This window comes from Pituophis catenifer, unplaced genomic scaffold, assembly GCF_029215685.1.
Source record: "Pituophis catenifer annectens isolate HBS135680 unplaced genomic scaffold, rPitCat1.0.hap2 SCAF_7, whole genome shotgun sequence".
In the NCBI taxonomy this organism is placed as follows: Eukaryota; Metazoa; Chordata; class Lepidosauria; order Squamata; family Colubridae; genus Pituophis; species Pituophis catenifer.
In genome coordinates, this window is record NW_027256887.1 from 53,481,468 (window position 1) to 53,769,825 (window position 288,358).

At 38.1% G+C, this 288,358-nt stretch overlaps 1 protein-coding gene and 1 long non-coding RNA gene across 2 annotated transcripts; one reads left to right on the plus strand and one right to left on the minus strand.

The window, feature by feature from the left end:
• Positions 1-19,358: 19,358 nt before the first annotated feature.
• Positions 19,359-194,781, plus strand: LOC139319719 (uncharacterized). Its single transcript, XR_011600646.1, has 4 exons — positions 19,359-19,432; positions 185,394-185,461; positions 192,600-192,697; positions 194,677-194,781. It is a non-coding gene; the product is annotated as an uncharacterized lncRNA (long non-coding RNA).
• Positions 194,782-214,302: 19,521 nt separating this feature from the next.
• On the minus strand, positions 214,303-218,494 carry BTG1 (BTG anti-proliferation factor 1). Its single transcript, XM_070947164.1, has 2 exons — positions 218,064-218,494; positions 214,303-215,631 (listed from the first exon to the last, which is right to left on the minus strand). Exons 1-2 carry the CDS (start codon positions 218,209-218,211, stop codon positions 215,267-215,269), a joined length of 513 nt encoding a protein of 170 aa, XP_070803265.1. The 5' UTR covers positions 218,212-218,494; the 3' UTR covers positions 214,303-215,266.
• Between the last annotated feature and the right edge of the window lie 69,864 nt (positions 218,495-288,358).

A 288,358-nucleotide genomic window follows, 5' to 3' on the forward strand; every position in this document is an offset into this window, starting at 1 on the left:
ATGGTGTCAATTTTGGGGAATATGTTAGAGGGATTTGGATCTATTTGATCTTGAACCCTACACTCCTTATGAAACTTCAGAGCTGATGCTAAAATAGGGGCCAAAGAAATTAGTGTCTTGTTTGTTTGTTTGTTTTTTGCTTGTAATTGTTTTTGATCTGTGATTTGAGACCTATTTCATATAAGAACAGGCCTTTGCTACAGGGAACAGCATTGCTACAGGAACAAATGACCAAATTCATTTATTCTAAGAGAAAGCCTGAAATCAATATTATCAACCAGAAATATGTTGAATCCTTTTTTTCTTTCATTATCTCCAAACTATATTTTATAAACCCTGAAAGTCAACCTGGGATGTTAGGGAAAGGAAGGCAAATTATTTCAGTGGGACAAAGGCTTCGAGATTTCTGTCAAAATTTTCATCAAAAGGCAATGAATAATTAGCTCCTTTTAATTTCAAAATGGGTGTTTATAGTACTGGAGCCATAAGACATAATATTACATTTAAACAAATATTATATGTTTTTATGAAACCAGGAAGGAATTCTTGATAAAGTTTAAGAAAACCTACAGAAGGATGGGTAAAAAATTAAACTGACAATAAAGGGGTGAGCAGTACCTAGGCCAAGGATAACTATTATGTCAACCTAGATTATATGCCTCCAAGGACATGCTATCAAGAGAAAAACCAAATATATGTTATTTCAAAAAGGAGGGGGGAAGCTTACAGTTTAAAAATCTACCCACCCCACACATACACAAATGACCTATACAACGTTTCATTTTTGAATAATGAATCTCTGTATATCAGGGTTTGTGAAATAAAAACTTTTAGCTAGTAAATTATGACTTGCAGTCAACTGTTAAATAAGCTAAATTCTGAATAAGAGTGTCAGGAATGACCTCTTGGTCAGAATAAATTATGGCAGGTAGGAATTAAGCAAGGAAATAAATGTTCCTTAATGTAGGCATTGTTTAAAAGTGATCTTAAAGGAGATGTGACTATTGATCTTAGTATCACTGTGATACATTTAAACATCCAAATGGCATTACCTAAGAAATATAGAAATAGAAAATCTGAATCAATTTCAGCACCATACAGAGCTGAGGAAATAATATGTTGTTGTAACAGCTGCAACTCCACAGGAAATTTCAAGACATGAATTGTCTTATTCTTTCAAATTTAGTAATGCCCCAGTTGAAATTAAAACTCACACATTTCCTGCTGCACTTATTGAATATACCAAGTGTCTATGTTAATCTTATTTGCTCTGCCAACTTCTGATCTGGGCAATTATGGATCATCACAGAAGAAAAAGAGCAGCTATTTAATTTATTTATTTTTATTTTATTTATTTATTGAGAAAATTTATATGGCTGCCCCAACTCACGGTGACTCTAGGCTGCTTACAAGGAATTATATCAATCTGTAAAGTTGTTGGGTTTTTTTGAAATTTTGTTAAATATTACATCTCATCAACCCAGTGCTGTTTATGTTTCAGTTCCAATTATTAGCTTGAGTACTTTTTCATTCATTTGTCACAAAACTTAATAAATAAATAAGTTACCTGTCTATTGCGATTTTACTGCAAGAATGAAGATATTTCATATTAGTCATTTTATTTTGATAAAATGTATAATATTTATGAAGTAGCAAAACCATACTTCTGTACAAGGATATGAACAGCATAACAACACTAAAAGACAAGTTCAGTTCAGTTTTTTTTAAAAAATAAACTAATGTGGCAATAGGAGTTGTTTCTGACAATTTCTATTGTAATGAAGATTGTATACCTCTGAACTTTAAAGACCTGTGTATTAATCTTCATCTTAATAAGAAAGTAAATGTCCAAATTTGCTGCTTTTTTTTTTTTTTTTTGGCAATCATAAATAGCATACTGCTGTTAGAGGATAGTTATTTGTAATTGCATATGGAAAAGACAAATTAGAAAGTTATGGAATGGAATGACATATATATCATCATATATAGCAAGAGAAGTGGTTCTATTCTCCTATTTATGAGAGTTGATATTGTTTATGGCTTTCAAAAGGAACATGCTGTTCTTTAAGAAAAAAAATGCTGGCCAAATTCTTTATGTTGGCCTTTAAGAAGAGTTCCATGAAAGGGAAGAAAATAGTTGGGATAATTGGAGTTTCAGAATGTGAGATTAGAATGAGTACAAAAGTGATGTCCAGATAAACATTTGTTTTTTCCTTCACAAATGCTGATTTTCTTATGCGAACCAGAGCACAAATGTCCGTACACACACACACACACACACACGTGCACACAATCACAAATACACACAAATATATATGCATAGTACATCTGAGATAAGGGATAAAGAAGATCTAAATAAGTGGTCTAGGTCAGTTGTCTGAAATTTTGGTTGCTTGGCTACATCTTCTCATTTACTTCTTACCAACAATTTTCATTTCTTATCCTTGGGTGTCAAGCTTTAGATTTATTAATATCTAATTCAGTCTCTTTCCCTGCAGCCTTGATTGCTCTTATCTCAGTAGTCTGATCTACAAGTTGTTTCTGTCCTCTTTATGCATGCCAGTTCAATAAGACCTTCAGTTATTTTATTGCTAAATCAGTAGACTTGACATGGAAACAACATGCAAGATACTAGGACTATGACAGTATTACAGTAAGCTTCTGAAACTAATGTGGACATTTTTCAAAACGGAAAACGGAAATCTTGATTAATTCTCATCCCTCAGCATTGAATAAATTATCTCTTGGTTCTGGTTATGGATGCTACCATATTCTTTGCAACTTCCATGTTACCAGGGAATAGTTATTTGGAAAAAGCAGATCATAAAAATTAGAATGAGGGCTTTGACAAAGGGGCAGCCTGGTGACTGCTCTAAAAGTTAGCAATGGAAGATCAGAGACAGCAATAATAATGCAACATCACTGGATAATCATGCAATATTTTACAATTGTGCTATATCAGAATATTATGGAACATTAAATCCTTTGTTCCATTTATCTAATACTGACACACTGGAAAAAGGAGATGCAGATAATGCTGAATCTATGATGCCTTCTCAGCTGCTGTTGAGTTTTATTATAACAGTTTATTGTTTGGTTAAAGGTAAAGGTTCCTCTCGCACATTTGTGCTAGTCGTTCCCAACTCTAGGGGACAGTGCTCATCTCTGTTTCAGAAGAGCCAGCACTGTCCGAAGATGTCTCCGTGGTCATGGGGCCAGCATGACTAAACACCAAAGGCACACAGAACGCTGTTACCTTCCCACCAAAGGTAGTCCCTATTTTTCTACTTGCATTTTTTACATGCTTTCGAACTGCTAGGTTGGCAGAAACTGGGCCAAGTAACAGGAGCTCACCCTGTTACGCAGCACTAGGATTTCGAACCACTGAACTGCCGACCTTTCGATCAACAAGCTCAGCGTCTTAGCCAATGAGCCACCACATTGTTTGGTTAGGGTTATGGATTTTCAGTACATAGTTATAATGGAACATAAAATGTCATCTGGTAAGCAAATAGAAATACAGGAAACCTCCCTGTATTGAATCTGATTTCCACTTATCCAGTCACTTAGTTATGAGTGACTGGATAAGTCACTCATAACTAAGCAAACCTGACAATTCTCCTGACATATACTAGTGAAATTATGCCATCTATCACCTCACCAGTAAGTTATCCAAAATTTATACCTTAGTAAATTATTTTGTTAATTTGGTGAACTTTTAAAACAATTTGAAAGTAAACCTATCTAAACTGATTATGTCTAGTTGATAGTACAAATTCCAGTGTGACTGTGATTTCTGGGAAGGATTAGAGGAAAGTTCTTTTATTGTCTCACTAGCAATCAAAGAGATGTTTAGCATCATAGGCGAATGAATTTAGAAAGTTTGGAACAAGACATTTATCTACCAGAATCAAGTATTTAGATGTCAATGAACAATGGTAACTTAATATTTAAAATGTTAACAATGACAATTTGGTATGACATAAAACCTATAAGCTTAAATGTACTGCATAGAAAAAGAGAACTGATGTGAGAATTATATTGTCACTCCTTTTGCACACATTGTATGTGTATGAGAGAGAGAGAGAGGAAGAGGGAGAGGGAGAGGGAGAGGAAGAGGAAGAGGAAGAGGAAGAGGAAGAGGAAGAGAAAGAGAAAGAGAGAGGGAGGGAGGGAGGGAGGGAGAGAGAGAGAGAGAGAGAGAGAGAGAGAGAGAGAGAGAGAGAGAGAGAGAGAGAGAGAGAGAGAGAGATGGAAAATTAATTCTTCTCAGTGTAGTCCATGTTACTGATTGTTCTATAAGGACATATGTGTATCAGTTGATCACATTTGGCTGGCACATCATAATGTACAGTAAGACTTTATGTTTTTTGGATGGGCAAGGGAGATGCATACTTGCAAAGTAAAACACTGACAGATATTCTTTTATAAATTTGCTTTAACATCTAAAAGTGTTCAGTCATATGATTTCATCATATGTATGCACATTCTTTGTAATTTCACTTGAGTTCCTAAATGACCTGGAATGTCATAACCCAAAATACAATAGAAAGTATCCAAATCTAATTATTTTAGTGACATTAACATTTCTGGCATAAGGTAGCTGAAGTTAGACATTTCAAAGTCAAAACAGGCTACTTTACTGCCTGAAGAACTTCCTGACTTTTGCCTGTTTCGATGAGATCATGGCTGCAAGCAGAATTTTCTTTTAATTTGAACATGTCTTATATTCATTTGTGGTTTCTTTGCCTTCATCAATCAATCCATTAGCCCAGCAACTTCCTCTGCTTCCAAAAGATATCCCTGGATTATGTCATAAGTCAATTCCCTGTTGTCCTCACCCAGCTAATGTGTTTTCACATGTGAGAAGGATCATTTACACAAAAGAGTGAGTATCTGTTTGGAAGATCAGACTCCCATCTGCCATGGGGCTGACTGTGTTTGCAGAAATCAATCCTCTGCTCTATCATTTTGAAGCCACGATGCATATGATCACTGGAACAATGCAGACTGCAATGACTTTCAGTCAGGATAAAAAAGGGAGACAAAATTTCCTTTGCTGTTTGGGAGGGGGGAATTCAAGGTGACTTTCCTCTTTGTGTGTAAATTAGGGACTACCACCAATGAACCAAAAAGACCAAAAGTGATGAGTAAATAAATGATAATAAAGAAAGTTTCTTTAAACAGAAACTTTACTTAAGCCTATTTTGTGGAAGGCTGTGCTTTTGTTTATACTATTCCATTAAGCACTTTTAGATCATTGGAAATGCAAATACCATCATAAATTATCAAATTCATTTATTAAATTAACATTTTATTAACACAAGAGCCGCAGTGGCACAGTGGTTAGAATGCAGTACTGCAGGCTACTTCTGCTGACTGCTGGCTGCCAGCAGTTTGGCAGTTCGGATCTCACCGGCTCAAGGTTGACTCAGTCTTCCATCCTTCCAAGGTCAGTAAAATGAGGACCCAGAATTTTTGGGGCAATATGTTGACTCTATAAACTGCTTAGAGAGGGCTGTAAAGCACTATGAAGTGGTATATAAGTCTAAGTGTTATTGCTATTTTGTCTTTTCAGTAATTACTCAGAATGGTGTACACTGTACTCCCTACTGCAATTCACAATAACCCTCTACGATAAATTGAGCTAAGAAAAACAACTGGCCTAAAGTTGCACAGGGTAAACTTGAATCTGAGTCCCTCTGATCACAGTCTATCACTTTAACCATTATTTATATTACATGTTGTTCCAAAAAAAGAAAAAAAGACCAACTCTCTAAGATATTGTCTTTTCTATATGAATTTTCTTCTTGTGTCTTTCCATTGTACATTAGCTTTATTACTCAAAAGCTGTCTATCTATCTATAAGAAGATTTAGAATTCTGATTAGCAAATTATCCAGATTAGAATTATCTAACCAGATTAAAATTAACCAAATTAGAACCATGATGAGAAAACAGAATAGGGTTTAATTTAACCAGAATTGCCAAATCAACATTGAGAAGGCAAAGTTTTTTTCCAACTCTAAAAATCATAATTAAGAATATTGGCATTCTCAACAATAACTTTCAAAATAAGTCTGATATATGCATGAGATCATGCAATTGTGTCTGTGAAACTACCAATTCCTGTTCCTATTCTCTCTCATAATGAAATGAATTATTTCAATAGTTATATTTCTTGATAGTTTTAAAAATAATTTAAATATTATTCAATTTATAATAATTTAATATAATATTTCCTCAATATCAACATTAGGAACAATATGCCATGCCACTTTAATGTGTTATTGTACATATACTATTAATTTACAATTTTATGCATTTAATATCTCTTGAAAATACTTTATAAAACATCATTGAAATTGTTCAAGGATCTGCTTAAGCAAATAATTTATTTTATTTATGCTTCAGTGAAAGGTGCATTATTACAACAAGTTTCTCCACTGACTAATATATATGTTAATAAAGTATATATATCATTTTTCTACATGGATATAAAACAAGTGAAATTTAATGAAATTAAATTGATGAAACCCATTAGGTAAAGAATTGTTCTACAAACTTCAACCTGAATCAATTAATCACAGTGTATCATTACTTTAATTTTCTGGTAGCATTACAATCAAAAGTGCAGCCATTTGCATAGCTTTTTATATTAATAAATGCAACTACATTTGTTTATAGTTACTGAAATACATAATTTTAGATATTAATTAAATCCATTCAGCCTTCCTCTGCAAGCATTAAAATGAAAACTAAAATTGACAAAATTGGATGAGCACAATAACAAAGGTCTTTTTACCCTTAATCTTTTTTTGTTCCTTTACTTTTTAAAAGCAGGGAAAGAAAAAAAAAGAAGCACTCTATACCAGAGCATCATTATTAATAATTATTATCCATGTTTTGAAACAGAGTTTAGAAATGCCTTTCTAATATATCACTACAAAAGTAACAAATGAGCACATGCCCTCAGGAGCTGCTTTTGCTTCCTATTTTTCCCACTTTTATTCTGCTGTCAGACTCTTTGAATATCCTGATTGGATAAAAAAAAGTGGATAATGATTCTAATGTTGATATACTCCAAAAGTCAACATCAATGTAGTATTAGTGCTACCTGTCTGATTGAATTTACTTTCTTTCTGTTCATAAATACATAAGCTAGTAAATCACAACCAAATGTGACGTATAAGGTATGTCTACTTCTATAGTGCACGTACATAATTTTGTTTCTTTGTTAGTACATCTCCTGATTTGCATCACATGTCCTGCAGCGAGAAACATCAGCTTAAATAATCAAGGATAGATCACAGGCTTCCTATTCCACCACCTATCCTGGAAAATATAGACTTTACTAATCTGCAGATGGGGCAGGGATATTTGTTGGTTGGAAAGCTGACAGTCTAGGTTCAAGATCCAAGTTCCACATAATGGCATGAGCTCCCATTATTTGCCCCAGCTCCTGTCCACCTAGCAGTTCAAAAGCATGCAAATACAAGTAGATTAATAGGTTCCCACCACTTTGGTGGGAAGCTAACAGCATTCCATATACCTTTGGCGTATAGTCATGCTGGCCATATGACCAGGAAAAATGTCTTGGCTGAGGGAGACAACACTGGCTCCCACAGCCAAGAATCAGAGTTGAGCACCACGCCCTACCCATGACTGGACAGGGAAACCTTTACCTTTTTTTAATCTCCATATATTTCCTTAAAATGACTTTTCAGGAGGAGACAGGAGATTTAAATGCAATAATATAACCAGATTCCATGTCCCTATTCCATGTTCATTTGTTTTATGGAACAATTAAAAGAGTTCTTGGAGAGTTAAAGTATATTCCTAACAGGGAGTCAAACTAAGTAGTAAGCTCTTTACCCTAGCACAGTGTTTCTCAACCTTAGCAAACTTCATTTCCCAAACTCCCTAGCCAAGTCCACAACAATACCAGAGTGTATGCAGAAATTCAACACAAATAGCTTGCGTCTGAGACTTGTGTCTTGCAAACAAACACTGACTAAAGAGACACATCTATATTTGTGCAGCATACAGCAGAGATGTGGAAGTCATCGTTCTGTGATACTCCTTTCTGCCTCTCCCCAAGGTATTGGTTAATTTCTTATGGTACCATGCCAAAGTTATCTTGATTCTTCCTATTGTTCTCATTCAATAAGGTAACAGAATAGAGAAAAAATGTTGTTCTTGCTCTTATGAGATGTCCAAGATACGTGTGTGAATGTCCTGGTTTTTTATTATTCAGTCATTACCAATTTCAGTGGTAGAAGAAACTCTGAGTAGATGCTGAGATTGGTAGTTGGTAAATCATAAGAATATTGTGATGGGATGCGGTGATTCAGTGGCTAAGATGCTGAGCTTGTCGATTGAAAGGTCAGCAGTTCAGCAGTTCGAATCCCTAGTGCCGCGTAATGGGTGAGCTCCCATTACTTGTCCCAGCTTCTGTCAACCCAGCAGTTCGAAAGCACGTAAAAAATGCAAGTAGAAAAATAGGGACCACCTTTGGTGGAAAGGTAACAGCGTTCCATGTGTCTTTGGTGTTTAGTCATGCCGGCCACATGACCACGGAGACATCTTTGCACAGTCTTTGGCTTTGAAACGGAGATGAGCACCGCCCCCTAGAGTTAGGAACGACTAGCACATATGTGTGAGGGGAACTTTTACCTTTTATCTTTTAAGAATATTGTAATTCTTATTACTAAATTCAAATGGCAGGGTTCATAGATTTATAAATAGAGGTTTTTATGCTTGTATAAGTGTTATTTTATGGTGATTGTAACTGTACCATGATGTATATAAACATTATAATGTTTGGATGGTTTTCATTTTGGTTTAGCTTCAAAGTAATTTGAGTCCTGGTTGGACACTTAGGGTTTTTTGTTTTTTTTTTATGATCAGCCAAGGTCTGCTTGTGCTGCCACCTGCAGTCTTAAAGTTTTATAGCTCTTTAAAAGTGAATAGAGTACATATAGTTCCAAACAGCATGTTGTTTGTCTTCGTAGATCAGTGATTGCTGCACTTATTTGCCAGAAAGAAAAATGTTGCTTAAATGGGACTAAATACGTGTGGGGGAGTGCACGTTATGTGCCCACACTCAGACATGCAATTTTGATGTCAGCTCTTGACTCTGTGATCCCTCTTCTATTTTGGCTTTACAGACTGGACATTTATAGAACTGAATGTACTCTTCTGTTTTTATCTCAGAGCGGGAAGACATGGATGGAATTGCTGCTTCAAACATTTTTTAGTTGTGGTATCTTGCATTTTCTTATGCAGCTTATAGCAATTGGAGACCATCTCCATCATGACAAGGAAACAGCCAATTCCTGTTATCATACAAAGTAGCATGGAGAATCCTCATGAGAATAAATGTTCCAGTTTTGTGAGAATAGGTCTGTGGAAACATGTATGGATTAGCAACAGTAAATCACTGCTTAAGAAAGGAGATCTCTCAGATATTTTTGTTGTTGCTTTGGAAAGGATGTGAGCAACTCAGATATAACTGGACAAATACTGTATAGACAGGACAGATCATCTGTATTCTTACCATGAAATCAAATATACCCTCCAAAATGGAGATGATGCTTCAAAGAAGCCATCCTCTTGGCTTGGAAGAGGGATATTAAGTGCTAAGAACCTTGGTGGCACAGCAAACTAAAGTGCTGTTAAGTAGCACCAGCTGCCTGCAATTACTGCAAGTTCAAATCTCACCAGGCTCAAAGTTGACTCAGCCTGCCATCCTTTTGAGGTAGGTAAAATGAGGACCCGGTTTGTGGGGGCAATAAGCTGACTTTGTATTAAAAAAAGAACACTGCTGTGGGGTGGGGGGGGGCAAAAGCTCTACTAAGCAGGTATATACAAAAGTATGAAGGCTATTGCTTAATGCATTGTAAGCCACCCTGAGTCTCCGGAGAAGGGCGGCATATAAATTGAACCAATAAATAAATAAATAAATAAATAAATAAATAAATAAATAAATAAATAAATAAATAAATAAATAAATAAATAAATAAATAAATAAATAAATAAATAAATAAATAAATAAATAAATAAATAAATAAATAGATTTTTTCATTATACACTGCCCAGAGTCCTCTGTGAGGCAGATGGGCCATTCTTAAATGTGATAAAATAAATAAAATAAAATAAATGAGGGATAATAGCAATAATTCCATTTTTATTTACATTTATTTTTTATAAACACGTATACGGTAACCCTTTTTCAACATTTCAACAATTTTCTACCCTTGGAATTTACAATCCACAGAAAGAAAAGCCCTGGGGTCCATTTGAAAAAGAAAATTGAATCAAATTTTATTCTCTTAGTTCCACTTCACCTCCTTCCAGCCTTCCTTCACGAGTAATTTTTTTCTGAACTTAAATGGAGCTTATGAGACCTAAGATGCAGGAGAACAACTTCTCTAACCTTCCAGACATTTTGATATTTGATAGTGCTGTCCTTATCAATACCATCCTTTAATTTTACAACTTTTTGGAACATTGATTGAATAATATACTATGACTTATAGAGGCTATTATATATCATTCTAAGGTGAAATATTCCAAAATGTATTTAATTGTCAATTATTAGCCATTTTAATACCAGTTGCTATTTATTTCCATTTCATAATGTAATTGTTTATAGCAATCTTTTACTATAGAATAGAAAGGATACAAACTGAATGAATAAATAAATCAAATCAAAATCAATCAATAAAACTGATTTTGTCATATTTATTTTTTTCTATATGAAGGACTGCTTGTTATATGTTATTTTTCCTATCCCACTGATGGAAAAAATGTGATTTTTAGTAAAAATGTACGCCCTAAATATATCTTACTAAAATAAAAATTGAATTTATAAGTCTATTTACAATATGAGCAAGGACTGGATTGTATATGTTAACTATATAGCAAGAGAGTGGATGTGTCAAAAAAAAGTCAAAATGACATTCCTGACCACATGATTCAAATCCTGACCTGAATCCTGAATTCATTATATTCTAATAGCATACCTAGAAAAGCTGTTAAAGAGAATGAGGCACGGTTAAAACAAAAAACAAAAACAAAGCAAAACACCACGGAGGAACAAAATCACGAATTAAAGCACAGGATTTAAGAACTAAGAACCTTCTGCCTAAATCAATAAACCTGTCAGTTTTACTTCCTCCTCTAATCATATTTCATAAGAATCTCCCGCTGTTTTCAATTCATTTGCAAATATGTTACTATTTTTCCTGAGATGTCCATTTGCTAGAGTATTTAATCATGGAATTTTTAATCAACTGAATACATTTTCTTGTCTCACCTTTACATTATACATTATTGAATTATAGTTGTTATCACTATCACTAGTACCATCAGCATTAATGTTAAACTTCTCCATTAGGTTGAAACATGCTCAGGGCTGCTCAATAATATAATAATATAACATTTTGGGAAAAATCTAAACATAAATAAATAGAGTTTAATATGAATAATTATTAAATTAGCAGTTGCAGTTCCATGAGATTATGTAAAGTAAAAACATTCCTCATTTGCAGCAATCTTTGGCTATTTTTATCAAATTTCTGAATAATGCACAATCCTTCAGAATATTCAAAAACAATATGATACTGATTGGGAATTATGAGAATTGAAGTCCATACATCTTAAAGTTACCAAGTTTAAAAAATACTATTCTAGATCAGTGGTCCCCTACCTTTGTGGTTTGGCAGCCCAGCTTGGGGAGGGTAGAGGTGAACCAGGCCGCGTTGAGTGGCAGGCTGGAGCACACACTCATGGCCCCAGCCCAATTTATGCAAGCAGCGGGACAGCGTACACACGCATGGACACGCAGCTTAACTTTTGCAAGTTGAGCTGTGTGTGCAGATGCAGATGCACTGGCCCCTGCTCACACAGGTTGAGCTGTACCCACACCTGTGCACTCTGGCTTGCCATTCACATAGCCCAGTTCTGAATAGGCTACAGTCAGTAGTGGGCCATGGCCCAGAGATTTGGAACACCTATTCTAAAGCATAAAGATTTTTTTCTGTCATCTTTCCAGAATAAGGGTGAATAAGAAAAAAATACGACTTTTGAGGTATAAAAGTAAAAGTTCCCCTCGCACATATGTGCTAGTCATTCCCGACTCTAGAGGGCGGTGCTCATCTCCGTTTCAAAGCCGAAGAGCCAGCCCTGTCCGAAGACGTCTCCACGGTCATGTGGCCATCATGACTAAACAGCAAAGGCACCCGGAACGCTGCTACCTTCCCACCAAAGGTGGTCCCTATTTGTCTACTTGCCTTTTTTACATGCTTTTGAACTGCTAGGTTGGCAGAAGCTGGGACAAGTAACGGGAGCTCACCCCATTACGCAGCACTAGGGATTTGAACCGCTGAACTGCCGACCTTTCAATCGATAAGCTCAGCATCTTAGCCACTGAGCCACCGCATCCCTTTGAGGTATAGTTGACTTAAAAACTGATATGCAATAAATTATGAATCTCAAGGAAAATAATCCAATGGAAAGTGAATTTTAATCTCAGTACTCAGTTTCAGAATGTTTGCCATTTAGTGCAGTGGGTTGAAAATTACAGGAACTATTCACCCTAGAGACTGTGCAGAAGGAAGAACCTAATGGATACTACATCTGCTTTGTGCTTCATTGTATTTCCAGTTTCCAAATAACAGAGAACAAATTATTATTATTAAAAAAAATAATAAATAAAAAATCCAATTTTCTATTCCATAAGGTAGAGGTCCCCAACTACCGGGCCTTGAGTGTCGACCCATCTCCTTCCCCCCACACTAGTGGGATATATGTTTTATGAAACAGTTCATTATCAGTTTGTTTCTGATAATCCATATATTCAGTTTAATATCCCATCCTGGCCTCATTATATGAAGCTGGAGAACACAGGGCCTCTCCTTCCATTTCTGTTTCTTCAGTGACTGTAACTAGCAATGTATCCCCACACATGTAACGCTTTCCTACCCTATCTCCTTTGGTATCTCAAGGATGAATTTCCATTTCTTCTTGGCCTGAAATTGGAAAGGGTTTCCCTGTTTCATGCTGTTACTTTTCCTAACTGGCAGTAAGATAGGGTACAGGTTGTCCTCGATTTACAACCACAATTGAGCCCAAAACTCCTGTTGCTAAGTGAGACATTTGTTAGGTGAGCTTTGTCTCATTTTACCTTGACCTTTCTTGTCACAGGTGTTAAGTGAACCACTGCAGTTGTTAAGTTAGTAACATGGTTGTTAAGTGAATCTGGCTTTCCCCATTGATTTTGGGTATAAAAGGTGATCATATTACCCCAGGAAACTGCAACCATCATAAATATGTCAGATGCCAAGCTTCGGAATTTTGATCACATGACCATGGGGATGCTGCAATGATCATAAGTGTGAAAAATAGCAATAACAATAGCACTTAGACTTATATACCACTTCACAGTGCTTTACAGCCCTCTCTAAGCGGTTTTACAGAGTCAGCATATTGCCCCCAACAATCTGGGACCTCATTTTACAGATCTGGATGGAAGGCTGAATCAACCTTGAGCCTGGTGAGATTTGATCTGCCAAATTGCAGGCAGCCGGCAGTCAGCAAAAGTATCCTGCCGTACTGCATTCTAACGACTGCGCCACCACAGCTACTACTTATGAAAAATGGTCAGAAGTCACTTTTTCAGTGCCGTTGTAACTTCTAATGATCACTAAATGAACTGCTGTAAGTCAAGAACTACCTGTAGTTTCCATGTCTTCTACTTCCACCTGACTTTCTTTGCTTCATCTAATAGGGACTCTCAGTAAACCAATGAACACCCCAGGACTGGCATGCAGCAAGATGACAGAGCACGCTTTGGTTTTGGAAAATTGAATAAACAGTGGTCTTAGGAGCAGAGGCAGTTAATGAAATAAGCTGTCTTAGAATCAATTTCCAGAATCTTATCCAGTTCATTGCAATATGGCAAATCAACAAAGAAGTCCAATGAAACTGTGTCACCTGTGGAGAAAGAGGGAGTTGCAACAGTTCTTGTTGCAAGAACTGCTTGTTAGCAATAAGTATAGCAAGAGGAAGCATAAGCATTGGCATCTGTCTTGATACAAGGTCACTCAAAAACATTGAGAAGATAAGTTCTTTTAAATATACCAAAATAACCAGCTGGCTATTGTGTAGGCAAGCTATAATACTTCTTATCTCAATGTGGGAGGAACATTTGCCTGCTCATTTGATACAGCTTTCCATTACAAGGAAAAGAAAAGGAAAATATTAGGGAACTCTATAAAATGGTACATATTTATTTATTGCTAAATTGACATATGGTTCCTGTAGCTTATTAACAATTTGATCAGATAGGAAATGAATCTTTCTTCTGATCCCAAGAGCCCCACCCAGCAAGCTAGATATTGGAGGGCAAAGGCAAAGTTTTATTGGTGCAGAACAGAGATAGGCAGGAAATATGATTTATGTAATAAAATAATCTGCCTGCTTCATCTGAAAGCTGGGAATGTAAGAAATATAGAAGTTAAAATGGGAAAAACCCTGAACCACCTGAAGTGGCACTGCAAGAATCTGTAGTGTTTGTATTACAAATTCTTGTGATCCGTGTAGACACAATTGTTTAGCCCCTTTGAGGAGATAGTGTCAATGCTGAGCATGGGGTTTTGTTTTTGGTTTCTTGGAGATCCAACACTACTTATTAAAACTTTAATGGTTCTTTTGGCTGGAAGGAGCTGCCTGGAAAATAACACACAGTAGCCAAGAACTGGAACATGTTGTATCATACAGTTCCCAAGGTAAAGTCAAAAGCATCCGCCTGCACATGAAGAGAGTAGGTAGGATCTGGATGAATGCAGGGTGGACTGAGATGTGAGTAACTGAGCAAAGGTATAGTTGGGACATATCAGAACTCCAAAGAAACCCCTATCTTTTAAAAATGCAGTAGTCAATAGCATCAGAAAATTAGGAGGAGATTTCCAGTAAAAATGGTCAAAGCTCAAAATAGGTTGTTTTGGATAGAATAGCAGTAGGGGGGATATTTCCAAAGCAGAACAGCTTATATTTTATCTGGAACCCTCTTAGTTCTTAAAGAGAAATTACAGCTAGATCAAAGGTGCATTTCTTGAATTTAAGCTGCTGTGACAAAGGTATTAAGAGATTGCCTAAACTTGTTCGAAGTGGACAGCCGGATGCTCAGAGTAAATAAGCATCTAGTGCAAATAAGTGACTCCAAGTCATCCAAATGAAAATATTATTTACAAATTGCCTGAAGACCCTGGGTTTGAAGACTCTGATCCAAGTAAAGTTATCATATATCAAGCATTCTTCAACAGAAAAGCATGTGCTTTCTTCAGCCATTCAGAACAATACAATACATTTCTTTATTGGCCAAGTGTGATTGGACACACAAGGAATTTGTCTTTGGTGCATATGTTCTCAGTGTACATAAAAAGAAAAGATACATTCATTAAGAATCATAAGGTACAACACTTAATGATAGTCATAGGGTACAACTAAGCAATCAAATCATGCTAGGAAACAATCAATATAAATTGTAAGGATACAGCAACAAGTTACAACAAGTTCCAAGGCTCATTAATGATGAAAAAAAGGTCTTCAACTGTACTGGTAAGAAAGTTTAGGAGCTTTTAATTTGTTTAGCTCTCACTCTTTGTATTCCTGCATTTTCCCTACATGGTGAGTATGTCTGCTTCTATCTTTGAAATTAGTGAAAAGCACATGGATAACAAGTGATCAATTCATCTGGGATTCTATGCAAATTTTGCTCTCTTGAGCCTCCCCCCCCCCATTTACAGAGCATTTCCAAAACTATTTTTTTATTTTCCAAAGAATAAATTCCTTTTTATATTTGTTCCTGTACTTAGCTTTTTAATTTCAAAAAATTAAATGGATAGCTGATATGCTACAAAAAAAAGAGGGTGGGGAGAAGTTTTATTTCCAAGAGTGCCTCTGGAACTCATTTGGGTCCATTAATATCCTTAACATAACTAAAAGGTGCTCATTACTGTGTTTGAATAAGTTTGACAATCCCCTCTCTAAAAAGGACAAAGGTAACCTTAGTAATTTGCCTTCCGAGAAGCAGTAATGGTGGCTGGATCTGTGTGCATGTGTGACTAGATGGGACCTATTTGTGAATAGAATACAGATAGTCCTTGACTTACAACCATTTGTTTAGTGACTGTTCAAAGTTACAATGGCACTGGAAAAGTGACTTATGACCATTTTTCACACTTATGACTATTGCAGCATCCCCATGGTCACGTGATCAAAATTTGGGTGCTTGGCAATGGTTCATATTTATTTTTATTCTTATTGTGTAGTAATCAGCATATGAACCACATTACCTTAATATTTTCACCTGATGTAATGCTCCACCAGTCTGACTGAGAAGGTGGATGAGTCACCAGCTCATTTAGGTCCTAACACAAATTCTGCAAACTTTTCTTTTGTGTAGGATCACATCACCACTGCTAAGATCTGTTGAAGCTGTGACAAACACATATATAGTTTGTGGGGGTTTTTTAATGAAACTTTATGTGGTGACTCCAGTTGTGACACCTTATTAGACAATTCCTTTGCTGGAATTGCTTGCAGAGGGAAGACTTGGTAACAAAGATTAGATTCTTTACAAAGATAAGCATGAACTCTGTCATACTTTATAAGAATTTGACCAATGAAACATGTGACTCCTCTATTAAGATACATCTCTTTACTTGGAACCCGTAACAGAAAGCCTTCTAGGACATGCACATTTTTCAAGGTCGGAGATTGCACTAAAAATAATTGTTAGCAGCTGAGAGCAGCAGCAGATGGGACAGTATTGTAAAGACACCAACTGGGCAAGTGAAGGTGGGACTTAATATTTTAAAAGTGTTTTTAAAATGTTAATAAGATTCCCAAGTGCCACTCTCTCTTTTCAAAATATGTAAACAAATACATTAGTATTTGTTATTTATCAGGTTTCTTTTCCAGTTTTTGTTTTCCATCAAAAATTGCCTGGAAATTGAACTGACATTGTTCAGTGGCAAAATCTCAAGTTGCTCTGGGAATCACAAGAGGGATGGAAGTCACATGCTATGCTCTAAGCTATCTGAGCATCTATCAAGAGCTTTCTTTTTCTTCAATTAACACACCTGAGTTTTCCTACAGATTTATATCTGTACCTGGACAGCAAAAATGCCATGTAGAAACCAACATTGACTTAGATGTTCCAGTGTAAGTTAAGAAACAATAACCTAACAGCACATTTGTTCTATGGACAGAGAGGAAAAATCACTGATGTGTTAGAATAGGAAACACAAGCAGTTGATTATTGCCTGTTAGCTATGGTTCAGTTCAAGGTGAAATAAATACTTACGATATTACATATTATGATACTACATGGTATGGGAGAAATGGTATGAATGGTTAGAGGAGAGGTATAAAGGGCAAGGAAAGAGTAAATGAGGAAGATATAGGAGTTGAAATGTAGTAACAAACAAGTGGAAATGGAATGGACATAAAATGTATGATTGAAATTGAGTACTTTGTAATCCTTATGTATATAAATCAATATTAGAATCATATGTATAAATGGTAAATTGAAGTAAGGGAGAAAAATGGATATGTAAGAAATGTTTACTAATGCAAAAATGTTGAAAACAAGAAAATTGTAAAAATTTCTTGTTTTTTAAAAAAGCTGTCTAATAGAAATTATTTTAAAAAAATAAATAAATACTTATGATAATGACGCTGGAGAATGGATTCCACATAAAGATAACCAAATTAACCAGTAAGACAACAATATTTACACCATGGTGTTTAAACATTAGTCAGAAAGATAATGGTAATCTGATTTTATGAGCAACATGTTAAAAAATAATGAATCCCTCCAGGGGGAAAAATAATTAAGAGGAAAAGATTAAATGACTTCCATGATGGGCAGCTTTTGCTATCTTATTATTTTCCCACAGTTACGTTTATAATTGGATCAATGTGAAAAGCACTCTACCTGTTCAATGTTTATAGCAGTTCTGCCCTCCAGATGTGCTGGTTTTCAACCTCCACACTCCAGCCAGCAGAGATCTTGGCCATGCCATTGGAATTTATAGGAACTGAGATCCAAAACATCTGGAGGGCATCAGGTTGGGGGAAGAGTGTATCAGAGACTTCAGATATCTCTCTGAGTATAATTGCTTTGGTAATCTCCCCTGTGGGTTTCAATATTTTGGAACCTAAAATACAATTCAACTATATGGTAAATAGGAAACCCTTTGTGCATATTGACATTTTCTGGAATTTTTAAAATTTTAAGAGTCCTGGCCCGTAGAAAATGCCTGAAAATTCTGACATTGAATAGTAAGAATTACTGCCAAGCAGATGTACTTTGCAACTGCTCAGATTTCAAACCCAGATTCTTTATAATCCATACAAATAAAAATCCCCATTCAGGAAGGCTTGTAGGTATCAAATTGCTGTTCCATTTTAACGTGGGTGTACATTTGCATAACAATCATACTAATTCTATACACATGTTATACAAAATTGAAAAAGGTCACAAAGATGAGATTGAATTTGAATGAATGAATAAATAAATAAATCTGGGCTGATATAATGCAAAATCCAGGACTGCATACAAATAACCACTTGAATTATTGTCTCTGAGTTTAAGGGTTTAAAAATGAAGAGATGGAATTTCACCAGGCTTTAGCAAGGGTGGGAAATTGTCCGACTGCTTATTCTTGGAAATAAGACTCTCCCTTAAAGACAGTGACAGCACAATTGATTTTCTTTTTCAGAAACGTTCTTGGCTATTTAGCCAAATCCAGTTTGCATTATCCTCAATGTCAAGAATCTGTTTTCCAAAAATGATGGTGGATATCTGAGAAAAATAATTTTGTTAAGGTAATATTGTTATTTAGGACAGGGAGAATAAGGGGAAAACATTTTAGACATATTAGGTCTTCATTAGATGAGATGTTTCAGATCAACTTGAAACCGTCTGAACATTTTAATGTTTTGGAATATAACTTTTTTTTTTTTTACAGACTGATATTCAAGTTTGTACTGTTTATTGCAGAGTTTGAGAGGCAAGCTCAGAAAATGGGAAAAGAGCAGGATCCGAAAGCAAAAAGAACTAAATAAATAACTACTAATGAGGCATCTGCCATTTAACCAAAACATCATTGCGTTGTCATTGTGCAATGCCTTACTAAATTAGTTTTCCCATATGGCATCAGGCTTATCTCACTCTATTATCACTGTTGCTTAGTGACTGGAAAACAAAACTACGAAAAGCTGATTATCTGTGAGGATCCTGTTCAATGCATTTAGAGCAACACTCTTTTTTGTGAGAATGTGACAGCACTCTTCAAGTATCAGAAAAGATGTTATACAGATGAAGGTCAAGACCTGTTACCCGTGTTCCAGAGTGCAAGGTACAGAATAATGGGCTTGCTGTTTTTGTTCTTGATTTTATTTCTGTTTTGTCAGCCATCTTGTAAACTGCTGGGAGTTGAACCTGATATCAGTGGTATATAAATGCAATAAATAAATATATAAAAATAAATTTACACAAAGACAATTTCCAAATGAATAATAGAAGCAACTACATAGCATTTGGAACACAAAGGCTATGGAATCAATTGCCTAGAGAGATTGTAGCCTCCCCTTTATATCCAGACAGACATCTGCAGGGTTTGTTTTTTGTTTTTTTAATCTTGATTCCTGCATTAAGCATGAGTTTGATGGCCTAAATGGCTACTTTCTGCTCTTTAATTCTAGGCTTCTGTGATTGTTAACATCCTTCCTAACCCATTTAATTATGTTGTCAATAACATTTGCAGTCTCCCTAATTGAAGGACACAGACAAAACTTCTATTTCTAATATATTGCCAAATCTAGAAACTCAGAAAGGCTGAAAGAGGCTTGTACTAATAGTTGAGTTCCTTCTTTGTCTGGAATCATAGCTCAAGAAGGCAGAGATTATTGCCTCATTCTTTTACCCAATTAACTCTTTAATGCCAGAAATATTGGAAAGTGATTGGTGACATATGTCTTTTTCTTTTTCTTTGAGTAGCACAACTACTTTTAAGTTTTATTGTTTTAATAAAACAACAACTTTTGTTCCTGAATATTAGTAGAATTTTTTTTAAAAAGCAGAACAATGGGAGAGTACACCCAAAGGATAATTCCTCCACAGCATATTATGAATATATTTAAAATCATTCACTTTCTCTTGCTTTCTTCTTTGTTTTCTTGCTAGGCTGAACTAGATACATTAATTGCTTCTGTTATCAATTAACTGTCCAGATAATCCAATTCAGCCATCTGCCAGGATTTTAAATCTCAATTTCCTAAATGATATAAATCTCTTAACGGTTCATCTTTCTTTGTAGCAGAAAACAGCCTCAAGATGAGCTTCAGATGGCTGAAAATACATGATTAAGATTGGGCTGCAGTTTACAAATACTAATATTATTCTGATTATTTCAAAATTTAGATTATGTGTTTAGGCATTAAATTTAGGGCATATCTTAAACAAATTCCATCTCAGATTATTTTCTTTCCCATTGTATGTTTATAATGTGTGAATTTCTTCAAAATGTTGACTTCCAATTTATTTGCCTGTACAATTAACTATTGTAAACAGTAGACTTGAGAATCTAAGGAATATATGCAAAAAAATAAAGTTTAGAAAACAAGATTTTTTTCAGAAAGTTCTAGTCGATTGCCAACAACTTTGCTGCTGCTTCTTCTAACAGACAATACTATAATCAAAGAATATTCTCTATTCTCATTGGGTCTGTTGGGTTTGTTTTTCAAAAACTGGGGGGGGGCATTTTCCTGAAATTTTTGATACCTCCTAATTGTGCATACAAGTTGTTGTTTTAGTTTCTCCGTAAGAAGGCAGAGCAGGTGAATAAGTCCATTATCTGTGTAATTTCAAATGCTATATTGAGAACAAAGTCAGTGTGGTGTGATGGTTAAGTTATGGGACTGAGACTAAAAAGGATTGCATAAGTTTATCCAGTCAATATGCCAGAACCAAGTCAGGCTTGTTGTTTTGAGGATAAAATAAAGGCTGTTCCCTGGAGTACCAAATTCAATTCCAAGAGAAAAATGGCATGAAATTATAGTGAAAGAGACAATCAATCAAACCAATTTGCGAACTTCAGCAAGAATCTGCAACAAGGTTGGGGCAGCATGTTTCCAAATAGGGCAATAACAACAAGACCCGTGGCTCCGCAGCAAACCACAACAATGCCAAATTTACAACATGCATGTGTTTACTTCACCACACAAATGCTACCATTAAAGACAAATGATGCCATTTTTTAAGTGCTGACATTCCCATGATATCATTAGACATTTTGTCTTCCCCCTTCTTGTCATCCACTGTAGATCAGGAGTGACAAACTCAAGTTGTCATGTCGTTGTCATTTAACGTATCGGGACTTTTTTCCCCTTTGCTAAACTGGGGTTGGACGTGACCTGCAAGTGATGCATCCAAATGCCACACCACATGTATGTTTTCTCATAATTTATACACAGCAATACCTACATATATACAAACAAACTCATCACATTATTCCATGTTGAATTGATCGATATCATGCATACCATAGGAAGGGAGCAAGCATTAGTAAACCAAGGAAACTGAAAGGATGGGATAGAATGGGAAGGGAAGGGAAAGGAAGGGAAGGGAAGGGAAGGGAAAGGAAGGGAAGGGAAGGGAAAGGAAAGGAAAGGAAAGGAAAGGTCATTCTAATGCATGACTTTGAGAGGCTCAGAATATAACATACGACTGCAAATCATTTGGGTTTGAATTGGGTCAGCCTACAGCAGGGATCTGCAACCTTAAACACTCAAAGAGCCATTTGGACCCGTTTCCCACAGAAAAGAAAACACTAGGAGCCATAAAACCCATCCCGTGCCTGACTATTTATTGAGCGGCCACAAAAGTAGCATATGTAGTTGAATTAAATGTTCTGTTTTCTTATGAAACTTTTCTTTTCTTGGATTTATCCATGGTTGGCCTACCGGGGGTTGAAAAGCTCAATAAATCGCATGCCGGTGGGTGTCACACATTGGCGGTTGTGACGCATATTTTGAGTGAGGGAGAGCCGCAGCAGAGGGGTGAAAGAGCTACATGCGGCTCCAGAGCCACAGGTTGCTGAGCCCTGGCCTACAGCATGGCCTTGTCATATGTCCAGTCAACATACCTATCTAGAATAAACATAAGAATTCCTTACACATTTATCCATAAATACATTAAAACAACAAGGAGATATAATTCATCTTTATCTTCATTCCCATTCAATGATGGATCAGACACAATGCATTTTTCCTTCAGTTTTATACCATTCTTATGCCGTTCAGCAACCACCCTTCAGCTCCATACAAAATGTTCCACAGTTCAACCCTTCAACCCAACCACTTTATCACGTGCTTTCATTATATCAACAAACACACAAGAAAGGACCTACTGAAGAGCAAGACCTATCTGTACACATCCTGACTAACATACTGTACTTTACAAATTGTGTTCATTGTTGCCTTTTGTATCCTTTCAATAATGGGCATCTATTTTAGTGTTATGAAGCTATCTGAAGATCCTGTGCTTTCAATGAGAGCTCTGCAAAACATCACACACACTAAAAAAAACTAATTTATCATAGTCTTTGTTAAGTTGGGCAATTGAGGAGGCAGAACCAAGGTAGTGTGAACTTCAGCAAAGGTTACAGTAACACAGCTCCTTTTATATACCTTGCCTGCCAGGAAGCTAACCAATCACAATGGACCCATTGTCTTTTAAATCTCCCACCAAAACTATATACATAACAGTCTTTGGTATTTTTCTTTTTCAGTATGGGAACAAAAGTGACAACTGTCGGACCAGATGCAGCCTTCATACACATACAGTATTAAACAAGCAAGCCTTATCCAAATGTTAATGTTTCTCCAGTTACCCCATTACATCAGCAATCTTTCCATTTTTCATCATTCTCACAACATTTATGACATATTTTTCCCTGTCATATTTTATTGAACACTAACATTTATTGGATTCATTTCAATTCTACTCCTTAACAGTTTACAATAATTTGCATATACATTTCTAGCTCTCCCAGCAGTCTCTCCTTTTATCATTCTTAGTTCATTTTTCTGGAAGTGTTTTGTTTAGCCCTCTCCATCCACCTTCAAAATATTTCTAATTTCCATGTTTTAAAGGACTGAAATGTATAATAGCTGTAGACAAAGGTGGCATCACGTAGGATAAAGAGAAAGATACATAGGATTATTGTATGGAACTGCTCTACTACAAGAAATAGTAAATATTTTTTTGATAATAGCCAGAATATGCCTTAATGTCAATTTCTGGGGAGCAAAATAATAAGTTTGACTGACTGACTGACTGACTGACTGACTGACTGACTGACTGACTGACTGACTGACTGATTGAGTGATTGATTGATTGATTTGCCTGCAGCTTTCTTCTGGATTTCCTGGAGACGTCTGGTTGATCACTCTGAGAACATAATGCTTGAGCAGATAATCCTTTGACCTAATCCAGTGATCTGTATGTTCTGTATGTTCATATATTCATATGAAGAAGAGAAAATGTATCTCCTAAAATTAATAAGTATATGGTGAAATATATTCTTCAGGTTTTTTTATAAGGTTTGTTATTCTCCTCTTTTCTATTCTATTCTCATGGTTCTTTTAAATTTCTGCTCATGCTGTGTTCATTCTTACATTATTATAGTTCTGGAAGCTATAACTGTTCATTTTTTTATTACAGTTTTGTCATTATGATGCAGACTCCTAGTTGTTTACTGGTACAATCGGCAAAGGTCCCATGGGGTTTCTGATGATGTCTCTTCTTGGAGTTTCACTGAATTGCATAATCCACAGCAGCCTCATATTACTGAAGAGATGACTGCATAAAAAGATAAAACACACACAGACACTGTAACCACTTTGCAATTGGATAAGAACTATGAATAGTTCAGGAACATCCCATCTATGAAAATTTTAATGTCTTATAAGGCGAAAAAGAAAGAAATATGAGAATAAATGTTGGAGTCAACATTCACCAGAGTTTAAGATATCCTAGCTATGCAGGTGTGTACAAGAAGCTGTATTTAGGGTTGAAAAATCCTTGCTGTTTAATAAAATGGACCAGCATATCAGCTTGCATTGCTGAATGGCAGCCTCAACAGGGAGGAGACAATGTCAGCCTTTCCTGAGAACACTTTCTAGTCTCCTTCTGAAAAAATAAAAAAATATGGCTGCACTTTTCTCATGCCCACAAGGACAAAGCCTACTCAATCTTAAATAAGGGGCATTATTCAGATGCATTTCTCAGTCCCCAATCTCCTTTGCTGCTGCTGAATGGAATATTGATAATAATATTTCTCCTGCTCTGAAATAAATTATGTGAATGTGTGTTTTTGCATCCTCCATTTGTGCCTAATTAATCATTCTGGGACTGTAAGTTCCTGCTCTAAGCAGCAACATCAACTAAAAGCAAAGAACATTTCTTATGCTTAACCGCTTAAATTATAAAAGGGGCACGTTTACAGCTCAGTGGGAATTTGTGTGTGTTATGTTTGCAAGTTAAGTGCATCCCTGATTGACTGAGAAAGAGTCTTATTTTCTTTAAAGGGGACCAGGTTTTTGCTGCTGAGTCACCCACATAAAAAAGAAGCTAATTAAGCTTTTGACCTGATGTACCATTGTGTACTTGGAATAAGCAAGTTGATTCATTCTTGCTGGAAACATTAAAGTGCAGCTTCTGTTTTAAATCAGGTAGACTTTTTAAAATAGATTAATGAAGCACATTTAGAGTAAAATAAAACAATCCTTGGTTACCCCTAAGTTATATGAATTAAAGAGACAGACTTTAATTTATATAACATAATTGTGGCCAAACAGCTATTGAATAAAAATGAATATCAAGGGATGTGCAGGAAATGGTGAAAAAATGGACACATTTAAGAACAGGTGAAGTTTTTATCTCACTATCATGGCTGCCATCTTGACATATTTTAACCTGCAGATATTCCTTTTTCATATAAGTAAATTCATATCTGTAAATTTTAAAAAGTCAAGTTTTCTATACAAGGATGACGTAAAAATGGTTGTACTATCTTGTAAATGAAAGATCAGCCAACTCTGTGTTTCCCGAATATACCCACATATATATTTCAAAATCCAGTCCACACAGTACTGCTAATATGTATGTACAATCATTCATCATTTTAGCCATTGTCTATAAACTGCAGGATGAAGGCCTCTTCCGCATGTTTCTAACCAATACAGTCCTGTATCTAACCAATATAAGTCCAATTGGGCCTGCAATACTTGCTGATGTCGTCAATCCATCTTGTTTTAGGTCTCTTTCTTGGACGCTTTCTATCAAGTGGGATCCATTCGATGACTGCCTTGGTCCCCCTGCCATCAGTTCTTCTTGCTATGTGATCAGCCCATTTCCATTTCAATTCTTTTACTGTCTTGATGTTAAATGAAAGAGAACACTTTTGTTTGTTCTCTAATTCATGTGCAGGTCTTTCTATCTTGTCTTGTAATGATGAGCATTTATCTCTCCATGGCTCTTTGTGACACTCTTAGTTTTTGTATCAATTGTGAGGTTAGTGTCTATATGTTAGAGCAGGTAGCACTCACTGATTAAAAACTTTTCTCTTCAGCCATAGAGAGGTTACTTGACCAACAGATCTCAATGGAAGACGATCAAGCTATTTAGTTCTCATCAGCTAGCCATACCAGAGGTGAAATCTAAAAAATTTTGCTACCGGTTCTGTGAGCGTGGCTTAATTAGTGGGCGGGGCTTGGTGGTAAGGTGACTGGGTGGGCATGGCCAAGTCAATGTCACTTCTTTGCCCTTTTTTAACCTACACAACACAACACAACACAACACAACACAACACAACACAACTGGCTCACCCACAATGTAAAAGCAGCTGTGCTAGACTCAAAATGGCCCCGCAACAAGCAGGAACCTCACACAGCCACAAAAAGCCCCAAAAGTAACTTTCACACTTTACACACACAACACAATACAACACAACACAACACAATGTGGGCGGGGCTTGGTGGTAAGGTGACTTGGTGGGTGTGGCCAAGTCAATGTCATTTCTTTGCCCTTTTTTAACCTACAAAACACAACACAACACAACTGGCTCACCCACAATGTAAAAGCAGCTGTGCTAGACCCAAAATGGCCCCTGCAACAAGCAGGAACCTCACACAGCCACAAAAAGCCCAAAAAACCAACTTTCACACTTTACACATACAAAATTCCACATACAGCTTTGGAGATTTTGTGTGTTTGTGTAGTTAGATTGAAACACTACAGAAACACACTAAATCTCAGAAAGCTGCACAAATATTTTATTTTATTTTATTTTTATTTTTATATAAAAGCAGCTAAATTTAAAACTTCCTAAACTTTAAATGGCTAAGTCTAAAAAAAGAACAACTAAAAAAAACCCCAATTAACTATTTTTTTTAAAGCTCCCAAAGGGGAAAAAAACTTACCCAATAGAACAGGGGTCTCCAACCTTGGCAACTTTAAGACTTGTGGACTTCAACTCCCAGAATTCCTCAGCCAGCTTTGCTGGGAGTTGAAGTCCACAAGTCTAGGCAGGAAGGCAGGCAGGCAGGCAGAAAGAGCTGCTCACTGATGAGCTTGATTGCAGACAGGGAGATTCAGTTGCTTGCTGATACATGGATTGCAATCATCATGCGATCAGCAGCTAAGGTAAGCAAGCTGGAGGCTGGGAGCGGGGGAGAAAAAAAGAAACTTTTTTTCTTTTACATGGCTCTGGCGATCCAAGCTGAGTTGCCTGATTAGCAGGCAACTCAGCTGGGATGTCAGAGCTTGGCTGGTCAGAGCCATTTAAAAGGAAAAAAAGGCTCTGATGATTGCAAGGCTCAGCTGGGCATGGGGGCAGGGGCAGGGATTTTTGCTACCGGTTCTCCGAACTGCCCGCAGCCATCGCTACCTACTCGCCCAAGCCAGTCCGAACCAGGAGCATTTCACCCCTGAGCCATACACTTCTGGGATTCGAACCTGGGCTTGTTTCCATATTAAGCAGATGTATTAACCTCTAAGCCACAGATTCTTCTCGCTTTGTCAGCTTGTACCAGAGAAGATTAAATGGGTTTTCTATCGAAGCAACCTGGTCTACCCAAGTATGGGAAGGAGTATACTTCTTCCTTTTCGCCTTTCAGCCCCAATCCAGAAGCCCTCAGGCAGTTGCATTCACGACAAACTATTTTGTCATGTGTTAAATTTATATTTACTGACAAAGAAATAAAGGAGACTAGTATAGATCTATTTCAAGCTATTTAGCTCTCATCAGCTAGCCATACCCTTCTGGGATTCAAACCTGGGCTTGTACCTAATACAAGCCTAATATGCAAGCATATCATATATATAGTGTGTGTGTGTGTGTGTGTGTAACACACACACACACACACACACACACACACACACACAGATAGATATATGTAAAATATTTTCCATTGACTTTTCCAAGTATGTATATACAGTATGTGTATATACAGCATAGATATATAAATTGATCACAACTTTTAAGACATGCCTTTTTGTGGAAATTTTTAGGCAGATGCTAACAGATTTTGGCAGAACCTATTTAAGCGGCTATTCATTATTTACTTCCACAGCAATCCAAACAGATATTTATGTTTCTATTCCTGACTGTGTATGTATTTAATCAAAACCTTTATTAAAAACCTACATTTTAATTGAAAAGAGAAAGTCTTGGTGCACTTAAGTGCTCTGCCGATGTATAGCCCATATTAAATTTTCTTTTACATGAAGATATATTTGTTCAAATGTCTACATGATTTTTATGCAGAACAATTTTTCAGGGCTTCAACAAACTATAACATAACAGAAGAAGAACTCATGAAAGATTAATTGAACTGGTTCTCCAGTACAAGAGACCTAAAAAAGGGCCCTCAAGCAATATCAGATGGCTCTATGAAATGCCTGGAAGAAACAACCTGACACCATTACTTTCTTGGTGAGCATAAAAACAGAAACAAATGTACACATCTTGTAAGTAAATCTGACTTTGAATCTGATAAAAAGAAAATGACATAAAATGACTAAGGTACACCTGAGAATTTACTAAAAAGTGGTGTCAATATCAGTGATCCTTATAAAAAGAGCACTATAATAAAACCTGTGGCATTGACTTGACAGACTTTGAGAAACAAGGACATAGTCCTTCTGAAGAGAAGGCATCTGAAAAACTTGCATAAGTGCAGCAGGTAGAATATTTACTCTGGCTACTAAGAATACATAGCAATGCCTTGGAATGAAGACATCAAAAATGTAAGAGGGCAGAACAGTGGGTTTTGATAGAGTTTCCAGTTGCACAGCTTTGGCCATTGCTAATACTATTTTATCCATCTCCCAAATTTGCTGTTTCATGACTTCTTTGACCACAAATGCCACAGAAGATAGTGAGAAGCTCTACCCCATGGATTCCTTCCAGAGGACTTATCCAGAGTGATGTTGATCATATAATGTTAATGGAGTTAAACATTCTGGGCACAATAAAATCTTCAAGAATGCAGAAGTCTATTTTGCCAAAACCAGGTTTCTAAAGACATACAACTTTAACAGATAGAACAGTTTCTCAACCAGAGCAACTTTAAGATGTGTGAACATCAACTTCCCTTGAGAAATTTTGACTGATGAAGTTCAACGTATCTTAAAGTTGCTGAGATTGACAACCACTGGCATTGAGTAATGTTTGGGGCACCGTGAGGAGTGCACAACCCCTCTCTCCCTGTTTGGATTTTGTTTTCCTAAAATAATGTAAATATTCAAAGACAAAGGCTGTATAAAAATTGTGTGTTGTTTTGCCTTGAAATACCTCAAAGGCTGAGGGTATGAACTGACCTCCCATTTGATTAAAAAAAAAAAGCTTAGAACAGCACATCATGATCTCTGGCTAATTTAAGTAGCTCAAGCAGTTAGGCTTCCCATGAGTTTGTATATAGATAGTTTAATAAAAGAAGGGCAAGGAGTGACATAAGAGTTTTCCAACATCTAAGCCATGGTGGCACAGTAGTTAGAATTCAGTATTGCAGATTAATTCAGCCAACTGCCAGCAGTTCGATTCTCACCAGCTCAAGGTTGACTCAGCCTTCCATTCTTCCCAGGTCGGTAAAATGAGGACTGTTTGTTATTATTATACTTATTAATAAATCCCCATTTATTTGGCTCCAGGTCCTAGGGAGACACAATAATAGAGAGTGTTGTTCTGGCCCAGAGTGAAATGGTAAATAAATAGTGGAAGAATCTTTTACACATAAGAGGTTGCCTATCTGTATTCAATTCCTTGAGTTCTGAGCAAGACAATGTGTGCACAACAGCAGTGCCCTCTGGATTGCATCAACAATCTGACCTCATTAAAACTGATACAATATTAGTTTAGTGGCAATGATGACAGAAGCTGCCTTCCAGATGAATGAATTTTTGTAGGTCAGTTCTGTTCAAATTAGGTTTCTTCCATAAGGATTATTATCTTAAATTGCAGCCGATACAACCACTGCCAACTCCTAAACCATATTCATAATCCAGTTCTAATACACTTATTGTGAAAGGTGAAGTATCCCAGAAATTACAATCTGAGACAGAAAATACATTAAAAATTATACCTTTTCCTGCTCAGATGCTCTCATATTAATGCTTTTCATGTTTATATCATTCCTTTATCTCTAAGAGCAATGCCTTTACTTTGCAGTGTAATTGTAAATGGCTTGGTTTAGGCTGAAAAATATATTTCCTAAAACTATGTCCAGTTATAGTGACTTGTCTTTGGAAATAGAGGAGTGATTTACTAAAGCCATCACAGAAATACTAGTCCTTCGATTGGCCCAACATTGCAATTATAAATATTTTGAATTGTTTTGTCCTAGTGACTAATTAGCATATGTTTGTGTGTTTGCACACATGTAATGTATGAAAAACACTGAATCAGCACACCAGTAAAATCTTATGCTGAAAACAGATACTTTCATGTCATATGAAACTGGGATTTTATTCTCTAATGTAGGCCACATCCAATATCCAATATCTTTGGAACAAAAGATCATGTTGAATGAGTAAATGATAATTCTATGCTAGGATAATTTTTAGTAATGTTTTAAATTTGAATATTTAGAAAAAGTTATTGTCATAAACTACACTTTTGCATAGACAGAACATTTTTATTCTAGTTTCTTAGCACATCTCACCACAATGCTAATTCATATTATCAAATAACAGACTTAGAAACATAAAAGGTTTTCCAAAAATGGCATGCTGAGCCATGGGGCAATCTTTTTCTCCTGCTGACAAACAGCTGATTTTGCCACCAAAGCTGATTCTTTGGCATTGTATTTTAAACAGGAACAACTAGGAATGATCCAGACCACCCAATAAAAGGGTTTATAGGGTCATAAAAAGAAAAAAAAACATAAATACATATATACATATACATATTTGTAACATAATATAACCCCACCTCAAACATGGCAATATACAAAGTTGTCCGCAAATTATCTTTTCCCAATTGCTATAATTTTTTATGTGTGTGATGGGCTGCTAAACAACACTTTTTACACTAACATATTTGATTCAAATGTATCTTCAAAAATATAAAAAAAGTGAAACAATGCTCTTACATCTTGTAGTGCATTGTGCCTAATAACCGTACAATATTTAAAAGCAGATCTTTACAAAAGCCTATCACTTTGCATATATTTGAAATGCTCAATAGACAAGTTAGAAACATCAAAGGACTTCTTCAGTCACTCAATCATCTAGAAAAAATTCAAACATACACGGCAATGAGATCAGGCATTTTCTCCTGGTAATTATCTCAGTACAAATTATCAAATGTGGCAAATGAATACATTTACATTCCCTTTCATTTTAAATTGGAATCAATGTCTGACCTCCATCCACAATAATAAAAGCATCCTATTTTAACAACATAAAGAAACTGCAGTGCTCTAGTACATGCATGTACATGGACAAAGATGAAATTTAATAATTATTTTTTTCAGACTGGTCTTGAAAAACATTCAGTTAAAAGCCTCAAACTGAAGGATAGTAGGATGCCCCACTCTAAACATAATTATTATGGCTTGCATAAATTGCTTCCGTATAATTCTGCCCTAAATCTGGCAATTCTATTTTGGAAATGGACGAGTTGTTTTTTCAGTTCTGAATTTCTTAAGGAAAAATTTGTTTTGGGTCCGATTCTGTGGCTGCATCACTGAATAGAGGCAAAGTGCTCCTGTGTTTCATGTCATTACTTCAAAGGCAGGCAGTTCTGCAATAAAAAGAAGAACCCCTTAGAAAATTTGTACAGCCCTACTTACCACTTCATTGATCTAACATACACAGTGATCATACACAGTGGTAAGAACGATAAAATGGAAACACTACATTGGGTTCCTTGAAAGCAAAACATATATTATATAGTAATATAATATAATATAATATAATATAATATAATATAATATAATATAATATAATATAATATAATATAATAATTTTTTAATGTTCCTTCTCCCTTCGTATGTAAAGAGCTGATAAAAAATAATTAATTTTCTATTATATACAATGGTCAAATTGTGGCTCTAGAATTTCATAAGATCCAAGTCCACTTTTTTCATATCTTTCTTGAAGTCCAAAGGACAAATTTATTTATTTACACCCACACGCTTGGCTAGGATTGTCTACACACAGATACACTTTGCTATGCATTTGTATGGGAGTTGGAGAGATTCAGCTAACCAAATATTCAATTAAATGTTCTTTGGCTCAAGAAAATCAAAGAGAGAACTGACAATATCACTTATTTTCATGTTAAAGTTCTCATTTGTTTATTCTACTAATAATAGCTGAACATAGTTTCAAATTGTGTCCTAAACAGCACTGAAGGAAAAATAGTATTCCTTCCCCTCCACCACCTTTTTTTTTTTTCAGACAGCTTTTCAAGACAGGCGTGTGTCTGCACATAAATGCATAGACATGCAATGGCATTTCAACACTTTTGAGACACCCAGAAAGAAACTTCATGTATAATTCAGCATTCTGATTCTTGTATGTATTATGTAGCAATTCCAAGTTAAGGGAATAGGGAAGAAATCCAATTATGGTACTGTAGGGCTTGAATACATCTTGGTATCTTGATATCCTAGAGTCTCTCATTTCCTGCAACAAATCAACAATTCCTAATTTCACATACTATTTCTTAGTTTCACACACTATTTAGCACAGAGCTGTTCTTCTGTTACCATGATATTAGATTGCAGATATCATCCCAAAGCAACATATTCAATCACCTTGGTAGTGATCAGAATTTTTGTCCACGATATCTGTAAGGCAACAGATTGAACAACGTTGCCATACATAACATTTAATGCTGGGGTGCAGTTAATATTCCTTGGCAACATATGCATAATGTGCCATATGCCCACTAAGTCAATCCAGCACAATTTCCCAACCAGGTGAGCCTTAAACTCATTGAACTATAACTACAAGCATACATATATTTCTATATCTACAATTCTTGAATATAGTTTCCTAATAAGAAGATAAACATATTCTTCAATCAGTGGTACAATTTAAGTGTTAAAAGAGCAAGGATTATAGAATTTGGCAAAGCTTTTTTAAAAAAATGGTTCAGTGGCATTGGAAACAAAATCTATGGGGCTGCCTTGCCTACCAAGACATTTCCACATTCCTTAAGACCCACCTGATATGGCTGTGTGACCACCAACATAAGTTGATCAAAGAGTATGAGATAAACACTTTTCCAAGACCCCAAGAAAGTCTTGGAAGACAGGATGTTGTCTGTGAGACTTATGCTGCCTAAGAAGCTTCTGCTGTAATTTTTTCCTGAAAACTTTTTCACAAGTAAGGAAAGTTGCCTAACCAGATGTGACTACTCTGTATTTGAATTTTCCATCATGGCTCATGAAAAACCTTTAAAAATTAGGTTGCAATATAAATAAGATATGTATAAAAGTTTGTGTGTAACTCAAAAGAGGATATGGCCATCTATGTTTGAATTCACACCCAACAAAACTGATGGCAATTGCTCTATAGGGCGACCCGGGGTCCATTAACTGAGGCGAGACTAGATTAAAGTCAAACAGGAACTCTTTATTGCTAACAACAGCTGTAGAGGCTTGAGAGAAACAGAACAGAGAACAAGGAGTTTGACAGCTATTTATACTGTAGCTGTCAAACTAAGCAACCAATAGAAAGGCAACATTCTCCCACCGGCAAGTCCATGCGTCTTAGCCAATCAGGGACACCCGTCGTAAGTCGAGGACTTAACACCCCTTCCCCCCTGGATGGAGCAGGCGTAGTCAGCCAGGTATGCAGGGCACCTGCGCATCCGACTAGATCTACGCAGTTCAGGGGCGGCTGCTTGAGAGGTAGGCGGTGCCTGTGTCACCGGCAGAACTCCCGGCAACTCTTCTGGAACACTGGAGTCGGCCTCATCATCGAGTTGCAGGCCTGGTTCTTCAAGTAAGTCGGACTCTGGGGGCGCATTTGAGCTAGGGACTGCTGGTGTATAGTTAGGGGTTGGAACTGTTGCGGGCTCATCCAGGCCGGCTGAGTTATCTGGATGGAGTGTTAAGTGGGCTCTGATTTGGTTCAGATGGCGGTGCCAGAGCCTGCCATCAGGTAGCCGGATTTGGTAGGAGTAGGAGCCAGTGTTTTGCTCAACGGTTCCTGGTAGCCATTTGGGTTCGCCCCCAAAGTTTTGGGCATAAACAGAGTCGCCCACATTGAAACTGCGGTGGCGACCGGTTGAGTCTGGGGGCTTCTCTGGAGAGTAGGCTGGGTGCAGGTGGTCGAGGTCAGTGCGGAGACGTCGGCCCATTAAAAGTTCTGCGGGGCTCCTGTTGGTAGAAGGGCATGGAGTTACGTGCTGTGCCAACAGGTAGTGGGCCACTTTCTCCTGCCAGTCCCCGTGGGTGAAACGTGAAAGAGTCTCTTTGGCTGACCTCACGGCCCTCTCTGCCAAGCCATTGCTGGCAGGACAAAATGATGCCACCCTGGCATGGCATATCCCGTGGCCTGCCAGGTAGACTTGGAAGGCAGCGGATGCCAGTTGCAGGCCGTTGTCTGAAACGATGACATCGGGCAGCCCATGGGTGGCAAAGAGGCTTTGTAAGGCCCTGATTAGGGCAGCCGAGGTGGTTGATGCCATGGCGATTATCTCCACCCACTTTGAGTAGGCAAGGTCTGCCCATGGAAAGGTTCGGCAAAGTCCACATGGATTAGTGACCAGGGAGTTTTTTTTTATCTAAAAGAGGGTGTAGGGGTTCGGCAATAGTGGCCTTGTGGGGCAAAAAGGAGCTGTAAAAATTCAAAAGGCCAAGGAAGGCTTGTAAGTCGGTTTTGTTGGCAGGGGTGGGGGCCCTTTTAATGGCAGCGACTTTTGAAGGTGTGGGATGTATGCCGGAGGCATCTATCAAATACCCTAAGAATTCTACCTGGGGCACCCCAATTCTACACTTACCCTTTTGAGCTTAAGTCCAGCCATTTGGAAATAGCGCAGGACTGTCCTCAGCTTGCCTTTTAGTTCTGACTGGCTAAAGGCAGAGATGATGATGTCATCAAAATATGGAACGACCCCTGGCAGCCCCTGCAGGAGTCACTCCATAAGGCCCTGGAATATGCCTGGAGCCACACTAATGCCAAACTGGAGGCAACGGCATTTGAATGCCCCCCGGTGTGTGACAATGGTCTGGGCTGCAGCCATGGCAGAATCCACAGGGAGCTGCTGATACGCTTGCGCCATGTCCAGTTTGGCAAAAATGGAGCCCTTGCCCAATGAGTGCAACAAGTGTTACGGGTTGGCTTGGAACGCCTTATTTACTGTATTTTTGTAGTCCGCGCAGATGCGGATAGACCCATCTGGCTTGATGGGTAGGACTATGGGGGTCTCCCAGGGGGTGTGGTCAGTGGGTTCTAGTATGCCCTGTGCTATGAGTTTGTCTAACTCTTTTTCTACCAGAGATTTGAGTGCAAAAGGCACTCTCCTGGGTTTTAGCCTGATGGGGGCTATTTTGGGGTCTAAATTGAGGAAGATGGGAGATCCCTTATATTTACCTAATTCGTCATTGAAGACGTCTGCGAATTCGGCCATAGATCCTCAAAGTTATCTGGGCTTGTTGAATGGATGCCAGTTATGCCAAGTCCCAGGGCACCAAACCAGTCGAGCCCCAGCAGGTTGGGCAGTGGGTCTTGTACGATGATCAGGGAAAGCTTGCCAGTGAAGGTCTGGTGCTCCACCAGGAGCTTGGTGCCACCCATGACAGGAATGTCATTCCCCTGATAGTCTCTGAGGCGTACTTGGCATGGTTGAAGGGCGCGTTTTTGGATTTTTGGCGCAACTTTCTTCAGAGTGTGCCAGGAGATCAGGGATTTGGATGACCCCGTGTCGACCTCCATTTGGCAGGGGGTTCTTTCTATGGTGATCGTCATGTAAATTTTCTTGTTGGGACTAACTCTGGCTTGGCGGGCAGACACTGCAGGAATGTTGTTGCTCTTTGAAATGGCAAAACAGTCACCGCTTGGCTTGGGTATTTTTTGGAATGGTCTTCTTGAGGAGTTTGGCTGCGCGCCTTGCAGATTAGCCCGGCAGACTCTTGCCAAGTGCCCCTTTTTTCCACATCTGCAGCAGATGGTGGTTTTAAAACAACAAGCCGCTCTGGGATGCATTTCACCGCAACCCTGACAGGGAGACCCTGCAAAGTCCTTGTCTGAGGTATTTCTTTTGCCCCTGGTGGTTTTGAGGTGGCTAATGTCATCCTCCTCTTCCTCAATCACCTCAGAGTGATAGCTCTTCCGAATGGACAGTGTTGGATTTGGTGACAGGAGCGGCGGCTTGTGATTTGCGAATTTCTAAGGTGGACTTGCTAGATAGTTCGCATGCCTGAGCCTCCTCTATGGCCGTTGCAAGGGTAATTTCTTTTTTCTCTAGCAAGTGGCGTTGTATTCTTAAGTCTCTTACGCCACAAACGAACTGCTCCAGGAGGGAGTCTTCTAGTTCGGCAAATTTGCAGTTCAAGGCGGCAGTCCTGAGGGAGGCCATGTAGTGGTTGATGGATTCTCCCTCAGCTTGAAGGATCTGCCTGAAAGCGAACCTTCGAGTTATCCGCGATGGTCTGGGCTCATAGTGGTGCTTGAGTTTGTCCCTCAGGACTTCCCATGACACTGTCTGGACAGGGACTGGGGCTAGCAGGGCCAGCGCAACAGCGAACATCTCGGGACTGCAGGCATTTAAAAAGTGTGCCCTTTTCCGGCTGCTGGACAGCCCTGTATAGTCGTTCGCTTCCAGGAAACACTCGAACCTAGCCTCGTATGAATTCCAGGTTTCTGTGGCTGGGTTGAAGGGAGCAAATGTTGGAGGTGCCATCCTTATAACGACGGGTTCTGTCTCTCTGAGAGACTTGTCTTCTCAAACGATGTCTCATCGTTTAGTGACTTAGCTAGTGCCTTGGCTTAGCGCTAGTGACTTCAGCTGTTGACCACCTGTCTCTTCACGCCCGGAATCCCACCTTTGTTGGCAGTGCTCTATAGGGCGACCTGGGGTCCATTAACTAAGGCGAGACTAGGTTAAAGTCAAACAGGAACTCTTTATTGCTAACAACAGCTAGAGGCTGTAGAGGCTTGAGAGAAACAGAACAGAGAACAAGGAGTTTGACAGCTATTTATACTGTAGCTGTCAAACTAAGCAACCAATAGAAAGGCAACATTCTCCCGCCGGCATCTTAGCCAATCAGGGATGCCCGTCGTAAGTCGAGGACTTAACTGCAATCATAAAGAGAAAGTAAATATATCAGCCTGGAAGCCTTTTGGCTGTATTTGTTCTCAATGTTCCTTAACAGAAACAGAAACAAGTTGTACATCTACTTGTTTTTTTTTTGTCCCTAAACCATTGGTCAAGCGAGTTCATTAAAAGCCACTGCTTTTACTAGGCAAGGAAACAATCCTGGAGTATTTTATTCTCCTGCTCTTTGAATCAATAGAGCTTGTTTTATTCAGAGACTATTAAAGATAAACTTTGTAAACTAGTCCGTATCCATGACATGAAGAATACATTTGTACTCCTTATCTGCTAAGTTAAAATGATTTATGGTTTACCATAAAATGAAATTCTATTGCATACAGGATTCTCCAATTTACTTTAATTTAATCCACTGGTTGCACACACCCTTATTGTTAAAGCAAATATAAATCTATCAAAATGGATTTTTTTTTCCTTTTTGATTTCCATTTTAAAAATGTCAAGTGGACTTCTTGTCCACTTGAATTTGAACCATTGTTCCCAATTTGAAAATAATATGAATCACAATTAACGTAATAGAAACTATTATTTGCAAAAAGCATATTAGTATGATTTTAGATTGGTGATAAAATTGTTAATAGTACTTAGATGTCTTCTAAAAGTGACCAGAGTTTGTATTTATCTTATCTTTCTGCTGTACAGAGTATTACTATTACTTACAGAATAAATTTTTAAGTAGGAGATTATAACTCAGTTTGAAAACTAGTTTGATATAGTGGTTAAGACATCTGGATAGGAACTGGGAGACTCTGAGTTGTAGTCTTGCCTTTAGCCTGAAGACAGCTGGGTGATTTTGGGCCAGTCACTTTTTCTCTCAGCCCTATGGAAAACCACTTTTGAAAGCCATTTCTAAAATATTTCCTGGGAAACTGCAGGGACTTCTGCAAGTATTTCCCAGAAGTTACTACTAACTCAAGAAATTGTCATAGATTCACAAAAGGCAGTTAATGAACCAAATCTATAAATATGGTATTCTGGATATAAAATTAATATTCAAAAAACAAATATAATTACAAGATTTTTAACACAAGAAAAACCTGTTTGTCAGTCTTTCAGGAAAATATCTTGATTTGTACCCGATTAGGAAATAATCAAGAAGTACAGCATATCAAAATAACTGTGTCAAATAATGGTAAGAGACCTTAAAAGGTGGAAGAACTTCAAGTTATCTTGGTTTGGATCAACTGCATTTATTAAAACAAATGTGTTATCCAAGGTAAATTATTTATTTCAAATGACACCAATCAGAATTTCAGAGAGAACCTTACAAAAGTGGGAAAAAGCTGTCAGTAAAATGGGGATAGACCCAGACTTAAACAAAAAAAAACTACAAGGTTCCAAAGAGAAACGACCTCGCCCTTCCAAATTTTAAACTATTTTATAAAGCAAGCTGCCTGTCATGGATAACATAGTAGATCAAATCACTGAACAGAAAACTGGCAGTTCCGAAGGGGGTGGCTTAGGCAAGGGACTTCAAAGATTTTTATGATGCAGAGATACAAAGGAGGATAAAAACTTAAAAGGACATATTATCAAAGTTTGATAAAAGTATAGAATACTACAAAGGGAATAATAAGCCCAACAATTTCATCTCTAGCATCTCTCTCAATTGCTTTTCATGTTGGAGATAATTACAGCAAGAAAAATGTAATAACATATGCAGATATGGTTTACTCAGAGTCTATGAATGCACTAAAATAGAGCTCAGTGGTGGAGGCTGAAATATACAATGCTTACTATGTTTACAAATAGCCTGAAGACTCTCAAGAAGGAAGGAGCGTTCTTAAGAAGAAAGGATCAAGCGAAGACCTAGCCTGGAGTTAGGGCCAACTCCCCTCCCCAATTTCATCCCTAGCTTATCTAATTGTTATCTGATTGGAGACATCTAATTGTTCCCAGGAGTGGCTGGGAGGAGTTAAAAAGGGAGGAGTTAGAAAAAAATAATTCTTATAGTTGTCATTATTTTAATCTTTCTTTTTTCTTTTTCTTTTTTAGATATTTTAACTTTTATCAAATTTGCTTCATTTATCTTTTTTTTTCTTTTATTAACATATAAACATACAGTACAGTGGAAATTCTTAAGTAATTAGCTTAATATCAAAACTATTATATAATCAATATTTTGATATGAATCACAGTTCTTTTTTAATATTATATTTAATTAAGGATGAAAAAGCCAAATAAAATGCTTGTAGTGTTGACATCCTAATTTGCAATTAATATTGATTGATTTTTTTTCCTTGTATTGCCAATACTTGAAGTTATCTAAATAATAAAGTGTTAATAATATCTATCATATCAGTGGTGAAATCCAAATTTTTTTACTACCACTCCTGTGGACGTGGCTTGGTGGGCATAGCAGGGGAAGGATTCTGCAAAATCCCCATTCCCTCCACACTCCAGGGGAAGGATACTGCAAAATCTCCATTCCCTCCCCACTCCAGGGAAAGGATACTGCAAAATCTCCATTTCCTCCCCACTCCAGGGGAAGGATACTGCAAAATCTCCATTCCCTCCCCACTCCAGGGGAAGGATACTTCAAAATTCCCATTCCCTCCCCACTCCTAGGGGAAGGATACTGCTGGGTGTATTGCTTAACGCATTGTAAGCCGCCCTGAGTCTCCGGAAAAGGGCAGCATATAAATCAAATTTTTTTAAAAAAATCTCCATTCCCACCCCACTCTGGGGCCAGCCAGAGGTGGCATTTGCCGGTTCTCTGAACTGCTCAAAATTTCCATTACCAGTTCTCCAGAACCTGTCAGAACCTGCTGGATTTCACCCCTGAATCATATCCTATAAACATCACTGTACTGAAGCAGTAAAATGTATTATAATAAAAGGAAACTAAACAAAGAAAACAAAAAAACCCCCACTTCAATTGAGATCTATACTTATTTCTACAATTGAAAACTAAATGAATGAGCCCTAATAGCTTGTTTTAGTAGTTAAAACTGGGGAAATTAAATTAGTAAATTCTGAATTTGTTCTGATTTCTGAATTAATTCTGAATTCTATTTGTAATCCATTTCTTTAATCTATACCTCATTGTAGCCCTAAAATAATTTGTCCAGGGTCCTAAAACGTTAAAATTGGTAAGTGCTCAAAAACTTAGGAAAGTTGCCTGATGAGAATTAAATATATATTAAAGAAAACATTTCAGCAAGAAAATGGCCTCTATTACAATAGGCCCCAAGCTGGAGCTGTCTAATCAGCTGGCAAAGACAAATGAGGGTAGGGAATATCTAGAAGAATATCTGCGGGAAGGAAAACAGTGTGAAAATGATGTGTATGATCAGGCAATTGAAGTCCCAGCCCTCCTTTACATGTATCACAAGCACAATAAAAAGAGGTACAACTTTGACTTCCTGATTGCACCTGCCATTCTGACATTGTTTACTCTCTCTGGATGCCCCTGAATATAGAAAACAGTGGCACATTGTCTCTTTTACTGTGCTATTGTATTCTTTGTTTGCATGATCTCTTTTCTGCTTAAGAAAGCTGGCCCCAAAATTTGCTCTCATACTATAAGAGCTCTACTCTGAATTTTGATTTCTAGTCGTATAAGGATCTTACAGTCTGGACAGCCTCTTCAGACCTATATATCTGTTTTGTGCACCCCAAGAGTGGCAAAATGTGAAGCTTCCTGTTGAATGCTAGAAGCCCTTTCATTCTGGTTTTAGCTTTTCACAACCTTGACTAAAACAACCTTGTGTGGCATGTTGAGAAATACACAATGTACTTGCAGCTGTGGCTATAAACAGACAGAAAGGCCGTTAGGCTCAAATTAACAATTTTCCATCCTTGATGCTATTTCCTCAGGTTTTTCAGTTGTTCATATGGTTGTTATTTGGATGGAGATTTCTATTATTTACAGCTTTAGGAAACTGTCTGGTCTATTATGCTTTTCCTGCTTGATATCTACTGCTTAATAGCAAACTCAGATACCTGAAAATAATCCACCTACAGTAAGGAGCTGCACTACAAAAATCCAGAACATCCCTGAGTTTTTGTAGTAACTTTCTATACATCTTTGCTTACACCTCATGGTCATCCAGAATTCTGCAGTACAGACAGAATAACCCTAAGGTACAGGAAGGTTTAAAAAGTCATTTGCACCCGTACAAATAATGATGTCATATTTATCAAGCGATCAGAGACAGATGGTGCCTTGCACGGCTCCTTGCACCCACCTGACTTTTGTTTCCAAACCTGTCACTTAAAATATAAACAAGAAGTTGGCATGCTATAAAGTGAAGCTGTAGTCTGTTTAAAAAAATGTTCCTGACCTTTGCTTTCTTTTAATATTTGAAGCATAGTACTTTGTGTAGAAGTATGTTCACCTGCTCCAGAAAGAAAAACAAAATCCTAAACTAAGCTGGGGCAGTAGAGCACAAAGTGAGTGCTTCAAAGTCAGTTTCTGATACATTCTTCAAAATGTTATTGCTATAGACCTGGAACTACAGGAAGTGTTGAACTTAATATGAATGATTGGCAATCATATGCATATAGGTTGTATCTTTAGGGTATATATAGTTTGTGGTATAATGCACAAGAAAGGTGATCTTATAGTCTCAAAGTCATTAATTCCAAATCATAGCAGCTTTACTCTACTAGCAAAGATATAAGGAGGATTACTGGGAAAAATAACCACAAAAGCCATTTAGTCCTACATATGATCTACATTTAGTAATGTTTTATCTGATTAATGGCGTCTCTTGAATCAAAGCTCTAAAATATCAATAGCAAGCTGTGATTTTTGCCAGAAAAATCCCAGTGAAATAGAAGAGACCCAGAGCTCTTATTTGTGCATTTCAAAATGTAAATACACAATACTTTTTAATACATTTTAATCTTAGAGAAGATTTTTTTTCCATGTATCTAAAGATTGCAACCATGCTAATCTTACTAAAATGATTTTTGTTAATTGCTTAAAAAGTATAATGGCTACATTTATACATACACTTAGGAAATGTACGTGCCCATGCTTCTTAAGCAAATAAACAATAATTCTATTGTTCTATGGAACAATAGAAACAACATCAGTACAAATGCACACAAGATAATGTATGTAAAGTGGGGAAAAATTAAAAATGAACATCTGGTGCATCTTGTTCAGTCACAAGTTCACCAATGTCAGGCTCCACTAGCCACTCAGTCCTAATGCCTGTGGGAAAAGCCAAGTTTTTATAGCTTTTTGGAAAGTTAACAGGGTTTGGGAAAGGCTGTTCCAGGACAGGCACCACAACAGTGAAGACATGTCTCCTGGGGATGGGGAAGTTCTGATGAACTCATAACAGATAAAGTTCATTATTCACACTGAGAGAATTTGCATTATTTCTAGAGGAATATAGTTTTACTCATATTCCAATGAATCCTCACTACTGATTATCAATAAAAAAGGATAAAGACAGGTCAAATTTGGAAAGATTCATTCTTAGTTTCAGTAAACTGTCAAACATTACCTGTTCATACCAGAAGGCATAGTTCAGCAGAATTCATCATGCATCTTGCTATAAATCTCAACTCTACCCTGGAAACAAACTTCCATTCTCACAGTCCTGAATATTAAGATTTTTTTTTTAAAAAAAAAACCCTCCAAATTCCACTTTGATAACCATCATGAAATATTTGCCCATATTGAATCTTGGTTTCCAAGTGTGATTATCAGAACTAGCATTGAAATACTTCGATCCTATATTGTTAAGAGCAATAAAGGCTTATTCAGGTGGAACAGGAGATAGCGGTAGCTATTTTCAGAAAAACAATAATTATCATTCAAAGGAAATTCAGAAACAGAGTCAAATAAGGAAAGTTTGTGAACGACTTCCAGTTGGCACCGCCGGTGTCGTGGATGGTCTCTCTGGACCGCTGGCCCCGCGATTTCATAAAAGCCGCTTTGACAGCGTTTAGCAGCTGTCTGGCAGCTTGAAAACCTCTCCATCAGGAGAAGAAGGAGAGGAGAGCTGGTGGGTGAGGGTAGAGCTCCCTGTAAGCCTCCTGGAATAATTCCAGAGGCTTGGAGGGTGAGAGCTCCCTGGTCAGCCCACTGAAGCTCCGGATCCGGGACGACTCTGTTTAAACAGAGCCAGATGTCGTGACCAACTCTGCAAGCAAAAGTGAGTTTAATTGATTACAGGAGCAGACAGAGCGGAAACAGGAGTACAAGCATTTGCAAGTAACAGTGTTTAACTCCGGGTTTACATTGTTTCTAATTGAATCTTTCTGAACTGGAGGCTGGAAGATGGCGCCTTTGTTCTGGGCGTAAAAGTGAGAGTTAGAAATGAAAGTGCTTATTGAGAGCTTTGCGCTTTGAGAGTGGATTGCAGCTGCTGGGAACTGAGAGTTTGGTGGAGAAAAGACTATTTTGCTTGATAAATTATAAACTACAAGCTTTAGAAAACTGTTCAAGGGACTTTGTGGCTGTGGAAGGGAAAAAGATTTTTTTTAAAAAAAGATGGCTTCTAAGCAAGTTAAGCCAGGAGTTTCTAAAAGTGGAGGAGGCTCTCCAGTAGTGTCACTTGTGACACAGAAAGCACAACTTCCGGCTGATTCACAGAGCCAGGAGACTTCTTTTAACGAATTTAAAGAATTTATAAAAGAAGCCATGAACAACCAAACAGTAATTATGGAAGGGAAATTAAAAAATTTTGCGGAGGATTTAAAGGCAATTAAAGATGTTGTTGAAGAAAAGCCTAATGAAATAAGAGAAGATATTGTGCTAGCAGTTTCAGGATTGGCAAAACATCTTGTTCAGCTGGATGAGAGAGTAGAAGAAATTAATGAAGCCAATCTGAACTTGGAAAATAAAATAGGAGACATTATGACTAAAACAGAGAAGGTGGATGATGAATTGGTTATGCTACAATATAGATCTATGGAATTTGCCCTGAGATTGAGAGGGCTGAAAGAAAACAGCAAGGAAAATTTAAAGGACATTTGTGCTGAAGCTATGGCTGAGATAATTAAAGAAAGACCAGAAAATGTGGCAGTTCGAATCAATAAAATTGATAGGGTTAACTCATGGGTGGCAAGACAAAGGCAGTTACCAAGAGATGTGGTGATCTACTTCACAACCAGGAGGATCAGAAATGATATTTTACAAGCTTCCTACAAGAATAAGGCTCAAGTGCCTGCAGCGTTCGTATTTTTGGATGCAGAGAAGGCATTTGATCGATTGAATTGGCAATTTTTGTTTAAGATAATAAAGAAAATGCATTTTGGAGAGTATTTTATACAATCAATTAGAGGAATATATCAGGAACAAACAGCACAGATAATAGTTAATGGAGGTTTAACAGATTCTTTTAAAATTGAGAAAGGTACAAGGTAGGGCTGTTCATTGTCTCCATTGTTGTTTATTTTAACTTTAGAAGTTTTGTTGAACAAGATACGTGACTCTGATAAAATAAAAGGAATTGTAATTAGACAGTAAGATTATAGATTAAGAGCATTTGCAGATGACTTGGTTGTTACTTTATCTCAACCTATAGAATCGGCACCACATATGTTGGACATAATAGGTCAATATGGTAAGGTATCTGGATTTAAAGTAAATCAACATAAGACAAAGATGATAACTAAAAATATGTCCATATTTCAAAGAGAATATTTAGGGAGGATAACGGGGTTTGAAATAGTTAAAAAGGTTAAATATCTAGGAGTATATATTGCAGCCTCAAATACGAAATTATTTAAAAACAATTATGAAGTTCTCTGGCAAAAAGTGCAGAAAGAAATGGAAAATTGGAAAAAGTTACAACTATCTCTACTGGGAAGGATAGCAGTAATAAAAATGAATGTATTACCTAGGTTTTTATTTTTGTTTCAAATGATATCAGTACTTAAGAAAGATGGAAATTTGAGGGAGTGGCAGAAAGGGGTTAATACTTTCATTTGGGGTGGGAAGAAACCAAGAGTAAAACTGAAAATTATACAGGATGTACGTGACAGAGGAGGTCTCAAAATGCCTAACTTAAGATTGTACTATGAAGCAGCTGTTTTATCACAAATTAGTGACTGGTTTAATTTAACTGAAGAGAGAATGTTAAATATAGGTGGTTATGATTTGTTATATGAATGGCATGCTTACTTGTTATATGAAAAAAAAGTGGATAAAGTGTTTAAGGGTCACATACTTAGAAATGCCTTGCTGAGGGTTTGGAAAAAGTATCAATATAAGCTAAACTACAAGATACCTATATGGGCAAATCCCAGACATGCAATAGAAAACATAAGTATAGAACAAAAACAGGAGGTAATTACTTATTGAGAGACCGAGTCTGCTGGTATTAGGAAACTACTGATGAGCTCCCTCAGCAGACTTTGCATTGCAACTCAGGAAGCGACATAAGACTGGTTTTCTCTTTTTTCTTTCAGTTACATTTCCTCTTTAATTTTGGCTTGAATTCTGTAGATAAATTTCTGTTTAGAGCATTTTTTTAAGCCAAAAAGATAAGCTAGATAGGAGGTTAAATGTGAGACAGAACTAGGTGTTAGAGGGGAAGAATTAATACCTCTTTGCATCCTTATTTCTTTCGCCCTAAACTGCTGTCTCTGGCAACTGCTTTTCATTTTAAAAAATGTCAAGAGAAAATTAAACCGAGCCCTCTGTACTATTCAGTTTGGCCTTTAGTTTTGCCATACTGAAGCTTCTTAATTGCAAGAAGCTTATTTCATGAAGTGAAATACATATTCATGTTAACCAAGAAATAGGTTGAGAAATATTCTGATATATTTATATGGCAGTTACTTAGTTGGCATTTTTAAAAGGCAGCAAGGCACAATAGACCAAGCTGCATATAAAACCTATTGATAAAGTGATTTGTTCTATTTCCAATAATGAGAAATGATTAATTTAGCACTATTGAGGGAAATCTTTATTGGTTAAAGATCACTTTATTTCAAAGAGTTGAACTGAACATCACCTGGTTATGCAGATACATGTTGAATTATTTTCAATTATTTTTTTCAGTTTCTGTGAATAAGTAACAATTGACTTTATTCTTGCTTATATATGATCTCTAAGTGATGATAACCTTTGTATATTGTACTGTACATTTGAACATCTACTTCAAGCAATCTTTACTTTTCAAAGCAGTTTTCTCAGAAGTATTTTTAATATCAATTCTGGGTTTATATGAATTATTAGGATAAGAAAGAATAGTTTGCAAAGCATTAATATGTAATTTTCCTCATGTGTGAGAAGATACCTAGATATATTAGTATGCATTAAAGTTTTAACAATGATGGTTTTGTGATGGTTCTGAGCTAACCAAAAACATTTAGCATAACCCATTTATTACTGGGTAATAAATATACAGTTAGTCGTCTACTTACAACAGTTTACTTATTGACCACTCAAAGTTACAACTGAAAAAAGTGACATGACCATTTTTCACACTTATGACTGTTGCAGCATCCTTATGATCATGTGATTTACATTCAGATGCTTGACAACTGACTCATATTTATGACGATTGCAGTGTCCCAGGGTCATGTAATCTCCTTTTGCAACCGTCTGACAAGCAAAGTCAATGGGAAAACCAGATTCACATAACACCCGTGTTACTCATTTACCAACTGCCATGATTCACTTAACAAATGTGGCAGGAAAAGTTGTAAATTGGGGCAAAACTCCCTTAACAAATTTCCCACTTAGCAACCTAAATTGTGGGCTCAGTTGTGATCAAGGACTATCTGTAGTTATGTTGACCTAATCTAAAATGTGTTGGTTATTTTTATTTCAAATCAAGATAGAATCAGGAAAAGAAAGGGGGGTGGGGATGGAAAAGTTTGCAGCTTTCTAAAGTTAAAGGTAACCTCCTTAAATAGACTAGACTAGACTAGACTAGACTAGACTAGACTAGACTAGACTAGAATAGAATAGAATAGAATAGAATAGAATAGAATAGAATAGAATAGAATAGAATAGAATAGAATAGAATAGAATAGAATTCTTTATTGGCCAAGTGTGATTGGACACACAAAGAATTTGTCTTTGGTGCATATGCTCTCAGTGTACATAAAGAAAAAATAAAATATATTCATCACGAACCATAAGATACAACACTTAGTGATAGCCATAGGATACTAATCTTTTGAAAATAAGGTAATTGTGTTAGCTTCCAACAGGAAAAAAAAGGAAGAGTCCTTTTGGTCCTTGAAATAACAGTACGTTTATTGTTATTTAATATTATCTATTTTCCTGGACTAGAATACAATCAGCTGCACAAAGTATTATTCTTAGTATGAAAATGGGAAAAAGATCAGCAATGAGATGAATAGAAATGAAATGCATAACTAAAAATTATGATAATTAAAAAGAAAGTATAAAAGTATGCAAAGCAAGGGCTAAACTGAAAAAGAAGACAAAAAAACTATTATGAGCTAAATTGCAAGATAATGATATATAAATAATACATTTTCCTGTTCAAGTTTCCTATTTCCTTAAGAATAGGGTGTATGGAACTGAATCAGTACACTGTGATGGGATGAGGGAAGATCACTCTCAACTTTTGAAAAACTACTTTCTTATCTATGTGAGCTTTTTAATCTCCACTGTAACAAATGAAGTTGATTTTTTTAAAACAAAATCTAGATATACCTTCTTGTCTTTGAATCTAAGCACTGCATTTCCTTCATTGAATAAACTATTTGATCAGTGTTCATGATGAGTCCATAGGATTTTTACTGCATTGCAATCCTTATCATGCACTACTAAATTTTTGTATTCATTGTTTTAATTTTGTCAACAGGTATTGTCACATTTTAACATCATTTAATATTATCAATAAACGACGGAGCCACAGCTGCAGCAACAGGAAATGCCAGAGAACATTGTGTTCTTGCAGCTGCTTCAATATAATATGTTCCTGCTAAAGTCTCAGTATATTTATAGCTTATAAAGAAATGGAAAGTTGCCCTCTTCATACCAACATTTAAGCCAGGAGAATCTAGGTGAATATGCTGGGAAAATCTACCACTTAAAAAGCTATCCCGGACATAATTTTCTTACACATAGTATGGTAAAACAAGTATCTACTGTACAGTACTCCATGACACAAGGTTTTTTTTTAAGGTGATTGATAGTATTCTCCATCAGTTCAAAATTAAAGTTCGCAAATATTTTGTTTTTTTCAGATTTATATCTCTCTTGGTTAATAAAGGGTTATATTATTTATAAAAACATAGTAGATGGCACTGTAGATAGCATTGAGGGTATCTGTTCCCTGATGTTCCTCTTATTCCCTGCCATTCTTTCCTGTGGAAAAAAGATGCAATCCATAGGCCTGGCCTGGCCTGGCCTGGCCTTTTGCCCTTTTCCCTTTCCCTTCCCTTTCCCTTTCCCTTTCCCTTTCCCTTTCCCTTTCCCTTTCCTTTCCCTTTCCTTTCCTTTCCTTTCCTTTCCTTTCTTTATTTGCTTATATGAAACTAGTTTTCGCCTCTGACTGGTCACCATTTTGGAGATGGTGTGGTGTCTTTTATTCACCTTCTTCATCAGCTTTGAAAGTCATGAAAACAGAAATCCTTGAAGATAGCATCTTCTTACTTTTAAATTTTGCTAAGCCCTACCTCTTTCTATATACTATTTCATATTACCTTTGTGTAGCCATTGAGTAACATACATAGAAGTCCCTTTCATTCTTCAATTCAGTTTTTGATGTCTGGCTCAGGGGTGAAATCCGACAGGTTCTGGAGAACCGGAAGTGGAAATTTTGAGTAGTTCGGAGAACTGGCAAATACCACCTCTGGCTGGCCCCAGAGTGGGGTGGGAAAGGAGATTTTGCAGTATCCTTCCCCTGGAGAGGGATGGGAATGAAGATTTTGCAGTATTCTTTCCCTGCCACATCCACCAAGCCACACCCACCAAGCCACACCACGCCCACCAAACCACGGCCACAGAACTGGTAGTAAAAAAATTTGGATTTCACCACTGGCTTATGTTTTTCCAGTCTTAAATCCGCTCATTAAAATATGCATTTATTCATATATAATGCATATAAAATATACATTTATTCAGTGGTCAGAATTCCTAGTTTTCCTCCCAAATTAATTGGCTTGATATGATAACCACAATTTTTAATATATATTTCTTAAACTTTCTTAAATCTCACATTCTCATATTTATGCCTATTTCCTTCATATTGTTTTACTGAGATAAACTGAGACTTTTTATATCATTATCATGCCACAAATGAGTTTTTGTACATATGAAGATTATTAGAGAAAAAGTGCTTTTTAAATGAGGTCACAGGGAAATGACTATATAGAGAGGGGGGAATGGAGTTCTGATGTTACCATTTTGATGTTGCTGCCCATTGTTGCAGATGCCTTTGCCTATAAATTATCCATTACAATCACTAGATAAATAAAGCATTTAACACAACACTATTTTGCTAAATAGATAGAATGGCGAAAATACTTTATGGTATTATTACAATTTCCTTGTTGTTAATGTAGAGGTATATGGAGATAGTGTTGAAGAAAGTCAACAGCAGCTGTTACAAAAATGCTGTCAGGTTTCCAACCAATGCCCTAATAAAAGCAGGAGCCTCAAGCCAGTTTTCAAGAAAAATTCAGTTGTTTATAAGGAGCGCCATGTCGGCACAAACCAAGTGAAGCCAGCTTTCGTGCCTTGCCTCTGACCCTGTTTCCCACTCCCCCCCAAGGTGTGTCACCAGTCACATTTCCCAACAAAGCAATTTCACGGGTCATAGGAGTCACTCCCTCTGGCTGTTGTGGGTTTCCATGGAGATGGCCTTGACTTCGCCTGGCTAGGATGTGTTTTGTTTTGACCGAGGTGTGAATTCCTCAGTGCAGTTGCGAGATGCGATTTCCCATTTCCCTGCCTATGGCAACTTGGGAGTGGGTCAGAAAAGCTTCGCAAGTTGACAAATGCAGCTCAGCCTGAGTGGGAAGACCTCCCCTCCCCCAGAGAATGAAATATTTTGGGGAATATTAAAAGAGGCGGAATATTATATTTCCCCAAAGGAGAAATGGAAAAAAATGTTAACAAAGGCAGAAAGCAGCCCCATATAGAGATGTATATTTTGTGCCCATTAAGAAATCAGGGCCAATCTATTCATAAACAAAACATCTTCAGCTCCATCTGATTAGATTAAGGACAGGATTAACCCACCACCTATCAAATAATAAAAGCACACAAAGCAAACCTCAAAATTACAAAATACTGTAAACTGTATAAAAATCCTTGACCTCATCAAGCTAATTTGTCAGCTGTCCCATGCATGCTGTTGTTGGTTCTGCTCATCAATAAACAGAGTCCTTCTTTCTAATCAGCCTCTATTTTGTATCTAGCGCCTTTCTCCCAGTTTGGAACTGGACCATATTTTTCTTCCAACACCTGGAAAGACACGAAGCACTGAAGAAGAAACTTAAGACTGATCTTCCTAAAAAATTCTGCCTTATACCTTAGAAAGTTTATCACGTTGTAAAGATTCTGTTATTGTAATGTATTCATTAAAATAGAGTTTTAGAAATTCTTGAGATGTTTAATGTATCTCAAAGGGTACACAGTTTCTTAAGCAATATATTTCTTGCTAAACATTAATAGAGATATACCAATAGGAGTCTGATGAACAATGTGTGATGAATCCTCCATATCTATCTGCTTTCATTTAATCTGTACATTAATCAGTTCATGGTCTCTCTAAAAATTCACAAAATTATAAGAAACCCTATAGATCTGAATAATTAGACTCACATATCATCTTTAGCTGCCTACTCTCTCCCATACCAACTGTATTTTCCATCCTTTGCTCAGATGGTGAACTTATTTGTGATAAGTCATTCTGGGTATAGAGTGAAGATGACTAATAAACTGATCATTCCCAGTTGTACATTTTCACTTCCAGCTTTCGGAGTGATGATTTGTCTGCAGTGTCTAGAGAGTTTGAGGGTCTGGATGGGAAAAAACAGATTGTGATTCAATCCTGCCTGAGCTGAACATATATAGATTCTGGGTCACTCAGAGATAGGAGTTGGAGCATTTCCATCTTAAGTTATGGATGTGTTGGCACTACTTCATTCAGGCTTGTAAACAATTCCTCCTGGATTCACTGTGTCTGCTCAAAGAACAGATGGTGGCTGTAGTCTTGTACACCAATTGTGCCCATGCCAAAAGGCCTTGCTCCTGCCTTAATCAATTTTTATTTGCCTATCTGAAAAGCCATCCAGAAGCTTCAGATGGTCCAGAGGTGCAAGTAATTAGGGGTTCAGTTTATTTCACCCATTTGACACCAACATTTCACAAGCTTGACTAGCTTCCAACAGGTTTCTAGATGCACTTCAATGTGCTGGCTATGATATTTAAATCTCTACAAAGCATGGGACCAGGTTACCTGTGGGACTGTCTTCTCCTGAGAATATCTGCCTGGCCCACACACTCCCCATAGGATTTGTGGTGACTAGAAAACACCAACCTCCTTGTAAATAACCCATAGTTCCTGCCTACAAGTAGCTTCCTTAACCACTGCCACCTTATGGAACCTAGGAATGGGGCTGTTCTCCCTTTCTCTAGAATGACCTCTCCTCTCCACTCCACTCCTATATATAATGGGCCCCAACTATGGTTGCCTTTAGAAAAGTTGTTAAGATTAGACTTTTGAATAGTGTTCCATTTTGGCTATCAAGATATTCCCATCTGGTCACTATTTTGGATATTTTTCTAATATTGTATGTTATTTTTCTTTGTTATTATTTATTTTTGTTTTACAATGTCCAGAGTCACTGTAGAATTATATATATTCTAATTAGATATAGTAAAAACCATTGATTTGTATGGAGCCATTTTAGCATGTAAATAGAGAGCAAGTGGAATGTTTAAAAAGAGCTAAAGCAAGGCTTTAAAAAATTATAGATAAAAATATACAAAAGCAACACATGTGCACAACAGCAGAACTAAGTTAATGGATGGACAGAGATAGGACAAGATGGCCATGGCCAGACAAATAATGTCAACAAAACTAGGAAAGTGATTGGAGAAAAGGTCAACAAGATATTGTCTTGTTCAGCAATTCAGCAATTGTATCTATCTTGTGTTACTGTAACAAAACAATAACAAACAGCTTTCTCATCAAAAATAAAGGATTTTTAACAGGAAAAAGACTGTAAGCTCAAATTAACAAAGATAGAAAGAGATGCTATTCAAGGATAGTGAAATATATACTATACCAAGTTCTTGGAAATGTACTAAATATTTCAGCAATCACACCAACAAAAATAAGTTAGTTTGCTTGACATAGTGTAAATACTGTCATATTCCCAAAGGGAAGCAGCTTCAAAAATGATTCTAGAACATAACGAACCTCCAGCTTCATAAACAAGTGTGAGAGATGACTCCATCTGTAGCTTATGCACAAGCTTAATTTTTATGCCCTGACTCACACTCACTTTAGGCTAATTACCTAAAGTGTAATCGTGTGAATATAAATTCATTGATTGATAAGTATTAAAGAATATAAGAACTTTTGTTCATGTTCCCTAATTTGTGCCATCTGTTTCATTTGTGCTCCTGAATACAATTTAAATGCCTTGCAACAAAAAATGCATCATAGATCAGTGGTTTGGTGTCTAAATCTTCACAATAACACATAATGTTCTTCAATTCAGACCTGATTGTTGTGGTGTGTTTGGATATAAGTAAAATAAGGTGAAATTGTATGTAACATTTTTGTCAAACCTAGCATAGGGAAGAACTTCTCCTTTCTAGTTTAATCAAAGAGCCAGCCCCACCATTAAGAAAAACTATAGACTACAAGAGAAGTGGCTTTGGACCTAGCCCGGATGTGTGAAGCGAAAGATCAGCATATAACTCGAGCAATTTCTAAGCAACTCAAAGAAAAACAACAACAGGAAAGGCCCAAGCCACAGCAATATAAGAAAAGAGTCAAGGGTAATATACAAGAATGTGAAGCCATGGGGGGAGCAAAGCCGAAGACTACCGACTCGGAAAATCTTCGGCAAATGTGCTTGTCGCTTCAAAAAAGTGTACATGACGATTAAGTTTTTATCTTGGAATGTGAATGGATTAAATTCACCACAGAAAAGGAAGAAATTATTTACATACTTGAGACAATTTAACAATGATATAATTTGTTTACAAGAAACTCATGTTAGAACACAAGACCAAAAATATCTGATAAATTCAAGATTAGGAACACATTTTATAGCTTCAAATTTGGAAAAAAAGAATGGTGTGGTTATTTATATAAATAAAAAACTGTCAGCTAAAATTATAGAAGCAGATGAATGTGGTAGGTTTATAGCAATTGAACTGCACACAGCAAGTGGCCCAATTCTAGTGATTGGAATTTATGCTCCTAATCAACAACAGGACAATTTTTACAAAACTTTGTATTCTAAAATATTGCAATGGGACTATAGATCTATTTTAATTATGGGAGATTGGAATGGAGTAATTGACTCTAAAATAGATAAAAAGAGTTTGGCGAAGTCAAGGATTAGACTACCACAGACTTTTTTTGATATGAAAGAAGATTTGGAATTAAAAGATATTTGGAGAATACATAACCCAAAAGAATTGGACTTTACTTTTTTTTCAGATAGACACAGATCCTTTTCTAGGATTGATTTTATTTTACTATCAGCTGACCTACTTGTAAAAACAAAAAGAACAAAGATTTTTCCAAGGACTTTAACTGACCATAGCCCGGTATGGATAGAAATTGAGATGGGAAAGAGTGAGAGAAGATCATGGAGATTAAATGAAAATCTGTTTAGATATGAAAAGAATATAATAGAACTTAAAAAGTAGATGAAAGAATTTTTTGAAATGAACTTGAATAAGGGTACCCCTATTGAAATCGTGTGGGATGCGAGTAAAGCGTATATGAGAGGGGTACTCATCCATTTGAACTCTAAACACAAATTAAATCGACAACAGAAAAGATCTGAAATGGAAGCAGAAATAAAGAATAAAGAACAGTTACTTATAAAAAACCCAACAGATGAAAGAATACAAGGAGCTATAAAACTTCTGAAAGATCAATTTCAAATGCTTATGGCGGAACAAACAGCAACAAATTTACAATTTGCGAAACATAACACATTTTGCAACGCTAATAAACCGGGCAGATAGTTGGCTTATACACTAAGGAAGAAGCAGAGTACACGGATCATTGATAGTATTGATACTGGAGGGAAGGAAATTTCTCAACAAAAATTAATTAAAGAAGTTTTTGTAGATTATTATACTAAATTATATGCCAAAGATGATACACAGAATGGATTTATAGAGAAATCTCTAGAAAATAAAAGAGTCACAAAAATTACTAATCAACAAAAGGAGAGAATGAATCATTTTATAACAGCTGAGGAGATTATTGCTGCAATTAAACAATTGAAAACAGCTAAAGCTCCTGGGATGGATGGTTTAACTGCGGTGTACTATAAAACCTTACAAGCAGAAATGATTGAACATCTTAAAGATCTATTTTGTAGTATACAACAAGGGGGTAAAATACCCCCATCATGGAAAACAGCTTATATTTCATTGATACCGAAAGAGCAAATAGGTCCTAAAAAACCTGAGAATTTTAGACCAATATCTCTTCTGAATAATGACTATAAAATATTTGCAAAAGTATTAGCCAACAGGTTGATGCCAGTTATTCAAGAGGTGATTCATTGTGATCAAGCGGGATTTATAGAAGGCAGATACATGAAGGATAATGTAAGGCAAATTATAGATTTACTGGAATATCTCGAGAAGAATAAACAGATCCCTGCAGTGCTGGTCTTCTTGGATGCGGAGAAGGCCTTTGATAGAGTGGATTGGAACTTTCTATTAAAGACTTTAAAAAAGATGGACTTTGGGGATCAATTTATACAGGCGGTTTCAGCAATTTATCAAGAACAAAAGGCACAGATTATTATTAATGGAAGTTTGACAACAGATTTTAATATTGAAAAAGGAACAAGACAAGGTTGTCCGTTATCCCCATTGTTATTTATTTTAACATTAGAAGTCTTGTTGAATACAATATGGGACTCGAGTACTTTGAAAGGAATAGTGATAAGGCAAGAGGAATACAGAATAAGGGCATTTGCAGATGATCTGGTTGTTACCCTAACACAGCTGATGGAACCAATAATCCAGATGAAAGACATTATAGAACAATATGGTACAGTATCAGGATTTAGATTGAACCAGAAAAAAACTAAGATGATAGTTAAAAATATAACACAAGATTGAAAACAGGAACTTGAAAGCAAGGCAGGTTTTGAGATAGTACCAAAGGTTAAATATCTAGGAGTTCAGGTTGCAGAATCAAATACGAAACTGTTTCAAAATAATTATGAGGTGTTGTGGCGAGACATACAGAAAGATATGGAGACCTGATAAAAACTGCAGCTGTCTCTACTTGGAAGAATAGCAGCAGTTAAGACGAACATTTTGCCAAGATTTCTTTTTTTGTTTCAAATGATTCCGGTGCTTAAAAGTGATAAACAACTGAGAGAATGGCAAAGAGGACTGAATAAGTTTGTCTGGAATGAGAAAAAGCCGAGAGTTAAACTGAAAATTATGCAAGATGTTCCAGAAAGGGGAGACCTTAAACTTCCAAACCTATAACTATATTATGAAGCAGCAGCTTTGACGCAAGCAAGTGATTGGTTTGGAAGGAAAAAGACTGGAATATTGAATATAGAAAGTTTTGATCTTGAATTTGGTTGGCATGCTTACTTATTTTATGAGAACAAAGCGGATAAAGTATTCAAAAGCCACATACTTAGAGACTCTTTGATGAGAGTTTGGAAGAAGCACCGATTCAAATGGGATTACAAAATACCGTTATAGCTGGATCTTGGTCATATCATGTGGAATACAAATATAATGTCACTCGGGGGGGGGGGGGTTATATAAAGAAGTTCTTTTTGCAGATACGGGCAGATGACAACTGAAGACTTTAGAAACGCTGTTGGAAGAAGGGATTAGTTTAACTTGGTTACAGTATAATCAACTTCAATTGAGATGGAAAGAGGACCAAAAAACTGGTATAATGATGCATGAGGAAGAATTGGTTAGACATATAAAAGAGAAAGGTCCAATGCATATTAAAAGGGTTTATAATGTTTTGTTAGAAAGGGATTCAGAAACTGAATTGGTTAAAGATTGCATGATAAAGTGGGCACAAAATTTTGCAGAACCAGTGATGTTGGAAACATGGGAAAAAATATGGGTTCAGAATGTTAAATTCACACAGTCGCAGAATTTGAGGGAAATTTTTTATAAAATGTTTTATAGATGGCATTTAGATCCTAAGAAATTGTCGTGCATGTACCCTAATGTTCAACCAAAATGCTGGAGATGTGACTGCCTAGATGCCACATATTATCATGTGTGGTGGACTTGTAAGAAAGTGAAGGCTTTTTGGATAAAAATCTGGTGGGTTATGCAGAATGTTTTGAAGAAAAAAATTCAGTTTTCTCCACAATTGTTTTTATTGGGTATAGCTAAGGGTTTTACATTGGGTGAAACAAAGTTGATATTGTATATGATAACAGCAGCGAGATTACTGATAGGTCAATATTGGAAAAATGAAGCTATGCCCACTATTGAAGAATGGACTTTGAAGATGGCCAGTTTTGCAGAGATGGCGAAGATTTCAGCATATTTAAAAGATCACTCACAAGAGACTTATGAATGGGAGTGGAAAAAGTGGATAGATTATGTGCAGAATAAATATCAAACTAGGAAATATCAGATAGCTTTTAACTGAAAGTATTATATAGGGATAGAATAATAATAGAACTTTGTGAAGATGTGAAAAATATACAGGGGATGGACGGGTTCAAGTTTTATAAAAAGGGGATTCTGATTTGGATTACATTTTGAGGAAGTCTGGGGGGGAGGGGAGGGTTGGGGGGGTTAGAGAGGGTTAGGGAAGTCAGGGAGGGTGGGGGGGAAATTGGGGAGAAAATGTAATTGTAAAACTTTTTCAATAAAAAAAAAGAAAAACTATGGACTAATATTTGAATCAGAAGTACAGGTAGTGCTTGACTTACAACAGTTCATTTAGTGACCATTCAAAGTTACAACGGCACTGACTTGTGACTTGTGACCATTTTTCATCACTTACAACCTTTGCATTATGTTATCAAAATTCAGATGCTTGGCAACTGACTCATACTTATGACCTTTGCTTTGTCCCAAGGTCATGTGATCAACGTTTGCAACCTTTTGACAAGGAAAATCAATGGGGAAGCCAGATTCACTTAACAACCATGTTACTAACTTATCAACTGTGTTGATTCACTTAACAGCTGTGACAAGAAAGGACATAAAATGGGGCAAAACACACTTAGAAAATGTCTCACTTAACAATAGAAATATTGGGCACAATTATGGTCGTAAGTCGAGGACTACTTCTAAAGAAAATAATTCAATAAAATTTTATTTCCAGGAAAAGAGAGAAGTGTCTATGTTCCTAAATGTTTTGCCTAAATAATGTAGTTGGCTTGGGGTATTCTACAATTTCATTTTGTGAGGTAGGTGCCACTTTATTTTAGCTTTAGCAGGGGGCAACATATATCCAGTCTTGTTTAATCAAGACACCAGTACTGTTAAGCAGAGATAGGACTCTCTAGTATTTGAATACAGGAACACTTAGGAATTTCAGAGTTGCTGACTGGATTTTTAAATTGAAAAAAATGCCTTGGAAAATGTAATGCAAAACATTTTTATAATACTGCCAAAGAGTCTGTGGATACGATTAACAAGAACTGGGCTGCATTCTAATTTAGATTCTAATGCTAATATTAATGCTTTATTAATGCTAATATTAATATTAATACTTTTCCCTTTTAACTTTTTAAATTGTAAATTTTAAATTTGTCTTAAGTATTGGGGGTGTTTTAATTTGTCCCAGGCCAAATTATCTAATGTGGTTTTATACTGTCTTTTAAATTTGTAATCTATGTGTTTTATTTTTTGGCTGTTCACCACCCTGTTCAGGAGTAGGGCAGTATATAAATTTAATAAAAATAAAATAAAATAAAATAAATAAAAATAAATAAAATGCTGATGTTAATCTTTACCCTAACTCTTTTCACCTTCAGACAAATAATGGCTGGGTCTTCTTTGGTAGGACTACTACATGCAATAATAAGACTGTTAGATATAGTTGCATGTATTCCAATGTCCAATCCTTTCTCACTTTTGGTTCAAAAATGTATGTTCCTGGATTTGTTGCTATTATCACTTTGCAAACAATGGCCTTAATCTTTATACTGTATATAAAAGCCAAATACCAGTCACTAATCACAAAATCTCCAGAACAATAAAGCCTACAAACTTGAAATTTGGCACGTATGTTTCTCTTGGCTTCTAGGTGCTCACTAAGAGAGAATTTTTCGAAATGGCCATCAGATCATTAGTATTTCATATACAGTATTATATTCACACACTCTGATGCTAAGGAGTTAGATGTTTTACTCCCCCTCCCCACCTGAAAGGAACTCTGTCCCAACTGCTAGTTGCCTTATATTAACATGCTCTGATGCTTCTCCTTCACTAAACCGGGCATCGCCGTGGCCAGCGCTTGACTCATCCGGCATGTTGGCTAGAACATTCTATTGCCCTCCCCCTCTGCCGGTTACTTTATATTAACACGCTCTGATGCTATGGAGTTACACATTCTACATTAAATTTCAGGCTTTAAGTGTCACTTTATCATGCCCGATCACATAGTTTCATAGCGAAGCACGGGCGTCCAGCTTGCCTTGAATATTTGTTTCTTTGCCTGTTTAAGGTTCATTCATTTTACCAGACCTTGCACTGAAATGAGACTTGAAGAATTAATAATCTACTTGAAGGAGTTAACTATGTTTTCATGCTCTTTAGCATATAAAATGCAATTCTGTCGGCATACATTATCATTCTAAATTTAGCAAATAAAATACATACATTTATATCCAGGTTAGAAATTGAGCATGAATTGAATATGAATATAGGCTGCATCTTTCTCTTAGTAGCATTCAATGTTTACATGATAGGTTTAAAAAAAGAGGAATATTATGTCCTGTTGATATTCCTACATAATTTAAAAGCTGGAGGAAATGTTTCTTCCCAAATGTTAACAAAGCAAAAGGGAGAAGGGAGACAGAGAAACACAAAGAACATCTCTTGCAAATAATTTTAGAGGTTTTAAACGTTAGACACTAATTATGCAGAAAAGGCAAGCTCTGGCAGTGGTGATAATTATAAGATGCAAGCAGTTTAAAATGCTGAATCTTGAAGGATATAGTTTTGTGATACAGCATAATTATACTTCTTCCTTCACATGAAAATGTAGTATTCATTTCCCAGAGCACTCAGCCAAACATAAATATCTGTACAAGATTTAATGCAGCATAGAGGGAAATACGCAGATGTATATCTATAAGACCTAGGATCAGTTGCAAAATTACTCCCACCTCTTCCAAATTCTGCAAAGAAAATTAAAGATACGAGTTAAGAACATATAGGTTTAAATAACTTAATCATAAAATTGTGCAAAATATAAGAACTTCAAGGATCAACTAAATGCCTCAGAAGCAAGCAAGCTAAGCAAGAAGACCATAGGCCTACCGCAAGGTACTGTAGTCTGGATTTAGAATTGCATGTTAGGGCTTTCATGTTGGGAGTTCAGTAAAAAAAAAAACAACCCACCTTCTTTTAATGTTTATTTTTTCTAATTGGATGGGAGGTTCAAAGGATGGTCTATAAATAAGCTTCACACTTTCATTTTGCCCAGATATTTATACTTGAATACATATAATTTATATATTTTCAAACTTCTCCAAAGGATTAAAGAAAGAATCTCAGATATTAATTAAATTTGAATAATTGAGGACTAAAGTTTCTAGAAAAGCCACCTACCTTGCTAATAAGATATTAAACAATATTTTTTCCTCCTTTACTTAGAAAATCTTTTTAGCAACATACTGTATTTTTTGGAGTATACTTTTCTCACCCAAAAAGGGGGTGGAAATGTCTGTGCGTCTTATACAGTGAATATTGCGGTGGGGGTCAGGGGGGTTGGTGTGGCGCCGATCAGCTGTTCTAGAATGGGACACAGCGGCGAATGGACGTGGCAGTGGCAAATGGGGCATGGCGGCAAATGGGGCGTGGTGGCAAATGGGCCACGGCGGCAAACGGGTCATGGTGACAAACAGGCCGCAGTGAACAGGCTAGATGAATACCAGATAGATGCTGGGAGGCAGAGGCAGATTTTTTTTTTCTTGTTTTCCTCCCCAAAAGCTAGGTGCATCTTATAGTCTGGAGCATCTTATAGTCTGAAAAAATACTGTAATTAGAATGTATCTTCAAGATTTTCATTGTGTCCACAGGAAGGCCTGGCAAGAGCCACACTAACCATTTGTGAGATAAAGAGCACTGCAAAGAATGCAAGACTATATCAGTTGTATTTTATTTTTTTAAAGATATTTATTTGTTAGGATTTTAATGTCTTCATGCTGGAAGCATGAAAGTTGTTCGTTACAAGATGGGTGGCAAATAAAAAAATCAAATCAAATCAAAATTTATAAGTGGTAAAGGCTATAGGATTTAGGTATTTTAAAGTGTTATTTGGATTTTTAATAATCACAATACTATTTATTATAAAACATTTATTATGTTTTTCCCATCTGAGAATGGCAGGGAATTGTGCCATCAGTTCTTGACAAACATGATAAAGATAGTCTCATTGGGCTATAATAAAGGGAATGGAGGCATATCTCACCCTAGGGATGCAGGATGCTTATTCCTGGTCTAATTGTATCATTGTTTTCACACCTTTAATGATCATAATAAAATATTGTATATTTTGCATCATTTTATTTTCTGAAAGAGTACATTAAAATATGCCTTACTTCATTCCGTGACAGTTGCCCTACACAACTATGAACTTACCATAAGTTCACATATACAAGAAGAATTTTATAAGATATCAATCCCATGACTGTTCCCTTCCTGAGTCAGCAATGGCCAAAACAAAGACTGAAATAAGACCTTGTTACAAAGAAAGATTATTTCAGACTCCTAGCTGGTTCATATTTATCTGGAGGTAAGCCCCACTGAATAAACATAGATAGACTATCCATTAATCATTTGTAGAACTATGTATGTTTGCCCATGATGGTGAAAACAGGAAAAGGAATGGAATAATCGAATGAACTAGATTTTCCAAAATTGGTGTCTACCAGAAGTGTTGACACTAGAACTTTTAGAATGCTAAGATAGCAATATCAATGAAATATAATTGGACAGCAATTTGGCAATGAAGAGAAGAAAAACAGTTAGCTTGATCACTATGGCTTATATACGTGGAAAAGGCTGTGCAGAAGCAGGACACAAACAGCTTGGGTGCTGCCATTTTTTTAAAGTTTAGAGTTAAGAACAAGCAGAACTTTTACTAACTTCTGTTTGTGATTCAGAAAGAACATATGGTAGAATTAGTCTGTTCTAAATTTTTGAAAGAAATTATTTTTCAAATACCAGTGGTTAGACACTAAAATTTTCACTTAACTGTCTTTAAAGATTCTAAAATGATTATTAGAGTGAGTGATTTGATAAACTCATATGCATGAGCTCAGCTTCAAAATGTTCCCATTCTTTAAGTTCTTCTTGGAAAGTATCACATCAATATTTTCAAGATGATTTGGAATGGAATTTTCTTTTGCATTATTATTTATAATTTTGGTCTTAAAAACTATATTGAAATACTCAGTGCTGACAAATGTATAATGCAAAATACTGTATAAATATATAAGACAAAGATTACAATTCAAAGCTGAAATTAGCAACAATTTAAAAATAGAGGCCTAGAAAAAGATGTGTGTTTTGTTGTTCTTTGAAAGAAAGTTAGGACCAAACACAACTCCTATAGGAATAGTTCAGGGCTGTCTTAACAGCAATATGGGCCCCGGGAAAGCAGTGTGCTGGGGCTCCTAGGATAACTACTCACAGGAATAAAAATTAAATGGTCAAAAAAATTAAACATATATTTATTTTATTGGCACTTCCAACAAAATTGGTGTTGAAACATTAAAAACATGCTGTGCGGCAACAACTAATCAACATGACAAACATTTGAATAATACACGAGGCTTGAAAAACACAATAATACTCAGTAACCCATACATAACCCATGTTGTATTTATATGATACAAGGTGCATTGAAGGGTTAACATACACAGATTAGTATGGGGCCTCTATGCTCGTGGGGCCCACGGGCAAGTGTCCATCAGGTCCATGCGTTAAGTCAGCCCTGAGTAGATTTCATTATTTATAACTTATAAATCTTAAGATAGGCAAGTATACTGGTTAAGGTGCTATGATTGAAAACTGTAGGTTCTAAGCCTCCTTTAAGCTTAGAAGTTGGCTGGGTGATTTTGGTCAATCACTTTCTCTCAGTCCAATCTAAATCACAGAACTGTTGGTCATGGGAAAATAGAGGAGCAGGAGTACAACTGCTTTGAGTTATAAAATAAAATATCCAAAGCAATTGATGACACTACAAAACCATAAAGATACTGAAATAATTTATCAAAGTTCTGGGACTGCAACCTTTGTCCCATCTAAATTTTACATTACTACAAACATTAAACAACTATCCACCATTTTTATCTGGTCTCAAAGAATGCAAATTTTTGGTCCAATATACTGTACACACAAATGTCATGCATGTATATACAGTTGGTGAAAGATAATGCTGTAAATATGATTCATTTGTCATAAGTGGAAATGGCAACTATAATAATATTTTATTGGATTTATTGATACTACATTTCGATATTTCTTTTTTATTGCTCACTCCTAACATCAAGTAAAATAAAGTTATAATGAAAAAAATAGGTGAAGGAAATTTTTAAAGAGAAATAAGAAAAACATTAACTAAAGACTCAGATAGGTTGGTTTTGGTGTGATTGCTTTATTTTGGCTAGGAATCCAGATTCCCAACTGAACAAAGTACATCCAAACAGGGTGTTCCTGGCAATCTGCCATTTTTATCTAAATACATCTATTTTCAGAACTGGAAAAGCCATTGTTCTGATGCTATAATCAGCAGTTCAGCTTAAACAATGCACCTCACAAGCAGGATAGAAAACAGAGTCAAATACTAATTACTGTCATTTTCAATTTCACAGTGAATTGGTAACATTTTCTTTTCTGATTTTCCTGGACATTGACATTTAGAGAAAAAAAATAGAAATGTTAATTTTTTTAACATCATGAACCTTCCTCTTATCCACTTTCCATTTTGAATTTGGCATTACGCATACATTCTCTATTTCTAAAATGTTTATATGTGGTGAAGAACCCCTAAAGAGCAATCTGCTGAATTCCGCCTCCATTGTTCAGTGAAGCTGTTCTGACTCATGATAGAGAAGCCAAAGAATTCTAGGACATCCCTCTCTAGCAAAGTTATGCCACATGCTTCAGAGTAATGGGGGAGAAACTGAGGCTTACAGTAAAAGTTCAGTTTTGTCACTATGTCTTTTATGCAACTAACATTTGTAAAACTGTGGATGCCAGCTTGGTTCCATGGTATCCGTAGGCTGCCAGCATTTTTAGAATCAGGTCCTGGAGACATAGAAAGCAGCTGAGAGATGAGTGATGGACAGCTTACCAATCATATCTACCTAACAGCCATTTAGTGAATAGGCAATTTTCCTCTATTGCAACAACTCCTTGCAATTCCAAATAAATCCACCAGTCCACAAATGTTTACCTCTAGATACTAAATACTAGATACTGATTGTTTACCTCTAGATACTAAATAGTCAGCATGGAATTTAAAAGTAGGAAAGGAAAGGAAAGGAAAGAAGATGTGACAATAAGGAGTCATAAGTATGTGGCCTGCTTTAGTGTGTTCCACAATTAATTCAGATGTCAGTGGATTCAATTCAACCCTAAATTGAGAAAAAAAATCAGGATCCAAATTCAGGATCCAAATCTTTTATTTTTCACAGGCCATGATACTATAATGTTTATAGCTTAACTATACACTGGTAAAAATATTTTTGTTGGCTGTATCATTAAAATGATGAATGTGTAAAATAAATAAATCCAATGCACGTGCTTTTCTAAGAGTTTAATGAAATGTTAATGTAATATTTATAAATACATGGGATTGTATATGACATATCTCAGATAATAGTTTCCAAATGCTACACACTGTCACATAAGCTTTGATGAAGCACCTTAATAATGAGACTGCCTGACTATAATATTACAAAGACCCCTTTTATGCTTTATGTCCTTTCTTTTCTCTCCCTACCTACCAATGAAAACAGATGAAATTTACAAATTCAAAATACAAATACAATGCATTTGGGCACCACTGCCACATGGGTATTATCAAATTAAAAGCATATCTTAATGAGTTAAATGTACATCATATATACAGTCTCCCCCCAAATAGTTTTAGTATGGCATTTATCAGGTATTTGTCTCAAGAAATATCTACTTGAGCAAAGGCTATGTTGGCCTTGGTCACCTTATGCTATCAAAAAGCCAATAAATGAAAGCCTCATTGTTTGGGTTATTTGTTTTAATTCCCCTGTTTAAACTTCAACTCAAATGAAAATTCATAGGCAGGCAGAACAGAACAAGATGGTGGAACAGGAACAGATAATATTTAGTGGTCAAGAGCTATTATCAAAATGTTGATAATAAAGGGAGGGTCACTCAGGGGTGAAATGCTACCGGTTCTACTGAACCGGTAACGGCAGCAGCAGGTGGTTTGGAGAACCGGTAGCAGCAGCAGCACAAGGTGCCACTCACCCACCTGGATGTCGTTACTTGGTTTTAACCAGGAAGTAACCTGTTTTTTACCCTCTGTGCATGTGCAGAAGGCTTTGAGCATGCACAGAGGGTCCAAAATTGCACACGAGCGCACACTTCAAACTGGTAGGGAAGGTAAGTAGATTTCACCCCTGGGGTCACTGCAGGTAGACAAAGCAGAAAGGGCCATCTTATATGTCAGCTGTGCCAATTCTCCCATTTTCCCTTGTTTTATAGGGAGATGTTTAACTGCTTTTATGTTATGAATCTTTAATTATTTTGGGGTGTGTCCTGTCCAAAGACAGTGAGAAGCTGTTGTCAATTTTCAACAGAGGCAGGAGGGGCTCCTTCATTGCAAAAAGATGACTTAGGGCCAGATCATGTCCTAAGCCTGCAAGTTTAATAATCTTTTTGTTGAGTGAATCATGTACAGCGTTATCTGTATTTTCAGCTCTTTTAGCTCTGAAATACAATCCAACTAACCTCATAGGTAGACCCGTTTTTTCCTTTGCACCTAAAGACTGCTACTTAATTCTCCACTTCTGTCCACACATATAAATGTGCCTGCCCTCTGAAGCTAAGAAAAAATAGACCCACCAAGAGATCATTGTCTTTTCATTGAAATGGTGAAATCTAATGGTGAGATTTATTATAAAAAAAGAAAGCTTCAGGCCATGTAGAATACAGAAGGGATTCCATATTAATGCCCTTGTTAAGACCAAGCCCAGTAAATATCAAAGGATATCTGTTCCTTGCAGGAAACCAAATGTTCGGCGCAAATGCTTACAAGAGAAAAGTTTTTGGAAAGAACTAGGATCCTGACAGTCCAAGATGTTGTTTCATGTAGAAGTGAGAAAGCTTACACCTTCATATACTGTATTTAAGCTTTCTAGTTGCTGAATTTATGTTTATCTGCAGGAGCCCAATGTCATTATACTGACAACAATGGAGAGATAAGGTTTTCTTGTGCACCCAGATAGTGCCAATATGAGTCACCAATTTCTCCTTTCACCTCCCTATCATTTTCCCATAGTGACAAAGTCTTCCGAAATTAAGTTTGGAAAGTTGTCCCTTTTAGCAAGGCCAAAAAAAAACTCCATTTAAAAATTGAATAAAGCAATGGCATTAAAAAAACACAAGGAAATAGATCACCTTCCCACTTCTTTCCCATATGAAAAAAGTAAGTTGTAATGTGGTATAAAGTCTCCTGAATTACCTCTGTCACAAACTGAAATAGATTAAAATGATTTTCCTAGTATATTTTCTCACATCTTTCTGTGTATTTATGTCTTTGTGTGAGTAGTATACTACCCTTAATTAAGGCATTAATTATAAACAAAACAATGGGTTAAAATTTTAAATATTTATTTTGCAAGAGGTAATAAGAAAAGATCGACTAAATAATGAAAATGTAATTTAAATTAGTGAAAGAAATATTGTATACACTGTAGATAGCTGATGAAAGTCAAAGACCAGAGTTCAATCTAATCTTCATTTTTTTTAGAAAAAACAACTAAGATTACATCAAATGCAATACAATGTAAAAGAGAAATATGATCAGATTTTATATTCCTATTTCAATCCTTTTAAAAATTAAGGATGCAACTTTATAAGAAATAGCCAGGTATGCTCAGTCTATTCAATCTGCACATAGCTTTCATCTGTGTAAGACATCAGAACTTGGATATCAAGGGTGACTTATTAGTAGTCAGTAAAAATGTTTAACTATTTTCCCAGAATTCAATATTATGATTTAGTCAATAGCTAGTTAATATTTTAATGTAAATATGATATTGCGACTGTTACAAATATAGGAATGAAATCTAATGCCTGACAATTTTATATATATGAAAGAGAAAACACAAAAAAGAAAAACTATGCTGTACTATTAGCATTTTTGTTTCCATTTCTGGAAATGTTAACACAACCTCCACCAGCACACACACACACACACCCCAAAAATCCATTTTCCTGCCATTCTCAGATATAATATGTTGGCTCAGGGACTAGTTAAGAAAAGATTTCTGACATCGCTAGAATGTGAGAATGAAAGTAGATGTATATTAAAATAGAACATGTTTGGCAATCAAATAAAATAACATTTTTTATGTATGAAAACAAGCACAAAATCCAGTAAATGTTTCCAGTCCGAATTGTGCTGGGATAGCTGCCAGGGTTACATTAGTAGATGAAGAAACACTAGACTGTGGAAAAATGTATAGCTGGAAGAGAACAAATATTTATCACCCCCTCCCCATACTTTAAAGCCCAAAATAAAAATGGTTGCATATTACTTGCCACTATAAGGATTAAAACTAATGTTTATAAACAAAAAAATCTCACTAAGAAAACATTGATCAGAATACAGAAGCCCTAATAAGATAATTTGGACCACATAATGAAAAGATATCACCCTCAGTTCTATGTAAATCTGCCAATAATCCAGAACTAGGCTAAAACTGGGAAATGCCATAAGGCAATTAAGCAATAATATTCAACCTCTATCAGCATTTTAGATTCTGATACCTTTGCTTTTGCTCTGCAATTAAATGATTCAAGAGAGGAATCTCAAATTCTTCCAAATAACGTCCGGGATTATAAAGTATGAGAGTTTTCTGATGTCTTTGAACTGAGAGTTAAAAGCTCAGTGGAATGAACTTTGCAATGGAATAAACACTAACATAAAAGGCCACTTCTTCATTCTATCAAATTTTTGCAAACACCAATTTCTGAGAGAAAGAAATACATAGGTGAATAGAAGCGTAAACACAGTTGCATTTCTCAGAAATGCTTTATTGAAAAAGTTCATTTTAAAAGCCTGTACTAAGACAGGAAGAAAGGAAGAAAAGAAGAAAGGAGGAATTGCACCTACATAAAAAAGGACTTGGAGAATTTATAGTTACAACTATGGGTATTAAAAGCAAAGTCATATAAAGTCTTCATATCTTACAAATGGTGGCATTTTGCATTACAAAAATGAAGACGTGGGGATTGCAAAATTTTGTGCAGTGTTTTTGCAAATGGCAGACTGTTAAGAGAATGTGATGGAACAAACTTGAGGCTGGAAAAACCAACTGCTGAGTGATATCAAATTCTATAGATTTGCCCATCTCTATTTCAAGGTCAATTACCAACCATGTGCTTGCTTCACACTCCTCCAACAATAGATTCCAGGAGGGATTATTTTTGGCAGAAGTCAACTGGTTTATAATGTGTAGCAATTATTATGGCCAGAAAGTAATTTAAAAGATTAAACATAATTCCTGCTGTGGTTGGAGTCCAATAATTATAAACAGACTTGGAACTTATCCTTGCCCTATAGAGAACTCCAGTTCTAACAATATACATAGTTGTAGAGTTTCAAAGACACAAGCTAAAAAGATCTCAGGTCACCAAATGAGATGGTGATTCTATGCCTAGAGAACAGCATCCACTTTAGTCTTAAAGTGAGGCCTCATAAAATGTAATATTCCTCCTAGACTACTACCAAACTATATATTGGATTAGAGTCTTTATTGTTAAAAACATAATAAAACAGTAACTTCAGAGCAAGCAGAAAAGAAAACCTGAATCTGATCTGTGAAGTAGAGATATGGATCTTTTCAGCCTGCATCATTATGATGATCTAAAACTTAACCTCGAGAAAATGAGAAACAGCATATGGATATTCCATTTCCCCAGAGGGGAGCTAATATTAGATTTGGGCAGGAGAATGATAGAACGGAGGAGTAGCACAATAAAATTTCAAATTCCAGGGGCTTATTAAAAAAAAATACAGCCAACTTGGCTACTTGTCCCTTACAGTCCCGTTATAAAATGCCAGATTTATAGACTGATACTGATGCAGTTTCTTTTACACATATGTGAACTCAGACGTTGCTGTGAAGATATATCTAGAATACAGCTGCTTAAAGCTCCTACTCTTCCATGAGGCTAAAAAAAATCTGTGTACCCATAAATGTACATATATTCCCTAACCGCAGAGCAGAGGTTCTTAGAGAGGCAAGAATAGAACAGTAGCTACTGTAGGCAGGTGGGCATCAGTCTATTTCTTTTTATATTCATATTTTGACTAAACTGTGAATAGGATTGAATATTTTCCAATGTTTTTTTTTTCTAGTGCCTTCATGTCAGTCTGGACTCCTGGCGATTGACTGGACAAGTCACTGAAGTTTTCTTGACAAGTTTTCAAAAGTGTCTTGTCTGCTTTCCAGTACTAGAAAGAGTGACTGACCCCATGGTCACCCAGTTAGTTTTGTGCCTAAGGCAGAATTAGAGCTCACATTCACCCAATTTCTAAATAGGTGCTAATAGATCCACTATCCTAAACTGACTCTCTTTTTCCAATCTAGGTCACATCTATTCTTAAGAATTTTATTATAAGAATGGATTATCTTGTTCACTTCAGATATTCATAAGATTTCTATACAACTTCAATCTGTGAGCCTTTAAGTTTATTATAAAGGGTCATAATCACTAAACCAATAAAGATCCTGAAAATATTTATTGGCCATGAACAATATTATTTTTAACACCTTGAAAGCGAGTCTTTTTTGTAAAAACAATTTGGAAATACAGCAGACAAAATTTGGGGCCCTACATCAAAATTATGACAGATTTCCCAGGGTATGAAAAAAATTAGCAAAGAACTTCTACTTGTTCAACAACAATACTATGAAATAAATAGAAGATTATTGTTTTTATCCCATCAATAAGCAGTGAAATTGAATATGGCATTCCACATGTGCAAATTATCCTGTTGCTTAAGAAGTACTATATTATCAGATATTCACTGCTGAAATGAAGTGGTAAAAAAAAAAAAGAATAAAACCAACATCAGATTAAATATTTGGGAAGAAGTTAAACAAGGAACTCAGGAAGACCACCCAGCTACAATAAGGGAATTTTTGTTAATACAACTGAGATGGCCAAAGGTATGTTAGCAAATGTAGAATCTGACTTGAAACAGTTAAATTACTGAAACACAGAAAACATTCCAGTAAGTTAGATAGAGTCAAAGTTCAGAATTTTATAGTATGATTTTATCTCTAAATCATATGATTTGGTTGTTGCTTTATTCAGAAAGGTTACACTCGTAATATAAAATTATCAATTACCTAGCATTTTTTAGAATTCAGTTTGACTAATGATATAATAGTGTGATGCTACTACATTTTAGTCAGTACTACACATTAGGTAATCATTTATCTTTAAAAAAAAAAAAAGCAATCCCTTTAGTTGTGCACTTAAGTTGTAAAATGTAGGTAGTCTCCAAGGACCTTTTGGCAAGTGTATGCCATATAAATGCATAATAGTTAACATGTTTCCACAAAAGATATAAAACATAAATGAGATCAGAAGAAAATTAAATGTGAAAAGATTCAGTCGTAATTACCTAATTTTGGCAGTGTCTTTCCAATGACATTAAAAATGTCTTCAGATTATGCTTTTGCTTCTTTTAAATTCTTTCCAGCCCAATATAATGTTGGAAAGAAATTATGAAAAGAGAATATCAGGAGTCTGTCCACCTGCCTACCATTAGCATAATAACTTTCCAAAATCCTGAACACTACAAAAATTTGGTGTGGGAAGAGAAGCTAACAAAAGAACATTTGAACAGGGTGCTAAATGCTGTCGTATCTTCCATTCTAAGCCTTTCCTATCTCATACCCTAGTTGGATCTATTATTAAGGAATTGAAAAGACTTCCAGGAGCCATTCTCTGTAGGGCTTCCCTGTCTTGCTGTTATAAAAGAGTGAACTAACTGTGATGGTAAGTATGCTGTGAAGCACCATTCTAACCAAGCTAAAGTCTTAAATGAAAGTCTTTTTCATCACTTTCTTTTGTGGAGTGATTACTTAACATGCACTCTCTGCATCATAATACTTATAAGATATTGGAAATGTCCTGTTCAAACAGAAAAAAATAGGTACTAGCTTTTTTGCTTAAATGGAAATTACAGATAACATGTACATGTATGTTCCATCCAAGCATTCCTGTAGATACACAAAAGTATCAGTGGCTAAGATGCTGAGCTTGTTGATCGAAAGGTCCCAATCAGCAGTTCAGCAGTTCGAATCCCTAGTGCCCCGTAACGGGGGAAGCTCCCATTACTTGTCCCAGCTTCTGCCAACCTAGCAATTCAAAAGCACGTAAAATATGCAAGTAGAAAAAGAGGGACCACCTATGGTGGGAAGGTAACAGCGTTCCATGTGCCTTTGGCATTTAGTCATGCCAGCCACATGACCACGGAGACGTCTTCGGACAGCACTGGCTCTTCAGCTTTGAAACGGAGCTGAGCACCGCCCCCTAGAGTCAGGAACAACTAGCACATATGTGCGAGGGGAACCTTTACCTTTTTTTATTTCTGTATCAGTTATTTTATTTATCCTATGGTAATGTTACAGTAGTCAGAAGACTACAATGCTAATACAGAGTAGTTATTTGACTGCCTTAAGACTACTAACTCGTTTGATTCATGATTGCGCACTATCCATGGTGCACTATTGGCAGGGGGGGGCGGGGCGGCATGCTAGCACTGTACCAGAAAGAAAGATGAGTGGCTTTCCTGCAGTAGTATCCAGGGCTTTGTCTTTCCACCAAAATCACCTCACAAACAGGTGTTGCATCTGGGAAGGTCCAGCAACAGCAGGAATTTGACCGTCCACATGAAGCACCAGCTCCTCTTCCCACCGAAGTGGTGCCTATTTATCTATTCACATATAACATGCTTTCGAACTGCTGGGTGGGCAGAAACTGAGGGAAGTAATGGGAACTTACCCTGTCACACAGTAAACTGTGGAGCAAACTGCTGGAGCAAAGACCATCTCCAGCATTATTAAGCCACTGAACCACCACATCTCCTGTTTCAGTTAATAAACATTACAATTAGTCCCAGTTATTATAGTTAGTCATTGTGAGCTATATTCTTGTAAGAATAAGACATTCTTAACAGCAAAGATGTGCTTAACAGTATCATACCTGCCATATAAGCAAAAGATTTCAAGTTTAATTCCAGATGGAAGTAGGAAATATCTCCCTTTGAAATGGTATCAGTCAGTATATGCCAAGGCACTGTGTTCTTCCAAAAAGTCACATCATTAATAAAGAATTAACTGGGATAGATAGATATTGGGGGGGTGGGGTGGAGGTAGAAGATAAAATAACTTTGTTCTGAACTTAATGCAGATTTAGTCATTTTAGATTTCGCAAATCTAATTAGGTATAGAATACAATCTCCTGAGTTTTCTGGAATATGAAAATGGTCATGCTAGGTTTAGGAATTTTGAAGCCCATCCCATCTTGAGATCTTAGATGGGGAAGGCTATGTGATAGCACCTTGAGGTCTACATAATCTGTTTTTAAAAAACTGACATTCGGGTTGTAGAAAATATATTTTCCATCTCAAACTCTATGGAAAGCAATAGATTGCATGGCTTTAGAGATTCTGTGCACATCTTAATGTTTATAAATAAATAAAACAGCAGGATTAATGCCTTTTCCATTTGCTATATAATTATTAAGTTTAATTTAAATAAACTATGCACATCGCAGTCACATAAATTTTGACAGCTAAAACTGAAATCTTAGGGACATATTTCATGACATTGTGAGAATGTCAGGATACAATAATATTGAAACAATAGTATCCAAATAATGTTCCTCAGACATGCTTTGCAATGCCTATATTAATAACAGGGTTGGATTATTTTCTTCTTGTGCTTTAAGACGATCCCAGTGAGAAACTGGCCAACAGCTCTTGTGTTCTTCCAACATTCTGACTTAAATTCAGTAAAGCTGTTCTGAAGTTGAAGACCAAAGACTGAAACAGCAAGAACTCAATTATCAGCACTTTCTGATGTCACTGATATATATTTATTTTCAATGTATAAGGCGGACTTCACAGCCACTTGAAAAAATATTTTCTTTACCCATATAAAACACATGTTATAGGAATTCTCTAACACATGACTATCTACCCTATCTCCTGTAAGGCTCCAGTTTGTAGAACTGTCACGTGTTAAAGAATTTCTATAACATATGTTTGTTCAAATATGAGTCAATGCTGAGGTGATAAGTAGCCACAGTGAAGTTTCCTTCTACAATTAAGCCATGAATTTGTTTGGCTTCTCACATTATTTCAAAGCCCAGGGAAAAGCTGTGCTACTGTGACTCTCACAATTCTAAAGCTCTCACTAAAATTCAAAAATCCTTGCTAAGCATCTAATAAAAGCAACAATGATGTCACACAAGTCATCATAATGCAAAATTATATACATTTCAAATTGATGTCATTATGTGCTTAATGCCCTTTGCTCTCATGTAAACATCTATGGATCCTTGGTATTGGAAAATATAAATCTTGACAAGTTACTGAACATTTTGAGTACTACACATCAAGTAATACTATAGTACCAGTCTTGCAAAAGAAATATGAGAAACAAAAAGTTTCGATATAATTCATCTATTGTAATGATTATGTGGAGATACATACACACACACATACACACACACACACCAGGGGTGAAATCCAGCAGGTTCTGACAGGTTCTGGAGAATTGGTAGCGAAAATTTTGAGCAGTTCGGAGAACGGGCAAATACCACCTCTGGCTGGCCCCAGAGTGGGATGGGAATGGAGATTTTGCAATATCCTCCCCCCAGGAGTGGGGAGAGAATGGGGATTTTGCAGTATCCTTCCCCTGGAGTGGGATGGGAATGGGGATTTTGCAGTATTCTTCCCCTACCACACCCACCAAGCCACACTACGCCCACCAAGCCACGCCCACAGAACCAGTAGTAAAAAAATTTGAATTTCAACACACACACATATAAAACCTTCTAGAGCACAGGTGTCAAACTCACTGTGTCACATTGCCATCATGTGACATATTGTGACCTTTTTTCTCTTCATGGAGCTGGGAATATAAGCAGAATATAATATTTTATATATATATATATATATATATATATATATATATATATATATATATATATGTATATGTATGTATGTATGTATGTATGTATGTATGTATGTATGTATGTATAATATAAGCAGAAAAACTAAGAAATCATAATGATTGCTTTTTATATGATTATTACAAAACTTTGGAACTCATGCTGAATCCAGAAATGTGAATCTTGGATAATACTTCTAATAATATTACTAAACTTTTAAGCTCAGCAGGTCAAAACCAAAAGCCCAAGCATGAAGAGTTTCTATTGTGCTTACTTGCTGTTTACCTCTAAATTATTCATCTAATTGTGTGCAATTTAAACAGGATACTCAGTAAAACTCTGAAAGGGAAAGGGTGTTTTTTTTCCACAGTTCAAAGGCTGGTTGTCATGATTAATAGAAATAAGAGATATGATTACAAAACCTTCCTGCAATACAATTTTTCTCGTTCTTTCTTGAACTGCAGGTTTGTGTTTTGGAACAAATCTGAACAATGACAAGAACTACCTCTTACTGACCAACAGATGAGCACTGATTGGCTGATGTGTTTCTTTTCTGGCCTTTTGGCCAAGAACAGCAAACTCTGCTTAGCTGTTGCTTCACTGCAAGCTCTGTGGCCTAACAAAGAATTAAACATGCTGGAGTCTACAGTATCATGGTAACCTTAAAAAGAATTTTAATAGCCACTCAACTCTACTCTGATTGAGTTGTTTAGCCAAGTTGCTTCATGCACTTTAGATTTTCACTGAACAGCCATCTTTCATTATTTAGATAAGCAGAATTAAATGAAAACTTTACATATTAAGTAACTACTCTATATTACAACACAAATTTGCAAACATAAGATATGCAAACTGTTAAACATATTGTGCAAGCTTACCCATGACATGCATTTTCGGGTTCCCTAGAAGATCTGCATGAAGCAATGCTGGAAGCAACCTGTATAGCTGAATTGGACATGCAGTTATGAGGCCAATGCCACACACACTCCTGTAGAGGTTTTGTATATAATTACATGGATAGCGAGGATACTTCCCTTTTGTCATGTTCTCATCCTAAATAAATCAATAAATAAATATTAATTTCACATTTTCGAGTTCCCTATATTGGCCTAATAATGATCTATTTAATGCCTTTTGAAATGCCAAACACACACAAAAAGAAAAAACCTTGAAAAATGAACTATAGGTAATCCTTGATTTTCAACAGTTCATTTAGTGACCGTTTGAAGTTACAATGGCACTGAAAAAAGAGATTTATTACTGTTTTTCACACTTACAACTATTGCATTATCACATAATCAAAATTTGGGCGCTTGGCAGCTGGTTCATATTTATGATGATTGCAATGGGGCAAAATTCACTTAATAAATGTCTTACTTAGCAATAAAAATGTTGATCTAAATTGTGGTCATAAGTCGAGGATCACCTGAATTCAACAGAGTGGAAAATATACATAAAACACTAGGAAATGGCAGAGATTTTATTTATTTCTAACATTTTAGAATGGTCATAGTGGAGACAGCTATTGGAGAAGGTGGATTTTGCTTTAAACAAAGAAACAAAATGCTATTAAACAATCAGCTAATTTCTTCAATCACAGCATTGATATTAGATAATCAAGAAATACATTTGGATATTGACAAGCAGAAGTTTTTTTTCTACTTTCTTCTTGGTATGCCTTTGGCACTCCTGCTTACATTCAAGAACATCCTTTGACACATCATTACATTTTCAATGGATTGCACACTTTGAATAGAGTTTGCTGGACTGTATTGGATTAATGTATATTGGGACAGGTCTGGAACGATTCCTACTGGATACGATTCCTACTGGATACGGTTCCTACTGGAAGAAATAGAATCTGCAAGAGGATATAAACAAGAAATGAGGAAATTCCAACCTGGATTCAATTTGAGTGGTTTCCCTCCAAGCCACCTTCCTTTGAGGCTCCCCAGCCCACTTCCCAGTGGTGAAATCCAAATTATTTTACTTCCAGTTCTGTGGGTGTGGCTTGGGGAAGGATATGGCAGGGGAAGGGGATGGCAGGGGAAGGATATTGCAAAATCTCCATTCCCACCCCACTCTGGGGCCAGCCAGAGGTGGTATTTGACGGTTTTCTGAACTGCTCAAAATTTCCACTACAGATTCTCTAGAACCGGTCAGTACCTGCTGGATTTCATCCCTGCCACTTCCTTTAAGATTTTCTATTTCTGGTAGTTGCTTCATGGCAGGGACAACGTTAGGGAAGCATTGCTGAGAAGAAAAATCTAACTCTAGACAGATTTTTTGAAAGAAGAAGCTATTCATGGATGTTTGTTGACATTTGTGTACCTAAATGTTACCTATTTAAGTGCAATAACTATATAATATAGTAGTTATTTACAAATAATTAATGATACATTTAAAATCTAATACATTCAGGACAGTTTAAATCCCGGGTTTAATTATATGTATTATGTTCTTTTATTCTTTTTATGTTTTCTTTATACTTTTTAAAATATTTTCTTAAATGTTCATTTAAAAAAATACATCTGATATTCAACACTATGTAATACAAATTCAATTCACTCTGAGAGTAAAAACTGAGTTCTATTAATTATTTATCTGCTGATATACACGCATTTTGCACTCACATGAGGAGTGCAAAACAGATACAGTACCGTGTTTCCCTGAAAATAAGACCCTGAAATAAGTGCTTAGCCTTATTGCCATGTGCTCAAAAGCCTGATTGGCCTTATTATCAGGGGGTGTCTTATTTTGGGGAAAACAGGGTATAAACAAACAGGCAGCAAACCCCACACTCATTCATACCAATCTTGCCTAGTTAGGTAACGAAAGTCTTCAAGCAAATAGCCAAGCTCAGACAGCACCAAGAACTCCATAGTTCAATCCTGAAGTAACAGATTCTGTAGATGAAATATGCTATCATTTCTAAATAAATCTAAGATGTTTACCATAACTCCATGACATAGAAATGCTGTTGTTCCTCCTGAACCTTATGTCCATTTTTCCTTGTTTCAACACTATCTGGAGTAGCTCATCTGTTTCTCCAGTACAGGAATTTGTTGTTGACGTTCCTTTCATCCCTCTCATTCATCTTCCCAACTTTCTTGTATGATGTATTTGTTTTGCTTCTACATTTTAAATAGTACTTGGAAAATGTAGGTAAATATCTGAGTATAGAATTTCCCAGATAACCCCAAACATTAGGAAGTTCTGTTCTTGAAACTTAATAATGGCAAGGAAGCAAATTACTGTCATGGTAGCAATCCTGTATAACAAAATCTCTTCTGTGATAAAATAAATTTGAATATGATACCTTTTGTTTTAAATTTTTAACACTGATCTTTTCCATTAATTCTTCTACATATTTGTAGTAAAAAGAATTTTTAAATACACTGCTCAAAAAAATAAAGGAAACACAAGCAGAAGACATCCGAGATCTGAATGAATGAAATAGCCTTATTAAATACTTTGTTTGAGCAGTGTATAAACTACTTTATGTAAAGAACTAAGTATTTAATAAGGCTATTTCATTCATTCAGATCTCGGATGTCTTCTGCTTGTGTTCCCTTTATTTTTTTGAGCAGTATATAAACTGTTAATCTAAGCTTCTTCAATATTACTGTGATAAGAAGCAGTTGAAAGTAGAAAGATATTTTTATTTCATGCTACCTTAACCTAAAAACAAACCTTTTTCTGCTTTCGTGTATTATAGCAGACTGATTTAATGAGATGCATATTATGAAAGCAGGAACATGACTGTATATTTCCTTTGGAAGATTGAATTGGTAGCAAATTAATTAATTAATTAATTAATTTATTTATTTATTTATTTATTGGTTCGATTTATATGCTGCCCTTCTCCAGAGACTCAGGGCGGCTTACAATGCGTTAAGCAATAGCCTTCATACTTTTGTATATACCTCCTTAGTAGGGCTTTCGGGTCCCCCTAAGCGGTGTTCTTTTTTTTACAAAGTCAGCTTATTGCCCCCACAATCCAGGTCCTCATTTTACCTACCTCGAAAGGATGGAAGGCTGAGTCAACCTTGAGCCTGGTGAGATTTGAACTTGCAGTAGTTGCAGACAGCTGGTGCTACTTAACAGCACTTTAGTCTGCTGCGCCACCAAGGCACCAAGTTGATAGTTATACCAATAAAAATCCGACTGCTACACTGAAAACAGAGAGTACTAAAGAACGCATATACCGTAACTGTAGTTGGAAGTAAAGGGAATTCCCAATCTGTATACTAGCTTTTTACCTATGGTAAATAAACCTATGATCTTGAAAGTGCCTGAAACAGAGCAAGCAAAAAAAAAACAAATCTGACTGCAACCTTTAGTGCGATCTCAATGGACCATGAATTAAACTTTATGGATCTGAGCCAGTGAAATCAATATAAACTAGTTTGCTTTTAAAAAAAAATCATTTATCTTCAGAATCATTCTGTAAGAATTCAATTATAATTTAAAATCCTTTTTCCAACTATGACATTTGGAATCCATTTTTCTTTAAAAATGACCATATGTAACAGAATCAAACTAAAAATTATTTGCAGAATTCTGAAAATATATTTCTGGAAGTTTTATCAACAGTGAATTTTATCAACAGTGAATTTTAAAATAATTTTTTCTCTACTTTTGCATTATACTGAAACATTTTATGGAAGTAAACTATGAGTAGTTCACACACCTTATAGTACACTATATAGCTATATTAGGATCTTGAGAAAGTATTTAATTTCTTTGTAGGTCGGTGGAAATTATCATTGTAAATAGGATCTTGACCCTGAGTCTACTGGAAAATAATTTTTCCTTCCAAAGAAATATAAACTGCTTTGCATGGGTCAAGTTTTCCTTGTTTCACTGAAAGTTGTTTTTCAGATAACCTAATGAGCTTTTTGTGCTGGTCAGCTCCAGTTAAATGGCAGCTCTTACATCAACAGGGAAAGAATTCTATGGCTTCAAGGTCAGAAGGATTATGAATGCATTGCTAAAATTGGAAAAAGTTGATTCCTGCTTGTTTGGCTGTGATTTTTTACCAAGCTCTTGAAGGAAAGAAGTAGTTTCATATGTTATTTATTTGCCAAACTAAAATTCTTGTAAAGCAATATTATTGTCAGATTTCATCTCTAAACTGAGGCAGTTTTTCTTTTTCTACAAGTAACAGAAGGTTAAGCATCTAGAAAACATGCTTAGATACCTTACTGAAGCCACAATGACATAATGTGCATCATGATATCACTTTACAAATAACACAATTTGTATAATTCTATACTTTAAATTCTATACTTATAGGATTAGGTCATGGCACACACAATAACATTTGCCTCACCTTGACCACTATGTAGCCCTCCATCAAAATTGCTGTGAAGATGTAGCTGATTTTCTAATGCAACAAAGGCATAAAGCCCTGTTCATTCTGAACTTCATGGAAGAACAAAACTAACTTTGATTTTGTACATTGTGTGATTCTAGTAATTGAGTTTTTTAAACTGAGGCTTATGTGTAAGACAAAGAATAAACTGGCATAGTCTGTTCAATAAACTAGTTTAGCACTGTAACTTCCAGAGGTGGTGTGGAAAACTGAAGGCAGTTTTGTGCTCCTTGTGAGGAACCCCAAGACAGCAGTTTTCCATGGGTTTGAGTCAGGGGTGGGTTCTAAATTTTTTTACTACCGGTTCTGTGGGCGTGGCTTATTTTGTGGGTGTGGCTTGGAGATCATGTGACTAGATGGGCATGGCTAGCTGGTCAGAGTCATTTCTGGAAGACCTACAAATAGTAGGTCTGGTCAGAACTACAAATAAAAAAAATAAAAAATAAATACAAGTAATAAATCAAGAGAATGATCTGGAAAATGTTTTCTTATTGGATCTTTAAAAGAGTCTTATTAAAGCTTTGAAGAAAAGGGTGATGGTACATACAGAAATATTTGATTGAATTAAAGATTAAACCTGTTAGAAGTAAAAGAATATAAAGCTGGTCTATTTCATCAAGGTTAAAATGGTTCAAACCATTTTAAAATGTATTTCAAAATGCAACCTGGCTACCTTTAATGGACTTTTTTCTGACACCAGGACTCTAAAGTTGACGTCTTATATGTTTATGTATCGATAAAGAACAGGATATGTCATTTCAGTTGGCAGATTTGTAGGAAAAATGTTCACCAAAAGATTTTTCTTAATAGACATTATTTTGTATCGTATTGTACATTTAATACATTCTTTTCTAATACATTTTTATGTGTACTTTTCCATGGTATGCATTTTTCTGAGTTGAAAATTATACTGAAATACATGGGAATACATGGGTTTCTTTGTCTAGCCTGGGTTCAAAGTCTGAAGTCTTAAATTCACATCCCATCTCTAAAGTAGAATCGTGCTTTTCAGAACCCTTCCAAAAGAAGAAATCAACATATAATTATTAATGTGCCAGAAAGGGAGAATGATCAGGTGTTAACTAAAAATGCATACATTTTGCATATTCCTCATGCCCAGAATTAGGATTGTTTATACAGAAATGCAAAATGTTTTTCCTCAGTTTCCAGCTGTGACTAAATTTGGCCCTCCCTCACTATTTTTTGGTTTGGTTTGGTTTGGTTTTTGAATAAGGAATAACTATTGTTAACGATGGATGAAAATGCATACTGAGGAAAAGATGAAAACATCATTAAATATAGAAAGAATATAGTCTTAGTTATACAAGTCATGACATTTTCCTACATTATTGCCTTTCCTGTACTGTATCTTTTCAAATACACTATTTATTCATATAATTTTGCTTTTAATGTTCTTAAGACAAACATTTTCAACAACAAAAATTCCTCAGAAACCCTACCTGGAACAAATAAATAGAACCTTGTCTTTTCGCTGGTTAACTAGTAAACTCAGTCTTACAAGTATGATAATAAATAATATATTTATCATTTAGGAACCTGGAAACTATGTTTATGCAAACCTTTTGTCCAATTCCCCGTATTTTAGCTGGTTTATCTACTATGCTAGAACTCATTTCTATGCCCAAATTTGCTTTTATAGCAACAGGCTTATAAAAAGCTGCTTTAAAAAATTAAGCTTGTGATCTTTGTCTCTCAGGGTCTTTCAATTTCAATATTAAAAAAAAAACAACTCACTCCTAAAACCAGACTTTTTCTCCAGCTATGCTTGCTGAGATATTAATGTAATTTGATTTGTATTTATCCAGGCAATTCAATACTATTAAGGTACTTCAGCAGCTGCTGCTATGCTGTTACTTTTGTTGATCTAGTAAACAGTTTAGCAAGGAAAGCAATCATTTACTATGAAGAAAAATAATGCTTTCCCTTCCCTCTTTTTTCCAGAAAAACCTGATGTGTCTTAGCATCACTGAATATGATACACTGAATAATTCAAACACTTTGAAATTGATGGCTGCTCCTTCCATAAGCTACTTTAGCTGAATGGAAAGATATGAATCTGTGTGATTGTGCTTAATCCTAAAAAGCGGAAGCTATTTACCACTTCAATATCTTCATGGTCAATACAGGAGGGTGCAGATCTTTGCATTTTAAACTATCAGAATAATGTCGTTATCATTCTGAAATGGGATAGATCAGTGTTTTTCAGTCTTTAAGATGTGTGGACTTCAAGCCCAGAATTCTTCAGTCAGCATAGTCTTAAGGTAAAGACTCATATTTTCAAACAGTTTTCTAAGTTGTTTTTATTTTAGTATGTTTTTTCTGCTGAAGGAACAACATATGTTGCCTCCCATCATCTTGTGGCTTTTGCTGAGCACACAAGAAGGAAGTACAGTTTTTTAAATGCTCTTTATTCACCTCCCCACTACTCCAGACAGAAAAAAATCCCAATCTAATTTTGTATCACCATCATCTTCTACTTCTCGTTTTCCTTCTCCTTTTAGATATTGTAAAGTTAAAACTACAATTCATTTCATTTAGTGGTGACTAAATTGCATTGAAGTCAATGACTTTTACTTCGGAGAAATCATTCATGCTGCTGATCATATAAACTGCGTTTTTGCATCATTTAATAGAATACAAAAGTGAAAAAAAAAGTTCAATAACAACTTGTGTTGATGAATTTCTAGAGCACTTTCTTGCCCTAGAATAGGACAACACCTCTAAAAATGGATGAACCAATCTGATTTTGGCAATGGCATCGAACCTGGAAGAGATCAAGGCCTCACCACAATTTTCCATCTCCAGTTCAACTATGGCTCAGAGCAGACAAGTGGAGACTCAAGGTTATCAGCCTCCAGGAAGAGAAAACAATCGAACTGACCTGACAGTGAAATAATGATAAAGAGGAAGAAATATCTTTCAACATGCACACAGTGCTTTCATTCCACCACCATAGTATCTCTACAGTATAAAGGCCATTCATCTTTGAAATGTCTCTTTGTAACACTTCCCAACTCCCACTAATTTTACTAACAAATTTTTAACTTAAACCCCTTTAATATACAGTGGGGTCTGAACTTATCACTTATACAACCTTCCATATGTCACATAAAAAGAGAAAACAACAAAAGATTCATTCAAGTCAGACTCGGATCCTGGTGACATCTGTGTAGTTTTGTTGGCAATAACATGGAGATGGTTTGCCATTGTCTTTCCTTTTTAATAGATGTTTTTTCCCCACTTTCCAGTGTAGCCTACAGCCTTGGGACTTTCTGCTAGTGTCCCTATCTATAACCCTACTCCTAAGTACTAACTGTGTCCAATCTTACTTTTCTTTTCCAAAAGTGGGCTAAGTGCTGCTACCTGCTTGGCAAAATAATCACTTGATAGAATTTTAATTTAATTTCTTATTGTTTTATATAGGAAACTAGCACTAGCACTAGCACTTAGACTTATATACCACTTCATAGTTCTTTACAGCCCTCTCAAAGTGATTTGCAGAGTCAGCATATTGCCCCCAACAATCTGGGTCCTCATTTTTACTGACCTCGGAAGGATGGAAGGCTGAGTTAACCTTTAGCCTGGTGAGATTTGATCTGCCAAACTGCTGGCAGCCAGTGATCAGCAGAAGTAGCGTGCAGTACTGCACTCTAACCACTGCGCCATCACCAAGAAATCAAGCATGGCAAGATTACACCTTAAACTATAAAGTAAAGGAAATCTCACATTATTAACCATCTCCAGTTGCTAAAGAAATACTTCAAAATGCATTTTCCCAACATTAAAAGCTTGTAGTTCCAGGCTTTAATATCTGAAATTGGAATCTTCAAGCATTTAAGAGGAAGAAAAAGTAAATTTTAAAAAGTAAATCCATTCATGAGAAAAGTAAAATATAATAGATATAGTACATTTAGGTTTTCCAAGTTGTGTAAAACCTAGTGTATGGCAAAAATAATTTTGTTTTATTAATTATTTATTTAAACTACTTTTATATTTTCATTACTGTATTTACAATCAAGTTCAAAAAGATATAAAATAACATTTATGTTAAACCAGAGGTTCCTAAACTTTTTGCCACCATATCTCCTTTTATGGTAATCTTAATGTATCACATCCCCTAAAAAGCCAAACATCAAAATGAACACAAATGAACAATAAAAGCAATACAATGAAACTTTGAGAAAGGTGACTTTATGTAACTAAAAGGTTCTTTACACCTCCCCTGGACTCTTGTCTGTATCTAATGCAGGTTAAACCTGTGAAATCCTGTGTTAAACAATAGAGACAACAGAGAACAAAACCAAGGCAAAATGCACCATTAATCTATCCAAGGTACAGTATGGGTGTATGTTTGTATGCATTTATTAGCTTTTTGCCCCACCCTTATTACTTTGGAATATATAAACTAAGAATGAACTTTTTAATGGGTACATAAAAGTTGTAAATGTAAAAGCAACTTTCTCAAGAATTTCTGAAGGGAGAGTTAAACCTGTGTGTCATTGATGACAGCTGACCTCCAAACCCGTCTGCTACAGTCACAGGAGCCCTTAAGGGAAGATGTAAGGTAAGGATGATCAGCCTAGGAGAAGGTACAGGTTTTTGGTAATGGGACAGGCTTAAGGAAGGAGCAGTGCATACACACTTCAAGAGGCATTCTCTTCAGTGCTTGTATGACTGGTGGCAGTGGTGGATTTCGGGCAAACCGATAGTGGCAGCGGCAGGAGGCTCCATCCACCTGCTCGGACGTCATCACAGATAATCTGCACATGTGCAGAAGTGCCGCACTTAAGCAAAGCAAGTGCGTGCACGCATGCGCTCCCGGTTCCAAACCAGTAGCGAAGGTAAGTGGAAACCACTACTGACTGGTGGGTACTTTTTCATTTTCCCAGAGCAAATGACCATGCAAACATTGGCTCATAAAATCTCAGCAAATGTCCTTCCATACACACCACTTTCCACTTGTTGAATTTGCAAATATGTAGAAAGGGAATACTTCAAATGTCATTATTGTGAAATGATTTGTTGGACTTCATATTGTGGTCATACAGTACTTGAGTAGCTATTAATTTATATTTTCATTTGGGTTGTTAGCTAGATTTTTGTCCTCTGTCACCTTGAATCAGGGCAAGAAAAACTTGTTCAGAACTAGTCTGAGCCTGTTCAACTGTTGATTCATAAGTAAAAGCTTTAAACAGTAAAGGTTAATGAAGCTTGTTCCTACCAAGTAAACAAGTCTTTGAGGACCAAAGGTGAAAAAAAAAGTAAGCTCTCCTGTAGTGAATTCTGAAAAGCACTTTTTTTACACCTATAACACATCATAATAGTTATGGTATAACAAAATAGTGGTGCCAGTTCCAATATTTTTAAATAAACATTGTAATTTCTGGAGGAAAGACCTGTCTTTTTGATAAGCTGAACTTTGCAATGGAAGGGTCATTTAGGCTATTGAGTACAATCCCCTGCTCAGTGTAGGAATCAAAAGCAAAGTATCCCAGTCAGAAGTTTGCTTAGCATCTGCTTCAACCTATCCAGTGAAGGGGAACTCACCACCCCTCTGGATAATGGGTTTCACTGTCAAAGAGATATGTCTTCCTGTAACAATATTCCATCTCCTGCACTCTGAGATGACAAAAAACAGACCTTGACCTTTCTCTCCATGAACTATTCAGTCTTTTAATGAATGCTTCTATAATTCCCTTTTGCAATCCTGTCTTTAAGGCTACAGGTATCCAGTTAATTCTTTCTATCTCTCAACTTATTCCAATGTTTCAATCTTGGACAGTGTCCATAATGGTATATCAACAATGTAAAATATAGTAAAACTATTAACTATCATAATTTCAAAATTATATTTCTTGCAATGCAATCTTAAATTGCATGTGTTTCCAAAAGCATGATACTTTGCTGAGTTATATTCATCTTGTGATCTTCTACAATTGCAAGATCCTTTTCACATATCTAGTAGACTCATACACGATCATGAATTATAAGCCATGCATTATTTGTAGATTGCGTCATAAAAAAAGAGCTTTATAATTGCATCTCTTAAAATTCTTTTGATTGTTTTCAGTCCTTTTTTCTAGCTTATAAAGCATTTTTTCTAGCACATTAATTTAAACTTTGTTTATGTCGTGTAAATTATTTCTCTTAGTGTTTCACTTGGGTTTTTGGCAAGTGCAAGCATTATTCTCTTTCCAAGTCTTTAATGAAAAGCATTTCAGAACATGAGCAAATGCTGTAGCTCCTACCTTATATTATAGTCCAATTTGATGAAAAATTACTGATAAAAACATTTAGGATTTAGCTTTCAAGATAGCTGTGGCTCTAACTAAGAGATATATCTATTGTAATATAATTAATTAGCTTTCTGATCAAACTGTCATGATATACTTTGTCCAAAACTTTCTTGAATTCAAAATATGTGTCAGTCAACCAAGATCTAATTTGAATCTGAGATCTGAATATGAAAGCATCAAATTTCAATTCAAACTGATTTGAGATTTGGTTTGAGAAAAGATTGCACAATATCTTTTTACAACAGGGAAACATCAAAATGACTGCAGCTTCTTCTTTTGGTAGTAGAATGGAATAAAAAACCCTACCCTGCTATTTTCATCAGGTTCTGACAAAAATGAAGCATTAGCACACATTATGCTTCTCTTTTATATCTGATTTATGACATCAAATATATTTTAACCTAACTGTATTGCCTTTGAACCTCAGACTTTAATTTCTAATTGATTTGTGTCACCGTCTTCTCTTGAATTCAAATAAAAGCCTGACTATATCAGACTGGAATATAAATTACAAATGTGTGTATTGATTGCTGATATTACAATACATATTAAACTAGTGACAGCCAGCAAAAGAACACCTGGGCAGAGAAGTAGTATGTAGTATTAATAGCTGACAGGTGAGCAAATAGCTATTAACAGCATTATCCATATGCAAATATCAAAATGCGACAAAAATGGTATTTGGAAAATGAAGATAATATAATGAAAACATATGAGATGGCAGTCTTGGGGCATAGATTTCTCTTATTATGAATGTAGAGGGTAATATTAATTGGTTTATTTGGAGAAGAATTCCCAAGACATCTTCTGTACAGAGAATCAATAGAGTAACTGGAACCAGAGTTAACAGACTAGAAAAGAACCAGTGTTGTGTTGGGACCTTGTAGCTTCAACCAAAAAGTAATCAGTTTGCTTGCAGCTGCAGCTTCTCTGAGCCCAGTGGCAGGAGGAAAAATATATACTACATGCTTTTAAAACTACCTTAGATAACTGTAGATTTGAAATTCTGGGTCATGGATGATGAAATAGGTAATTTCCAGTTATTTATATTACTGTTTTATAAGGGTTATAATCACTACCTTTGAATTCTTTTATTAGATCAGATTGAAAAATGGTGTAATCTGAAACAAATATTAGCATAAAAATATAACTAATAATAGTAATAACAAAACCAGGAGATTGTTAGTTCTAGTCCTGCCTTAGGTATGAAAGTTGGCTGGGTGACTTTAAGTGAGTCACACTCTCTCTCAAGCCCATGATATCCTGGAAACAAGCTGGCCAGTCAATCCCTATCACAACCAATGAATTAATAGTTGATCTGAAAAAAGTGGATTGCGTAACAATGGGGATATACTAGGAAGGAAAAAAAGGTAAGCATTTATTAAACTCCTCAATGTACAACACATGTTCCCTTTAGTGCCATATTTCCTTTTATTCTATCACAGCAGACAATAGTAATGTGATAACATTCTCATTAGAACATTCATACATTTTGTGTACATGTACATTTTGTGTCAGTTTTTTATGTTCTAGGACACATGAGAATCACATTGCAAAATGCCTGTATCGTGCATATATCTATTGAATCCTCTTTATCCATACCAGAATCCTGTCCCCGGAGTTCATCTGAATCAGGCAAATAATATTCAGCATTTAGAATTTCAGGACTGTATTGTCTATGAAAATTAGAATGGCCAATTTATTTATTTATTCAACCTCTAAATCCACCCACCTCAACCAAGTAAATCTGGGTGGCTTAAAATTCTAAAATTATAAAACAATTAGAACAATTTAAAAACATTAGAACAATTAAAATTTCCATAAAATTAACAAATACAAATAGCAACCATGATTATTAATCAACTAATAGTAAAGCCAAGTAACAGGGTCCTTCACACATTCTGAGCCTAAGTAATTTCAAATTATTAGATGGATGATATTGATATAATATGATCTAATTTCATGATAATAAAATTATTGTAAGAAGCTAATAATTGAATCATACTCATGAGTATGCGCTCATATGTATGCATATTTATGGAAGCAGAATATATTCATCTATGAGTAGGCAGACTGAGCTTTCTTTAAACAGTTTGATCTGCATAAAATAGAATTATATAGTTCAGTACAGTTGTTGATATGCTAGTACAGAACTTGAAAAATATGCAAATAAGAACTGGGAGAAATCCTCTATGTCTATTTAATAATTAGACTATTTACAACAAACCTGCCTTTTTCTGGTGGTTCTTTCCAAACTTTATTGCATAATTTATTAATAAATTCTACTTGTACATTGCTTTTTGCTCAAATCCTCAAAGAATTTCACAAAGCAATATACAAAAGATTCTACTACACTACTAAGAAGAAAATCAACTGATAGTTAAAAATATTTTTACAGATTTTTTAAATGCTAGCAAGGACACCCAAATGCATCTTCATTTGCATTGCTAGCCCAGTCAAAATTATGTAAATTTTGTAATTATGTTCCCGTATATCAGGACCAAAGTCAGTATATCAAGCCTGAATTTGATTGGGGTGTGGGATTGTTTGTATCCTTGGGTACTCTGACATGAATTCAGTTTGGCACAGTTCGAAGCTGAAGTGGGGAGAACCGAGGAGGATAGAGCCTTCAGCCAAAAAAAATAGTTAGTTGATGAGTCAAGTACATTCCAATGGCTGGCTAACTGGAGGAGGAGGAGAGAAGTCACCAAGCAACTAGCTCTTATCTTGGTTGGACAATGTGACAGTTTGTTTTGGAAAATTGAGAAACTATTAGTAGTGCCAAGATGTTGTATCTAAATAAATTTGTTCTTTGACAGAATGCAACGCATTGTAAGCCGCCCTGAGTCTCCGGAGAAGGACAGCATATAAATTAAAACAAAGAAAGAAAGGAGTTTGATTTGTAATGGGTGCATTACTTGGAACCTGACACAGTATTCTTAAAAGAGCATTTTCTGCATATTTTAGTAACCAGATAAGTTTATAATCAGAGAGGCAGACCTTCAGGTTCAAAGCCCTGATAGCAGGGCAATAGCAACATCTTAAATTTGTCCAATAAACATTTGATAGGCAATGCAGTTCTTCTGTATTGTAGGTATCATGGGATTCCTAGAGCTTGGCCAGTTACATTAGTTGACTAGTTATCTTTTTTCAGTAATTTCAAAGTAATCTATATATAACACATTCCAATAGGTAACCATAGCTGGCTGGAATACTAATCTTAATTATGCAAAAGTACTCCTCATGACAGCCTCAACCTGCAGATTCGGTGACAATTGATAATCAAGGTGCATTCCCACAATATGGACCCACTCCCTCAGGAGGAAATGAAACACCCTCCACATTTCTAATCCAGTTTTCTACTTTTCCATGGCATTTCCACTCAGTTTGGATTTAATGTCAACCAGTTACTAATAAAGTTAATCAGTGGTACAAATACTTCCTTGGAGATAACAAGAAACAATATAAGTAGATATCTTCAATACTCAAGTGGAATCCACTCCAAAATCTTTGATGGCTTCTCCAATCGGTGTCATGTAGATGTTGAGCAGCATCAAATGGAAGCTGGAAATCTGTAAAACAGAATAGGCCAAGTGTTGACCAGTAATCCTATAAAACTATCTTCTGAACACAAATGTATATTTTAAAATGGAACTAAATCTCATTAGGCAATGAAAACCAATAATATGGCATGATTTAAAGAGCTAAGTGAGGTCATCATCACCTTTTCCAGGTTCCAGAGGGCTTTTCATCCAAATGATTTCAAGATAAAGATTCAACAGACAGCCTGGCAAGGACCTTATTTCCTGCTGGCAAGTGTAGCTGTGTGCCATCTCTCTAGTCATCCACTCTCTAGTCTCAGTCTAATTAGAAAGGCTACATTAAAAAAAACATAATTAGAAATAGTAAAAGTACATTGTGATAAGGAACTACCATTCCAAATAGTATTTCCAGGAAACATTATTTATGTATTTATTTGTTTACATTTATTGGCCACTCAACTCTAGTAGACACAGAAAGTTTCAGTAAGAATAACTTAAATTAACCTAAAGAATATCTTAGCCAATTTTTGGGTTTGTGGATGTGTACAAGTACAACTTTGCATCAGTATTGACTCCTGGCAGTTGCACGGACAAGCCCCTGCAGATTTTCAGAAGTGGTTTGCCATTGCCTCCTTCCTAGGCCTGAGTGAGAGTAATTGGCTCAAAGTCACTCTGCTGAAGGCAGACTAGAACTCATAGTCTTTCTGTTTTTAGCCTGGTGCATTAACCACTATACTAAACCTACTGTCTAGCCAACCTTGATTGATCTAAAAAAACTAATAGGTCAGACTTTTTATGTGACAAAATTCTGGTGGTAATTAGGTCTAATGCTGCTTGATTTATACTTCTTTATTCTAATGGATTAATAATGCTTGAAATTCTGAAGCAAAATAATTCTTTATGTTTATGACATCAGTGAACATTTCAGAAGTTAGTCAAGGAAATTCTCAATGGAAAACCAAGAACCAAGCATGAAAATCTAACTAATTATCCACCATCATGGAATTTGCCTAACAACCCAATATAAATAAAATAACAAAATCTCAGTCTCATTCCATTTTGCAATAATTTTCTTGAGTGATTCTGCTAATAAGAAATGTTCACATTAGGTATGTCAAACTGGTAACAAAATAATTCTGTATTTGTATTATGTACTGGTTGGCATCCTCTAAAACAGAGCTTCCCATCCTGAAATCTTCAGTTATATATTCCCATAATTCTTAATCAATAGGTTAGAGATTCTAAAAATTATAATCCACCATATTAGCCAGGAGCCAAGTTTAGGAAGATTGAGCTATGCAATTGCTGAATTTTTCTAACTTGAAAAAAGATTTCACAATAATTTTGAAGAGCCTTTTGTTATTCAGGATATGCACACCATGTTATTATCCAGACAATCTGTGACTGAAATAGCTACCCACCAACTAAAGCATGGTTTGAGTTCAATATGTGGTTTACTCGTTCTATCCAAATTCAGCAAAATGTAGCATTGTGTGCTTTTCCTTCCCTTCTTCTTTAGTTTGGCAAATGAAAAAGAACAATGCTCAGATAAGATATGTTATCTAACTTTGGTGCTTTCATGGCATTTCCATTTACAGCTAGTGTTGACATCCACTCTTTCCAATAGAGATGCAAAAAGTTGTTTGCATTACTTCTCTTCCAGTCAATAAATTCTAGAGTGTTATCTTGTGAACTGAACAGAACAACAGAATGGGAATTGGAGAATTCCAAGTGACGACAACTAACTAGAATCAAACAGGCTTGTAAACTTCAGGATATATGAAGCAGGTACTGTGTATTCAGAAGTGTATTATTCACCAGGAATACAATGAAAAGGGAATGGATTATTTACTTAACTTCCTACCAATTTGTTATAAAACAACCTCTAGAAGAAATTATTTTATTTAACAAGGTATTTAAAATAGATTATCTGGTTTGTAAACCTTTGGACATCAAGACTATTTAATTTTTATATTTCTAAGACTTTTCTTTAAAACTACTAAAGTATCAAATGGCAGATAATGATAGTTTGCAACTGTATGGAGAATGGATGTAGCTTGGGACCTCTGGTTGGACTATGTTTTACAACATAAGTGGGCATTTGTTCCCTCCCTTTACATAGCCATTGTCATTCTTCCTTCAGTGAAACCTCCATGGAGATGAGTCAGCACTTCCCACACAAGTCTTCTCACGCTTTAAGCACAAATAGCCTGTGTTTACAGGCCTGGAAAGGAGCTGGGCTGCTGAAATTACAAACAGATGGGGAAAAATATCTCTCCCACTGGAACTAATCATTGGTTGGGTTATTGATCACATCTGATCAATGGCTGCTGGGGGAAAGAATTAGGCATTGTTTGAACTATCTTACAATGATGTCACCTAACTCACAATGGAATTTATATATCTAGAAAAAAAAAGCCATGACATAATGTATGAGAAATTGAGAAAATCAATATGGAAGGTGAAAGCTTCACTAGAAGAAATTTACTTTACATGAAGCCTCAGTGCAAGGAAACCAAATGTTTAAAAAAGGAAGTTATTTCTTGGTTCTTGTAGCCTAAATTTCTGTTTATTTTAATTTCACATAGTATTTGTTAATTTCATTTTAGAATAATTGTTTTACTATAATCAAACGTCTTTTTTGTTCATTAAACTAGGCTTGTAGTATTTCATATTTCTGGAGTGAAGGGAATTTGCAATTTATGGTTCAATTTCTAGTCCTTGCGAATATTCTATTTTTTTTTTTTAGTGTTCATTCTCTAATTTTTCTGCTGTACTTGGAATAGGTTTGGATTTGGAATGGAGAAAGAAATGCACTTTTTTCATATAATGTCAAAAATGTGGCACTTTCTGAGACCTGTTTGGAAGTATGATAATCACTTTACTTCTCTGCTGAGAATGCAGGAAAAAAATCAGGATTATACTTCATGAAACCCTTCCTAGACAGATATAATTGCTACTTCTGGCCCATGAAAGGATTATGTCTTAAACAGTCCTTCCCCATCCTCCCACCATCCAGTTTGAGTCTTTATGTTTTGTGATAGCCTCTGAATCTCTGCTCATTCAATCTAGTTTATCTCTATAATCTTTGTTCTCTTTGGTTGCCTACTCAAAGGGATTTTCATAAAGAAACCTTCTTTGAGCAGCACTGCTGAAAATCATTGAACAGTTCAATTTCAGTCTGAAACACAATGCCAGTTGCATCCTTTCCTCCACTTTCAATCCTAATATCCTGGTACAGGAAGAATAGCAACTGCCCAAGCAGAACAATAGAATTATTTCCCGTTCCAGGTGATCAGCTGTCTCACTATACAGTTATGAATAACAATAATCCCTGATGGTCTCAAGGGTGACATTTCTCAATCCTTATCAGCACTGCTGCATACACCAGGGCTTGATAACATTATGGGAATAAAAAATGACTCCTACCAAGCTGCCAGTGGAAAAGTAATAAATACCCATTTTCTGAAAAGAGGATCAGCTGTGCTTTTTATATATTTTTAAACCCATCTTACAAAGGATATTTGTCTACTGCAATCCTAATAACCAACCCTAAGGGTTACTGTGCAGACTGCTGCTTGGTATCGAACCTCACCTTCAGTAAAAGAAGGCATTTTGCTTCTGGACTGTATTGAGTAAAGATAAAACAGTTCAGACTGGAAGACAAAGAGAAGACTCTGTCCTCCTGCTTTCTATTTGCAGTATTATAAGGCACTCCGTGCTTTGCAGAAGCCACACACACTATCCTTTCTCTATCTCATCTATAGAGTATGTTTACCAAAGCAAACTGTTCTAAGTAAATCACAAAAATTCATTTTTCTATATTCCCTGGTAAAACTTTCACAGAATGGAAGCAAATCTACAATTGTGATGGTAGAAGCCAGATTTGGCATTCAGATTTAGTTCCTGACATATCAGGTTCAGGAAGCTGTCATTCAGAACTTACACCTTGGGCTAAATGGGTTTTTTGGATGACATTACAGACATTATGCATGCATATACCTTTCTGATTATATCGGGTGACAAGATATAAAATGGGTGGATCATCTCACAAGTCCATATTTGCAATACATGGAATTGAAAATTCTGTGCCCATAGTTATCCTATAGGTGTAGGTTACAAAGCAAACTGAAATATTAAGTCCGTAACACTTTGGTCCTCAGGCAGGCAGAATGGGAAAGTACAATTTCTATGCACCAAAAGAGGGGAACCATCCTAAGAATCCTAAGAATATAAAATAATTTTGCTATAAAATTCTTAGAGCAAATGTTGTATTTTCACCTAGTGAAATTATGCAAAGATTATCATTTTTGGAAGAGGAATTTTGATGGTTCTTAGAAAAGGCTGTAGAATATTTATGAAATTCTGAACCTTTAGGTGAATGTTGGAATATAGGTACTGTATACCTATAATATTTTCTTTCAAGTTAAGCATTTTCTGTCCTCTACAGTATGTGGACTGTTTTGAAATGGCTCTTGAATTTATTTACAGCTATTACTAATCTTAGATGATAGCTTAGAATATATGTGAGCTACCTGAGGAAATAAGTCTCCTTAGAAGTACTGTAAGCCTAAGTCAGACCTGAAGCAAAGGACAGTAGCTCATGCTTTCTTGATTGGAAAGGAAGAAAAAGAAATAATAATAATAATAATAATAATAATAATAATAATAATAATAATAATAATAATAATAATAATAATAATTTTATTTATATACCGCCCTCCTCCCGAGGACTCGGGGTGGTGTACAGCCAAAATTAAAAACATAAATATACAATATCATAGTTAAAATTAATTAAAATCATTAAATAGTTTTGGCCGAATTTTAAAACCCAAAGTTAAAACCCAATTTAAAATCATTCAATTAGACAGCTCCGCCTGTCGGAACAGTAGGGTCATGAGGGCACAGCGAAAGACCCGGAGATCAGAGATGTTACGAATATCCGGGGGCAATTCATTCCAAAGGGCAGGGGCTCTGACAGAGAAGGCTCTCCTCCTGGGTGTCGCCAGCTGGCATAACTTGGCCGACCGCACCCTGAGGAGTCCCTCTCTGTGGGAGCGAACTGGTCGGTGGGAAGCTGTTGGTGACAGAAGGTGGTCCCGTAGATATCCTGGTCCTATGCCATGAAGCGCTTTAAAGGTGGTAACCAACACCTTGAATTGCACTCGGAAGACCACTGGGAGCCAGTGCAGCTCGCGCAGGAGAGATGTTACATGGGCGTAATGAGGTGTGCCCATAACCACCCGCGCGGCCGCATTCTGGACCAGTTGGAGCCTCCGAGTGCTCTTCAAGGGGAGCCCCATGTAGAGAGCATTACAATAGTCCAGACGGGAGGTGACGAGGGTGTGAGTGACTGTGCACAAGTCATCCCAGTCCAGAAAGGGACACAACTGGCAGATCAGGCGAACCTGATAAAAAGCCCCCCTGGCTACGGCCATCATGTGCTCTTCTAAAGACAGCCGTGAGTCCAGGAGGATGCCCAGATTGCGAGCCCTCTCTGTGGGGGGGCAGAGATTCACCCCCAATAGTCAGCGATGGCACCAGCTGACTATACCAGGACGCTGGAAGCCACAACCACTCAGTCTTGGAAGGGTTGAGCTTGAGCCTATTTCTCCCCATCTAGACCCGCACGGCCTCCAGGCAGCGGGACATCACATCAAGGGCATCATTGGGATGGTTTGGGGTGGAGATGTACAGCTGGGTGTCATCCAAAGCCATGGATGATCTCACCCAGCGGCTTCACATAAATGTTAAACAGAAGGGACGAGAAGACCGATCCCTGTGGCACCCCCCAAGCAAGGCGCTTCGAGGTCGACCTCTGCCCCCTGCCAACACAAACCGTGAATGATCAGAGAGGTAGGAAGAGAACCGTAACACGGTGCCTCCAATTCCTAATCCCCTCAACTGCTGCAGCATGATACCATGGTCGATGGTATCAAAAGCCGCTGAGAGATCTAATAGGACCAGGACAGAAGAGCAACCCCTGTCCCGAGCCTTCCAGAGATCATCAACCAACACGACCAATGCCGTTTCTGTGCTGTACCCCTGCCTGAAGTCCAACTGGTATGGGTCCAGATAGACAGCTTCCTCCAGGTACCGGGATAGCTGTCGTGCCACCACACTCTCGACAACCTTCACCACAAAACGAAGGTTGGAAACCGGACAATAATTTACTAATACAGCTGGGTCCAGGGATGGCTTCTTGAGGAGGGACCTCACCACCACCTCTTTCAAGGCGGCGGGAAAGGCACCCTCACTCAAGGAGGGATTTATAATCCCCTGGAGCCAGCCTCGTGTAACCTCCTGGGAGGCCAGTACCAACCAGGAGGGACATGGGTCCAATAAACATGTGGCAGCATTAAGCCTACCCAGAATCCTGTCCACGTCCTTGGGAGCCACAGGGTCAAACTCTTCCCAGATAATATTCTCAAGACTCACCCCTGTCTCCCTCCCCGGACTCATCCAGTCGGAGTCCAAGCCTTCCCGAATCTGAGCGACTTTATCATGCAGGAACTGCACAAAATCCTCAGCTCGACCCTGCAAGGGATCTTCCCGCACTCCCACCCGAAGGAGGGAGTGGGTCACCCTAAACAGAGCGGCTGGGCAGTTCTCTGCAGATGCGATAAGATCGGAAAAATAGTTAAGATTTTGCCGCTTTTATCGCCACTAGGTAGGTCTTGATATAAGATCTCACCTGGGCATAATTGTACAGGTTTCTATGGCATAACCCAATGAACTCAAGTGATGTGTGAGTTTTTTAATGGTTAGAAATCAGCAATAAAGGAGGCCGCCTCAAAGTTTGCATTCCACCCTTCCCCAATCTGGTGTGCCCTTCAATTGTGTTCAGACTGTAATTCACATAATTCCTAACTGCTTACAACCCACTTGTGGGGCAACAAGTTGAGAAACTACTTCATAGAGTTATAACTGTTTAATTGGGGAGGACATTAGATGATGTCATTTGAATTAGATAGTACTCAGTCATAAAATAAAGATGCTTGAAGGAAGATATTGTAGTAATTTTACTGTAAACTAATGATGTCCTAGGTAAGTAGATCCTTAATTCACCAAATATGGAAGAAACTATTCACATCTGGAAAACAGAAATGTGAAACTGATAAGTGACAAGCTTTTGAATCTGTTTGCCCTAAAATGTTTTCCTTCCTCCATTATACCTCATTTTACCTCAGAGCAAAAAAGAATGTGCATTTTTCTAGAATTTAAAAAAAAATGTTGTGCAGCTGTTGTGAACATATTATTTCACTTGATTAAGTTCCCTTTCTTCTCAGAAAGTTTTCGCTTGATGAATCACTTTTAAAAGTGCTTTTCATCGGAAAAGTTAAGATAGAGGAGAATATATTTTTTTTCCATTTTAAAGAGATGTCTTTTACCCTAAACAGGGTAAAAGATGCAATAATGATGATCTACCAATCATACTCTGGAAAACATATAAAGCAAGCTTCTTTAAGCTTAAAAATATGTGCTAGACAGATGGCAATAGGGTTTTTTTTTCTGTTTTTATTCCTCCAAATTGTGCATAAGGTTCCTAGCATAAGTTTACATTCATCCTGAGCTTCAGTTTTAGCATGAAAATGGCATAGAACACTGAAAATTACAAACATTTTCTGTAAGCTACATTTTGTAATGCATTTCCTTGATTTTTGCTACAAACCCACTCATACATAATTTACATTGTTTCCATTTCCTGTTACTGTAAGTTTCAAATAAACGATAAAATGGATAGTGAGGGTTGTTTATCTAGTGATGACTATTAAGTTGTTAGTTACTTACGGAAAATATCTCGGTGTAAAGTAATAAGGAAAAATAGAGGAAAAGTGAAGATACTGGGGCTGTGCAAACTGGAAGGCTTACATATTTATTTGTTTTTTCAGAGATATGCACTGTAAATTTGAAACCAATATTCTGTATATAAACTCAACATGTGCTTTTTTTTTAACTTAAAAGTAAATTATACTTTGCTTAGCGGAATTTTTTCCTTGTATGTGGATGGAGATTTTGAGGGCTTGAAAATTTATTCAGTTTCCCAGCAATTCCAACTAACAATCAGTAGAGAGGGATTGTGTGGATTATATTTTAACAGAATCTGGAGAGCTACAGTTTTCTTACCCTGAAGGTGTACGTTATTGCAGTATAACTATGGGTAGAATTATGTAGATATTCAAGTTTCCTGCTTGAAGTGCAAAAGATATTCCAGAGCTTGTGGGAGCACTATTTCAGAAAAGTCATCGTCACTTTTCTGTGAACACTGCAGAAGTTGCAGACAGATGCTATATTTGTTCCCCTTCATGCTCTGAACTGCAAAATGGCACTAACAAAAATATATCCCACATAATCCATTGTTAACTGCTTCTAATATATATAATTGGCAACAATATAAATTAAAGATCATATATATATATGATACATACATCAGGGGTGGGTTCTAAATTTTTTTACTACTGGTTCTGTGGGTGTGGCTTATTTTGTGGGCATGGCTTAGAGGTCATGTGACTGGGTGGGCGTGGCTAGCTGGTCATGTGACCGGGTGGCCATGGCTATGTGTATAGGGACTACTCAGAGGACTGAAAAAAGTCATTTCTGACAGGTCCTCACGCTTTTGACTGGTCCTCACACTTATGACCATCCTCACATTTATGCCCGTGCAGCATTCTTAACAACCATGACACTCATTTCACAACTGTTTCTCTTCACCATGGTGATAAGATAAGGCAAAAAACGTAAAATGTGAGGACAGTCGTAAGTTTGAGGACTGGTCAAAAGTGCGAGGACCAGTCAAAAAGAACTTTTTCAGCCCTCTGAGTAGTCCAAATGCTTAAAAGGATACAGCAATAGAGAGTGATGAAGGAAGGAAAGGGAAATTAGAGTAGGAGGGAGGGTAAGAGAGGGAGGAAGAGAGGAAGAGAAGGAGAAAGGAAGAGGAAGTAGGGAGGAGAAGAAGAGGGGGGAAGAGAAAGTAAGAAGGAAAGAAAAGAGAGAGGTGGTAGGTTTGAGGAGAAAGATTGCTGTACAATAAAAAAGATGAAAGGGAAGAAAGCCAACCCCAAACAAATATAAAGATATTAAGATAAAGAATGAATTGTTAAACTTTAAAGAATAAAAGAGAACAAATATGAATAAATAGCAATAATTAGAAACACACATACAAACATACAATGTATTTTCTTTGAATAGAGTATTTGACCGGTTCACAAATTTAAACAGTGTTTAGTCATTTCAATTAAATTTACAATTTCTATATTTCCTTTTTGCCATATTTATTCCTCATCTATTTTTTAAAAAAACCAATATTACCCTTCATCCTCATCTCTAATCTTAATCAAATTCAATTTTTCCCTTCTATTCTATATTATACCCCTCCCCATTGTCATCTATTTTTATATCCATCCTCACATTGGTTAATTATGTAATTATGTAATACAGTTGTTTAATACAAATTCAACATTTTAATATAAATCAATTAGTTATATAACTATCTTTTTTGTATATCAATCAATATGAACATGAATATTCTAATTATTTCCATGCAATCCAATTTCTTACAAATCAATTAATTATATTTACCAATAATAATAAACCAAATAATTTCCCCCATATATTCCTACAACTTAACCATTTCTGCTTTCAACACAATATACAATTAATAGTATCTCAATTATTACAATTCCCTAGTTAAATAGAGCTTTTTTTCTTTTGTGTTTTAAAATCTTGAACCTTCTCTTTTGCCCTAAATTTCCCATTGTTTGCAGTTTTGTACCTACCTTTTTTGGTGAGGAAAAAGAAAAAGAAATCTCTCCCTGCCTCATTTTGTCACGTTGCAGCAAAGACCCTGCTTTACTTTCAGTTTCGTCTTTTCAGCATAGCTAGGGGGGAAAAAAAATCTGCTCCTCTCTTTGCATCTAGCAACAGAGCCCTCCGCAAAACAGCTGAAAGCAAGTCAGCTGAGAGTCCAGAGGCTGATCAAATCAATTTATGGTAATTAACCTATGCTGAAGCTGAAAGGGGCTTTTTTTCCTATTTTTGCAGGTCTTCTCATTTGTTTTCTTTTAACACTGATCAGCTGTAGGGTGGCCCTTTGAAGCCCCGCGGCAAGAGTTTAAACAGTTTTTTTCCCCTCTAGCCATCAGTTGGGACTCAGGAGGCAGCAATAGATTGGGAGTGGGCGGGGTAAGCGAATGGTGACTGGGCCGGGAACTGGTTCCGGGGCATGGCCAGCCAATCTTATTACTGGTTCTCCGAACTATTAAATTTTTTTACTACCAGTTCTTGCGAACTGGTGCAAACCGGGAGCAACCCACCACTGACATACATACATACACACACATACAGTGGTGAAATGTAAAATTTGTTACTACCGGTTCTGTGGGCGTGGCTTGGTGGTGGTGGGGTTAATGCAACTGGTTTTTTTTTTTTTTTTACTTTTAAAAGCATTTTTTCTACAATCTTAAGAGGTTGCAGAAAAAAATGCTTTTAGAAGCCTCTGACGATCAGGCAACTCAGCTGGGATCACCAGAGGCTTTTAAAGGCATTTTTTTTCCTACAACCTCTTCGGCCAAAGAGGTTGCAGAAAAAAAATGTTTTTAGAAGCCTCTAACGATCCCAGCTGAGCCGTGTGATCATCAGAGGCTGGGTTTTTTTACTTTTAAAAGCATTTTTTTGGCCGAAGAGGTTGTAGAAAAAATGCTTTTAAAAGTAAAAAAAAAAACAGCCTCTGATGATCGCGCAGCTCAGCTGGGCATGGGGGGGCACAGGGATTTTTGCTACTGGTTCTCCGAACCACCCACCATCATCGCTACCGGATCGGGCGATCTGGTCCAAACCGAGAGCATGATACATGCCATTTTCTCTGAAAATGCAACCTACTCAGAAAGTAAGTCCTAGCTTGATTTTTATACATGCACCCAATATAAGCTCTACCCCCAAAATAAGCCCTGATTAAGACCCCTTCCACTCCAGGGTGCACAGGTAAAAATCAAGCTAGGTTGGGGATGAGGGGTAGAGCTGCCCTACCACTTACCTTCAGACAGATACAGCCAGGCCTCGCACACCTCAGCCCATTTTTTTTGCAGCTGGCAAGGCTTTCCTGAAGACCCCTGTAGCCGATAACAGAACTCCAGATCAATCCGGAGCTCTGTTATCAGCTACAGAGGCCTGTAGGGAAAAAACATTTTCCCTAAGTAAACACTCACAAATTATACTATTCTCATTCATTTCTTTTTTTTTACTTTGGATCACTTTCTTTCAGAATGTTGCACAATTTATCTTTTTTTGTCAGAATTTATCTTTTTTGTTGTTGTTGTTCATTGAATATTAATGTAATATCATATAATATCATGGACAAAACTATGAATTCCCTTTATTTCTAGTTTCACAAACATGGAACATGGCTATCTGTCCTACCTACCTACCATTAATTCATATTCTTCATGATATATTCGGCTTACATTCAAATCACAATCTTCTGTATGCCATGATCATCAACAGATGGGCCCATGAATATTGTTCTCTATTGCCCACATGGCTTCAGCCAACCATAGCATTCATATAATGCTATGTTACTGTCTGTAGGGGTATCCATGCCATGCAGCATTCCGGGTTACTAGTAAGGATACAGTCCAGCTATATTTGACACAGTTTAACCAATTTTCGCAAGTATAAAGTTTTATTCCAAGAATTTTCTTTGCAAGTTAGGACCTGTAAAGATTACTTTGAAAGTCAACATTCTGTTGTTCACCTTCTACAACCAAGAACTAGTGACACACAATTATTAATGTAATTATATACATAATACAATTATCACTTAAATAATTATTTTTATCAGCATTATATCTATACCCTAATTATATTATAGCAACACAGTCTTCAAAACCTAGCTTTCAAAACCTCTGCTATGCCACTTTAGATTTTGCTTCTAATAATTCAGCAATAATTTGCTTCTAATAATTTCTAATGTAAATACAAATATACTTTAAAGTGGGGGAAAGGACCATATGATGCTATTAGAGCATTGTCACTGTTTTCAGACTGTCCAGTTTTTAAGCTTTAATATGGTCTATGTTATCAAAAGCAAGATCTGGGAAAGGATGACAAAAGTGCTACTGGCAGATGGACAAGCCAAAATTAAGTAAGACTGGTCATAATTGTTTTTATGTGGAACAAGTGATTTAAAATATATTCTAGAAAAAGTACAGGATTTGCAGTACTACACATATAAAGTTATTAGCACTAAGCATTACTAGGAAAATTAGAGTTCAAGAACTGCACACTTTAGAAAAAAAACAACCATATAAATATTCTATCAGATATATACCCCTTGAAGCAGAGTCTTTAACTCAACCTTTTTCAGCTAGTATCTTCAGAAATCTTGGACTAGAGCTCTCATTTCCATCCAGTCTGATCATTAGCCAGGATGCTGGAATTATAATCCAACATATCTGAAGGCATTTGGTTGGAAACATGTTTTATATTAGACTAGAGCATGATTAGGGAATGCAGTGGCTCAGTGGTTAAGATGCTGAGCTTGTCGATCGAAAGGTCAGCAGTTCAATGGTTCAAATCCCTAGTGCTGCATAATGGGGTGAGCTCCCATTACTTGTCTGGCTTCTGCCAACCTAGCAATTCGAAAGCACGTAAAAAATGCAAGTAGAAAAATAGGGACTACCTTTGGTGGGAAGGTAACAACGTTCCATGCGTCTTTGGCGTTTAGTCATGCTGGCCACATGATCATGGAGACCTCTTCGGACAGCGCTGGCTCTTCGGCTTTGAAATGGAGATGAGCACTGCCCCCTAGAGTCGGGAACAACTAACACATATGTGTGAGGGGAACCTTTATCTTTGCCTTTAGAGCATGATTAGGCCTGTTCTTCCTTTCTGGGTGCCAATTCAAGATTGATTATACTAAAAGAGGAAAAAGTTCACACTGATCAATTGGCCAAATCCGTTGTATCATGTTATAGCTGACTTCCTTGTATATCCAACTAGGTGATAACCTGGTGTTGCCTGGGTATTTATTTATCCCAATACTGTATTAGACATGAAAAGCCATCACTCACTGTGGTGAGAATTAGAGACCTAATTGCTGTGGCCAACAGCCTGGGAAAAATTCAACAGGGGATTTTATGCATTAGCAGACACCTCCCCCAACAACTTGCCCTCTTTGATTGAAGCTGAGGGCCTAGGGGAGTTATTTTTTGTTTGTTTTTGTTTGTTTAAGAACCAATTCCCCTTACCAGTGGAAGCCCCCTTGTGGAGTACTGTGAAGCCGTTACTATGGCAACTCCATTGTGATGTACATTAGAAGCCATTTTAAGGCACAACAGGCTGTATCTTAACAGAACTTGAATACAAAATGCACACTATCACTGTCAAAAATACTGTGAATTGACACTATAGATATACAACTACAGCCCTATGCAGAATCCATCACTCACATGTAAAAAACTCATTCCAGTTCATAGAGATCATAAAGAAACAAAACTTACAGCCCAGCGACCTACTTGTGAGCTTCGATGTCATATCCCTCTTCACCCAAGTGCCAATCAAAGAAGCCTTGACAGCTATCCAAAACAAATATACCCCCCCAAGCACATCCTAGATCTGACCAACCACTGCCTATCCAACATATACTTCATCTATAATGGACAAAAATACAAACAAATAGAAGGAGCACCCATGGGATCACCCCTCCACCTGTCATTGCTAACCTCTACATGGAACACTTTGAAACCCAAGCTCTAGAAAAATCTGATCACAAACCCAAACTCTGGCTCAGATATGTAGACGACACCTTCATAATCTGGCCACATGGGAAAGAAAAACTGGACAACTTCCTCACGCACCTCAACAGCCTACACCCCAAAATACAGTTCACCATGGAAACAGAAGCGAACAACCAACTTCCCTTCCTGGATGTCTTAGTCCACAAAAAATCCAATGGCTCCCTAGGACACACCATCTATCAGAAGAAAACACACACAAACCGCTATCTGCACGCACTCTCACACCACCACCCAGCACAGATCAACTCCGTAGCCAAGACACTCATCTCCAGAACAAAACGCTTAGCTGACGAACAACACCTAAAAACCGAACTACACACTCTTACTAACGTACTAACATCCAATGGATTCCAAAGAAATAAGATTACCAACCTAATCCAAAAAGAAACCTCCACTAAAATCCAAGACAGAGAACAAGAAAACAGCAAAGCCCTCCTCCCATACATAAAAGGCACCACAAACAGAATCAGCAAGATCCTCCACAAACACAACATCAAGACAGCATTCTGCACAAACCAAAAAATATCCACCATCCTAAGAAACCCCAAAGAAAAAATTGAGTTAGAAAATCAAGGAGTATATGAAATCCCATGCACCGCCTGCCCCACCACATACATCGGACAAACCAACAGAAGAATAAGTGCACGCATTGAAGAACACAAGAACTCAGTCATGAAAGAGGAACCAACTTCTTCCCTGGTCCAACACCTCAAAGCCACAGGACATGATATTGACTTTAAAAAGACCAGAACTATCGCCAAAACTGAACACTTTAACAACAGAATAATCAGAGAAGCCATTGAGATAGAAAAACGTCGAACTTCCGGTGGCTCCGCAGACGTCGAGGACGGTCTCCATAGACCGCCAGCCACCCGATCTGTAAAAACCGCCCTGACAGCGCTAAACAGCTGTCCGGCGGTTTGAAAAAACTCTCCTTCGGGCAAAGAAGGAGAGGAGAGCCGGAGGGGGTGGGTAGAGCTCCCCGATAGTCACTGGATTAACTCCAGGGACTCGGAGGGTGAGAGCTCCCCAGTTCACCCCTCCCATCGCTCCGGATCGCTGGTGCCTCTGTCTTCAGAGCAAGACGTCTGCGTCCAATTCTGCCGGCAAACAGTGAGTTTTAATGATTTTCAACAAGGCAGACAGAGCGGAAGCAAGAGTGCAAGCTTTTTAAGAGAAACAGAACTTAACTCTGTGAATACATTGTTGCAAACGGAGCTCTCTGGAGCTGGAGGCTGGGAGGAAGCCTTTGTTATGGGCGGAAGGGAAAGTGAAAGTTAAAAGGAAACTGTTTGTTAATAGCCCTCTGCCTGAAGAGAAAACTACTGGGCTTTGAGTATAGTTTGAAGAGAGGATTGTTTATTTTGGAAAAACTTTGGAATATACTTTCTAAGACTGTTTACAAGATTTTCTGGCTGTAAAAGGAAAACTTTTTTTTAAATAAAATGGCTGCTAAACAACTAAAGCCACCAACTTCTAAAGGGGGAGGAGGTTCCCCTGTAGTGACTCAAAAACAACAACTTCCGGCTGATACACAGTCACAAGACCTTAAAGAATTTATAATGGGTGCCCTGAATAATCAGACAGAAATGATGAAAGGATTTTCAGAGGAGTTAAAGAAACTTACAAGTGTGGTGGAGGAAAAACATGATGAAATAAGAGATGATATTGTCTTTGCAGTTTCAGGACTGGCTACTCACATGTTAAAGATTGAGGAGAGAGTGCGGGAAATTGATGATGCTAATTTGGAGATTGCAACTAAACTGGGAGAGGTTATGATACAGACAGAGAAAGTGGATGACGAGATGGTTATGTTACAGTACAGGTCAATGGAATTTGCCCTGAGGCTGAGAGGTTTGAAAGAAAAGAGTGGTGAAAATTTAAAAGATGTTTGTTCCAATGCTTTAGCAGAGCTGATTCCAGAAAGGCCAGCAGATGTGGCAATTCAAATGGACAAAATTTACAGGGTCAACTCCTGGCTGGCAAAACAAAAGCAGCTACCAAGAGATGTGGTGATCTATTTTACAACAAGGAGAGTTAGAAATGATATTTTGCAAGCGTCTTATAGAAATAAGATTAAAGTGGAAGGACAAGAGCTGGTGGTCCTGAAAGAGCTTCCTCCTAAAATGTTAAGAGATAGAAAGCAGTTTGGCTTTTTGGTGAACGAACTAAGAAACCAGCAAATTCAGTACAGATGGGATGTCCCATTTGGGATAATAGTGCCATACGCTGGGCAAAGACATCGCTTAAACACAGTTGGAAAAGCAAAAGATTTTTATGCCAATGTTTTAAAGGCTGGAAGGCCACCCTCACCAGGGGGTGCTAGAAAGCAATTGGAAATTACTCAACAAGAGAAAGATGGAGGGCAACCACAAACCTATGCTCAAGTATTAGCTGGAGGAGCTATTCTGGAAGAAGATCCATTACTGACTGGGGGTTCACCACCAACTTTGGAGTCATTAACGATGATTCAGCTGCCAAAAGATCAACGACTGACAAGGGCTACCTATAAACAACATATGGCGCAACAGCCTCAAGATCCAACTCAACAAGCCCAAAAAACGCAAGCTGTGGGAGGAGCTAGGCCGAAGTCTAAAATGGCGGAGGAGGTTCAGCTGATGCTCTCGAAGCTTGGAACGCCCAGAGATGGCAAATAAATTTCTATCTTGGAATGTTAACGGTTTAAATTCTCCACAAAAAAGAAAGAAAATATTTCATTATTTGAAGCAATTTCAGAACGATGTTATTTGTTTGCAAGAAACGCATATTAAATCTTCAGATCAAAAGTACCTGATAAATTCGAAATTAGGTACACATTTTGTGGCATCAGCACCAGAAAAGAAAAACGGCCTAGTAATATATGTTAAAAGAGGCTTAGTGGCCAATTTAATTGAGGCTGATACTCAAGGTAGATATATCGCAATTGAATTAATAACACAGAGTGGGAAGCTGCTTGTAATTGGAGTATATGCACCTAATCAACAACAAGATAAATTTTACAAACTTTTACATACTAAAATACTACAATGGGACTATAGATCCTTATTTTTAATGGGTGATTGGAATGGGGTATTAGATACCCAGAAAGATAAAAAAAGTCTTTCCAAGATCTCCATGCGTGCTAAGTTGCCTAAATCTTTTTTTGATATTTTGGAGGATATGGAGCTTAGAGACGTTTGGAGAGAAAGGAACGTATTGGAGAGTGATTTTACTTTTTTCTCAGACAGGCACCAATCTTTTTCGAGGATTGACTTTATATTAATTACAAACGATCTTTTTTCTAGGGTGAAGAGTACGAAGATATGTCCAAGAACTTTAACTGATCATAGCCCAGTTTGGGTGGAATTAGAGCAGGAGAGAGGGGAAAGGAGGTCTTGGAGGCTAAATGAGAATTTATTTAGATATGAAGACAATCTGTGTGAGCTTAAAAAACAAATGAAAGAATTTTTTATTAATAATATGAATAAAGGAACATCGATGGAGATGGTATGGGATGCGTGTAAGGCTTATATGAGAGGAACATTAATCTTTTTGAATAATAAACATAGATTAAAACAACAAAATAGACGGAAAGAGATAGAGGAGGAAATTAAAAAGAAAGAACAATTACTTATAATTAATCCAGGAGATAAAAAGGCAAAAGATATGATTAATATTTTAAGACAGCAATTTAATATGTTAATGGCGGGGCAAGTAGCAACTAGCATACAATATGCCAGACATAACACATTTTGCAATGCTAATAAACCTGGGAGATGGTTGGCTTACACGATGAGGAAAAAACAGAAATCACGTATTATAGATAAAATAGAATTTAGAGGTAAAGAGATTTATCAACAGAATTTAATAAAAAAGGCTTTTTTGGAGTTTTACACAAAACTATATGCCAAAGATGCAATTCGAGATGTTGATATTGATAGATATCTAAAGATGGAGATTCCTGAATTAACGTTGGAACAGAGAGATAGATTGAATCAGCCAATAACTTCTGAGGAAATTGTTGGAGCAATTAAACAATTAAAAATAGGTAAGGCTCCGGGAACAGATGGACTAACAGCTGTTTATTATAAACACTTACAATCCGAAATGTTAGAACCACTAAAAAATTTATTTAATAAGATACAATTAGGAGGAGGAGTACCACCCTCTTGGAAAACAGCCTTTGTTTCATTAATTCCAAAGGAGGATCGAAATTCCATTAAACCGGAGAATTTTAGGCCAATTTCACTTCTGAATACTGATTATAAGATTTTTGCTAAAATATTAGCCAATAGACTAATGCCAGTTATGCAACAAATAATTCACAGTGATCAATCAGGGTTTATAAAAGGTAGACAAATGAGATACAATGTTAGACAAATTGTAAACTTATTGGAATATTTGGAAAAAAATAACCAAGTCCCTGCAGCGTTTATATTCTTGGATGCAGAGAAGGCATTTGATCGTTTGAACTGGCAATTTTTGTTTAAGATAATAGAGAAAATGCGCTTTGGGGAATATTTTACACAATCAATTAGAGCGATATACCAGCAGCAATCAGCACAAATCATAGTTAATGGAGGTTTAACAGAGGCTTTTAAAATTGAGAAAGGAACAAGACAGGGGTGTCCTCTGTCCCCATTATTATTTATTCTGACTTTGGAGGTATTACTGAATAAGATACGTGATTCACAAAAACTGAAGGGTATTGTAATTAGACAACAAGATTATAGATTAAGAGCCTTTGCAGATGATTTGGTTATTACCTTATCTCAACCTACAGAGTCGGCTCCATACATATTGGATATAATTAATCAATATGGGAAGGTATCAGGATTTAAAGTTAATTCACATAAGACAAAGATGATAGTTAAAAATATGACTACATTTGAAAGAGACAAATTAGCAAGATTAACAGATTTTGAAATAGTTAAAAAGGTTAAATATCTAGGGGTATACATAGCAGCTTCAAATACAAAATTATACAAAAATAATTATGAGGTACTTTGGCAGAAGGTACAGAAGGATATGGAAAATTGGAAAAAATTACAGTTGTCTTTATTGGGAAGAATTGCTGCAATTAAAATGAATGTTTTACCTAGATTTTTATTTCTGTTCCAAATGATACCTGTGCTTAAGAAAGATGAAAATCTGAGAGAATGGCAGAAAGGTGTTAATACTTTTATTTGGGCAGGGAAAAAACCCAGAATAAAAATGAAAATTATACAAGATACACGTGAAAGAGGGGGTCTTAAAATGCCTAATTTAAGATTATATTATGAAGCAGCGGTTTTATCACAAATCAGTGATTGGTTTAATTTAACTGAGAGGAGAATTTTGAATTTAGAAGGTTATGATTTGTTATATGGATGGCATGCCTATTTGTTATATGACAAAAAAGTGGATAAAGTATTTAAGGTTCATATATTAAGAAATGCTTTGTTAAGGGTTTGGAAAAAATATCAATATAAGTTAAATTATAAGATACCTTTATGGGCAAATCCTAGACATGCAATAGAAAATATAAGTATAGAACAAAAACAGGAGGTGATTACTTATAAAGAGCTTCTTATTATGGAAAGGGGGGCAATGTATTTGAAATCTTTAGATACACTGAGAGAAGAAGGTATAATTTATACATGGTTTCAGTATGGTCAACTTCAAGCTAGATGGAAGGAAGATCAAAAAACTGGCTTTGTGCAAAATGAAGAGAATTTGGTAAAACAAATTAGAGATCAAAAACAAATGCATATTAAAAGGTTGTATAATGCTTTATTGGAAATAGATTCTGAGACAGAATTGGTTAAAGACTGTATGATTAAATGGGCACAAAATTTTCAAGAGCCAGTAATGATGGAAACTTGGGAAAAGATTTGGATTAGAAATGTGAAGTTTACACAAGCACAAAATTTAAGAGAAAATTTTTATAAAATGTTTTATAGATGGCATTTAGATCCTAAAAAATTATCATGTATGTATTCTAATGTGCAAGCTAAATGTTGGAGATGTGACTGTGATGATGCAACTTATTATCATATATGGTGGACTTGTAGAAAAATCAAAGCATTTTGGATAAAGATTTGGTGGGTGATCCAGAATATTCTCAAAAAGAGACTGAAATTTACTCCACAGTTGTTCTTATTGGGTATAACTACGGATTGTACAGTTGCAGAGACTAAATTGATTTTGAACTTGATAACAGCAGCAAGATTGTTGGTAGCACAATACTGGAAGAAGGACTTTTTGCCTACTATTGGTGAATGGATACTGAAAGTAACTAATTTAGCTGAAATGGCTAAAATTTCAGCATATCTGAAGGATCACACACAAGAAAGGTACATACAGGACTGGAGAAGATGGATTGATTATATACAAAATAAGTATCAGACCAAAAAATATCAAATAGCTTATGAATGATTTCTTTTATTTGTATAAGCGTTATATAAGTGACATTAGAAGTATTATGTTTAAGAAATGGGATTTTATATATGGGGGGTTAAGAATTTTTTTTTTAGGGATGTTAGTTTAATGATTGGTTATGCAATTTAGATTATTGTTAGAGATCAATAGAAATACCTTGTGTTCTGCTCTGGGAAGTCGGGGAGGGGGAGGGGGGGGTTGTGGGGGGTGATGGGGGGTTGTGGGGAAAATATGTTTGTTTTTTTAAAACTTTTTCAATAAAAAAAGAGATAGAAAAACGTCCACACAGCATGAATAAACGAGATGATACCTCCCGCCTCCCAGCCATTTGGAAACCTGCCCTTATTGACAAAGGAGTCCCTAACACAAAGAATGACACCAGACCCACACTCACGAGAGCCACACAGGATGTAACCACCACACATCCACGCAGAAAGCAGACTCAAACCCACACTGATGATGAGGCACAACCACGGACCAGAAGCCAGACCACAGCTACATCATTAGCCACTTTAAACCCCTCCAATCCATACATGAAGCAGACTGACACTCACCATGAAGAGGTGGCACGGCCACGAACATGAAGCCAAACAACAGCAACACAGCTCACCAGCTCAAATCCCCCTGCTACTCAGACTAACCCGAGAACAACCAAGCCCCCACCTAAACAGAACACACACCCATCCAATCAGAGCATAGCCGACCCCCCATCCAATCAGAGCACAGCCAAACCCCCAACCAATCAGAACACACCTCCACCAAATCAGAACACAGCCAAGCTCCCACCCAATCAGTTCACACCCCCACTGGCAGTTAAAAGGAAGAAACAGCTGCGATCACACACATTGCTCCTAGAAGCACAAAGCTGAAAACACCAGCCTGAAGATGACGAATGAGACTTTGTCGAAACGTTGCCAAGACACCTCCAATTTTACGCGGGAGAAAACCCGAATAACCAAAGACCTACATACATACATACCTCCTTTTATATATATATAAAATATATATATATAAAGTAGAATATCCAATAGAAATTTTTTTTATTATTTTTTTTTTATTTGATTTATATGCCGCCCTTCTCCGGAGACTCAGGGCGGCTTACAATGCGTTAAGCAATAGCCTTCATACTTTTGTATATTTATACAAGTCAGCTTATTGCCCCCACAAACTGGGTCCTCATTTAACCTACCTTAGAAAGGATGGAAGGCTGGGTCGACCTTGAGCCAGGTAAGATTCGAACCTGCAGAAATTGCAGGCAGCTGTGTTAATAACAGGGTGCATTAAACCACTGTACTACCAAGACTCTACCAAATTTGAGGAATAACGCTTAAATTCCATTATTTAAAAAATGGGAAGCAACATCAAATAGGATGTTGCCTTTATAATAATAGCTAGCTTCTATATCTAATCCTCTGCATCTGAGTCCAGGTACTAAATAATACAAATTGATATGTTCAATAAATTCAAGTAGCAACTTTAGGGAAGCTCTGTTCCAGTATAGGCATGTTTCTTCTATTCAACTTCCATATAATAGTTGCAGGATTTAGAAGAAGTTGAGATGCCTGGTGCTCTCTCTCTCTCTCTCTCTCTCTCTCTCTTCTTTCTTTCTTTCTTTTTTCTTTCCTTTCTTTCTTTCTTTCTTTTTTCTTTCCTTTCTTTCTTTCTTGAAAAGTAATTCGATATATAATCTTCTGACAAGAAGAGTTTGCAGACACCATTCTCTATCTAGTTTTATAGGCTATCAATGGTCACAAGAAGAATTGGCCACATCTTCAAGGGAAATGGTGTGCAAAAAATTACCATATAAATAATTAAGCAATTGGTGCTTTCAGAGAACTGGATATATCTCAACCTAAGATACTGTATATTAATCTATTTTGTTCATTCTTTTTCATTTTTACCACCCTAACGTGGATCTTTGTCTTGGTCTTGTTATCTGTCCTAAAACTCTTGCTGTCCTGTCTCTTGTTTTACTCCTTTTTATTTTAATTATTCCCAATTTTATTATCTTCATATTAAAAGATGTAAAAGAAAACCCATCACAGACAATAAAATGATATGATCCATAGAGAATAGGTCCGTTAGCATATCCTCTCTATACTAAAAAAAAAAAAGGCAGTTTTTAGAATGATTCAATCCTAAAACTACATACATTTAAATACCTGCATATAAAAGTGAAAATTGTAGAAGTAATTGTATTCTAAAATATATTGTAATTGCGTGTAAAAAGACTGAATATTTAAGAAAGCTAGATTCAAAGCTACATATATGAATGAAAGTTAAGTACAAAAGAAGATTTTGCGGTAGTTATTAAAAATGGGATTGAATAATACATTAAAAAGCAATGATAGCACTTTAACATCCAGACTTATCTTACATTTGTACAATGGTTCCATAGACTGAGAAGCTCTGAAATATATGGATATAAGAGTTATAGACTCATATGTAGATATTTAGATTATTTTCACAGATAATTGTTTTAAAAAAAGTCTATAAAAGCTAAATAAATCCACATTACTCTTATTAAATATTTCAGGTTCATAGGTTATAGTTTCTGAATATTAATACTTTTTTTTACATTTTGAATCCAGACTGTGCAACATATTTTTTCTCCTCTACAGCATAATGGTAAACTATGCAGGAATCAATAAATGAACTCAAAAGCCACACAGCATCATTGTAATTGCTGTTCTTCTCATTTCTATCCTTACATAATTGTCAGAAATTGGATGCCAGAACTAAGCTGTGATTAGAACTGAGAGTCAGTTAATTATACTGTCCAGCAAGGTTTCATGTGGAAGAGGGAGTGTATTAAGAAATAATACGCTAAAGCTAGGTGAATCTTAGAAAATCTATATGTTAAAGCAGGATTCTTACTGTTTTATTTTCAGTCTTTAATGCTAGATCTTACTTTCATTAATTCAGTATGCTTTAGCTCCCCAAACAAGAGGTGAATTTGTTCAATGGAGAAAGTAAAAGTTAGTGATATCACTTTTGGATAAAGTACACTTTCCATGCACATATTTGTAATAAAATTCCAACTCCATTTCTCCTTAAAGTAGGGATCAAGGGGAACAGCTCCAGGAGAACTGGGAATAAATGTCCTGGACCAAGAAATGTGGTGAGAGAACACAAATATCTTCTCTTGTGTGCATTTTTGGCATTCCAGATTTCCCTAAAGTATTATTCCATGATTATCACAACCACTCCTTTCTGTGGGATGCCAGATCTGTGTTTGGTAAAGGAAGCATGTTTCTGGAACATCCCAGGAAAGAGTGGTGTGGGGCTGGACCAGGGGTGGACTTCAAAATTTTTAGCAAGGGGTTCTCTGCCTGGTTGCTGGGTGGGGATGGCCATTGTGGGCATGGCCTAGTTGGCCTCCTACACCATGGGGGGCGTTTTTGCCCTCCCCGGGCTCCAGAGGCTTTCCTTGAGCCTCCAGGAGGGCAAAAATGGCCTCCTCAGGCTCCAGACGCCCTCTGGAGGCCGAAACAGGCCTGTTTCCAGCCTTCCCAACTTCTGGTAGGCCTGGTTTTTGCTCTTCCCAAGCCTCCGTGTGCGCCCTGCACTTACCTGCATCCAAAACAGGCCACATGGGGACTCCTGGGAGGGGCGGGGTGGGAGGAGCCAGCCAGGGGTGGATTTGGGCATTCTCTGAACTGCGCAGAATCTTAGCTAGAGGTTCTTCTGAACCTCTGCTAACCCCCAGCAGCCCACCCCTGGGCTGGACAATAACTCCAATTCAGTAGTGGGGCACAGCATAATTAAGGAAGCTGCAGGAAGACTCTAATAACACCCTAGATTACATGCAATTTTTCTGGTCCATTCTACCTGTTAGCTTTTTTCAAGAATTAGGCAGATTTTTGCTTTGATCAGTACTTTGGGAAATAATCTGTGTATTTACATATTTCTGTGCTTATGTATACAGAGCAGGAGAGGCACCACTCGAAAATACTTTATTATGATGGTAGTTTATTATGAGGTAGCAGTTCTTTTAATAACAAAACAAGTGCTTCATATAAATAATAGAGACATCAGCTTTGCTTTATGGATAGATGTGATCAAAATAACAGCAATAATAAGCCCTTCAGAGGACATTAACCCGCAAGTTTCAGCTGGAGGCCTTCAGTAGATTCATGGCAATAACCTTTTCAAATATTCCCCTGTACTTCATCAAAGTAGGGATGAGGCAAGAAATCCTCCACAAAGAGGATTTCTTGCCTCATCCTCATCTAGCAAAGAGCCTAGATTTTGCTGAACCAATGCAAAATGTGTCCTGCCACAATTTAAAACAAAAAAACTATTTTAAAGATACAGTAAGGCTTTTTAAAATTTATTTATTTCTTGGGAATGACATGTGTTTGGCATGATTCGTGAATTACCACTGAGTTGCCCTTTCCTGGTGGTCTGCTTTGCTGCCTCTAATTACTGAATTTTCTGAGATACTAAGCAGGCTGATATAATTGTTCAACCAACTGATCCTCCTTCAGAAGAATCCTCTCATTTGTGGCAGGTCTTGGTTACATCAGGGTTGTGGTTTACTGGTATAATCTGAGGTAGTTAATTAGTACAGGTAGCAGAAGCATTCTGGTACAATGTTAAAGCATCAGACAGACTACAGAGAAAGAGACTTGGCATAGAAAATGTGGCATTCACAGACATGTTATATCTATGCTTATAAATAATAAAATATCTGGGCCAGTATTTTGCCCCAACCATGCAGAATTACAAAAGAATATTTAATCCATATACCATATGTACCAGTTTGACTCAGTGTGTGTTCTGCACTGGTCACCTTGAGCCCATATTCAAGTGCTGAATTGAATTCCCAGTTATGCTGGCAGGACCAGCCCAGAGGTGTCACATTCCATTAGCACAAGAGAAAACAAGTTAAGGCTTCTGGCTGCCCAGAAGCTGAGAGCTGAGAAGTGAATGAAGCTCAAAATCGTGTTAGCCTTGTGACCCCTAAAAGAACTCTGATAGGTAGAGAGATTAAATGAGGCGATATTGCCTGTTGCCTGCCTGCTCCTGCAGGTGTCAGAGAGTCCATCATACCACTTCACAATCTTCAGGATTTTCCAAGTTCGGAAATGAAATTACCCTTGAAAACAGCCGCAAAAACAACAAATGGGCTACAGAAAGTACGGAGCCTTTTGAAAGATTATGAACCATTCACATCCACTCGATTCTTATTAAATCTGCTTCAGTTTGTATGGGGATGATTGAATGAAGCTGCAATAGATGTAGAGCAGCTTTATCTGCTAGATATAGAACAGAAGTATCACGCAGCCCTGTAACTTGAATTCAGTCCAATCTGTTATATTTGTTCACAACTAGAAAATTCTTCAGTCCTGTTAACCATTATAATGATGGAAGGGGTAGAGAAGTAAGAGAGAGGAAAGAGGAATGGCAATTCATAGTTGCCTGATTTCAAGGTCATAAATTATATTGCAAGATTTTTTTATATATATAAATCCATTTGAAAGTTAGCAACATAGCTCTTTTCTCCTTTAAGACCTGATTATGGTTTTGTTTTGTTTTTTACTTATTTTCTTATCCTTATTGCTTGAACGAGTTATCTTACAAGGTTTTAAGGATCTGAGTTTTAGGTCACAGAAATAGCTGTAAATAAAGCACACCTAAATAAAGGAACACTCAACACCAAATTTAAAATCTAACGGACATATCAATTTGATCCAACACAGAATTGTCTTTATTTAACATTCTACGTGGAGAATACTGAAAGTTACAGAAAGAAGATGTATAAATTTTAATGAAATGTGAATGCATTATTTCCTATAAATAGTACAGCCCACAAAATATCTAAAATTCTTCAGACAGAATTTTGGCTTTATTCAGCTTTATGAAGTTTGCCACGGTGGCCACGGTCTGAAAAGAGCCTTGGTAGTACAGTGGTCTAAGGCACCCTGTTATTAAGCTGGTTATTAAGACCAGCTGCCTGCAATTACTGCAGGTTCGAATCTCGCCAAGGCTCAAGGTTGACACAGCCTTCCATCCTTTCTAAGGTAGGTAAATTGAGGACCCAGTTGTGGGGGCAATAAGCTGACTTTGTATAAATATACAAAAGGATGAAGGCTATTGCTGAGCACATTGTAAGCCGCCCTGAGTCTCCGGAGAAGGGCGGCATATAAATCAAATTAAAAAAAAAAAAACAGTGAAAGAGTGGACTATACACCAAAGTTAGTTTAGGTCATCACAAAGGGATGGTTCTTTCATCAGCACCCAGGGGTGGGCTGCTATGGGTTCTCCTGGGTTCAGGAGAACCCATAGCTAACATTATGGTTCGGAGAACCTCCAAATCCCACTCCTGGCTGGCCCCGCCCTTCCCAGGAGTCTCCACATGGCCCATTTTGGATGCGAGGTAAGTGCAGGGCCTACTCAAAGGCTCAGGGAGGGGGAAAAACAGGCCTCCCAGAAATTTCAGAAGGGAGCCCGGGGGAGGCAGTTTTTGCCCTCCCAGAGGCTCGAGGAAAGCCTCGGGAGCCTGGGGAAGGTGAAAACGGGCCTCCCACCATGGTGCAGGAGGCCAACTAGGCCATGGCCACACCCGTTCAGCAACCGGGCAGAGAACCTGTTGCTGAAATTTTTGAAGAGCACCCTGTCAACAACATATGTTATACTCAATGTAGCACTGGTATTTATCTTCTTGGTCAGTTCTAAATAATGATCCACACAATTTCCATAAGGATACTACAGAAAAAAATCTTTTAAACTTGTAAGAACCAGGAATCACCCATTAAATCTGTTTGAATATAGGATTTATTTTTAATTTTCTGTTTAACACATCTTTCTATCCCCTCTTCTCCCCTTCCAACTGTCCTGTTGCAGTGCACCAATGCTAAATTACCAAAACTTATTTCAGGTCTATATAAGGTCAAAATCCAGAACAAAGAGCTCTTCTAAACAAGAGTTAAACACAAATGAGTTTTAAACCTCTATACAAAATTTGTACAAAATAAATTGGGTAAACAATTTTCTAAATTTCTCCTTGGAATAATTTATTGAAGGAAGGAGAGAATATATTAGTCAGAAAATAACCACCTGGAAAGAAATAACTGGAATTCAGTTATTCCAGAACTGATTCGAAGTCAGTGTTTTAAAAAAAACAGAGCCCAACAGTCTTCTAGCAGTTGTAGTTTCAGCAATTTTATTAATCTTATAAAAAGTATGGTCCTAGAGTAAGCCCTTAGCCATAAAAAGGTCTACTTCTCTATAGAGAACTTATACACAGAGGAAGAACCCTGTCCTCCTGGTTTCCAATGATCCAACAGCATTCTTTCTCTAAAAAGGCATATATATCATAATAAGAGACCTGGCTTTCTTTCAGTCATTAGAACAGAGAAAGAGAGTTTCTCTTTCTCTGGCAAATGGTTTCTCCCCTTTGCAATTTCACTGTCTGCAATAGCCTGGTGAATTTTGCACAGCCATCTGCATATAGTTCTAATCAGAACTAGCAAGCTTCTTCTTGCATTTATAACATTGTTTTAGATAAGTGAAAGTTAGCCAAGACACTTTAGCAAAATAAAATCTGTGATTTCACAAGGGAGGATTTGAGGAATGAGTGTTTATGTAAGGCAGTAGTTCCTTATTTTAAAAAGAGAAATGAAGACTTCTAACAGTAAGATTTCAGAGTCAAACCCACACTGTTTCCTTAAAACTTAACCATAAGTCAATGTTTAGGTGACACTGATTTCCTGATCTCTTCAAAACAAACACCTGTTGCCCAATCCTTACAAGTACAATTTCTACAATGCAATTACTGTATTATTCCCAAACAGAATTACTTATTGAAATTAAATGAAACTCTCCTCACTTGGTGGCTTGGAGAAATGAAAAAAAAAAAGGGAGGGAAAATTGTTCCTCTTGTGTGGTTACTGATGTATGTACCTATACATTGAAAGCATGCATTAAAATGGATATTTCTAATGTGTGAAGCTTAGTAATAAAACCAACATTTCAGAAGCAGTATAATGCAACTTCCGAAATCTGCAAGTGGGCATTGCACACTGCCCAAAAGCTACCAACAAGGACAAATTATGCATTGTAAAGATCATTTGGAGGTGGGAGATATTTCCAATGTAATCTACCGGATTCCCTGCATGGATTGTCTCTGTGACTATGTAGAACAGACGGGGAGGAAGCTAACCACCAGATTGCAAGAACACTAGTGAACGGTCAGACAAGGACACCTGAACTCATTGGTAGTCTCACATTGCAATGAAGAAGGACACACATTTAATTTCACAGCTACTAAGATCATTCGGCCTGCAGGTACAAAGATAGGGAGGGAAATGATTGAAGCCTGGGAAACGTGCCTCTTTTCAGTTCACAGGAGTGCTGGTTTACCACCAGTTTATCAAATACTTAGGAGCTGAGGGCTTGGCAACACAAGGAAATGACAGCCAATCACCAGCAGCCACACATCAATCAACCAGTAGGAAGTCATAAATATGACTCACGAACCACCCAATGCACATATTCCAGTAGAGAGAAGTTCTTGAAGTTGGGCTCCAGCATGAATCTGAAAGCTCGGAAGAGTAAATCTCTGATCCCGGTGACTGACCTAAATTCTATTTCGCATAAAACTAACTAACTAGTATAGTAAGTTTGAAGTTTAAGTGTCTTAATAATTATTTTTAGTTAGGTAACAGTAAAAGTTGCAGTAAAAATATCATTTCCTATTTTTTGGGGGGGTGGAATTCATGAAGATTCACAATCCAATCATCACCTTGCCAATGGCTATATTTATTTAGTTGATTATATCACCGACAGCTGGAATCTCTCAGCAGTTTGAAGTCATAAAATAAAAGTTAAAACAAGAGCAATTAAAATCAAAGTGAAAATCACCAATAGTGAAAAGAAAGTTTCAAAATGCCAGCCAAAAGGTACAATTCCTCACTTCAGTAAACAAAGCATTCTGGAACCCAGGGCATGGAGTTACAAGGATCTTGAGGGCTGAGTTACACCAGGTGTAAAGGACCCTTCTCAGACAATTTGCAGATTTAATGCAGATTTAAGTTTAAGAGAGAAAGTAGCCCTTCAAAATCTTGAGTGAAGTCAAAACCAACGATGTGAAATGTGATTTGGAACTAGGTTCTCCACTATTATAAATGCATTGAACTTTTCATATAATCCATGTTAACAATCTCAATGCAAGATTAGGGCAGTTCCCAGAATATTTTTAAAGGGAGTCTACTAAAAATTGCATTAGAGATGTCCAATTTAGACATGCTAAATAAAACACGAAAAACTCCCCCTTCCACACCCCCAAATCAAGCTATTACTGACACAAAAAAAGTGTGTGAAAACTCACCATCTCATAACCGCAGAGGTAAAGGATGTTTTGAGAACATGCTGAACCTTTACCCAGCTGTCATTAAGCTACACTTTGTGTTCTCTGTCAAGTTATTTATATAACTTTAACGGAACTCAGCATCTTGACTGTGCATATGTAAAGACTTTTCACCTCCCAAACTGATAATATCCATGTTTATTATTTTAGCACCAACTGTCCTGTGCTCTTCAGTTCCACTCAGTTCCATCTTTCGCAGTAAAAACATTGAATGTCTAGACTTCCAGATATTGCAAACCTACAACTTTCAGAATTCTTCACAACTATGTTTAAGGCTTCTATGACCTGCTTTACCATCAGAATTTGTACCACTTTCTCTTTATTCTAAAGAAAACTGGAAAATGTTTTATGCCAGTGCTTTTCCATCAGTGAAACATAGAACATAGGAAATAAGAATTTAGGACAGAAAAACCCACTGATATAATATATAATTAATTTCATTTTACTTTCTGAAATTATATATTATCACATCTCTCTTATTTCTGTAATATATCCTGTCTAATCATTAAAACCATAAAACATAAATTGTTAAATCCATTTTTTCTCTTTTGTACAAAAAGTCTGTAAGGGATTTCCAGTCAGTAGTAAATGTAGATATTGTCTTCTCTCTGATCAAATAAGATTCATTCCATCTTCACCATCCATTCCTCCATTGTGGATAGTGCAGAATCTTTCAAAAGGTTTGTGTATTTTCTATCAGCTGAAATTTCTGTGTGATCTTCAAAAACAGACTGATGTAGAACAAATTACCTTAATTTAACAGACATACAGCATGGACATGAGTTGTGGCCACAAAAGGCCACAACTGACATGCCAGCCAAAGCAGGCACTGGACTACACTTTCTTGTCCCAGGAGACATGAATCTATGAGTACCTTCAGATTATGAACCTGCACTCTCTTGGGAAGAACAACCATATCAAGAGTCAAGTTTTTATAGTCATGAAAGCAATAGGTATATGTCAGAGTTTGTTGCAGAAATCATATCTAGAAAGCACACACAGATAACTGATTCAGCAGGATTCATTAACTTCTCTTTATATACATAACACATACAATACATACAACAGCAGATTCATACACATACAATACATAAACAGCAGATACATACACATACAATACATACAACAGCAGATTCTTCCAACATGTTATAGAGTTTCAGGCAAAAAACACAGGCAGAGGAGAGAACAGCAGAGATGAGTTTTAGTTTCAATTCAGCAGACTAGTTTTCAACATTTGCATAGATTCAGAGCTTAATACAGACAAAGAGAACCTCCTCAATATATCATTGTCAATATGATATCCACAATCTATCAAAAACAAAAGGCTAATATATTACTGAATGGAGAACTAACTAAGGCTTTTCAAATTAGAAAAGGGGTCCGACAAGGGTGCCCTCTATCCCCACTTCTATTTATCTTAGCACTAGAAGTATTCTTGAGAAAGATTAGGAACAATAATGAAATAAAGGGTCTGACAATCAGAAAAGAGATATATAAGACACAGGCATTTGCAGATGATGTGGTATTAATCATGGAAGAACCATTAGAATCAGGCACTAAAATTCTGGAAGAATTGGGCAATTACGGGGAGGTAGCAGGCCTTAAATTAAATAAATCCAAAACTAAATTATTAACAAAAAATATGACGGAGGCAAGGAAAAAAGTACTGGAAGAATCAATGGAGATCCAAATCGCCAAGAAGGTAAAATACCTGGGGGTCTGGATTTCATCAAGGTGCTCGGCCCTCAGAGAGGATAATTATTTACCATTGATTAGAAATATTAAACAGGATCTGGAAAAGTGGGGAAGACTACAGATATCATTATTAGGCAGAATCGCGGCAGTAAAAATGAGCATATTACCCAAGTTATTGTATCTATTCCGAACGGTCCCTGTTAAATTAGATAAAAAATTCTTTCTGGAGCTCAATAGCATCATCAGGAAATTTATTTGGGAGGGAAAGAAACCAAGGATAGCATTTAGGAATTTACAGGACAAGAAGGAAAGAGGGGGTTTCGGATTACCTAAATGGGAGTTATATCAAAAAGCTGCAAACCTAGTATGGCTGAAAGAATGGGCAACCCTAAGAAATAAAAGACTGTTAACTCTAGAAGCGTATGATCTCCAGAAGGGTTGGCATGCATATCTCTGGGATACTGGGAAGAAGATAAAAACTTACTTCCATAGACATAAAATAAGGGAGATCTTGATACAAATATGGGGAGAGATGAGACAGAAGCACTATAGGAAAATTCCGAGATGGCTTTCCACCATGGAGGCTATAATATATCCAAATGTATTAGAAATGGGTAAAACGTTCAGATACAATGAATTATTAGATGGGGGAGGGAACCTTAAAACAAGGGAAGAATTGATGGAACAAGGTATTTCTATAGACTGGTGGCCATATAACCAAATTAAATCCTGATATAAAAAAGATAAGGAGGAATTTGGCATTGAAATGAGCATAAATGGATTTGATAAGATATGGATGGGTACGGACGACAAAATTTTAGCTAAATTATATAATTACTTATTGGAGTACGATATGGCAGAGGAAGTAGTTAAAGAACCGATGTTAGCATGGGCCAAAAATATAGGACAGAATATAAATTTGAACGAATGGGATTCAATATGGAATAATAACCTTAAAATGACAAAGGCGACGGCTTATAAGGAAAACCAATACAAGCTGTTTTATAGATGGCATATGGCCCCAGCCAGGATAGCGAAGATCTACCCCAATTCGAGCCCTAAATGTTGGAAATGTGACCATCAGCAGGGTACTTTTTATCATTGCTGGTGGACATGTAATCAGGCACAAAAATTCTGGAGGATGATATGGGTGTGGATTAGAGAAATAATAAAAGAAAATTTTGATTTTGACCCAAAAGCTTTTCTCCTGGGAATTTTGAAAACTGAATATGCAAAAAAGAAAAAGTATTTAATTATACATATTCTGACAGCCGCTAGAATTTCCTTTGCCCAGTATTGGAAAGAAAAACAAATACCACCTCAAGAACATGTTATTGGAAAAATATTGGAGTGCGCCGAAATGAACAAATTGACTTCAGAAATTAATGACAGAGAAGATTCAGAATTTTATAGCGTGTGGGACATGTGGTACGAATGGATGGGGGAAAGAAATAAAGAAGGTAATAGAGATTAAATTTTAACTAATTAACAAAATCTATATGAATAGTATTAGATTTAGTCTTAGGGAGTTGAGCACTATTATTTTTAAGTGTTTGAAATTAAATCTAGCTTCAAGAAACAATATCAACAAAAGACAAGCAATAATGTATGTAGATGTATATATGTATATAACTGCACCAATGAACCGAAAATGTACTGATTGTATCACTATATGTTATAATAAAATCAAATTTAAAAAAAAACAAAAAAAAAAAAGAGAACCTCCTCTATATAGGGCAGTTAAGCTAAGCCTAAACCACGCCCAGGCTCCTAGCTGTCTCCAGCAAATACTGTTTCAGTTTCCAAACAGTCCCCATTGGCTGACCTAGTTACTATGCCTATTCATTGGCTGACCTTGTTACCATGTCTTCCCAGTCATGACTTCTCATACACACTGACAATATATGATTTAACACCAACCCTGTCTTGCTTGAATTGAATCTGAGTCTGTTTCCCTCATCCAGACCCTGATTCTCCCCTCCCCATATCAGAAATTCCACCATAATTTCTAATGGAAGCATACAACCGTGCATTAATCAGCATTTTAATGATACCTCAACCTGAATCAATGTATAATTTCTTTCCCCTCGAACAGGAAAGGCTAAAAAATTTCAGTATCTAAGAAACAGAATAATAGACTAATGGCAAACAAGTCTTAGCTCATCTTCACATTGGACGCCAACAGTTTAACATTTTTTACACTTGAGGTAGTATAGCCAACTCTTATAAAGTTATGATGTCAAGTATGGCTGCTATATGCTGATCACATATTTAAGGAAAGTAACTACTGGAGTTTCAGATGTTCCTATGCAAACTTCTAAGCAGTTTTAGGAAATATTTCCAACAGCAAAGGATGCAAAGAAGTGTAGTTCTGTATCATTTGGATAGATTGCCTATGGCTTCCAGTAGCACTAATCCATTATGTTCTTGTGTGAAATAAGAGGGGTGTAATGGGTCAGCGGTTAAAGATGCTGAGCTTGGGTTCGAAACCCAAGCACCATGTGATGGGATGAGATCCCGTTACTTGCCCCAGCTCCTGCAAATCTAGCAGTTCAAAAGCATGCAAATGTGAGTAGATAAATAGTTACTACTTCGGTGAGAAGGTAATAGCATTGCATGCACCTTGGTGTATAGTCATGCCGGCCACATAATCATGGAATTGTCTTTGGACAATGCTGGCTCCCTCAGCTAAGAAACAAAGATGAGCACTGCCCCATAGAGTCAGATCCTTTACTTTTGTGTGAAATAGCCATTTCAGGTAATTAAGCAAAGACGTTTTAATTTTGAGGGGAGAGAGAAAATGGCAATGATGAATTGATCGGACAGCCCACTTGCTTTGTGTCTAACTTTATTCTATTTTATTTGTTATTATTTTAATCCCTCATTGAAAACAAGGTAATTCATTTTTATGGTTATTTTAATTATACATTACAATTAAAAAGGTAAGAATCAATGCAAACTAAAACATAAAAATAAAAAATAATAGAAAATACAGAAAAGAACAAAAAATAGAAAGAAAAAAAAAATAAGAATGTTTATTTTTTATATGACTTCCCCCTCACAACAAGTATGAACGATTTTAGTTCTTTATCATCTTCTCTTAAAATACAACAGTCTTTTATCTACAACAAATATTTAAAGCCTAGTTCTTGTCAGCTAAAACCCATTAAGGGTTGCCAGAGATAATGACATATCTATTGTAACTTAGTAAACCAACTTTGCTTTGCTTCCTTTTATTTTTAACAATCTTCATGTTTAAATCCTTCCAATATTATCCTGGAACTTGATTTCTTTTCATTTTTCTTTGCTCCCCTTCTCACAAAATCGTTAAAAACTTTAACAAGTCTCTTTTGTAAATCCAATATAGGAAAACTATCTCTTTTTATTTCTTATTTATATATCCCTTTTACCAGGGGTGGGTTCTACTTACCTTTATTACTGGTTCACATTGCACCCGTGCGCGCTCTTCTATGCATGCACAGATGCACAGATCACCTATGATGACGTCCGGGTCAGTGGGTGGAGTCTCCCACCGGTTTTACTACCGGTTTATGCGAACCAGCCCGAACCGGGGGCAACCCACCACTGTCTTTTACTTATTAAAACATTAATTTCATTTGTATATCCAATGTTGCAACTTTTAAATCAGTCTAAGTCTTTCCAGAAGGATTTGTTTCATACTATACAACTTCTATACATATTTTACACACACACTTTCAGTAATACAAGTTTAAAAATTAACTTCTTGGTCCAGTGTTCACAAATACCCTTCAATGCATTTTTGTTAAAGTATTTTGCTCCATTCCATATTAATAAATTCAATTTAAGTAGTCTTCTCCTTTAATTATATTTTGATTTCCTCTACTAACCAACTTTCAAAAACCTATCCTTTCATGTGTTTTTTTAAGAATTCAAAACAAGAACATTTCCCATGGGAAGAATTCTTATCAGTTTCAAAATCTTATTTCAAATCCTGTTTGCAACTTTCTAAACATTTGTAACCAGTCTGCTTGTAACTTTCTAAACAGTCTAATCATCTTTTTGCTCTTCTTCCAAATTTAAGTCCTTAATGTATTGAAAATGATTACTAAAGATTGAAGGAAACTCACCCACAGCTCTAAAACTGATCATTGTGAAGATTCCTAATAGTTAAAATTTGTTAAGAAACAATGATAATAAATGGATGATAAAGTGATAAATGGAGCTCAGCTAACATTATGTCATACAGGCTGCATTATGGCTGTGAGCTTGGTTGAAATCCCTTGACTCCCAGCCATTCAAATCACAAGTCAACACAAAAACCTCTGTTCTTAAGACTACTTGTGAGAAGCAGCTGTAGTACATGTGGGTGATTTCATTATCTCTCCTTCTTTTGGAGAGACTTCACCAGCTGATTTCTGAAATGATTTCCTTACGTAGACTGATAGCAATGGTTAAACACTACATCAAACCCAACTTGCTAATTTAGCTATGATTTGAAAAATGAAAATGCTTATGTCAACTCGTGAAGCATTCCTGACCTGCTCTCGAGTTGTCATAGGCAGGGGAATGGGGAATTGAGCCTCGCAGCTGCATTGAGGAACTTGCATTTCAATCAAAACAAAGCAAACCAGACAATGTCAAGGTCATCTCCAGGGTGACCCATAGTGATCAGAGGGAGTGACTTCTACAACCTGTGAAATTGCTTCATTGGGCAATGTGACACACCTTGGGGGGAGGGGAAAACAGGGTCAGCGCTAAGGCACGAATTAGGTGAGGTCAGAGTTGGCTTCACTTAGTTCGGGTGGACATGAAGCTCTTAATAAAATAACTGGATTTCTTTTGAAGCTTGGCTTGAGGCTCGTGATTTAATTGGGGCATCAGTTGGAACCCTGACAGCTTAACTACCTCCTTTTGACCCTGAAAAACAAGAGGCTTGCCAAGCACCTGATGGCCACTCTTGTTTTTTTTAAGGACTCACAAGTCCTTAAAGGCAAAACTAGACATGGGTAACTGAGAACCAAATGTATCTAGCATTATTTCACCTTATTCTGACTGTCCTTGCTGCCTCCCTTCCAGCAATCTGTTCAAAAAGGAACATATTTGTCTTCTGTGGAGGGCTTTTGATATCAAGTTAAGGGTTACATGAAATCAGGAAGTTTCTTCTTCCCCCACAGAAATAGATCTCACTCTTTCTCTCCAGCTATCTTTTAATGTTCTGACACTCACATAGGGTAAAATTTTTACAAGGCAATTGCCTCATGTAAGCCAGGCCAATTGGCAGGAAAGCCTCATCTCTTGCTTAAAAGATAAATGACTAATCAACAACATCCTTCATGCTCAGTTTCACACAGCTTTGTTTATCATGTATTATTTATTGGAGCACTAGGAAGATAGAATACTTGGATGATTAACCTTTACTTAGCAAATGGAGCTTTGGGTGTCTCTGCAAAATTAAAAGTGGCTTGCAGAATTGTTTGTGAAAACCTAGAGGCTTGGCAGCGGGTGGGTTGGAGTAAGGGGGAGTTTGAAAGCTATGAAACTTCTCAATAAATATCACATTACATTGCAGCAATGCATTTTGTACAAAATAGGCAATATACTTCACCAGAAAATACTAACACATTTAAGTTATTAAAATAAAAATGAAAGTATGTTTCTATAAGATGCGAATTCCATCAATATTCTGAAAATTATACATCTTCAACCCAAATAATTTGACAAATATATTGAATATATATGTGTGGTGCAACAACTTAGAGTTGGTTTTTAGTACTTGGTGAAATCTTGCTACTGTATCATTGGAAGAATTATGTGGGCTGCCTCTGATTTTTAGGGAGTTAATTTCAGCATTTTATACACAACGCAATGTGGAGAAAATGACAGAGAAAACTGAAATATCAAAATGAAGCAGACTGACTGGTCATCCGAAGAAACAAATGAAAAACAGATTATATGCATGAAAAAGCTTCCTCTGGAAATATTTCTATACTATGCAAAATTTGAAAAATCAAGTTGAGAAGAGAAAATAAAGGCTTCCATTTAAATTTAAGTGAAAAGGCAAGTAAGAGGGATTAAACAATACACACACAACAAATGAAGAGAAAAAAATTAGCCCGTATACTCTGTAGTAACTAAAAACATAGCACTAGGTACTTAAAAGTTATGTTTTAAGGCTACAACCCTTTGCATACTTTCTAAAATATTCTTGGGCTTTCAGAAATTAGGCATAGAATAACACCATATATTAGTATGTGCATGTGAAGAACCTAAATATATGCAGTTAGAACTATGAACATTGTGTGCCATGTTATGTATCTTGTTGAGCCATATTGTTTTTTCCCAGAGCACTGCTGCTTCAGCAACATTTGTATTTTTTACTTCCTACAGATAATTATGAAGCAATAACATGAGGATCCTAGCCAAGTCAGGGCCACAGTCAATGGGATAACTTGTAGTCAAATTTATCTAATCCATCCTCAGGAAACATTGTCCATTTTTTATATGTCTGTTTCATGTTCTCATGGCAATAAATCATAGGAATTACATATTTTAGTTATATGCATTTCTATTTATCATGAGCAATTAATAAATGGAAGAATACACCATATTATTTTCACATGGGCAAAGGCTTTCATGAATGAGTGAATATCTTCTCTTGCTTTGACTTTCTTAATTATATGATTGGGGAATTAAGCAATTACAAAGATATAAATGACACATTTTCATTATTCAATAGATTTTTCATAAATCTATAATTTATAGATTATAAGAGACCTTCCAATTCATATGCCTTAAAACTCTCATCAAGATCATGTTAATAAAAACAGAATATCAGTATTCAGAGCCTTGCTTTATCACAATTATTTTCACTGAAATGGCAATTAAGCTATGTATATTAGTTACATGCTTGAATCAACAGCAGCATCTATTTGATGATGATGATGATTAAAATGGTTCACTGCAACAACTATAAAAATAGCATATAACAGTAATGAAAAATTGGTGGGAGTATATAGTTGAAAAAGTGAGCATGTTAAAATATTGTGGGATTTCCAGGTACAAACTTATAAAGTCTTGGCTCATAATACACTAGATTTAACTGTGGTTGAAAGGAAGAAAGCATAGATAATTGTTATGGCAATACCAAGACAGTACAATAGAAGACAAAGAATTGAAGACAAAAAAAAAGTATCAAATCTGAAAACTGAAATTGAAAGATTATGGCATAAACTAGCCATACTAAATGCCTTACCAAAAAATCTTGGACAGCATTTAGAAAATCTGCATATTGACAACATTTCTCTCACTGCTTGTATCTGCACATATACTAAGTTGATGCATTACAACAACATCCTAGGGGAGGAAGTAAGAGGAACTCAGTGAATATGAAGGCCAACCTGAATTAAAGAACTGACAATTGTGATTTCACATTGTTGAAAATAGATAATAATAATAATACAAGTACTACTGCAAACAATATTACCTATTCTTTGCTTAAAAGGTATATGAACCCAAGCTGTAATTTATTTATTTAAAGTTCTGCCAAACCAGTTACTTGACACAACCTGCAGGAAAATAATTGACTGACATACTTGTCTTCTATGCCACAATTAGGTTATGTAGTGTAAAAAAAAACCCAAAATTGTTCATAGAAATAGAGCATTTTAATCTTCAGTGTTCCAACCAGCAATATTTCAAAAGTGTTTAGGGTCTTCTTAGCATTCTGATTCTGGGTTGTTATTTTTTTTTAAGAAATTATTTTCTGGTGTTATTTTGAATTATGAAGTAATTCGTTGATGATAGCCGCTCACAGCTGGTTCAAAAATAGTTCAAAATTAGATTTGAGATTTAGATAAGTATTGTGATGACACAAGTTGAGAGCTGATCTTGGTTTAATTATACCACCATCAGGTTAGTATTATCACTGTTATTCAAGAGGCAAAGTCAGGGCAAAAACTGGTCTCAAATTGCTATTTATGCACTGCATAATCTTATCTTCTTTTCTAAATCTGTCCTAACTTGGTTTCTGTTTTCGTTCATGCAGTGTTAAGGAAATTTAATAGCCACCTGTTGATGACTATCTAACTGTGATGGTAATACCTGCTTCATTTCTTCCTCTCAGGGATAAGGGCTGTTGCTGAAGTGGAAGTCAGCAAGAATTATAGACACTTGATACCACAATCTTTGTTCCAAAGAAGATCAATTTCAAGAGGGTTTTTTTTCTTTTTTTACTTTATCAGTCTGGTTCTGCTAGGTCCAAGGAATCACTGGTTTCTTAAAGCAATCATAATAATTTAATATGGATCATGATAGTGGGAAAATTCAGCTTTCTACGAGTTGTATTGAAATATTGTAGAATCACTGCGACCAACTCTGGTACCCAGATCAAGACTGAAAAAGTGCAGATTGAACAACATACCAAGAAGCCAGAAAGATATCCTTGTAAATAGAAAGTGTTCCCGTTGAGTTAGAAGAAAATGCAATTATGGAATGTGTGAAAAGATCAACAGAAAGACTAAGAAAGGCATACATCCAGGTTTCCCCCTTAGATATTATGTGTAATGTAAGGAAAAATAATTGATGTTAACTGAGAACCTCTTTATCAAAAAAAATTGGAAAAATGATTTTGTTACATATCTGACCAATATACACAAACTGATTAATCATATTATATTATTAATCATAATATAATATGATGATCCCAACTTATGGTAATAATCAGTTTGTTTACATTGGTATGTTGTATGTGTGTGTGTGTGTGTGTAATTTACTGTGGAAATGCCAAATTTAATGTGAAAAAAAGCAAGATTTTGCACTTAGGTAGGAAAAACCAAAATTTACAAGTGCAGATTAGACAAAACCTGGCTCAAAAACAGTAACTGTTTTTGAGGGACTTGGACGGGGTGGGTTCTACTTACCTTTACTACTGGTTCACAACGGGGCCACACGCACTCGCACGCGCGCTCTTCTGCGCAAGCGCAGAAGCATTTTCATGACATCAGGTCAGTGGGCGGGGGCCTCCCACAAGTTTTACTACCGGTTCTATAGAACCAGTGCAAACTGAGGGCAACCCACCACTGGACTTGGAGTATTAGCGGACAATCACTTAAATATGAGTCAGCAGTGTGCAGTAACAGTCAGCTAATACCATCCTTGGTTGTATAAACCTAGGCATAGACTTAAAATCATGTGACGTATTAGTACCATTTTATAAAACCTTAGTAAGACCATATCTGGAATACTGCATCCAATTTTAATCACTACATTCCAAAAAATGTTGATACTTTGGAAAAGTAGTTGCAAAGAAGGGCAACTTAGGGCAAACCGCTTAGAGAGGGCTGTAAAGCACTATGAAGCGGTATATAAGCAGGGGATTGGACTAGAAGACCTCCAAGGTCCCTTCCAGCTCTATTCCAATTGTGAGATTAGATGATAGATAGATAGATGATAGATAGTCAGTCAAACAGACAGACAAACAGACAGCTACCCTGTTTTCCCCAAAATAAAACATTCCCTGATAATAAATCCAATCGGGCTTTTGAGCGCATGGCAATAAGGCTAAGCGCTTATTTCAGGGTTCAAAAAAATATAAGACATGGTCTTATTTTCGGAGATATGAGAGAGAGAGAGGGGGGGGAGAGAGATCACAATCAGACTAGATTGTCTATACACACCAGTGGTGGGATTCAAAAAAATTTACTACCGGTTCTGTGGGTGTGGCTTGGTGGGTATGGCATGGCTTGGTGGGTGTGATTTGGTTTGGTGGGCGTGGCAGGGAAAGGATACTGTAAAATCTCCAATCCCACCCCATTCCAGGGGAAGATTACTGCAAAATCCCCATTTCCTCCCAATCATCTGAGATTTTATTCTGCGCATGCTCGAAGATGGCGGTGCTGGGTGAGCTCCCGATCTGATGATGGGGGCTATTTGGCCTTTTCGAGGGGTGTAGGGGCGCTAAATCCACCTGCGACCCCGAGCCCCAGTGAGGAGAGCCCCTGCCCAACCTGGGGAGGATTTTTGCTCCCCTTGTGACATCATGGTTGGAGCGAGGGGCGCCGAGAAAGCAACGGCAGTGATGGCGGCGGCAGCAGCAGCGGGAATGGCAGTAGCAGTGATGGTGGGAGCAGCTTGGCGTGGCCGCAAAGAGTCATCTAGCTGCGGTCCTTGTTTTTTTCCATCGGAGAAGAGGGGCTGGTGGGGGACGGTGGCTCCGGCGGTGGTACGAACGGCCGTGGGGCGATGCCCCCCCTCCTCCCCTCCCCCCCCACTCAAAGCAGCAGAGCCAAGGCGGTGCTGGCGGTGGAGGCCAGTTGGCGGCGCTGGTTGCCCCCCCCCATGCATCTGTTATGGTGCTGGGGTGGGGGGTGACACTGGCTCCGGTGCGACGTCTGCCACAGAATGCTGCAGTGGTAGTTTGCTGAGAGTGGAGAGGAGAAGCCGAAGTGAGGAGGCCTGGACTTATAGATCGGCAGAGGAAGAGATGTTACCCTCCTCTGGGGATATTGTTTCCCCCCCTCCTTCCCCCTGCCTCCCCCCCCTTTTTCATGGGGGGAGGGGCTTATGAACTATTACGCTCTGGACATTCTGGACCCCCCCACACTATGTTCCACTCATGCCCTCGCTGGTAGGAGAGACTGAACACCATTTGAAAGAACTGAGAGATTTTTGTATCCCAACGGGGAGGATAGAACATTGTTCCCGTTAACCCTTGTAACGGGACCGGCCGTCGTGAGAGGATGGTTGGCTATTAGCCTCTGTTGGAGAAAAAGAACATTGGACCTTCTCCCTGTCGTGAGAGGACAGTGGAGTCCAGCTCTACAAATGGACATTTTGTGATCTGTATGTTCAGTTATCCCTTTGGACTATGATAGACCCCCGGACTGGCCTTTTTCCCATCTCTGGTTCGGTTGATGCTCCAAAAAGCCGACCTTCTTGCGCTGCGAGACTCCCCCCTCTCGCAGGCCTGGCCCTCCACATTATCGAGGGCCTATCTTGATGACGGGCTTTGGAACCCCGAGAGATGGCATGTAGCGAAGAGGGGGTTGAGGGGTTTTTTAGGAAAAATTTTTAAAAAAAATTTAAGGGGACCCGGGAGGGAGGGGGGGTTGTAAAAGCGGACCTAGGGGGGTCCAGATAGCAACCGAGCGGGATGATGGGTCGATTAGTTGCAGCAGGAGGGTCGCGAAAGGAAATTTAACCGGGAAGCAGGGGGATGACAGGAAGGGCTGTGAAATTGAAATAATGAGTGGGAGGGGCAGGTATGACGGACGCAGGGGGCCATATCAAGTGTCGGGGGTGCGCATACGCTGTTTACGAGCGATTGCGCACTCCGGCCCCCGATGCGTGACTCGTGTCCTGGGTTGTGTAGAGTCTCAGGCCCTGGGTCCGCGGCTGATGTTGTGTAATGCCAGGTCGGTGGTTAATAAAGCCCCCCTCATTTGTGACCTTATTTCGGAGGGGGGTGCGGACCTGGCAGGTATTACGGAGACCTGGTTGGGCCAGGAGGGGGGGGTCCCCCACGTTGAGATGTGCCCGCCAGGTTTCCATGCATTTCATCAGCCAAGGGCCCAGGGGAGGGGTGGGGGAGTGGCGGTGATTGTTAGGGAAAGTCTTTGTCCGAGGGAGACCACTGTTCCTCAGATAGCCGGATGTGAGTCCCTCTGTGTAAAGTGGGGCCGTGGGGTGCAGATGGGTTTGCTGACTACGTACCTGGCTCCCTGCCACGTGGCAGCGACCCTGCCCGAGCTACTCAACGTCATTGCCGGGGTGGCGGTTGATACCCCCAGACTTATCGTCATGGGGGATTTCAACCTTCCATCCGCGGGTGAGGCATCAGAGGCGGCTCGGGAGTTCATGGCTTCCATGACGGCCATGGACCTGACCCAGTTAGTTCAAGGCCCCACTCACATAGGGGGACACACTCTGGATCTGATTTTTGTCTCTGGTCAGTGGTTGAATGATCTTGGTAGAGGGACCTAGATATTAAACCCTTGTCATGGACAGATCATTCGCTCCTCCAACTAGACTTTCCTACCGCCGCCCCCCGCCGCAGGGAGACGAAGCCAACTAGATGGTTCCGTCCCAGGCGCCTGATGGAACCCGAAAGGTTCCTGACGGAGCTTGGGCCGTGCCCTGAGACCCTAACACATGACTCGACTGAAGAGCTGGTGGCCGCCTGGGAAAGGGCGGCCGCTGGAGCTTTGGACCGCGTCGTGCCTTTGCGGCCTCTGACCCGATGCCGATCTCAACTGGCTCCTTGGTTTTCTGAGGAGCTGAGAGAGATGAAGCGTCGGAAAAGACGCCTAGAGAGCATTTGGAGGACTAGCCAATCCGATTCCGACCGGACACAGGGGAGGTCTTATATCAAGACCTACCTAGTGGCGATAAAAGCGGCAAAGTCTAACCACTTTTCCGCTCTTATCGCATCTGCAGAGAACCGCCCAGCCGACTTGTTTAGGGTGACCCACTCCCTCCTCCGGGGGGGAGTGCGGGAAGATCCCTTGCAGGGTCACGCTGAGGATTTTGTGCAATTCCTGCACGATAAAGTCGCTCGGATTCGGGATGGCTTGGACTCCGACTGGATGAGTCCACGGGAGGAGACGAGCGCAGGTCTTGAGAATGTTACCTGGGAGGAGTTTGATCCTGTGACTCCCGAGGATGTGGACAGGGTTCTGGGTAAGATTAGTGCCGCCACATGTTTATTGGACCCGTGTCCCTCCTGGTTGGTGCTGGCCTCCCGGGAGGTTACACGAGGCTGGCTCCAGGGGATTATAAGTGCTTCTCTGAGTGAGGGTGCCTTTCCTGCCGCCTTGAAAGAGGCGGTAGTGAGGCCCCTCCTCAAGAAGCCTTCCCTGGACCCGGCTGAATTAGCCAACTATCGTCCAGTCTCCAACCTTCGTTTTGTGGCGAAGGTTGTTGAGAGCGTGGTGGCATGACAACTTCCCCGGCACCTGGATGAAGCTATCTATCTAGACCCGTACCAGTCGGGCTTCAGGCAGGGGTGCAGCACTGAAACGGCATTGGTCGCGTTGGTGGATGATCTCTGGAGGGCTCGGGACAGGGGCTGCTCCTCTGTCCTAGTCCTATTAGACCTCTCGGCGGCTTTTGATACCATCGACCATGGTATCATGCTGCAGCGGTTGAGGGGGTTAGGAATAGGGGGCACCGTTTTGCGGTGGTTCTCCTCCTTCCTCTCCGACCGCTCGCAGTTTGTGTTGGCAGGGGGACAGAGGTCGACCTCGAGGCATCTCGCATGGGGAGTGCCGCAAGGGTCGGTCCTCTCGCCTCTCCTGTTCAACATTTATGTGAAGCCGCTGGGTGAGATCATCCGTGGTTTCGGGGTGAAGTGTCATCTGTACGCTGACGATACTCAGCTGTACATCTCCACCCCAGACCACCCCAACGATGCCCTTGATGTGATGTCCCGCTGCCTGGAGGCCGTGCGGGCCTGGATGGGGAGGAACAGGCTCAGACTCAACCCCTCCAAGACCGAGTGGCTGTGGCTTCTGGCGCCCCGATATAGTCAGCAGGTGCCATCGCTGACTATTGGGGGTGAATCTTTGCCCCCCACAGAGAGGGCTCGCAATCTGGGTGTCCTCCTGGACGCACGACTGTCTTTAGAAGAGCACATGATGGCCGTGGCCAGGGGGGCCTTTTATCAGGTTCGCCTGATTCGCCAGTTGCAGCCCTTTCTGGATCGGGACGCCTTGCGCACGGTCACTCACGCCCTTGTCACCTCCCGGTTGGACTATTGTAATGCTCTCTACATGGGGCTCCCCTTGAAGAGCACTCGGAGGCTCCAACTGGTCCAGAATGCGGCCGCGCGGGTGGTTATGGGTGCAACCCGTTGCGCCCACGTGACACCTCTCCTGCGCGAGCTGCACTGGCTCCCAGTAGTCTTCCGGGTGCGATTCAAGGTGTTGGTTACCACCTTTAAAGCGCTCCATGGCATAGGACCCGGGTACCTTCGAGACCGACTTCTGCCACCAATAGCCTCCCACCGACCAGTCCGCTCCCACAGAGAGGGTCTCCTCCGGGTGCCATCAGCCAAGTTATGTCGGCTGGCGACACCCAGGGGGAGGGCCTTCTCTGTGGGAGCTCCAGCCCTGTGGAATGTACTGCCCCCCGAAATACGAAAGATTTCCGACCTCCGGGTGTTTCGCTGCGCTCTGAAGACCCTGTTGTTCCGCCAGGCAGGGCTATTAACATAACGTTTTAAATTGGGGTATTTTAAATTTCTGGGATTTTAATTGGAGCCTAATTATTTAATGATTTTAAATTTTAAATTGTTGTCGTGTTTTTTGTGTTTTTAAATAGGCTGTACACCGCCCTGAGTCCTTCGGGAGAAGGGCGGTATAGAAATAAAATTATTATTATTATTATTATTATTATTATTATTATTATTATTATTATTATTATTTGGGAGGCAGAGAATAGATAAGGGCAGGGCCAGTCAGAGGTGATATTTACTGGTTCTCCGAACCTCTCAAAATTTCTGCTACCGGTTCACCAGACCTGGTCAGAACCTGCTGAAACCCACCTCTGATACACACACTCAAGTAGAAATTTTAAAAATTGTTTGCATTATGCTAGCTTAAATCTGATTTTTAAATTGGAGGTGTGGAAGCAGATTGTAATTTAATTTGCATTCTTTTTATGTCAAGGCATTATTAAAACTTTTTTAAAACAGTTATAATTTTTAGTGAAATCAACTATTCTGGTTGAATCTGCTTTTATAGTATTTTTCATGAACATGCTCACTTTTTATAAGATGAAAGATTGACTTCCGGTTTCCGTGTCTTTGGCGGCGGCGGTGCCTTTTGAAGCTCCGCCAGCCCTGCCGCTTGTAGAGCCGCTTCGCGACGAAGAAGCGGCTCGAAAACTTCAAAAATCTTTAGGATTTTTGAAGAGAGATCGCAGGGTCCAGGTTGAGCCCCTGCAACCCCCCCAGGGAATAGTTTCTGGGGAGGGAACAGGAGCGGCTCCCATTCAACCTGCTGGAACTCCGGGCGGCATGGGACAAGTCTGCTTCTGCAGAACAAGCCGGCTACAGGAAACTTTTAATTGAAAGAAAAGGAACCAGCCTTAATAAGCAGCATACTGTTACTTGAACCCTGAAACTCGGAATCGCAAGTATTAGAGTTTTCTTGGCTTTCTAATCTGAGTGAAAAAATGCGGATGAGTGAAAGTGAACTGTAAAAACATGGCGCTTAGCCTCAGATTTAACGAGCGGGCGAGTGTGGATTGCTGAACTCATCTTGCTTTGTTACAAAGTTTCTAAACTGATACGAAGTTGCTTCGCTTGCAACAAGAGAAATAAGAGAGAAATTTCTCCTTTTTCAATACTGGACTTTGCTTTACTTTGGTTCTCATTTGATTAAATCTGGGGGACTTTTTTAGAAGTCTTTGTGGAGGTGGGAGAGGAAGAAGAACTTCCCTTTTTAGTAAAACTAGCCTACGTGACAGGATGGCCTCAAAGAAGCAGGAAGTGAAGGCAACAGGAGGTGGATCTCCCACACATAAAACGCAACCTCCCCCTGTACAACAGACACAGACTCAGAAAAAAGATTTTGATATGGGAGATTTAAAAGAATTTATTTCTAAAACTTTGGATGATAAATTTCAAAAATCTCAACAGGAGATAGATGATAAACTTCAAAAATCACATCAGGAATTTATGCAGGAAATTAATGAAGTTAAAGACATGGTGAAACAGAATCAAAATAAGGTGACCAAAAAAATATCAGAAGTGGCGTCTGGCCTGGCAGAATTTATTGGGAAAGTTGATTTTAAAGTTGAAGAACTTAAATCAGAAGTTAATGTTAAGATGAAAGACAATGATTATAAAACTGATGAAGTTGATAATAAAATGCAGAGAATTGAAGATGAGATTGTTATGATACAATTCCGGGCGATGAAATTTGCCATACGGCTTCGGGGAATTCGAGAGGAGGAGAGACAGGATTTGAGACAAGTTTGCTCTGAAGCCTTGGCTAAGATTTTACAAGCTAATCCTGATTTGGTATTTCATAAAATAGATAAAATTTACAGAGTGAACTCTTGGGTGGCCAGACAAAGACAACTGCCCAGAGATGTGGTCATATACTTTACTGACAGAGAAATTAGAAATGATATCCTGCAAAAATCTTTTCATACTTCTGTACAAGTGGGGGGTTCACGACTTGAAATTTTTAAAGAATTACCTCCTAAAATGTTGAAAGTTAGAAAAGAATTTGGTTTTCTTGTTAAGGAATTGAAAAACTTACAGATACCCTTCCGGTGGGACGCACCAGCTGGGATAATTTTTAGATATAAGGGAGAAGGATATCGGTTGAATACCGTGGAGAAGGCACAACACTTTTATAGTACTATTCTTAAGGAAAGAACACCATCTCCACGTACATCTACAGTTTTGGAGATTAAGGAGAGTGAAGAGAGGCAATTGAAAGAACAGTCTAAGCAGGAATTAGAAATAGTGCAAGGTGCAGAAGGAGGTTTTCTGAGTGAGCCCTTGTTGGATTCTTCTCCAATTTTGGATTTGATTCAGTTGACTGAAGTTAAAGATCAACGTATAACTAGAGCTCAATCCAAGCTACTTAAACAAAAGCAACAACAACAACAGGAAAGACAAGACAAGAAGGCAGTTAAGAGTACCGTACAAGAGAGTGGCGCTATGGGAGGAGCGAGATCGAAGCTCTCGGATGAACTTCAAATATTTTGCTCTGCGCTACAGAAAGAGGCTGATGACCTTTAAATGTCTATCTTGGAATGTTAATGGGTTGAATTCAGCACAGAAAAGGAAGAAATTATTTACATATTTGAAACAATTTAATAATGATATAATATGTTTACAAGAAACGCATATCACAACTCAAGATCAAAAATATTTGATAAATCCAAAACTAGGAGCACATTATATATCTTCAACTTTGCAGAAAAAGAATGGTGTGGTTATTTATGTAAATAAAAAATTAACAGCGAAAGTTATAGAAGCAGATCAAGATGGTAGGTTTGTAGCAATTGAATTGCTTACAGCAAATGGACAAATTCTTTTGATTGGAATTTATGCTCCCAACCAACAACAGGACTATTTTTATAAGATGTTACATACTAAAATATTGCAATGGGACTATAGATCTATTTTAATTATGGGAGACTGGAATGGAGTAATTGATTCTAAACTAGATAAAAAGAGCTTGGCAAAGTCTAGAATTAGACTACCACAGACTTTTTTTGATATGAAAGAAGATATGGAATTAAAAGATGTTTGGAGAATACATAATCCAAATGAATTGGATTACACTTTCTTTTCTGATAGACATAGATCCTTTTCTAGGATTGATTTTATTCTGTTGTCAAATGATCTACTTGTTAAGACAAAAAGAACAAAGATTTTTCCAAGAACTTTGACTGACCATAGCCCTGTATGGATAGAAATTGAGATGGATAAGGTTGAGAGACGTTCTTGGAGATTAAATGAGAACTTGTTTAGATATGAAAAAAATACAATAGAACTTAAAAAGCATTTGAAAGAATTTTTTGAAATAAATTTGAATAAAGGTACCCCAATTGAAATTGTTTGGGACGCAAGTAAAGCTTATATGAGAGGGGTACTTATCTATATGAATTCTAAACATAGACTGCTCCGACAAAAGAAAAGATCTGAGTTGGAAATGGAAATAAAGAATAAAGAACAGTTACTTATTAAAAACCCATCAGATGAAAGAATACGAAGTGCTATAAAACTTTTGAAAGATCAATTTCAAATGCTTATGGCGGAACAAGTTGCAACAAGCCTACAATACGCGAAGCATAACACATTTTGCAACGCTAATAAACCGGGCAGATGGTTGGCTTACACACTGAGGAAAAAACAAAGTGCACGGATTATCGATCGTATTGATATTGGAGGGAAAGAAATCTTTCAACAAAAATTAATTAAAGAAGCTTTTGTGGACTATTATACTAAATTATATGCCAAAGAAGAGGTGCAGAAAGGACTTATAGAAAAATATTTAAATGATAAGAGAGTTACAAAAATTACCGATCAACAAAAGGAAAGAATGAATTATCCTATAACAGAGGAGGAGATAACAGCAGCAATTAAACAGCTAAAAACAGCCAAAGCTCCTGGCACGGATGGTTTGACTGCAGTGTATTATAAAACTTTACAAGCTGAAATGGTGGGACAACTTAGAGATTTATTTTGCAATATTCAACAAGGGGGTAAAATACCCCCATCTTGGACAACTGCTTATATATCTTTGATACCAAAAGAACAAGTTGGTCCTAAAAAACCAGAGAATTATAGACCAATATCTCTTTTGAATACAGACTATAAAATTTATGCGAAGGTATTAGCCAACAGGTTGATGCCAGTAATCCAAAAGGTGATTCATGAGGACCAAGCGGGATTTATTGAGGGTAGATATATGAAGGACAATGTAAGGCAAGTAATAGACTTATTGGAATATCTTGATAAGAATAAACAGATTCCTGCAGTGCTGGTTTTTTTGGATGCAGAGAAGGCCTTTGATAGAGTGGATTGGAATTTTCTACTAAAGACTTTAAAAAAGATGGGCTTTGGGGACCAATTTATACAGGCGATCTCAGCAATTTATCAAGAGCAAAAAGCACAGATTATTATTAATGGAAGTTTGACGACAGAGTTTAAAATTGAAAAAGGAACAAGACAGGGATGTCCGTTGTCCCCACTTTTATTTATTTTAACATTGGAAGTCTTGCTAAATACAATACGGGACTCTAAAATTTTGAAAGGCATAATGATAAGGCAAGAGGATTATAGAATAAAGGCATTTGCAGATGATCTGGTTGTTACCCTATCACAACCAATGGAATCAACAATCCTGATGAACGACATTATACAAGACTATGGTAGAGTTTCAGGTTTTAGACTGAATTCAAAAAAGACTAAAATGATAGTTAAAAATATGACACAAGATCGTAAACATGAGCTTGAAAGGAGGGCAGGTTTTGAAATTGTACCTAAGGTAAAATATCTTGGAGTTCAGGTTGCAGAATCAAACATGAAATTGTTTCAAAATAATTATGAGGTGTTGTGGCGAGAGGTTCAGAAGGATATGGAGACTTGGAAAAAGCTGCAGCTGTCTTTACTTGGAAGAATAGCAGCAGTTAAGATGAACATTTTGCCAAGATTTCTGTTTTTGTTTCAAATGATTCCGGTGCTTAAAAGTGATAAACAACTGAAAGTTTGGCAGTCTGGTGTGAATAAGTTTGTCTGGAACGAGAAGAAGCCGAGAGTGAAATTGAAAATTATGCAAGATGTTCCAGAAAGAGGAGGTCTTAAACTCCCAAACCTACAGTTATATTATGATGCAGCAGCTTTAACTTTAACAAGTGATTGGTTTGGAAGTAAAAAGACTGGAATATTGAAAGCAGAAAGTTTTGACCTTGAACTTGGATGGCATGCCTACTTATTCTACGATGACAAAGTTGATAAAGTATTTAAAAGTCATATACTTAGAGACTCTTTGATGAGAGTTTGGAAGAAGCACCGACTCAAATGGGATTACAAAATACCGCTATGGCTGGATCTTGGTCATACTTTGTGGAATACAAATATAATGTCACTCGGGGGGTTTTTATACAAAGAGGTTCTTTTTACAGATGCGGGCAGATGGCAGCTGAAGACATTACAGACACTGTTGGATGAAGGGCTTAATCTAACTTGGTTACAATATAATCAATTACAATTGAGATGGAAAGAGGATCAAAAAACTGGTATTATGTTGCATGAGGAAGAATTGGTTAGACATATAAGAGAGAAAGGTCCAATGCATATCAAAAGGCTTTATAATGTTTTGCTAGAAAGAGATTCAGAAACTGAATTAGTTAAAGACTGTATGATTAAGTGGGCACAGAATTTTGAAGAACCAGTGATGCTGGAAACATGGGAAAAAATTTGGGTTCAGAATGTTAAATTTACACAGTCGCAAAACCTGAGAGAAAATTTTTATAAAATGTTTTATAGATGGCATTTAGATCCCAAAAAGTTGTCATGTATGTACCCTAATGTTCAGCCAAAATGTTGGAGATGTGAATGTTTAGATGCCACGTATTATCATGTTTGGTGGACCTGTAGGAAAGTTAAGGCTTTTTGGATAAAAATTTGGTGGGTCATGCAGAATGTTTTGAGGAAAAAAATTCAATTTTCTCCACAGTTGTTTTTATTGGGTATAGTTAAGGGTTTTACACGGGGTGAGATAAAACTGATATTGTATATGATAACAGCAGTAAGATTGTTGATAGGTAAATATTGGAAGAATGAAGCTTTACCCACTATCGAGGAATGGACTTTGAAGATGGCTAGTTTTGCTGAGATGGCGAAGATTTCAGCATATTTAAAAGACTGTTCACAAGAGACTTATGAATGGGAATGGAAAAGGTGGATAGAATATGTTCAGAACAAATACCAAACTAGAAAGTATCAAATAGCTTTTATTTGAAAATAATGTATTAGAAATATTTTAATGTATTAGAAATATTTTAATGTAAAGAGATAAAGAGGAAAAATTATACAGGGGGAGGGATGGGTTTAAGCTTGTTTACTAGTGTTACTAGTTATGAGTATATAATAGGGAAGTCTGGGGGGGGAGGGTTAGGGAGGGTTAGGGAGGGTTTGGGGAGGGAGGTGGGGGGGGGTGAAAAAAGGGGTGAAAATCTAATTGTAAAACTTTTGCAATAAAAAAAAAAAGATGAAAGATTAAACACAGGGTTCTTTCATGTCTTATCAGAAGGAAATATGAACAACAATTTCATTAGAATCCCACAGAGAGTTGTGAGTGTTCCCAGTGTCAGGGTGGCTGATCTCTTTGGAGATAAAAAAGAAAAGAAAAGAAAGAAAATGAAAGGAGATAACAGAAGTTATGACCCATTTGTATTTCTCCCTTTAATGTAATTAATAATATTCATTTTTTGACTTCATAATTTAAAGAAATGTGTAATATAAGACTGTGAAATATTCATATTGAATGCTCAAAGGCAATAGATTTTATTGCAACTGATTCAAGATCTGAATCTGTAAAACCTTCAACCATAGCCATAACCACTAGCTATGATGGGAAGCATTAAAATATCTCACGTTTGGGCAGACAAGGTAAAAATGCTAAGTATTCTATCATAGTTTCTTATAAGGACAAATGTCTGCCAGGTTTCAGTTGGATAACTTTTGAAACATTCCTGTAGGTAACACAGATAGCAAGGATGATGGGGGAAAGTAGCATGTTTACAAGCAAACTGCTTATAGAGAGGTTGCTGTAGAAAATATCCTGCCAAAATTTAGAAACTTTTAACAACCGCTTAAAAAAATATTCCTAGAAACTGAAAGATCCATGACCTTGTGACGATTTACTTTTCTGGGCCAGGAGAATTCGTGGGTAATGGTCATTCATAATATTAATTACTTAGAAATCATAGGGTATATTTATTTATTTGTTTATTAATTTTTTATGTCATCCATCTCGTGGTTCTAGGCAGCTTACAGTCATTTATTAAAATATCACATATAACATTAAAACAATAAATGGACCATAAATTTAAAATTCAATTAAAATTCAATTAACCAAAACAAAGAGGAAGGGAGTGAAATGTGCATTAAGAAGAGGTGGGTTCTGTCTAATCCATTAACCACCTCCAAGATGCCACTCCTCCATTGAGCCCCCAGGCCACCTGGCAGAGCCAAGTCTTCAAGCACCTTTGGAAGGCTAAAAGGGTGCGTGAGGATCTCACTTTGGAGGGCAAGATGTTCCAGAGGGTGGACACCATGGCAGAAAAGCTCTTTTTCTGGACCATGCCAGATGAAATTCCTTAATGGATGGGTTTGCAACATGCATTTTCTGCCAGTGCGGCTAGGGTGGGCTAATCTCATAGGGGTGAGACGATTCCTCAGATAACCTGGCCCCATGCCATGAAGGGCTTTAAAGGTGATAACCAAGACGTTGAATTGGGCCCGTAAGCAAACTGGAAACCCTTCCAGCTCATGGAACAGCATTGTAATGTAGGTCACCCTAGTGGCCAAAAGAACTCCCTGGATGGCTGTGTTCTGCACTGGCTGAAACTTCCAGCTACTCTTAAAGGGTAGCCCTGTGTAGAGCACATTCCAATCATCCAACTGTAAGATGACCAGAGCTTGACTGACTTAGTGCAAGGATTCCCAATCCAGGAAAGGACACAACTTTATCTCCTAGCCATGACTGCCACCTGCTCATCAAGTAGGAATCATGAGTCCATGAAAACCCTCAAGTTGTGCACCGGGTCCCCTGGAGTAGTGTGATCCCATCCAGAACTAAAGATGTTAAAGTCCCCAGAACTCCAAAATCCAGGCACCCAAAGCCACTCGATCTTACCAGGGTTCAGCCAAAGTCTGTTGTGCCTATATCTTATTCAAGAGGGGGGAGCGGACCTGGCAGGTATTATGAGACATGGTTGGGCCAGGAGGGGGGAGTCCCCCTCGTAGATATGTGCCCATCAGGCTTCCGTGCATTCCATCAGCCGAGAGCCCAGGGCAGGGGTGGGGGCATGGTGGTTATTATAAAGGAAGGACTTGATCCAAGGGAGACCACTGTTCCACAGATAGCCGGATGTGAGTCCCTTTTTGTGAAGTGGGGCCGTGGAGTACAGATGGGCTTGTTGATCGCATACCTGGCTCCCTGCCACATGGCAACAGCCCTGTCCAAGCTGCTCAATGTCATAGCCGAGATGGCAGTTGGTACCCCCAGACTTTTAGTCATGGGGGATTTCAACCTGCCATCTATCAGTGAAATGTCTGAGGTGGCTCAAGAGTTCATGGCTTCCATGACGGCCATGGACCTTACTCAGTTAATTCATGACCTACTCACATAGGTGGACACACTCTGGACTTGATTTTTGTCTCTGGTCAGTGGTCGAGTGGCCTCGATACAGGGGATATAGTCATCAAACCCTTGTCATGGTCTGACCACTCGCTCCTTCGACTGGACTTTCTAACCGCTGCACCTCGCTGCAGGGAGGCGGGACCGACCAGGTGGTTCTGCCCCAGGCGCCTGATGGATCCTGATAGGTTCCAGATGGAGCTTGGGCCATTTCCTGAGACTCTGGCTCATGACTCGGCTGAAGACCTGGTGACCGCCTGGGATACTGCAGCCGCCGGGGCTTTGGACCACGTTGTGCCTTTGCGGTCTCTGACCCGGCACCAAACTCACCTAGCTCCTTGGTTCTCCGAGGAGCTGAGGGAGATGAAGTTCCGGAAACGATGCCTGACAAAAGTTGGAGGACCAGCCGCTCCGAATCCGACCGAACACTGGTGAGGTCTCATATTAAAACCTATCTTGTGGCGATAAAAGCGGCAAAATCTAGCTATTTTGTCACTCTTATCGCATCATCAGATAATCGCCCAGCTGCCCTGTTTAGGGTGACCCACTCCCTCCTCCATCTGGAAGCGCGGGATGATCCCTTGCAGGGTCGAGCTGAGGACTTTGTGCAGTATCTGTATGACAAGATCGCTCAGATTCGGGAAGGCCTGGCCTCTGACTGGGTAAGTCCGGACAGGATGACTGAGGCAGGTCTTGAGAGTGTCGCTCCCGAGGATGTGGACAGGATCCTGGGACGGCTGAACCTGACCACATGTTTATTGGACCCGTGCCCCTCCTGGTTGGTACTGGCTTCCCGGGAGGTTACACAAGGCTGGCTCCAGGGAATTGTTAACACTTCTCTGAGTGAGGAGGTCCTGCCAGCCGCTTTGAAAGAAGTGGTGGTGAGGCCCCTCCTCAAGAAGCCCTCCCTGGATCCTGCTATTTGGCTAACTATCGTCCAGTCTCCAACCTTCGCTTCATTGCGAAGGTTGTTGAGAGTGTGGTGGCACAGCAGCTTCCCCGGTACCTGGATGAAGCTGTCTATCTAGACACACTCCAGTCCGGTTTCAGGCCTGGGTGGAAACGGCATTGGTCGCGTTGGTGGATGATCTCTGGAGGGCTCGGGATAGGAGTTATTCCTCTATCCTGGTCCTGTTAGATCTCTCAGTGGCTTTTGATACCATTGACCATGGTATCATGTTGCACCGGTTGAGGGGGATGGGGTGGGGGACACCGTTCTGCAGTGGTTCTCCTCCTACCTCTCTGACCGGTCACAATCCATGTTGACAGGGGAGCAGCGGTCGACCCCGAGGTGCCTTGTTTGTGGGGTGCCACAAGGGTCGGTCCTCTCGCCCCTTCTGTTCAACATTTATGTAAAGCCACTGGGCAAGATCATGGCTTTGGGGTGGAGTTCCATCAGTATGCTGACGACACTCAGCTGTACATCTCCACCCCAGGCCACCCCAACGATGCCCTTGAAGTGATGTCCCAGTGCCTGGAGGCCGTGCGGGCCTGGATGGGGAGAAACAGGCTCCGACTCAACCCTTCCAAGACCGAGTGGCTGTGGCTTCCGGCGTCCCGATATAGCCAGCTGGTGCCATCGCTGGCTATTGGGGGAGAATCACTGGCCCCCACGGAGAGGGCTCGCAACTTAGGCATACTCCTGATGCACGGCTGTCTTTAGAAGAGCATATGACGGCCGTGGCCAGGGGGGCTTTTTATCAGGTTCGCCTGATACGCCAGTTGCGTCCCTTTCTGGATCGGGACACCCTATGCACAGTCACTCAAGCACTCGTCACTTCCCGCCTGGACTACTGCAATGCTCTCTACATGGGGCTCCCCTCGGGGTGCACCCGGAGGCTGCAGTTGGTCCAGAATGTGGCCATGGAGGGGATTATGGGAGCGACGGGGTGCTCACATATAACACCTCTCCTGCGCGAGCTGCACTGGCTTCCTGTGGTCTTCCGGGTGCGCTTCAAGGTGTTGGTGACCACCTTTAAAGTGCTCCATGGCTTAGGGCCGGGGTATTTGCGAGACCGCCTTCTGCTGCCAATAGCCTCCCACCGACCGGTTCGCTCGCACAGAGAGGGCCTCCTCAGGGTGCCGTCGGCCAGGCAGTGCCAGCTGGCGACCCCCAGGGGGAGAGCCTTCTCTGTGGCAGCACCTGCCCTCTGGAATGACCTGCCCCCTGAGATACGCACGATATCAGACCTCCGGACTTTTCGTCAGGCCCTGAAGACACACTTGTTCCATCTAGCTGGGCTGGCTTGATCCCATCCTCTCAGTTTTTTTTTTAATCGAATTTCGGTTTTAATTGGGTTGTTTTAAATTTGGGCCAAAATTATTTAATTGTTTTTTAAAATGTTTTTAACTTTTATATGCTATGTTTTATCCTGGCTGTACACCGCCCTGAGTCCCGCAGGAGAAGGGCGGTATAGAAATATAATAAAATAAATAAATAAATAAATATGCTTCTTTTATGATGACATTTTAAAAAACAAACTGGGAAATGTTTGATAATGAACATATTATCAATTAAATTGATAATGAAAATGTATGTATTCATTACTGTATGTATGATATAAATAATGTTTTGCATTATATAATAATCAAAGCAGCATGCATACCACATTAGGCCTGCTCATACCCTGAAGAATACCTAAATAAGTCAGAACCAAACAATCAGCAGAAATGGGAGTAAGGAATCAGTTTTTCTGGGTGTTAGTGAGAATATGGAAAAAGAGACTGAAATATATGAATAGACTGGACTGGAGTAGACTGGATTGGACCCAAAGATTAACAAAGACTATACTACATGTCAATAAAATTTAAAAGTTAACCAAAAAATATAAAAGGCTTTGATATAGAAAAGATAGAGGATTACTCAGGAAAGAAGATCATTTTTTTTTTCAAAAGTGCAGTAGAATAAATACAAATTCTTTATTTCACACCAGGCAAATCTGCCTGTACAAATTCTAACAGAAGAATGAGTCAGAAACAAAAAAATATCAGCATTCTACTGCAAGCAGTTCAATAGATTAAGTTGATAAAAGTCATGTCAATGTCAAGAAGTATGTAATCTATATCAAAATCTGCTGTCAACTTTGCCCCAAAATATATGGAAAGAGGACAGAGCTAGAAATGTCAGAGTCCATTGAATCTTTGGATAGATTTTCTCAGAAGTAATTCAAAGACACAGTTCAATATCTGAAATGTCAATATCTTCATTTCAAATTTCAGTTGAAGAGGATAATTCAATTATATTTCCTTCAGATATTGCCTAATTCGTCACTTAATTCATATTGAAGAAACACACGGCATATGTATTTTTCACTGATTATGTTAAGTAAAAAATACATATGCCACATGTCTCAAATACATATGCCAGTGAAATGTGGCTTATTCAACAAACCATGATTAACTAAATTTTTAGCATGAAGTATGAAATAGAACTATTCAATTTAACAAAAAGAAAAGCTGCTATATTATATATCATGCCCCATTAATATGTTTTGCAGCCTAACTAGGCTTTGACAGAAAGGAAACAGGCTAATCCCAAATTCCTAAATATACTTAACAGTGGACGAGATGGCCTTAAATTCCCCAGACTCCTTTACATGCCAGCAAGATAACAATGAATTTGAGTATCCTTCTTCTATTGGGATCAGAATCTACAAAGCTTCCATTTGCATCATGTGCCTTCTTTTGTGATGAGCTCCTTTGCCTTGCTATCTTTTGGCTCTCCACATGTGGCCACCAGCATTTTCAAGGGTCTGGCTGAAAATTGTCTTTATCAGAACTGGAAGCAGTTGAGGCTACATATCTTCTTTTTTCAGTACCCTGGATCTTGTATTCTGGTTTCTGAATTGACAGGTTAATCAGAGGATCTGTTTTTCAAGAAATATGATGTATGCATTGAGGCCTGACAGGAGGTAAATGAAGGAGATTGAGTATGTTGTACTCGCTGCCAAATCTCGAGTAACTGCTTTAACCAGGAGGAGCCTGAATACACACTCTCCCTTTCCAGCTACCCAAACATTTAGATCCAAGTTCAGAATATTCAAAGCCTTGGCTATAGGCACCAGCTCTCCTCCAATGATGTGCCAAATAGTAATTTAAATATGACAGGAATGAGAAATGTTCACTATTAGGGCACAATCACATTGGTTGTACTTCATCACAACAAATGTCTTGTCCTTGCCATGCCAACCTTCTTGTCCCAGCCCTACTTTCTCTTTGAAGTACACTTGGGATACTTTCCATAGGCCTAGTGCTGCATTTGGTCTGAAAAAACTTTATATCTTTGAGTTACCCAGATACCGGACACCCCTGCATCCATAGCAGAAATGAAAGAGGATTGCCATTTGGTCCCCAGACTAAGCAGCAACATTTTTATTTAAATTGTCAGAGTGACTGCAGCCTAACAGACCTTCTCAAAGACTATCTACCATCAGTATATAATGCTGACAGGAAAGAGAAATAGCAGTCGAGCATTAGGAGATTCATTTACAGGAAAAATTTTCAGCTTCCATTATAATGTATTATTTATTATTAAGCTTCTCCAATTTTCTGTGAAAAAAAAGAAAGGTAAAAAGTCAAAATGAATAAATAAATTTAGGCATAAAATTAAATTAAAAACATGTTTTATTTTTGTGGCTTTTCTGACAGAAATATGCCTTTAACAATATATTTGATCCAAAAAGACAACAAAAATTCTGACAGAGGGACAAAACATCAACAAAGAAAACAAAACAGAAAAATATATGTCTCAGGCACTTTGGCTACTTAGGTTTGAAACTGTTGATGCAATAGAGCCTTGTAGCACCTTAAAGACTGGTGTTTTATTATTACATGAGCATTTAATGAAATGGACTGGGGTCTCTGAAAGCTTGAAATGTTTAGATCTTGAAGTGTCACAAGACTATTGTATCTACTGTGAAAGACAATACTGACAGTTAGGGAATTGACAATATTGAATTTATGCCCTCATAGTGTTAAATAGAAAAATGGAACAACTGAATTACTAAACTTGAGTTGCTAATGTCTGGACAATCTCCAGATTCCAGTAAAGATTTCTGTGTCTATGTGGATGTTTGCTTCCCTGATCTGGCAATCTTAGGTAAACACAAGAAGCAAACCACTTGTACCTCATGATAAAATGGCTTTCCTGATGACTTTTCTGTATCCTGTCTTACTGTGTCTCATTGAGGCAATCCTGTTGGTATTCTTGGCTGAAATAGATAAATGTAGCATTCAGACTTATTCATATTTATTGAGATATTATGGCCCACAGTTCTATTAACTGTAGTTGTAGAATGGCTTGCAAATAGGTTGAATTCACACAACAAACTATGCCACATGCAAAGCAAATTATGATATCTTAGTTTAATCAGTCAACATCTGAACACAAATTCACTTTAACATGTCCATTGGTTGAGGCTATCAAAGTATATAGCTGATTGCTTGTCATAAGTAAATGCCTTATTCTATAACAAGAGATATGTATATATGTACAGGATATTAAGAGTTAATTTATTCCTCCTCCTTTAATGTATTCATGTGTAATCACCCCTTCCTTGACTCCTCCCCTTTGATATAAATAGAGAGTGCATTCACCTCACATTCGCTTCTCACTGTAAATCTGACAGAATAAGTAGAATGCCTATTATGAATAAACTCTCCTTTAACTGAAGAAATTGCTTCTGAATTCATCATTGAGTCTGATCCTCAAAATATCATAACATTGCTTATTCAATCAAAACTATGCCAGGCTAGTCAATAACTATTTGCAATTTCCAAAATGTAACCTAAAACAGATGTAATTCTAAATTGTTTATGTTAAAAGTAAGGAAGAAATAACTGCTCTGGGCAAAATCCTGCTTTGCAACCAATATAACAGGATACAACTTTTTAAGTTCTTTCTTTTCACTTAATGCATATGGTTAAGCATCTCTTGGTATTTTGCCATGGAACAACAAGAGACGTTTAGTTGCCAGCAGATTTCCACAGAAACTACAAATCTCCAGCTTAAGCTAAACCAAATGTCTTAACAGATGTACATGAAACAGAAAGGAAAGCCAGCGAGCTGAGAGCTGTAGACAATCTATCCTGATGTGAAAGTGCTTTTCTTTTTAAAAAATTCCATCAATGTAACACAAAAAGAGTAGTGCAGATCCTGTTGGTCAGCAAATAAGAGCTCTTTTTAAAACCAATATGTGGTCACAAATGCTTTCACTTGTTTCACTGATGATGAACTACATCATAATTACATATCTACTCTAGGGAATCTTTTTCTGCCTGAGGTCTATGTTCCCCTAAAAAAAAAACCCTATTACTTCAATAATAACGAGGCTGAAATTTTTGGTCTGTTATATTTATTTTAAAACAAGCAAGCAATTTGGATAAAGTCTTATGGAGATGAGATAGCCCAATTTACACATTCTGCCTTCTCCAGAAAAAAGCAAAATAAATCAAGATTAAATTTTAGTACTGTTATCCTGGGGGATTCTGGCAGCTGAGAAAATTTTGTGTTTGGGGATGTGGGATAGGGGAACCAGCCAGTGCCCTTGTAGCTACTAAAAGGGAGTAAGATGATGTCACTACATTTGAAAAAAAACACAACCCTTCCAAGGGAGCAAAATCATATTTTTCAACTTAAGGATCTTTCTTCCATACCACCATCATCCTTCCAGGAATAAACAATGTGAGGGCCAGATGCAGCTTTTATATTTTCTGATATTCCAGTCAAACGTCATCAGAAAGACATATTTTTATAGATCTCTGAAATATGAATGCTGGCACATAAATTCTGATTCTGTCATTTACCTGGATAACAACATGTCATCATACATACACACACACACCTAGAGAGAGAGAGAGATTTAATAAAACAGAACAAAAAGAAAAGGAATAAATCAATAATAGAAAAAGGAAAAGGAAAAACTGAGAAAAATAAAAAGAAAGCAATGTATCAACAACAAAATTATACATGTATGGGTTTCCATAAAAAGATAGACAGCAGATTTGCATAATGCTTTAAATAAATGACCATTATATTTCTTTGTAATTGTCCAAAAATAATCTATGACTATATGCATATTCATAAATTGCAAGTAGTATCAAGTCTTCATTCCACTTTATAATTTCTTTTTCTTATCTTGAAGTCTCTTAACAGTAGGAATAGCATAGAAAGTCCATTTTTCCTGTCCAGTTGTCAATTTCCATGCATGAATAATAATAGAGTCATCTGAAAATATTAATTTTGTGATTCACGAAAGCTTTTTTTAGAGTGCTGTACAATTATTTTTGCAAAAAGTAGAGAATAGAGAAAAAAAGACATCTTTGTGGATTGCACACCATTGGTGCTCCATAAGGCCTTGAAGACCTGATTGTTCTCCTAGGCCTTGGGTTAAGATATATGGGAGTTTATTGGATGTGCCTATGTTTTATATAGAAGGATTAGATTAGGATTAGGATTAGGATCTTGTTTTTATTGTTTGTTTTATTGGATCAACACAATAAAAGGAGTCAGTTTGGAATTGATTGATTGATGTGTCAAGAAAACATTTTCAACTCCTAGTGACCATATAAATATATTTTGTCCAAGAACCATCTATCGTTTTATATTTTCTAACTATGTGGTTTTGGTAAAAATATAAAACTGGTTTACCATTGCCTTCTCCTGTCACTATAGTAATCATCTGCTGCAAGAAACTTCCTATATAAGCCAGGGGTGGGTTCTAAAAATTTTTACTACTGGTTCTGTGGGCGTGGCTTATTTTGTGGTCGTGGCTTGATGGTCATGTGACAATTCTTTAGGATTTAGCAGAGGTACTGGTCTGCCAGGCTTTTAACTGCTTGCAGAGCTGTACCGGTCTACTCATTTGTTTTTGTAGGCACCGATTTACCATCACACTGCCTTTTAACACTGATCAGCTGTAGGGTGATCCTTTGAAGCCCCGCGGCAAGAGTTTAAACAGTTTTTTTTCCTTCTAGCTGATCAGCTGGGACTCAGAAGGCAGCAATAGATTGGGGGCGGGGCCAAATAAAAGGTAAGAATAACATGGGGGGTTGGGGGGGGCGGGATGGTGGGAGGGCCCAGCTCCCGAACGAAGAGAACCGGTTCAGTGACATCATATCGTCACTGCTACTGGCTTGGCCGAACCGGGCCGAACTGGGAGGAACCTATCACTGATATGAGCCACGGTGGTGCAGTGGTTAGAGTGCAGTACTGCAGGCTACTTCTGCTGCCTGCCAGCTGCCTGCAATTTGACTGTTCAAATCTCACCAGGCTCAAAGTCGACTCAGCCTTCCATCCTTCTGAGGTGGGTAAAATGAGGACCCAGATTGTTGGGGGCAATATGTGACTCTGTAAACTTCTTAGAGAGGGCTGTAAAGCATTGTGAAACAGTATATAAGTCTAAGTGCTATTGCTATATTGCTGCTGCCCGTTCTCCGTTCCTGTTTGCTTTAACTTGCAGTTGGGGGTGACCTTCACACTTTAGGTGACTCTGCTGGAAATATCTACTCTTGGCATATACTCCCAACATTCTTCAGGAACAAGAATAGCCCCCCTCCCCCCACCTGCCCCCTCACAGATGAGGAAGCACAGCAGGACTTGGTGGAAGAGTTTCGAGCACCTAAATTGAATTAAATAAGTTTTTTTTTAACGAAGTTAAGATATTAGTTTTATATCTGTTTTTCCTCTTGGAACTCAAACCAGTGAACTGAAGCAAGGAAAATAGATTGTATTTTTTATGCCCATATCCTCTTAATCAGAGATTATGGGCATAATCCTACCAAAGTGAACAACTCTTAAATCTCATTTATTTCAAATAAACGAGGAACTGGAATCGAATATCAAGTCTTTCCCACTTTAGGATTGAAAAAAAAACATGTTTGATGTTCTCTCTAATGCTCTAAATATTTATAGCTCTAACAACAAAGTTGCAAGTCATTACACAATAGCTACCCTGATCTATCGGATTATATTAATTGCACACAAAAAATCAATAAATGAACAATGGAAATCTAGTTATAATCAAACAACCAAAACTGATCAAAGAAAACAGCTCATATTCTAAACAGATTTAAAAGTTCTTAACTTGATCTCTGTGTTCTAAATGGAGCATATGATCCTTTGGCGCATATTTGGAAAATCAGCTCTAAAGCCAATGCTACCACCAAGAAACCACTGCCCTGAATCTTTCAAGCTAATTGAAAACTAAAAGCAGTTTTCAGTAGAAACCCCATAGGTCAGGGTTTGTTTTTTTTTATCCCAATAAAATAATACCAACCAATATGAGAAAATGGCGTACCTGTGATGACAATGTTTTTTTACACTGTCTTCTTACATACATCGTGTTATGATGAGAATGTCTTTAAAGTAGCTTCCATTAGCCTATATTCAGTTCAGTAATAGCTGAGCCCTGGAGCCATGAAGGTCATCCAAAGTTTCCATATGATAATTATTTCTATAACTCAGCAATAAGAAAGGAAATTCCAAAGCAATCATTTTGGCTCAGGAAAAGGCTTGAAAGGCATAAGAAGACATAGGCCACAAGTTCTCTTTAAAATTTAAGAGCCTGTAGTACAGTGGACTAAAGCACTGTTATTAACAGATTAACATCTGCTGCTTGCAATTACTGCAAGTTCAAATCTCACCAGGCTCAAGGTTGACTCAGCCTTCCATCCTTTCAAAGGTAGGTGAAATGAGGACCCAGATTGTGGGGGCAATAAACTGACTTTGTATAAATATACAAAAGTATGAAGGCTATTGCTTAACGCATTGTAAGCCGCCCTGAGTCTCCGGAGAAGGGTGGCATATAAATTAAAAAAGCAAAGCAAAAAAAGCAAAAATGATTATATCTACAACTCCATGGATAAATGAAGTTTATCATATAAACATTCCTATTATAGACTTCCAAAACAACATCGTGGGAAGAGAAATGAACATGTAATGGAACTCTTGAAACAGTATGCCTGAAAGTCATTCCAAAACAAAGATTCATCTTTCTTGCCTATTTCTATAAAGTTCTGTTTTAGTTAAAAATTCCCTTTCATTCAATGCCTGTATAACCCCGCATCATTCATCCTCATTATGTGATCTGCATTTACATGTCTGATTTTTTTATACATTGAACATTGTTTTGAAACCAGTATATCAAGAGACATAGCAAACTTTAATTTTCCATACAGAGACTGATTACATTTAAATAGAGAGCTATTTCTCCTCAGTAATTCAACCCAGAAGAAGAAGGGACATCTTATTTGAATATCTACAGTCACTGATTTCTTGAGAAATTAAACAATAAACATTTAAAAAGCAGACCTGCCCAATGATTCTTATGTGCTTAAAACAAGGCAAAAATCAGAGCCAAAGGCTGTTATAGCTACTTCTATGTCTTGTCCACTACCACCCTCCAACCAGAACAAGCAAAATATATTATCGTTTCCCCACACACACACAGAAAAGAGTAAGAGTAAGAGTAAACCATGCTCAGAATGCCACAATATTAGCGCATGCTTCCTCATATAAGACACCAGAAATTTATTAGATCTGATAACATCCCTTCTGTATAGCCAGTGGTGGGTTGTCCCCAGTTCACACCGGTTCTATAGAACTGGTAGTAAAACCGGCAGGAGGCTCCGCCCACTGACCCCGACGTTATAAAAATGCTTCTGCGTTGCGAACTGATAGTAAAGGTAAGTAGAACCCACCCCTGTGTATAGCCCACTGGTAGGAAGATCTATGCATAGAATCCATGGAGGGAAACCACTCAGGGTTTAAGTTCTGCCTTAAACTAGTTTTTGGAAGTGGTACATAGAAGTGTTTTATATAAAATAATTGAAAATAGCATATAGGTCTGAGGAAATAGATCCTTCCAAAGTATACCCCAAAGTGGGTTCTGTTACTGTGCAAAATCTTAATTTGAAGTGAGTTACCAATTTTATGCTTGAACCAGTGAAATCATAATGCATCTGGCTATCATTGCATTTTATTTTAAGCCATTGGCCAGAATGTAAAATGTATATATCAGCAAGATAGGAAAGTCAACAGTTCTTGAATGGAGAATTTCAACATTTATAAAGATACATCTGTAGATACATCCATACCTGAGGAAAATTAGTAAATCCATTGTTGTGCTGCCAAATATCCTGATCAGAGGTGGGTTGCACATATTCTGAGCACCATGGTTCGCCATGCTTGCACACACTCACTTCACAAGTGCCTTCCATGCATGCATCCGGCCTTCCACACATGTGCTTTGCTCGTATGCGCACCTTCCACGCTTGCACCTGGACTCAAAAATGTGGCTAAATAGGACAGTATTATACTGGGGCGAGAGTCGCCGCTACCGGTTCACCTGAACAAGTCCAAACTGGCTGAAAAGTCACTGATCCTGACTTTTCCTTGCATTCAGTTAATGGGCAGTTGTACCTCAGTATCTGGGGGAGAAACGTTCAGCTCAATGACTTCATCTTGGTCAAGGAACCAAGGCTAACAGTAAGAAAAACATCATGCAGGGGGAGACTAGCCATGACCAGAGAAGATACAGTTACAGAAGTTTCTACTCAGTTTCTACTGCTCTTTATCTGCAGGGTCAAAGGGCAGAAAGACCAATATGCTATTCAATAGTCATGGAAATGTTGGCTCACTCCATCAGTTAAAAAAAGAACAAATCATTTTTTTAAAAAAATTCAAACAGCTTCAGGAAGGAAGGACTAAACTGGGATATTTTTGTGCGTTTAAAGAATGGAAATCTCTCCTCTTCTTCTTTCTTTCAGTCTCTTGTGTGTCTTGGCTTTTTAGACTGTAAACCTAATAGTAAACTGTTAGGTAATATGGCAAAAGGCCTGGTTACTTAAGGGCCATTTGTCAGTCATAATTTCTGCCCAACCAGCTGAATCTGGTAGAGTTAGCAAGATCCAAGATTTCATTGATTAAGCAATGCCATCTCACTGAACCTCAAAAACATACCTTTCTGTAGCAGCCCTTAGGAATGTTATTTTCTCCAAAATGTGAATGGTTTCCACTCTGCTGGTGTTTCAGCAGACCTTAAAGATCTCTTCATCAAAACCTTTGGAAAGGATAATTAATGTCCTTTTCCTTTCCTTTCCTTTCCTTTCCTTTCCTTTCCTCTCCTTTCCTTTCCTTTCCTTTCCTTTCTTTCCTTTCCTCCGTCCACTTCTTCTTCCTCCTCCTCCCCTCCCCCTCCCCCTTTCCCTTCCTCTTTTTCTTTCTTTCTTTCTTTCTTTCTTTCTTTCTTTTTTCTTTCTTTCTGTCTTCCTTCCTTCCTTCCTTCCTTCCTTCCTTCCTTCCTTCCTTCCTTCCTTCCTTCCATTCTAGATTTATTTCCTTTACCACAATTATTCTTATTTTGTGCTATTTGTGTGTAATTATCTGTATGCATGTATGTGTTTCCTATAGTTCTTTGTGGTTGTAAACTACCTAGAATCATTGGGTGACACATAAATTTAATAAATTGTTATTATTGCTGGTCTGACAGTCAGATATTTAGACTGGATATAGAATTTTTATCCACCTATTGAGTCCTCTCCAACAACCTAAGAAAGGAAGATGTTACTGCTTGATAATTTAAAGTTACCATTAGAAGAGAATGTGTAAAAGATATTACTGCAGGATGTAAACTATTCCAAATAAAACTGCCTTTTGCAATTGACTGATGGTAAATTTTGAAATGCCAATAGTGTTCAAGTAATGTTTTGGAAATGCAAGGTACCTATTACTATTGATACTATCTTTGCTTTCTTTTGATATGGTTGTTCTATATCTATTTCAGGTCTTTATGTTTTGTGAGTTTCTCATTTTTTTCCCCCTCTTCTATCCTGCTGTCTCCAAGTTTTGCAATGTCCACTATCCATAGTTTTTTTTTTTGTCTTTCTTATCAACGATTGTTACATTTGAATGTTATGTGGCATATGCTTCTCTCTTTGAATTCTCTTTAATTATGATTCATCATACAATCAGCTAGATGTTTTTATCCACCTATCAAATCCTTCCCAAGGACCTGGGATAGGCAGAAGCTATTGTTCAATAGTATTAACTCACAGTCACTCATGCACTTATCACCTCATGGTTGGATTATTGCAACGCGCTCTACATGGGGCTACCCTTGAAAAGTGTTCGGAGACTACATTTGGTCCAGAATGCAGCTGCGCGAGTTATAGTGGGTGCTCCTAGATACACCCACATTACACCAATTCTTCACGAGCTGCACTGGCTCCCTATTGGTCTCTGGGTGCAATTCAAGGTGTTGGTCATTACCTTTAAAGCCCTATATGGCTCAGGGCCAGGCTATCTTTGAGACCGCCTTCTACCACATAGCTCCCAGCGACTGGTAAGATCCCACAGAGTTGGTCTCCTCTGGGTCCCGTCAGCTAAACAATGTCGGCTGGCGGGCCCGTGGGAGAGGGCCTTCTCTGTGGCTGCCCTGGCTCTCTGGAACCAATTACCTCCTGAGGTCCGGACCGCCCCCACCCTATTGGCCTTCCGAAAAGCGGTGAAGACCTGGCTCTTCTGGCAGGCCTGGGGCCATTGATCTCATTATAATGATATTGCTTGACCCAGCCATGAATTGGACTGCATGTGTTTTAACGTTTTAAAAGTTTTTAATGTTTTAATGTTTTTCTTTTTAACATTTTTTATGGGATTGTTCGCATTGTTTTATTCTTTGTTGTAAGCCGCCCAGAGTCCCTTGGGAGTTGGGCGGCATAGAAATGTGACAAAATAAATAAATAAATAAATAAATAAATAAATAAATAAATAAATAAATAAATAAATAAATAAATAAATATTAAAGGTATCATCACTATATGTAAGTTGTTCCAAGTAAAGCTGCCTTTTGTAATTAACTGGTGATGATTTTGTCAGTACTGACAAATAAAATAACAAGACCTGGCAATGGCTAAGAGCAGAAAAGTTGAAGATAGAGACAGAGGGTGTAATTTTGGCTCCACAAGACCAAGTCTTAAGAATAAATGCATACAAAGCCAGAATTAAGAAGAGAGCAACAGACAGCACAAATGCCACCTCTGCAAAGAAGCTGAAAAAACAGTGGACCACCTGATTAACAGCTGCAAGATTGCACAGACTGATTATAAGCAACTGCATGACAATGAAGTAACAATGGTGAATTGGAAGATCTGTACGAAAGACCACTTGCCTTCAAATAAGAACTGTGTTCTTATTTTCCTGCTCTTAGCCATTGCCAGATTTTATTATCTGCTTTACCTGCTATTTTTTTAATGTACTGTCCTTATAATATTTTGCCTTGCCATATGTCTTTTCTATTCTTCATTTGGTTTTTGTAGGCCACTTGGTCTCTCCAGTACTTAATAAGCCTTCATGGTATACAGGTTGTGTTCAACTTACAATGGTTTGTTTAGTGACTGTTCAAAATTACAACGGCACTGAAAAAAGTGACTTATGACCATTTTTCACATCTATAACCATTGCAGTCTCCCCAAGGGCCAATAAAATATTGTAATATGCAATAAATATGCTTATGGAATTATGACCAGGGAAATCCAGTCTAAATTATTCAAATTTATTGGGTTATTTTGAGTCAATCACTGATGTCTGCTATTCTACAAACTATGCCATGACCAAATCATCACCAGCTCATGATACACCATTGAATCCTACATTATCTTCACCAATCTCAGCTCCCAAACACCACAAGTATGCTGCTATAATCTTGCCCTGACAGATGTTCTCCTGAACTTGGAACCTGCACTGCAAAGAAAGAAACTTTACCTATAGAGCAATGTAATAGCTCACTGGAGGGGGTCCCAGTGAGGCTTTATCTTTTCTCTTAAAAAGCTGGAAGGAGAAGTACTACAATCAAGCCAATATAAAGGCAATTTATATTGGCAATTTCAGTTGCACTAGATTGAAAACATCATCTTTCAAGTTTCTCAGAAGCTAAATTTGAATCAAAAGGTACAGCAGTGGCCAAAATTGTGGAAACCTTTTGGGAAAAGTGTATTTTTGAGGTTTGATGGCTAATAACACCACTTTTTTTTGGGGGGGGGAGTTTTAAGATAATCATATTCCACTGCTGGAATGGCCTGGGAATAGCCCAAACCTTAATCCAATTGAAAATCTATGGAGCTGACTAAAGAAACTTGTTAGTCAGAAGCAACCCAGCAATAAAACCCAGCTAATAGAAGCAATCATTCAATCTTGGTTTCACATTATAACAGCTGCAGAACTAAAAGACTTGGTTCACTCCAAGGGAAGACGTAATTCATGTTAAAGGTTACCTAACTGACGTGATAATTTTTGTATATCTCGTTTTTTCTACGTGTTTCACTTTTCTTCTTTATACTGTAACTCCTATTCTAATAGCAAATCCTTCATAAAAGTTATTACATTATATTCTTGATTACATTATCTTTCCATTGATATATAATTTTATGGTACTACTCCCAAAAAAAGTGGTGTTGTTAGCTAGTTTTAGTTTCCCAAAAAGTTTCCACAATCTTGGCCACTACTGTATATGCCAGCCATAACTGAGAGGCAGTATCATTGGACCAGATGGTGCATGTCTTGTACTTAAACCAGTTTTCTGTGTATGATAGACCTCACTGTCTCTTAGTCTTGTTTACTGTACAGTATTATTGATGTAAACACTGGAGAACAAAAGGAGCTCAAAAAGAAAGCAAGGATATTCATTCCAATGCAAAGTACATGTGACACGAGAAAGCCACAAAAGTATTGCACAACTTGAATTTAAAGAATTTTTTTTTGAAGAAGTAAACATTACAAAAATGAAAGTGTTGAAAGATGTTGCATGTGTTGAACAATATGCCTCCATTTATCAACTGAATGACAAATCCACAGAAAGTTTGTTTTACACTGCTCATTTCTCAAGGTAACATGAAGAGTTAGATTTCAATTCTATGTACTTTTTCCTGGGAATGAGTCTTACCAAACTGAAAGGGTTGAATAGCAAAGCACTGGATTTGGTTTCTTTGTTCACTTACAAACTACAATACAGAAAATTAAACATTTCACATTCTCTGACAGAGCATGACCAGTCAGAGAAGGGATCTGCAAATTAATAGCCTCTTTGGGAAACATACAGACTTTCAAGGCCTCGTGACAAATGGTGAAGATATTTTATTTTATTTTATTTATTTATTTATTTATGTCGTCAAGCATGTATTTTATGACAGATACAAGTGTAAACATAATTATAAATACATGAAAAGGATATGAATAAAAGAAAACATTAGGACAGGGACAGTAAGCACGCTAGTGCACTTATGCACGCCCCTTAATTTTGGAAGGGACCAGCTTAGAAAACCTTATCATAAATTGTACTGTGATAAGACAATGTATCATACAATATCACTTCTCTACACTAATGAACCTTGATGTGAGTTCTTTATTTATTTATTTATTTATTTATTTATTTATTTATTTATTTATTTTATTGAATTTCTATACCGCCCTACTCCCGAAGGACTCAGGGCGGTGCACAGCCATGAAATAAAACACATAGATATACAAAATTTAAAATCAAATAAAATGAATTAAATAAATTTGGCTGAATTAATACCCATAATTTAAAATACCCATAATTTTAAAATACATTAAAAATTTAAAATTTACACTTAAAAGGGAGAAGATTTAGGCGAGGCCAGCTTGATGAAATAAAAGCGTCTTCAACTCGCGGCGGAAGGTGCGCAGATCCGGAATCCTCCGTATCTCTGGGGGGAGCTCATTCCAGATCGTCGGTGCCCCCACAGAGAAGGCTCTCCCCCTAGGGGCCGACAGCCGACATTGTTTGGCCAACGGCACCTGGAGGAGGCCCTCTCTGTGGGAGCGTACTGGTCGGTGGGAGGCTGTTGGTGGTAGTAGGCGGTCCCGTAAATCTTTCAATCTAAATTAGCTAAATACAATTAATCTAGTTAATTAAAGTTCTGAAATCTCCAGTACTTGATCTAGTATTTCTTCAGACCAAACAACTAAAACATGATAGATTATTACATAGATGAATCCTCTGCAAATAAATATCTGACCTTTTAATCTCTAGCTATTGCTTTCCCCGTTGTTTATAAAGTTCATTTAGGTCATTTGGATGGGATTATAAAAGCAGAACTTGTTCTTATAGCTAGATCAACAATTGTGGTAAGTAGGACAACACAGCAGCATTGTAACCATAACATAGTTGCTCACAGCACCTGCCAGTGCAATTACTTTGACATGAAATGAGTTCTTTCACATTTTCCATTGGGAAACTCAATGGGGGCTTATTACTCCACAGTTCCAGCTGGTAACAACATTTCTTACCTTTTCCTGGGTCCATATAATATAACAGCAATGAATATTAACTGAATCCCAACTATAAAGCTTATACTTCAACTTACTTTGACCAAAAATCAAGCTTAGCAACAAGATAATTGTGAAGAACAAGTAATTTTATACAATCAGTTATATTGTACTCTGGAGAGGAAGAAATGTCAAATACAAGTTGCCCTTCCAATTTTTTAAAACCAGTCAGTCTGAGAACTGCCCATTTCTTCAGGAGCGAAAAAAGGCTGTGTGTGATTAAAACAATAGCCCTGGAAATCTCCCAATCATTCAACTAACTCAGACAAAATATAGGATAATTTAAATGTAATATTTGTTATGAGTCTCTCATGGTAAAGGAATATAATGTAACATTTAAAATAATTTAAATGCTGTTATTGTTTCACATGTCTCAACAAAGAAGCTTGAAACAACATTTTCAGTTAATTGTATTTATAGTTTGTAAGAAAGAAAATTTCAGCATTTTAATAGCCTTTTATTTAGTAGCCTTTTATTTCTTGGCACACTCAAATGAAAAACAGAGTAGCAGTTAAGATCGATTTTTTGTCTTTGCTCCGTTTCATATGCATCAAGCCAATTTTTTAGTTGAGCTAGTCTCCCCTCATCTTGAAAGAGTCCAAGTACAAAGACTTTTACTCACATTCCTCCTACCCCATTCAAATCTGATAATAGAATAGAATAGAATAGAATAGAATAGAATAGAATAGAATAGAATAGAATAGAATAGAATAGAATAGAATAGAATAGAATAGAATTCTTTATTGACCAAGTGTGATTGGACACACAAGGAATTTGTCTTAGTGCATATGTTCTCAGTGTACAGAAAAGAAAAGATACATTTGTCAAGAATCATAAGGTACAACACTTAATGATAGTCATAGGGTACAAATAAGCAATCAAATCATATTAGGAAACAGTCAATATAAATCATAAGGATACCAGCAACAAGGTTACAGTCATACAGTCATAAGTGGGAGGAGATGGTGATAGAAATAATGACAAGATTAATAGTAGTGCAGACTTAGTAAATAGTTCGACAGTGTTGAGGGAATTATTTGTTTAGCAGAGTGATGGCGTTTGGAAGAAAACTGTTATTGTGTCTAATTGTTCTGGTGTGCAGTGCTCTATAGCGTCATTTTGAGAGTAGGAGTTGAAACAGTTTATGTCCAGGATGTGAGCGGTCTGTAAATATTTTCACAGCCCTCTTTTTGACTTGTGTAGTATACAGGTCCTCAATGGAAGGCAGGTTGGTAGTAATTGTTTTTTCTGCAGTTCTTTTTTTTTCAATTTTTTTTATTTTCAAATTACATAACAATAAATATTTTTAACAGTACTGTGTCATGTGTATCAAACAAGTATTTACATTTATTCCTATATTTCTCTGTTCTAACCAGTTATACCACTTATCCCATACCTTATAAAATTCTGCTTCTTCCTTGGCTTTCATTTCTAATGTGAGCTTGTATATCTCAGCATATTCTAGTATCTTGTATATAATCATCTCATTGGCTGGTATATTTTCTAATTTCCAACATTGAGCATAGACAATTCTCGCTGCTGTTACTATGTGTAGAATAATGTATTGGAGTTGCTTCATGATTTTTCGGTTAACCATTCCTAATAAAAATAATTCAGCTTTAAATTCAGTTTGTTCTCCTGTTATCTCCTGCAGCCATCTCCTTATCTGTTCCCAATATTTTTTTGCTTTAGGGCATTGCCACCACATATGATAAAGTGTTCCATCTTTGCACTTACACTTCCAGCACTCCGGTTTCATATTTGCATACATTTTAGCCAATCTCACCAGTGTTAAATGCCACCTGTAAAACATTTTGTACCGATTTTCTTTGTATGCAGTTGAGAATGTTAATTTATAATTTTTGCTCCATAATTTTTCCCATTCCTCTAATTTTATATTACGGCCTATATTTTGTGCCCATGCTATCATTGGACCTTTCATTATTTCTTCCTCCATTTCTACCTCTAACAAATTTATATGCTTTTGTTATAAATTTTTCTTCTTTGCCTGTCAAAATTCACTCTAATTGTTGTGGTGCCCCTTGGATTCCATATTCTTCCATATCTATTTTGTATTTCAACTGTGTCTGCAGATATGGCCATCCCTCTATAAGTATATCCCATTCTTTTAATTCTTCATTTGGTTTAAGATTCCCCTGACTATTTAATAGTTCTTATTATCTTATCATCTTTTTTTATCCAATGTATTCAGATAGATCGTTGCCTCTGTGGGCGAAACCCACCTTGACAGTTTTATATAATGTTTCCTTTTCATTTTTCCCCATGTCCCTATTAGTGCATCTCTTATTTGATGCCGGTAGAAATATGAATGTGCCTTGTTTCATTTATCCCATAGGAAGGCATGCCATCCTGCCTGTAAATCATGTCCTTCAATTGTTAAAACCCTTTTATTATCTAAATTTATCCAGTCTCTAATCCACAATAGCCCTGCTGCTTGATGGTAAAGTTCCCTTTCTGGTAGTCCAAAGCCACCTCTGCTTCTACTATCTTGTAGCATTTTCATATTTATCTGTGCTTTCTTACCCAGACATATAAATTTTTTAATTATTCTATTTAGTTCTTCAAAGAATCTCCTTTCTAGTTTTATAGGGACAGTTTGAAATAAATATAATAGTTTCAGTAATATGTTCATTGTAATCACAGCTATCCTTTCTGCAGTTCTAATTATCCTCTGAAGTCTGTGTCTGTCTTGTTGGGTTGCAGAACCAAACCAGACAGTTATAGAGGTGCAGATGACAGACTCAATAATTCCTCTGTAGAACTGTATCAGCAGCTCCTTGGGCAATTTGAGCTTTTTGAGTTGGTGCAGAAAGAACATTCTTTGTTGTGCTTTTTTTGATGATGTTTTTGATGTTAGGTGTCCATTTTAGGTCTTGAGATATGGTAGAACCTAGAAATTTGAAGGTCTCTACTGTTGATATTGTGTTGTCTAGTATTGTGAGAGGTGGAAGTATGGAAGGTTTTCTCCTAAAGTCTACTACCATTTCTATGGTTTTGAGTGTGTTCAGTTCCAGATTGTTCTGGTCGCACCACAAGTCTCGTTGTTCAACCTCCTCTCTTTATGCTGATTCATCATTGTTTCAAATGAGACCTATCACTGTTGTGTCATCTGCAAACTTCAGTAGTTGAACAGGTGGATGAGATGCAGTCATTGGTATATAGAGAGAAGAGAATTGGAGAGAGCACACAGCTTGGGGGGGAGGGCTGTGCTAATTGTACAGGTATCTGATGTGATTCTGCTTAGCTTCACCTGCTGCTTCCTGTCTGTTAGGAAGCTTATGATCTTACAAGTGTTCAAGTACTGCTAGCTGGTTTAGCTTAGTTAGAAGAATGTCTGGAATGATGGTGTTGAATGCTGAACTAAAGTCTACAAAGAGGACCCTTGCATAGGTCTTTGGAGATTCAAGATGTTGTATGATGTAGTTCAGAGCCATATTAACAGCATCATCTGTTGATCTATTTGCCCGGTATGCAAATTGCAGGGGGTCTAAAAGCAGATCCGTGATGGTTTTCAAGTGGGACAGTGCTAGTCTTTCAAAGGTTTTCATAACTACAGATGTTAGAGCAATTGGTCTATAGTCATTCAGTTCCTTGATGGTGGGCTTCTTCAGCACTGAGATGATAGTAGAGCATTTGAAGCAAGAAAGAACATAGCATATCTCTAGCGATTTATTGAAGATCCGGGTGAAGATGGGGGCCAATTGGTCAGCACAGACTTTTAATCAAGAAGGAGTTATCTTGTCTGGGCCTGGAGCTTTTCCTGGCTTTTGTCTGTGAAATAGGTCTTTCACTTCCTTTTCTGTGATCACTAGGGGTTGTGAACACAAAGGGATGGGGTCAGTTGAAGGAGGTTTGATCTTTTTTGTCTTGCTGTGTTTTCTCCTTATAATCTACTGATGATATACTGTTTTGGAAAACAATTAGTAGATAGAAAGTAACTAAATAATAAAGAAGTAGCATCATATTAGATACTGGCTGATTCTTAGAAAACCAATCAATGACATGAAATGATTCTGCTTCTCTGAATAAATGAATGGGAATTCTTCTTGATTTATCAACTAAAGTTATTGCTTTTAGCAATCCATATAATAATCAATTACTAGGGCATATCTAGATATGTCCATATTGTAACCTTGCAAACAAAACAAAAGTAATTTACTACTATAATTTCCTGAACCTTTTCAAAGTTCCCAGGGTAGTTCAGAACTCCAAAATTTTCAAATGAACTTCCATACAAGTACTAACATAATCTGACACTACTTAGCTTTTTTGAGATCAGCCAGATTGGCTACATACCATTACTTATCTAGATACCAATCAGGGTTCTACTGATAAAATGGCCAGAAAATACATGAAAAATCTATGCAAATTTAAAAGGCCTTTTTTCCTTAAATCTGTTATGCATCTGACATCATTCAGGCCTATTCATATTGGAGAACACATATTTGAAATAGCCTTCCCAATCTGTGCAGACTAAATATGTGGTTTAGTTCCAAGCAATTTATGAGGAAGTCAATTGGGGAGATGTTCTACTTTATTGGAAATGCAACTTTGAAATACATATAGTGAGCAATATATGTCAGAACAGTAAGTCAGAAGTACAAGGTCAGGCTATATACCTGTAAGCTTTGATCATCTTTATTTAGGTTTAGAATCAACTAAACTTGGTAGAATTAAATTCAAAATAAGCATGTCTAGAATTGTGGTGTGAATTTAATTATTGTATTATGTCAGCTTTATAACAAGTGTAGAAAGCAGCATGGCTAAGCATAACCATGTTGAATAATCCTTTAATAAGGCTGTATTTAAAATGAGACACGTTATGTGTTAAAACAGCAATGGTTTCATTACAGCTCATGGCAATTTTGGATACAGCACCAGTTTGTAATTGGAATCACAGTTAAATATGACCTTCTTAGGTGTGAACACCCAATGTTACCATTTTTAAAAAACAATTCTAGGAATAAAACACAATCCATATGGGAGATAGCTAGCTCTATGGAAGTTTTATAAGATGAAATGTTGTATTTCAGAAAGAGGTATTCACTTAGAGAATGGAGGGGAAAAACCTAGCCATTGTCATATGTAATTTCAAACTATTAGTCTTTCAAGTGCCTTTTCTCAAAACCTCTCCCCACAGAAGCTGCAACATTTTTAAAAAAATGTTTTGAAAGAATTTTATATGGCAAATCTATTACCTAGCCAGCAACCTTTCAGAGGCAGGTTTCAAAAGAAATGCACATTATAATGGTGAAAAAAACCTGAGATAGAATGAGTTTTTAATTAAAATAGACTCATTCATCACATCTTAAAGGTAGAAAATACATTTTAAAGTAGGTAGGTGTCAAAAAGATACAGTACTCTTACAAATAGGTCATTCTTACAAATTAATTTCCAATGTGAAGACTACAAATTTCTACAATCCAGAAATGTTAGCAATGTTAGCAACTGTCAGTCTAAGTGGGAATTTAAACCCACCACATCTGAATAATGCCAGATTACAATAACTGAAGAAATGAATATAAAGAAAATGTAATATAGTTATAACAATAAACATTCTCTTTTAAAGGATAAAAAAATATATTTAAAGGGGAACTATAAAGAGGGAAGGAGGATGAGGTAGTTGTCTGAGGTCTGCATTGGAAAATGCCTTTAGGAGAGCTAATTTGATTGCTAAAGAGGAAATGACTTTTTATAACCAAAGTAACTGAATATCCAACAATACTTGAAGGGAAACTAGCAAAGTCATTTTGTGGGAGGGAATAAAAAAAATAATCAGTTGGTACATAATTTTCATTATTTTTTTTAATCTGTTTCCTCTTATTTTGTCTGCCTTCTTCATCATGTACAAAATCCTGGATTCTGAGAATCCGACTTGAACTTTGCAGGGCCGGCAGAGAGTTACTGATCCAAAAATTACCCAACTGGCTTCAAGCTGAAGACAGAACAAGAATTCATAGACTTCTGATTTTTAGTCTGGTGTCTTAACCACTACACAAAGCAGCTATCTAAACAATACATTTAGATGCACAAAAATCATTATAATTTGAATGCAGATTTAATAATCATGCAGACCGATACATTGAATTGAAAAGACCACATGTTAATCTTAAAACATGCTGAGCTTGTCAATCGAAAGGTTGGCAGTTCAGCAGTTCGAATCCCTAGTGCTGCATAATGGGGTGAGCTCCCGTTACTTGTCCCAGCTTCTGCCAACCTAGCAGTTCGAAAGTACGTAAAAAATGCAAGAAGAAAAAATAGGGGCCACCTTTGGCATTTAGTCATGCCGGCCACATGACCACAGAGATGTCTTCAGAAGCACTGGCTCTTCAGCTTTGAAACGGAGATAAGCATCACCCCCTAGAGTCAGGAACGACTAGCACGTATGTGCGAGGGGAACCTTTACCTTTACTTTACAATAAGTTCCATCCAAAAGAATAAATGTTATTCCTAATTGTATCACAAATATACTGTACATAAAACAGAAATCATAGGATGTAATAATTTATATCCCAGAATAATTGACACATGCAGTTATGTTCTACACAAGAGAATACAGTTTACTTACATTTTTTTCTGAATGGTATTAAAGCAGCCTTCAGTCCTGTAATACATTTTTCCTTTCACATACAGTTTTATTGCTAAAAACTAGTTATTCCAAAATAGCAGTACTATAACTATTCCTCAAAGGAGGTCAAAGGGATTAGAGAAACCTCTAAATACTATGTTTCATGAGTGGCCTTCTTAAAGACTATCCAAGGTAGGGTATAGAATTCCATACTGTATACAGAATATTTATATTCCACAATGTATCCCTGTATTAAGATGCCTTGATGCATATTCCTTGCATATGTGGCTTGAGAAGGCTCACCCACATAACCTCCCCTTGTCTGCTTTCCCAGCCACAGTCAATGCACTTTTGCTCGAACTGATGGTGTGTGGAAAACAAAGTTTGTTCAATCAACTCAAGTGTTTATAGTGAAACAACAAAGATTCAGAAAAGAAAATATAACTATAATATATATATATATATATATATATATATATATATATATATATATATATATATATATATATATATTTCTTACTTCTTCGTAGGGTCTATGTGTGTTTTTCTTCTAGCCAGGTTTTCCCTATGTAGCCAAGGTTTTTTTGTAGCTCCAGCTCAGTAGAATCACATCTACTCGGTTCTGGGCTTTTTTCTTTTCTAACAGCTAGCAAGCTCTAACTGCTAGGTGGGAGACCTAAATAGATCCATTTCTAGCTCATTTGCTGTCATCAGTAGGCCACACCCATATCTTATGTATCCTCCCTGTAAAGGTATAGTATCAATTTTCTTACTTCTTCGTAGGGTCTATGTGTGTTTTTCTTCTAGCCAGGTTTTCCCTACGTAGCCAAGGTTTTTTTGTAGCTCCAGCTCAGTAGAATCACATCTACTCGGTTCTGGGCTTTTTTCTTTTCTAACAGCTAGCAAGCTCTAACTACTAGGTGGGAGACCTAAATAGATCCATTTCTAGCTCATTTGCTGTCATCAGTAGGCCACACCCATATCTTATGTATCCTCCCTGTAAAGGTACAGTATCAATTTTCTTACTTCTTCGTAGGGTCTATGTGTGTTTTTCTTCTAGCCAGGTTTTCCCTACGTAGCCAAGGTTTTTTTGTAGCTCCAGCTCAGTAGAATCACATCTACTCGGTTCTGGGCTTTTTTCTTTTCTAACAGCTAGCAAGCTCTAACTGCTAGGTGGGAGACCTAAATAGATCCATTTCTAGCTCGTTTGTTGTCATCAGTAGGCCACATCCATATCTTATGTATCCTCCCTGTAAAGGTACAGTATCAATTTTCTTACTTCTTCGTAGGGTCTATGTGTGTTTTTCTTCTAGCCAGGTTTTCCCTATGTAGCCAAGGTTTTTTTGTAGCTCCAGCTCAGTAGAATCACATCTACTCGGTTCTGGGCTTTTTTCTTTTCTAACAGCTAGCAAGCTCTAACTGCTAGGTGGGAGACCTAAATAGATCCATTTCTAGCTCGTTTGCTGTCATCAGTAGGCCACACCCATATCTTATGTATCCTCCCTGTAAAGGTACAGTATCAATTTTCTTACTTCTTCGTAGGGTCTATGTGTGTTTTTCTTCTAGCCAGGTTTTCCCTATGTAGCCAAGGTTTTTTTGTAGCTCCAGCTCAGTAGAATCACATCTACTCGGTTCTGGGCTTTTTTCTTTTCTAACAGCTAGCAAGCTCTAACTGCTAGGTGGGAGACCTAAATAGATCCATTTCTAGCTCGTTTGCTGTCATCAGTAGGCCACACCCATATCTTATGTATCCTCCCTGTAAAGGTACAGTATCAATTTTCTTACTTCTTCGTAGGGTCTATGTGTGTTTTTCTTCTAGCCAGGTTTTCCCTATGTAGCCAAGGTTTTTTTGTAGCTCCAGCTCAGTAGAATCACATCTACTCGGTTCTGGGCTTTTTTCTTTTCTAACAGCTAGCAAGCTCTAACTGCTAGGTGGGAGACCTAAATAGATCCATTTCTAGCTCGTTTGCTGTCATCAGTAGGCCACACCCATATCTTATGTATCCTCCCTGTAAAGGTACAGTATCAATTTTCTTACTTCTTCGTAGGGTCTATGTGTGTTTTTCTTCTAGCCAGGTTTTCCCTACGTAGCCAAGGTTTTTTTGTAGCTCCAGCTCAGTAGAATCACATCTACTCGGTTCTGGGCTTTTGTCTTTTCTAACAGCTTTACAGGGAGGATACATAAGATATGGGTGTGGCCTACTGATGACAGCAAACGAGCTAGAAATGGATCTATTTAGGTCTCCCACCTAGCAGTTAGAGCTTGCTAGCTGTTAGAAAAGAAAAAAGCCCAGAACCGAGTAGATGTGATTCTACTGAGCTGGAGCTACAAAAAAACCTTGGCTACGTAGGGAAAACCTGGCTAGAAGAAAAACATATATATATATATATATATATATATATATATATATATATATATATATGTAGGTCTTTGGTTATTTGAGTCTTCTCCCACGTAAAATTGGAAGTGTCTTGGCGACGTTTCGACGAAGTCTCATTCGTCATCTTCAGGCTGGTGTTCTCGGCTTCGTGCTAAGCTCCTGGAAGCATGAAGCCGAGAACACCAGCCTGAAGATGATGAATGAGACTTCGTCGAAACGTCGCCAAGACACTTCCAATTTTACGTGGGAGAAGACCCGAATAACCAAAGACCTACATACAAACACCCGCGAAAACCTGAGAAAATATATATATATATATATATATATATATATATATATATATATGTATATGTATATGTATATGTATATGTATATGTATATGTATGTATGTCTATATACATACATACATACATACATACATACATATATATATATATATATGTATATGTATATGTATATGTATATGTATATGTATGTATGTATATATACATACATACATACATACATACATACATACATATATATATATATATATATATATAGGTCTTTGGTTATTCGGGTTTTCTCCCACGTAAAATTGGAGGTTTCTTGGCAACGTTTTGACGAAGTCTCATTCGTCATCTTCAGGCTGGTGTTCTCGGCTTCGTGCTTCTAGGAGCAATGTGTGTGATCACAGCTGTTTCTTCCTTTTAACTGCCAGTGGGGGTGTGAACTGATTGGGTGGGAGCTTGGCTGTGTTCTGATTGGGCGGAGGTATGTTCTGATTGGTTGGGGGTTTGGCTGTGCTCTGATTGGATGGGGGGGTTGGCTGTGCTCTGATTGGATGAGTGTGTGTTCTGTTTAGGTGGGGCTTGGTTGTGCTCAGGTTAGTCTGAGTAGCAAGGGGATTTGAGCTGGTGAGCTGTGTTGCTGTTGTTTGGCTTCATATCCGTGGCCGTGCCACTTCTTCATGGTGGGTGTCAGTCTGATTCATGTATGGATCGGAGGGGTTTAAAGTGGCTAATGATGCAGCTGTGGTCTGGCTTCTGGTCCGTGGTCACGCCTCATCATCAGTGTGGGTTTGAGTCTGCTTTCTGCATGGATGTGTGGTGGTTACATCCTGTGTGGCTCTCGTGAGTGTGGGTCTGGTGTCATTCTTTGTGTTAGGGACTCCTTTGTCAATAAGGGCAGGTTTCCAAATGGCTGGTAGGCGGGAGGTATCATCTCGTTTATTCATGCTGTGTGGACGTTTTTCTACCTCGATGGCTTCCCGATGGCTTCTCTGATTATTCTGTTGTTAAAGTGTTCAGTTTTGGTGATAGTTCTGATCTTTTTAAAGTCAATATCATGTCCTGTGGCTTTGAGGTGTTGGACCAGGGAAGAAGTGGAGGAAAGAGGAACCAACTTCTTCCCTGGTCCAACACCTCAAAGCCACAGGACATGATATTGACTTTAAAAAGACCAGAATTATCACCAAAACTGAACACTTTAACAACAGAATAATCAGAGAAGCATCACATTGCTCCTAGAAGCACAAAGCCGAGAACACCAGCCTGAAGATGACGAATGAGACTTCGTCATAACGTTGCCAAGAACCTCCAATTTTACGCAGGAGAAAACCCAAATAACCAAAGACCTACATATATATATATATATATATATATATATATATATATATATATATATGTATGTATGTATGTATGTATGTATGTATGTATGTATGTATGTATATATAACTATTTTTGCTAGGAAACATGTTCTATAATTGATTCAATTATAGAATTCAGATGTCGAGATATAGATTATAATTAACCAGGTCCAATATTTCTATTATTTCTCTCTGAAAGCCACAGCCAGTCATTCTCCTAGAGAGAAATTTTTAAAATGTTTTCCTTCATCAGTTGTGAACATAAATCTATGGCATCCTTGGTACTCTGATGTTGTTACCTAGTTTGATAATGAAACATCTTCAAGAAGACAACCAAGCTCAGAGCACACCAAGGACCTCACAATTCAACCCTGAACTACAGATATTATCTCCTAAAGATAAATGTGTTGTTCAATTTTGGTATCATAGAAATATCTTTTTACTTGTGTTCATTCATTTGTCCAGTCAGTCAGTCTCTATTCCATTTACTCCACTTACAATTCCTTTGTACCAAGAGCTGCTTCTAAAGCTATTGTCCAGGATGTAATAGTCACTCAGCAATGGGTACAGAACAGTGGTGGCATGCGCAGATCACCCATGATGACGTGGGTGGGCAGACCCTCCTGCCGATTTTACTACCGGTTCTATAGAACCGGACCAAACCGGGAGCAACCCACCACTGGTACAGAATACATACACATATATCTATCAACTTTTCCTAATCTGATACCTTTCATATGTTGATTCCAATCATAAGCAATATAGCACAAAATTGCTGATATATATATATATGCACAGATATACACACACATTTCTGACCCAGCTTAAAAATCTCCTGTACCACATGTTTCTTATGGATAAGTAAAAAATCATCATCATCATCATCAAAATTCTTGAAATACATAATCATTTCTCTTTGATTTATATATTAAAGCATATTGAGTTTTGCATCTTACCAAACAATAGCAATAGCAATAAACTTAGATTTATATATCGCTTCACAATGCTTTACAGCCCTCTCTAAGTAGTTTACAGAGTCAGCATATTGTCCCCAACAATCTGGGTCTTCATTTTACCCACCTAAGAAGGATGGAAGGCTGAGTCAACTTTGAGCCACTCAGAAGGAACTCCTGGAGTGAGCAGTGAGTTAGTCCTGCAATCCTGCATTCTAACCACTGCGCCACTATGGCTCTTGATAGCTTATTATATGAGTAGAATGAATTATTTAATAAACTATGACTGCCCTTATTCCATGACCATCAATTCCTAGCAGGAGTGCTGACCACTCACATAATAAGGACCATCCAAGTTGCCAGTCTAAAACAGAGATATGAAATTCATAATAACAATTTTCATGCACCAGCAGCAGACAACAACTACTCTTGCTTGTCATCTCTATATGCACATCAGAAGAGTGGAAGGAAAAAATCTTTACAAGAACTGAAAATCAATCAGCTTATACCTATCATTTATTTTCCCTCATAATAGTTAGGAATATCATCTAACAATTGTAGATATTTTTCATTGAGGGTATTCTGGCTTAAAGAGGTGGATATAGAAGTAAAGATCACAATTTTGTGTGTTTCACCACACCTTTCAGCAAGGCTTCTCCAGTGCAATGGTTCAGAAATGGGGATCGGTGTGCAGTAAGTAAAATACAGTATGCAAAAGTCTGTACCACAATTCTGGACTACTATTATCCTATTATATATCTACTATCCCAGGAAATCAATAATAATTATATTGGAAGCATCCTAAAAATAAAGGTAAAGGTAAAAAGGTTTTCCTTCCAGTTGTGTGCGACTCTACGGGGTGGTGCTCAAACCTTAAACTTACAAATATATTACTTAAAGGATAAGTATCCTTCTCTGATGTGTTCAGTTTAAAAAAAATATCCCTTGGAATGGTATACTATTATGGGTTTCCTATCAGTACTTTGTGCATAGTATAATCAGTGTAAATTGCCTTTGAATAATAGCTTGTGATGGTAAGAAAGTGAGGTAATTGTCAGAAGAGGTGAGACATCCAAACCAAGGAGACAGCAGCAAGGTAGCCCTGTGTAACAAGTACAAATTTGAGTCAGACACACACACACACACACACACACACACAACATGGTTAGTTGAATTTTGGCTTTGCCAGCTGCAGTTCTTTTGTGAAGGATGTTTCCTGTTGAAGTCATGCTTTCTATCTATTTTCAACACATACTGTATATGTATAAAAAAGTTCAAAAATACAACAAATACCCTATGATTTATTTTCCTACAGAGCCAAATTGGGAAGCATTGTGACATTAGATCAAAGAGTAGGATAAGTGTAGCAATACATTCAGTAGTCATAAAGTAATAATCTTTCATTTCTGAGATCCCATCCCATCCAGAAATTGAATGAACTGATTATCACAGTGAACTGATAATCAAAGAACAGATGGCATGGTGATGATGCAGGAAGAGTTCAGACCCACAATTAAAGCTCAATCTAAGATAACAGTGATCTCACTGCCTCAAAATGGCAAGATATACTTAAGTGACGGCTAGATGTCAGGAGGTTTTAGGAGACTAAACATCCACCTCAACATGCTGACTGCAAACATTCACATCGCTCTATCTATCTGCAAAATGCATCTGAAATACAATGGGTTAGGATTGTGGTCCCACCTTGAATAAACATCTGCTACTGGAGCAAAGATGTTTTAGCTCAGACTACTAAATCCATCTATCTTTAAATTTTTCTTTGATGCAGGCTTACTCCTACACTAATATAAAGACCTATGCTGAAATACTTCAAACCAGTCTTCCCTATCCTGACATTTTTCAGAGCTATGCAATTCCTACTAATACCCAACAGAAGAATTATAGGAGTCGCAGCCAACATTTTGTATCCTGAGAGCACCTATTCTGAAAAAGTTAATTTATACAAACTCTGACCAGGCATTTATTTTATATACCTAAGGAATGGGTTGGTTTTTGTTTTTTTGTTTTTGCTTACTCAGGCTAAAATGCAACCCATTTTGTGAAAAAAAATAATAATCTACAATATGAATGTATTTGTTTTTCTCTTGTAAAATTTCCCATGTCTATAAAAATCAAAGGGGGGGGAATGTCCATTCAGAAGTCTGGAGGGAGAGAGCTGCACAAGCCTTACCACAAGTTAGCTTAATGCATTCCCTGGCTCTGATAAACCGAAGCTCTGACAGAACAAAAGTCTACAAAATTATGGTGAAATGCTCACTCTTGTGACAAAGTGCCAGCTATTAAGTAAGTGCAAGGACTTTTCATCTGCTTCTCATCTAGCTGAAAGTAGATGGCCTGGAAATTATAGGGGAGAAAATTACCTAAATTCAATGCATTTTAGAAAAGGTTATATTTCAGCTTCTTTTGTGCGCAGGACATTTAATGTGAAAGAGTTTTAAAGAATCCCTAGAGTTTAAATTCCTCTAGCTCTTATGCCACTAGAACAAAACCTAAATCAAGGAGCTATTGCCTAGTGCTATTAATAGGTGTATGTCTAGAAAACCTGGGTTCACACTATTGCATCATTGTTGCTTCTTCTATTGTTTGCACTATGTGGACTATTGAATATCTAGTATTTAGGTATCAATTTCAAATCATAATATAGTAATATTAGTTAATATTATTTACAAATTAGGAAATTATTTGTTACAAAAATTATTATTTTTAATCATTTTCAACTTAACAAAGAAGAGGCTCATAAGTTTACAACCTTTATATGTCAGATTGATTCAATATAAAAAGAAAAACTAAATCAGTTGTTTGTTTACTGAATTGACAGAGTTTAATGATGGTCAGTGGTTTACAAGGTATAAAATACCATGACAATTACAACTTCCACAGTTACATTACAGCATAGATAACAGTAAAAATAAAGATAATGAAAATAAAAATGGGGCAATTGTAGAAGGAGTGGCAGAACCTGGGTCAGAGTCAAAAGAAGAATCAGCCTTCTCCATAGCCACAAGTGGATTAAATCCAATCCCTCTTAAATTTCCTTAAATTTTATCTAGCATCGAAATAGTGCTAACCATTAGTTGAGTATTCTTGCGCATAGGCATGAACAATTAATCACTTTAATTACAACTTCACACGTGGTCCTGATTTTTACATCTGACTGCAATCTATGAAATCAAGAAATCAAGAAAAATCAAGAAAATGCTCTCTGGAATAATTATGATTTTAATAAGATGCTAAAGAGAAGCAGAAAGAGAAAAAGTCTTATCCCAAAGGAGAGCTATTCCAGAGTGACAGCATCACCACTTAGAAACAGAGCCATCTAATATCAGTTCCTCATATCTGCTGCCTTGAGACTAACAGCATTTCCTATATGATCATGACAATTCAGTTGGAAAAGACAGTCTTATGGCACCCAGGTAGTAACATCCAGGGTCCAGAGATAAATGCCATATATAAACCAGAAGCTGGACCACTTGGGATCACAGTTGACACAACAGCCATAGCTGGGCAGAGTTTCCTCTAGCTATGGCCTCCACCTGCTATTCTAGCAGGAATTGTAAGCCTACAAGGATTCCCAAATTGCAGCTCTGCTTTTCTGTGAATAGTGCCTACCCATCCAGTGCGTTCCTACCCAGAGACAACAATGGCATTGACAGAAAACCTCAATGTATAAACAATAATCAGTCTTACTTGGGTTCATCCTCAGTCTGTTAATCCTTATCCAGATCTTTACAGCCTTCAAACACCAGGACAGAATGTCAGAAGCATCTGCCCAACAGCCTAGAATGGCTATTCTTTACCATATTTATGATGCCACATCCAAAGCCATTGAATGACCTCATCCAGCAACCCTATATCCTTATCAATCATTTGAAAAACTAGGGAGAAATGGCCTCAAACATTTTTTTACACTAAATAAATAAACCAAATGTGAGAATGCTACTGAAAATACGTTGGATTATACTTCATTTAATTGTACACAGATTCACCAGATTTTTTTTTCAGCCAAACAGACCAACAGGAGTTTGTCTCCTTTTCTATATATTTACTTGAGCCTACTATATTAAAGAATCAAAATGGCAAGGAAATGGGTGTCAAAGAACAACATTAAACATCTTAACACTACCTATGGATGACTTAGGCCAGCCTCATTCATGGACTGGAATATGACAAGGTATCATGAAAAATGTAACATAAAAAAGTATTATCAAGACACATTGGGCTGTGGTTAGATATAAGCAGGAAAAGCCTCTATCCTAGGCATGGAAGAGGGACTTCTGAGAGAGCCAGTTGAGTACAGAAAAGGAACAACTCTCTCCACACACTTACTTGCAATGTCTTGTTGCCTAGGGCAACTAGGCAAGTCATTACATACAAATGAAAAATGGTCAAGATTTCTTTTACCCAAGGGTTGAATGAAAATGTGTCACCTCCATAATTTTAAACTTAAATATGTATTTTAATAAATGAAATAGGAAAATAATACAAGAAATGACTTCTTTCGCTGTGTTTACTTTTCCATATAAACACCATCATTCACTACACATTTCTGCCAATGATGAACAAACTTCTTAAAACTATCATTAAAGAACTCCACCTTTTTGACTCTTCAGATAGGTCCTGAAAATATTGGATTCAAGGAAATCCCCTATCTATATCCCAAAAAACAGTACCCATGAGGTTTTTCTGTCAAAATCTGGGGTTTTATTTTATTTTCATATGGAAGTTTTGTGATAATATTCCATGAACTGATGCTTCATTTCTGCGTATAATGATGACCTCATGTTTTGTCAGCTGTGCCATGAAGAAATTCCTCATTTTCATTATTAAAACATGCCAATAGCCGGAAAATTTCAACTCTTGAAGCTTTTATTACTGCTGTCAGCATACAAGGAGCCTATCTTGCACAAATCTTCCAATATTGAAAAATATCAGTAATACAAACCACTCGTTCCTGTGAAATGCCAGGCTTGACAGCAAGTTCTTTTTGAGTGATCTACCAATTGTCATTATTCACTTCATCCATCTTTCTTAGGTGAAATTCATTGTTTGCTGTCACAGGTCATCCACTTATTCTTGAACATATAAATCAGCTAAGCCAAAATTATATCATATATCACTAGAGCCTGGTGGCGCAGCAGACTAATAGCCTGTTATTATCATTCAGCTGCCTGCAATTACTGCTAGTTCGAATCTCCCCAGGCTCAAGGTTGACTCAGCCTTCCATCCTTTCTAAGGCAGGTAAATTGAGGGGGCAATAAGTTTGTGGGGGCAATAAGCTGACTTTGTATAAATATACAAAAGTATGAAGGCTATTGCTTAACGCATTTTAAGCCGCTCTGAGTCTCCGGAGAAGGGCAGCATATAAATCAAATTTTTTAAAAAAAAATTTAAAAAGCCAAAAAATTGTATTTTTTGGCTTAGTGACATACATCAGTCATATTAACATAGATATCACCATAAACAACCTATACTTAATGGTGGATTTCAATTGAAGGCACTTCCGCGGTTATAAATTGAATCTTGGCATGGTATTTAAGGCACACTGACAAAGAGTCACTGCTGGATTCTATTTCACAGCCAATAGCAACATAATCTTTCTCATGGCAAATTCCCACCAATTGAAATGAAAGATCAAATGCTAAAGAACACATCAGAGTTTCCTGCACATCAGTACTGCCATCTATTGGTGGCTTACAACATTGGAGTCATTACCTTTCATTCATCCCTCATATATATATTTTGTGTAAAATAATTTAACTCTATAAACAGATGAAGACAGATTTTAGTAATAGAAATTTGAGCATGAAATTGTTCCCACTGTGGCAGATTGTGTCTTTGTGGTGGTAGTTCAAAATATCTGCTTTCTGGCTAATGTGACCTGAAACACAATCACTTTTACAGCAAATTACCCATTTAAAGTCTGTCCATTCTCCCTTGAGGGTGGAGACAGCAGCCAGACGTGGGTTGTGCTCATTGGTCAGAGGATGGACTGAGCCTGGAATTCTTTTAAATCCGCCCCCTGTTGCTAGGGCTCCCAGCTTTTTGCTCAGTCATCAGACTGGACAGTTGTGTGGATTGTGGCTCTAGTGAACTTGGTTTTTAGAGCTATTCCTTCAAATTGATTCTCAGGTTTGACTATTGGACTGATTTGACTATTCTAAGCATTCTGATTTGGATTTGCTACTCTAGGCCTCTCAGAGGTTTTTCCTCAAAATTTGAGGTTACCTTCTTCTCTCTTCTTAATTTACTCCATCCAATATTATACGGTCAGTAATTAAATTTCCTTATTTAGTGGAGCTTAACGCTCCCTTGGAGGGGGGGGGTTTACCTTCCCTTTAGCTGTCTGGTTTGGCTTTTTGTTTTAAAATTGATCAGTGGAGCTTTCGCGCCCCCTCCATTTACTGTCTGGCGGCCATTTTGTCTCCCATTAACTGTGAGCCTATTTCTGTCTCTAAGAGAGTCTTGTACTCACCGATATAGCCGCTTGTCGGCTCTGTGGCTTCTCCGGCTTCTGATTATCCCAATCAGACCGGAGCAAGGTTTGGAAGCCTTTTTCAGCCGATATATGGTCAGGAGCCTCGCCACGCTAGCCTCGCCACGCTAACAAGCCTTGTAATTAAGATTGACAGGGCAGAGGAGTCTCGCGCTCTCTTGCTGTTCTCTGCGCCCAGCGTTAATTGATTTCAGCTGCTGGGCGCTTTTCCCCCGGTGCCTTTTGCCGACGCGTGGCTTCGGCTGCTCGCCCCGTCTCTCTCCAGCTGGGGCTTTTTATTTACGAGGCTGCTGCTGCTAGATTTAACAGGGGAGAGCTAACAGGCACAGAGGAGTTTTTTTTGCTTTATCGCTCCCTTAGCGCCCTTCATCAATCGAGGCGCCAAAAATTGCCTGTGTTTTCTCTCAGGGCCTCCAGTCTCTCCAACTGTGCCCTTCCTTCCCTTGCAGTCATTTGCTAGCCTAAACATAATATCTGATATCCCGGAGCTGTCTGCCTTAAACAATTGGCTATAATCCAATCAGACGCATTATGCCCAAATCTTTGGCCAAATCTAGACATGGCCGCAAGACCACAGTGCGGGCGCAGTCTATGGCCACGACTAATGAAGGCCACGCCCCGGCTCACAAGGCGCTTGCCCCAGCCACGAGCTCTAAGGGTTCAGCCAAGACCCCTACTAAAGGGGTTGGGCAGGACAAGCCCCCTACCAACCAACGTAGGGGAGCTTCGATACTAGACCTGGCGCACCCTAAAGGGCCCACGTCTACTTCTAGCGGACCCAAGCGGGTGTCCTCTGCCACTTCTGATCAGGTGTCTCTCCAGGATTTCCAATTGTCTGCTGAATCCACTGATATTTGGGGTTCTTCTTCAACCAGAGTCAGGGTTCCTCCTGTGGAGTCTCACGCTCCCTCTCCTTTGGGGCTTCAGGCCCCTCCAATTTCTGTTCCGGTCCGTACCTCTACAGAGGTCGGGCCGGCAGGCGACCAAAACCAGGCTTCTTGGCGCCCTGAGGACATTCAGCGCATGATTTCTGTGGCTGTGCAACAATCCCTGGCAGAGCGGGGGTTTCCCACTCCTAACCCTCCCCCCACCCAGTCCATCCTTGAGGCTGATGAGGAGCCTGAGGAGGACTTTAATATGGAGGATGCAATTTCACTAACGGGATCTGATTCCCCTGCTATTTCCTGTGTCAGCGACCATTCCCTTCAGGTTGGTGCGGCAGACCTAGAACCAGACTTATCGGAGGATGAGGGTTTACCTCCAGATCAACCCGCCTTTACAGGCCTGTTCCCTCAGAATTTATTTAAGTCTCTATTGTTCAAGGCGGTGAATACGGCCCAATTGGGCCCCACTAACCCCCCGGAACCTGCTTCTTCGGCAGGCTCCTTGAACCCGTTGTTTGCTGAGCAACCTAAACCGATAACAGCAATCCCTACGCCTCCTCTCTTTTTGGAGGTCATACATAAACAATGGTCTGCGCCATCTTCAACTCCTATACCATCCTCCACAGACAAGAAAAATTTCATTGTATCCCCCGACCTTGAGTCCCTATTGCAGATACCTTCTATTGACGCTCCTGTGACAGCTTTGCTTACAGCGTCTTCTCTGCCAGGGGATCCGGAGGAAGGTCTAAGGCCGGAAGAACGCAGAGCTGAACAGGTCCTGCAGAGGGCCCACCTGGGGGCAGCATGGGCCATTAAGTCGGCGGCCACAGCCTCTTTCTTCAATCGCACCACGCTTCTCTGGCTTCGCCAGCTGCAAGACAAGATGGCCTCAGAGGACTCGAGGTTGAAACAAGATCTCAACAAGATTGTTGCTGCGGTGCAATTTTCCGCGGATGCCACCTTAAACGCTACGCGGTTTGTGGCAAAATCTATGGCCTCTGCTGTTGCCGCGCGCCGCCTGGTCTGGCTTCGCCACTGGCAGGCGGATGCCAGACACAAGTGGCGCCTAGCCTCTGTCCCCTTTTCAGGCATGAAGTTGTTTGGTGATGCCTTGGACAAGTTTCTCATTGAAACCAAGGACAAACGAAAGATCTTGCCTGCTGTTTTTCGGAGAGGGGAACCCCGCTTCTCTCCATATGGTCCTCGCCCCCCTATGAGGTCTTCGGAGGGCGGTTTGGGCTCCTCCCGTTCCATGGGTAACTTCCAAACGGGGTATTTAGGCCCTAGACAGAGGAATTTCCAGGACAGATCCTCCAGGGGGAGGGCCTTTGGTTCCCGGCGGCCCTTTCGAGGGGGAGGAGGTCGTTCCATCCGTCGCCGTCGTTAGTAGTGCCTGCAATCCTCCCATTGGCGGAAGATTGGGCCTCTTTGCCAACATTTGGGAGAGTACCACTTCGGATTGCTGGGTCCTGGCCTCCATTTCATCCGGACTGGCCATTGAATTTCTTTCCACCCCCCCTTTGTCTTTTACTCGCTGTCCCCTGTCCCAGATAGCCGAGCGTAGATCCCTCATGGAGGCTGCTATCAACCATCTGCTGGCCATCAAGGCCATTCAACGTGTGCCCTTTAATCAGGCGGGACAGGGGTTTTACTCTCGGGTCTTCTTAGTCCCTAAGTCATCGGGTGGGTGGAGACCTATTCTGGACCTTAAACGTTTGAACCGGTTCGTAATCTATAGAAGGTTCAAAATGCAATCCTTGCGTTCTATCTTAGACGGTGTACGGAGGGGCGATCTCCTCTGCTCAATAGATCTCACGGAGGCTTACCTCCATGTCCCCATTCGCCCTTCCCATAGGAAGTTCCTCCGTTTTTGTTATGCTGGGGTTCACTACCAGTACACAGCCTTACCCTTTGGCCTTTCCTCGGCTCCCCGTAGCTTCACTAAGATTTTGGCGGCCTTGGCTGCTCACCTCAGGCTTCAAGCCGTTCGTCTCCAGTGTTACCTGGATGACATTCTCCTTATGTCATCTTCCTATCAGCAGGCCATGTCTGATCTCCGCCTTACAATTCAGACGCTAGCGTCGCACGGCTTCTCGGTTAATGTAGAGAAAAGCCATCTAAACCCTTCGACTAGGATCCTACACTTGGGAGCTATTATTGATTCGGAGCAGGGTAGAGTTTTTCTCTCCCCGGATCGGCAGGCCGCGTTGAGATCCATGGTATCTAAGGTCCTGAGGGATAAGAGGGCTTCCCCTTTATTTCTTTCCAAACTCCTAGGCAAGATGGTCTCGGCCATCTCGATTGTTCCCTGGGCCAGGTTACACCTCAGAGACCTCCAATGGTTTCTCTTGCCTTTTCAGAGAACGGGCAGGGGATCCTCTCTCACCAAAGTGGTGGTTCCAAGGGCAGTGCTTTCCTCCCTGCGCTGGTGGCTCTCTCCAATGCTCTCCAAGGGCTGTCTGTTCCTGGACCCTCAGTGGGTAACAGTGACTACCGATGCCAGCACATCCGGATGGGGAGCCCACTGTGGAACTCAGATCGCGCAGGGTACGTGGTCCAGTGTGGAAACTACCCGCAGCATCAATTGGCTGGAGCTGCGAGCAATTTACCTGGCGCTTCGAGCATTCCAACTTCTGGTTTCCGGCGAGCACGTGTTGATCCTCACCGACAACACCTCTGCCAAGGCGCATGTCAATCGCCAAGGGGGCACCAGGTCCCTTTCGCTGATGCGGGAAGCAAAAAGACTAGGCCTTTGGGCGGAGAAACACCTGGCCTCCTTGAAGGCGGACCATATCTCGGGGGTCTCGAATGTGACAGCAGACTGGTTGAGCCGCCAACAGATAGACCATGGAGAATGGAGCCTACATCCTCTCCTTTTCCAGGGTATAACTGCTCGCTTCGGGAGTCCGAAGATAGATCTGTTTGCATCCCACCAGAACAACAAGTTGCCTCGCTTCTTTTCCCGTTTTCCGTCCAATCAAGCGGAAGCGGTGGATGCCCTACGCTCTCCTTGGCCGCAGGTCCTACTTTACGCCTTTCCGCCTTTTCCCCTCATCCCGAGGGTAATTCGGAAACTATTGCTGGAACAGGCGGAGATCATCCTGGTGGCTCCACACTGGCCACGGAGGTCGTGGTTTGCGGACCTCATGCATCTTTCGGTCTCTCCTCCTTGGAGGATTCCTTGTACTCCAGATTGCCTCAGCCAAGGGGCGATCCTACATCCGGACCCTCAGTGGCTTCAGATGACCGCCTGGCGATTGAGTGGGAAGCTCTACAGCGGGACCTCATCCCTTCTGATATAATTCATACCATCCAGGCATCTCGTAGGTCATCTACCCAACGGATTTATTCCGCTACTTGGCGTTCCTTTGCTGCTTGGTGTAAGACTCAAGGAGTTTCCCCTCTCCAGGCTTCCATCTTACAGATCCTTCGTTTTCTCCAATCGGGCTTGGACAAAGGACTATCTCCAAACACCCTCCGGAGACATGTGGCTGCTATTTCTTCTATTTTGACATATAATTCGGTTCATTCATTGTCCCAGCAGCCTCTGATACGACGATTTCTCCGTGGGGCAACCAACCTCTGTCCTCCCGTACTACATCGGTATCCTTCCTGGGATCTCACCCTGGTGCTGGATTCCCTTATGGAATCACCATACGAACCTCTTGCTTCTGTCAGCTTACGCCTGTTGTCCGGCAAAGTAGCCTTTTTAGTGGCTATCACTTCAGCGCGCAGAATTTCCGAACTAGCAGCGCTCTCCACTAGGGAGGATTTATGTGTTTTCCATGTGGATCGTGTGGTCCTCAGGTTGGACCCTACATTTGTGACTAAGATTAACTCTCCTTTTCATCGTTCGCAGGAACTGGTTCTTCCAGATTTCTATCCAGGTCCTTCCAACCCATTGGAGAACCGGTTACACACCCTGGATGTCCGCCGGGCGCTCGAGCTCTACATCCAGAGGACTGCGGCTATTCGACGAACAGAATCACTGTTTGTTTCATTTCTACCGGCTTCCTTAGGTCAACGAGTTACTTCTTCCACGGTGGGGCGTTGGATCAGAACAACGATTGCGACTGCATACGAACTTCGGTCTTTGCCTCTTCCTTCAAGGGTCACAGCCCATTCTACCAGAAGTGCGGCGACCACGGCGGCTTGGTCTTCGAACGCCTCTTTGGACGAGATCTGCCGGGCTGCGACTTGGACATCTCCTTCCCCGTTTATCAGACACTATAAACTGGATAAGTTCGCCTCTGCGGAGGCTGATTTTGGGAGAAGGGTATTAAGCCGTGTTGAGGCCCGGGAGGGGTGTTCTGCCCAGACTGTTCCCGCCCGTGAAATGGGACAGTGATCTTTGGTATGTCCCACGTCTGGCTGCTGTCTCCACCCTCAAGGGAGAAGGGGCGTTGGTCCTACCTGATACGCCCCTTCTCGTTGAGTGGAGACAGCAGCCAGCCCCACCCTGTTTTCAGTCTGGTCATCTATGTTTATTTGTACTATTGATTTATTGTTACTGTTTTTCTTTCCACACACCGAGTCTGGATATTCCTTCGACAAAAGCTGGGAGCCCTAGCAACAGGGGGCGGATTTAAAAGAATTCCAGGCTCAGTCCATCCTCTGACCAATGAGCACAACCCACGTCTGGCTGCTGTCTCCACTCAACGAGAAGGGGCGTATCAGGTAGGACCAACGCCCCTTTTCATAAAGTAGCTCATTTTACTACTTGCCTAGACAGTAAACAGGATGACTCCATTTTTTTGTTGCTTCTTTCCTTCACCTCCAGCCAGCTCAGAAAGAAAACCCCACCTATAAGACCTTTGTCCAAACATTATGTGGCAACCAGCTTCCTTTTTTTTCCTCTGCCTACTCCTTTAGAGTGGTATTGCTTGGTGCTGAATAGTCTAATGGGAGAGTTCAGTGCTGGGTCTGCACTTTCCCAGCCATTAGCCAGCTGCCACTGCATTTTATTATCTTGAGAGGGGGGAGCTGTGCATCAAAGCAATTTCCAAACAGTGTGAATGGGTGGAAGTAACCCAGCCAGGACAACGTTCAAACATGTATTTTTGGCGCACATACATGGTGCCATCTGGAATCCCGAACCACAAAGGCCAGCAGGCCTGCTTACACACCCTTTACACACCCTGTTTTGTTCGCTGGTGTAACAGTTAATCTTGATAACAAGGCAAACTTGTAGCAAGTAGCTGTTTTCATGCATAGCCATTGTTTTGTATAAGCAGAACCGCACAGAGCCAGGATTAAAAACAAAGGTAGAAGGCGGGGCTTTGTGTGAAAACAAAGGAGGCAGACCATGGAAAATAACCTTTGATTTGCTTCTGTAGTTGGGTAGAAGAGAAACAGATTTTCCCTCCTACCCTCCACTTAAAACACACAGTAAAGCTGCCTGTGAAACAGTCAGGTACAGTACTTGGCATAACTGCGTCTAGAGCTCAGATCAAGTACTTGGCTCTGTTTCTCTTTCTGATCAGTATAGTTCAATCATTCAAAATCATTGTGCTCTCTCTCACACATACAGAAAGGAGGGAAGGGAAGGAGGGAGGGAGGGAAGGAGGGAAGGAGGGAGGGAGGGAGAGATCAAAGTCTTGGCTTGTGGTACATGATCATACAGATATCATTCAGATATTATAGTTATAGGGGTAATGTTTGAAGACTAACTGTTTAACAATTACCAAGCACCAGATAATATATATGAAATTTCACAAAAACACTGAAACGGCTACATAATCTTAAATTATGCACCTTTACTAGGAAAGAAAGTAGGGAGAAAAGATTCATTGTCATTAGAAATATGTATTGTTTTTCAGATTTCTCTCTCAAGCACCTATAGTTTCTTTGATTAATGTGCATATTATCATGGCCTCACTGTTCATGTTTAGTCCCTTGATAGTTTATCCTGTGATTTAGTCTGTCAACTTCTATTTTTTACTGAAAAAAAATCCTAATTCAATGAAATACTGAAGAATTTATACATCAAATAACACAGTGCCACACTGAGACAACAGCTCATTACATAATCTCTGTTATTTAGGCAGCCGATGGGTAAAGAAGCTGGTATTATTCTCTCCAGATTACAGATGGGGGCCAGAAATACTACAGGTAAAGGATGGGGATTTGCATAAAAATTCTTAATTAAACTGGCATCTGAAATGATGATCCTTTGGCTTATGACTCTTCCTCTTAAAACATACAGTAACATTTAATTATATATATATATATTATTTATTTTACATGTTATACTGTATATAATATTTATATTAATAGCAAGAATGAAAACACATTACAGTTACTAAATCAGAAAATAAGCCTGCTAATCTATCTGTACAAGGAGGCCTTGGTGACAATAAAATCATATAGTTGGTCCACTGCAACATGTTCTACATGGGTCTCCCTTATAAGTGATTCAGAAACTGCATCTGGTACAGAATGCAGCTGCCAGATTGCTGGTCAATAGGACTCACCACTGCAGAATAACATATATTTTATTATCACTGCACTCATTGCCAGGTTTACAAGCCCAGTTCAAAGTTCTGGTTATCATGTAAAAACATGATATGTCATAGATTAAGAAAAATATTGTTTATAATAAGATTTCTCAGGATACCATCCATCCAGAATAAGTAGTTTGAATAATAAGAATTTGGTTAATAAGTAAAATTTAAAAATACATATACCTTGTTCCCCCCCTCAAAAAAAATAAGACATCCCCTGATAATAAGCCCAATCAGGTTTTTGAGCGCATGGTAATAAGGCCAAGCGCTTATTTCAGGGTTCAAAAAAATATAAGACAGTCTTATTTTTCAGGGAAACACAGTAGTATTCATAGCAATAGACAACTATTAAAACCTATAAATGAGGCATATAGGGAAACTGTATCTGACAAATTCAGAAGTACAGTAGTTTTACCATCATAAATGTTAGCTGTTGATAACTTTACAATTCATGTAGTTAATACAATTGCTGCCCAACTTCCACAGTCACATACAATCATTGGAAAGATACCTTAACCATTCTCAACAGCAAAGCATTTATAACATTTAGAAAATAAGTATGAAATATCAAAATGCATGTTCTGTGTAGATCTATAATCATGGCCACCAGTGATTTTATACTTATTCAAAAACAGCCTGGAGAGCTCCAAATCAGGTCAGAGAAGCAGTTCTTAGATCGCTGGAATTAGTCTTTTGCCCTGCATCTTTTTTCTGAGTGAAATCTCTACCCTTTCCAAAGCCATTATTCATTCTATGGGTCTTGTTAGCTCCGTGCAAAGAAATAAAACTGATCAGGTATCAGAAACAATATACTGTTGTGGCCATTTTTAGCAGGCCCCTGAAAAGCAGTTACTAAAGCACGGGAACATGTGGGTCATTGTGCTCTTGTCTTGCTTTGGCAGATATCTGGTTGGCCACTGTGGGAATAGAATGCTGACTAGATAAACACTGGCTTTCATCCAAGGCAGCTCTTATGCGCTTATATTCCTAAAGCTGATCAAAGCAAAACAGGAATGAAATTTTATTACAGGCTTCTGAGCAGGAGGGATTCCACTTTTTCTTATGAACAAATGCTTGCAAGTAACATTTGCTAGTCACAAGAATATACTCTGTGTGTGTGTGATGTACAATAGTCCTTCAAGAACTCTATAAAGAACAACATGTAATTTCTAAACTATTCTGTTTCTTCAGCCTTTACTATGGATTTCCACCTTTTATGCTGTGGTCTTATTACCACTAGGCTTCTGATCCAATTAAAAGGGATAGTCATTACCTCAAAGCAGGGGTAGGTTCTATTTACCTTTACTGCCGGTTCGCAACGGGGCCGCACGCATGTGCGCAGAAGCTTCCTGATGATGTCGAGGTCAGTGGACGGAGCCTCCCGCCAGTTTTACTACTGGTTCTTGCGACCAGTCCAAACCGGGGACAGCCCACCACTGCCTTAAAGTCTATGTGGTATGGCACTGAGATACATCAGGGAATACCTTGTCAGAATTGGATCTGCCTGTTAGTCAGCTAGAAATCATCTGTTAATAATTTCAGCTTCTCACAAGGTACATGGTGTGGATGAGATGCCGACCTTCTCTGTGGTCTACCCCAATCTATAGATTCTTTGCCTTAGATATATATGTCCCCACTTTCCTTGCATTTGAAAACAAGTTAAACAGGCCTGTTTCACACCTTTGCTAATTGGACTATTTTCATATGATATACAAAAGTCACATAAAATTTATTTTGCTGTTTGACTTCCAGAGTCTATCAGGACTGGGGTGGATTAGAGAAGTTTTTATAAAGAGACTACAAACTGGAGCTTCACTTGGTTCTTGCTTAATACTTCTTTATTAAAGTGGCTATTGTCACAACTATTGTGACTAAAGAAAAAATGGAGAAATTATGATCTCAAGTTATATCCCTAGGCTATTTCATTAACCTAATATTAAATAGTATCAATGCCTGTTTCAATAATGACTTCGTTCCTTTTATAATAAAGTCAGATAATTTTAAAGACTCTTGGACAATTGCTTAAAGCAAAGCTTAGATTACTTCTCTTACCTTCTATTTTTGTTAATTTTAAAGGAGGAAAGGGGGAAGAAAAAAGTGTAGGGTAGAGGGGGGAAAGAAAAAAAAGCATTGACTTCTGACTCCTTTTGGTGCAGTAAATTATGGTAATAACATAAAAACTCAACTTTTTATTTTAATAATATACACTAGCCATTTCTATAACAACAAACATATCTAATCAGCAAAACCCAAAATCACAGTTTCATTTTATTCCACCTCAAGCATAAAGTCCAAAAGCAGTTTCCAAGTAGAAAGAAAATAATTTGTATTCTTTTCTTTAATCAAAGCAGTCAATTTAGGCATCTCTGCTAACTCCATCAACTATTGCAGCCAGTCTTCCATTGTAGGAATTACAGTGTCCTTCTATTTTTGTGAATAAAGTAATCCTGCTGCTGTCAACATATATAACATCAAAGTTCCAATTTTTTTTGAAGTTCTTTATCCATTAAGCCTAAAAGAAAAGTTTCTGGTTTTATCTTTATATTCACTTTAAGGATCTTCTGTATTAAGATGTGGATCCTACTCCAATATTTCTTTGTTTTATCACATGTCCACCATAAATGGTAAAATGTTCCTTCTTTACATTTATTTCCAACATTTGTTTGAAATATCCTAAATACAAAACTAAAGCTTGGCTTCTATAGTATACTCAGGAGTGCCCCCAAAGGTGCTTTTTCAGGAGGCAACTGGGCTTTCTTGTTTTTTCTTTTGGAGACATTTCACTTCTCATCCAAGAAGCTTCTTCAGCTCTGACAGGATAGTGGGGAATGGAAGAATTTATATTCCTGTCAGACAGCTGGTAATTTGCATCCTTTTAGAGCACTTTGAAGCACTTGGAGGTTTATCTAAGTCCTCAGGGTGACCCTGAGGACCTTTGGGACACTTTTGCGACAACCATGACCTGGAAGACTGAGGTACCTTTGTGACATCCATGACCTGAATGACTGAGAATCTCTACAAACTTTTAGCTATACAATTTGGGATGAACACCCTTTGAATTGTGTGGGAGTAGGAATGGATTTCCAAAGGAAAAAATGCAGACTATAGGAACCAGGAGCACTACTCAGGTGACCCTGAGGACACAGATAAACCTCCAAATGCTTCAACGACCCGCTAAAAGGATGCAAATTACCAGTTGTCTGCAAGGAATATAAATCCTTCCATTCCCCACCATCCAGTCAGAGCCGAAGAAGCTTCTTGGATGAGAAGCAAAACATCTTCAAAAGAAAAAACAAGTAAATCCAGTTATTTCCTGAAAAAGCATCTTTGGGACAACCATGACCTGGATGACTGACAATCTCTACAGATTTAGGAATGGTCCATAAATCTAGAATCATATTACATGAATTAACAACACTCCACTGAAAAACTTAGAATTTATGATTGACTTCATCCATACCAATTAAGGATACTGGGAGACTTAGTGCCAGCACATCAGGGGGGTACAATGTCTGGAAAGGACATCTTAAGACACTTTATACTTACATTAAGTAATTCATACAATACTTTCAGGGTTGGATTAGAAATTCCCACAAATGCTCTTGATAGGGTACTAAATTGGTTTGTCTGGATTATTTTGAGAGGAAAAGAAAGCAATTTTTGTTCTTAATTGGCCCTGCTAAATAATTATTTGTTTGGGAAACTTGGGTTGAACCTATAAAAGTCACATTATCAACATATAAACAAAACCATATCCATGGCAGAGCTCCAATGTTATTTCCTAGAGATGGATTTTTGGACTCGGTCTCATCTTAACACTTTAAAAAATACTAAAGATTGTTTGGCCCTATCCCACCCTGGATATTATCCACTGAAACAAAATATATGTTGGCCTCTACATGTTTTTCTATTAAAATATAACCTTGATAATTCTTTTTTTTAATTGAAGCTGGCCTAAGAATACAGTATATACAGAAACAAACTTTCTTCCCTAGTCATTTATTTCACAAAATAAATACTGGAATGTAATTAAAATATGCATAATTAGGCAAGCATTAGGGCACTTAAATGGAGAAATAATTCAGATAACTGTTAAATTGGAAAAGTCTAGAATATAACACATCCAGCCTGCAAATATATTCTACAGTCTGACACTTAGCAAATTACACACAACAGTATTATAAATTGAATAATATAGTTTCTTATGGCTCTAATAGATTCATCCTTCAAGTACCATACAGCATGCTGAATACAGAGAACAATTTCTCCAAGAGAAATATCAATTATCTTTGCCATGTTCCATTAATGACAATGTGACTATGAAGCAAATAGCGTTCTGCATACTTCTCTCATGGATATGTTTATAACTTTAGCTAAGATGATCAGTTAATTTGTGAGCTTCAAAACATTGTTACACTAAAAAAAAAGTTGCAAGAGAGAAAAGATCCATAAAGATGTATTGGGTGAAGTAATTATTTGATCTGAGTCAATACACCAACAATTTTTTTTCATTTACTTTTCTGAGAAAATTGAATAAGAAAAACAGGCCCCAATCAATTAATCAAGGATCAGCATAAAAAAAAGAACAGAAACAAAGCAAAATAGAAATTATCCAACAACAGCAGCATAAAGGATATGTCAATTTTGATTACTTTGTATATGTAAGCATATTATAGTATTATTAACACTAAACTATTCATTCCTATCATAATTTTATTGAGATGATTCCGACAACAGGCCAAACTATGACTTGTCATGAAAGCAAGACCACGTTATCCAATCATTTTGAATGCCACCAAACATATTTCTTTACAAAGTAGTTACCAAAGAAGCATATTTGGGATATTAATTCCCAAATATGAAACTACTGATTTCAGATAACAAAGCTAGATGTTTATCTGCATTCTGGAATTACAAGTTATCATTTGGAATCTAAACCATGGATTGACATATGGATTTTGTCCATGGACAAGTTTTACTTCATTATTGAAAACCAAATCAAAATATCTACACTTTCATTTAATATATTCATTTTTCCTAGTACAGTCTATTAGAGATAATAGCCTAGCAACTGGTCTTCACAAAAAACTTTGTTTATGTGTCGTTCTACCAAGTTGTTGTTTTGAGCTGATGGTCTTGCTTATCATCAGTTCCTTTTCTTCTTACAGCATTATTAGTATAGCAACTAAATAAAGGAGAAAATAAAGGAGAATGTTTGTAGCTCAGGGTTGAAATGAGGGCTCCTTGATGTTCTCTGACTTTGCTTGTTTTCTTGCAGATGTTTCATTACCCTATCTAGGTAGGAGTAGCAGTGATGATGTTACCAGTTAGGGTAATGAGGCATCTGAAAGAAACCAAGCAAGCTCAGATAGCAGCAAGGACACATCCCCCCCCCGCTACCCCACAATTGGGAAAAGTTGCAGAAACATTCCACTTCCATTTTTCTTACTCTGGGTTTGAGAAATGGCCTTGAGGTATAAAACACTTTTTTAAAAATGCAGATGGCCTTTCCAAATATTGATTACAGCTAAATATTTATTTGTTAGAAGAGGACAAAAATGTAATAAAGCCAAAAATGTTGGTATCTATGGTGGAAACAATATCCACCATCCACCAACAAATGTCTATGGAGATTCTCAGTTTTCCAGGTCATGGTTGTCATGGACAACCAATCCTTCCATTCTCCACCATTCAGTCAGAACTAAAGAAGCTTCTTCGGTCAGAAGCAAAATGTCTTCAAGCAAAACAAGGAAGTCCAGTTATCTTTTCAAAGAAAACAGCTTTGGGACATCTACCAACAAGTGAAGAATATCTGTAATTATTCTATTACAGACTATTATAACTAAACAAAGCTGTCTCAGTTTTCAGATGATCATATACAGCAACACAACAGTTCTCATTTGATGCCTTATACCTCAGGGAAGATCAGCCTTCTATACCATCCACAAGGCCCTCTGAAAGAGCCAAGGAATACAAATACAGATGCAACCCATATATCTTGATATTTCACTGATTATATCTAACTGTAAAATGCTTTGATAATGCAGTTTTCGAAGACAGAACGGTACAAGCTGACAGAAAACAGTTAATATTAGACATGCAATATATTCTCTCCTTCCTGCTCTGAACATCAAAAAACCTAATTAAATAAATTTCAACAAATGCATGCCTTTTCTTGAGAATTAAATAGATGCACAATTGAAAACAAAATTTCCTGCTTGCAGTGTCTCAGGTAAAGGCTGCAGAAAAAAAAAAAAAAGCAAGAACATTTCATTCTGGCCTCTTTCCACTTCACTGGATGCCATAGAACATTCCTAACCTTGAGGGGCTGGGGAAGCACCAGCAGTGATAAAGGCAAGGTCACTGTTAGAATAACACTTTTAATGTTAATAGTTAATGAGTGAAGACATAGAGCTGGGATAGCACAATTCAAGGAAACAAACATAAAATGAAAGGATGTGAATTTTTTGACAAACACACCGGCTGAGGGTGGGATACACCAATTTCCTCAAGCAGAGTTTTAGTCATATGTAGAATGTAATCAGGACAAGGGTTTATATTTGTTTTGTTTTCTTCTCTGGGCCAAATTCTATTTTCAGAAATTCCAGTAACTGGTGAGCTTCATCTCCTGTCAAATGAAACAGCTATCCTCTATGATAGGCCCTTCCAAGCTACTCAGGTGGTTCCTTTAACAGAAGTAGATTACGCATGCCGACATATTAAGTATGCATTCTTTTCACCATCAGAACTGAGTAGCACCATCAAAGTACTGCTAGAAGGACAACTTCATTGGGTGGGAGAGGCTTATGCTGCGAGTAAATCCAAAAAGGGACTCAGTGGAAAGGTGAGTGTGGAATGATATGGCATAGAGGCCGGGTGGATTATCATTTATTTTGTAGGTGTGGGTAGCCTGTTTTAACTACAGGGTGTAACATTTATTTATTTTGACTTGCCAGAATGGCAATCACAATAGGGCCAACAGCAAAGAAATCTATGCATATTAAAATTAATTTTAACATCAATATTTGCAAAAAATAAAACTGATAAGTTAAAGCACAGAAAGGTTTCTATTCACTTTTTATGTTCAACAGTATAACTGAAAAAATAAAACAATCCTGACACAAATAGATTGGTTCAGAATCCTTGGATCCACTAGCCAGATATATCTGCTGAAATATAGTCTACTCTCATCACAACATTTGAAGCCTATAGTCTTATTTTTTTAAGTCAATTATCTTTTAGCCTTTCCCTGCCTCCCTAGTCTAGTCCAAACTGCCAGAAATTTCTAGAACATTAAACTACTTTGCAATTTCATCTAATATTCCAGAAGAAGGCAAGGGAAAATATACCTATCTTCTCCTGTTATCACGCACAGAGACGCTCACAGGCATTCTTTCTAACCACAGTGATGCCAGAATAATGAAACATGTATTGTGTCATCAAATGCAAGATCCACTCATATATTTGCAGATACATAAAGGACCAAGCTTGTGTCAAGTTGTTGTGACACATCTTTTAGTACTTGCCCACCCATGGATGCCTGGATTCTTCTTCCCATCCTTCTCCTCCTTCCTTCCAAGCTGTATTGCATTAGTACACAATCCTGCCAGGGCAATGTGCCCTGAAAAAGCAGTTCACAGATCTCTCCCCCACCCCCAACATAAACTGAACGATAAGAGAAAAGAGGTATTCTGACACAAGCTTTTTAACAGACAAGAGCCTCTCTCAGCAGACTTCAAGTTCACATGTCTGACAGCTATTGCTTAGACAATCATACCAAGATACTTGGTTGTTGTTGGATTTTTTTTTAACAGTATCACAGAATTCTTTGTTGCTTTGATACTGGTAAAGCATCCCAGAAATGATACCCTCTGTAATAGCAAGAGATTCTTAGTCTGTTCAATAACAAACAAGACATGAAAATTTCATAGTGATCATTTCCTCAAATTCTAAAAACACAGCTATACATCTTCTATTTTAAAGAACTTCATTTCACACCTGCAGGGGTGCACACACACACACACACAATATTCAGGAAAGAATAAATATATACTGTATTTCCTCGAAAATAAGACCCTGTCTTATATTTTTTTGAACCCCGAAATAAGCGCTTGGCCTTAATAAAGAGAAGGACAAGGGGAGACATGATAGCAGTGTTCCAATACCTCAGGGGCTGCCACAAAGAAGAGGGAGTCAAACTATTCTTCAAAGCACCTGAGGGTAGAACAAGAAGCAATGGGTGGAAACTAATCAAGGAGAAAAGCAATTTAAAACAAAGGAGAAATTTTCTGACAGTTAGAACAATTAATAAGTGGAACAACTTGCCTGCAGAAGTTGTGAATGCTCCAACACTGGAAATTTTTAAGAAGATGTTGAATAACCATTTGTCTGAAGTGGTGTAGGGTTTCCTGCCTGGAAAGGTGGTTGGACTAGAAGACCTCCAAGGTCCCTTCCAACTCTGTTATTGTATTGTATTGTATTCTAGGTCTTATTTTTGAGGCATGTGGAGCAAGATGGGGCTCCTCTTGCAGTCTTACCTGATTTCCAGCTCTGCATTTAAATATTTTCAGGGAGGGCTTATTTTTGGGGGGAGTCTTATTTTAGCATATGTGCTCAAAAGCCTGATTAGGCTTATTATCAGAAGATGTCTTATTTCGGGGAAATAGGGTATACTTTTGCTATAGAAAAAACAATCAGCAATGAAAAGGAAAATGTTTGAATTTCTAATCTTCTCTTCTCCCCCTACCTCTTTTTTTGTATTTTAGGTGAGTTTTTAACCTTTTTCTTTTATCCTTTTTACATTTCTGTATATGAAAAATATAGATCATGTATACCTGAAATCAACAAGAGAAGAAGAGAAGAAAAATGCATCCTTATAAGAGAAAGTTGATGGCATAAAAGAAGTTCATGTTAGCAAACTATTTCTTTTTTCTGTTTAAACCCTGATGTCTACTCAACACAGCTACAAAATTGCAACACAAAGCGTAAAGATTACAAATTAAAACTAAGATTAAAGCTTCATGGAAACAATCTATGTGATTACTAACAGTCCTGATAGCATATGATCAATCAAAAACATTAAAACTAATTAACAATTAAAAGTAGGGCAAAGCTTAACAGAATTTCCAAATGCTGATAGAACAAGGTGAAGGACCACTTCTAAGGGGAATACTCCATAGCCCTATAGCAACTTGAGAGATGGCCTTCTCATGCTGGCCATAAAGCTATATTGCTGACAACATGGACAACGTCGTCAAAATAGCCTATACTGCAGACCTGAATACTTAGGCAGGTTGTAACAGGAGACAGTTCTGCAGCAAGCAATGATCTCTCATTAAAATAACTATTTGGTATATTCAACCTAACTTAAAATACCCATATTGATTGTTTCTGAAATCCAATTTGTATGATGTTTCAGCACAATCATCTTGCTGTTTCCTTAGTCCTTTTTCCTTTGCTTTTGTTCCATCCCACTCCCCTTTATTTTCTACTTCTTAAATGTTTTATTACCTTTGATGTGGTGGGCCAGTAGTGAAGATGCTCCACTTGGAAGGTTGAGAGCTCAATCCTAGGCAGCAACAGATGTTTCTCTCTTAGGGCAGAAAAAAATATCTGCAGCAAACTCCACATAGGCATCAGGAAGGGCCTCCAGCCAGTAAACTCTCAGCTCCATCCAATCATCTGGGCTATACCTTGAATTAAGGGACTACAGGGTTGTAAAAAGAAAAAAAACATGTTTCATGACCTTAGCCTCCTTATATAATGGCAAATTGTGATTTTATATCATTTCATATTAAAAGGGCTCCAAGGTAAAATCTTCCTCTATAATATTAAAGGGAAATTAATTAATGTTTGAGATTATAGAAAGTTTCTGTTTCACATATATTATTGTGGTAATTGTTGAAACAACCTTTTGGGTAGAAAGATTTGTATGCAACTAGCCTCTCAAAATACTTTATATCATTTGTGTGCAGTTGAATTGGACATACTGTTTTGCCCTTTTGTTCTAGACAGAGCAGAAATTCTTCAATCCTTTTTAAGAGATGGGACTTCCCTTTAACAGAGGCCATGGCACCATTTCTTTCTTTGTTTTCCAACAGATTTTGCTGTGAAAAATTCTATTGGCAGCTGGATTATTATCTGGCATTTTCCACAATGTGTTATTGGGGTGAGAGATGGAAGCTATTTCAAGAATTAAAAAAAACTGGTGGAGAAAATTGCCCTCTTTTTTCAGAAGAGTGAAAAAAAGAAATATTTCAGAAATATTCTCATAAAATAGAACTCTTTGGTGAATTTTCTGAAGATTTGGAATTATCTGAAAGCTATTTATGGAGAAACTGGCATGAAACATTTTAATTAGCATTTCTGGATTTATAGGATCACCCAGTTTAAAAAATGTGATTCTGGGCAGGAGAGAATCTGTGGCAAGATTGACTAACCTACCAACAGTTCACAAATAAAAATAGGGAGATTTCCTTGTCATTTTCTTGCAGTGTAATTTGAATACATACAGTATAAACATATAGTGGTTACTTAATGCATTTCTGGAGGAAATGGTTTCTTAAAACTCGTTTTTAAATAAATACTGCACCAATAGGTAGTTAATTTGGAAAAACAATTGAAATTGGACTAATAACAACATCATTATATTCATTTAGCCCTCTAATATTATCTATTCAGACTAGCAACAATGTATTCAACTGTCAGCTGTCACCTTATGCTTTCTTGTGCTTCATTGCTATGTGGTGACAGACTGTCATGAACTGTGTGGAGGGAGAAATGAAGGGGAGGATGCTTGGGGAAATGAAAGTAAGTGCTGTACCTCAGGGGTGGGTTCTATTTACCTTTGCTACCGGTTTGCAGCGGGGCCGCCCGCGCGCTCTTCTGTGCATGCGCAGAAGCGTTTAGTGGTGTTGGGGTCGGTGGTGGAGCCTCCCGCTGGTTTTACTACCAGTTCTATAGAACCGGTGTGAACCGGGGGCAACCCACTACTGCTGTACCTCCTGGAGACACTGCCTCAAGGTGACCCAGCAGAAAGAAGGAGGGAGTCACATACCAAACGGTGCCTGGACTGACCATTATGAAAACATCTTGACTGGTTCTGATTGGTTACAATGGGGTGGGCAATGAGAGACAGTTAAGGGAGGGAAAAGTAGAAGTTAGGGATTTTGGCCCACGATTCTCAATTCTGGTTATGCAATACTGCAATAGAATTGATCTCTAATAAAAACCATATCTATCTCAGCAAATGGAGCCAAGGATCATTTCTTTTTAGAGATTCAAGTTGTGGCAGGTCCAACAAATACACTTTTATTGAAAATTGTAGGGATTAGATTTAAAGGAACTTTTACATCCAAGACCCTTATCTTCATAGAGAAATAAATGTATTTTCCTGTTCTGCTATACTGTTAGTGATACTGTGTATTCTGCATTATTATTATTATTCTTTCAAATATGGTAGGCCTACCACTCATTTTTTTTAAAAAAATCTGTTGATTTACCCAGACAAACTGTTGCAAGATAACCACTGTCCCAGAATGAAACTGCCTTTCAGATTGCCTAAGTGAACTCTGAGTTATTGTTCTCCTCCCATTGTTTCATTTTATAGAAATTTTACTGTTTATTGTTTTGATCTTCTTGTTTGTTTATAGTCTATATCAGTTCAGGCTCCCTTGGGAGAAAGAGCAATATAGAAACATAAACATAATGATAATGACACCAGTAACGTGTTTGAAACTGCAAGCAACATTTTTAAAAGACATTTCCAAAAACTAGGGACAATGAGGGCGAAAAAGAGGCATCAAAGAATTGAAATACCTGTGTCCAGCAAGCTTGGCCACTTCACTTACAACACTATCTAATTTTAGAGGAAAGGTTGGACAGTGGCAGCTTACTGTTCTTTCAATAGCATCTTTCTGTTACTTTTGATTGACTTTTAAATGTTCATCTCATCCTGTATGCTTTTAGAAGCTCATGTCATCCTGCATGCTAAAAAAGACAGCAGTAACATTGTTTTCATGTCACTTATTCTTGGTTGCACAAAGGCAATTTAAAGTACTTGATGCTGGCACATTTTCTGCAATGTGTTCTCTCCCACCATGTGAATAGTCACCATGTGACTGTTTGCTCATCTCTGTTGTGCAAGAAACTCTTTAAACATTTGCTCAAGAACTGTGCTACATTTGTCACATGAATGTTTGCCTTCAGACACAAAGCAGAGAACACAAGGAGGTGTTATACTTATTCAGTTAATGCTGCATGCACATCTCAGATGTTGAGAGAGAACAGGAATAATCATGCCTAAAAGCTTTTGATATCTGCCTAGAATATGAATAGTGAGGTCAGGAACAACAAGGAAAAGGCTAGAAACTGAGCATCATTACTTATTTAGGAAAACTTACACGTTTAAAGCATTTAGGCTTAGAATTCTTAATAAATATGAATAGAAACATGACAGAGCTTTATCAGCTGATTATCTTTGTAGGGAAAGCAAAAATCCTTCTCCCCCTTCCATATAGCACAATACTTGGATTTAAACTTCAGCAGAGAGAAATATGATTTTACTCAGTGCAGAAAGCATTGAAGGTCACAGATGCACCCCACTGTCAAGGGTTACTAGAAGGATGGTATTCACTTACCTTCTCTACCATTTCACAAATGTTCGCTTTGCTGGCTCACAACACCTCTGCGCATGCTCAGGACCTTCTGCGCATGCACAGAGCATCAAAAACGGGACTTGATGACATCTGGGCGGGTGGGTGGAGCCTCCCGCAGGTGCCGCTAAAGGTTCTCCCAAACCGGATAGAACCGGCTGAATACCACCACTAGTTACTAAGAAGAATGATTCAAAATACAGTTGCCTAGTTTAAAAAATAGAATATATTATTTTCCTTATACTGAATTTTTTCAGTCCTTCTGGAGATATCAAGGGTTCAGCTTAGGACCTTCTATATAAAAAACAGCATTCTACCACTTCATCTGTCCCATTTGTTATTTTTTCAAATTCTGATAGAACAATTATAACACAAAAAGATTGCTTCCTGTATTTAGGATTAAAACTTTCAGTTTAACATAGAAACATGTGCTATTTGAAAAATTAGACCAGGAGAAAGGGAACAGGGAGTGTTTAATTGTTAAATTGGTATATTTTTAAGATTAGAGATAAGATTTAAGTTTGATGAAGTAATAATTAAATAAAGAATTAATGAATAGTATATGAAGTAATAATAAAATATAAGGAAGTTTTAAAAATTGAAATATGATTCAGAAATATAAATATGTTTGAACTGTATTGTTAATAGTGAGAATTTAGGGTAAGAATTGTGAAATGTATTATGAGGTATTATTTGAATTAAGATTTAAGATGGATTAAAAGAAGGGTAATTGTTTTGATTATGTTAATATGAGTAAGCTTACTATAAGATGGTAATAGTTGAGATATGTGAGCTAAGATTAAGAAATAAATGTTATGGCAAAAATAGAATATATAAAATTGTGTTAAAGATGGAACAAAAAGCTGAACAAATTTATGACCGGATCAATGCTCTGTTTCGGAAAGATGTATTGTATGTTTGTCTGTCTGTGTGTTTTAAAAAAAAGAAAAAAAAGGACAAAAAAGAAACGTGCTATTTGAAAAATTAGACCAAGAGAAAGGGAACAGGGAGTGAAAATGAAGGAGGTATGGTGTGCATTTTAAAATTCAATTATTAAATAAAGTAGTAATGCCATGAGTGAACATTTTCGCCCTCACTTTAATACTATATCAATGAACGCTTGAGAGTAGCATTGAAACAAGAGCTGTCAGGTTTTATACCATGGCTGAGCAGTATAACACAGATCTCCAGATACTTAACCTTTAATTTAGCTTTCAAGCACATCTGACAGAAGATTCCCAGATAAGACTCTGTTTCATTAGAACTCTTATTATAAACAAGAATGAAACATCAGGTACAATTGTTGCTTGTCCACTACATGTAAAGACCTCAGAAACCTATATATTTATGATTCAGATTTTTAACTCTAGGCTATTTCCTCCCATCTTTCTAAATAAATTGCTGGTTCCTTGGTGACCTTGGGATGCCACTGAGTTATCTTTACATAAAAGCCATCTCTACACTAGGAATCATTGGTCCCCTTTTTATCATCCTTCTTCCTGGTAGCCTCACTCCAATGTAGGAAATTATTGATTCTTCTCAAATATGATGTCCCCAAACAGATAGTACCCTGTGCCTGGTAATTCTGGAAGTTATGCTTCCAAAGTAAGAGTAAGCTGTCAGCCAGTGGAAGAAGTTATCACACAGAGGGTGGTTCTTTTCCTTTCGTTGGAGATTTTTAAAGAAACTTGATAATATATGGGAAATTATATAAGGAATCCAGTAGTGTGCAGGGAGATAGACTCAATGACCCCTTAGGCCCCTTCCAATTCTATGAAATGCTAGATGATATCAGAAAAGCTGGTTTAACATGCAAGTGGTCCTTGCATCTTTCAGACTATTAGAATTCCCGATGGAAAACAATGTTGTGTGCCAGTTTCACTATGGAGAATATTACCTCCAGCTGTAGTTTCAATACTACCCTTGACTTAAAGTAGGGGTACCCTAGCTAAACTGTTTTGCTTTGCTTTATATTTTCAGATGCTTGTGCAACTATAGCCAACAAGGGACATTTTTAGACAGAGATGAATTTAAAGTTCATTGTCACTATGAAAAATAATGCAAATTATGCAGCTAGATAATTTCTGCTTTCTCCCATTTTTTGGAAATTATTGGCAGGGACAGTGGGGTTTAAACATTATTGTGTATTTTCTGACTTATTTCCAATTGTATAAAATTGGAAATTCTTCATTTGGAGGCTTTTTCTTAAATAAGGCCCTGAACTCTTTCAAACACTTGTCCTAATCCATATAAACTGTATCAATCCATATAAACATTGTATCAATCCTGCAAAATATATTTTAACATAGCTTTCCAAGTGGCTTGACCAAGCAATTCTCATTTTGTCTAAGTGGTAATAATCTTACCTTAAAAGTTTAAGGAGCAGAAATATTTTAAAATATTAAGACACAGGAAAGCACTATAAAAATAAAGAGATTATTAAGCTTTTATTTGCACACAAAGAGTAACATTTATATAGAGCATTTGCAGAACTATCTGTAAAATCTGGAAGTATACAATTTACATGATCAGCAGTCGGTGACAGGATTAGATTAGTTTGCAGCCCAGACTCATGAAACTGAGTGACCATAGAACCTATTTTTAACTTTACAGACATCTTCTAGGATGAGTTGCCAAAATACTCTGTAACACTCAGTTGATTATATTTATTAAGGTTTCTAGAACATAACACAATCCTTTTGCACAGAACAACAACACTCCCACAAAGAGCAATAGATTTAAGAATGCTGTAATTTAAAGAGAAGGATTAACACTTCCATTTGTTGTTATGTTGATTTTTTTGTGGGATTTTTTTTCCTGTGGGTGGCCTGTTAGGGTACGAAGCCTATATATCTACCATTACATATTATGCCATATGTTCAATGCTGCCTTACTGCAGAGAGATGGATTTCTTTTAACTTTTTACAGTGCTAGTCTATGTATATTTATTTAAAAATCACTTGGTATGTAAAGTATTCAAGCTTAAAACGATCCCATATTTCTTAGAAAGAGGATTCTAAAACCCATGGGTGAAATAAACAATCTGCAGGTTCTCACAGGCTCTCATCATCTCAGGGATTTAAGTAACATCTTTCAGCTTGAGGCAAAATTTGAAGCCAATGACACCGATGGTGTTTAAGATAATGTGAAAGCTCTATTTTAGTTGTTGCTTTATGTTGATCAGGAAGTAAGCACATCAAGTTCTTATTCTGCAATGTTTTAATTTTCCATAATCGGTGTTGCAGAAACTGAAGCTGACTGAGATGCCTCAACAAATATAATAGTTTTCTCTCATCCATAAAAATACGCCAACTTCTAAAAGGTGGCAAATGCAGAATCTACCATTGCTTGTACACCTGTCTTCTTCTAATAGCATTCACAAGGTAATATATGCAATACGCCTTGGTAGTACAGGGGTTTAAGGCACCCTGTTATTAAGCTTATTAAGACCAGCTGCCTGCAATTACTGCAGGGTTCGAATCTCGCCAAGGCTCAAGGTTGACTCAGCCTTCCATCCTTTCTAAGGTAGGTGAAATGAGGACCCAGTTTGTGGGGGCAATAAGCTGACTTTGTATAAATATACAAAAGGATGAAGGCTATTGCTGAGCACATTGTAAGCCGCCCTGAGTCTTTGGAGAAGGGTGGCTTAGGACCTGGGTACCTACGAGACCGTCTTTTGCCACCAATAGCCTCCCACCGACCAGTTCGTTCTCACAGGGAGGGACTACTCAGGGTACCGTCAGTCAAATTATGTCGACTGGCGACTCCCAGGGGGAGGGCCTTCTCTGTGGGGGCTCCAACCCTTTGGAATGAACTGCCCCCGGAGATACGGAATATCCCTGATCTCCGTGCTTTCCGCCGTGCCCTCAAGACCCTGATGTTCCAACAGGCAGGGCTAAACATACAAACATGCAAATGATTTTTTAAATGTTATCTAATTCTGGGTTTTATTTAATTGACCAAACTAAGTAACAATTTTAATTAGCAATTTTATGATGTTTGTGTGTCTATATTTTTCTTGACTGTACACCGCCTTGAGTCCTACGGGAGAAAGGCGGTATAGAAATATAATAAATAAATAAAATAAATAAATATAAATCAAATTAAAAAATAAAAAAAATACACTTCATAGCTTCTCTATGTGCTTTGTGATTAATATTTCATTATCAATCTGTCTTCTGTTTGGGTATAATACGATGTCCACATTTCAGACATAACAGCATTGTGTAGGTGTGGGTCGGTGTTTCTGATATCCTGTGCTCTCTTTAGATTACTGTTTATGATTCGGTTGTGGGAATCTAGAAGGAATAGTTCTGATCATGCTATTGTTAGAATTTAAAACTGATTTTGCTTAAAAATTTCCTGGTTAACCAATTCTCCAATTTTCAGAAAATCAATTTTTCATTTGGACGCAACCAAAAGGAAACCAAAAAGTATTTTTTTCCCCTTCCAAAATCTAGAAACTGTGAAGGAATATTATGGCAATCTAAGCCAGTTAATGGAACAACTGAGACAGTAATGTTGCCACAAATTATGCTGTAAAGCCTACAGGTTTACAGTACTAGAATGTATTTTATTTTTCTTTTAAAAAATCTGTTTCACCATTGATTTTTAAGAACGTGCCATCTATAAACTTACAAAAATAGCAATCAGACAAGATGTTCAAATCATTAAAAATAAGGGAGAGAATATACCATATACCCATGATGGCGAACCTATGGCACATGTTCCACAGGTGGCACGTGGAGTCATATCTGTGGGCACACAAGCATTGCCCTAGCTCAGCTCCAGCATGCACGCGTGCATCGGCCAGCTGATTTTCGGGCCTTCCGGGCCCACCAGAAGTCGGGAAATAGGCCGTTTCTGGCCTGTGGAGAGCCTCCGGGGGGGTGGGGAAGGCCATTTTTGCCCACCCCAGGCTCCAAAAAAGCCTCTGGAGCCTGGGGAGGGCAAAAAAAACGACCTACTGGGTCCACCGGTAACTGTTTTGCCGTCGCGTGCTAAAAGCGGGGGGAGTGCAGTGGGGGCATTGAATTATGGGTGTGGGCACGTAGACACACGACACCCCTCCCCCGGCTTTTGGCACACGATGGCAAAAAGTTTAGCCATCACTGCCATATACCATACAATATGTTTTATGTTCTTTTTCTCTTCATTTAATATCTCCATGTTGGTTCAAACATATTTCTGATGTACAATGGCAAAACGGATAATTTCTGAAATGGCAGTTTCAAGAAGATGTGATTGTCTCAGATCCCAGAATTCACATGGGAAGAGAACAGTACAGTACATGAACAATCTAAGGAGGAAATCTAACAAGCAGTTCTCCTTAGTTCATAAACAAGCTGGAAGTTCAGTTATTGTGTAATTCTAACTGAAACCGGATATGAACATTAAGAACCAAATAAGAAAAAGTCAACCAAGCATTCCTAAGAGAGTCTGGCTCAGACCAGAGCAAACATTTACATTAAAGCCAAAACTGACCAGCAAGAGGTCAATCAGATCAGTTGTATGATAAACATAAGGAAAAAAACTGTCTGGCAGCTCCACACAGAAAACAGCATTTGCTTTATAAAATCATAAGCTGAATTCTAGCTTTGTGGTTTTCATAGTAACACCAACCTAATAGCAGAAATGTTCAGCTCAGATACAGAATATAAGGAAAGAAGTCAGCCAATAATTAAATCAGGGAAGAAACATTCCTGGGCAGTTTACTGATACACACTATAACCAAACATATAAATATACAATATAAACACAAATGTCATGAAGGAAACATACAAGCAAGCACTGACTAAAAAGCAACAAACTTTTATACACTTATAGTAGAGTACAGCACAAAGGAATTTGGAATATTATAGCTGGTTGCCCATCAATTATTCCAAGCCAAGATTTATTGAGGCATCTTTTGAAGCTTTGAATTGTTAATATGCTACTGAAGAGAACTATTAAGGTAAAACAAATCTGGCTATATGATAGGATTTATAAATAAGATCATGATGGATAACTGAATGAAAAAATAAGTGAAATAGTATGCCGTTTTCACTAACTGAAAAAGATGAGGCACAATTATTCCATACTTATTTCCCTAAGATTCTAGAGCATCAAGTCTTGGCTATACGGTAGTTCCAATGTTGGTTTTTTGAGGTTGATTCTCATGATTCTGAAGCACGTAAAATACATACAAAATAGCATGTCTAAGTTCCAACACGTGTATAAAACAATTAAAATGTTGCAGGTCCTATCTCCTATCCCCTTCATCTGGGGGACCCAGAAGAAGGGCCTTCTCCGTGGTGGCTCCCTCTTACTGGAACATTATTCCCCCAAAGATTAGATCAGCCCCCACTCTAGCACTCTTTCGGAAGGTGCTGAAGGCATGAGGCTGAGAAACCCAGAGCAGGATGGAGCCCATTAAATGGCTTGTTTGAATATGTGTTGTCGCTGGGATGGGTGGTGGTGGTGATAATTTAATATTTTATTATTTTTTATTATTTTATTATTTTCTTTTATTATTTTCATTTTTATATGATGTTTTTATATTCATGTAAGCTGCCTTACATGTGCGAGTAGGCAGCAATATAAATTCAATAAATAAATAAATAAATAAATAAATAAATAAATAAATAAATAAATAAATAAATAAATAAATAAATAAATAAATAAATAAATAAATAAATCTTCATCCATGCAAAACCTCCAAAGAAAATTAGACAATCCTGGCCCTATACTATGTCCCCGAGTCACCCAATCCTAGTTTGTGGCATTGTCCTGCCAAAATATATGTCCTCCTTACATATATTTTAATTACACGTTTTTCATACTTGAAAACTTTTCAATGTATGGACTTCAGCTTCCAGCATTTCCCAGCCAGCATGTTGACTAGACAATTCTGATTTGAAGCCTATTCATCAAATAGTTGCCAAATAGTTGGAAAAAACTTGGATTGGTTGATCATTTTACTTATTTATGCAAACTTAATTTACTTATTTATGCAAAAGTCAAGACAGTGTACAGTATTTACAACTTTATTCTTAGGATGCTAGTCATAAGGCTATAACTGTAATTTTAAAATACCAAAATGTGAATCATTTTGCAGGTAATAAAAACAGGCAAGGATTTATTTATCTATCTATTTATTTATTTATTTATTTATTTATTTATTTATTTATTATTTATTATTATTATATTTCTATACCGCCTTTCTCCCGTAGGACTCAAGGCAGTGTACAGTCAAGAAAAATATAGACACACAAACATCATAAAATTGCTAATTAAAATTATTACTTAGTTTGATCAATTAAATAAAACCCAGAATTAGATAACATTTAAAAAAAAATCAATCACATGTTCATATGTTTAGCCCCGCCTGTTGAAACATCAGGGTCTTGAGGGCACGGCGGAAAGCACGGAGATCAGGGATATTCCATATCTCCGGGGGCAGTTCATTCCAAAGGGTTGGAGCCCTCACAGAGAAGGCCCTCCCCCTGGGAGTCGCCAGTCGGCATAATTTGACTGACGGTACTCTGAGTAGTGCCTCCCTGTGAGAACGAACTGGTCGGTGGGAGGCTATTGTTGACAAAAGATGGTCTCGTAGGTACCCAGGTCCTAAGCCATGGAGTGCTTTAAAGGTGATAACTAACACCTTGAATCGCACCCAGAAGACCACCGGGAGCCAGTGCAGCTCGCGTAGGAGAGGTGTTACATGGGCGTAATGAGCTGCACCCATAATCACCCACGCGGCTACATTCTGGACCAGTTGGAGCCTCCGGGTGCTTTTCAAGGGGAGCCCCATGTAGAGAGCATTACAGTAGTCCATACGGGAGGTAACTAGGGCATGAGTGACCGTGCGCAAGGCGTCCCGATCCAGAAAGGGACGCAACTGGCGGATCAGGCGAACCTGATAAAAGGCACCCCTGGCCACGGCCGTCAAATGATCTTCTAAAGATAGCCGTGAATCCAGGAGGACACCCAAGTTGCGGGCCTTCTTTGTGGAGAGCAAGATCTCATCCCCTATTGTCAGTGATGGTACCAGCTGACTATACTGGGACGCCGGAAGCCACAGCCACTCGGTCTTGGAGGGGTTAAGTCTGAGCTTGTTTCTCCCCATCCAGATCCGCACGGCCTCCAGATAACGAGATATCACAGCAAGGGCATCATTGGGGTGGTCTGGGGTGGAGATGTATAGCTGTGTGTCATCAGCATACTGATGAACACTCACCCCGAAACCACGGATGATCTCGCCTAGCGGTTTTACATAAATGTTGAACAGAAGGGGTGAGAGGACTGACCCTTGCAGCACCCCACAAATAAGGTGCCTCGAGGTCGACCTCTGCCCCCCTGCCAACACAAACTGCGAATGGTCAGAGAGGAAGGAGGAGAACCACCGAAGCACGGTGCCCCCTATTCCTAACCCCTCCAGCCAGTGCAGTAAGATACCATGGTCAATGGTATCAAAAGCCGCTGAGAGATCTAATAGGACCAGGACAGAGGAGCAACCTCTGTCCTGAGCCCTCCAGAGATCATCCACCAACGCGACCAATGATCATGACAGGTGATTAAATCAGAATTCAAACTGTAACTCAGCTAGAAATGTATATTAAAATGCATTTTGTTTTGTAGCCATTTTGCCGACAGGAATGATTTGTCATGAATTAAAGGAACATAAAGTATTATGCAATATAAGTAGCCCACAAAAACTATGATTGATTACATAAAATAAAAGCTAAAAATAAAGCAATCTCAATATTAACATGTCTCAAAAGAATTTCAAACCAAACTAAGACTACAGAGTCAAACTGAAGAATTCCCAAACAGAAAACCAAATCAGATAGCTGTAAAAGCAAACCAAAATAAATCGAGAGATTAGAAACCAAGTAGATAATTACTCTAAGACAGACTCCTTTTCATTGGGCAGAAGTATACAAAATATTCTAAGTTTAGATTACTACTAAATCACACTTTTTGGAATATTCACTGCTGTTAACTTACTGTGGGCAAAAGTGTTTCAAACCTAAAGGAATCATTGATGCATGAGAAATGCAAACTTGCTGTACTCCTATACTGAAACATCTTTAAAATGTAAAGACTTGATGCAATACACGGGTGTCAAACTTGCCCTGTCACATTGCCATCACGTGACATTTCGCAATGTTTTTCCCATTCACGGAGTTGGGGTGGGCATGGCCTGCACGTGACCCATCTGGCCCATGGGCTGCCAGTTTGACACCCCTGATGTAATATCATAGGTATATTAAAAAAATATCTCCTCACTAAAAAAAGAGAACTTTATCTACTGAAAACTCTGAGCTTGGTTGTTTTCTTGCAGAAAATGCTAGGCAAACTTCGCTCTCTTCTAGCACTGGTGATGTTACCTAGTTGGGTAATGAAATGTCTGCAAGAAAACAACTAAATACAAAAAGCACTAAAGACCCCACACTGAAATTAAAGAACAGGCTTTAAAGGTAATGCTGTATGATTAAGAAAAATTGGAGGAATTTTATTACAAATATATTTTTTCACCTCAGATCAGGTTTCAAGGGTCATCAAAAAATGTACAAGCTTTTGATAGTTCCAGTTGGTATGGAATCTGCTTATTCAGTAGACTAAAAGAGGAAGGAGACTAAAAATATTCAAATTAAGACCTATCTCATAGATAATGTAATGATTTAAGCTCTACTGGGGATTTATATAGTTACTTTGGAATTGGCCTGCAGTAATTGTTGACCTAGAATTAAAAAGATCCAGATTCAAATCTACTTTCAGCTGTAGAAGATCAGTGGATGACTTGGGCTCAGCCATTTTGTTTCAGGCTATTTATTGCACTGAGATGTTCTGAGGAAAAGAGAGTTGGAAGAGATGTGCTCCTGGGAATAAGCCAAGCTATAAACCAAATGACTAAAACAAACATGGATTTTAAACACAGATACCATTTGCCAATGCATAGCAATATCACATGCCAATTTGACTATCAAATCCCAATCTGTGCCCATAAAACAAAACAGGTAAACCACATAATTCCTTGTATGTAAAGTTTGACTACCTACTTTCCCTATAAACATTCTACTTATAAAGAGAAAAGTAGATTCAGTTTGATGATATTTCAAAAGTAGTTGATTAATATAATTATTCAAATACTCTTTACACCATTCAGATATCAAATGTACTATGTGACAAGTTTCTGCCAAAATCTCCAAAATTGGAAATATATATATTTTTCTTCTAGCCATTCATCTTTGTAATCTTTTGCTGCAAGCTGGAAAAAAGTATTCTGAACTTGGTATTTAGCTGCTTTTAGTTTCTATCTATCACATTCTACGCTAAAAAAAAATGAACTTTTGGTTCAATTTTAGTTTCAAAAGGGGAAGTTAGAATCCACCTGCTTAATTATCATTTCCCCTAAATTTTGGAACTTTAAGCTATTGTCTCAATGTTTGTTTTTAGTATTACTTTCATCTGAATAGAAACATAGTGATGATTTTTCAATGTTTACTCTTACCCATTTCCCAGACAGCATGGGACATGTAACTTGGAAACCTGGGAGTTATAATTCAACACATTGGTAGTTCTCTAGGCTGAAGGAAAGTCTTTATAACATTCATATTCATTTTTTTATTATAAACTCTTGGATTAATTTAATGCCTATAGTTGAAATAGTTTCAATAGTTGAAAGCTATTTTAATAACCTCATCTATTCTCTAAAGGCCACATTATATACATAAAAGTGTTTATGAAATGCAATTCAATTAACTAATAAGACACTTTATGGAACAGACAGGTGTGAACTGTTCTATTCCCAGTGAAGTGTTCTCTATAACAGGGGGTCCCTAACCCTGGGCCATGGTTCGTTGGGAACCAGGCCACGCAACTGATGGGTGAGTGCATGAAACTTCATTTGCACATGTGCAGGAGCTAGATTCGGCACATGAAACCATCCCCTGCTGCCACTGCTGCCAGTCCGTGGAGCCAGAAAGGTTGGGGATTGCTGCTATATAGAGATATCATGTAAACTATTTTTAAAATGAATGTTTTACTCCATGCTCATGGAGAACATTTATCTGTGCAGTAGTTAAAGTCAATACCAACCCAGTGGCACATAATCACCCATAAAGAAAGATAACTGGAAGTATTATTAAAAATATATGTGCAAAATAATATTTGATTTATCTAAAATCCATTTGAAAAGTTTTTTTATAAAAATTGAACCATGCTTTGTCTTGGAATTAATGTTATTTGAATTACAAAATACATCATAAAGTTGTCTGCACAATACAGATTGAGATAGCTAATCTGCACATTCAGGTTAGTCAATTATTTACAGCAAACTGTTGATCCTTCAACATGTTTTAACTTATTACACCATTTCCCCCCCACACCCACCCAAGCCTCTTATGATAAGAAGAGATTGGTTATTTCAAATGTTTCTCAGGGAAAGATTGGCAATTAAAAAACAACAACTTCTAGACAGAAGACAGAGTATTGTAGAAATATAAAGGAATTCAATAGAATCCTAAAATATGATCTTTCAAAAAAAAAAAAACCATGGATATAGGCAGTTTATTTCAAAACTAGACAAATTAAGATAAATGTTTTATCTAGGTAAAAGAAATCCAGTGTATTTTGTTTTGAAACAATGATGTTCAAAACAAATTTGTGGAAGAGATGACTCATAATGGTGTAAATAATATTAAGTCCTTCAGACACCTCAGTTCTCTCGATATTTCCATTAGTGGTATATTTATGTAAATACAAATATACATAAATTTACTTGAAACTATCTCATTCTGGCAGTCATCTGTCCTTATAAACAGAAACAAATTACCACTGGAATGCTAGCAGTGAAAATCAAGGCCACTGCAGTTTAACTGAAAGTTACTAAATAATTCAATTGCTTGCTTCGTGCTGAAACTTTTAACAGTGTCAGAGTTTGTCTATAGATGAAGGTTGCTTTCACATCTGAGATTAGGCCAGGTTTCTTAAACATTTGTTGAGCAAGCAATATTGGATTGGTTCACGTTACATTAATCCAAAAACAAACAAGCATGGCATGGCATAGGCCAATGTGGAAACATGCCATCAATAAACATAGTAATAAAATTAATACAAGTAAGATGCTGCAATAGAATTATTTACTGCAAGTCTTTAATGTTTTCAAGATGCTGGTCTAATTTCCAAACAGGAGGACAGGCAATTCATGCTTTAAGGTTTCCTTTCCAATCTAGAGCCTTACAATGGGCTGGACTGCAACTCCTATCATCTCTAGGAAGTAAGCTCACCCTGGTTATGACTAGGAAGCTGTAACTTGATATATTGGGAGAGTGGCACTTTAAGACATAGTAAGAAAGACCCTCCAGTTAGAAGTGAAATAAAAAGATTCCACCATTTTGACCCTAGATTGTTTAGGCAGTAGAGAAGAGTTCCAAGAAGAAAATAAAGACTAGCCTCAATTCTGGTTGGACAAAGCAATATTGACATTTATTTCCTCTGTTCTGCCAGAGCAATGTATTGATTCTAAAGTCAATTTAAAAAGCAAAGGGTTCAGGAAAAACAATAACAAAACACCTTTGTTGAATTATGGGTCTTAATATAATAGGTCTCTGCTATCTGATTAGTAAAATGACACAAAGACATTCAACAATGAGCATGTTTTATTATTTTGGTACTTCCATATTTTTAAGCTACCTTAGGCTGTTTGAGAAGGCAAAAGATTCCAAACATTTTTCCTTCTAATTACTTATTGAAAAAAAAAATATGTGTCACATTGGAAATGCTAACATTTTTTTAATGGAAGTACTGTTAAAAAATAGAGATTTGTTGTCTGAGTTACAACTCCTATAATCGCGTGCCACAAATTTATTGGGTCTGATGTCAGTGAAATTGAAAGCATGTGGAGGACACAAAGCTTCCTACTGTTGCTTAGACAATGCCTGATATGTTACATAGGTACTTAATTTAGTAAAGAATCTTTTTACACCATATAAGTGTTCATAAGAACATTCAGTCTCTTAGCTGTTTAAAACATATTAAGATTTCTTTCACTGAATAACCATCCTCCATATTATAGAAGGTGTTAGCCTAGTTACAACTTGGGGCTATAAGACAGTAGCTGAAGCTGGGTGGAACGGATTTCATTTCTTAGTCTGCCTTAGTTGTGAATTTGTAAGGGTGGCCTTTGGCAACTTTTTAAAAATTTCTCTCAGGTCTTTTGCTGTTAATGTAAGATGGCAATTTTGCAACTTGTAACACTTGAATTCACACTCTGCCAATGTTCAGTCCAAAGATAAGTTAACAATAGTGACATTTCTCACCCTAGCTCCCATCTTCTGGGTATTAACAATCTGGTGCTATATGGTCCTTCACTATATAACTCCCAAAGTGATAAGCGTGTTTTTTTTAAAAAAAAAAATGCCTCATTCCTGCTGGTTGTAAGATGTCTAAGGCCTGGTTTCTAGCAAAAGGGAAATTAACTCAAATTAAGGTCTCTCTTATCAGCCTCCTGCAGCAAATGTAGAAGCCACTTGGCAGAAACAGACAAGCTAACAAAACATTATTGTACTTTGTTTATATATGTCTTGAATGACATCATGAGGGCAAGAGTTATAGGTTCCGCAGTTTGTATAGAAAGAAAACAAATAGGAGAGAACTTGATCGACCAAGCTACATCTGCAGATCTTTCAAGTATGAAAAAGAAAGGCAACATTTTAGAGTCACAGGAAACCACTCTGAAAACACCCTCTAATATTGCTTTTTTTGTCTAAAGGGACTGTGTGTTCTGCTGATATATGACCGCAACAGTACAATCACTTTGAAACAAGCCTTAAGGTTAGAACTAGCACTGGCTTGTTCCAAAGTAAAAATGTAGGTTTTTTTTTTTAACCTGCTTAGCAACTAGTCAATAGATGGGGGAGGGACTGCTTTTGAATTAGGTGGGGTAGGTAGGATGTTAGACAAAAGAGAGTGGAGTTGTAATTGTTTGGATAATTTAAGTATGCATTCACCAAGGAGGAAGCGATCAAAGGGTTGGTTGTATAAGTCCTACATTTTGGGATATAATACATTTCATATTTAAAAGAAACCAGTTCATCCTAAGAGTGGTCTATACTTAATGCAATAACACTTCAAGAAAATGTCTTTATAAGACTAAGCACTGCAAGCAATTTTGCTTGCTTTTAAAATCAGTGTTACACTATATATAGTGTATACAGTATATACACTATAAATATATATGCATACATTGTGCTACCCCTAAGCAACTAAATTGTGTAAGTATTTTATTTAGCACAACTCAAATATAGCTTCATGTGAGATTGTGGATACAAAAGCTCTTGAATGTAAAATGTCACAAATCTGAACATATTTCAGGAAGGAGGAAGTACTTTTGCACTGTGTTTCTGATGTACTTTGAACATTTTTATCCATTTATGTAGTGCTTAGATGAGCGATTCTCCTTGGCCTAGCTTCTATAACACTGCTACTCAAGTTTAAACCACAGACGTTGGGGAAGTTAATTGAAATGATATGTTTTTTTCCAAAATTGGAATTTGCTGTCATTTGACTCATACAAGCAAGATTAATTTCTAACCTATAGAATACAGTTGAAATTCATTTCACAAACGCAAGCCCTCCCCCCAAATATGTTGCTCATCGGAGACATGCAAGTTGGTGCCCCTTCACACATTTCCACCCACTTGAGGGTGAAGGGAGTGGAAATTGCTAGCAAGTCAATTTATCTCATTACACACTGCAGAGTTCCTCAAGCTTGTACTTTCCAAATACAGTATGTTAGGAATGAGTTTGCTACAATTATAAAGGCCATGCAGAGTGGGTATTCTGGGAATTGCAGTAATAGCATAGCTGAAAGTTAACAGGCTAAGATTGGCTTACAGAACCTAAGATAGGCCTTCCTTAAAATTAATAGGAATGTTAACTTTAGGGATTTTGCAAGTTATAAAGCTACAATTTCATCAAGAGGTTGTCCACCAGTCTTGAATGGGCAAGGTATGCAATGTCAATCTCCCCATACCTTCTAACACTTCAGTAGTCAGATCACAATTGTGGTATGTGGGAATTTGTTATATTGGGAAACCTTTGATTGAAGGCAGCAGTGAAGAACGGAACCTACTGACAAGCTGCGGTTATAAATTCAAGCTTTCAAGCCATTCCTATCCAGTTTTACTGAACAGAAGCTCAATTAACTTCCATGGGCCTAAGTTCAACTCTTTAGATCAGGAAGGAAAAGCATACATACCTTTTGCTGAATGTCATCTTATGATCTCTAAGGGAATCTTGTGTTTGAAGAATGGAAAGAAATCAAACTTTTCTGTTGAGCGGTTAACTTGCTCCTAAGCACTGTGCAACATTGGTTTTTAGTAAATACCAACTGAGCAAGGTATCCGTCAAGTCAGAAATAAGATTTTTTGTTTTTTATTACTTTTCTTGTGTTTTTAAATGGTGGATTAGGTGAACCAACTTGACTTGCTATCCTCGTTCATCAGGCAACCATATAAACATTAATCCTCTGGATTTGGTCATAATTCTTGTTTGTTGGAAGTCACTTCAGCACGATTTCCACGTATTCAGGAATTAATAGACTTGTGCATTATCTCCACATTATGATTAATTTTGAATAGTATTAAAAATTAAAGTGAGGCATTCAGTGTGCGTTCTCAAACATTCACACTCCAATGGTCTCCTTCATCCTTTTCCCTGCATCTGCACTCCATGCTTATCTTTTATAATACATTAACTGGGATTAAAAATAGTTTTAACTAATCCTATGCAAGCACGACAAGAGATTAAATTAAAATGCCAAGATAGGAAATGATTTATTATATAGAGAAGAAAAGTTTCTCATCCAAAATATAGAAATCTGTACAACTTTGCCACAATCAATATACATGAACTGTACAAATTTACACCAGTTCATAATTTACCCAAAAAAAGATGACTAACAAAGTTCACAAAATAGATGGTGGTTTGTGGAAAAGACTTTTACCAATTAAGTACAAGGAAATTACAAACCAGACCTCCACTTTCTAAAAATAAGAGGTTTACTCAGTCTTAGAAAACTACAAGCTAGCAAATGTACAGATAGCTGGCTGGTAAAATACACCACAGTTCAGACAGTGTCTTTAAATGGTCTCTCTTTAGCCTGTTGGCATAGCACAGCCTACTCACTTACTACCTTGAAGGCCAGTACAAAACAGCAACCTAACCATTTTCCCCAGTTCATGGCCACTAAGTGTGACTTATGTACAGTTTATACATATTGTTAAGTGCTAGGTAAAAGTCTGGTTGAATAAAATTTCCAGTATTACCATGTTTATAAAGTCCTATTACTGAGCTGCCAAAAATGGTAACTTTAAAAAATGTATAGTGCAAATTCCTTCTGCAACACTTAATGCAGAGAACAATTTTATAGCTTTAGACTTAGATTGAAAATGTGTGTGTGCATTTTTTTTTTAAAAAAAAAAGAAGAAAAATTAAGCAAAATATCTGGGAGAAAACTGCAGCCTATCTGGGACAACTTCAGGCATTAGGAAATAAAGCAATCATCTATACTCACAGGCTATTAAATCACTGAAAGGTACTGTCGAAACTATGGCACTGCCATTATCAAATCAAGTTTACCATTCTACGTTGTGCCAGGTCTTCACAGCTGTGACATGGTTTAAATTCCGTAATCCATCCCCAGAGGAGCCCACCCAAAGTAAAAACCAATTTTATCCATCCATTCTATGATGATCCATCCACAGGCTATTATCTTAACCTGATACAGTCATCATATTATAGCTCTTTGAGGGGCTGGTTCTGCCCAAGAGGAGTTCTTCCTTACAGCTTATTCGACTGTCTACCATTTGCATGCTGGTACTACTTTGGCTTGCTCCTGCTGGTGTGGCTTCATACAGCACACAGATCGAGCCATCTTCTCCAATACGATAGGATACTTCATACGGGTCAACCCAGAGAGTAAGTTCACTTGGCAGAAGCCGGAACAGTTCCTGACTGCTAAGTCCAATCCGATGTGCTGCTTTCCCAATCAGGGGATCCATCTTATGGTTGATACGGATGCAGCGATAGCCTGATCCTTTGCATGGCTTTTCAGGGAACCAGTGGTGTTTATAATGTTCTACAGAATAGAAAAGAGTAATAAACATCACACTTGGCTCTTCACACAAATTCAGAAACAGGAATCATTCTTTTCTAATGCTTCAGTAATAGATGAAGTATGTTTAGTTTAGGATTGACAACCTTTCTTAGCAGCAATTACTCGGACTACTGCTCTTATAACCCTTACAGCTGCCTAGGCTTATAGGAATTGTTATCCAGTGCATAAGACAATAGAACTGGTAGTGGGGGGGGACAGGGGGGGAACAGAACAGTATATTATCTTATTAGTTGATAGCCGGAAAAATAATGCTAACTTTAGCAAAAATATACTGTGAGCTCTTGAATCATTTTTTTCTAGATAAAGCTTCTGTCAATTAATTTCAAGAATAAATTAATGTTTGCATATAGAAAGGCCTATCCCAATAAAAGACTATGCCCTGAAATCTCTTTAAGAGCTTCTTATCAAAGTCAGACATCTATTTCCACATGTGTTTAGAACCACTGATATTTATGGCACCTTCTCACATTACATTATATACAAACTATTACGAAAGTGCATGTATGAAATTTTATGATCTGCACCAATCAATCTGAAGTGCTAAATAAAGTGATTCAAAATAACATACGAATGATATATTATGTAAAACAATTTAGATGTTTTTCCCCTTGCAAGACAGCTTTAGAAGTGGTTTACTTTTTTTTGGGGGGGGGGGAGGCCACCTGAGATCAGGTGGGTTAAGATATTAAAAACAGACTTCACAGTGTTAATGCTTTGTTCAGACTGCACATACACACAATTCCCATGCGTTTACTTGTACATGGATTAGCAGACCCTAGTCTCCTACCAAAAAGCATTTGTAGAAGACACTTCATGTAGTACAGTCAAAAATGTAACTTAAATCTTCCAGTGCTAATAAAAACATTCCCAAAACTAGTATTTCCAAACCAATCTTTGAAATAATTACACTCAGTAATATTTTCAGAACATAAAGAACATATTTTGAGAAACCTTTTCTCTGTTGCTAACACTCAAAATCTTAATATTTTTGCTTAATACTTCATTTACCAGGCTCTTTACAGGTAACAACACCTTTTAAGATTCAGAACAGAAAAAAATATTCAGTAATATAGTATTTCGTCATTACTATGTAGCATGTACTTAAATATTAGTAATGTTACTAAGTGTACAGAAAAGGCACTCCACACACACTGAATTACTATAAATTCTTAAATCATGTTAGAAAGAAAACAAGTTGCCTGGCTTGTGATAAAGCTTCCTGCGGAAAGTAGTACTGGACTAATATAGACCCCACAGTGAAAAGGGGAGACTCAGATACTGCTATAGGTCAAACAAGAAACTAGTGTAATCTTTATTTTCAATTAACAGATTAATAATCCGTGTTTATTAAATAATTCCCTCTGCCTTCCCATGAGGTATGAAAAATATTTGCTACTGTACCACACAGATAGGTGCATTTAATATATTCTTCTCTAAGCTAATGGAGGAAGAGGAAAGGAAAACAGATGTGGAAAGACATACCCCACCCCCAGCCTTTAGGCAGAATCTCAAGAACCTCTGTTCTGCACTCCTCCAGTCTCAAGCAGTTCAAAATGGTAAATAGAGCTCTTCCAGAGAATGCATGAGAGATATAAGGCTTAACAGTTACTTGTATCTGGGCAGAATGAGAAAAGGTCATGTACTTAAATGAGTTTAAAATGCCACCCAAATTTACTCCGCTCCTTTTTATATACAAAACCCAATACAAAAATTGAGAGGGCTGTAAAGACTTTATATTCAGAACTTTAAAAGTATGATTGACTGTTGGTCTGTATGCTAGCTTAGGCAATGTGATCTTTGTGTATAAACACCAAGAAAGGAAAGAGGAACTGAAGGCAGCTAAAGGGACTTTCCAAACACGCAGAGTCTGTATACCAGTGAAAAATCCCCCGTTGCATACACGAAGCACTGAGCAAAATCAAAACCAAAGGGAAGCATGGCAGTAACCCACTGTAATATCTTTAGATCATAGTGGGCTAAAGCGATAAAATAGCTGCTTCCTAGGCTTGTACAAAACACAAAAAGGTCTCCTTCGTTTCCTGAAGCTGTTTTGGAAGGCTGTTTATTATATTCCCACTAACCGTCCAATCACGCAACCAGTTTACACATCGTTTACCTTCCCTTCTTCCCAACACTGCAGCCTTTCTCCACCAATTGCCCAGTGCCAATGCTGGCTATCATCATGGGACCTTTAGCCCCAACAGCTATGGAGGGCAGCTAGTCGGGACAAGGCTGAAATAATGACGTTGACCAACAAGATCCGGAGGGATCGCGCGGAGGGGGGGAGCTACTCGACAAGAACAGCAGCTGTGCGGTTGTTGCTTGTCTCCCCCCCCCCCAACAATACGAGCCGGAAGGAGACGGAAAATCTGAAGACCTCCCCCCCCCCTCACCTGCCAGCAGCTCCTGCAGGTTCTGACTGAACGTTTGAAGCTGCCGCTCGTTCATCAGCCCGTTGGTGCGCAGGAACTTGGAGATGAAGTTCACAGCCGCGGCGATCTCACGTATCATGTTGGCCCGGGTATAAAGGGCGGGATGCATGGAGGCGTAGGGGGCGAGAGGCAGCCAGCTCCGGTGGTTGACCAAGTGTGTTCGGGGCGCGCTCAGGGCCGCCGAAGAGGAACCGAGCGGTGGGGACGAGAGAGAAAGAGAGAGAAAGAGAAGAGAGGGGAAAACAAGTCGAGGGGGTTAGTGGTGGAGAAGGCGGCGATCTTTTCAGAAGACTCAATTCAGGAGAGGCGCCCAGTCCTTCTGTTGAGCCGCCACCCTCTGACGTAGTCAGGCGGCAGTGCCGGGAACTACCAGATCCAGCGCTTCGATCATCTCCTACCAAACACGAAGGAAGGGCTTCTCGGTGCAGCGCCTTTTATAACCGCGGCCAGGCTGGCAATGGCGCTTGAAAAGGGGCCGAGATCCCGTCCTAACCAATCGGGCGATCGCACCATTGTGACGTCTTGTTGGAACGGAGGGGCACGGGGAGAAGTGATGTCATCTGATTGTAAACAAATAGAACTTGGAAGAGGGAGAGGAAGCGAGAGAGCGAGCTGGTTGGGTTTGTTCGTTGAGCGGGGCTGGAAAATAGCAGCGGCGGCAGCAACAGCAGCGGCCGCCGCCGCTTGAGAATGGAACGTCTCGTACTGTATGTAAGACGTTCAGGGCTGCAGTAGCAGCTCGCGCTTGCTGGCTGGCGCTCGCGCACGTCCGAAATGATTTATGTCTTGTTTAATACGACGCATAACAAGGTTGGGAAAGACGGGAGGATCGCGTTTATCTTACTCAAAGGATAAAAAAAAAAAAATGCAAACGGCTTTTGTTGATCCTGCTGTCGACTGATCTTTTTTTTTTTCCTTCCCCTTTCATTCAGATCTCGCTGCAGAAGGTTATGGCCTACTAACAGACCTCGTCTGTAGTTAAAAATTACCCTCTGCATCTCTTAACAAAAACAAATCCAGTGCATTCCGCTGTTATAATCGAGCACAGTGGATCACTTAGATGTGATTTCTAAGGGGACCCGAAATCGGATTGCACAGTCGGTGCGCATTTGTGTTAACACGGAAGGGAAAACATGGGTGCTAGAAATTGCTTATATCAGGACATTTCTCTTTTAACTGTCACCTAAAACTAATCCATAGCTGTTACGCCACAAAAGTCACAAAATGGAAGATGTTTATTTATATCCCTCCTTTATTATTTTTATAAATAACTCAAGGTGGCCAGCATACCATTCCTTCCTCCTCTTATTTTCTGCACTACAAAATCCTCTTGAGGTGGGTTGGGCAGAGAAAGTGACTGGCCGAAAGTTACCCAGCTGCCTTTCATGCCTAAAGTGGAAATAAAATTCAGTTTCCTGGATTCCAGAGAGATAAATAACATACCGATTGAAGTGCAATATATTTTTTTTTCATTTAATATGCCTTCTTTGCTGATTTTTTTTTTACCTTCTACACAACCTCAAAAGATCAATGAACAGCCATAGGAACAGTTTTCTTATGTTCTTTTCTCATTGAATATTGTATTTTTTTATGAATTGTTCATTATTTAGCACCAATAACATAATCAGAAAGAGGAGGAAGTGTGCCTCTAAAAGTAACCAATTCATTCAAGCCATTTTGTGGGTCATACAATTTTGCACAAAATTTTCCATCAGACCTGTCCTACTGTCCTTGAAACCTGCGAGGGAGGTTTCATTAGCTGAATATTAAAATGAGTGCATAGCATTCAGATTGCATGTACCTGTTTTTGAAACAATATCAATATCTTTTGAAGCAAGAGACTTCAAAAGTAGGTTAGAACTCCCTAAATAGGTATTTTAAAAAGATAAATATATTTATTGGCACCAATGGGTGTTACTTTTGTTATACGGTTGACTCATTTCAGATTTCTTTGCCGTTTCCGCTGTGTTTTGTTTTCACTGGGTACTCGGTTTGATTGTTGGAATGTGTATTTCTGCAAGCAGGGTTCAAAGACTATAGATTTTAGCTTCAATAGACTCCTCTGTATAACCCACACATCCTGATTTGCAAAGAAAATAGCTGCACACATTGCTTTAACACAACATTCAATATTGTACTTTTCATCAGCTGTACTGATGGTTTGACAAAAGTGATTACCTCAGCTATGAGTTTTATTTATTTTAATCCTTTTATATTACTTTTTTCTTGTATTCAGTTTTCCTATTTTTTTTTTGTTTTATTTGTTTTGTTTGCAAGCTGCCCAAAATCATACCTAAATGATTATATAAATTTGAATAATAAATAAGCATCTAGCATTTTGTGATTTTTCTCTATAGATTCTAGTCAATTTTATTTTCCTAAGCACAAAATTGACTCTCCCATTAAGAAAACAAGATAGCCGCCTCAGTGGATTTTGGATATCATGAACAGGCACAAAGCGATAAATTATTAGTTTAGTGATTGTAATTGACAGGGAAGAGGATAGTTGCTTTTACAGTGTCTGCCTCTAGCTTGAGTACTTTTAGTTGTGTGGAATGGTGGTATTGCATCAATTTACACTCCGTTAAACAACAAAGTGTTCTAGGTTGGCATGATCTATTCATATTGACTTCACTGAAGCTTCATTGTAAGGTAGACCAGATGTCTTTGTTTTTTAATATAAACAATGAGATGGTCTGTATATAAATTTAATAAATAAATAAATATGAGCCACATATTTTTATTCAATTAGAGGCAAATAAGTCCTATATTAAATAATTCTTCCAATCTTATGAAGCAAATACGTCACCTCTCTCTATAAAGCATACCCTATCTACTTGGGAATAATTCCTTTCTCTCAGTCTTTCAATATTCTGACTAGGAATTATATGAGAAGCCATTCATTTCTAACCTGTGCTTTCCAATTCTCTTCTCTTTAACTTTAACAATTGTAAGCTTTCCCATCTTCAAACGATGACCAATTTGCACCATTGCCTCTTAAAAATTTGCATTTAAATTAATAATCCATGTAAACACACCAAAAGAGTAAAAAGGCTAAACAAAAATAAGAGAACTATCCTTAGTTTAATTGAAAATGTAGACTATTACTTATGATGTAAAATAAACAGAAGTGAGATGACTGAACTCCTTGCTATAATTTCTATAGTATTGTTGAAATTGGCTGAGTCTCAGTGTTCCTTAGCTTGTATATTTGTCAAAGTTGCCCTGCATTTTAGGTTGTTGGTTTCTCTTGTGTGTGCCTTCAAATCAATTTTTAACTCCTGAGCAATGTTTTTTGAAGGAGGTTTGCATTTGCCTCCTTCTTGGGCTAAGGGAATTCCTAAGGCTACCTTGAGTTAAGATGGACAGCCTATAAATTTTATAAATAAATATGGCCATCCAGCTGGCTTTGTGCCTAAAGGCAGAACTAGAATTTATTGTCTCCTGGTTTCTAGCCTAATGCCTTAACCATTAAGCCAAACTGGCTCCCAATAATGCACTAGGATAGTACATTAAAATAGCTCTCATATATCAAAATATACAATAAATTGATTGTTCTGAAGACAGGCAATGCTAGCATTGCTAAAATCTGAGTTTCACCACCCTTTTCCCACCCTATATCATACAACCCTAATCTCTTTTCCTTGAATTGTTTCCAAGACAGGCCTTTTTTAAATTAGGCAAAAGAAACTATATTAACTATGTTATTAGCTTTTTTACTAGCATGGATAATGAAAGGTGCTTGTGTGAGAGATGTGCTTGTTTGTTAAAATAATTTAACTGGTTGTGAGTCCCCTTGATTTTGTGAGATGAAGGATGAGGCCTTTGTTCTGGCAGCAACACAACTCAGACTGTAGCTCTCCATCATTGGTCTTCCTTTAAACATGGCGCAAAAGCAGAATTCTTTGGCAATTTTCTTTATGTCCTTTAAATTATACTTGTATGTTTTAAATATATATTTAAAAATCACTTTAGATGAATTGCCTGGAAAATAGCCATAGTTGAGAAGGTGTCTGCTTAGAACACACCCTTAGAATTTAAAGCCCAGTTCTTGGCTAATTAGAAAACCTTTCTCTGCATAAGGCTTTAACTCTAACCATGAACTTTAACTCTGAAAGCTATGCACAATGACCTTCTTTCAGACTCTGCAAATTGAAATATAGAGTAGTTTACAGTTCTCGGTAGAAGAGAGGTTCTTCATCTGCTTCAGGGAAACAACAAGGTTAAAAATAAATACATTTTTGTTTACGTCGTAATATGATCATCCTGTTTCACTACCCTACATGAAATCTGTCACTGTGGTGCCAACTTCATCATGCCTTTTTGAAAGCCCTTCTCAATAAACAAAAATCAATTACTTAGCTAATCCATAGGAAGTACTCTAGAAAGGCTGAAGCACAAACACAATCAAGTAGCTTGGTTTAACACAAACTAAGTAGCTACCCCGTCGGCTTTGAGTGGCTTTCAGACAAGACCAAAATAACTTCACATTTGATGCACTCCTATTTTGCTGGCTCTGAAAAAGGCCTTTGAGAAACACAAAGGCTCTCTTATCTGCTCAATAGTTTGGCCTGGCTATTTAAGAGCTGCTTGGGAGCCTCTCACATATTTTCAGAGGACAAGAGGATTGTGCACTGTCTTCCATGCCCATGCAACGATACTGGCATTTGCTTTCACAAGTATTAAGAGGTGCAAATGTTGAAACTGAAGTGAAAGCCATTGATGTCAAATACAGCATGTTTTCTGCAATGTAAAGGGGTATATACTTTCAAGGGAATAAAAGAAATATACGACATGCCACAGAGCAGGCCATAGCTCTTAGCCATATATTTTTTTACCATCAGTATCAGCAAAAGCTTAATGAACATATATTTTAATACCTGTTTCTAAATAAACCCTATTTTGCATATACTGGATGTTGACAAGGATGCATTGTCTGGAATGGGAGGATCTCTGAGGCCTCTTTCATTGGCAACATACTTCTTTCTCATCTGTCAGCTGTCCACCCAGACAGATTCCCTGAATGCATTATTATGAAGAGGTCCTCAGAGCAATGCACAGTGGCAGCTGCCTATATAGATTGGTACTTCAGCCACTTCATGAAGCATCTTTCTTAACACCCATCAGAATGATACTTCTAAGAAGCCAGCTGACAAGTAGCATCACAACTGCTACTGAAAAAAAATCCTATGGCCAAACTGGTCCAGAGTCATGCATTTCGTTTATGCACTGAAGTGGCAATCCAAGATTGCTGGATCTGGAGCACAGGAGGTGATTTCTTGGCCTCAATTTACTGTCTATCCAGGTCTTGTCACCTAAAACAGCATTCTTCATTGCCCTTAATGGTTTGCTGATGTTAACCCTTTTGCTGTCAGTGTTTGCAATCAACCAGTGTACACAAGCAAATTACTTAACTGACAACTTTTTATCTGACAACTTTCTTTTTGTTTGTTTTCTTGAACATTTCTTGCTGTGTCAGCTTTTTCCCAAAGAGATCACTTGTTCTGTTTTGGGCTTGTTTTCTAAGTTAGGAAAGTTAGAGTAAAGAATTAAAATTTTTAGTCTCTCTGCCAAGTTTCTGTGGGATATTATGTAACACAAAATAAAAGAAAGTGCCAGCATTAAAAACAGACTTTTTCTCATACACTAAGAACAAAGTTAAATGGTACCAAGCTACTGAAGTGCCAACATGAATTGAAGGAAGTCTTGTCTTTCTTAGTGGAAAGGCCTGGTTTTCTTACCATAAGCAAAATCAGTATCTTGTACCTTCAGCCAAGAAATTAGATCCAGTTTCAGAGTATGTATAGTCCTAAAGATTCAAACCAGCATTTGTATTTTCAATAACACATTAAAGATAAATTCAGCCATAAGAATCTCTGGAGGGAAATCATTCCAGAGGACAGGAATTGCAAAAGAGTAGGAACACTTCCTGGATCCCACAAGATGATATTCTTGAATTGACGGGCCAGTATACACCCTGGGCCAATCTGAATGAGCAAAGATGACTGGGCAAATATATAGTATCCCTGGTAGTCAGTTTTAAAGATGACATCCAGCACCTTAAATTGCATCTGGAAGTCAGCTGGTAAACAATGACCTTGTGGATCAGAAGGGCCACATGCACATAACGTGGTGCCTCCATCACTGTCTGTGCCAGTGCATTTGGACCAGTTATAGCTTCCGGATGATCTGCAAAGGCAGCCTCATAGATAATTACAGTACTGATATAGATAATTACAGTACTGAAATCTAATCATGAGTGATTGTCCAAAGAGCCTCCCAGTTCAGGACCTTCTTGTTTCTCTCAAGATCTCTTTTCAAGATACTATCAGGACCCTAGTCTGGATGGCAAAACCGCCTTTTTAATGCCTTGCAAAAAGCTGAGATAAGTCTGATCTTCAGGGATTGATATCCCAAAGAGCAGGTACCAAGGCTGAAAAGGCCCTCATCTTAGATCCCACGGGACAATATTAGCTTACGGGTTAGATAATAACATAGGTAGATACCACTGGAGATAGATAGTCAAGTAAGTAACCCTTGGTCTTTCAATAAGGAAGGCAAGAGGGAAGGGAATGGCAAGAGAAGGGAGGATGGTTGGGATCATTTCCACATAAGATTTTGAAACTACTTCTAAGGCATATCATGTTTCTGTCATACCACATCATGCTTGTCCCCAAGAGTCAAGTCAATTAAATTCTGGCTCATCTGCAGCATAGTACAAACCAGAAATGTCTAGAATCTAGATGATGGTGATGATTATGATTCAATATTTAAAAGCAAAAACTAACCTTTTAAAAAGCAAAAAAGAAAGGAAAAGCAAACAGAAAACAAAAAAATTATTAACAATCTATAATTTCAAACATTGTAGTGATCCAAACCATTATTAAATTCAAATCAGTATTATGTCATTAATAAAACTAGCCAATATAACAAGAATCATAAGTCATCATAAACAATTACAAGACTTTCTATCTTATCTAAAAAGTTCTATCTTATAGAACTTTTCTATAGTTAACAAATCAGACAAGACCTAATATAGTAAAAGCATTATGTTAAGAGAAATACAAATGATTCAGTATGAGTCCATATGCAGATTGATAATCCATGAATGCTAGTTGAATTAAATTCTGTATTTTTTATATGAGAAAGTATTTTTTACATTGATGCATACTCCCATAGTATAGCTTGCCCTTCTTCAAAGTGAAAATTAGGTACATTGCTAGCAAGAGGCATAAATTATCTGTTGTAGCGCGGGAATAACGAGAGGCACAAGCAAGCTAGTGACAACAGCTCTTTAATTCAGGGTGAGACTTCAGCAAAGAAACACAGGCAACAGTCCTCTTTATATACTTTTCAGAGGCAACCATGAACCAATCAGAATTCACTGAACATTTGAATTTCCCGCACAAAATAGATACATACATAACACTATCCTTGCATTTATCACATAGAAAGTATACTTTTCAGGAATATAAAACTTAATATTTATTTAAAAGAAAAATAGCTGGCAGACAAAGAATCCTTCTTTAAGATTAATATTCTACAAAAATCATCTTTCAAAAATGTTGAACTTTATAACTTTGCCACCATTTATGCAAGAATGATCTGGTTTGATTATTGATGTACTTCCAAATGTTTTTAGAAAATGAATTATCTATTTTGGCAATCGGCACCAGAGTAATATACCAACAGTGAAATATTTATACCAATTTTCTTTAAGTATTATATTGATAGTAAATTTAATATTTGACTTCCATCAATATTCCCATTGTTCCGTATCAGTTGTGCTCTCCAGATTCTGCATCCATTTAATTATACACATTTGCTCAGTTTCTGATTTGTATTTCAATACCTTCTTGTAAACAAATCCCAAAGATGTTCTGAGTTTTGTCTTATTAGATTTTCACTTCAGTCAAATCGCTAAGTAGTCCTTTTTATTGTTCTTATAATTCATACTGGTGCTACTTATTTCAAGACATTGAAAACAATGAGATGATTTTAACCATTCCAAAGAAATAATCTTGGAATCTTTGTTTCATTAAGGATTTAGTCTTGCAGTACACACAGGTTATTATCTCTTCCATGATTATTTTTTCATTAAAATATATTTTTCACAATAATAAATATATAATATTGAAGCAAGAAACAATAAATACAGGCCAATTCTTTTTCTGTATTTTATCGCACTCTTTTTACATGGTGGTGTAGTGGTTAGAATGCAGTACTGCAGGCTACTTGTGCTGACTGCCTTCTGCCTGCAATTTGGCAGTTCAAATCTCACCAGACTCAAGGTTGACTCAGCCTTTCATCCTTCCAAAGTTGGTAAAATGAGGACCCAGATTGTTGGGGGCAATATGCTGACTCTGTAAACATCTTAGAGCGGGCTGTAAAGTACTGTGAAGCGGTATATAAGTCTAAGTGCTTATACTATTGCTATTATACTACTGCTAAAATTGCTATTACTACATGGTGGTTATCACTGAATAATCTCTGATTTCTGGCTGAAGGTCCAGAGAACTTGGAGGCAGGCAATTTTTCAGTTGCTAGACATTTCTTGCTCTCCCCTGCCACCAGCCTTTAATACTATTTTATTTTCTGAAATCAGAATCTTTAACAGGGCAAATTGACTCAGTCCCAACAGCATCACAGTTCTGCTACCTACAAATGTATGGCAACAACACTGGTACAGATGGGGGACTGAATTAATTCAGGATTTGGAAGTGTAACTAGTCAGTTGGAGGAAACATTGGAGGTTTCTTAATGCTATAGGTTGGCTGCTTAAGAACAAATGTGTTTCAGCTTCTATGCTTTTCTATAGACCTGAGGACTGAAACCAGTAATGACTTGAAAGTGCCCAGGAAGTTAGCAGGATGCCACTGGGCCAAGGAAAAATCTAGTAATATTGAATCCGATCTTCCTTTCATCAAAGATGTCTGTGATGAACACAGAAGGTCTGTCCCATTTTGTTCTTAGAGGAATACTATGAATTAGATGATGCTGAAAGATGTCCTAAGATGACCATGTGAGCATCATGGTTTAATGGATGTTCAATTGCAGATCTGTCTGGGCCTGTTTTTCACTTGCAAATGATTAGTTTGCCCTTCTATTTGGAATCTTGTTTATACTGTGGTTCTTCTAGCACTATTATATGACACTTCTAAACATGTAATGTTTGAAGACTTTTATTCATTCTTTTTTAAAAATACAAAGGTAAGCCAAACTCCAGAAGAAGCAAGTGTAAAACTACTACTGTAACACTGCCAAGAAAACTGTGTGGATCTGTCTCTGAAAGTCAAGCTCATTGTGAAGCCATTATTGCTACTTTTTTTAAACAAAAATAATAATCTGCATTTCCCCAATAGCTCCTTTATATCACAACTGTTTTTCCTCTGCAATTATAATGATCAAATTTAACTTAAAGACTGAGTCAATTTAATCCTCCTACACAAAAATGCTATAAATTGAATTTCTAATTTTAAAAGTTACCTAAAATATAACTTGAAATAACTTTTCATCTGACATCCATCTTTTCCTGCTTTTCTCCTAGTAGTCTAACCTGTTGAAAAGAAATTCAACAAAACAACCCAAATATCAGGCATTTCTGGGTATATTTTCCTTTTTTTTCTTTATAACAATTTTTATTCATGTTTACATATACAACGATAAAAAACTAGTACAAACTAAGAAAAATATTAAAAGTGCAAAGAAAAATAAAAAAGTAATAAAAAAGATATATGAAGAAATGACTTTCTCCTTCATCAAGACCAGTGTCAGTGCTTGTAACGTCATTCCTGATATGTCATCCAATTATCTCTTCTTCCCATATCTCATCTCTTATCTATAATCAAACTACAAAGCCTCATCATTTAATCGTAATCAGCAAAAATCAATTAAGAGTTACCAGAAATAACATATTTTAACAATATTGATTAGCCTTAACCAATAAACCAGTTATATATTCCTTTACTTTTAACACAGTAACTTAACACTTTCTCTTAAAATGCAGCAAAAGATCTCTTCTTTCCATATTTTATCTGGTGTCCCTCTTGTGTCCAATCTTTGAAGTCTCCTCTTGTTAGTTTTTTTCCTAAGGCTTCCAGATCAATTCAACCTGCTAGACACTGTTGTCTTATAATCTCTTAATGGAGAGCCATTGTGTGAAACGCTTTGGGGTAGTCCTGGTCCTCTCCTTGTTCTGGAGAGAAATTCTGAGGAGCTGATCCATTTGCCGGCTCTTCATTCTGCCACGGTTGACAGCTCCATATTCACAGAGCCTTCTTCAGTCCATCATTGCATATCTGGCAGTAACTCTGTATTTTTTCTGCTTCCAGTTTATTGATGTGATCCACACTGAGCCATATGACAAGTTTGAGGCTGCATGTTTGCCCACTTTGGATTTTTGCTCTTTCTCAAAATGATTTGAGATTTTAAAAATGTGCTTAATAAGTCAGTTATAGATAAATGGACAGAAAGTTTATATTGTAATATGTAATTTGTCTTCTTCATTTTCTTGTCAGTCACCCAAGAATTCATTCTTTAGAACAGAGCCAAGCATCTTCTCTTTTTAAAATCTATGTTGATGGAAGCAGTTTAAAAGCATCACTGTATCATACCTATAAAAATGCAAAAAGGGATGGATGTTTTTAAATATGCTTTTTTGCATTTATGTTGAATACATAATACAGGCGATTAATTTGCTTTTTAAAAAAAGTCTTGCTGTTAAAGTTTGCCACCTGTCCCTGAAATTTCTCTCATCCAGCACTAAAACCTTTGAGGAATCAATAAGCCCCATGAAAATTGGGGGGAGAGCAATAATGAAATATATTTTAGTATGTAGATTTCTCAGCAGAAATGCAAAACTAATTTTTAATTGCCAGTTATAAAACAACTACTTTTTGTTCGTTTTGGCTGTAGTGTAGCTCAGCTGTTATCAGTGTGTTCACTGCTATTAGAAAATTAATGTACTTGGACAAGAGACTGAAATACTTAATTAGTACTGCACCACTGGTGACCATTTTCTCCAACATATAGCCCATAAAGTGATGATAAAATCAAATGTTTATTGCTAATATGCATAGGGAGAAGAGAAGCTTTAAGAATTAGCTAATAACTACCAGAATGAAAGATTTCTAAAATTAAAAAGAAGCTATTTAGATTAAACAAAAAGATTAGAAATGAAAGGGGTTAGGGTGTCTATAAAGAGATATTACAGAGGATTTCTAGCATTAGAATAGCTGACGAATACAAGTTTTCCTTGTGTGGCAGGATTAGGATATATTCTGTATCATCTAATCATTACAGTTGCTCATATAACTGGGCTTCAGTCCTATCCCATTTACCTAACCATCAGTCTCACTGTAATTTATGGCAGTTTACACTTCATAAACAGATTCTGTGTGCCAGAATCAAGTTCTTGCTAATCAAATGTGCAAACTATGATAGGAGAAAGAAATAAGCAAAACGAAATTGCTTGATAATAAGGAGATGAAAATGGGGAATATCACCAACTACAATGTGTCAGCAAGTATGTCTGTTTTATGAAAAAAAATTGTCTGATGCAAATGCAAGAACAATATGCTTGAAAAAAGAGTGAAAACTTGTACGAATATTGTATATTCTGGTTTGTTTTACAATGAAGTACTATTTTCCCACTATTTGATTAAACCTTAAGAGTCTGACTTCTCCATCTCTATCTCCCATTGAATGAGCAGATGCTAAAACCACAGGAGATAATTTTAATCCCCAGGTGCTTTGAGAACAATGGCTTCAGTTAGTCTTGTTCCAAATAAACCACCAACAATCTTAATATATTAAACCAGAAATATAGGGCAGTTGCCTAACGTTTATGGAAACACTGCTACATCCAAAATTAAACTACAGGAAAGGAATACTATATAGGCAAGTTAAAAAATAAGGGCTCCTTTGAATCATAGTTGATCTTTGGTGACTTCATAGACATACCGTATCTCTAATTTTTCTTGGCAACAATAGAGAATTTTTCCAGGATGCTTTTTCTGCTATCAATCTGGATTCTTACTCTGATATTCTCTAGCATCACCACCATAGACTTCTCCAACTGTATTTTCATTCAAAAGTCTATACAGCAGCATTGAGCCATGGTGGCACACACCCTAACTCACTGCTCACTCCAGGATTTCGATTCTGAGCGGCTCAAGGTTGACTCTGCCTTCCATCCTTCCAATGTCGGTAAAATGAGGGCCCAGATTGTTGGGGGCAATATGATGATTCTGCAAATCGCTTAGAGAGGGCTGTAAAGCACTGTGGAGTGGTATATAAGTCTAAGTGCTATTGCTATTTCCAAATTTGGTGCCTTCTAAAAATCTTGACTGACGTTTCCATTGTGGGAGTAAATATATCTGGAGGTTGCTTATGGAAAGAGAATTTTTTTTCAGGTAACAAAGATTATGTAATAGGTTAGATTTTATATTTTTCTAGTCCTGAAATGTAAATATAATTTTTCCTTTTTTATTACACTTTGGTACAATATACATTTATTTATTTTCTGCCATTATTATTTTTACAAATAATTCAAGATGATGAACATGCCTAATCGGGGTGGGTTTCACTTACCTTTACCACTGGTTTGCCCTGCACCCACTGTCCACACATGCACCCGGCCTTCAGCACATGCACTTTGCTCGCTCGCGCTCCTTCCGTGCATACGCCCGGCCTCAAAAATGTGCCTAAATAACATGACTTGGAGCCGGGGCAGGTGGGCAGGCCCACCTGCGATTGCTGCTAATGATTTGGCTGAACTGGTGCAAACCGGCTGAATACCACTTCTGTGCCTAATACTCCTTCAGCCTTCTTTGTTCCCCACAACAATGCTGTGAGGTGAGTTGTGCTGAGAGAGAGTATCTGGCCCAAAGTCACCAGCCAGCTTTCATACCTAAGGCAGGACTAGAACTCACCATCTCCTAGTTTGTAATCTAGTGGCCTTAACCACCAGATCAAACTAGAGTTATAAAAATACTTTTATCATGTGCTTTGAGATTACATGAATTTAAACTTTATATAATACCTGATTTCATACATATACACAACTACACAGAAATCATATGGAGAATATTAGCAAGTACTTGTTGTGGTCCACTGGCGGCCTGCAGAACTGGCAGCAGAGTCAGACAGTGAGGAGGCTGGGGAGGAACATGGGCCAATCCTGGAGGCTGGAGAAGGCTCGGATGAGGGATCTGCGTCGGAGGCAGAGATAGGGCCAGGGCCATCTGGGAGTTATGTGCAGACTCCGGAGCCTCCAGAGCAGGGGTGAAATGCTCCCAGTTCGGACCGGCTCGGGAGAGTAGGTAGCGATGGCGGCGGGCAGTTCGGAGAACTGGTAGCAAAAATCCCTGCCCCCGCCCCCCATGCCCAGCTGAGCCCCACGATCATCAGAGCCTTTTATTCCTTTTAAATGGCTCTGACCAGCCAAGCTCTGACATCCCAGATGAGTTGCCTGCTAATCAGGCAACTCAGCTTGTATCGCCAGAGCCATGTAAAAGAAAAAAAGTTTCTTTTTTTCTCCCCCCCCCTCCCAGCCTCCAGCTTGCTTACCTTAGTTGCTGATCGCATGACGATTGCAATCCATGCATCAGCAAGCAACTGAATCTCCCTGCTTGCAATCAAACTCATCGGTGAGCAGCTCTTTCTGCCTGCCTGCCTTCCTGCCTAGACTTGTGGACTTCAACTCCCAGCAAAGCTGGATGAGGAATTCTGGGAGTTGAAGTCCACAAGTCTTAAAGTTGCCAAGGTTGGAGACCCCTGTTCTATTGGGTAAGTTTTTTTCCCCTTTGGGAGCTTTAAAAAGAATAGTTAATTGGGGTTTTTTTAAGTTGTTCTTTTTTTAGACCTAGCCATTTAAAGTTTAGAAAGTTTTAAATTTAGCTGCTTTTATATAAAAATAAAATAAATAAAATAATATTTGTGCAGCTTTCTGAGATTTAGTGTGTTTCTGTAGTGTTTCACTCTAACTACACAAACACACAAAATCTCACAAAGCTGTATGTGGAATTTTGTGCGTGTAAAGTGTGAAAGTTGATTTTTTGGGCTTTTTGTGGCTGTGTGAGGTTCCTGCTTGTTGCAGGGCCATTTTGAGTCTAGCACAGCTGCTTTTACATTGTGGGTGAGCCAGTTGTGTTGTATCGTGTTTTGTAGGTTAAAAAAGGGCAAAGAAGTGACATTGGCTTGGCCACGCCCACCCAGTCACCTGACCACCAAGCCACACCCACTAATTAAGCCACACCCACAGAACCGGTAGCAAAACAATTTAGATTTCACCTATGCTCCAGAGTCGGACATCAGCGAGGCAGAAGAACGGGGGAGCCTGTTCCCAGTGCGCGCAAGCACAGAGCTGCCAGAAGGCAAGAACAGTTAAAACAAAAGGGTTGACTCAGGAGTAGGGCTTGGAGATGATTGACCCCTCCCATAAGACATAAAGGAAGAGCAAAGTCATGTGGGCCTTTGCAGGAAGCAACTGTTGTTCATGCTGGCCGATTTCAAGACTGCAGCTCCCTGTTGACTTTGTGTTCCATGTGGATTTGCAAAGTTAATTGCCAATTAGTTCTTGGTAGCATGTCAAGGGAGATAAAGGTGGGTGTTTATCAGCCTTATCCCGCAGAACTGTGGCAGACTTCTGTAGGACTCTTTACAACTATTTGGGACTCATCTGTGAATGAACAGATTGAGAATGAACAGGTTCTGAATGAGCAGAATTCACAGCTGTTGAAATAAAAAGAGGGTTTTGGGGACTCATTGTGTGCTTTTACTGTATCAGGAAGCCTAGGTCAGAACAGCACTCTTACTACAAAAGCATATAAATCACAAACACCATCACTACGTCTGTACTTAGGCCATTTCCAGAGTTACAGAATTACAACAATATCTGTATTCTCTCTGGTAAAAGAAGGAATTGTATGAAAGGGATGATCAGGTCTTATGACCAAATAGTATAGAAATCAAAGGCAAAAAGTTAAATTACAAACAAAAACAGCATTATCTAATACCAGTCTACCGTCTACCATATCACAAGACCAACCAATTTATATATCACTAGCCAAAAACAGTAAACACCTTCTAAAAAGTCCTCTTCGGAACAAATTTTTTAAACAAGCCAAGACAAGTCAAAGAACACTCTACTGTTCACAGGCTGTTATTTGCATGTGGGTCTCAATTATGTATTATCCCGTGCATACTAACTTAGAAGCAAGCCCCATTAATTGCAAATGCACTTACTCCCAAGTTATTATGCAAAGGATCATTGCTCTATGTATTCATTCCTACTTGGCTCCCATTCAGCCTACCTCACCCAAACAAACATCAGGCTGGAGAACAAATGAAGAAGTAACATTTCCAAAGCTACCATTTTGTTTTGCAGGCTAGTTGGTGTCAGATCTGATACTAAAATGGAAACAGATCTTCTTCCTCTTTCCCCCTTCCCACCCTCCAAACCAGCTGGTGTACTTCAAAGTCTTACACGTATACAACCATACACTCAAAAATAGCAAAGCATGTTGTACAGATAACAAGAACATTCCCTGAGCTTTCCTTAGGTGGAACAATTAATACAAAGTTCTGGGTATCACTAAATATGGATTGTTCTGGCTGGGGGGCGGGGGGGGCAGAAGAAAAATCATATTTTGTCTCCCCCCCAAATCTTAAACTAAAATTGCAGCAAATGTGAAGGGGGTTTTCAAATGGAAGATTTACTGTAATTGTTATTTTCTTAGTAAACTATGATCTATTTGAGTCATTATGAGATTTAGAATAAAAAATGTATACTGCAGAGTGTCTATAGGTGGGATAACAGCATCAAAGCAATCTTCACTTGCATCAGACCAATCTATGAATTAAACTAATTCTTATACAGTAATTGTGTGTGTGTTTCTTTGAAATCTAACAAATATACTGTTGCTGATATACGTCTGACATTTTACATGTTTATTCTGAATTTCTTACACTTTAGAATATTTTAAAGGATTCTCTCTCATATGCACACAAACATGGATAACATGTGCTTCTGTGGATGTCCGTGAGCATGCATAAACGTTTGAAGGGCAAGAGACTCAGAATGTGCAAAGCTTCTTTTTGACATAAGAAAATCAAAGCCACGCTAGCTGAGCAGGCAAATTTATTATGATGATGATTATCTTAGATGTTGCAATCTACATGACCGTATTTTGAGAAGCTGAAGCTGCTACACAGGTCAGAACTTGTTTTGCAGAGCCCAATATCAGCTTCCCACTTATGGATTATATTGGAAGCAGTCAGACTGTCTGCTTGCACAGGAGGCTACTTATTTCTCCTGGTCCTGCATGGTTGTAGTACTTCAGCATAGCCTTCAGGGTTTTACACAATTTACACAATGTCAAAAAGATAAAGCAATTCTTCCTTAGATTTGTCCTTTTGGAGCAATGGTGTTATAAAACACACAGGCACACACACACTTCAACTTTATGAGACAGATATTAATATTAAAATATATCTCATTTTTCTACTAAAGAAAACAAAAAGTTCCCATGATCTTAATAAAAGAATGACAAATAAATAAACCAAAAAAGAAGAACCAAAAGAGCTACTGCTGATGAAAGAAACAGGCAGTTCTTTATCACTGTGTACAGTGGAATTTTTTATTCTTCATTTTTCTTTTTTTAGCAGCCCACAGTTTCGGAAAAGATAACTACAACAATGAGAAGTCTAAAAGGTTACTGTTTTGGGCTTCTTGTGATAATTTGACTTTTTTCTTTTATAATCTGTACTGAAAAGTGGTTGATGTCTGTTTCATATATTGCACTGTCTGGTTTTCTATTCTAAATATAATTTAAATTCAAAAACAAAAAGTTCTATGTGGGGACACACTATTATTCATTGCCTATATTTCTATATCCTAGCCCCGTAATGCAGGGGTGGGTTTCACTTACCTTTGCTATCGTTTGCATGCGCAGATCGTATTTTATGATGTCGGAGTGGGTGGGCAGAGCCTCCCGCTGCCACTACCGGTTTGCCCAAACTGGGGTGAACCGGTAGCAACCCACCACTGCCATGATGGAGAACCTATGATACACGTGCCTGAAGTGGCACACAAAGCCATGTTGCCTGGTATGCATGGTATCACCCGTTCCTCTTCTGGGTTTTTGGCACACATGCATGTGTGACAATAAGCTGGCCATCACGTGTGTGGCAGTGCCAAAACCCAGAACAGCTGGTCTTCTGGTTTCCGGTGTGCGCATGCACACTGGCCAGCTGAGCATCACATGTTCATGCACACCAGAAGACCAGCAGGCCGGTGCACATGTGCGCACTGGAAACCAGAAGTTCATTTCCCGGTGCGCGCATTCCCCCTGGGCAGCTCTCTTCTGGGTTGCGGCCCCGACAAACTCATGCAATGCGTGTACACGCTCCTTCCCTTTTCGGCACTCGGTGCCAAAAAGGTTCGCCATCATTGTTCTAGCCAGATCTTAAGAGCACTGCAAAAAATTTAATCCTAGAAGCATTTTATACAGGTAGAAAAGATAGATCTTCTTGGCACAGGAATGGATATCACCTTGACATTTCTGCCCCACCTGCAGATACACCTGCTTAAAAGCATAATCATACTGCCCTTTCAAATGAAAAACACTTTGTAGAGTTACCGAGATGAGGAAATGCACAGGACTAAAAAAAATATTCTCCAGGAAAAAAAGATTTGGAGCAGCTTCCAAGAATGTCTCTTCAAGTGTATTCTAAACATTATGTAAGGATAAAACACAACATTGCACTTACTTTCTGCCAAGAGACTGAGAATAGAGAGAAGATATTAGGACTCTGTTGCTCTCCTAATCCTGCTCTACTATAATTCTCTATAGTCCTAGCCATCATGGCCCATAGTGAGGAATATTAGGAGTTTAATTCAGCAACAGGACTCCAGGTTTGCTGTCTCAGGTGGAGATTTTCAAATTGTGTTCAGTAGAAATCTAAGTTCCTCAAGAAGGTTCTGCAAGACTAAGGAGGAAAAAAAACCCTCCTTCTATAGCAGGAGTCCCTAAACTTGACAGCCACAAGTTTTAAAGCTGTCAAGTTTGAAGAACTCTGTTCTATAGGAACTAAAACTTTTTTAGTTTTTTTGTGGATAATTCTCTGCTGACTTTGGGCCGGTTACCAAGATTCTATTATAGTCTACAACAATAAAGTAGTATTTCTGGAATTTCTGTGATGTTTCTTTGTTAACTTGGTCTTCTATGAAGGGCTGACATCAAACTACAAAGCCACTCCATGTTTTTCTTGTCCCATCTTATACTAAACAAAATCAAGGTGAGTTATTTTGAATTTCTTTCTCATGCTTGCTTCAATCTCTGGATTGTGTAATTAATTTTCTAAGTGCCTCCTTAAGGAGCCTTGGTGGTGCAGCAGACTAAAGTGCTTTTAAGTAGCACCAGCTGCCTGAAATTACTGCAAGTTTAAATCTCACCAGGCTCAAGGTTGACTCAGCCTTCCATCCTTCTGAGGTAGGTAAAATGAGGACCCGGTTTGTGGGGGCAATAAGCTGACTTTGTATAAAAAAGAACACCGCTTTTGGGGGGGGGCAAAGCCCTACTAAGCAGGTATATTCAAAAGTATGAAGGCTATTGCTTAACGCATTGTAAGCCGCCCTGAGTCTCCGGAGAAGGGCGGCATATAAATCAAACCAATAAATAAACAATAAATAAATAAATAAATAAATAATGGTTTCTTTACTCCTTCCCCTATTAATGGCTTTCATACTTTCCTCAAGGTCACCTCTACATTACTTTATAAATGCCTATTTCAAAATGTGTAGTATGGTTTGCCTGTGTTTCCCACAACAGACTAGAGGGAAGTTTTCAAAAAGGATCTCCAACAACCACTAGAAGGATCTATGCAACACTTATTGGCCACCCTATTGTGTAACTTCCCTTTGTCTCTTGGCTGAGACATATAGGTGGATCTTTCACAAATTAAGAGTAATTCTCCCAATCCCCTCCCCATCCCTACTATATTCTTACAGTTCCTATCCTTATCAATTACTAATAACTTTGTCCTTGCTATACTATAGCCTGGATTACAGGATAATATCTGCATGCTGCTATTCAAATATTCCATTGTTTTCTGGCTGAGTCTTTGAGAACTAGCTCATATTAAGTCCTGTACACTGGGGTAGTCATTCAAAACCTTTTGAAGACGAAGTTAGACACTTAAGTAATGTAAACACAGCTTTAAATGGCAGATTCGGGAGTGGTGCACCTACAAATACTCTGTCTGTGCTGTCAAAGAGCAGAAACAATTATGACAGAGCAAATGGCCCTGTCATAGGCAAAGTCACCTATGCTTTCCTAGGGACAAGTAATTATGAAAGAAAATGCCAAAAGGATTGTGCTTAATACATTTGTCAAGAAACAGCCCCTTTAGACTTTACAGCATAAATGCAAATGACGTCCTTGATATATTATATGATGTTTGAGGGAGATAGATGGCAAAGCAAGTCCTTATCTACAAATACCAGGAGATGAAAGAGCCACTTGGTCTGACCTTTATTGTAGAGGGAAGGGAACTAAACAACATAAAGATCAATTGTTCATAGTCTTCGTTTTATTTCAGACAATGAAGATTAATACCTTGTCCATTCATAAATCTGTTCCGTTCCACTTTACAATTTGGTGTTATTAAACTGCACAAAAATTAATATTCAAATGTATGCAGTTGAAAATATTTCTTCAGAAAAATATAATTCCAAATGTCTTCTTTTCCTCACACATTTCTTAAGATATTTTACAGTAACATTAACATTTCAAAGTACAGCTTAGTGTCATTCCTTCTCTCCTTTGTGAGTTAAAAGCTGCACTGCAAAATTTGGGGGTGGGGGGGGAAGCAACTGAAAGATAATTGAATCCCAAACCGGGTTACAGATCAAAATAGTTATTTGAAATACATAGGGGAAAAGTTATCCTAACAGAACTTGTGGGTTTTTTTTTTAACTTTTCATGTTTATAAAGGATTTGTTCCCAATATTGTTGCAGTTACTTTCATTAGCACCTATTACATACACTGCACTGACCTGGAAAAAAAATGAAAAAATGCTAATAAACTGGGAAGCCTGCATATTACAAATCATAGGGCTAGCCTCCAACATGATATTTATTTCTAACACCCAGTAGCATTTTAGATTTTTTTTTTAAATGACTAAATGGTGTTTCAGAATATACCATGTCAAAGTTTCAAAATATGCCATGGGAATGTTTCAGGATATCCTGCCTGATCCTTTTTTCCCCAGTACCTATTGGCATATTTAGAAACTGAAAAATGGCTTAATGTTTCAGAAAAAAAAATGGAACTAAAACGGGGTGGATGGAAGGAGCATTCTGGGAGCTAGAACGAAAAATAGGGAGCATCTTCACGAGTTTGCATTCAGATTCATGAGTGGCACATTGACTTTGGCCAATACTACAACATTCAAAATACACCCACTAACACAAACCATGAAAAACCTGAAGGAGCATGATAATCACATGAAAGGAATAGCTACTCTGGAATTGTAGATACTATAAAGATACTATAAAGCATAGTATTGTTGTCAATCTTAGAAGATTGTTGGGGGCAATAGGCTGACTCTGTAAACCGCTTAGAGAAGGCTGTAAAGCACTGTGAAGCGGTTTATAAGTCTACAGTAAGTACTATTGCTATTGCTACATCAGAAATAACTGAAATCATGTTTTCCTGAGATAAATTTGCTAGCAAACAAGCAGGAAAATGCTCAGTGAACTAGGTCTTGGTTATTGGAGCAGATTAATGTCAATTTAACAAGCTTAAATGATAATATAGGTTTATTGGTTTTGGAAGTGAAATTCATGCTAATCATAAAGTATTTTTCAATTTTGTGACAGGAGATTCCAGTAAGATTGAAAAGGAAGCCTAGACTCTCTGACTTCTGCACGTCTAATTTTTCTTCAGCAACTGGAAAGAAAGATTTGAACTTTAGAAGTACAAAGTGTACAATTGATTTATCAAGTGACGAATAGCTATAATTATAAGCACTGAAACAATCCATTTTTAAATTTTGAAATAATGCAATAATGTGGAATTTTAAAATACACTGTAGTAGCCTTTGAAAATTATAGAAGTCAACTCAATTATCATAGTAATTTTCCTTCTTCAACTACATTACCATATGTTAATTGTTTAACTGTTAGTTTTGGACTTGTCCTTGGGAGATTTGGGCTGGTCACTGTCTCCCACCTTCAGCATCTGGAAAAAAAAAGGAAGATATAAATCTAATGAAGAAATAAAATAACTAATAAGACATACATTTATGTGACTTTTCCCCAGCATCTTTTTTCTTTGCCAAAGTGGCTGATTTGATGGCCTATTAAATAGCAGATTATTTTGATTTATTATTTTAAAATGCTATGTGAAGTAGAGCTCTAATTGTGTATTGATTAATTAATTTATTTAGAATTTCTTCTTTAGAGAATTTTTTTTAAAAAGGATATACTAAAAATAATGAAACAGTATAGGTAAATAATGGCAACCAGCAAAACTTACAGCAGCCCAACTATTAAAAGACTTCCATTATAAAAGTAATGGAAGAGCTATATCAATTTCCAAAGTGAGGGAAAATGTGTGAAATGCCAAAGAACATTTGTTTAAAACATTTACCATATTTTTTGGAGTATAAGACACTCCAGAATATAAGAAACACATTAGTTTTTGGAGAGGAAAACGAGAAAAAAAATTCTTCCTCTGCCAACAGCATCCATCGGTATTCATCTGGCTAGCGTCCTTGCAGCAAACAACCTGGTCAGCTTCAGCACGTTGTCGCAGCCTGATTCAGCACAAGCAGCTGATTGGCAATTGCATCGGCCTCCTGGAATACCACCAATCAGCTGTTCCAGGCTGAGGGGATTGCCACAGCCCATTGCCACCTCCATTCATTGCGTTTTCAGCCTCCATACATCATGTTTTCAGCCTCCACATGCCCCATTTTTGGCCTCCACGCTTTGTGTTTTCGGCCTGTTCCAGGTGGCAGGGATCAGCAGCGGTGGCGATACCCACTGTCTGGAACTGGCCAAAAACACGACATGCAGAGGCTGAAAACGCAATGCACGGAGGCGGCGATCAGCAGCGATGTGTTGTGGCAATCCCTGCAGCCTGGAACGGGTCTAAAATGGAGTGTGTGGAGGACAAAAATGCGATACGCAGAGGCCAAAAATGGCCTAAGGGTGGGAGCCAGTGGGTGGACAGAGCTTCGGCAAGATTTGCTGTATTAGATGCACAGACATTTCAACCCACTTTTGGGGGGGTGTCTTATACTCCGAAAAATACGGTATATAATTTTGGGCAGCTCCCACTCAAGAATGCAACTTTTAATTGCACCTCAAGAATTCTTGGAGAGGCAACATGGAAGGCCCCTGTAATATCTCAGTTATCTGGCAAAAGAAGGCAAACATTCAGGTACAATTTGGGTCTTTATATATTGAAACTAGCCCCTTAAATTATTTATTTATTTATTTATTTATTTATTTATTTATTTATTTATTTATTTATTTATTTATTTATTATATTTCTATACCGCCTTTCTCCCGTAGGACTCAAGGCAGTGTACAGTCAAGAAAAATATAGACGCACAAACATCATAAAATTGCTAATTAAAATTATTACTTAGTTTGATCAATTAAATAAAACCCAGAATTAGATAACATTTAAAAAAAAAATCATTCACATGTTCATATGTTTAGCCCCGCCTGTTGAAATATCAGGGTCTTGAGGGCATGGCGGAAAGCACGGAGATCAGGGATATTCCGTTTCTCCGGGGGCAGTTCATTCCAAAGGGTTGGAGCCCTCACAGAGAAGGCCCTCCCCCTGGGAGTCGCCAGTCGGCATAATTTGACTGACGGTACTCTAAGTAGTCCCTCCCTGTGAGAACGAACTGGTCGGTGGGAGGCTATTGGTGGCAAAAGACGGTCTCGTAGGTACCCAGGTCCTAAGCCATGGAACGCTTTAAAGGTGATAACTAACACCTTGAATCGCACCCGGAAGACCACCGGGAGCCAGTGCAGCTCGCGTAGGAGAGGTGTTACATGGGTGTAATGAGCTGCACCCATAATCACCCGCGCGGCTACATTCTGGACCAGTTGGAGCCTCTGGGTGCTTTTCAAGGGGAGCCCCATGTAGAGAGCATTACAGTAGTCCATACGGGAGGTAACTAGGGCATGAGTGACCGTGCGCAAGGCGTCCCGATCCAGAAAGGGACGCAACTGGCGGATCAGGCGAACCTGATAAAAGGCACCCCTGGCCACGGCCGTCAAATGATCTTCTAAAGATAGCCGTGAATCCAGGAGGACACCCAAGTTGCGGGCCTTCTCTGTGGGGAGCAAGATCTCATCCCCTATTGTCAGTGATGGTACCAGCTGACTATACCGGGACGCCGGAAGCCACAGACACTCGGTCTTGGAGGGGTTGAGTCTGAGCTTGTTTCTCCTCATCCAGATCCGCACGGCCTCCAGGCGACGGGACATCACAGCAAGGGCATCATTGGTGGTCTGGGGTGGAGATGTATAGCTGTGTGTCATCAGCATACTGATGAACACTCACCCCGAAACCACGGATGATCTCGCCTAGCGGTTTTACATAAATGTTGAACAGAAGGGGTGAGAGGACTGACCCTTGCGGCACCCCACAAATAAGGTTATTATGATGAGAGATGGAAGATGAACAATCAAATTAGTTCAAGTTATAGTAAGGTAATCCCCACATGCTAGCCCTGAAAGATGTGGGGATTACGCCTCTACAGCACCTTATTGTTTGAGATACCGTCTTATTGTAGAGTCTAATCATTGTTTTCTATGACTTTCACCTCCATTGATTTCATATCCCTTCCTCCTCCAGTTTAATGCTGTTCTGAGATTAAAGACATTTATTTTTCTTTATCAATAGGACTGATTTTATAGTAGCTTTCTTGTTAGCAAAGGAGAAATAATTTTGGATTAGTGGAGTGGAGGATGGAGGCGACTTCTGTTATTGCCAGTGGCACTATGCCTTTTAATAAAATATCTGTTTTGAAGAAAATGCTTTACAAATTATTTTTATTATGCTATTTAAAAGAATGTAATGAATATATATAAATACAGGAAAACTTGGAATTCAGATAAAAGATAATGCTACTAACGATGTATTTATGAAGGCTATCAATTATATACCTTTTGCAAATTGAGGTGCACAACAATTTATTTCTCCCCTCTTTCCAGATGCTATTTTAATCATAGTTATATTTGAAATGGATGGAGTCATATTATTATATGCAGCAATTTCCCCTATAGATACAGTAATATCAGAATTTGAATATGAAGCAGGTGGGATTATAAATCACAGATTGAATTTACTGCCAAAATCTAATAATTTTGAGCTCATTTTTCCTTAACAATTTATGCTTCTGTTTTCACTCTGCATTTTATTTGATTGGCTTTATTGCTTCATTAAACTTTCCCTTCATTTGGATAATGCTCCATTTCTATGATGAAGCCATGTTTAAAATGTCTTCATTGCCCACTAGCATTTACTTCGAAGGATAGTGTTCCTCTGATCAGTCACTATCATGAATCTAATTCAGATCTATCAGAAAGAAAGATCTACCAAAGAAAATGCTGGTAATGTATAGTTGCCACAACTTTGATAAAATGTGTATTTGAATTCTTGTTTACATGTTTTGTATGTTTTGTTGTACTTGTTACTTGTTTGTATTTAAATAAATAAAATTTTAAAAAAAGAAAATGCTGGTAATGTATAATGCTCTTATAGAAGATAGGATGAAGATTTTACATAACATTGAAACTTCAAGACAATTAGCTATCTCTGCTGGGCTTAGGGATGTTTGTCCATTCTGACATGAAAACCGCCAGGGAAGATGTTAGTTAGTCAGCAGTATAACAAACATAATAGAAGAAAACATAATGAAGAAAATTAAAATAACTTACTTGTTTATTGCCATTTTAAAAAGCCAATAACTTGGAATTGGCTGTCCCAAAGATGCTTTTTTTCAAGCGGTAACTGGGCTTTCTGATTTTTCTTTGAAGACATTTCGCTTCTCATCCAAGAAGCTTCTTCAGTTCTGACTGGATGATGGGGAATGGAAGAATTTATAATTCTTGCAGACAGCTGGACATTTGCATTCTTTAAGCAGGTCGTTAAGGTCATCTGGAGGTTTGTTTGTGTCATCAGAGTCACCTGAGTGGTGCAAATTGGTGTGGAGCCTTCTTGGAACTGTTGAAAGGACTGTGTTGTAGATTGGAGATAGATGATATCGTACCCCTCCTCCTCTATCGAGAGAAGGCTGTTCAATTTTGACATAGATGGCCTCTTTAACCCCTCTTTCAAATCAGTGATGCTCTCTGTCCAAAATATGGACTTTGTTGTCTTCAAAAGAGGGGCCTGTGTCTTTTAAATGCAGATGGACTGCTGAATCCAGTCCTGATGTGTTTGTTCTCCTAAATTGTGCCATGCATTTATGAAGTGGTTGTTTCATTTCCCCAATGTACAGATCTGCACATGGCTCACTGCATTGTACTGCATATACCACATTGCTCAGTTTCTGTCTGTGTGTTTTATCCTTGGGATGGACAAGCGTCTGCCTTAGTGAATTCTTGGGTTTGAAGTGTGCACGTATGTTATGTTGGCTGAATGTCCAGCTGTCTGCAAGGAGTATAAATCTTTCCATTCCCCACCATTCAGTCAGAGCTGAAGAAGCTTTTTGGATGAGAAGCGAAACATCTTCAAAGAAAAACCAGAAAATCCAGTTGTCTCTTGAAAAAAGCACCTTTGGGACAACCATGATCTGGATGACTGAGAATCTCCATAGACATTTTGAAGTGGTTGGTTTACATTTGTAATAAACTAGAAACCATACATTTATTCAAAAATAATTTGGAAGGATTTCAACTCTTCCCCCAAAAAGGTAAGAATAGCTCAGAGATTGGCAACCTGCTTTCCTAGGACTATACGAGATTATTGGCCTAACTAACTGCAACAGTTGACTGATAATAACTACATATTCTAGGTGACGCTTGGACAAAAAAAGTGGAAAAATGGACCTTGACAGAAAAAAAGAGGGCTGTGTTCCTGCAAGGATGTCTGCTAGGTCAAGAGGGCATCCATGATGATGCAGTGGAGTTTCCCACATAAAACAGAGACAGAGCATTTGTCACCCTCTAATGGCCACCACCTTGACTTATTTGAACACACCCTGCATAAAGTTTTCTCTGGGAAGGATAATAAATCATTCACAGAACTTTTAACTAATTGTACTAAAGCCAAGAGCTAGAGATGATTGTTGCTTTTCCCCTCTTGGATCTCAGTTTGTTCTGTTTTGCACTTTACTGATATTATAGTTTAAGAATTACTCCTTTTCTGTTTTAGTAAAAGCCAAGCATGTGTGCTAAGTTAATAGCTTCAAACGGCAAACAGCAGACAGTGGATGGAGGGTGGAAGTGGATGAGATGATGGGTAAGAGTAGAGGATCCTAAATCCTAAATCCTGTGCACTGGTGGGTTGCTACTGGTTCGCCTCAGATCAGGCAAACCGGTAGTGTTGACGGCAGGAGGCTCTGCCAATCCGCACGGACGTCTCTGCGCATGCACAGAAACATTGCACGCAAGCACGCACGCACCCATGAGTGAACCAGTAGCGGCCAAAATTGAAACCCACTACTGAGTATGTGGTAGTTTAATGGGAGGGTGAAACAGGACAGGACAACCGCACATGACTTGATTGGAAAGGAAGATATGAAGCCTCTGCCTGGGAAAACATATAGGATATGTTGGTGAATGAAAGTGGCTTTTTAAAATGCCTTTCTCATAAAAAAAAAAAAGTATATTTTCTGTGTATTTTTTATTATTGAAGGAAGTTGGGAAGGAGGGAGATGGGTGGCTAAAGAATATAATAAATAAATAAATAAATAAATAAATAAATAAATAAATAAATAAATAAATAAATAAATAATATTTAATAAATCCTTTAAATGTTGCTATTTCTTTTTTCTTTAAGACTGGATAAAAATTGAAAGATAAACTGATTCTAATTACTGATATAAAGCAAGTTTTATGGGATTCCATGCCATGCAACAGATTCTTAAAACTGTGGTGAGAAAATAAAAGTTTTTAGAAAATATTAGACAAGCAAAAAATTAGTACTGCTGAAGTACATTCTCAAGTGACGATGGGGAGATAGGCACATATTTTTCAGTCCTATAAATAGCAGAGTCACGTGTTGTTTTTCTGGGTTAATAAAATGGCACAGATGCAAACAAACCTGTTTAGCAGAATGCAATGCTGTTCGACTATTTGCTCTATTTATCTAGAATTTCTTGTGCCCAGTACTTTATGTCCAGCTAATGTCAGAATGTTTGTTTTTGTTTAGGCATGTTTGGTTTTTTACAATTTTCCTTTTTTTTTTTTTATGGGATCCTGCTCCTGCCTCTCTCTAAAGCTGTAGAGTTGGCTTCTTCAGCATCCTGGTTTTCCAGCATTGAAAAGCAAGGAATGGTGGGTGGCATAAAAAGGATTGGACAGGACAATTGAATGAGACAAGTTTTGGATCGTTAGTTGAATATACTTCTCTCAATAGATAAAAGAAAGCCTTTGCACCTTTTTTTTTCCAGTAGATTAATTAATACCTGGCAGGTCTTTGGGTTTTTAAGGATCTTTGCAACAACACTAAGAATTGCTTCATTAGCAATTCCAGTTTCACTGAAGGCCATTTCTTGGCAAAACAAAGAGGCATATACAGAGTGATTATGCGAACATAAACCGGTGTCTCTTCAAATATAGTTCTTGCTCATGCTACTGCATACAGGTTACCTCGTCATTGATTAAAAGTAATTATTTATAGTCAGCAGAGCTGGCAGAACATTTCACTATTCTTGCAACACAGAGAAAATCTGAGGCTGTATATTAAGGCTCCTTATTTTAATGGCATTGTTTACCATTTTGATCGTTTCTTACATCTCTGTCCAGCAATGATGCATATTAAGGTGGCATTTCCTAAACCCCATCCTCCTCAGCTTTAATAACATGCCTGGATCATATGTAGAGATTATGCTCAATATATAATTGGCAGAATGTGTTTTTCTGGTTCTGCTACTGATCTTTAAAAAGTTTGTTTAACATTCTTTTTCTTTTTCCTTTTCACATTATGTTCCACCTCTCTGGCTCCTAGAGGAGAAGCAGGTTCTAGAGGACCACTCCCCTTCTCTTCTTATCCACACTTCCATTTCAGTTTCTGGGCCATGTGAAATAAGGGCAAGTATTATTCAGTGGTGGGTTGCCCCCGGTTCACACCGGTTCTATAGCACTGGTAGTAAAACTGGCAGGAGGCTCCGCCCACCGACCCTGACATCATCAAAACGCCTCTGCGCATGCGCAGAAGAGCGCGCACGCACACACAAGTGAAGCAAGCACGCACGTGCGGCCCTGCTGCAAATCGATAGTAAAGGTAAATAGAACCCACCCCTGGTATTATTGTACTCCAGGCTGGGGAATTCTGGGAACTGAAGTCCACCCATCTGAAACTTGCCAAGGTTGAGAAATACTGCTGTATTATAAATTAGTGATGTCCAAGATTTTAAAATGTTGGCTAAATTCTATCTTTGGTTTTTAAAGGATATGCTGAAACCATCCTCCTAAAAGGCAAAGTATCAGGAAAAGAAACTAATTTAATTTAGTTTAAAGCAGTGGTGGGTTTCAAAAAAATTTACTACCAGTTCTGTAGGTGTGGCTTGGTGGGCATGGCATGGCTTGGTAGGCATGACTTGGTGGGTGTGGCAGGGGAAGGATACTGTAAAATCTCTATTCCCTCCCGATCAGCTGGGATTCGAGAGGTAGAGAATAGATGGGGGCGGGGCCAGTCAAAGGTGGTATTTACCGGTTCTTCGAACTACTCAAAATTTCTACTACCGGTTCTCCAAAACTGGTCAGAACCTGCTGAAACCCACCTCTAGTTTAAAGTGAGGGTGAGGGTTCGTTCTCCGAGCTTGTAGGTTGGTTTCCGAACGTTTCATTACCAGGCTAGGTAATATCTTCAGAGGAATTTAGGGGATATTAGTGTCAGTGTTCTTCTCTTTATAAGGACTTCAGGTGTGAGTGTGTCAAGTGAGGGTCTTGTGATGGATCAGCTGTGAGTCGTCAGTGAGTCTTGTGATGGGTCTTGTGATAAGGAGATTACATCAGGTCAGGGTCATTGTGGGGGTGAACTGCTGGTGGGGAGGGTTAGGTGGGTTGATTGAGGGTCGGTGCTGTCTCTGGTTGACTGTGCAGTTGATTTGGATTCTGAGGGGTTTGTAGGCTGGTCGTTGGTCAATGTGCCTGTTGATGGAATTGCTTATGGAGTGCCAGTCTTCGATGAACTCTCAAGTGTGGCAGGTGGTAGTATGGCCAATGATTTTTGTGTTGCTCCAATTGAACTGGTGCTGTTTGGTGTCAATGTAGGTAGAGATTAAGGATTTGAGATCGTGGCATTTGACTTCCAGCTGGTGTTCGTGGATCCTGGTTTTTAATTGATGTGATATTTGTCCCACCTAGAATTGGTTGCAATTGATTTTGTAGATTACATTGTTTCTTTCATCCTTCTGTGTTTTGCCTTTAAAGTTTATAGCCAAAGAGCTCTGGTGGCTCAGCAGACTAATTAACATCCACTTACATCTGCTGCCTGCAATTACTGCAAGTTCAAATCTCACCAGGCTCAAGATTGACTCAGCCTTCCATCCTTTCTAAAGTAGGTAAAATGAGGACCAAGATTATGGGGGCAATAAACTGACTTTGTATAAATATACAAAAGTATGAAGGCTATTGCTTAACACATTGTAAGCCGTCCTGAGTCTCCGGAGAAGGGCAGCATATAAATCAAATTAAAAAAAAAAAATTCTGGTGGTCCACATGCAAGAAACTTTTTATAGACACATGGAACATACACACATATTTCAGATAGAGATGACTGGGCTTTCCACTTATAATGTCACCATTGGTAACATAGCATGGCTAAGGATAAGTAAGGGAAGAGAAGGAGGTCAGAGGAGGAAGGGAGGAACAGCTGGGCTAGCTGCCCAGGTTAGGCTTGAATTCAAGTGTGATCTGAAATGGCTACAGGGGGGAAAATGGAAATGAAGATGCTGGGGAAATTGTTACATGCACCATTGTATGTGCCACAAGCAAGAGAGGGACAGAGGGGCAAGTCATCCCAGCCTGGAAGGCCATCCAGATTTTTTCTTGATCAACATCCAAATTACCAAGTTGTCGCACATTTCGATTTAGCCACACAATGGTTTAAACTTGTAAGGCACAAAATGTTTGCTTCAGATTTCAACATATTTTTCATTTCATGAAGATTTCTAAATTCCAGCTCAAATCTACTTAATCTTTATCTCTTCATATGCCTACCTAGCTGGAGATCTTCATCTTAGTAACACATGTATTACTGATTTATGTAAGGCTACCATATCTGGGTTGCAAAAATTTGGATAACAAATAGATAAGAGCAAAAAGCTATATTTTTCAACTGTTTGCTGCCATCTAGGAGATATCCAGATGTTTGCAATACAGATATTACATAAATATTTGTGTACATAAAGGCTTACATAAATCAGTGAAAAAGACATCTGACTTTGCATATTAATGTATTTTTAGATGAGCATATTTTGTTTTACTATGAATACTCTGAGAGGTCTAGTAACAGACTACAAGGGTGTATATATTCAACCCTTACAAAGCTCCAGAATCTCAATCTCTGGTTCCCTTTATTCCGCCCCCCTCCTCTAATTAATAGGCTTGGAAAACTACGGTGAGCAGATGGTGTCCAGTGCATGTATATGTATCTATTTTATACAAACATAGAAAGGACATAGATTAAGTTACATGTGTAGCAAAGGCTTCCAAGTTCTTTTTGAAATGCATAACAATTGATAAGACTGAACACTGAAACATATACAACAGATGTAAACAAGCATGCAGAGACTGCTTATGAATAGCAGCTATCAACACAATACACATATCACAATGATATTGTGAGTCATGTTTTACTTTACTTTGCTCAAAAATTCAAAAGAGACAAATATATGTACTAGTATAATATTTTTAGTATTATTTTTGCTTACTATAGGAAGGCTAATTGTACATGTTACAACATACTAGTACAATTAGCCATCCCTTGTGATAATGGCTGGCCAGAGCTCAATTCTCAGCCGTTCCACATACTCTAACTACTAAAGTGAATTACCAGCATTAAGCAATATTTACATGGTACATTTTCACACAGTATACAAATATAAAGGAGGAATGGTTAGAAAACTTCACAATCGTGCCAATTTTTAACAACAACAAAAAAATCCCATATAAAAATAGTGTTAGTTTATAAAATCCCATCTCATTTTTTTTTTAATCATTTCTTCCATAACACATTTGAAAACTGCAACCCACAATTTGCTTTTTGTTCCCATTGCTAGCCTGGGGGTGGGAATGTGAGTTATCTTCAACAACTGTCTTTTAACTTAGTTGGGCTCTTCTGCTTCCATCAAGAGGCCATCTTCTAACTCAAGTCATCTGATATCCTTGGTTGTTAATGTCCCTTTTTCAAATCCAGGTCTCAAGGAAATTATTAACTTAAGCCCATCACAATTCACAGTGATAGTCCAATTCACAGAAATCAGAATCAATTACTGTACTTGGCATGGTCTCCATTTACAGATTATCAGGAGAGAAAGTGTCTGCTTGAATATATTCAAAATAAAAGTGGGGGTGGATGTTTAAAGCCAGTCTGTTTAAAAGTTCAATTTGCCCACTATAACTATTTTTAACATTTCATCGTTTTCCTGTTTGTCTATGTGCAATTTCTGAGAAATGCCACGCCTCCAGCAGCTAAATCTTTGAGCTACATGACTTGAAGGCAAACAAACTGATCACACAGAATTTAAAGGGTTTCAACTGTAAATGTTACAAAGGTGCTTTTTTCAAGAGGCAACTGGACTTTCTGGTTTTTCTTTGAAGATGTTTCTCTTTTCATCCAAGAAGCTTCTTCAGCTCTGACTGGATGGTGGGGAATGGAAGGATGAAGAAGGATAAGCAAAATGTCTTCAAAGAAAAACCAGAAACTCCATAGACATGTAAATATTACAGTTTGCAAGTCTTGTAGACCTACTGAAAATACCATCCCACCCCCAACCCCCCACTTGTTAAAATATTTTTGCAAGGTAGTCAAAAGGACTTTTTCATAGTTGCTTTTCTTGAGATCTTGGATTTATTTTTCACAATCCCCAGTTAATATTAAGGGGACTCGGTAAAGTTTGTTACACATTCTATTAAGTTATTGTTAATAGAAGAAACTTCCACTGAAAAATAGAAAAGAAGAAAATGGAATTTGTAATCATGAAATATAAAAATATGACACAACAATGTACATTCATTGGAAGAATCCTACTGGATCACAATGAATGTGTGTATGAAACCCAGCATTTTATTCTCATAAAACCAAATGCTTTGGGATAATACATCCACACATCTAGAGGTTCCAGGATTGGGGAAGTTTGGTATATCACTATATTTTAATAATCAGTTTCTAGTTAGGAGAAGGGGGTGTTCTTTTTATTTAAACTACATTAAGTACCATTTGCATCATCAGTAATCTTAACAACTTCAGAGCTTAAGTCAACTGAAGGTCATTTATGAAGACATGAATAAGGACCATCCCCAGACAGATCCCCTTTGTTGCAAGAACAGCCCATTTTATTCCTATTCTCTGTTTCCTTTTAACTTGCTAGTTGTTATTCATGATTTTAAGAAAGGTTTAGAGTAGGTGGATTGGGTCGGGAATTGGTTGGAAATGAAGTTGGAGCTGGGCCTAATCTTTTCCTGGAATTATTTTCATAGCACAGCAGGTTGTAAATAGCTCTGGGCAGGTTATAAGGAGGGAGGAGTCTTCCTTGGCTGCTTCCTTTAAAAGTAATTTTTTCCTAATAGATTGTTGAAAGTAGTTTTGTTCATAAGATTTGTTTGACAGAGGTAAAAGTCAAATAATCAAAAGCTTTCACGGAATAATTCCAAGGAAGCATTGTAAATTCTGCTTGTTCTTTATTATGATCAATTGTTAAATATACCAGAAACAATAGGGATGCCTGTGTAGCAGAAGGAAATGTAGTAAATGTCTAAACAGGGCTGGACAAAAGTTGTGATGCTACATATTGATGACAAATAATTAAAGAAATCTTACTGTCTAAATAAAACTAAAGAATTCTCACTAAAATAATGGACTAAGGGTGTAAGCCATTGCAACACCATTGTTTGATTTTGTATTATCCAAGAACACATAGCTTAGAAACATTTAAATGACAACTTCATACTCGCTTTTAAACAAAGTCTGTAAAAGTAATAACTTGTTTAATTAGAAAGTCATATTTGAATCAGGAAGGTCTGGAAGTTTCAAGTACTTCCTCCATACCTTTGTTATTTGGACTGAATTGCTTACTTTTGTGATTATTTATGGAACAACTAAACAATATATGAAAGAGAAATATGCATTGAATGTTTGTTTTTATTGTTTTTATTTTTAAAAGTTTGGTGCTTGGTCAGGAAGAATCATTTATCATATTATATTGTGAGCTATCCAAAGTTGGTCTGGAGTCAGGAGGCATCCAAATTGAATTAAGTAAATAAATAAACCATTTGTGTAAAGAGGTTAAATAGGTTAGAGATACCAATGGAGAAAAATTGTTACTAGTATTAAAAATTTGATATGTTTGTTTTTGTTTGTTTATATTTTTGTGTGTGTGTCTTGTTTTTTGTGTATTATGTTTCTTTTTGTACTGTGTATTTTAATTTTTGGAAATTTAATAAACATTATTTTTAAAAAAGAAGAAGGAAGAGAGATGTAATTAAAGTATATTTAATATATCCTCTAATTTAATTCAAATAATAATCAAAATAATAACCAATGTGCTTGTGGTTTTTCATGCTCTTGTCATTTACTGCCTATTTTCTCCTTAATGTTCTGTCCACAAGAGTACCTGAAGCTGAGAGAGGCAGGCAATTAACAGCTCATGTTTGGAGATCCTGCAATGGATCACTCTGCCAATTGGCTTGCTCTCTTCAGAGAAAGCAGAAGTCAAATTGCTCTTTCAGAGGATCAATCTCCATCCTCCACACTGAATTCTTAAATGCTAGACCACTGAAACATAGGACATAGACTGCGTGCATAAATAGGCTTGAAAGAAAGAATAGTCACTTTGGTGTAGTTGTTACGATGCTGGGCTAGAAACCAGAGGACTGTGAGTTGTAGGCCTCCTTTAGGCATGAAAACCATGAGGTGACTTTGGATTAGTCACTCTTTCTCAGGCCAACCAACCTCAGAGGATTGTGGGGTATTGTTATGTGTTAACTTGGAGGCAGGAGATATGTTCGCTGTCTTGAGTTGGTCATTTAATTTTAAAGGCAGGATAAAAATCTAATGATAATAAGATAGAACTACCATATTTTTTGCTCCATAAGACGCTCTTGACCATAAGACGCACCTAGGTTTAGAGGAAGAAAACAAGGGGAAAAAAATCTGCCTCTGCCTCCCAGCATCCATCCAGTATTCATCTGGCTAGTGTCCTTGCAGCAAATAGCAAACAACCTGCCTCCTCCATGTCTGTTGCCTCTGCCAGGGAACACTGGACCTTTCACCACCAAGCAGCTGATCAGTAGTTGGATCGGCCTCCCAGAATACTGCTGATCAGCTGCTCCAGGCGGCAGGGAATGCTGCAAATGTTCACCACTAATTCCTGTCGCCCATATTCGCTCCATAAGATGCACAGACATTTCCACCCATTTTTGGGAGGAAAAAAAAGTGTGTCTTGTGGAGCAAAAAATACAGTAATAGTAATAGGCACCTTGGATGCAGTCCCAAAAGATGTGGAGCACTACTTGAACACTATTGGCATTGATAAAACACCATCAGCCAATTGCAAAAGGCAGTTTTACTTGGAACAACTTTCAACTTGTGAAGATGCCTTTAACACTATTAAACAATATTTGATGGGTTTATAAAGATGTAAAATCCAGTCTAAACATCTGGCTGACTGTGCAACCAACCATAATAATAATAACAAAGAATGGTACTCATTGGAGACCAAAAGTAAAAACATTGATGACTGCATGGCAGTGGAGATCTCACAGAGCAAAAATAACCCACCACCTCCATTAGGCCATGCTTCTGAGAAATTGCTATCTTTGAATATACCTCACATATATGCAGTGGTGGGATTCAGCCAGTTCGCACCACTTCAGGAGAACCGGTTGTTAACTTTCTGAGCAGTTTGGTGAACTGGTTGTTGGAAGAAATAATTAGGGCAGAGAACCAGTTGTTAAATTATTTGAATCCCACCACTGCATATATGTCTGTAGCTGAATGGAACTTCATCTAGATAATAGAGCTTATCTTTACAACTATAGTTGCATTCTCATTCCTTTCACTTTATGACATTTCCATTATATGGATATAAATTTTTAAATGACTGTGAACTCGCTATTTAATTCTTTAAAATTTAAATGGTTCTAGGCTGTTTTGTAAAGGGGTTGCAATTTTACTAATCATGTCAGGATCCTATTAAGGAGAAATAGACATGCATCCCAGGACCTACAAGTATTAAAGGTTTCAAGAGAAAAGGGTGGTGTAAGCTAAAGTAGCTCTAGACCAAGATGTTTTTAGAGGCGTACAGACACATCTGGTTCTACAAAGATCACTGTCAAACATTTCTGAAGATGGTTCCCTACTGAGGAATATGAGCCTACAACATGTCTCTGAGATGTGCTGAATGTGAGTGTTGCAATATTTTCAGGATCAGACTCAATAAATTTAGTAAGAGTTAAAGGTTTAAATATATCTCCTTTTATTTACATTAGGCATTCTATATTCACTGAATATTCACAGATAGAAGCAAGGAAAAGGGTGCAAACAGCTCCTTATATATACAATGGATGGAGCTAGATATGGGAGTGGTGAATTATGAATACACTAAGAAGTGAAGAATAAATTAACCCCTGATACCCCGTTCATATACTATTTACACATTAGAGAATAAGGCATTTACATCTGACAAATCCCCCTCTAAATGCCTATTCGTTATGCAACACCAATTACATTCAGATTCAGGACAGTACAAAACATACAACTTAGAAGTTAAGTATTTATGCTGCTTAGAAGGTAAAGGCTTTGTCAATATGTCAGCTAATTGTTCCGAAGTTTCACAATGCACTGCTTTAATAAATCCATCCTGAGATAATTGTCTCACATGTTTAAATTTTATATCTATGTGTCTGGACCTTTGTCCAATGGCGTCAGATCTAGATATTTCAATAGCTGCTTTATTGTCTTCATGCATAACAAAAGGCAAAGCAGGTTTTTTCCAAACATCTGAAATTAAATCATTAAACCACACAAGGTTATTTGCAGCTTTAGATAAACAAACATATTCTGCTTCTGTCGTTGAAGTGGCCACTAATTCTTGCTTACCAGTGTACCAGTAAACTGGACAGTCATTTAAGAGGAATATATAACCAGATGTACTTTTTCTACATGAGGTGTCTCCAGCCCAGTCCGCATCTGCGTAACATGTAAGCTTTGGTTCTTTATTATCGTTAGGTTCTAACATTAAACAAAAGTCTAGTGTATTTTTCAGATATCTTAATATTCTTTTAACAGCTTCCCAGTAGTACATTGTTGGCTTGCTGACATGTCTGGATAATAGATTGAGGGGTAAAGCGATATCCGGTCTTGTCCAATTAGATATATAAAGAAGTGAACCTATGACTGATCTATAAAATGTGTTATCTTTGAATTCAGGGGATGATTCATCAGCATTTTTTAGAAAGTCAGTCTGCATAGGAGTATCACAAGGTTTGGCATCACTTAGATTGCATTTATTTAAGAGCTCTATGATCTTATCTCTCTGAGTAAGTTTGAATCCTCTTTTAGTCTTATTGATTTGAACACCAAGGTATTTGTTTACTTTGCCTAAAGATTTCAATGAGAAATGTTCATTTAGCTTGGTTACAAAAGTTTCTCTTCTCTCTTTATGTTTTCCTATGTATAAAATGTCATCCACATAGATTAATACAAATTCTATGTAATCATCACCCTTTTTGACAAAGAAACAGTTATCAGCAGTGGTAGCATTGAAGTCCATGGTTTTAAGTACTTTTACTAGACAATCATACCATCGTTTACCAGATTGTTTTAACCCGTATAAACTCTTGTTTAACAACCAAGTCTCATTCTTGTTTGTGTATTGACTGTGAGGTGCTCTTACATATATTTCCTTATCTAGTTTTGCGTGTAGATACGCAGTCTGTATGTCATATTGGAATACATCGAGATTGAATGCTGATGCTACCACTAGAGCTGTTTTGACACTCTCAGTTCTTACAGTGGGGGAATACGTGTCAGTATAGTCCTCCGGATATTTCTGTGCATAACCTTGTGCAACTAGTCTAGCTTTGTATAAGGTATTGCCTCCCTCTAAGTTCTTAATTTTATATATCCACCTGGTACCAATAATTGTTTTATCTTTTGGTGCAATTGCAGGTGTAAATACATTTAATCCTTGTAAGCTTTCCATCTCTTTTTTCATCGCTAATTCCCATTTTTCTTTTTCTTTACGAGGGAGTTTTAACACTTCCTCATATGTATTAGGTCATATTAGGTCATTGACTCACCATCCATATGCATTATGTAATCCTTGTATTTATTTGGCATTTGATTTCTGGTGTTTCTAATTGTTTTTTCAGGTTTACTATTGTTATCATGCAAATATCTTGCTTCCTTTTTTGTTAGTGTGTCTGTCTTTATTTTGTGTTGGCTATTTGTCCATGTTTTGTTTTGTTTTTATATTTGTTGATATTTTGCTTTTCTATAGTCCCTTTCTCTTGAGATTTTGTATCTTTGTTGTTACTTGGAAATATTTCATTAAGATGTATTTTAGACCAGTTGGCCTGTTCATGGAACACAGCTGTTCTGGAGACTATAAATTTGTTATTATTATCAATGAATCTGTACCCTTTAGTGCCTGTCTCATATCCCATAAATCTGAGTCTTCTGGACACGTTTTCTCCCTTTCTTCTTAATTGCTTAGGTATGTGTACGTCTGCAGTGACTCCAAATATGTGCATGTGTGCCAATTTTGGTTTCCTATTATACATCACTTCATATGGTGTCTTATTTACAATGCTGGACCAGGTTCTATTCTGTGTGTAATTGGAATAATGTAGGGCTTCTGACCAGAATTGTTTGCTTAAGCCAGCATCTTCCAATGTGCATCTAATCATGGTTTGTAATGTTGAGTTCTTCCTCTCTACAATCCCGTTCTGGAACGCAGAAAATGGACTAGATGTGTAATGTAACATTCCTTTGTCCTTTAACCATTGGGAGAATTCTTTAGACATGAATTCACATCCCCTATCTGTCATGATTTGTTTTATTTTGATATTGTGTTGTGTTTCTATGCGTTTATAAAATTCTTTAAATTTTTGAAAGGTTTCATCTTTGTGTTTTAATGTATAAACAAATCCATAGCGGCTATAATCGTCTACTATGGTCAAGAAGTAACGTTTTCTATAAGTGATTGATGGAGTTAGTGGACCAACTAAGTCCATGTGTACTAAATCAAAAATTTTGTTGGTTGATCTAGTAGATTTTCTTGGCCTGGGGCTAGTTTTTAGTTTTGTAGATTTACATACTGAGCATTCCAAATAGTTTTCACAATTTTTTATTTTAACACCTTCTGCGTGTTCAGTCATTTTTTGTACTACAGGAAAACTGGCATGTCCTAACTTCCTATGTAAGATGTGAGCACACTCATCATGAATTGGCTTACCTATTTTTGGTTTTTTTTCATTGTGTGCATCTTTGTGATCATGAGATATTTTACATTCATCATTGTCACTGTTGCTAATGTTTTCATCATCTACTTCAATACAATCTTCCATATTTGAATCAATGTTGTGCAACCATTTTTCCTTTGTTATTAGATAAGGTAGGCCTCCTTTAATCATCACAGTGCCGATATCTATTTTATTTTTCTCCAAAGTCGCTTTTCCTTTAGAAAAGACAATGTTAATATCAGAATCCCTACTTAGTTTTATGGCACTTAGTATGTTATGAGGTATTTCAGGTATTAGTAATACCCCCTCTATTTTTCCTAGACCAGGCAAGGTTACATTCCCTCTACCTAATACTTGAACCTTTTCTTGGTTAGCTACCTTTATTACAAATTTATCTTCTACAAATGAAGACAATATATTTTTGTTATTAGTGGTGTGATTAGTTGCTCCAGAATCAATAAGCCAATTATTGTTCTCATTCTGCTGTATGTTAGTGTTGTCTTGTTTATTTAATCCATTCAGTGAACCAGATTTTCTATCCTTTGAATTATCTCTGCCCCCTCTATTCTCTTTGTAATTTGGTGGGCTTCTATATCTATGTCTATCCATGGAAGACTGTCTATAATTGTATTTGTTTCTATATTCAGACCTATGTCTTTCTTTTGAAATTTTGGGGCAATCTCTTCTATTGTGTTCCCTGGACCCACAGTTGTGACATTTAAATGTTTCATTATATTTTTCTTGGAAAGCTACTTTCCTATATGGTTTGTGTTCTATGTGATTGTTAGAACGATTCCTTCTTGAATTGTCTTCTGCTATTAATTTATTGGATAGACTTTCTATGGATAAGTATCCTAGATTGATTGTGTCTAAATGTGACATATAATTGTCCCATGATGGATCAAGTGAGTTGATAATAACACTTTTCATTGTTTGGTCTGAAATCACCTCCCCCCTTAAATGCAGCTCAGCTCTTATTTTGTTTAAAGATATTAAGTGCTCACTTATGGAAACCCCTGGTTTTATCCTAGATGAAAAGAAATCTTTAGACATCCTTGTGGTGGTAGCTACACTGTCACTGTGAAACAAATTGAACATGCATTGAATAATTTCTGAAACAGTCAGATTTTGCTTAATGCTGTGATACATTGCAGGAGACACACTAGATATTAATAAGAAAAATGCTCTATGGTGTAAACAGTCTATTTTTAGAGTCCAAGGTCTTTTTGGGGGACTAGTGATAAAAAACAGTAAGTTTTCCTTCATAAAGACAACCTGGAGCTGCTGATACCATTCTTGCAAATTAATGCCATCTATCCTTAGCTTTGGGAAGTCACTGGGTAAATTTCCGACACTATTAGGTCCATTACTTACAACCTGAGGTAGTCCGTGGTCTCGTAAATGCAGAAAGTCACAAAACGGCGTGGGGATGCTCGCAACGAGCCTGCACGGTCTCCTCGTCAATTCATGTCTTCCCGGACCGTCTGCGTAGTCTTGCGCATGCGCGTTGTCCATTTCTTCCCTGGAGTCGTCGTGAGAGGTTCTCCTCGTTGCGGCTCGCTCGTTCTGCTCCTCCTCAGACGAATCGGTCTCTGTCTCGATTTTGGGAGTCCTGACGATGGCGGCTGCTCTTCCTCTTCTTTTGAGGGCGTTGGTGCTTGCTTCGGTCTGTGGCGTGGGGCGGTATCGGCAGGGCTCTCTGGGTTCGGGCGTCGGCGCTCTCGTAGTCATGATGGGAGCGGGCAGGTCTTGAGGCATTGGCTTGCTCGCTCGCTTCTTCGTTAGCTTTTTAGTAATTTTTAGTTTTGGCCCAAATGCAGCAAAAAGCATTTTCATTGCTGATTTTATTTGATTGTTTGTTGAATCACCTTCACTTTCTGATTCTGATTCTTCTGAGGTGTTTGAATCTTCTTTTTCGTTTTCGTTGTCTGATAATGTTCTTCGCGCCAGAAATTTTGAATTGAGTTTTCTGATTGGCTCTGCTTCGCTCACCCTGGAGGTCTGTTGAAACCAAGATGGCTGCCATTCAAAATTTCGCGCGGGATCACCGTTTTTCTTCTTCACAATAATTTTTTCTGCAGTCATATCACTCACTATTTTTGGGTCTTTTGATTTTTCATTAGTGATGTGCTTCTCTCTCGCTGCTCCGCTGTTCCTCAGCATATCTTGGAGGTTCGCGATGAGGCTTTCATCATTCTTCTGGCTCTTCAATAGTTTTAATATCTCTGACCTGAGTTCGTTATTCTCTATTTCGATTTCCTCCTGGTCATCATTTTCATCTATTATTTCTTCGTCTTCAGTGGTGTATTCTTCGGATTCTCTCGAAATCGCGTTTGTGGATTCGTTGATTATTTCTTGTTCTGTTTCCATTTCTTTGCTGTATGCCCTGGTGTTGGGCCTATCTTTCTTAGACATTTTTAAGTTTTTATTGAGTCAATTAACCATCCTCTGCTACCAGCTTGTTGCAATATTTTCAGGATCAGACTCAATAAATTTAGTAAGAGTTAAAGTTTAAATATATCTCCTTTTATTTACATTAGGCATTCTATATTCACTGAATATTCACAGATAGAAGCAAGGAAAAGGGTGCAAACAGCTCCTTATATATACAATGGGTGGAGCTAGATATGGGAGTGGTGAATTATGAATACATTAAGAAGTGAAGAATAAATTAACCCCTGATATCCCGTTCATATACTATTTACACATTAGAGAATAAGGCATTTACATCTGACAGTGAGCTTTGCGGTTTGGAAACCTCAAAGGCCTGGCCTATAACAGAATTTTCTTTTTCCTTCTCCTTCTTTTTTAACTAAAGATTTTATTTCCATAGGAATATCAAAATGCACATTGCATGTAGTATATTTTAAAAATTTTAAAAAAATTTAAAACTTTTTATATTTTTTTGTGTATATTTATTGATTTTAATAGTTGTTGGTCAATTGTTGTGTGAGCCGCCCTGAGTCCTTGGAGATAGGGCGGCATACAAATTTTATAAATAAATAAATAAATGTCACTGCTGACTGGGTCTAAAACAAGAATTGGTAAGGGTCACAGACAATGGATAAGGTTCTTCTGTTTCTCTTTGTTTCCCGTTTTTCTTTCTCTCTTCTTACCCATTCGTCCTGCCCTTCTCCCTCTTCCTCAGGGAAGATATAGATTACTTTTGTAATGTACTTGGATTATTTGCTAAGAGCTTTGACCTATATTATATTGTACCAGACTTCAGTGTCAGCTCTCTCAATATTTTAAATTTAATTTAAATATTCCGTTAAGTCATCCTATTTGTTAGGACCACAAATCTATATTGGATCTGATATATAATCTGTTTAACAGAGTAGTGTGGCCTATTTTAGTATTTCCTATGGGCTAAGTAAGAGATTGTGCTAAGGCCAAGAGAGAAAAGTGAATATCTCTAAATGCAAAGAACCAGCAGCAAAGGGAGGAGGGTTCCTATTATTCTTTATCTATTAAATGAACTTTTAGTCTCCCATGCAAATATTCTAAGAAAATTAGATTCAAAAGCTTCAAAGAAAGATCAGCTTAAGGGGGTTGGATGGTTCCTATCTCTATTTCTTTAGATTCTGTTACCCGTAATTCTTTGAATTATGAGTCATGAAATAAATTATAGGGCATCTTGCTTGCTTGTAATCTCTAGGAGGGAAGGGATGTTACTGGTATGAAAATCAGCCAAAGTTCCTATTCAAATTCAACATTTTATATTCAGAGGTATAAGGTTTTATTCAGATATAAGATTCAAGATCTGAAGACAACAAAATGGAACTTAAAATGTATAAATGATAACCACTGTCTATTATGGAGAAGTGTTAAAATACTACAGCTGCTTCCTGTTGAGCAGAAAGGATGCACAGAGGAAGCCGTTTGAAAGCAGCAGATCTGATATGAACCAATTTAACAACCTAATTCAGAGGAAATTTGAGAAAATTTCCTTCAGATTACAGCTGCAAAAATCCATATGACCATTAGATGGCAGCAATGATAAATAAATAATTATCCATTCCCTCCATTTTTGTGCCACCCTCCCCGCCCCAGATTTTTGCATCCTAGATACAGTAATGCTAAGGAAAAGTTAAGACTATCTTATAGAGAGATGTTACCATTGATAACTGTCTTGATACAGGTTGTAATCTTTTTTCCTTGTATAGTTTTAGTGCCTCCGCCTATCCTTTATCCTTATGGTTTTCTTCTTTGATAGTTCTTGTTTTTCTATCACCATTTTATGACTACCTTTGTTTCTATTTTGTGAGCTGTAATTGTTAATAACTGAGACGAGTCACAACAGATGAATTTTCTGAACCGTATTGAAATCATATGCCACGTAATGAGCAACCTGTGAAATTCTGCTTGGCATGCAGCCCTTAAAGGCATAAGAGTCCTATTGTAACAACTCTTGCCTAAGCATTTGACCAAAATCCAGACAATATATATTTCATAATTTGCAGAGGGAATATCAGTGCAGAGCAGGGGTGAAATGCTCCCAGTTCAGATCTGTTTGGCCAAACCGGTACCAGTAGCGATGGTGGCGCAAAGCTCCACCCACCCACCCAGTCGTCAACCTGTTTTTTACCCTCTGCACATGCACAGAAGAGTTTGCGCATGCATAGAGGGTCCGTGCACGCATGTGATATGCATGTGTGGCGCGTGCACTTCCAAACTGGTTGGGAGGGGAAGTAGATTTCACCTCTGGTTTAGAGCAAATGAATTGTTTATCATAACTCCAGATAAATCCAGTTACATTGGAAATAATGCAGTTTTATTTTGTTTAGTGCAATTCGAAAAGTGGTTGAAGCCATAGGGTTGGGCAGGAATTAATAATTAATGTACCTAATTTGTAATACTAAAATGAAGAATTAAGCCATTATAAATTCATATTATTTTGCCCAATGAATGAAAATCTGTTTCATTTCGTATTGTATGTGGATTGTAGTTCTTTTATTGAATAGCCCAAAGGCCTTTTCAAAAAAAAAAGATAAAACAAACAGTTACAGAAATAACAGTCTAAAAATATATGATATATGACATTTAAAATTTAACAATATCGAAGTTCAATAACTAGATTTCCAAAATTAGATAATCCAAATAAGATAGCTCCTCTCTAACTCAGGTCATCTTTCTTACAATCAATGAAATTCTTTTCAATATAACTGGCTCGTATTGCTGTCATCCTTTTAAGATAGCGAGTGATAGCCCTTACCAGGGGAGGAGAGTCTGCCTTCAATAGAAATGATAATTTATGCCTTACATTCCAGTGGGGAAATTTATTTATAATTGGGGACAGATATTGTTGTTTTACTTCCTCATACAACCTACATTCAAATATTATATGTGCCTTATGTGTGGATTGTAAATCCTGCATCCCTATGAACTATTAATGGAAAAACAAATTTCCTAAATGTAAATCTATTATAAGAAGCTTGCAGGTCCTACTTCTTTTTTCTTCACTTTTGTGTTCTAGAGCAGGGGTTTCAAACTTGCGGCGTCACATTGCTGTCACATGATGTTTCATGACATTTTTTTCCCTTCATAGAACTGGGGTGGGCGTGGCCTGTATGTGAGGCATCCAGCCTGCGGGTTGGGAGTTTGACAACCCTGTTCTAGAGGAAGAAATCAGAAAAATGGTTTTAAATAAATTATGTGAGCTCCATAGGCTATAAACTGTCATTCTTTTTATTTATGCCTTGAAAAAAAAAGTTTACGATCATGAATTTTAATGATTTTTTTTTCCTGAAACCATAGCACAAACAAACCAATTTTCCAACAGTAAAAACAAACAAATTTTCTAATAGTAAAAAGAAACCTCACTTTCCCAGTAAAGTAAACAAACCACAATTTTTCAAGCTTGGATATCACTGGGAAATCATGTTTAAATTAAGAATACGAAACAAATTTTCCAACCTCTTGTTGAGTTTTGTTGTTTTTGTTTTGTTTGCTAAATTAATTTCCATTTTGGAAAATTGTAGGCTGGTGTATTTTTACAGCTCTTAGTGTAAACAATGTAATTCTTAGTTTAATAATATTTCTAGAAGGAAACATGTTAATGTTAACAGACAGATAATGATGGATCTGAAGTCTGGAAACCCTCAGCAGCCTTCCATTGCCAGCTTGATACTCCAGCCATTTGTTGGCTGCCACCATGAACCCTGACCTTTGAAATATGGAAAGAAAAGGGCTTTGAAATCAAGCTGGCAGAAACAGGAGTCAGGCTGTCGTCAATGGGAGCGCAAAACAAGCGAGGCTATAGTTTACACGCTGTCCTCGTCATTACTCAAAGCAGTTGTCGCTCTGGCTCAAGCTTGTTCATTACACCTTAACAAACAGCTGATGTTTGTTAAAGCACATAAGCTACTTTGTTGAGGCAGCCCCAGATATTGTGGGAAACCCTACAGCTGCAAGTCAGATACAGTTTAGCATATTTCTGATTTCTTTGGTTCCATGCAAGAGAGAGAGAGAGAGAGAGAGAGAGAGAGAGAGAGAGAGAGAGAGAGAGAGAGAGAGAGAGAGAGAGAGAGAGAGAGAAGCAGTTAAAGCAGGAAGGGAGTGCAGCTGAGACACAGAGAGAGTCCTCCCTTGGAAGGTAAACATTAGCTAACAACAAAAAAAGGCTTGATACGGTTAAGGTTTATGATCCAAATCTGGTTCTCATTAAACAAACACTTATGAGCACGAAGGAATTTCTAGTAATAAGAAAATCATTGCTGGAATTTAGAGCTGCTGAGAGCCCATGGAACAGGAGCCAGTACAGCTCAGGGTTCTGGCTTTGGCTATTGGCTGACTTCCCTAACTGGCATAAGGGAGCTTCAGGCTCTGGAAGAGACAGCCTCACGTGGGCTCCGGAGGAAACAAGGATGGCTTTCAAAAGTATCTGGCCTGGACAAGCAAAGGCCAGATTGACAGCACAAAATCAGCAGTTCATCATACAACTACTAGATAATATAGGCCTTTTCCCTCATTCTTAGAAAAACAAATTCATTCATTCTTTCTTTCTTTTTCTTTCTTCTTTCCTTCTTTCTTTCTTTTTCTCTTCCTCCCCCCCCTTTCTTTCTTTCTCCTATTTGTGAGAATTTCAAAAGACATGGCTTTTTTTGGCTTTGTCATAAAGAGTGAAATAATTTCTTTAAAACTCGATGGAGGAAGCATTCATTAAATGCATCAGAAAAATTAGAAGTCACTCATGTTCACTTGTTCTCTTTTGTATTAATACAAAAGAGAACAAGTGGACTTGTTCAATACATGTCCATGGAGCACTCTCTTCTCTGAACTTAAAATCTAGTGTCATTTCCTGGAATACCTGGGAGAACATGCAGTGTTATGTAAATAGGTTTGTTTGGCGGGAAGTTCGAATTAACTGACACCACAGCTGCAAGGTATATAAAGGGAGCTGGCTCCCTGGGTCAGTTGCTGGAGTCTCACTATACAATAAAGAGCTGTTGTCACTGACTACTCTGGCTTGCTGCGTCCTCATTCACCCAACTTAACATTGGCGATGAAGGTGGGATTTTGAGGCCAGAAGCAGAGGAGAGCTGAAGCCACACTCGAGAAAAAGAGCTGAAGCCACGTTCGGAGAAGGGACCAGAGACCGAAACCGAATCCAGCCAGGCGAGTGAGCGGAACACAGGAGAATCCCAAAACGATGTCTGCCTACACCCCGCCAGCACCTTTCGACCCCAAGGAAGAGAAGTGGGGATCCTACATGTCCCGGTTCGAGTGCTTCATGGTGGCAAACGACATGCAAGGGCTACCGGACGTTCGGAAGAAAGCCCTGTTCCTGAGCCACTGTGGGCCAAGGGTCTTTGACACAGCCGAAGCATTGTCGGAGCCGAATTCGGTCCACAACATTTCCTGGTCGACGCTACAGACCCTGCTAAAAGACCACTATGCACCAACGCCATCGAAGTATGTCCAGCGCTATGATTTCCGGCAACGGCTTCAGCAGGAGGGCGAATCGATCAGCGAGTACGTCGCTGCCCTGCATAAGGCCGCAACCCAGTGTGAGTACCGAGACCTGGATGAGATGCTCCTAGAGCAACTAATTTGCGGAGTGAGAGATAGCCGGCTCCAGAGAAGACTGCTCGCGAGGTCAAACCTCACCCTGCACATCGCCCTTTCCTGCTGCCTTGAAAGAGGCGGTGGTGAGGCCTCTCCTCAAGAAGCCGTCCCTGGATCCGGCAATATTGGCCAACTATCGTCCTGTCTCCAACCTTCGCTTTATGGCGAAGGTTGTTGAGAGTGTGGTCGCGCGACAGTTCCCACAATTCCTGGAGGAAATATCTTATCTAGATCCGTTCCAGTCGGGTTTCAGGTCTGGGCACAGCACAGAAACGGCATTGGTCGCGTTGGTTGATGATCTCTGGAGGGCTCGGGACAGGGGTTGCTCCTCTGTTCTGGTCCTGTTACATCTCTCAGCGGCTTTTGATACCATCGACCATGGTATCATGCTGCACCGGCTGGAAGAGTTGGGGGTGGGAGGCACCGTGTTGCGGTGGTTCTCCTCCTTTCTCTCCGACCGGTCACAGTTTATGTTGGCAGGGGGGCAGAGGTCGACCTCGAGGCCTCTTATCTGTGGAGTGCCGCAGGGATCGGTCCTCTCGCCCCTTCTGTTCAACATTTATGTAAAGCCGCTGGGCGAGATCATCCGTGGCTTTGGGGTGAGATGCCACCAGTACGCTGATGACACCCAGCTGTACATCTCCACCCCAGGCCACCCCAATGATGCCCTTGAAGTGATGTCCCAGTGCCTGGAGGCTGTGCGGATCTGGATGGGGAGGAACAGGCTCAAGCTCAACCCTTCCAAGACTGAGTGGCTGTGGCTCCCGGCATCCCGATATAGTCAGTTGACTCCATCACTGACTATTGGGGGAGAGTCTTTGGCCCCCACAGAAGGGGCTCGCAATCTGGGAGTCCTCCTGGATAGGCAGCTGTCCTTGGAGGAACATCTGACAGCTGTAACCAGGGGGACCTTTTGTCAGGTTCGCCTGATTCGCTAGTTGCAGCCCTTTCTTGATCGGGATTCTCTGTGCACAGTCACTCATGCCCTCGTCACTTCTCGCCTTGACTACTGCAACGCTGTCTACATGGGGCTCCCCTTGAAGAGCACCCGGAGGCTCCAACTGGTCCAGAATGCAGCAGCGCGGGTAGTGATGGGAGCAGCTTGGCGCTCCCATGTAACACCGCTCCTGCGCGAGCTGCACTGGCTCCCAGTGGTCTTCCGGGTGCGCTTCAAGGTGCTGGTTATCACCTTTAAAGCGCTCCATGGCATCGGGCCTAGCTATCTTCGAGACCGCCTGCTGCTACCAACGACCTCCCATCATCCCGTGCGCTCCCACAGAGAGGGCCTCCTCAGGGTGCCATCAGCCAATCAATGCAGGCTGGTGACCCCCAGGGGGAGGGCCTTCTCTGTGGGGGCACCTACCCTCTGGAATCAGTTGCCCCCAGAGATAAGGAGAATCCAAGACCTTAGCGCCTTCCGCCGTGCCCTTAAAACCCACTTTTTCCAGCAAGCCGGGCTGGCTTAAGAAGAAATTTTAAATGTTTTAATTGGTTTGTATTTTTAATTTTGGGCCAAATTTATATATATTTTAATTGTTTTTAATATTTGTATTTTATGTTTTTTTAATTCTGGCTGTACACCACCCTGAGTCCTCAGGGAGAAGGGCGGTATATAAATTTAAAATAAAATAAAAATAAATAAAAATGCTCCTAGAGCAACTAATTTGCGGAGTGAGAGATAGCCGGCTCCAGAGAAGACTGCTCGCGAGGTCAAACCTGACCCTGCACATCGCCCTGGACGAGGCAAGAGCACAAGAATCGTCAGTAAGGGCTGCAGAGAAACTAAAGAGCTCCCACCTAACCAGAACAATGCAGAAGACGGCGCCAGTGCACCAAGAGGCCGTAAGCACCGCGAGCGAGGGGGAGTCTGAAGAAGAGGTCTACCGCACAGAGCAGTCCCGCACAGCCCGGAGGGAGCCCAGAGACGGATGCGCCAGCTGCGGAGGGTCCCACCCTCTTCTCCTGTGAGAAGAGGGGCCACATCGCTCGGGTCTGCAGATCCAAGACACACCAGAGCTACAGACCACGTGGCCAAACCTTCCAATCCGAGCCAGCGCCACACTGTAGGCCCAACAAAGATGGCGGCAGCCGGAAGGGTGTGAAATTTGAAGACGCTGGGGCCTACACCATACGCATCGCACAGACTTGCACCTCGCCCGGAGAGAAGACCTACACCATGGTCGAAATCGAGGGACGGGAGTGCCAGATGGAGATCGACACGGGATCGCTGATATCCATCATGTCTTGGGAGAACCTAAAGAAAGTCATCCCCAGCGTACACAAGCGACAGCTCCAGCCACAGCAACGCAGACTGAAGGACTACCAAGGGAACCGCATACCAGTCGAAGGAAGAGGCGAGTTCCAAGTACAGTACGGGGAGTTTACCGAGAAACTGCCCCTCACCATCATCAGCGACAACCTCCCAAGCCTCCTGGGCATGGACTGGTTTAGAGCCCTAGGCATGGGATTCACCGGAGTAAGGAACGTTCGAAGCACCCTGAAAGAGGACCTGATGCAAGAGTTCCAGGACGTGTTCGACGAAAGGCTTGGCAAGTATGTGGGGACCCCGATTTCATTTAACCTCAACCCCAATATTGCACCCATTCGTTTAAAGCCTAGGCGGGTACCGTTCGCCCTGAAGCCCAAAATTGACATTGAACTGGACAAATTGATCAAACAAGGGGTGCTCGTCCCAGTCGACCACGCCAAATGGGAGACCCCAATTGTTACACCGGTAAAGCCGGATGGATCAGTGCGCATATGCGCTGATTATAAATGCACAATTAATAAGGCCCTGCAGCAGAGCGCCTATCCAGTGCCCATCGTTCACCATTTATTGCATTCCCTGGGCCCCGGCAAGATCTTCGCAAAACTTGATCTTGCACAGGCGTACCAGCAACTGCCGGTAGATGGCGCTACCGCAGAGGCACAGACTATCGTAACCCACAGAGGGGCCTTCAAGTGCACCCGTTTGCAATTCGGAGTAAGCGTAGCCCCCGGACTGTTCCAAAGTACCACGGAGCGGCTACTACAGGGAATCCCCGGGGTGGTGCCCTATTTTGATGATGTGCTCATTACCGCCAACAATGAGCAGCAGCTAAGAGAAAGGCTGAGGGAGGTCCTAAGGAAATTCAGGGACGCAGGACTCAGAGTAAAACGAAACAAATGCATGATTGCAGTCCCCTCAGTCGAATTCCTAGGATACAGGGTAGATGGCACCGGCATACACCCCACAGAGAGCAAGATCAGAGCAATCAAAGAAGCACCCACCCCCAAAGACAAGGCAGAATTACAGGCCTTCCTGGGACTATTAAACTTTTACGCCATTTTCCTTAAAGACAAGGCAACAGTGGCAGAACCCCTACATAGACTGTTAACCAAGAAAGCCATTTGGAAATGGGGGAAGGCTGAAGACAGGGCATTCGCCGGCATTAAAAAACTGCTATCAGCTGAAAGCTTTCTAATACAGTACAACGCAATGCTTCCCCTTGTTTTAGCATGTGACGCGTCCCCGTTCGGGGTGGGAGCCGTCCTGAGCCATAGACTCCCAAATGGCCTAGAAGCACCCATCGCATACTACTCCCAAACTCTGTCAAGCGCCGAGCGAAATTATAGTCAGCTCGACAAGGAGGCCCTCGCCGCTGTTTCGGGAGTAAAGAAATTCCACGAGTACTTGTTCGGGAGAGACTTTGAGCTAATCACCGACCATCGACTGCTCCTGGGTCTCCTCGCGGGAGATCGGCCAACACCGGCAGCACTATCACCCAGGATGACACGCTGGACCATTTTCCTCGCAGCATACTCCTATCGCCTGGTACATCGACCAGGGGCGGACATGGGCAACGCGGACGCACTCAGCCGATGCCCACTACCTGACAGCCTAGAAGACCCGGCATCCCCATCTTGCTGATAGACGTTTTGGACTCCGGACCCATAACATCAGCCGAGGTTGCGAGAGCCTCAACCAAAGACCACGTGATCCGGACAGTCGCAAGTTGGGTCATGAGGGGGTGGCCGGAAAAGATTGGGAGCGGGGAATTTAAACCATTCGCGGGAAAACGGGACGAATTGACAATGCAAGGGGGTTGTTTGCTATGGGGCGATCGAGTTGTTATTCCTTTGCGTTTACAGGAAAAAGTCTTAACATTGTTGCATGAGGGGCACCCTGGGATTGTAAGAATGAAGGGGCTAGCCAGGAGCTACGTCTGGTGGCCCAGCATGGATACAGACATTACCGAGTGGGTGGGGAGATGCCAGCCCTGCCAAGAGTCCAGATCAGATCCACCAACGGCACCCGTGAGGGAGTGGGAAAGACCCCAGGGACCCTGGTCCAGGATACACATTGACTTTGCAGGCCCATTTCACGGACAGACCTTCATGGTCGTTGTAGATGCATTCTCCAAATGGTTGGAGATCAAGCTAATGAAGGCCACTACCATCGACGCAACCATCAGGGAGCTAAGACAGTTATTCGCCACCCATGGGTTACCAGACATCCTAGTGTCAGATAACGGGCCACAATTCACCGCGACACAATTTGAGGGTTACTTAGCGGGACTAGGGATCAGACATGTCCTTTTGGCCCCGTTTCATCCGGCTAGTAACGGACAGGCTGAGAGATTTGTGAGGTCAGCAAAGGAGGCCCTTTCACGTTTAAGCTCCGGAGACTGGCAGGAAAGGATAGACAAGTTTCTAATAGCTCAGCACTCCACACCCTGTACAGCCACAGGCCGAAGCCCGACAGAACTATTAATGGGGCGGAAACTCCGAGGAATACTAGATAGGCTCAACCCCAATTATTCCCCAGAGGTTTTCAAGGCGGGGGGAGAGGAAGCTTAGAGAGTTCACCATAGGAACACCGGTACACGCTAGAAACTATGGACAGGGCCCACTCTGGGAGACCGGGACAATCACAGAAATCACGGGGCCCAAATCATACAGGGTAGACATGGGGGACGGGAGAGTTTGGCGCGGACATATTGACCAACTAAGAAAAAGAGTAACCGCAGACACTGACGACAAATTAGACGATCCCATCTCTGACCATGACTACCAACCAGAAACACAAACTACAAGCCCGAGTAGAGCGGAGGACTTAGCTGAGGATTCTGGTATCCAGCGCCGCCCCATCGAGGTAGTCCAAACAGCCGGAGAAGTCGCCGCCCACAAAGAAGTCCCGGAGGCCTCATTGGCGGAGCAGGGAGAAACAGAAAGTCCCTCCAACCTGCTTGACGACGCCCCTCTGACTGAACTGCGCAGGTCAACTAGGACTCGCACACGCCCTAGTCACCTGAGAGACTTTGTATGTAAATAACACCCCAAGTGACTTCTGGGAGGGGAGGAGTGTTATGTAAATAGGTTTGTTTGGCGGGAAGTTCGAATTAACTGACCCTCAGCTGATTGGCTGACCACCACAGCTGCAAGGTATATAAAGGGAGCTGGCTCCCTGGGTCAGTTACTGGAGTCTCACTATACAATAAAGAGCTGTTGTCACTGACTACTCTGGCTTGCTGCGTCCTCATTCACCCAACTTAACATGCAGCATTATAAAAGACCACAAAATTGTCACAAGAAATTATGTTGAGAAGGAAATCTTATCCGTGGCAACAAGTTCCTAACCGAGTCTTTTAGTCTGACTGTGTCAGGCACAAGTAGCCAGGTCCACATGTGTGGAATTCAACCTAACTACGGTACGTTGTTATATTCTGCCTATTATACAGGAATCTCCCCAAGCTGCTTGCCTTCTCTTGGGAATAGGTTCTAGGGAGCTTAATGGGGTGTGGCGGAGTGTATCAGTACTAGATCTCTTTTGGCTTCACAACTATATAAGGCTAATCCTCCACTTGACTCTCCCTGCTGGCCAAGCATTTCTCAATAGATTGTCCTTTTCTTCTCTTTCCCTCCACCTTTACCAACATTACAGCCTTTTCCTGAAAGCTCTGTGTTCGCCTTCAATTTATTTTTTTGATTCCTGGAGACTGCCTGGACAAATCCCTGCAGTTTTCTTGCCAAGACTTTTCAAAAGTGATTTTCCATTATCTCCTTCCTAGGACTGAGAGAGATGACTGGCTCAAGGTCACCCAGCTGGCTTTGTGCCTATAGCGGGAATTAAAATAGTCTCCTGGTTTCTAACCTAATGCTTAATCATTAGACCAAAACTGGCTCATATTCTCCAGAAGTTCATATAATATCTCAAAAGTAGAATAATTTGAGCCTGGTCATTTGTGCCTTAAATGGGAGATCAGAGTTGATTTGTTCAATGTTTGGGGGGTTTTTGACCAACGTTCTTTTCCAATGTCCAGTTAAAAGTTGTCAATATTACTCCTATCTTGCTTCTTAAAGATCCAACTTTCACTCCCATAGAGGGAATGAGAAAATACCATTGCTTGCACTATTCTGATGAAAGTGATCCATTTCCACTAAAGTGATAATCTGCCTCCAGTATTTTCTTACATTACTTTTGCTCAATATAGGTGCCTGCTTGATTTCATTGGACAGGTGGGATGACCTTCACACTTTGGGAACATCTATTCTTGACATGCACTCCTGATGGTCTTCACTATGAGGCAGGACAGCAGGACCTGGGCTCTCTGTCTCTATATCTAGATATAGTTTAAAATATAAGTAGTTTCGAAGTTTTGTAGTTTCGAAGTTTTGGTGTTGGGTGGTTTTTTCCTAGTTACGAAGTTCCAAGGACATAGCCAGGAGAAGAACCTTTCTTGAATTCTGGCCAAGTGCAGATCTGATACTGGTGGGAAAGATGAAAGGTGCTCACTCGCTCGCTTGCTCTAAAAAAAAAAGTAGTCCTTCAGGTCGTGTAATCCTAAACTGTTTAGTGCTTTCTGGCTACTCAATTACAATTGAATGAGTTCATAGAATATACTAGACCACAAACAAGTAGAGCTTATTTTGGTTTACAGTGCTGCATGAACCCAATCTGAACCTGGTAACAGCACTTTGAATTGTATTTATTCAGACTGATAGCCTCTCTAACAAACAAACAAAAAATCTTACATGACAAATGTGAGTTTCTGAAACAAATGCATAGGTTATTTTCTAGGGAAAAAAAATCAATTTGCTACCAAGCCAAATTCAGATTTCTTAAATCTGACCTATAAAACTCATAGGGCTTAAAATATTGGTATCTAGCGGAGCAATTGCTCTCGGGTGCACTTGCCTATCAACCAAGATCTAATGGTGATATATGCTTAAGGATGCCACAACTGTCAGTGATTTGTTGTTCCTGTTCACTTGTTGTTGGCACTGACCATTATAAGCTTTTGGAGATCACATTTTTTATTTTAATTGAGTCCTCCTTTGAATTTAACGTACCATGAAAATATGGGATATAAATGCTCCAAATGAAATAAATCAATGATTCTCCCTTAAACCTATGTAATAGTTTGCTTTACTTCACGTATGGTCAACATATGTATAATCCATTTCAGACACATCCCAAATCATGAACCAAAATGGCTCTTTGTAGAGGTTCATTTCTTCTAAGACAAGGTAACTCTTCTCCAAAGTAGGACAGTAGAAAACTATGCAAAATTGTTGAAAAGAAGAAAAATGTAAAAATTTCTTTTCTGGTTTTTTTTTTAAACTGTTTAATAAAAATTATTTTTTAAAAAATATAAATAAATAAAAATACATTTGCTATTAATGTTAACAAATATTAATGTTTTTATTAAGTTAAAAAAGTTATTAAGTTAAAGAAAGAGAAAGAAAGAAAGAAAGAAAGAAAGAAAGAAAGAAAGAAAGAAAGAAAGAAAGAAAGAAAGAAGAAAGAAAGAAAGAAAGAAAGAAAGAAAGAAAGAAAGAAAGAAAGAAAGAAAGAAAGAAAGAAAGAAAGAAAACTGCCTGTTATTCCCTGTACATGACCTTGAAAGAACAACCATAAAGCTAAAGGGAAAACCAGAGTTTTGAGGAAATTTGCAATCAAAAGTTCAAATTGTAACATCTATTGTGTGTTCAATGAGTGAGGTAGCTGACTCACAAGTTACACAAATCCACCAGTTTTCTTGTTGCATGTCATTACTGACATATGTGTTGAAGGGGGGGAGCCCTTGTGGGAGAAACAGGCCAAACTGCCGGTAACAGAGAGCTTTTCCATGTTTTCTAATGATGTTTAATGGGTCTCTATTATGCAAACTCACTCTCTTGTGTAAGAAACTGAGATGATTTGGAAGTAATATGTATTTCTCATATATTCCTAACTGTCCAACTATTAAATGTAAAATCTTGTCTTGCTAAAGACAAATGCCTGAGGTATTTGCAGGACTACCTTCTGCCGGCCTCCCACCACTCTGTGCGCTCCACATAGGACAGCCCTCCTCTGTCGGCCAGACAATGTTGGCTGGTGGCGCCCAGGATGAGGGCATTCTCTGTGGGCGCACCGACCCTCTAGAATGGATTATCTATGGGGCTCCAGACGGCCCCCGACCTCCACCGCGACCTGAAGACATGGCTTTTCCAACAAATTTGCTGATCTGATCGGTGATTTAAATTGGGAGATTTTAAATTGACTGTTTTTAATAGTTTATTTTTATTGTTCTTAACGTTTAATTCTGTGAGCTGCCCCAGGTCCTTAGGGAGAAGGGCGGCATATAAGTATAATTAATTAATTAATTAATTAATTAATTAATTAATTAATTTCCCCCAAATCTACCGTATTCTTGGAGTATAAGACGCATCTTTTCTCCCGTAAAAGAGGCTGAAAATTTGGGTACGTCTTATACTCCAAATGTAGCTTTTTCCAAAGTTTTGTTCAGCCCTAATGAGGCACTAACGAGGCACTAGTGAGTGAAGCGATCTTCCCAGCTTTGCCTGCTCCCTTGACTCTCCGCTGTTCTTCAATGAGGCATTAGCGAGTGATGCGATCTCCATGCTTTGCTCCAACTCTCAGCTGTTCTTTAGAAGCTTTTTTCAGCCCTAACTAGGCACTAGCCAAGTGAAGTGATCTCCCCCACCCACCCACCCGTGCTTTGCCTGCTTTTCTCATTGCTGCTTCCTCTCAGCTGTGCTTTAGAAGCTGTTTTTTATCCCCAAGCCGGGGATAAAAAACCAGCAAAATAATGTGCTGAAACTGACCAGACTAAGGACGCTAGCCAGATGAATACCTGGTAGGCAGATTTTTTTTTTCCTATTTTCCTCCCCAAAAACTAAGCTGTGTCTTATACTCCGGTGCGTTTTATACTCCGAAAAATACTGTAATTCTGATTTGAATCCAACTGGGTATTGTAACCAACCTGAAGCCAATTTTTTGTTTGTTTGTTGCTAAACAAGAGATACCAGCATTTCAAAGCAATTACTTATCACAATTTCATTGGAAAGCTAAAAATATTCACACCTCTTTTCAAAATAATTCTGATGGTTTGCATTGAGTCAGTAATACCAGAATTTTGGAGATGAGGTAATGGAGATTTTGTCTTATCTGGAATTTGGCACTCATACAAAAAGAACAGAGATAGAGGCAAGCAAAACAGCTGTTACCTACATCAAATGCCTGGAGAGAAATATCTATTGGATTCATTTTTACTAAAATCTCTCTCTCTCTCTCTCTCTCTCTCTCTCTCTCTCTCTCTCTCTCTCTCTCTCTTGTTTGGGGACTTTCTGAAGAGGAGAAGGGTAATATCAAATATACATTTCCTTTCCATACTACAAGCAACTAATCTTCTCTTAGCAGAATTGCCAGAATTGAACATACAAATGCTATACAATGCTACGCTCTTTGCCAAAGGAAAATGCTATGTTTTTAAAGGAAGAAACAAGACTTTTCTTTGTGGTAACTATTTTTTATGAAGCAAGACAATAGATACACTTCATTCCATTGTACAATTATCACTCCTCGTAAATTGACTTTTATATGGTAACTGTGGCAAGATTATTGTATGTAGAACAAAAGAATAATGAAATTCCCACAGTGGAGCAATGGATTATGAAAATGTGAGAAGTTGCAGAAAAAATGAAATTGTTCTGTTGGGCAAAAACAACAAAATTTTTACTGAAAGACTAGAAATTTATTTGGACAATAAAGATAATAAAGGAATAAGACAAGAAGAAAGAATTTTAACAATGATTTATTGCTTTGAAGATTAAGATGGACTTGGATTAAACAAAGGATTGAAGAGATTTGTCTAGCCTCTAAGAGGCAGGAGGGAGAGTAAGATTATAATTATGTGTTGAAAAGAAAATCAGAAGTCATTCATATTTCTTAACTTTAGGTTTTTACCTTTCTCTTTTTTGCTTCTTGCCTTTTCTTATTTTTTTTCTTTTCTTTTTTCTTTCAAACTGTCTTTGATTCTATGAAAAAAAAATTAATAAATGTAAATAAAGTCATTTGAATGATTATCAGGCAATTTACACCAGAATCATGGCTAGCACCTCTGTAATATTAAGGATAAATTGCTTTCCATCTTCCACAAAAAAATAATGCTAATAAATGACTTTGAACTATGTGAGGAAGGCTGCATTAATTTTGACATTCTCCAGACATATTAAAACTTCTATAATTCAAAGACAGAAGAACAACAACTATAATCCAATACATCCGGCAGATTGGGGAATATTGGCTTTGCTAAGAAGTATGACACTGACTTCCAAAATGAACATTTCACAGATTCTGGTTTATTATATCTCATCCAATGGGACTGGCCATCCTACCCACACCAGCAGAGGTTGCATGCTGCAGGCCCTGACAATCAAGGAATGTTGACTTTCGGAGTCCAGGAGAAGGGTCTTCTCTGTCATGACTCCTGCCTTTTGGAACATCGTACCTCCCTGAGTTGAGATCAGCTCCCATAAGGGCCTGAAGACCTGGTTCTTGGAGCCCCAATGGGGGAGCATTACACTGATGGTGGTTGATGACTTAAGAGGCAACCTGCTTCCTCCCTCCCCATATTTTAACCATAATTTTTATCTTTGTACTTTTATCATTTTTATCATTTTATCATATGGTTTGAATGCTTTTAATGCTGTAAGCCACTCCAAAATCTGTTCTAACTTCAATATTGCAGATTAATTAAGTTCCCCTCGCACATATGTGCTAGTTGTTCCCGACTCTAGGAGGCGGTGTTCATCTCTGTTTCAAAGCCGAAGAGCCAGCGCTGTCCGAAGATGTCTCCATGGTCATGTGGCCAGCATGATTAAATGGCAAAGGCGCACGGAATGCTGTTACCTTCCCACCAAAGGTGGTCCCTATTTTTCTACTTGAATTCTTTACATGCTTTCGAACTGTTAGGTTGGCAGAAGCTGGGACAAGTAACAGGAGTTCACCCCATTATGTGGCACTAGGGATTCGAACCGCTGAATTGCCGACCTTTCAATCAACAAGCTCAATGTCTTAGCCACTGAGCCACCGTGTCCCTCAATTAAGTCTAGGTGGATGAATTAAAGCTGCTTTCGAATCTAGCATCTTTGATTCATCAGTAGAATAATGTTTTTTGAAAATTTTAGAGTAAAAAACCCCCATCAACATTGGCTTGAATGTGAGATGGATTTTTTTAAAAAAAAATTGGAATTGCTGTGACCCCATTTTATCTTAATACTTAGATTTAACTACTTGCTGGTCTACTAGTAGAGTTATTTTTAAAGTATTGTTGCTCCTGAGCTGAAGTGTTCCTTGAGCTGTTATTTACATCTCTCTGATGTAACTGTGAAGTGCTTTTCAGTCAGAATGATGAGAAATATAAAGGAGGATTTGGTACTTTTTCTCCTGAGGAATTGACAAGGAGATGGACAATTAACGGATGACAAATTGAGAAAAACTTCTGGTAGTCCTGGGAGAGATAAAGCCTTTCTAGGTGTCAATTACTGTGAGAGCTAGACATTTCTTTAGTAAAGGTTAGCAAAACTCTCTTCAGTGGATTCCAGATGCCAGCTTATTTTCTCTTACCTATCAGACCAGCCATCTCCAATCCACTGGTCCCAGGTATGTTAGGACTCATGTTTTAAAATTTTCAAAATATTTAGAAGGCAACAGGTTGGAGAAAGCTCTAGTCAATTAAAAGTATTATCTTAATCAGTATAACAAACTTGCTGAAAAACAGTCTATGGGAAGAGAAATCTAATAGGATTCAAATAGCACTTTTTGTGCCTTTTAATAAAATATGTAAGTTAGAAAAGTTGATACTAGGTTCTTTCAAATTTAATAGATTAATTCGTGATCTACAATATTCAAAGCTTTTTTCTTTACTTAATCAATTTTTGAAAAACATGTTTTGTTTTAACAGAAGTCAATAAGTATAGGTAAAGATTTAGTCAGACAACAGCTGTATGCCTTATATGGCTTCATAATCATAAATTAAAGATGAGTTTTTGGGTGAAGAACTTTGTCTGGTCCTCCACTTCCAATATACAGATTTATATTTTCTGAACAAATACACAGATTATAAAATTATGTCTGGAATCATATATTCTTTGATTATATTAATGCAGTTCTTGGCTGGGAAAAAAGCCCACGCACAAATTCATAAAATATTTTTAAAAGTTCCTTATAAAAATAAAAGTGATATTTTGTTTTGTTTGGATCTGATTCCAAAAAGATGTAGGAACAGGCAGAAAAAGACTTATGAATGAAATGATGAAAAAAATATAACATCATGGAATACCTTAATTCAGGGGTGTCAAACTGGATTTCTTCGAGGGACAGATCAGCATTGTAGTTCTCCTCCGGGTGCCAAAGATGGCCTGGATGGCCTCCTGCAGCACTTTGCCAGCCAAAATGGGGCACGGGGTGGCCACACACAGCCCCCCCCCATGCCCCATTTTGGCTGCCAGAGGCACCGTGGGCTGGTCTTTTGCTATTTCCAGGCCAGCCCTGCAGACCAGATTTAAATACCCCGCAGGCCAGATCCGGCCTGCAGGCTTTGAGTTTGACACCCCTTACTTCAGTAAGGATGAAGCAGATGAACTCGGTTGTAACAAACAACAATAGAAAAAGTGGGGGACAGATGCTCACTGTCAGGTCACATAGACCAGTGGTGTTGGACTTAAGGGCCTGATTGTGCTACAGGCATAATTGCCGCTTCTGGCTTAGGTAACTGGACTGTTCCCCTGTTGCTCTCTGTGCTGTACTGACACTAATTTGTTGCAGATAAACATTGGGATAGAAACGTCACTACATTTTCTAAGGTAGAGAAATCATTTTTCTTATTTCTAGATCTAGAACATGGGTGTCAAACTCATGTCATCATGACAGCATCACGTGACGTATCGGGACTTTCCCCTTCACTAAACCAGGCATGGGAGTGGCCAGTGCGTGACACATCCAGCCTGCAGGCTGGGAGTTTGACAGCCCTGATCTATAACAACAACCTAAAGCAGATTTAAGATAGATGGTAGGTATATAAAGAAGACGACTCTGGTCCTATGTCCCTCCTTATGGTTTTGGGACTCAGCCCAATCAACTCCTATATATAGGAGTGAAGTGAAGAGAAAAGCAAAAATTACTAGGGTTGGAGTACCAGAATGAATAAGGCAATATCTTAAAGTAATCTCCCTGTATTGTATTCCTACCTTTTTATTTCTTTTGCACACTGCAATAACCAGAATACAAGGCAGAGTAATTTCATTCTAGCCCTCCTCGCTAAATTAATGTGTTCATTTAAATAACTGAATGAAGTATGAGACATTTCTCCCCCATCCTCTTTTCTATTTGAGCTTTGACAAGAATGAATGACGCGGCTATTATTTAAAGAGTAAGATTGCACCAGGCTTTGTTACCTTATTTTCATGACAAAGATTGCAGTTGACGTTTAATACCCGATATCTTTCAGGGAGAAAGTGAAGGGCTCCACCACTTCTGACCTTTTCCACATTCTCTCTTTCTCTAATTGGTTCATCCATTTCACTCTTGCTGCATATTAGAGTCCCACTGATCAATCAAATTAGATATTACAATGTAATATCATGGGGCAGCACAATTTCCAAAGGGCTTCATCCACTGCTTAGAATCTCCAATCCTGGTCCACACTAAATAGCTATTAGTCTGTTCATTAATTTCTTCTCCTGCCCCAAACACCCAGGTCTGTTCATGTTTTGTCTCTTGTGCTAGATAAAGGCATGCTGGGAAAGCATAACACCACGGCAAAAGTGCAAGTACTTAAATCCACTTCAACGTCCACTGGGATGTTGTTGTGGTCTCCTGAAAACTGGGGGATTAAAAGCATTCCTATTCTTGTCCACTATCTATATCTCAAAGACGCATTTCCACTGATAGAAAGTTATTAGGGAATGCTTTTAAAAAGAACTGGTTCTGTCCTGTTTCCCCTCTCTGTGGCTCTACTATCGATACAATAGATCAATGACCTTTAATAAACCTACAGCTAACATCTGCTCTTTTTTTTTAATGTACTACTGTGACCCAGATAATTATTTGCCATTTTATAGCAATACTGTCGCTATGGTTTCCACTGAGTGTAGAACAGATCCAGAGCTTTATAAACAATGCACATACCTTTCCAGAGCAGAGAGAATGTGCTAAAAGGTCATCTGGTATTTGGTGGGAAAATAGGAACCAAAGGTTCTTACTGCATCGCATTCTCTGAAGTGTTCTGGGGATGAAATTGTTCAGTATAAAAGAGACTAGATGAAACAAATGCTAAAACCACCAAAGGAAAGCTGCCTTCCCAGAGCAATGATGATTATTAAAGCTGCCTGACATATTCTATTCCAAAGAACTGAGAAGGAAGCATATGTTTTCATAAGAAAAGCCATGAAGAGGGAAGTGATATATGCAATTAATTTATCATTTAGTGAGTATACAATGCATGAAAAAGTTTGTATATATATAAACTTGTGTGTGTGTGTGTGTGTGTGTGTGTGTGTGTGTGTGTGTGTGTGTGTGTGTTTCTATCAAGACACCTGGTCTACCCTAGCATGTGATGTGGGAGAGAGCATACTGCATCCCTTTCACCTTTCAGCTCCAATCCAGTCGCATTCACGACAAACCATTTTATACCAAATTTATATTTCACTGATAAAGAAATAAAGGGAGACTAGTATAGATCTATTTCAAGCTATTTAGCTCTCATCAGCTAGCCATACCCTTACTTGGATTCGAACTTGGGCTGCCTGCATGTTAGGCAGTTGTATTTCTATGTAGTTCTATGAGACACCTGGTCTACCCCAGCATGTGATGTGGTCCCTCCCACATCACATGCTGAGGTAGACCAGGTGTCTTGATAGAAAAACACTTAATCTCTCCCCTGGCTCAAGCTGATGAATGGAGAACTTGTGGCTCAGAGGTTAATACAACTGCCTAACATGCAAGCAGCCTAAGTTCAAATCCAAGTAAGGGTATGGCTAGCTGATGAGAGCAAAGTATCTTGAAATAGATCTATACTAGTCTCCCTTTATTTCTTTATCAGCGAAATATAAATTTGGTATATATTTATACCAAATAACATTACTTATAATATTATATAAATAAATAATGCTATTCAGATCAGTATTTTAGAAGTAAGGCTGCTAGAAAAATGGGCGGGGAGTTAAATCCTTCTTTCTTTTGTGGTCACAAAGATATCAATACAACCAGTCAATGATATCAGTTTCTATCTATTCATGGGTTCTGCAAATCTTTTCTGTTTCTGGATCCAATCTGGGTTGGTCACCAGGACCAGAGGTTTTGTATTCTGAGCTTTTGGACTCGTGCTGGAGCCCATTTTCAGGGAACCTCTCTCTGTAGCAGGGTGTGAGCTGTTCTGTGTGTGCTATTTATATTGCCTGTTGTATGTGGCTTTTTAGATATTGATTGGGATAGAGTGTGTTGATGGCTGGCTTTAAAGTTGTTTGTATTGTTTGCTTGTGCTGCCCATCCCTTTTCTGTTTCTATCTAAAGAACTTATTTTTCTTAAGAAAAGTAAATCAGGAATCACTTCTTCTCAAGTAAACTGTTTGATGATACACCAATTTGGTGGAGTGGTTAAGGCACCAGGCTAGAAACTGGAAGACTATGAGGTCTAGAGCCACCTTCCACACAAAGTTAGTTTGATGACCTTGGCCCAATAATTCGTCCTCAGCCCTGGGAAGCAGGCAATGGCAAATCACTTCTTTAAAAAAATCTTGCCAAGAAACTGCAGGCACAAGTCCAGGCAGTCCCTAGGATTTAAAAAACTGACTCAAAGGCATGCACACATACACAGAGAGAGGGGAGAGGGAGAGGGAGAAGGAGAGGGAGAGGGAGGGGGAGGGAGGGAGGGAGGGAGGGAGAGAGAGAGGCGGGGGAGAGAGAGAGACTGTTCGACAGCCCCTTCCATTTTCTTAGATTCAATCATTTTTTATCTTTCTCATGACAACTCTATAATTTTCCCAAGGTTATGCTTCGGAATGGCAACATATAATGATTAAATTTTATTCCAGAGCAATTCTGTTTCGAGACTTAAACAGACTATGAATAGAATAGAATTCTCAGAATAGTATGTTTTGTTCAAGAGGAATAACGATCACCCCCCCTCCATCAGCACTAGGAGAAGGAAATGAAGCTATACAAGTCCTTAAAGGTTTATGCCTAAAATGCACTTAATATTTCTTTTCCTCTCTCTCTCTGCATGGGGCACTAGTGGTACAGTAAAAATGAAGCATACGGTTATAATTGTTGATTTTCCCATGCAGGACAAACTTGTTTTCCAGTACTGAGGAAGAATAAGCATAGAAGTATCAAAAATTTAAAAATATATCACATAGAGCAGTGTTTCTCAACCTTGGAAGCTTGAAGATGGGTGGACTTCAACTCCCAGAATCTGGGAGGCTGGGGGATTCTTGGAGTTGAAGTCCACCCATCTTCAAGCTACCAAGGTTGAGAAACACTGATATAGAGAGTATTAAGATGTATTGCTGGCTATCTATAAACAAGTCTGCCTATTTGTTTTCAAGCTGTCTCTGAAATAATTTCTTCTCAATTATTATTTATACATAAATAAGTCTAAACCTGGATGTTACCTACTATTGAAACTTCAATAATACTCTCATGAGCAATCAAGCAAGATAGCAGGTTGATCGCCAAAACAAGTTCCAGAGCTGAGGTTGTGTAATTTCTCTTGACCCACCTGAAGCTACTTTGACTTGCTTATTTTTTACGGTCATGATCTTCCTTCGGTTTTTGGCATATTATGGTTTGGATGGTACAGCTTGCAGTGTGTGGCCATGCTTTTAGCTAGACCACCCAGACAGTAGAGTGTATTAAACCATATAATCTTCATTACTGTCAATTAATTGTAAAAGAATGACAGAATTTGCTGCCCATCATGCAGTGATTTGAGCTGGAACCTGACACTGATGTATAATCATAACCATTCATAAACTCTTTTTATAGGTTCCTTTCAAAAGTTCATGCATGTACTTGAACAGAATAATTGAAAAATATGAAAGACAGATGAGGGTATTTCCTCACCCAGATTATTCTTTATCTGTGATTGGTCCAAGCATGTTCCACTACTGAGTGGATAACATGTACCTACTAGTCTTGGAATGCTTTGCTTCTGAAAAACAAGGAACTTTAACTTTCTGATCTTCATGTTAATTGTCAGCATATCCCTCTTATCATCACACTATAGGAGAACTATAAACACACTTAAAATTTATATTTACTGTGAGAAACTGCAGCAAGTTTTTGTATTCCTTCATTCTAAGAAAAGAGGAAGTTTGCCTGTCTTTAACTAGTTCATATCTAACTAAAATTATTTAACTCAAGGCTGCCAGAATTTCTTTGTGGCATGCTGCACATTTATACAATGAGACTGTATGAAATGTTTTTGCTGTTGAGATACTATTAATCAGATACCACCATATTTTCTTAGTTATTTTTTAACCAACAATTGCTTTTCTACGGTTAAAGGAAGTACATACTGTATATTATACTTTTGCTCAGGGAAACTTGCAGTATATTTCATACATTATTGCTTGGAATCATACGGTCGCAGACCTGTGGAAAAGATCTCAATATAATGATTACACTTCAATAAGAGATTATATATCTGGTTCTAGAGTAGATATGTCATTTCTTATATTAATCTCTATGCAGAAGATGTTCAAGACAGGCTATGCATAGAGATTACACAGAAAGAGTGTAATAGTCCATTGGTTTTTAATGGTTCTCTTTATAATGATCTATGAAATGACTTGTGAAAATGAAGATACTGCACTACCAAAGTTGGAGGTATCCATAGATCTGTTTGCTGATATTTTCCTCATAGTCCTCTCTAAAAAAATATTTTGGAAGAAGCACAGAAAAGCCTGAGTTTTCTTAATAATGTCTCTTCAGGAACAGGAAGATGAACCAGGGTGGTACTGGAAGATACAAAACAAGTAAATCAAGCCCCAATACATGGATTAGAGAAAAACCAACATCCCAAATTCCATGTCCTCAAATTCCAGATTCTTAGGACAATTCATAAGTTCATAGAGGTAGGTAGTAGTTTCAGGATGAATATTAAAACATTAAAAGGTTGTAAATTTAAAAGGAAAAATTTTGTGGAAATAATGGTCCACAATTACTCCAAAATTGAACTGGAATATTGAGACTTTTCAGTAAAAAGCTTTCCACTTAAAAACAACCCAACTTGTAACTGGTTGCTTAACAACTGTTCAGAGTTACAATTGACTCAAAAAAAGTTATTTACAACCTTTCTACAACGCCACGAGTGCCATACCAGTCCCACAGTCATATGATCACATTTGAGCATGTGACAACTGACTCACATTTAAAGGGGGTTGCAGTGTCCTGCTGTCATGTGATCATGTTTTATATTTTTTTACCATTTTGTGGTTTAAAAAAATGCCTATTGAATAAGCTGAATTCAGAAATAAGGCTATATGGTTCACTTAATAACCACATGATTAATTTAATGAGCCTGGCATATCATTTAATGACCATTGTAACAATGGCCGTAAAATTGAATTCATTCACATGGTGACTCAATTTACAACCACAATTGCAACAACTGACCAAAATTTCAGGATCAATTGCTGTTATAAGTCAAGGACTACCTGTGGTGAAAACGATATAATCTTTTGTATCTTTTTTTTCTAGATACCCTCTGACTGATTTCCTAGACTTTGAGTTAATTTCAAAATCTATTTTATCTATTTTATCCCCGTTCAGGATAGCACCTTGATCAACTTATGAGTCTGTATCTTCCTGGGCTGCCATTTATTTTTCTGTGTGATTTGCAAACATTTTATTCTAATCGACTACTGAATAGCTTAACTACCCTGTTTTTCATTGGCATCTTTCAGTCTCAAGAGACTATGGTATTGTGCTCTGGAAAGAGGTCCTAAAACAGCATCTAGTGTGACTAAAAAGGACAATTCAAGAGTGGCAATCCCTTCCACACTGAGGGCAGATACATTCTGTCCCCTGCCCAGCCCCCAGATTTCGCTGGTTCCGGGACTGCCTCTTTGCCTCAGCATGCCGAACAAGTGTCTCTTCGAGTTGGAGAAGGCCATGCTGCGTCTTTAGCCTGTTTTTAACGTATTGACTATTAAGTAAACATTCTGAAAAACATCCTGACTGTATAATTATGGATTTTTTCCCCTATATTCTTTTGAGCTATCTGCCTGAAACAAAACATTTGCCATATATTACATGTTTCTGAATTAAATTCAGTTCATTTCTGACAGCTATAAAAAAATATATAGGAAATTGCTTTCTACATCTTGCCTCAGACAACTGAATGACCAAATGAAGGCACAAAATTAAAAATGGTCATTGAGCAATGATAAGATCAGATTTGTTTCCAAGACCCATAAATTCATTGTCCTTTCCAACAGTTCAGTACTTTGTTAATAAATAACATCAGCTAAGACTTGCTGCTCTCAAAGATATAATGCAAGAGGTAAAGGGGGAGTGGGAAAATATGTGTGCACACAGACTCAAACACACAAAAACCAACAAAATACTTTGGAAGGAATACAAGATCTAAGCAATGACAAGAACTGGATCACTGATTCTGAGCCAGGGAAAACATGCACAAGTAAAAATTAAAGTAGCAGAAATATGTTCATTTTACTTCATCTGAATGTCTAACATGTTCAGACAGTCTTCTTGGAAAGTTCTTATGGGGAAAGGAAAAAGTTGGCTGAGCCATTTCCACAATCTAACCAATGCTATTTGAAATACGATATCATGTGTCTTCATACATGCAGAAAAATGCTCAAAGCCTCGTCAGAACATTCTGTTGTACGTGGATTAAGAGAAAAAATAATTAAACAAGTTGCTTTTATTTTAAAACAAGTGATGGTGATCATTTTTTTTGTCTAAAACGATTCTGTCTTACTGAAATCATTAAAAATAAATGATTGAATTTAGAGTTAATTCACTTTCAAAGCTAATTTGTTAGTCAAAATAAATTTGTGCCATAGATTGATACTGGAATTATGTTCAGCCTGATAAAGTCTGCATCCAAACTTCCATCCAATGAAAAATATTTTAAATTTTTAAATAGGCCTGGGCAAGGGTGCTATTCAGTAGGTTCTGACAGGTTCTGGAGAACTGGTAGGGGAAATTTTGACTAGTTCAGAGAACCGACAAATACCACCTCTGGGTGGCTCCAGAGTGGGGTGGGAATGGAGTTTTTGTAGTATCCTTCCCCTGGAGTGGGGAGGGAATAGGGATTTTGTAGTATCCTTCCCCTGCCATGCTCACCAAGCCACGCCCACCAAGCCATGCCCACAGAACCGGTAGTAAAAAAATTTGAATTCCACCACTGGGTCTGGGGAATAACTAGAACATAAACCTTTCTGCCAGGAGTCAATAACAGTATCTCACTGAGTATAAATCTATAAAGAGGCTTTATAGAACAGGTATACAAGTTGGGGTGGGGGGGAAGCTTACTATTATTCCTAACTTCTGATTCTAATTTCTATAATTTCTCTCTCTAGTTCAATCAATATGGTTAGTAGTGAGAGATAGTGAGAACTGCATTCTGAAAAAGCTGAAGGGTTACACGTTGTCTTTATTTGGGCTGATTGTTAATAGATGTTCAGCACTATAAAAAATCATATTATGTATCACTGGAGATGAGACAGTAATTATTTGGACATCATAATGGCAATGGTATCTGTAGAGTGGATCAGAGCAAAAAATAATAATAATGTGAAGTGCAGTTGTAAGTATTATTTTCTTAAAGGGAGAAACCAAAATAACTGCCTTGTCTTTCAAGATAATATCCTTTCTATCCTTCTTCAGTAGGTTCTGATTAGGAAAGAATTTACAGGCAACCTAAAATAGGGGCTGACTTTTTTACTTCTGACTTTTTTAGGATATCAGAAAGACAGAGCTGAAAGAATCTATTTTAATCTATTCAAAACAATGTTTTCCTTTTTTTTATCAGAATATCACTCTTCTATCAAAAGCTTACAATGTAGGTTTAACTGGCTCCTTTTCTTGCTTTTGCTTAATTTTCAGATTGTCACATCAAGGTTTTTTTCCCCCAATTATGTTGGCTATATGAAAATTGGTATTGAGAAGATGTTTAAATCTGTTAGGCAGGCTTTGCAATCACAATGGCTCTGTGTGAAGGAAAATAATTCTGTTGAGAACATCCATGAACTCTCTGGGGTACCTTTAAGGTGTTAGGAAATTCTACAATGTGTTCCTCAGGGCCTTTGGGATCTCAATGAGCTGAAGTATGAAACTATTTTGAAGTCAATCTGACATACAGACTGAAAATTACAAGACCTGTGGGGAGATGAAAGAATTTTCTCATTATTTCCATTAAGAAAGTATTTCTTTATTTTATTTTATTTGCTTCATTTGTATGCTGGCCAATCCCAAAGGCTCTAGGTGGCTATCAATTTCATTATAAAATAAAATTATATTCTAAAAGAAAGAGGAAAAAATAACTTCAAATATATATTAAAATATCAAACGTAAAATGAAAAACCAGAAAATGCACTCACAAACTCCACCTTCAGTCTTAACATGCTATGTTCCTGTGCTAGACAGAACAGATAAATTTCAATAGCTTTCATAAGAAGTAGAAGGAATGGAGATGACTGAATGTCCACAGGAAAGGAGCGTTGTGGAGGAAGCAATCAAAAATTCTAGGAGGCTGCTTCATAAGGAGGGAGCTGGTCCAATTCAATCTGGTCAGACAAATAGATGAATAGAGGAGAAAGTAATCACTTGGATGAGCATGTCCAAAACTATGTAGGGCAGCCTTATTGTTATCTTTTATTGCATATTCAGTCAGATGTCCAGATTGGATTTGACATTTTTGTCTTATTATTATTATTATTATTTAAATTTATATGCTGCAAGAGTTCCAATGACTATGACAATCAGGACCTTGAATCACATCCATAGGCAACAAGCACAGATCCTGAAGCATCAGAACAACCTATGTATATTGAGACATATCCATCATTATTCAGGCCTGTATGGTCTGTATTAGCTACAGTATAGCTTCTGAATGAATGTTCTTCAAGGATAGCCCAACAAAAGGTGCATGTCAATAATCAAAACAGAAGGTAATTAAGAATGATTGACTGTGAGCAGGACTTCCTGATCTAAAAATGTCCAGCATTGGTGTGCAAGATATAATTGATGCACAAGTTGTCCTAGTCACAGCTGCCTCCTACTCATTAAGAAGCTATGAGACTACAGGCATGCCTAGAGTGCAATCACTTATGAAAACAGGAACACAATTCCATTCAGGGTCAAAGATTCTCTGGAATTATAAATCCACCAACTCAGAGCCACTTCATCTAGGGGGGATTTTGTTGAATATGTGCCTTCCCATCCAGTTAACAGCCTCCAGACACTTCTAGTACGTTGCCTATTTGTTTCAGGGCTAAGATTTATAACTTATCAGTATATTAATGATTAACTCTGATTTCCCCAGCATAGATATCACTTGGCAAATTTCTCCCACTGCTCTGACTTGAACCACTCTTTAGGAAGAACTACTGCAGAACAGTTTCCCTTTCCCCACCATCTTTTGGAGATGGTCCAGAAGGATATGTGATCAAAAGACACAGAGATCAAATAGGACCAAGAAGGTCCTTTCCAAAGGTTATCCACAAATACAATTTAAGTGCAATACCAAGGCCTGAAATCTGATGACTGCCAAAGGGCCAAATAATTCAATTCCTCTGGGGCTTCTGGAGTTGCAGAACCATTCCCTCTACAATATTTTCTTACTTATGGTTAGGCCTAAAATTATTCAAACCAGACTAAGCCAGGGCTTCTTGAGCCATGGATGCATCAGAAACACTTTCTGAGAAAACAAATATCATTTTATAATCCCAAAGATGCTTTTTCCAAAAGGCAACTGGACTATCTTGGTTTTTTCTTTGAAAACA

Bases quoted from the DNA above. Each gene is read 5' to 3' on its own strand.
- BTG1 (XM_070947164.1), bottom strand. From the start codon at position 218,211: ATGCATCCCGCCCTTTATACCCGGGCCAACATGATACGTGAGATCGCC. The intron at 215,632-218,063 runs GTGAGGGGGGGG...TCTATTCTGTAG, and splicing joins CCTGCAGGAGCTGCTGGCAG to AACATTATAAACACCACTGG.